Genomic DNA, 267,381 nt, shown 5'->3' on the forward strand with positions numbered 1-267,381 from the left:
TAAATCCTCATGAAATTTTTTTTTCACAACCCCTTCCTAGAAGATAGACAATTAAACAATAGGATTCTCCATTGATTCCCAGTGAAAGTCGCCAAATATCTTATACTTGACTAAAACAGATGTTGTTCCTGAAGGGAATTATTTATGAAGGGTGTTATGAGCAGTGCAAGTTTCATTTATACCACTGGCTATTCTTCATATCCAACAACCATAATTACATATTTATTTTAAAAGCTTGCTTTTAATTACAATAAACATTTGCCCCAGAGGCAATTTAGTGATTTTGTGATTATACAAAGAACATCAAAGTTTTACGTACATCAGGGGTGTACAAGGTGCAGTTTCTGCAAACTTCCCACCCAGATTCCAATACAATCTGTCAAAACAGTGCAAAAGATCTTGAATTTTTTTTTAACATAAGCAAGTTTGCACCAAAATGCTTACTTTCCTGTATCTGGGTTGAAATGATGAGATTCTGCCATTTGCACTTTTTCAATGAGCTTCTTCAAGTTTCTAGATGCACAGGTACATAATTAAAGGATTTTCATATTGAAGCTAGTTAATTAAGAAACTGACCAGCATGTGCCAATGAAACGAGGAAATGTTTTATTTTTGGTTTTTGAGTCATTTTCAATTATTTTTCACTTGGTTAGTAACAGCTGGAGAGCTGGATACCCCATTACAAAAACTGCTTATTTTCACAGATAAATCCGTTTCATTTGTATTGAACACATCAAGGTGTACCTACTAATGGAAAAAGAACAATTATGTTATATTCTGCTGCCCACTTGTTCATGGAAGTTATTTTGTGATTATGCAAATTAATATTCATGGAAACTTGAACTGTTCCATTAGCAACATAATTTTGAGCACAATTCCTCAAATGCTCCAAAACAGAAACTTTACCCCATGTGTTTTTCTTTGGATGTGCTTGGACTGTCGTGAATGTATGCACACAGTCATTCTACTATTGGTTTAAGAACAGTAGAACATAAGAACATAAGAAATAGGAGCAGGAGTAGGCCATCTAGCCCCTCGAGCCTGCCCCGCCATTCAATAAGATCATGGCTGATCTGAAGTGGATCAGTTCCACTTACCCACCTGATCCCTATAACCCCTAATTCCCTTACCGATCAGGAATCCATCTATCCGTGATTTAAGTATATTCAATGAGGTAGCCTCCACCACTTTAGTGGGCAGAGAATTCCAGAGATTCACCACCCTCTGAGAGAAGAAGTTCCTCCTCAACTCTGTCCTAAACCGACCCCCCTTTATTTTGAGGCTGTGCCCTCTAGTTCTTGTTTCCTTTCTAAGTGGAAAGAATCTTTCCATCTCTACCCTATCCAGCCCCTTCATTATCTTATAGGTCTCTATAAGATTACCCCTCAGCCTTCTAAATTCCAATGAATACAAACCCAATCTGCTCAGTCTCTCCTCATAATCAACACCCCTCATCTCTGGTATCAACCTGGTGAACCTTCTCTGCACTCCCTCCAAGGCCAATATATCCTTCCGCAAATAAGGGGTTGATAAATGTTGATAAATTCTTTCCCTGAAGATGTGCATCATTCACAAACATCAGCAATTCCATACCTTTCTTACAACAGAATAACTACTCACTTACCATGAATAATGCCATACAAGTCTGCTAGTTACTTGAAATTTTATCATTGTAGGGAGGGAATAACAAAGCTTTGCAGAACAACAGAAACAAAGAAAAGGGCAAAAGGAATTCTATTCATATATTTATACAGTTAAATTAATTTATCTCACTGTGTATTCTGTTTGTATTTTTGAGAATTAAAAAGCAGAGATATGTATGAAAATTATATTCAATAACTATATTTAGTTAAGATTCAAATTCTCAGGAAATCTTGAGCTTTGTACAGACTTTGGGATATTTTATAAGTTCAAAAAATGTTAACCAAAAATGTAGACAAAGAATAACAATCACTGAGAATTTTGAATCCAATTTCTCCTGGTTTCCAAAATAAGTGATGTAAATTGGAGAGGGGAATGGGACTACTGTCAGGCCTTATAAAGAGCAAGTACTGGCACAGAGGACCAAATGGTCGCCTGCTGTGCAGTATCATTTTTTTTATCATTCCAGGATGTGGTGTTGCTGGCAAGGCCAGCATTTTTCACCCATCCAGTGTGGTAAGCTGCCTCCTTCAACCCCTGTACTCCAGGGTGTAGATGCTTCCTTGTCGGTACTTCATCAAAAGCCTGAGTCGAAGCCGATTGCTTGACACCTGTATGTGTTCCGGCAGAACCTTGAGATGTCATGAATAGTAATCAGGGATAGGGTCCATGGCTGTATTTTCTTCATGTGGAGATGCCGGCGTTGGACTGAGGTAAACACAGTAAGAAGTCTCACAACACCAGGTTAAAGTCCAACAGGTTTATTTGGTAGCAAAAGCCACTAGCTTTCGGAGCGCTGCCCCTTCACCTGAACTCCCACTCACCTGACGAAGGGGCAGCGCTCAGAAAGCTAGTGGCTTTTGCTACCAAATAAACCTGTTGGACTTTGACCTGGTGTTGTGAGACTTCTTACTGTATTTTCTTCTCCAGGTCAGAAGTATGATCCTGAAAGTTACATTCACCCAAATGCTTATTGCTGCTATCCTATTTTATTGCCATCGGACAAATTTCTAACTTTTATGTTTCTGGTGCCCAAAGTCATCAGCTGAGAGTCCATTGTGGAAAGTTTTGTTGTCAATCAATGCATGATAAACACCATGTACAACCCATAGCAGGAGCATTGACAATGAAAATTTATCTCATTATTTCTCAAAATATGTGTATTATTCTAGTCAACTCTTCTGTTGTCTCCGAGAGCTGGCTGTGAGTCCTTCTTGGACAAGTATGAATGAGTCGTCCCTCATCCAACTGCAAAGTTTCTGGTTAAAATTAATTTCCTTAGTTTCTAATAGATGTGGGATACATCACAATACCAAACCTATGAGGGATCTGGTAAGAGCTCTTGACGTGCCCTTCTGTCATCAGATGCTGTATGTTTCTAATTCTTTGTGTTTAATGCTTAATGTGATGTTTTAATCTAATGTAAATTTGACTGATTCTCCAAGAATGATTTCTATGGAAACTTGAGATGCTTGGCTTGTGTAGCAAATTTTTTCTTTCCTTTACATTTAGTATGTTAATATACAACTTTCTAAACACAATTAACCCTTGGTTAAGAATTATTCCTTAATTTTTCATTGACATAAACAAAACTCGTCTTTGTATAAGACCATTATCAGACAAATTTTGACACAGAGTCACATTAGGAGAGATTAGGACAGGAGACACACGCCTGCTCAAAGCAGTTTCAAGCTGTTTTTTTAGAGGGGAAGAGAGAGTTATGGAGCTGGAGCGGTTTGAGGAGAGGTTTAGAGCTTAGGCAACTGAAGGCATGGTCAACAATGGGTGGTTCAAAGAATTCGGGGATGCACAAGAGGAAAGAATTGGAGGAATGTAGAGTTCTCTGGGGATTATGAGGTTGGAGGGATTTATAGAGATGGGGCTTTATGAGACAATAGATGGAGTTAAACATGACAATGAGAATTTTAAACTTGAAGTGTTGCTTGACTGAGAGCCAATGTAGATCAACAAGCACAAGGCTGATGTGTGAAAGGTACTTATATGAATTAGGACATGGGAAGCAGAGTGTTTGATGAACTAATGTCTACGTAGGGTGTGAGATAGGAGGCAAGCCAGGAGAGTGAGAGTCATGTGAAAAATGCACAATTGATATAGCAGGTACCAGCAAATTGCAAATATATGTGCAGATCGAGTAAGATATTCGACAGTCCCCCACCCCCATCCTCATGTAAAAACCTATGGATTCCCCAAAGCAGTATCTAGCTGCTTTATGAATGATTCCAGGGTATTTGCTCATAACAGGGAGATCATTCCAGGTATTGATTACTTGCTATGTGAAAAGAGTGTTATATACATAAGCCCATGCATGACTTTTATCATTTTGTACCTGTGTTCTCCTCATTCTGTCATATTCATTTAACCTGAAATGATGCTCTGGGTTAAACATTTTTACCTTGCTTAGTGTGTCCACGGAGTTTCCCCTCATTTGTTTCCATTCAAGTTTGAAGCTTCAACTTTTCCTAACCTTTCTGCATTCCATAAAGCTCTGACAGAGCTGGGTTGAACCTGTACATAAACTCTCAGAGTGGCGCTCAAGATAACTGGATGCTGGGCAAACATTGTGATCAGGGGTGAGTCTGAACTGGTTCCTGAAATTGTGGTGATAACTCAAAAGTAAAAACAAACTGGTCCCCGTGCAAATGAATCCCTTGAAAAGAGAAATCTCAAACATGTTCCCTCTAAAATGTTGTGGATGCTGGATCAATCAAAAATTTCAAGACTGCGATCAATAGATTTTAATTAGATAAGAGTATCATGGGATATGGAGCAAGGGCAGGCAGAAATGGAATCAAGGTACAGATCAGCCGTTACCTAACTGACTGGTGGAGAAGGCTCAAAGAGCTAAATGGCCTACTCCTATTCTTATATCCTCCTTTGCTGTGCGACCTTTCCCTGTGCCACTTGCAGTGTATTTCTCTATTGGATCTTGGTTATCAGAACCTCTACATGGTACATAAGGTATGCCATGACCACAACACCTCAGTGAGTTATTATATGGTCACTGTAATGCAATGAACAATGTGGTTATTGTGAAAGGAAGAGCCAGCTGGAACCTAGGTGGATTGAAACATACTTGTGCACTACAGTTGTGACTGTATTTCAAAGGTATTTCATTGGTTGTAAAGGGCAGTCTTGTGGATCAAGATGTTGCACTCCTGCCTCTGAGCTAGAAGCTCCAGATTTAGGTCCTACTCCAGGACTTGCTGGCCATGCAAGGAATGGTCATGACATGATTCAAACTGGTGAATAATTAGCCCCTTCCAACAACCCCCCTCACCCCATCCCTCTCTGCTTCACCCCCCACCCCCTCCCCAAAGAGGGAAAACATATGTGTGGAGATATGAAACAAAGAAATTAGTTGTGAAGCACTTTGGGCATTCTGATGTGAAAGATCTCATTGAAATAAAACTTCATTCTTGCTTTTACTTGGGGAGGGAGGATGGGGAATACATATAATAGGATATCAGTGAAGAGTATTTAGCTCAATTTAGATTTTAGGATCAGCCTCCTTCAAATGGGTGGGTGGTATGCTGGCACATTTGCATGATGATACTTGCATGTGTTACTATTATCAAATTTACATTTAGTTTTGGATTCAGTGTAGAAATATCTAATTAAATATCAAGCTCAATGCACAAATCACCACATTTGATTTCAAAATGTATTGCAAACTCCTATGTCAATTTGCACCTATTGCAAAATCTATTGTACAGTAAATGTGTCAATGTCTAACTGCAGAACCACTTTGACTTATAGGTAGTCCTGGCTGATGTTCTACAGTAAGAAGTCTCAAACACTAGGTTAAAGTCCAACAGGTTTATTTGGCTGCACAAGCTTTTGGAGTCTCGCTCCTTCTTCAGGTGAGTAAGGAGTTGTGTTCACAAACAGGGCATATGCAGACACAAACTCAATTTACAAGATAATGGTTGGAATGTGAGTCTTGACAGGTAAGCAAGTCTTAAAGGTACAGACAATGTGAGTGGAGAGAGGGTTAAGCACAGGTTAAAGAGATGTGTGTTGTCTCCAGCCAGGGCAGTTAGTGAGATTTTGCAAGCTCAGGTAAAATAAACCTGGTGTTGTGAGACTTCTTACTGTACTGTCTCCAGCCAGGACAGTTAGTGAGATTTTGCAAGCCCAGGCAAGTCGTGGGAGTTACAGATAGTGTGACATGAACCCAAGATCCTGGTTGAGGCCGTCCTTGTGTTTGCGGAACTTGGCTATCAGTTTCTGCTCAGCGATTCTGCGTTGTCATGTGTCATGAAGATCGCCTTGGAGAATGCTTACCCGAAGATCAGAGGCTGAATGCCCGTGACTGCTGAAGTGTTCCCCGACTGGAAGGGAACACTTCTGCCTGGTGATCGTTGAGCGGTGTTCATTCATCCGTTGTCATAGCATCTGCATGGTCTCCCCAATGTACCATGCCTCAGGACATCCTTTCCTGCAGCGTATCAGGTAGACAACGTGATGTTCTACAGCCAATTGTGAGAATAGGTCAGAAATTAGATGTGATATCGTTTGGTTTCAGCTGATAATTTTATAGTAAGATGTCTAAAGTGCCTGAATAATATTTCAGATTTGAAGTTTGCAGTCCAGGGCAGAATTTTAACTGTAGCAAGGAATTCAGGTGTAGTTTTTCATTTAAAAACTCCTCTGACAGCCTCTGAAATAGATAGGTGCCTTTCCCTGTTCTTTCACTTACATTTAAACAGAATTGAGTAAAAGATTGTCAAGATTTTATAATTTTGCTTTAGGTAGACTGTGAGAACTGCCCCAGAGAAACCACCTTTGAGATGCTGAACTTGCTTAATGAAAGGTGAAAGATCAAATGTCATTTTATTATTGAAGAATGTTTACTCCTGACAATTCAAGGTCATTTTTCCACTAAAAAGTATTAGAAATGTCCAACAATTTGGATGAAACACTGTAAATAACACAACAAAATGTGCATTTAGTTCGACAATTTTGAAAGATCAAACGATTTGAACTAGGCGATTTTCAGTTCAGAGGGCAACCTTTGTGTAACCTTTGCTGATTAACTCAGATATTGTGGGAATCAGACAAAACACATTCAAAGAACAATTTAACTGTAGAGAAGACGGGACAATATAATCGCGCTTGCTATACCATATATTGTACACACGCCGGGGTAACACACGATACAACTAATTACATTAAGTGGTGTGTTTCTCTTGTGAACTGTTTTTTTTAAACTTGGGAAACTTTCAGAGCATTGACAGACACTGGGAATGGCTGACGTCACAGCCTCTAAACCACAGTCATCCCAGTAGGAAGTGTGTGTCTGTGTGTGTTAGCGGCTGAGTTTGGAAACGCTTTTTTACATGACTCTTCCACTTTATCCAGATCGTTGCAAACTTGTTCTGAATTCCTGGAAATGGGATGATAGGGAAGAAAATCACCTTCGGTCCTAGTCTCTGGCGGAGTCAGCCAAAATAGCAGGAATAACGTCCGCCTTTTCTCTGGTAATCCCCGGGATCTTATCTGCTCGGGAACTGTCGAACCCAGCTGCTCTGGTAAGTCGTTGCAATAGAATACAACACCACAGTGATTTCAGATTGAGGCAGTTTCTTTATTTTTGCTCGATAGATTCAGTTTACACAGCCCTGGCATTGAAAAAGAGAATATGGGTGCTCTCGCCTTGACTTAAAATTGCTTTTTTTTGGCCGGATACATTTTTTTTGACAAAAGTAAATGCGAAAGAATTCAGAAACTCGAATGGTTTGAATGAGCAACAAGCTTTTTCAAAGCACAGATTAAAGCCGTTTGAAAACCAATTCCAATGTGTGCAATGCAGAGGGAGGTACACTGCACAGGTCCCACCGCTAAAGGTAACCTTTGGCAATGTTTTCACTGAAACGGTGCTATTACTCAAGTTTACAGCCTTGAGTTCTGCAGCAATGTGGATCGTCATCCCCTCGCACGAGAAGCTTTCTTGTTGGAACATTGTAAAAGAGCGCCCCCGCGTGCTGCTAGAAAAATAAGCTCCAGAACTGGGGGGCATAAAAAATCATGTTTTACAAAACAACGGAGGCAATGCCCCCCAATATCCATCCTGATCAATACTTAGTGAAGGCAAAGGGACGGCAACTTTTCCCCACATCATATTTTCACAATGCTATTGGCAAGTTTGTTTGGGAGATACACTGGGACATTGATTTTCTAAATCGAACAATTCTTTTGAAATTTTAGTGGCGAGAGGGGGGGGGGGGGGGAATCCAATAACATTTACAAGATGCAGACTTTTCACCGCAAGCCGAGTCGGCAGGGTTGGCTCAAATATGCAATAATGCTCCTTTACAATTCCACTATAAAAATTGACTAATCTGACCTTTCTTACCAGGGGAGCAGGACAGTGTGGCGATGATTAATACTTTGAATGGTGATGCCGATAATAATTTCCGAGCTGCAGGTTTTTTTTGGATGTAGTTCAGGTGAGACTGATTCAGTCGAATCTGATTTCCGCTCATAGTTTTCAGTTTTGCTGTATATTTGTTTGCATATCTTATGGTAAGTAGTTCTGATAAAGTTTTGACTGGAAGTGTGTATATGTGTGTGTGTTAGGGGAGGGGGGGGGCGTTGAAGGCATTCCAATGAGGAAAAGATTATGTTTGATTTTCAATACAATCTGATTCCAGTGACTTGTGTTCAAATAATCCTCCACGCTGTGAATGCAGGGATCCCTTTAAACCACTTCGATGCCATTCAGGGTACAATCTTCTGGGAGTTCTTAATTTCAAAGTCAGGGATTCACGATGAGATCGCTTGAAAAGGGAAAGTGGTGACAAATATGCTTCTCCTCGGGGTGTTTGCTGTCTGTAGCTACAGTAAATCAAACAGTTGTCTCTCACTCATAACATTAGGAAAAGCAAACATTCAAGAGTCGAGCTTTCCTGGGGACGCATTAATTTTAACTTTGGGGACTGGGGGGATTATTAGTAAGTATTGCTATACTATTAAAAGTGTGAATAATGTGAGTTGTTACTCCCCGCCCTGTTTGTTTGGGAAGGGGCAACGCTTTTTTAAGTTGGATGGTACTAGTTGAAATGCTTCAGAAGATCGGTGTGAGTGACTTTATTGGAATGTAGGCGGTGATAAAACAGAATATTGTTTTCCCAGAGTGGTGTTTTGCAGACTTTGGCGTTAGCGACGAGACCCCCTGAAGTCCTTTTGAAAACGGCACCGCCGGGTCACAAAGTTGGCGTGCATTTTGTGTGTTTGCATTGGGAAATAATTTAGTCGCCGTTGCCATTTCAAGTGTCTACACTGCACGGAGTTTTCCCCACACTGCAGCTGAATCCATGCTACCGCAAACTTTGCAAATGGTGGTAGTTTCACGTCTACAGTCAACAAAGCAGCCCGTACATCACATCCTCTTTCCCGATGTGATCCAGTGCAGTTTAGTTCACATCTCCTTGTTGCTTTGGAGGTTGGAATGGGGCTGTTGGCTGTTGAATGGGAGGGGGGATCTGTTGTGAGCGGTTCTATCTTTGTTCACTTGAACAACAGTTTATATTCCAGGCGAGGCGATTTGAAATAACGCTGGCGTACTTCACACAAACTTGGTTTGGTCTTGGGGGGGCGGGGAGAGAAGTGATGGTCTACAGAGGCTGAACATTGTGTGCTTCTCTTTGCATTGGCGCAGTGGTACACACAGTATTGTTAACGGGACAGGGGAAGATTTTCAGCTTCGGAGTTAAGTGGGAGAAGAACAACTGGTTTATTTTTTTGCTGGGGAGGGGGGACGTTAAAAATCTTCGCCAAAGTATACTCACAGTTGGGGGTGAAAAACTTCACCAAAGTATATCCACAGCTCAAATGTATGATTTATGCTTTCTTTATCCCTTTCCAATTAAAAGTAAAAGCAGTTTGGATCAGAAGGTTTATTAGTAAAGGTGTTGGGGTGAGTTGTGTGTGATTGCAGGGGGGGTTGGCTGGGGCAGTGCAGCAGGACGGGGCAGTCAGTGCAGTGCAGTCTCAGCCCTGTCTGGAGCCACGCTGTGCCACTTGCATGCCAGGGGAAGCTAGTGCCGGGCACGGCGCATGCTCGGGGCGGGCTGCGGACCGGCAAGGGACAATCTGGCCATGGTGTGGAGAGAGCGGCCGGGCTGGACTCGCTGTTCGCCCACTTAATGCCGCCTGAGAGCGGCCTGCCTGCCGGGCTGGCTGGGGGAAGGAAAGTGTTTGCTGTGGAAAGTTTTTTGTCTTTGTGCTGAGAAAGGAAAGGGATTTTTGTGTGTGTGTGAGGGAGAGCTCGGGGAGGCCGTTTCCAGCGACCACTGCAACTACCGTGAGTTTTGCCACTTTTCTCCCACACTCTTGTGTTCACATCCTAGGCTGGCTCTGTCTCTTTCTCCGCCTTTCTCCCCGCCGCGTGCAAAACTCCTCGGCAAGTTAGTTCGTGGCACTTTGGTGGAGAGTTTGTGTCAGGCATTTCCATTTCAACTTGTGGGACAGTGGGAGAGGGACATACTGCCTCCCTCAGATATTCACTCACTCAGACACACTCCCTCATTCACTCAGACACACATTCTCTCAGACACACTCCCTCACTCATAAACATAGTCTCTCACTCATTCACTCAGACACACACTCCCTCACTCAGACACACTCCCTCATTCACAGGGTGAGGAGGGGGAATGTGGCAGCTCCAGGAACCTGAGCGGGAATTTGCCACCCCCCCCCCCCCCACCCCCCACACACACACACACACACACATAAATAGATTGTTTCATTTGAGTAAATGCATTTTTCACTTTTTTGTTCCAAAACAGATCAGATTTTTCTCGTTCCAAATGGAGTCTGCCTAGACTGAATAGCAGTTTGGCTGGAGAACTCCATTTGCAATCGAGAGACAAAAAAAAAACTTTAGGGAAGCCTCAACAACAGGGGCAGACAGTCTCCAGAAAGAGTGCTCTTTTTTTTTCAGACTCTGACCCGATTCCTTTTCCCCTCTTTCACCGGGTTGAGGGAATTCGATACTTCAGATAAAGCGGTTTCTCTATCTCTGAGCAGCAGGCGTTTTTTTTTGTTTAATCTGAGCAGTGCACTCTGTTCCAGCTCTGGCAGTTACAGATTTTGTTATATTGGAGACAGCAACAAGGTTGAAATCAGAGATGTCCTGAGAAGCACGGCGCCTTCTGACCAGTTGGGAGTTGTATGTTTAATTTTATACATTACTACTTGGTAATCCGACTTGGCGTTTTTGCAACACTTTGGAACATATAATTCAGCCCCAATCGCTTATGAAGCGACGTTGCCTCTTATTGTGCTTACGGTGTGCAGACACGTGGTAAAATACACTCCTGCTTCCACATTGCAGCTTTTTAATTACTATTTTTCTTAACCGAAGCGTTTCTAACATAATTGTAAACATTTGTCCAGAGCCCGCTCAGGTGTTGTGTCCTCAGTTTAGTTTTAAGTGCTACCATTTAAAATGGTGCGTAGTTGATCCGGTGAGTAGCCCCAGTGAAATTTGTAATGAATGGTCGCGACCTAAGTAAGGAACTCATTCCCTACAATCGTCAGTGAATCGATCATTGATCAGGTTGAGCGAACCTTGCTTTACATTTTGTTAGCCTGTAACAGGAGCTTCGGAAATGCTAATGAATCAGGTAGTAATCTGGAGAGAGAAACAAATCTGGTGTGAGGGATGGAAAGGAGCACCTTCAGGGCAGTGAATCTTAATGTCCATTTTTTAATTTTCCGTATTCTTTTTTCAATCAAATGCTTGGTCTGTTACATTTATTGGAAATCAGCTTAGGGATAGAGATCATTGATTTGTTTTGCTAATTTATACTGAATTGACTTGAAACTTGGCAATTAAATTGTTGGAGAGAAATAACGCTTCAGTTTAAGAATTTAATTAGTTCTTCAGCCGATGCTAATTTTAATGGACTATTTTATATACCAATCACACAGTCGATAAAGATGTCATGTATCTCGGTGACCTTTTCATGGTCTGTCTGAAGTAGATTTAAATATTTGGTAGATTTATTTCAGATTTTCAGAACTTGGAGCAATGACTCTCACAGACGCAATGTAGCAAATATTTGGACAGCTTGCATTCCCGATTGAAAACTTTCCGGGTCTTTAGATTTGTTTTCCCAGCGTTGGATCTCTTTTGCAATTACCTCTCTACTGCCTGCTGCAATTTTGAAATCTCAGCAGTTAATTTTATCTGCTTGGTATGATTTACTGTTTTGTTCCTGGACATGATGCTTTATTGTCAAGGTCCTGTTTGCGAGTCAGCAGCTTTGTTAAACGGTTATTCAGGTCTGGTGGATTGACAAATGTGGGGGCTGGGGTGGGGTGATGTAATAAGCTAAACTTGCTTTGGACCAATAGGAGGGTTTAGTTTTGTCACTCACAGATAAGGCATCAGGTTTACAGCACGCCAGCAAAACCCTGGAATTGGATTACTGTATCTCAGAGATAACAGTATTGTGTTAAATCTGGTAATTGAAAAGCTTAGTTTAAATCTGTGTTAATATCTCAACTTGTTTTCTAAATCATGAACCTTTTGAGCTTGGGATCAAAGCTGTAATTAATATCACCCAGTAAAACACCTTATTAAATTTGAAAGGAGGAATGCAGTTGCTTTAAGAACCCGAAGAAGTACCGAAGAAGTTTAATGGTCATGAAGGAAAACAACATTTAGGAATATATCTGCTTCTGCATGGTAGGGCAGCATTGGTATTCTCCTGCGACAGAAGTTGAATCTTGGCAGAAACTTAACTTTGTACAAAGGAGCAGATTGTAGGACTCTGAGAAGAAAATTCCAATCCTTGCCAGTGTATCAGTGTAAACATTGAATGTGGAGAGTTGCTTTCAGAGAAAAGGATGTTGCCAATTCATAATGGTAAACTCCATAATCCCAGAGATCCCTTGGCATACTAACAAGAATTTAATTTGTTTGTCACAATTCCCTGACTGGTATTTGTCGGCTGGCAATATAATATGACCTTTTTCATTTTTTTTGGCCAGAATGCATGTGTTGGTAGTGTGTGGCAAAAAGGATTCTAAAATATAGTCGAAGTTAGGTGTGCTACATGTGAAGACTTCTGAGGCATGTTTGGACATGCCCTATCAATATTGCAGTTCCCTTCACTAACTGTGAGCATTATGAACTTTGCTGCAAACTGGTAAATTTTGTGATATGAACTTACATAAGGACCATTGCTCAAAACCAATCTGAATTAGATGTAGAGTCAGTGGGCCTAATTATTAATGATTCTCCCTATTTTCCAATGCTTACAATTGATAATCGGAAATTTGGACACATTGATTTCCATGCTTGATTCTTTGATCCATGCTCTGATTGAGAGAGATACTAAATTGGTAGTCTTGTTTCATGACATTTATTCTATATAATGCAAAAAAAAACACAGATTAAATAACAAGATAATGGAACTGTAATTACAAGCAGCTGTTTCAGGAAACGTACTCCTTTGTCAGCAAAGCAATGAAAAGTATAATGGGTGAAATAATTATTAAGACAAACAAAAGTGCTTTATGCATTAGTTCATCCTCTGACCTTTTTTCCATTAGCTCATGAGCCCCAAGACTCCCACCTCTTTCCCACTCTATTCTTTCCTTTTATTAATAACCTCTTATATCCTACCTAAAGCATGATGATTCTACTGTTCATGGTCAACTTATTTCAGGTTACCTGCCTTGCTCACATTTCTTGTGATAACAGACAGTATATTTTATCAGGATCTAGTTCATGTCCAGAAATAGAGCAATGAAATTACTGCTTGTTTCAATTTGCCAATTAACCAACTTCTTCATGTTACTAGCAGTGTTAACAGTTATCCACCATCTCGAGGCATTGGTGAGTTTGACCTAGTCCTTCCTCATCTATCATTATTGGCTTCACTGCCTTCCCAGAGATGAACTGGAACTCTTATATTGCTGTCTCCATGAAGTTCAATTTCCTTTCCCTTCCCCTCACCATAACCCTGTATTACGGACAAGGTTGTCTGCAGTGTTGGAAAGCTTTTGTAGGACCTCACTCCCACTTCTTGACAGAACTAAAGAAAAAATATTATCATCTGATGTGACTTCGCTATCTCCTATAGTCCCTGTTCTTTCTCCATTCACTTTCTTTATTCCATGAATATTTTGTGTCATTTTTATTCCAGATCTTTCTTGTTCAATATAAATTACAAGTGCATTGTTCAACACTCTTCCTCCTTCATGCATCCCAACTCAATGCGATGAGTCTTAATTCTAACAATGTACTCCATGTGACTCTTTCCTGGACACAAAAGTGAAACTTCTTGCCTTCCTTAGTTTCTTTTTCTTTTACAATTGTCAGACTTTGCCCTGCACTTTGGAACTTTGCTCTTGGATTTGGTTTCTTAAAAAGAAAAAGCTAAGCAATAACGCAGTTGTGAAAAATGTCTGCAGTGTGTTGATTGTGATACACTAAGTAGGCAGTGCTATTTTTGTAAAAGGGAAATGCTTTTTTTAGCCTCCTTCAATTAAAGAATTAAGAGTGAAGTTAATTTAAGAATGTGCTAAAATAGAAATTGATTCCATGCCTTTGTGTGTTGGAACCGCCCGCTTCTCAAATGTAGTGAAAAGTACTGCTGGAGTAAATTAACTTCTGGGCAACCAGCTAATGTGCATAAAAATAGTGTGCTTGGCCCTGCCATGCATTGGAATTTACAGTTAGTATGAGCAAAACTAGGGCTTGTAATATGTTGTGCTTTAGTGGTCACTTAATGGCTGGCTCAGAGTTACAATGCAACCAAGAGGTTTAGATGGTTCCAAAAGCTTTAAGAATGAAACTATCTTTTCAATTGAAGAGCATCTTGTTTTTATTGTTTTTGGCTACCTGGTCATTTTCTTTTACACTTTATAGATTTTTGAAAATATATATAGGATTATGACACTAGTTAGGCCTCATCTGGAGCACTGTGTCAATTCTGGCCACAATGCATGAGGAAGGATGTGAAGCCATTGGAAAGATTCACAAGAATGATGCCAGGATAAAGAACTGTAGCCATGAGGATAGATTGGAGAGATTGGGCCTGTTTTCCTTGGAGAAAAGAAGGCTGAGAGGAAACTTGATAGAGATATTCAAGATCCTGCGGTATGGACAAGGTAAATAGTAAGAAACTCGAGCAAAATAGTAACAAACTCGAGCATCAGGGACAAGAGCACACAGATTCAAAATAATTAGCAGAAGGATGGGAGGAAACCTTTTTTTCACTCAGAGGATGGTTGGAATCTGGAACAGACCTCGGAGGAGGAGGGGGGGGGCGACGACTAGGTAGAGGAAGAATGCTCTTTCAGAGAGCCAGTTCAGACTCGATGGACCAAATGGCCCCCTTATGCACTAAAAACTGTGCTTTTGTCATAGTGTGTCATGACTTCACTGGACAATAGACTGGACAAAACTAAAAAAAGTTTTATTTAATTGAGTTGTTATAAATTCTGGCTAATATTAAAACAAAGGTTCTATTAAAAGGAATATTTCTTGCATCCTTATCACATTGAAAGTTCAGTAATGAGCACAGATATCAAGCTTGACCACTTAAATGCATGAACATTTAATTAAACTTCTGTTTATCACGTGGCTGTTATGTGTTAACATGCGTTTCAATGTTCTGCATAAATTAAAATCACACCCAAAGCAAAGTACATGAGAACACTCAATCTCTGTGCAAAAACAAAACAATTTAGCATTTTTTTGTGAGAGTTCTGGAGTGAGTTCAGTTTTTAGATATTTGTAGATTTTGGAAAACTCCCACAATTAAATAGTCTGCCAGCGTTCGCCATCTTGGCTTCTATTAGAAGGATAGTGATATGGGCTGGCATGGTGGCACAGTAGTTAGCACTGCTGCCTCACAGTGCTGGGGACCTGGGTTCGATTCCCAAATTGGGTCACTGTCAGTGTGGAGTTTGCATATTCTCCCCGTGTCTGCATGGGTTTCTTCCAGGTGCTCCGGTTTCCTCTCACAGCCTGAAAGGCATGCTGGTTAGGTGCATTGGCCATGCTAAATTCTCCCTCAGTGAACCCGAACAGGTGCTGGAGTGTGGTGACTCAGGGATTTTCCCAGTAACTTCATTGCAGTGTTAATGTAAGCCTACTTGTGACACTAATAAATAAACTTTAAACAAAAACAGAAGGCTGCTACTGTCTGTCAGAAGTAGAAATGAGCAAGACCTTTTCGAAAGCTGGGGAGAAAATTGGAAGGAAATTTTTAAAAGTTCAGATAAAATTCTTACCATGTCTGGTTTGTGGAATGGACAATTAGGTGGCAGTAATGAAAATATATTTCTCCGTTCGATTGAGTTTGCTTTATATTACACCAGTGCCATCACCCTCCTCAGCATACCTGAAAGCCCGGTGCAAAACTCAAGGATTGACTAAGAACAGGTGTCCCTGGGGCCAATCTTGCCAAATCCTAGCAATTTTACAACAACAGTGACATCGTCAAGGCACTTTAAGTGTTATAAAGCAAACTTTGATGCCAAACCATATCAGAAGACATTAGGGAAGGTGGCCAAAAGCTTGGTCAAAGAGATAGGGAGTTTGAGAGGTTTATGGAGGAAATTTCAGAACTTAAGACCCTTGACCCTGCTGAAGGCATGATTGTCAACAGTTGAACAATTAAAATTGGGAATGTACAGGAGGCCTGAATTAAAAGAACCCAGATAACTTGGAATGTTGTGGCAGATCAGGAGGAATGACATCATGGGGGGATTTGAATACAAGATGAGAAATTTAAAAGTGAGGCGTTGCTTTAATTGGGAAATCGCTTAGGTCAGTGAGCTCAATGGTGATGGATGAACAGGACTTGGTGCAATTATGAACAAGGACAGCAGAGTTTTCAATGACCTCAAGTTTACGGTGGGTAGAATGTGGAGACCAGTCAGGACTGCATTGGAATAGTCAAGTCTAGAGGCAACAAAGACATGCATTAGGTTTTCACAATAGGCAAGCTGAGACAGGGGTGGAGTTGCTTATTGTTACAGATCTGCTATGATCTTATTAAATGGTGGAGTAGGGGCGAGGGGGACAATTGGCCTACTCCTCCTGTTCCTTATGTTGAAAAAGGCATCCTTAATGATAGCACAGATATGTGTTTGAAAGCTCATCTTGGGGTCAAATATGAAAACAACATAGTGGATAGTCCGGTTCAGCCTTAGGACAGTTTCCAGGGAGTTGGTGACAGGGAATAAAGTTTGGAGTGGGGACCAAAGAATATTTAATTGGAGGAGATTTCCACACATCCAGACCTGGATGATGGACAAGCAGTCTGACAATTTGGACACAGTGGAGGAGTCAAGGGAGGTGATAATGAGTTAAGACTTTGGTGTTGTCAGTGTAAATGGGGAAATTGAGGTTTTGACGGATGACATTGCCAAGGGCCAGCATATAACTGGTAAATAGATTGTCAGAGGACATCAGAGGGAACGGAGTGAGAAGAGAAACCATTACAGGTGATTCTCAGGCTGTGATTTGATAAATAAGAATGCAACCAAGGGAGTGCAAACAGATCCAGATGGATGACGGTGGGGAGGTCTTGCTGGAGGATGGTATCGTGGATGAACCATGTCAAAGCCAGCAGACAAGGGGGATGAAGAACAAATGTTTATCTCTGTCGCAGCCACATGAAAAATAATTTGTGATCTTTAAGAGTTTCTGTAGTTTTGAAGGGGCAGAAACCTGTTTGATGGTCTCTTTGACTCAGAATAATACAACAAAGAAGAAGGCCACTCAGGCTATTGAGTCTGCGCTAACTCTTTCAATGAGCAATCCAATTAGTCCCACTCCTCGGCTCTTTCCCATTTTCTTGAAAAAAAATTTTCTTTCAGTATTTATTCAGTTCTCTTTTGAAGGTTACTGTTGAATCTGTGTCCACCCTTTTGGCAATGCATTTGAGATCCTGGCCACTTGTTGCTTTCTCCATGTTGCCTCTGGTTCTTTTGTCAGTAAACTTATATCTGTGCCTTTTTGTTATTGACTCTTCAGCTATTTGAAACAGTTGCTCTTTATTTACTCTGTCAAACCCTTCATGATTTTCAATACCTGTTTAAAAAAACATTCTTCTTAGCCTTCTCTGCCTTAAGGAAAACAACTCCACCTTCTCCAGTCTATCCACATAATTTCAATCCCTCATCCCTGGAATCATTCTAATAACTCTCTTCTTATCCATATCCACTACCTTCATGTGCTTCCAAAAGCATCGTCCCCTGAATTAGGCCAGACCAGTAAACCTGATGTTGATTGTGGGGAAAATTCAAGAATCCATTATCAAAGATTTTATAGCGAAACACTTGGAAAACAGTGGCAGGATTGGACAGAGTCAGCATGGTCTTATGAAAGGGAAAGCATGCTTGAGAAATCTACTGGAATTCTTCGAGGATGTAACTAGTAGAGTTGACGAGGGGGAGCCAGTGGATGTGGTTTATTTGGACTTTCAGAAAGCTTTCAACAAAGTCCCACATAAAAGATTAGTGTGAAAAATTAAAGTGCACGGGATTGGGGGTAGAGTTGAGATGGATAGAAATTGGTTGGCAGATAGGTATAAATAGATCTTTTTCCAAATACCAGGCAGTGACTAGTGGCATACCATAGGGATCAGTGCTGGGAACCCAGCTATTCACTATATAAATGATTTAGATGAGGGAACTAAATGTAATATCTTCAAATTTGCAGATGACACAAAGTTGGGTGGGCGGATGAGCTGTGTAAAGGATGCACAGATCCCTCTGTTTGATTTGAACAAGATGAGTGAGCGGGAAAATGAATGGCAAATGCAGTATAATTTGGATAAATGTGAGGTTATCCGCTTTCGTAGGAAAAATGGGAAGGCAGATTACTGTCTGAATGGCCATAAATTAGGAGAGAGGAATGTGCAATGAGACTCTGGGTGTCCTCATACACCAGTCACTGAAGATAAGCATGCAGGTGCAGCAGGCCTTCGTAGCGAGAGAATTTGAGTACAGGAGCAGGGATGTCTTGATGCAGTTATACAGGGCCTTGATGAGGTCACAACTGGAATATTGTGTTCAGTTTTGGCCTCCTTACCTGTGGAAGGATTTTCTTACTCCAGAGAGAGTGCAGAGAAGATGGGATGACGGGACTGATATATGAGGAGGGATTGAGTTGGTTAGGATTGTATGAGTCAGTTCACATTGTCTTCGCTGGAGTTCAGAAGACTGAGGGGGGAATCTCATAGAAACCTATACAATTCTAACAGGACTAGACAGCATTGATGCAAAAAGGATGTCCCAGACCAGGGGGTCACAGTCTGATGATACAGGGTAGACGGTTTAGGACAGAGCTGAGGAGAAATTGCTTCACCCAGAGAGGGGTCAGCCTGTGGAATTCGTTACCACAATAAGTATTTGAGGGCCAAAATATTGTATGTTTCTAAGAAGCAGTTAGATATAGCACTTCGGGCGAAGGGGATCAAAGGATATGGGGGGAAGACAAGATCAGGCTATTGCGTTGGATGATCAGCCATGATTATAATGTCTGGCAGAGCAGGCCCGAAGGGCCAAATTGTCTCCTCCTGCTCCTATTTTCTATGGTCACTATACAGCAGTTTTAAACATAGAGCTCTGGGAAAGATGGGCACGGATTTGGAAGGTTCAAGGAATAAAATCAAAAAAATGTTGAAAATACTCAGTTTCAATATTCAAAGACCTTGGAGAGGAACGGGAGTCAAGGGATGGGGTGACAGTTTGCAAGGACATAGAAATCAAGTTTTTAGGGGTGAGCAGCAGATTGAAGGAGAGGGAGACAGTACCCAAAGGGAGAGAACAATTAACAGTATCGGTTAACACAGGGGCAAGGTAGGGTCGTTATTCATTTGACCCAATGAATAACGTAGTGGGTGTGTAAGGGAGGCTTAGCAACACCAGCAAGGGAATACATAAAACAATGTTTCAAGAGTAGCAGAAAAGTCAGGGTTGTGAAAAGGCATTTATAATTTGGGTGTGCACTGCCCATGATTTTCTAACCCCCTAATTTTATGAGTTGGAAATTTGCAGGTAGTGTGTGGCTAAGGGTGTCAGATGAGATTCTTTTAACTGCCTAGACATGTAAAATTGCTTCTCCAATGCAAAAGAGGAAAATAAATGGAAAGTCTTGACAGAACTTTGTATTATTTATTGTATTTCATAATTTGTAGAAATACGTTGTGCATATAAGTATTCATATTCAATGTTATGGATGGTATTCATTTTTTGTGGCACAGTGTAAGAATTTGTGCTGCTTAAAAGTATTCCAATGGAAAGATTAACATTCTACTTCTATTTTTTTCAGGTCAGCTGGTGATTACTCAAGTGTCATCATGATGAGATCTACCGCACTATTGTTCTCTCTACTACTTTTACAGCTTTTACACAATGGTGAAGGAAATAGGAAGAAAGAACCAATATCATCAATACATTTCACAGAGCATCTTTATCATGCTTATATTTATGAGAATTCTGCAGCCAAGACCTATTTGGAAAGTTATGTAAAAATGGGTATTTACATCACAAATCCATCATCGGAGTTTCGGTATAAAATTATATCTGGAGATCATGAAAACCTGTTTAAAGCTGAAGACTACATTCTTGGGGATTTCTGTTTCTTGCGTATTAGGACCAAGGGAGGGAATACTGCGGTGTTAAACCGAGAAGTGAGGGACCACTATTTGTTGAATGTTAAAGCAATTGAGAAAAAAACCAGTGCTGAAACACGGACAAAGGTTAAAGTCCACGTTTTAGATACAAATGACTTGAGGCCTTTGTTTTCACCGACCTCATACAGTGTGTCTTTGGCAGAGAACACAGCTCTGAGAACCAGTGTGGCCAGAGTCAGAGCCACAGATGCTGACATCGGCACTAATGGAGAGTTTTATTACAGTTTTAAGGATAGGACAGATATGTTTGCCATTCATCCCACCAATGGCGTGATTACCCTCACAGGAAGGTTGGACTACACCGAGACAAAACAGTATGACCTGGAAATTCTGGCAGCTGATCGAGGCAAGAAATTGTATGGCAGTAGTGGAATTAGCAGCATGGCAAAGCTTACTATTCATGTGGAACAGGGAAATGAAAATGCCCCGGTCATCACAGCTGTTGCTCGTACCCCATCGGACATGGACAAGGATCCAACGTACGCAATAGTAACCGTGGAAGATGAGGACCCAGGAGTCAATGGAGAAATAGCTTCCTTAAATATTGTGGCGGGTGATCCGCTGCATCAATTCAAAGCAGTGAGGTTAAGCCCTGGCAGCAAAGAATATCGAATTAAAGCTGTTGACCAGGTTGATTGGGAAAGCCAATCTTCTGGATATAATCTTACACTTCAAGCAAAGGACAAAGGAAGTCCTCCTCAGTTTTCTTCTGTGAAAGTTATCCATGTTATCTCCCCACAGTCAAAATCTTTGCCATGTAGATTTGAGAAAGCTGTATATGAAGCCAGACTGAATGAGTTTGCACCCCCTAATTCTCCAGTTGTAATGGTCACAGCTAGTCCCATGCATCCACAGATCAAGTTTGCTTTCAAATATCATGCTGACAAGTTTCATATTAACCCTGATTCTGGTCTCATCACTACCAATGGCTTTATAAAAGCACAGGAAGCTTCTCACTATGAACTCGAAGTTATGATTGTTGACAGACAAGTATCAACCAAGGTAATAGTTTACGTGATAGATATGAATGATAATGCTCCTGAATTCAAACAGTCATCCTATAAGGCCAGTGTCAGTGAAAATGTGCCAATTGGTACCAGTGTTCTGACTGTGAGTGCCACAGATATTGATAGTGGTGAAAATGGATACGTAACATATAGCATAGCCAACCTGAACCCACCATCTTTTGTGATAGATTATTTCAGCGGAGTCATAAGTACCTCTGAAGAACTGGATTATGAATTGATGCCAAGGATTTATAATTTGAGAGTTCGTGCGTCTGACTGGGGCTCACCGTATCGTCGTGAAGTTGAAGCACTTGTAACTATTTTCTTAAGTAATCTAAATGATAACAAGCCCCTTTTTGAGAAGGTGAACTGTATAGGTACAATACCGAGGGATCTAAATGTTGGAGAGCAGGTTGCTACCGTTTCTGCTATTGATGCAGATGAGCTACAATTAGTAAGATACCGTATATTATCAGGGAATGAATTAGATCTGTTTGACTTAAATCCCAATTCTGGTGTTCTTGTGCTGAAGCGGGCTCTGACGGATGAACCTGGTCTCCAAAGGTCTTTTTATTGTCTACAAATCACAGCTACAGATGGGGAGAACTTTGCGACTGCAATGTACATCAACATCACTGTAGCAACCAGCCGTAAACAAGTTAATCTGCTCTGTACGGAGACTGGAGTGGCTAAACACTTGGCAGAAAAGCTTCTGCAGGCAAATAAGATCCACAATCGTGGAGAGGTTGAAGATTTGTTTTCTGATAATCATTCAATTAACCGCCATGCACCACACTTTGATGGTTCTTTTCCAAGTGTAATTGAAGTTAAAGAAGACAAAGCAGTGGGAACAAATTTATTGTTTATAAATGCTACAGATCTTGACAATGGCTTTAATGGGAAATTAGTCTATGTAATTTCGGGAGGTGACCGTGACAGCAGGTTTATTGTTGATATGGAATCGGGATGGCTAAAGGTATTCACTCCACTGGACAGAGAAAAAACTGACCATTACACGCTTAACATAACAGTCTATGATCTTGGGATACCTCAGAAGTCTGTTTGGCGTCTATTAGATGTGAGCATACTGGATGCAAATGATAACAGTCCAGAATTTCTGCAGGATATATACTCAGAAGAAGTGGGTGAGAACAAAGAAGTGGGTAGTGAAATTATTCAGCTTGAAGCAACAGACAGAGATCTGGGTGCCAATGGAGAAGTCAGATACTCTATTGTGACAGACACGGACATGTTTGCGATTGATAGTGTAACTGGGATTGTGAAAGTTATAGGATTGCTGGATAGAGAAAAAATCCCTATCTATTTATTGAAAATTGAAGCCAGAGATCAAGCCAAACAGGAGCCACAGCTGTTTTCAACAGTATTGTTGAAAGTGACTTTGGAAGATATAAATGACAATCCACCTGAGTTTATTCCTCGAAACTACCATATTAAAGTTCGAGAAGACCTTCCGGTAGGAACAGTTGCAATGTGGCTGGAGGCCTATGATCCTGATGTTGGGCACAGCAGTCAGGTACGCTACAGTCTGATAGACAGTGGAGAAGGATACTTTGATGTGGACAAACTAAGTGGAGCTCTCCGTATTGTACAAAGGCTAGACTTTGAGAAGAAGCAGTTGTATAATCTGACTGCTCGAGCGAAGGATAAAGGACGGCCAATTTCTCTATCTTCAACATGTTACATTCAAGTGGAAGTAGTGGATGTAAATGAGAATTTATATCCTCCCGTCTTTCCATTCTTTGCGACTAATGGATCTGTTAGAGAAGATGTTCCTATTGGTACACCTGTGATGACTATAAAGGCTAACGACAATGATAAAGGCAGAGATGGAGAAGTTAAATATTCCATAAGAGATGGATCTGGACTTGGAATTTTCAAAATTGACGAAGATAAAGGTAGGCTATTTTGAAACTTACCTTGTCTTTCTTCTATCTCATCTTAATCCACTTCCATTTCACTACAGCATATTTGTCATAGAAACTGTCTCCGAGCTGTGACTTAAGATTCCAACTTGCAGGTAGCTGAGGTACATAAGGATTAAAGGAGTACATATAGAAAAGGCTGGTTGAAGACAAGGTCGTATGAATCAAAGTCCAGTCTCTAACAAAGATAAATTGTATTTATGGTGATTATGGATTGGTTAAGTCTTTTCATATGGTTTTATTTAAGCTTCTCTGTTGTAATCTAGATGATGTCTACTTGACTAATAAATGTGCAAACTTCAGGATTATTAAAAGTATGAACAGCCTGTTTATTCACAAAAAGGGTACTGCTGTTGCTATTTTTCTTTACCAATGTCTCTTACTCTCAGTTTGATTGTGTGCTTCTTTCTGTTGAAATTATCTTTGAATCCTGATAAGATCACTGAAATAATATTCCCTTTATATGTCTCTTGCTGTGTTATAAATAAAGCACTTTAAAATTGGAATACTAGGTTGGGATTCATAATATCTGGACCTAATTTGTGGCCCATCTGGTATGTTCCCGTCAGACTTTGTAGGCAAGTGCTCTGGAATTTTGGCCCCTCTGGAAAGATTTAGTATAGAGCTGATTCTTGCTAAATAAAACAGGACAATTAATGAAAAGACAGCTCTGCTGAGGTTTTAGTATAAAGTTTTTAAAAATAATCAAATAATAAGGCTTTTAGGTTTAAGGCAATAGTTATTACAGTGATACACTATTTGGTGTCAACAATCATTTATGTTTTGGCCTTTTTCTTGTGCGGAAACATATTGCACCACATATTGACAAATAACCTTTCAGTTACAAACATTTTAAAACCATATTTGGTAAACACTAATGGGCAGTGCATTGCCATTTTAAAAAAAAGATTGAGAAGTAATTGTTGAAAATTGAAATTAAAAATTAAGAATTGTAGGAAGTTCAGTTTCTGGATTTGACCTTTGTTGATTATTGCACAGAATTTGGACAATCAAGCTTCCACATGTTGAAGTAAACCAAAATTACAATCTGGTAACAGACCATTCAGTCCAGTGAATCCATGTTAGTCTTTATCCTCTATGTGAACAGTAGCCCGAAGCCCACGAGTCCACTCTGTTACAGTAACCCGTTGTTCCCTTTTCCTCATACAACCCAGCTAATGTTTTCTTAAAATGTTGACTTAGTCCTGCTGCAATCATTGACTTTGGTCCTGCATTCTACAGCCTCAGAACCCTTTGTGTAAATATGCTGCTATCCTGCTCTGTCATAAATCTCAAATTGCTAGTGATAAAAACAGAAGATGCTCAAAACAGACAACATTTGAAAGGATCAAGATGATTAATGCTTTGGGAAGGAACCCTTCATCAAAACAAAAAATAGGGCAGGATTTTACAGCCTCGCTCGCCCTGAAATCGTAAAATCCCACCCGAGGTCAATGGAACTTTCCATGTTCCGCCCCTCGCCCGCTCTGATTCCCGTGGCGTACGGGGCGGTAAAGTTCCGGCCATAGAGTTAGGTAGTCAAGGGTCTTGTTTTTAGTTTTAGATGCTGACCAACCTGTTGTGTATATCTAGCATTTTCTGTTTTCATATCAAACTTCCAATGTTAGTAGACCTTTCTTCCATGATTTACATGGGTTTCTGTTTTTATGGTTGGCAGATTTTTATCCCGGCAATTCTTCGGAGGTTTGGAACTTCTAAAGAACTTTTGAGATAACTGGAGTAGATGTCATTGATTTAAAAACTGAATACCATTGGCAGCAAAATTAAATCGGTGCTTTTCTGGTTGGCAGATGATGACGAGTGGCGTGCCGCAGGGATCGGTGCTGGGGCCTCAACTGTTTACTATTTACATAGATGCTCTGGAGGAGGGACTGAGTGTAGGGTAACAAAGTTTGCTGACAACACGAAGATAAGTGGGAAAGTGAATTGCGTGGAGGGAGCGGAAGGTCTGCAGAGAGATTTGAATAGGATGAGTGAGTGGGCGAGGATCTGGCAGATGGAGTATAACGTTGGCAAATGCGAGGTTATTCACTTTGGAAGAAATAATAGCAAATTGGATTATTATTTAAATGGAAAAAAAATACAACATGCTACTGTGCAAAGGGACCTGGGGGTCCTTGTGCAGGAGTCGCAAAAGCTCAGTCTGCAAGTACAACAGGTGATCAAGAAGGCAAATGGGATGTTGGCATTTATCGCGAGGGGGATAGAATATAAAAGCAGAGAAGTCTTGCTGCAACTGTACAACGCATTGGTGAGGCTGCAGCTGGAATACTGTGTGCAGTTTTGGTCCCCTTACTTGCGAAAGGATATATTGGCCTTGGAGGGAGGGCAGAGAAGGTTCACCAGGTTGATACCAGAGATGAGGTGTGTTGATTATGAGGAGAGATTGAGCAGATTAGGTTTGTACTCGTTGGAGTTTAGAAGGCTGAGGGGTGATCTTATAGAGGCATATAAGATAATGAAGGGGCTGGATAGGGTAGAAGTGGAGAGATTCTTTCCACTTAGAAAGGAAACCAGAACTAGAGGGCACAGCCTCAAAATAAAGGGGGGTCAGTTTAGGACAGCGTTGAGGAGGAACTTCTCTCAGAGGGTGGTGAATCTCTGGAATTCTGTGCCCACTGAAGTGGTGGAGGCTACCTCGTTGAATATGTTTAAATCACGGATAGATGGATTTCTGATCGCTAAGGGAATTAAGGGTTATGGGGAGCAGGCGGGTAAGTGGAACTGATTCACTTCAGATCAGCCATGAACTTATTGAGTGGCGGGGCAGGCTCGAGGGGCTTGATGGCCTACTCCTGCTCCTATTTCTTATGTTCTTAAATTGTTGATTTTTAAACTTTGGCCTTGTTTAGCACATGTTTTTTTTAGCTTCTGTCTTATGGAGCTGAATTAAACTGACATTTGGTGTAGTATTGATTATGAAAGCTTTTGGAGCATTTGCTAAATTTATGCAACTAAATTTTTTATTAATCACTGAAGTAATGTGCATTGTCATAATTAGCTTCTGTGTGAAGTGGGCTCTTTGTTACAGTTTAATGAACTGCTGCTGGGCTAATTGCATGATTCTGCTCCCAGTGGAAAGCTACATTTGCAGAAAGCATGGGTTTTGGAGATTTTGCTGCCCCCTCACTGACCTGCACATATGTGGAATGCAGCTTCTCCTCTTCTTGCTCATTTAGGGTGCGGGGTTGCAGAGTTAGCTCTACACAGTACTCTTGTTGATAAGGGAAAGCATTTGAATCCCTCTGGCTCAGTCAGTGTTCTGAAGCTGAGCCAGACACATCAAGGAAGCATCAAGTTTAATGCCCAGTCCGTATTGAATTCACGGGCGTTGGCAAAGTTTGAGTGTTGTAATTGATTTCAGTGTAACGGCACTGGAGAGACAAACAAAATCTGTTGGTGTTCCTGCTTCTGATGTGTATTCTGTAACTGTTGATGCAAAGTATGTATGTGTGGATGACAAATAATTTGCCATCTGTTTCTCTCACTCACACACACATACAAATGTGATTTTATCTTTATGTTTGCGACTACAATTCATGTAAGTTTCGGTATCTAAACTCTATCATATCTGCAGCCAAAGTATGTGGGGTCGGGGAGGTCACATCACTTTAATCATGCAGCTTTGGCATGAAACAGAGGTGGAGATTTCAAAATGCGTTAAAGGATACAATAAACTCCAATTGACAATAGGCTTAAAGAGGGAGTGGCAAATTTTAACATTTACATCAGCTTGTCCAGACTTTGTGGGAAGAAGAATATAAAAATGGAAGATTAAATCTAATTAGGCTTTGCCGATGCTTGTAAAATGAAGGAAACAGCAGCTGTGAAGCAGAGGTGGATAAGAATAAAAATGACTGAGAAACTGGACAATTTTGTGTATATGAACGCCCATTTGGTCTTGAGGGCAGGAACTCATTAAGATTTTGTTTTCTGCTCTGCTGGCCAAATAGGCAGCCTGGTTGGTGATGGGGAGGGAGCACTGGTCAGCAGCCACAACCAGAGACTTGTAGGGACAATCCCCAGAGATTGAGAGGTTGAGAGGTCTGCCATTGGGATTGAGTAGAATGGGCCGAGACACTCTCAATCTAGAGGACTGAGAGGTGATCCCATTAAAACTTATGGGATTATGAGAGGTCTTGACAGGGTAGGTACTGAGTGACCATGCTGCCACACCTTACAAACCGAAAATGCCAACTCAACTCATTAAGGATGCAATTCTGTGACATATTTCTGCTAGGCCATGCACTATGGAAATAAATCTTCTAACTTTCCATGATTTCTGAAGGGGAGGTGGTGGTGTAGTGGTATTGTCACTGGACTAGTAGTCCCCAGGGTAATGTTCTGGGGACATGGGTTCAAATCCCATTGCGGCAGATGGTGGAATTTGAGTTCAATAAAAATCTTGAATTAAAAGTTTAATGATGCCTGTGAAACTGTTGTTGATTGTTGTGAAAATCCTTCTGGTTCACTAATGTCCTTTAGGGAAGGAAATCTGTCATTCTTACCTGGTGTGGCCCACATGTGACCCCAGACCCACAGCAATGTGGTTGACTCTCAACTCCCCTGTGAAAAAGTTTAGCGTGAAATTAGGTATGAGCATCAAATGCTAGCATTGCCATCAATGCCCACATCCAACAAAATAATAAAGAAACGCACAATACAATTCCCAGGGCTTTACTCTCTTGTAGGATTGTCTGGATCCCATGTTTGACCTTTTGCGCATATCGAGTTTAAAGTTTATTTTTTATTCGTCACAAGTAAGGCTTACATTAACCCTGCAATGAAGTACTGTGAAATTTCCCTCGTCGCCACAGTCTGACGCCTGTTCGGGTCAATGCACCTAACCAGCACGTCTTTCAAACTTTGGGAGGAAACCGGAGCACCCGGAGGAAACCCACGCAGACACTGGGAGAACGTGCACACTCCACACAGACAGTGACCCAAGCCGAACCTGGGTCCCTAGTGCTGTGAGGCTGCCGTGCTAACCACTGTGCTGCCGTGCCGCCCTCATGCTTAGGCATCAGCTTTCATGAACAAATGGTCAGAAATGGGTGAACAGAGATACTGTGCTTTATATTTAGGAAGATTTTAATAGGTAGGGAGAAAGGGCGGGGTGGTTAAACACAATGTAGTTAAATCCTAGTTGTTAAAAATGTAATTTCTGTCTGGATATTTGCATCTGAAAATTGATGTCTCTAACGTACTGGTGGGCAATGGCCTGGGAGCCATCTGAGTGCGGCCCACTAGACATTTTGTTGCCCATTGCCTATGCGCAGGGTTACCCCATTCCACTGATTTCCATCAGCATAGAATTTTTCCTACCGTTATGACTCAAGTGATGTGCACGTAAAATAAGGGCAAATGAAGTGTGCTGATTGCACACAACATTAACTGTGTTCTCTCTGCTTCCAAAATGTTTCTTTCATTTTGATCATTTGAAGTTGATAGTTCTATTAATATATAAATGACTAAGCAATTTCTATAACTCGTTATGAAATATTTGGTGTGTGTTAAATGTATTCAATCTTATTCATGGGGTCATGTTTAGTGAACAAACACAATTTCAATCTTGCGGCCCATTGAGATGAAGGAAGGCCAGTCAGGTGGTCCACTCACTTGCCTAGGTTGCCCATCATTGATCTAACCCCTGTCTTTGCCATAGCCAAAATGTGCATGCGTATGGTGTGTGCACATGTTTGGTGGTCATGGGAAGCCATATGATTTTAGTCATGCATCTTGGACAAACTGTCAGAGGTGAAAAGTTGCAAAATGCATTGAGGGTTATCCAATCTCGGCAGAGTGCTGAGTCTCCTCAAATAAAGTTCACAGTTTCAATGAAATTAAAGTTGAATTTCATCCCTGTAACACATTGAAAGTACAAGTACAAAAAACAGGAAAGTGGCATTTTGAGTTTAATAAATGGGTGACTGGAGTAGAAGAAAAAGAGGTCATTTTAAATCTAGAAGGTAATGGTTAGGCCACTAGAAAACAGTTTTGAGTGTCAAGGATAGGTTCGACGGCTGCTGGAAGATTAATTAACAAGGAGGCCATGGACCACAATGCACCATTTGTCCCTCCTCCCTTGTTCAACAGTGTAAAACCCCTTACGTTTCTACCTCTCTTCAGTTTGCAAGAAGAGCCATATTGGATTTGAAACACTCACTCTGTTTCTGATTCCACAGATGCTACCAGACCTGCTCAATTTTTCCAGCACTTTCAGATCTCCATTATCTGCAGTATTTTACTTTAATTCAGGTATGCCATTATAGGAAAGGCATTATAATGTCAGAAAGCATACAGCATGGGTTCACTAAAGTGGATGGCTAGTTGAAAGAAACAACTTGAGATATTGGGTCTATTTTAAAAATTGATGCAAAGTCACTTAAAATGAGATTTAATAGAGCTTTATGAATTATGAAAGGTATGGTAGGTGATAGGCCAAAATTATTTCCTCTGGTTGGGGAATCCAAACCTCTTCCAATTTAGAATTTATCACTTTGGGATTTAGATAGGGAAATCAAGAGAAATATATTTATTTCCACAGTTGCTTGAAGAAAAAAAGGTTTTGTATCAGGAAGCTTTTGGGGTGCAAACCATTGCATTTTAAGGGGAAAGAAAATTTGAAGTGGAGCAAAATATAGGGGGAAAGAAGGACAATAGACTAGTAATTAGTTAGAAATGGGTGAATTATTCTTCGGCTATAAACTGCAGTGATTCATTTGAAGAGACATAAGTTTCATTTATGTGACAGTGATCTTCACAACAATGAGCCTTTCACCTTTTATCAAGAGTGATTTCTTCTTTTCTGACAAATATAAAGCAATACTTGTTGAAAATTAATTGATGAATGTGATTGCACTGATGGATTTCTGTTGGACATCAAAATAAGCAACTCATTCTAATTTCTGTGGCAGCATAGTTTATTTTGAAAGCCTAATAATTCTCAGCTGATAACTACGGTGAAATATGAGCTATAAATTAAGTTTAAGACATTAGAGTTAAAATATTTATCCATTTAATAGCTACTAAAGAAATAACCTTTCCTAGAAGCTGTTAATCAGAAAATTACTGTGCATCTACAGTGTGTGTGTTCATAAGTTATTTGTTGCGCAAATGATAGGAAATGCATCAATATTCAGATGAACAATCTGATTGAATGTTTTGAACAAGGAATTGTGTATAAAAGGCAAGTTTGTATTTGGAAACTGAATCAGAAAACATTTATATATGGTGAGATGGTTCATTAAAACATGGTGATAAAGAAAAGGGAAACAGTTTCTGAATATTAATGTTAGTCTTTTGCATAGATTAACTATGAGACCTCTTGGTATCAGGAATGGAATTTGTGGTACTTGATTTTGAATCTAGGCGGTACACATTATACTGGCTGGTGAACACCAGTCTAATGGATGCTGGAAAATGCTGGTGGGTGACAGTGATGAAATCTTATTGTAATAGGCTTACCATAAAAGATCTGTTTAAAATGTAGTGAACTTTGATATTTCATAGTCTCTTTACAATTCAAGGACTAGTACTTTGATGTGAACTGGCAGTTATTGGCTTCTCGGCCTTTTGGCTAAGATCAAGCATCAGATCAAGCCCAAGATGGAATGCAATGCCTTGTCTTGTCAGATTGGATCTTGTTTGTCTCTTGTGTGGACCATGAATTGGATTGAATTTGAATTTGGATTTTAGACCAAGCAAGGACAAGGATTAAGGGCTTGCCCGGTCCACTCTGTGCATTAGTTTTGTAACTTTAAGAATGGAGTAATTTTTTTAAAAATTCACAGTTATTCTATCTCCTGTCATTCCATACAAGGCACTCTCTCTTATCTATACAAGTGTACATATGCGCAGACTTTCACTTAGGACAGTGGTAAAACTTTTCAAGTCAGAAAAGTGTTAACTGTTCTGTCGGCTTTATGGTAATAGTAAATGTGTGGATGGTCCAGTTTCAAAGTCTTGATGCAGCTTTCAGGTTGATCAGGATTAGCAGGTGGAAGCTAATGGAGTAGAAGTGTGCTGAACAATTGGAGAGAACAAAATTTCTGCTGTTGAAATGGGTTGCATGCTGGGGTTAATTGAGTTCCATTAATAGAATGGAACTTTTAAATTGTTATATTTTCCACAAGGTCAGAGCCTGACTTTTGCCTTTCTCTTCAGTAAGATGTCTGACACCAAGTTTGAGGATCCAAGTTGAGGCAGAGCCCCCTGGTGGGCAGCAAGGCAAACTACAAATACACAAACTTTTTAAAAGGGAATTGCAGAGTCACCAGCTTTTATAACTGAAAACATGATAAAAGGATGAGTACTCTAAGTAGGAAAATCCTATTAGAGTGCCATCTGTAGGCATTCTAGGCAATTGCAAAATACCTTAGTTTGGGCACTATATATTATTTTTATGGAAAGTTCCATAGAAATGTAGACAGGGAAGCAGGACATCCCAATTTGAACAATGTACAGGTGCTTCATCCCACCTGCGGGTATATCAAGGCGAGTGCTAAGCCCAGTCTGTGTAAATGCTTCTCTGTGCCTATTAAAATTGATGTATGCTGAAGCTAATGACTTGAAAGTGTAGATGTTACTATAGATTCTGAAGCAGAACTTTCTGAAGATCTCCTAATTGACATAACATCGATGGAGCCCTGGAGAAATGATGTGATTGGCACTTTGGCACCAGACAGAAATGAGATGGGCACAAAGTTAAAACAGTGATGGAGAACCTATTGCTGAATCCCAGTTTACTTTCACCCATTGCTGTTTTAATTGCTTGCTTTTGGGAGGTGACTAAAGCCTGCACTCAAAAGTCATTAATTGGTTGTGAAGTGATGTGGGATGCCCTGAGCGCACAAAATTGACTAGATAAATGTAAGTTTGCTTGCACGTGTATATTTTTTTAAAAGGAATTATTGATGGGAATCCTCCTGTGATCTTGCCTGAAATGGTAGTAAGAATGAAGGAAAATTTGGTAGTGAGGTCCTATGCATGCCAATTATCAACACTTCTCAGCTGCCATGTAGAAAGTGGCTGTATGCTTTGAGAGGTAGCATTAAAGGATACAAGGTTCCCCATTGAAAAGAGAGGGCTTTGTGACAGCTGCTTCACTTTCCAAGTTGGGCTCACAATGCTGCCTCACCACCGAGATTTTTTTCGTGCTTTCCCTGATGACCCTCTGTTGTTTGGAATCCTGCATGGAATCTGCAAGCATGTGGAATGAAGACCTGTCCTCCTGGTTTAGGATTGCTGGGTCGATCAGAGGGACTGACGGTGGTTCTGCCCTACCACAACTCTCCCGAAGAGGTGATTCCCTCCTATTGTTTTCAAATGAATGTCTGCCTCGGCCAATAAATTTAAAATCTCCAAAGAATTCATTCAGTGCATTGTTAACAGCTGGACATAGGCACGCTTTGGAGCCAATCCAGGCAGCAGAAGTTGCCGCTTATTTACGATCAAAGAAACCTTAATGGTTCAGACACAGATCATAGTGATTCTAATCAGTAGTGTAAATATAAAACAAAGTTCCACTTTGTAATTAAGACATAATTATAGATAAAAATAAATGTACGCTTGAAAAGTTGCTTTCAAGGTGACATTCTGCTTTTTAATTAGGTCCTTATGGGAGGATGAGCATGTTCAGATCATCTTGCAGTCCAGGCCATCTGTTTATTTTTCACATGTCCCAATCTACTATGAATGTACCAGCTGGTTTATGAATAGAAAGTCAATTGTAGTGGCCCTTTCATTGTCAGAAATAGAATTTTGAAGGGCATATTTGAGGTACAGACAAAACACAATATTAACTCAATGTGAGGGTCCTTTATCGAAATCTTAGTAAATTGCTTTATTTGGGAATTGTGGTGGTATCTCATTTGTGTGATTATTCAAATATGGGATATATTATACTGTAGCTTACCCTCCATCGCCAGAAAACAGTTTTACATTTAGACTTTGTTTCTTATCCTCATTATTAAATATTTTCCTCCAACTGAATGGTGGAGGATTTAACATGAACTTTTTCAAGTTTTCTACTGAGCTGAGAAGTTCCTGTTAAAGCAGGGAGTGCTTTATTGTTTGCACAATGACTATTAGATGTATTAACCCCAAAACACACCTTTGCCTAGCACCCCAATTTAGATCTAGCAAAGCACATTTAACATGGACAGTAAAATATGAATTGCTGCTAACTCCTGGACTTAAATCTTCAACCTCTTTGGGGAGAGGTGCTTTATGGAAAAGTGACTCCCAGTGAATTGATTTAAGCATTGCTTGACAGACAACGTTTAAATAGTGGGAATGTTTAGGTCTTTATGTATATATCTGATGATTTAAAATTGAAAACTATGAATTGATTTTTATTCCTGAGAATATGATTGAAAGCCTGCAGTGTTCCATAGCATCTACATTAATTTTTAATTGAATCTTGATCAGTTATTGACATCAGTAAAGGATAGTAATTTATTTTTGGGTTATGTTCTGTATCAGAACCATATGAGCTGTAGGTTTTAGTGGGAGATTGGGACAATCTCAGCCAAAATTTTGGGGCCGCTCTCTTATTTCCAAATTCTTTTCTTACCAACTTTTCTCCTAAAGCTAGTTGGCATCAGGATCTAAACAATGTCTCTGCCAAGGTTTGCATATAAATTATGCTGAATGTCAGTAGACTACTTGACATAAGATGGTAGGAGGAAGTAAAACTGAGCCCAGTCTTGGGCAATGTTCATGTCTACTCCCACCTGTGAATTCTGGTTAGCAGTTAAACGCAGGCCCAGTTTCTTCTGTTTGATCCCAGACTGCAGGGTAGCAGTTGTGCTGTCCCTGCTGCTGAGGTTAGTTAATGAAGTACAGATCAGAGATTGAAACCTGGGGCACTTCTGACCTGTATGGCTCAGCTAATCACTGGTTTTAGATTCTGCTTTAGAACAATACATGAAACCATATTTAGAGGAATAACATGCTTTCTATATTGAATTTCTTTGTGGGGTTAATTTATTGTTTAATTTAACTAAAAGTAAGTGAAAAAAGTTTTGTTTTTCACAATTAAGTGGTTTTTTTTTAACCTTTGCTATTGAGATGAAATCAGTATAAACTAAATGTTTCTCTTCTGTTGTGAAAAATGTGTTTTGCCGATTTTTGTATACCTGTTAAGTCACCCAAGAGATAAGTATTGCTGTACAGGTAAACAGCTGACACTCATCTCAGATACCCACCGCCACAAACAAAATCACCTAATCTTTTCAGTGTAGAGATTGCATACTGCTCAGCTAGGTTCACGGGGTCACAGCCTGGTTTGATGACAACAGCCAAGTCACTGAAGGGGATTTGGAGGCGCTGGGTGTGAACTACCACGTGTGGTCATGAGATTGTTCCCCACTATAAACAGAAAGCCTTTGAAGAAATATAATCCCAATGAAAGGCCTATTTACTCTTGTGGAACAAGCTTTGAATCAAGGGCACTTGCTGGGCAACAGAAGTATATACAGTGCTGATAGCTAAGCACTGTGGAGGAGTCAACAGGACAGAATTCTACAGATGAGTTCCTGATCGTATTTGTTGTGATTAAAGGCCATTTAGGACATGTCTCATTACAAGTAGACTTACTTATCTATTCTGAACAGTACCACATTTGCAAGTGTTGAGATTTTAAGATTTGGATTGAATTCTTTCACTTGTGACCAGAAAAAAAATCCCACTGGTTTTGTTATCAATTGATAGGAATTGTTATTCTTTGTCCATTAGCAAAGGTGATTCTGGTAGTAATCCGTGCAATGCAGTCAGGAATAGAATATCCACATTTTGGAAGTTTGCAGTTTGTTCCAATTTCTGAAAGAAGCTGGTGGGACAGTATAATTATAAAATGGCACTGTGCTGCTCTTTTACTTCTGATTGTTTGATTTGCATTTTCAAACCTGTTAGTGATGGTTAATTAGAGACTACCCATTTTCTTTAATGTAATATTAGTTTTCTTACCGAGGTTCCAGAAACAATGGTAGCAATGGTTTGGAATTACATAGTTCTTTAAATGTGTGTTTAAAAACACCCCAGAGGTGTGAGGGAATACTGAGCCAGAAAAAGCATGATTAAGAGAGACTAAAGGTTCAGTGGGATAAACGGCAGCAATACCGTATATTTATGTAGTGCCTTTAACATAATTAAGTGTGTTAAGGCACTTCACAGGAGCATTATAAAACAGTGTATAACACTGAACCACATTAGAAGAATTAGAGCAGATGACCAAAGTTTTGGTGAAGCGGAACATATTAAAGGAGGAAAGTGAGATAGAGAGACAGGGAGATTGGGGTCTAGACAACTGATGGCATGGCTCCCAATGCTGGAGCAATTCAAATCATGGATGTATAGCAGGCCGGAATTAGAGGAACACATTTATCTTTTGAGGGTTCCGTGGTTGGAGGAGATTACATAGATGGCAAGGGACAAGGCCATGGATGGGTTTGAAAAGAAGGAAAAGGATATTAAAATTTTGTTGCTTGATGAGGAGCCAATGTAGATCAGCAAACACGAATGATAGGGTTACATGACATGTTGTGAATTATACATGGAGAGTTGAGATTTGGATAACGTTTGTAGAGAGTAGAATGTGGGAGATCATCCAGGAGTGAAGCTGCTGGAGAAGATTCTGAAGGAGAGAATCTATCTCCATTTGGAGAGGCAAGGATTGATCAGGGATAGTCAGCATGGTTTTGTCAGAGGGAGGTCATGCCTAACAAATTTGATTGAATTTTTTGAGCATGTAACCAAGTGTGTGGATGAGGGTGGTGCGGTTGATGTAGTTTACGTGGATTTCAGCAAGGCCTTTGACAAAGTGCCACATGGGAGACTTTTTGAGAAGGCTAATGCACAAGGGATACAGGATGATCTGACAAGGTGGATTCATAATTGGCTTAGTGGTAGGAGACAGAGGGTGGTGACAGACGGCTGCTTTAATGACTGGAGGCCAGTGACCTGCGGCGTACCACAGGGATCCGTGCTGGGCCGCGTATTGTTCATCATTTATATAAATGACATAGATGACAATGTGGGGGGTAGGATCAGTAAGTTTGCCGATGGCACAAAGATTGGCCGGGTGGTTAACAGTGATGTTGAGTGTCTTGAGTGTTACAGGAAGATATAGATGAAATGGTCAAATGGGTGGATAAGTGGCAGATGGAATTTAACCCTGAAAAGTGCGAGGTGATGCACTTTGGAAGGAGTAATTTGACAAGAAAGTATACTATGCAAGGTCTGACACTGGGAAGTTCCGAAGAACAAAGGGACCTTGGCATGTGTTTGCCCATAGATCTCTGAAGGTGGAAAGGTAAGGTAATAGGGTGGTGAAAAAGGCACATGGCACACTCGCCTTTATCAAATGGAATATAGATTACAAAGGCAGAGAGGTCATGATGGAGTTGTATAGAACTTTGCTGAGGTCACAGCCGGAGTACTGTGTGCAGCTGTGGTCGCCACATTATAGGAAGGATGTAAAACGCACTGGAGGGGGTGCAGAGGAGATTTACCAGGATGTTTCCTGGGATGGAACATTTAAGTCATGAAGAGAGGTTGGATAGGCTTGGATTGTTTTCTCTGGAGCAGAGAAGACTGAGGGGCGACCTGATTGAGGTGCTCAAGATTATGAGGGGCATGGACAGGGTGGATAGGGAGCAGCTGTTCCCCTTAGTTGAAGGGTCAGTTATGAGGGGACACAAGTTAAAAGTGAGGGGTGGGAGGTTTAGGGGGGATTTGAGGGAAAGCTTTTCTACCCAGGGGGTGTTGACGGTCTGGAATGCACTGCCTGGGAGGGTGGTGGAGGCGGGATGCCTCACATCCTTTAAAAAGCACCTGGATGAGTACTTGGCACACCATAACATTCAAGGCCAAGTATTGGCAAGTGGGATTAGATGGGCAGGTCAGGGCATTTCATGCATCGGTGCAAACTTGATGGGCCGAAAGGCCTCTTCTGCAATGTATATTCTGTGATTCTGTGATTGCATTGGAATAGTCAAATCTAGAGATAACAAAGACCTGAAGGAGGGTTTTGAGATGGAGTTGGGTGTTTTTATGAAGTTGGAAATAGGCAGTGTTGGAGATTATACAAATATGAGGTCAGATTCAAGTGTGGCACCAGGATTGTGAACCATCTAACTGATTCTCAGACTGTTGCTGGGAAGAGGGATGGAGCAGTTGCTGGGGAACGGAGTTTGGAATGGAGTGGACTGTAAACAACGGCTTCAGTCTTTTGAATATTTAATTGAGGAAATTTCTGCTCATCCAGTGCTGGATGTTGGATAAGCAGTCAGATCATTTAGCAACAGTTGAGGAGTCAAGGGAGGGAGAGCTGGATTTTGTCAGTGTATGTATGAAAACTAACACAGAGCCTTCGAATGATGTCGCTGAGGGGCAGCATGTAGATGATAAATAGGAGCGGGCCAAGATAGATCCTTGAGAGGCACTAGATGTAAAGTCATGGAAGCAAGAGGACAAACCAATGTTTGTGATTTCTCTGATATAATTAGATAGATAAGAATGGAACCAGTTTAGAACAGTCCCACTCAACTGGATGACAGTGAAGAGGCTTTGGAGGAAACTGATGTGGTTAATTGTTTCAAAGGCTGCAGATTGGTTGAGAAGAACAAGGAAGAGAAGTTTACCTTGGTCACAGCCTTATATGATATCATTTGTGGCTTTGAGGAGAGCTCTTTTGGTTCTGTGCCAGGTTGGCAACCTAATTGGAGTGATCCAAACATGGATTTCAGGGAAGATGGCAGCTGATTTGAGAGGAGACAGCAGATTCTTTTCAGGGGAAAGGAGGAAATGGGATGGCAGTTTACAAAGACAGAGGGGTCAATGGTTGGGGTTTTGAGGAGAGGATGATGTCACATGAGGAAGAGAGGAACAAGTCCTGAAGAGAGATTAAACAGTTTATAATACTGGGGAACTTGGGTGATCAGCAGTTTAGTAAGAATTAGGTTGAGGGTCTCATGGACAGGCTGAGCTCAGATGGCTCGAGGGAATAGGAGAGAAACTAGAGAAAGATGCAAGTTCAGGGCAAAGGGGAACATTATAGGAAATTTGGTCAGGTAAACTCATGGAAGGGAGGGACACAGCAGAGGCAGCTGATCAGATGGTCTTGAGAGAGGTATTGAAATAAAAACAAGAACAGGTTTAAGAGAAGGAATTGCAGAAAATGGGACCTAGCTGGCTGAAAGTAAGACTATAATGGTGGTGGAGAGGGGGTGAAGATGCACAAGATTCTGTAGTTAGAGGAGTGAGTAATTCAGTGGGGGTGTCGTAGAACTTTAGAAAGGGAAAGATCATGGAGATATTTAAAGGTAAAAATGAGAAATTTAAATTTGAGGCATCAGGAAACAATCACCAGAAACTGTGTAAGCCATCAAGAATGGGATAATGGGTGAGATATGAGCAGCAGGATTTAGGATGAGCTGTGTTTTACATAGGGTAGCAGATTGGAGGCTGGCTGAGATAACTTTGGGTATTTGAGGGTAACTTTCAAACTTGGCAGTAATGGATCAGCACTGCTTCTACATATCACCTGGTTTTACTTTGCATTGACTTCTTCTGTCTGTCTTGTGTCCCTGCCAAAGTTGAGAGGTAAAGCAAGGAATTTAGATTTCAGCAGACGATGGGCAAAGGCCATGGTTATGGAAGTGGAATCTTCATGATGGAGTGAGCGTTTGGTTGGAAGCTCAGTTTGAGGTTGAACTCCAGTTGTGAACATTCTGCGTGGTTGTTGTACACTTTTAAATAGAGAGTGCTATTATTAATTACAAGTAAACATTTGTGTACCTTAATGTGCCCTCAGCTCATCTGTTTTATTTACTACGCTCCTTGCATTTACATTTATATCGTTAACATATCAATTTCCTGTGTTGCACACTTTTCAACCTGTGCTGCCTCTGTCTTGCAAAGTCAGTCACTAATTCTCCATTTCCTGTTCCCTGCTCTGAATTTGCCTTCAGGTTCCCATTCCCCTGCCAGTCTAGTTTAAACACCACCCCGGCAGCACTAGCAAAACTCCCTGCGAGGATATTCGTCCCAGTTTGGGTGTAGAATGTCTGGCTTGTACAAGTCGCACCTTCCCCAGAACCGGTCCCAATGCCTCTGAAATCTGATGCCCTCCCTCTCATACTAACTTTCCAGTCACATGTTCAATCGCCCAACTATCCTGTTTTTATACTTTCTTGCGCGTGGGACTGGGAGTAATCCTGAGATTACTGCAGTAGAGGTCCTGTTTTCAATCTTCTTCCTAGTTCCCTAAAGTCTGCTTTCAGGAATTTATCCACTGCCTACCAAGGTCATTGGTAGCAGTGTGGATCATCACCTCTGGCTGATCACCCTCCCCTAGAAGAATGTCCTGCAGCTTCTCTGTGACGTCCTGGCACCAAGGAGGCAACATACCATCCTAGATCCATGTCTATGGTCACAGGAATGCCTGTCTGTTCCCCAGTTTTGTTAATGACCTTCGAGTTCTCGATCTTCTGCCAATCTACTTCAGCCAGTCCCCTCATGATTTTGAACACGTTTAACAAATCCCTAGCTTTTTCAATCTATAAACATAACTGAACTTTAAACCATTCTCATAATCTTTTCTGCACCCTTTCCTGTTGAGGCTGAGTCAGTGTTTTATAGTTTATAATGTGTTCTGTTCCCTTATTTATATAACCCAGGATTCAGTATAATTTATTAACTGCATTCTCAACCTGCCCTGTCACCTTCAATATATATATCAAGTTCCCTCCCTGCATTTCCTTTCGAATTGTACCTTATATTTTATGTTAGCTGTCCTTGTTCACCTGACCAAAGTGTATCAGCTCACATTTTCCTTCATTAAATTTCATCTGCTACCTTTCTGCCCATTCCACCAGCCTAACTATACCTTCCTGAAGGCTATTGCTACCCTGTTCACAGTTCACAATACCAGTGTTGCATCATCAAATTTTGAAATTGTGCCCTGCACATGCAGGTCTAAGTTATTGATATAAGTCAAGAAAAGCTACATATCATCTCCCAGTCAGAGGCAAGTGGTTTTCTGTGATGCCTGTTTTAAAGGCTTGAATTAAATAACTAAGCAGTTGCAAATTGAAATTCTAGTTATGCTAAAGACTAACTATTCCAAATATCATATCGATTGCAATAGAATGCTGATAAGCACTAATATTTTTCCCTCAAAAAACATAGTTTTACTGACATCCATCTGCTACATGTTTGTCCACTCTCTTAACCTATCTAAGTCTTCTTACAGACTCTTTATATCTTTCTCACAGCTTGCATGGGCGGCAAGGTAGCACAGTGGTTAGCACTGCTGCCTCGTAGTGCCAGGGACCCGGGTTCAATTCTGGCCTTGGGTCACTGCCTTGTGTGGAGTTTGCATGTTCTCCCCGTGTCTGTGTGGGTTTTCTCTGAATGTTCTGGTTTCCTCCCACAGTCCAAAGATGTACAGGTTAGGTTGATTGGCCATGATAAATTGACCCTTACTGTCAAGGGGACTAGTAGGGTAAATACGTGGGTTACAGGGATAGGGCCTGGGTGGGATTGTTGCTGGTGCAGGCTTGATGGGCCGAATGGCCTCCTTCTGTACTGTATGCATGCTTATAAGTAGTGTTAGATACATTTCATTTACAATATTTTGACTCCTAACCCCTTCTGCGTATTGGTGACAAGGCCGAATGGGAATTAAAATCCAAGCGGTAGACTTGCTACTCATTTTCTGCACCATGGCTATTTTAAAGCCTTGAGCAATGGATGTGCCTCCTGACTCGGGCACAAGTCTTATAATATACGCAAATTGGGTTCCTATCACTTAAAAACCAAACCAGTGCAATTTAACTGTGTTCTGGGTTGAGTATTCTGTTCAGTGAAATCTGGAGGGCACCCTGAAAGGTAACGGAAAAACTTAATTTTCTAGGACCCCCGAAGGAGATTTTGCTCATGACATTTTATAAATTGTCTGCAATATTCTTTATTTTGTTTGCTTATAATGGTTACCTTTTGAAGCGATGCTATCAAAGGTGCATTTTACATTTAATCTACTTGAAAATATTATAATTGATTATTGTCCCATCTTTCTGGGAGGATGGGGGAGGGGAGCGGTGTTTTTAAAGAAGTGCAATCCTCAGCCTTAACATAATTGCTAGATAACATCAGTGTTGATAATTAATGGTAGAGCAGAAACAGCATTTTCAGCTTTGTGAGATTCCATAGCACCAGTTACAATGCCGTTCCCAACATTGAGGAATTCCGTCTTGGGGCAGGACATCTTAGCTGTGGAATGAAATGAGCCCAGAATGTCATTCAAGCTGAGTAAATATTGTCCCAGGAATACTTCTGAATTAGTAGTTCCACATGGCTGAGATAAATAAATGAAACGAACAAAGAACAGTACAGCACAGGAACAGGCCCTTCAGCCCTCCAAGCCTGCGTCAATCACGTTTACCTATCTAATCCAACAGCTTATATCCCTCTATTCCCCATTTGTTCATATGCCTATCAAGATATGTCTTAAATGTGGCTAACATAACTGCTTCAACCACCTCACTTGGCAGTGCATTCCAGGCCCCCACCACCTCTGTGTAAAAAACTTCCCCCGCACATCTCCACTGAATCTTTTCCCCCTTATCTTAAACTTGTGCCCCCTTGTATTTGTCATTTCTGCCCTGGGAAAAAGCTTCCAACTGTTCACCCTATCTATACCTTTCATAAATTCATGAACTTCTATCAGATTTCCCCTCAGCCTCCGTCTTTCCAGGGAGAACAATCCCTGTTTTTTTTGGAAACCATGATTGACAATATTTGTAGTAATAACTTTTTATTATTCCAGCTCAATTAGTCTTTTTGAAATGAAAAAGGAACACATTATAGATCTGGATAATAATCACAAACTTGCATGCTTAAAGGAAAATGGCTATCATTTTTATTTTATAAACTAGAAACTTACAGTCTTAAAGTAAAGGGCGGCATGGTGGCACAGTGGTTAGCACTGCTGCCTCGCAGCACTGGGGACTCGGGTTCAATTCCTGGCTTGGGTCACTGTCTGTGTCAAGTCTGTACATTCTCTCCGTGGGTTTCCGCCAGGTACTTCAGTTTCCTCCCATAGTCCAAAGATGTGCGGGTTAGGTGGATTGGCCATGCTAAATTTTCCCTCAGTGTACCCAGAGTGTGGCGACTTGGGGATTTTCACAGTAACTTCATTGCATTGTGGGCGTAAGCCTACTTGTGACTAATAAATAAAACTTTAAACTTTATCAAAGCTGTCTAAGTTTGTGATGTATACCAGCATTTCAAAGACTTAATTGTAAAACATCTTTCCTATCAAAGTTGCAGTTTACTTAATGATTTTAACGAACTAGTTTTGCGATCACTTAAAACAGCAATTTATGGCTTATATATTAGGAATTTCTGATGCTTTTGGCTAGCCAGCTATGTGAAATGGACAGAAACACAGCTCATTGCTTTTTGGTCTATAATACAAGTTACTGAAAGGTGAAGGTTCTATTGCCCAAATTGAATTTCACACCTTCTCTGAAGCTTAGAGAGCTGATGCAAAAGTCTGACTAATTAAGTACAAGTGCTGGACACTGGTTAACTCAAGACACACAGTCTAGCAAGAGTGCACTGCAGTGAAGAATGAACCCTACCTGCTGGATTATTGGCATCAGAATTAATTAGAACAGAGTGGAAGGAATCTCAGCCGAAGTGGCATGTTTATCCCTCTAGGCCTCATTAATGAGCTAAGCTTGGCTGTTCAATCTTGAAGGGACCTATACAAATGAAAAGAATAAGCAATCAAAGATCCCTAAAAGACTGTTGCTGAATTCCAATCATCGACTGCACCCGTGGGTGCTTAGACCTCCTTCCTTCTGGTATCCAATGACCCAGTCTTTCACAATGGGTCGCCTCCTATTTAATCCATCCATCATGAGGTGTGCCATTTTGGAAATCCTGCTTATCTTCTCATGAGGATGGAGAGTTGGCATTGAAGGTGAAATTTTTTTGAGAAACATTTGACTGTGGAAGGAAGCTGAGGCTGGAAATTACTTCTTGTTTGTTCGTCTCAATATTGATATAGTACAGATTAGACATGAGGAAAGAAAATAGCTATTTGCTGGCTGGTTTTGCTTCTTAGCACTCATTTAATTCAAAATGTTAAATATTCATGCAAGAACATGAAGAGACGATATAAAATCCTTGCGAGATGCAGGAGCAGTGGGACCTGGGTGTATATGTGCATAAATCATTGAGAGTGGCAAGACAGGTAGAGAGAGCAGTTAATAAAGCATATAGTATTCTAGGCCTTATATATAGAGACATTGGGCAGGATTTTACGGCCTCGTCCCGAAACCGTAAAATCCTATCTGAGGTAAACAGACCTTCCCATTGCCTGCTCCTCACCCGCTCTGATTCCCGTGGCGGGCGGGGTGGTTAAATTCTGGCCACTGAGTACAAGAGCAAGCAGGTTATGCTGAATTTATACAAGACACTAGTTAGACCTCAGTAGAATATTGTGTACAGTCCTGGGTGCTACACTGTCGGAAGGATATGAACGCATTGGAGAGAGTGCAGAAGAGGTTTACAAGAATGGATGAGAAACTTTAATGAGAAATGGATGAGCGCTCCTCGTCACAATGGATGTCTCAGCACTCTACACCAGCATCCCCCATGACGATGGCATTGCTGCAACGGCCTCAGTGCTCAGCGCCAACAACTGCCAGTTTCCAGATGCAATTTTACATCTCATCCGCTTCATCCTGGACCACAATATCTTCACCTTCAACAACCAGTTCTTCATCCAGACACACGGAACAGCTATGGGGACCAAATTTGCACCTCAATATGCCAACATCTTCATGCACAGGTTCGAACAAGACTTCTTCACCGCACGGGACCTTCAACCGATGCTATACACTAGATACATCGATGACATTTTCTTCCTTTGGACTCATGGTGAACAATCACTGAAACAACTCTATGATGACATCAACAAGTTCCATCCCACCATCAGGCTCACCATAGACTACTCTCCAGAATCGGTTGCATTCTTGGACACGCGCATCTCCATTAAGGACGGTCACCTCAGCACCTCACTGTACCGCAAGCCCACGGATAACCTCACGATGCTCCACTTCTCCAGCTTCCACCCTAAACACGTTAAAGAAGCCATCCCCTACGGACAAGCCCTCCGTATACACAGGATCTGCTCGGATGAGGAGGATCGCAACAGACACCTCCAGACGCTGAAAGATGCCCTCATAAGAACAGGATATGGCGCTAGACTCATTGATCAACAGTTCCAACGCGCCACAGCGAAAAACCGCACCGACCTCCTCAGAAGACAAACACGGGACACAGTGGACAGAGTACCCTTCGTTGTCCAGTACTTCCCCGGAGCAGAGAAGCTACGGCATCTCCTCCGGAGCCTTCAACATGTCATTGATGAAGACGAACATCTCGCCAAGGCCATCCCCACACCCCCACTTCTTGCCTTCAAACAACCGCACAACCTCAAACAGACCATTGTCCGCAGCAAACTACCCAGCCTTCAGGAGAACAGTGACCAAGACACCACACAACCCTGCCACAGCAACCTCTGCAAGACGTGCCGGATCATCGACACAGATGCCATCATCTCACGTGAGAACACCATCCACCAGGTACACGGTACATACTCTTGCAACTCGGCCAACGTTGTCTACCTGATACGCTGCAAGAAAGGATGTCCCGAGGCATGGTACATTGGGGAAACTATGCAGACGCTGCGACAACGGATGAATGAACACCGCTCGACAATCACCAGGCAAGACTGTTCTCTTCCTGTTGGGGAGCACTTCAGCGGTCACGGGCATTCGGCCTCTGATATTCGGGTAAGCGTTCTCCAAGGCGGCCTTCGCGACACACGACAGCGCAGAGTCGCTGAGCAGAAACTGATAGCCAAGTTCCGCACACACAAGGACGGCCTCAACCGGGATATTGGGTTTATGTCACACTATTTGTAACTCCCACAGTTGCGTGGACCTGCAGAGTTTCACTGGCTGTCTTGTCTGGACACAATACACATCTTTTTAGCCTGTCTTGATGCTCTCTCCACTCCCATTGTTTTGTTTCTTAAAGACTGGATTAGTTGGAAGTATTCGCATTCCAACCATTATTCATGTAAATTGAGTCTGTGTCTTTATAAGTTCTGTTTGTGAACAGAATTCCCACTCACCTGAAGAAGGGGCTCAGAGCCTCGAAAGCTTGTGTGGCTTTTGCTACCAAATAAACCTGTTGGACTTTAACCTGGTGTTGTTAAACTTCTTACTGAGAAACTTCAGACATGAGGATGGACTGGAGAAGTTGAGACTGCTCTAGGAGAGAAGAAGGCTAAGAGGAAATTTGATAAGGATGTTCAAAATCACGAGGGGGCTGGACAGAGTAGAAAGGCAGAAACTGTTCCTGCTCAGAAAAGCATCAAGAATCAGAGAGCACAGATTTAAAATGATTTGCAAAAGAAACAAATGTGATGTGAGAAAAAGAAACTTCACACAATGAGTGGTTTGGGTGTGGAATGCACTGCCTGGAAGTGTGGTGGAGCCAGGTTCAACTGAGGCATTCAAGAGGGCATTAGATGAAAATTTGAGTGGAAATAATGTGCAGAGCCATAGGGATGAGGCAGGGAAATGGCACTGAGCCATAATGCTCGTTGGAAAGCTAGTACATCCATGATGGGCCAAATGACTGCCTTCTGCGCCTTAACAATTTTGAAATTCATTTGAATTAACTTGCATGATTACATGAGTTATGAGTTTTGAAGTCCATAAAATGTGAAAAGCCGTAATTTATTTTATTGGAATTGCAGAATGTGGATTGTAAAATCACAGCCTAGGTAAGCTGGTCAAAATGAAAAGAAAAGGCCTGTTAACAATTTTGTCTGAGGAATAGGATTCCAGACTGGAGCTGCTAAAATAACTTTGAATTGGGTGACAATAGATTCTGTCTGGCTTCATAGTAAAAGAGTTGCCGTACTGGAAGTAATTGGTGGAATGTAGTAACAGTCCCGTTGTGCATCTTTGATTGCATCATTTTTTTCTTTCATATGGGTGTTTTATTGTTCTGATGCTAAAGCCCAGCAATTGTTTTGACCTAAATACCAGACATGGGACTGCGGCTATTTACTTATTGCTGATATGAACAGCATTTGACAGACTTAAGTACCCTAACGTTCGAAATGTTTATTTGGACACTATATATATATATGATATACATATATATCTATATATATCTACATTCTTGAATTTTGATGTTTTTGTGACTTTGATATGACAAATTTACAACATACCAAAAAGCTTTGAAAGGTGTAATTTTATTTCCTGAAAATTAAACTGTGAAAGTTTGAACTATGAGGTTGAGGGGTGACCTGATAGAGGTCTACAAGATTATGAGTGGCATGGACAGAGTAGATAGATGATCTTTCCTAGAGTAGAAAGGTAAAGGACTAGGGGACATAGGTTTAAGGTGTGTGGGGAAAAGTTTAGAGGAGATATGCGAGGCAAGTTTTTATACAGAGGATGTTGAATGTCTGGAACGCGCTGCTTGGGGAGGTGATGGGAGTAAGTACGATAGCGACATTTAAGGGGCAACTAGATGAATACATGAATAGGATGGGAATAGAAGGATACGGATTCCGTAAGTGCATATGGTTTTAGTTTAGGCAGGCGTCATGATCGGCGCAGGCTTGGAGGGCTGAAGGGTCCGTTCCTGTGCTGCACTTTGTTCTTTGAAAGGACTAACCTTTAAGCCTTTTAACTTGTAGGAGTGGAAACAGGGTCAGTTCCTTCAGCTAACAGTTGATGAAACACTAATTTTCTTTCACCCACTGACATTGGCAGTTCACTCAGGAATGTTTATTTTAGTTTTAACAGTCAAGTTGAGCAGCCATGAGAATATTGCTGCTTGTTTCAAAATTGTGCTTCCTTTTAAACATCTGATGTTGTTGGGCTTGTAAAATGGCTGCCAAATGACTGCAAGTTGACTAAGCTTCTGGAAGCCCCTTAAAGTAGATTACAATTGCCACGGTCTTGTGGAATGTCATACCTACGATTGTCAAGACTCACCCCACAACAGCAAGGTTAATAAAGCCTTGGGTGTCTTGGGGCTAAAGGGATCAAGGGATATGGGTGGAAGGCAGGATCAGGATAATCAGCCATGATCAAAATGAATGGCGGAGAAGGCTCGAAGGGCTGAATGGCCTACTCTTGCTTCTAATTTCTATGTTTCTAAGTCATGCCTGCAGAACTGCTAGATAACACAGCTACTGAAACTGATTATGCACAGGGGCAGCACGGTGGCACAGTGGTTAGCATTGCTGCCTCACAGTGTCAGGGACCCAGATTCGATTCCCGGCTTGAGTCACTGCCTGTGCGGAGTTTGCACATTCTCCCCGTGTCTGCGTGGGTATCCTCCGGGTGCTCCAGTTTCGTCCCACAGTCTGAAAGATGTGCTGGTTAGGTGCATTGACAATGCTAAATTCTCCCTCAGTGTACCCGAACAGGTGCCGGAGTGTGACGACTAGGGGATTTTCACAGTAACTTCATTGCAGTGTTAATGTAAGCCTACTTGTGACTAATAAATAAATTTTAACAGTAAGTGATAAGGGCACCAATTGTATGCTGATGGTTTTGACCATGGGAGGTGGAAGCTTCTTCAAGAGTATTGATTTCTATCCATTGATGTGTATCAGTGGCCAGTCATCATATGACCAAAATCTTTTCTTTGCTTGTAAACACGGACAGCACGTAGGCAAGGACAGCAGTGCAGAAGTAACATCATTGCAAAAATCTGATGATGACATCTAGCCTTTTTTGCCAAACCACAAAGCTTAGTTTAAGGCCTCCTCGTAACTCGTTTCCAAAAGATCTTAATTTTGTCTAGCAAAGAAAATTGGTCGTCTGATTACAACCCGATCTTTCTTTTTAACAAAGTCACTAGCCTTTCACAACTTGCTGCATATCTCTTATTTGGAAGAAAACTCCACAAAGTATTTTCTTTGGGGCGGCACGGTGGCACACTGGTTAGCACTGCTGCCTCACAGCGCCAGGAACCTTGATTTGATTCCCGGCTTGGGTCACTGTCTATGCGGAGTCTATGTTCTCTGTGCGTCTGGGTGGGTTTCCTCCGGGTGCTCCGGTTTCCTGCCACAGTCCGAAAGACGTGCTGGTTAGGTGCATTTGCCACGCTAAATTCTTCCTTGGTGTACCGGAACAGGTGAGTATGGCGATTGGGGGATTTTTGCAGTAACTTCATTGTAGTGTTAATATAAGCCTACTTGTGACACTAACAAATGAACTTTAAACTCTTTCAACTACCTAGACTCACCTGGATTCTAACTCCCAAGTGAATCCTCTCACTGGATTCTGATATTCGTGTAAACTGTTTTTAAATATTTGTAGAAGTGAAATTCTTTTCCCTGTCCGTCTATGTGAATTAATACTCCTGGTTTAAAAATCCAAGTCTGCTGCTAGTGACTTTGTTTAAAAAAAAGATCGGGTTTGAGAAACTTCACTCAGCCTTATCAAAAGTGAAACCATTCTGATTATATAGATGGAAGGTTAGAAAAATTAAGGGGCACCAGTGTGTGTCTCTACCCTGTCTATAACAATAATATTTAAAAAATAAAAACTGGCATTGGTTCTGGCAGTCCTGGCTTATTTTGTTGCATTATTTGTAAGGGCTATTGTATTTATTTAGCATGTTATGAGAAACTGGAGGCTCCATCAAATTTAACATAATATCACTCATTGCCAGGAGTGGCTAGGGAATTTTCATTCTTTCTCATCTGGCTTTTCTTTAAATATCTTTTCAACACACTGAAATGAAGTCAAGAATTGTAGTAAAAATGACACTCGAATAAAATGTTATTCTTATACTATCAACCCATTGGCCAATTCTTCATGGCTAAAGAAATTGGAAGATAGTGATATAGTCATTAAAATACAAGTGTAATGTAAAATTCTGAATAAAATAAAAGCAAATTACTACATTTGCTAGAATTGGAAACAAAAACAGAAAATTCTGGAAAATTTCAGCAGGTCTGACAGCCTTTGTGGAGAGAGAACAAGAGCCAACTTTTCAAGTCTGGATGAAGAATCTTCTAGACTTGCAACGTTAGCTCTGGTTCTCTCTCCACAGATGCTGTCAGACCTGTTGAGATTTTCCAGCAATTTTCAGTTTTTGTGTATGAAATTTTGAATACTAGGCTATTAGTATTTCTTTGATATGCTTTTCTTCGACTTAATTATTTGATACCTTGATTTTATTTTCTTAATGACTCTCCTATCATTTTTCTCTATGCCGTGTTTCCTTTTCTATCCTAATGTGCAAAGCTTTTCCTTCTTGTTTGTTAACAAACCAACTTTCCATAATAAAGCTACAAACCTCAACTACTTTATAACAGTGAGATCTGTAACTGCAGTTTACACTACTGCCTGCAACCTGAGTCCTGATGCCACTAGATCGCTACAGGGACTAATTGATGCTACTGCTTTAACCTATTCATCCAATAGTAGTAGATATCCCACCAGATAGCTTGTGCCTTGATGCTGTGGTGGAGATTATTAGCAGATATAGAATTATTTAAAATATTTTGGTACACAGTATTTGAATGATTCGAGACTTGATGGAGTAAGACTGACTTGAACAGCAGAAGCCAGATTGTTTATAATAGCTGTGGTAAGTGTAAAATGCTTGTGAGCAGCAGGTAAATTTGAACCTATGGTCCACTGGCTTTTTGTGACATTTCTGGACATAGTGTAGACTAATTCATAGAGATTGATTCCATGGTTAGTCAAGAAGTCCATTATTACTGTATCTTTAGCCCAACAGGATAGTAGAATCTGAACCAGATGGATCTTGGTCTATTAATCTAGCAATTCCGATACTACACTAGTTTTACTTAATTGCCATAGAGGGAATGCATTGGATGTTTGCCAGACTAATTCCGGGGTTAGTTGGACTGTCCAATGAGGAGAGATTGAGGAGGCTGTGCCATGCTTGTATTTTCTTGAATTTAGAAGAATGAAAGGCGATCTCATTAAAACTTTGAAAATTCTTAAATGGCTAGACAGGGTAGATGTAAATAGGATGTTTCCCTTGGCTGGTGAATCCAGATCCAGGAGAGGTAGTGTGGAATTTTACCATCCCACCTGCCACAGGAATCGGACTGGGTGAGAGGTGGACTACAGAAAGGTCCGTTGACCTTGGGGGGGATTTTACAGTTTCGGGACAAGTAAGGCCGTAAAATCGTGCCCATAGTCTCAGAATAAGGGGCAAGCCTTTTGGGAATGAGCTGAGGAGGAATTTCTCCACTCAGGGGGTAGGGAGTCTTTGGAATTCACCACCCCAGAGGGTTGTGGAAGCTCAGTCATGGAGTATGATCAAGATCGAAATCGAGAGATTTTGTGATACTAAGATATAAAGGGATAAGAGGACAGTGTGAGAAAATGGTATTGAGTCAGATGATCAGACATGATCTAGTTGAACAATGGAGCAGGCTTGAGGGGCTGCGTGGCCTAGTCCTGATCTTATGTCCTTTTCTTACAAGTAGCAGTAAGATTTTATTCCTTGGAAGAAGAAATGGGACTTTTAATTTATCTGCACAGGAGGGTAAAGGTAAGCTTATGTTGACAATAGAATCAAGTTAACCATTATAAGGTTTTCAATATCAATAGAATCATGCTGCTGATAGATTATTCATCTACTAATGAGTAGTCTGATTACACTCAAATGAGACAACCTGGCTGTAGGGGTGATGGAGCCATTAAGCAAAGTGTTTGGGTGTTCAGTTCATGGAATTAATTATTTTATCTACATTGTAAAGTTGAATTTCTGAGATCCTGCTATTCACTCACTGACAGTAGCTAAATGATCATGATGACATCCAAATATTTGACTGGAACAGAGGAACTGGAGATGGCCATTCGGCCCGTCAAGCCTGCTCTGCCACGTCATAAGATGATGAATGATTTGGTTGTGGTCACAACTCCATCTCCAACTGCACCACCCCCTCCCCCATAACTCTTCGCTCTCTTGTCTATCAAAAATCTGCCAAACTCAATCTTGAATGAAGTCAATGATTTCAGCCTCTACTACTTTCTGCAGAAGAAAATGCCAAACATTAATTACCCTCAGAGAGAAAAGAATTCCCCTCTTCTGAATCTTAAAAGGGAGACCGTATAATTTTTCTATCTTTCTCTCAACTGTGCACTATATATATTAATACACACAAACCATTTTGCTTAATTGTTTGTTGAGTTATTTGAAGTCAAGATGTCTTTGAGGATTGTTAGCATTGTGGTTAGGATTGTGGTTTCCCTGTACAATTCAATTAGAAATTCAACATTAACCTAGTAGAACGATTTGTTTTCAAATAGAGCTGGCTACAGAATATGAATAATATATTTAACACTTTGATCTTTAAGACTGCACAGTTACCTGTATTTTCTATGCAATTTGGACCAGTGCGTCTCGTTTGGAAATAAAAATGTTTTTAAACCATCGCAAAAACATCCTCCCTAAACTAAAGTTATGTTGACTTTCCAAGTTGAAATTTTGATGTTGCGAACTTTCAGATCAACTGTAAGTCATTTTTATGGACCACTACTATATCTTGTAAATTGTAGAAGTCTCTTGTGTGCATTGTCTGCTGAGAATTACAGGCTTCTTTGTGTTATCACTATCTGTCAAAATCTCGCAAATACAGACACTGATGATTGTTAGTGGATAACTTGCTTCACTTTATCAAAACTTCTGCTGGCTGTGTCATGTGAAATCAGTGTTACTACAGCACAGGAGAAGGCCATTTGGTCCAATGAGTCAATGTTAGGCCTCTATAGAGGTATCCTGTTGGTCCAATTCCCCTGCTTTATCCCTGGAGCTCTGCAAGTTTATTTCCCTCAAGTACCTAATAATTTTCTTTTGAAATCATTGATCTTCTCTGCTTCCACCTTCCTCATATGCTGAGAGTTCCAGATCATTCTGCTTGCTGTGCAAAAACATTCTTGATCACAACTGCCTGTACCTTTTGCCCAAAACCTTAATTCTGTGTCCTCTAGTCCTTGTATGATCAGCTAACGGAAACAGCTTTTCATTGTCTATTTTAGTTACATCTGTAATAATTTTGTACAACTCTAAGATCTCCCCTTAATGTCCTTTACTCCAAGAGCCCCAGCTTCTCCAACTTTGTCTTGTATCTTAATGCCCTGATTCCTGGAATCATTCTGGTTAATCTCCTCTGCATCTTCTGAGCAATCCTGACACTCTTCCTAAAGTGTGGTGACCAGAACTGGGTGCAGTATTCTAGTTGTGGCCTAATAAGAGCTTTATAAAGGTTCAGCATAATTTCTCTGTATTTTAATTCAGTGGCTTTATATACGAAGTCCAAGATCCAATATGCTTTGCTTACTCTCTCAATATGTCCTACCGCCTTCAAAGATTTATGCACGTGAACCCCCAGGCACCTCTGTTCCTACACAATCTTTATAACTGTTTTATGACACACTTCTCTGCATTAAGTTACACCTAACCTTGATTGCACACTCTGCTAATCAACCTGTGTCCTGTTACAGTTGATTTGTGTCATCCTCACTTTTGCCAAACTTCCAAGTTTTGTATCATTGGCAAATTTAGAAATTTTACTCAATCTGTCTTTTGCAAATCTGTGCAAGCTCTCCTTAATTACATCAAACCTCAAAGTGCCTGTTAATTTTTTTTCCCTGAAGTTCCTAAAACCTGATTCACCATTGATATTGAATTGATTGGCCTGTCGCGCCGAGAATGACCTCACACCCTTTCTGTGGTCAAAGTGCAATAGAGAATTCTCAGGTTTCAAAAGAATAAGAAGGGTGATTTATTTTTAGCAGTACAGGGCAAGGCTAGAATACTTAATGAGTACTTTGCTTTGGTGTCTACTGCGGAAGAGAATGCAGGCAAAGTATCAGTAGAAGTAGAAATGGTAGATGTCATGGAGGCAGTGAAAATTTATAGTCTGGATGCATGAGAATAGCCGGCTATGCTTAAGAATGGATAAATAACCTGGTCCAAATGGCTTGCATCCCAAGTTTCTAAGGGACGTGGAGGTGGAGATAGCGGATGGGCTTGCCATAATCTTCACTCGGTACTGCGAATGTGCCAGAGGATTGGAGATTGGTAAATGTGACACCCTTCTTCATGAACACTTAACTCCTCGGAAAGACTTAGTTATGCATTTGCAAGCTGTACGCATGCACAAAGAAGGTGATGACATCGTCAAAATGTTGTAAAGAGTTTGAAGCTTGTTTTAACCCTGGAGCCCAACTGATTTTTCTGGTCTGCTTGTTTCCATCTTTAAAATTATATTTTACGTCCTGTTACTCACATAGATTTGAATCCCAGGTGGCAGCTGAACAATCTTGGCCCCAGAACAGAAACATTCTGCTCGATGCTAAATAGCTGGGGTAGAATCCTAGAAGCACAAATGGCGACGTACACGGATTTCCTACACAGCTCAACTAGCTTAGATGGTTAATAGTGGCACTCTTTAATCCCAGGTTTGTGGGTTCAACGCCCATTAGGTGATAGATTTTTTTTCTTAAAATTTTTTATTATACATTTTAATTTTACCAACTCATTAAAAGCTTAGTTAATTTCTTATGTTTAAATGTAATTCCATTGCACTCTTATTTTTCTTGGCAATGCCACCTTTACTTGTTTTATCTTCAAAGAATTAGGGAGCCAATTCCCTGAGCCAGCCAGGCAGGATATTGCTGACTATGATACGACTGATTGCATCTGTACATGTGCAGAAAGTGCTCCCTTTAGTATTGCAGTGTCAGTAAATGCAATCCTGAGCATGTACGTGTTTAAATAATATCATTAAATGCAGACTAATATATTGCACTAGATGAATATTTACCCAGAACACAATAGTTTGTTACAACTTACTGGATAGACACTGAAAGAAATCAACTTTTTTTCCTCTTAGTAAGATCATGCAACAGCTATCAATTAAATGTGTTATGCCCATCATAGAGAACCTTTATTCTTACTGATATAATTTAGTCTCAGGCCCTTATTAGCTATCTGTATAATCATCCAGTATCATTTATTTGTCTAGGTTAACTGTCTGCTTAACTTTCAAAGTAGAACTAAAATCTGCTTTGCATTTGTTATTCTGCTGCTTGGTCTTCCAGTTCTGGATAGTAAATGTCAGCACAATACTGAGAGCCAGAGAGAAACAATGCACTGCCATAGACTATTAGTTGTGGGACCGTGTTGACTGACGAGCAGTCTACTACATCCACACAGGGTGCCTGATGATTAGCCACAGTGAACGTGCAGGAGTAGGTGTTTTGAACTGTTTTACATGAGCAACAATTTAAATGAGGCTTGTGAATAACTGTTTCTCATCATCCTGTCTGTGTCTTCAAGTAGGCTTAACAGAATTGGCATAAATCCTTATTCATGTTCTGCTATTCTGAAGAAAAGGAACGCTTCCTGAAACGTACATTTTTAAATTGTGGTAACGTCTGGAGGTTGACAATTAGATTTTTGTTTCCCCACGCAAGTTTGAGCCTGACTGCTGTATGAGCCCAAACTGTAACCAGTTTGGTATCTCTGGTTTGTGAGTTACACACTTTGTTTTCTGTTCGACTGAACAACTGAATTTAAAAAAAAAACACATAAATAAAGCAATATAATTGTTTAGCTATGAAATTGTAATTTTGAACATGAAGGAAACAACGATTCAAAGACCTACAGCTGTAGCATTGACACTGCTTCACACTGACACTGCAGTGATAATGTGAATTAAGCATGAATCTGGGGCTTCGACCTGAGTGAACTTGAGAGGAAAAACTAACTGGAGGCAGGGATCTCGTACTTTGCTTCACTTCAGATTCAATTTGGGTTAGATTTTGACACTAAAAATGGGTGGGTTAGGGTTGTGTTTGAGGTTAAAATGCAAATAATCTGGAACAGGATCTGAGCTTGCCTAGAATGCACCCATCTTTGGTTTTAATGGATGTGGCACACAAAATGAGCGACTAACCCGAGAGAAGCAGGTTGGTCATTTTAATACTGAACCGAGGCTGAGTGCCTTCATTTTAACATTTGTTCCATTTTTAAGCACATGCAGTCAGGCTTCCTAGGCCTCAGGAAACATGTTAGAATAAAGGAGGAGAGAAGGTCTCAATTGATAAAGAGCCTTTGCAGCACTGCTTGTTAGTCAAGAGTGGAGGAGCATTCAATCCTTTGCACCCCCTGTCTGATGACTTCCACCCCGACCCACCCCCAACCAGCATCTGCAATAGGGCCCCAGCCACCCCAATGATCTCTCTCCCTTTCCCAATACCCCTACCTGATCGAACCATCAATCAGATTGATTCTGCTCAAGTACCCCACTGAAATGTGCCCTGCAGTTAAATTCTGCAGGACATTTGGGAAACCTGTTCTTCTGGGTTTCACTACAGTTGCTGACTCTATGTCATACATTTAACACTATCGCACAAGATCAGTCTATACTCCATGTAGTATAAACACATCATTTAATTGACAAAAGGGGGAAAAATCTGTTTGCATAGCTCTTCTAGACAAAAACGGTGGTGTGGGGTCCAATTTTGAGATGCGTTCACTCCGTCCTGATTTTCACACTCTTCACATTAGAGATGTGGCAGCCAGTGATTTCTGAGAGTTCAGACCTGCTGAGAACCTCTGTGCTAAATTTGGCAAAAACTGGGTAGAGCCTGTGATGTACTCATTTTGTCATATTTCCAGTGGTTTAACAAGTGGCCTTCCAAGAGCAATAACTTGTAATTACATAGCACCTTTAATGTAGCAAAACATTCAAAGATGCTTCAAATATGGATTATCAAACAAAATTTAACTCTGAGCTACATAAGGAGATATTAAAGTTTAAAGTTTTATTTATTAGTGTCACAAGTAGGCTTACATTAACGCTGCAATGAAGTTACTGTGAAAGTGTCCTAGTCGTCACACTCCGGCGCCTGTTCGGGTACACTGAGGGAGAATTTAGCATGGCCAATGCACCTATCCAGCGCGTCTTTCGGACTGTGGGAGGAAACCGGAGCATCCGGAGGAAATCCACACAGACATGGGGAGAACCGTGCAGACTCCGCACAGACAGTGAGCCAAGCTGGGAATCGAACCCGGGTCCCTGGCACTGTGAGGCAGTAGTGCTAACCACTGCGCTACCCTATTAGGACAGGTGATCAAGGTGTTCAGGGGCATCTTTACAAAAGTGGAAAGGTTTAGGGTGAAAGGTTTAGGGAGGATTTTCCAGAGTTTAGGGCCTTGAAAACCGAAGGCATGCCCACTAATGTTGGAGCAATTAGAATCGGGGCTGTGCAAGAGACCAGAATTGGCAGAGCACAGGTATCTCGAACATATGAAAGATTGGAGAAATTCTGAATAAGGACTGGTATTTGAGATCAAGGGATTGAGATCAAGGTTTTCAGGCTTTTAAAATTTTATATTGTGTAACCAGGAGTAGGAGTGCACCTCCTGTCTCCATAGCGATATAAGAGCTGCTGTTCACCTGCACTTTAACATGTATTTTCTGCCTACTTTTGTTTTGCCATTTTGCCTTCTTCTGCGGTAACCTTCTGCTGCTAATCAATTCTCTCATACATGATGGCTGTTCTCACTTTCATTTAGTGTCCCTGGTGTCTCCTAAACTCCAGTGTTTCTGTTGTCAAGGATGGAATTTCTCACTGGCAGTTATGAGCTGCCAATGGCATTGGTGTACATCTGATGTTAGTTCTGTCGGTGCCAACCATATTGAACCCATTGTTTGCTGCACTGCTTCAAATCCTGGCTGATGTTTCACTCAATTCTGTTAATGTGCTGATTAACAAAAAGCCAAGGTCATAAAATATGGCTGCAGTGAAGGGGGCTTCTGGGCTTTATTTTCATCCCAGCTGTTTACAAGTTGGGGATTTCTGTGCATGAAGGAAACTACTTATGCTGTTTAACTTAGAAATGTAGGAAAGGGCAATTAAAGAAGGCATGTGGCACCAAACATAAAATCCTGTACAATAAACATTGGAAAGCAATATTTGTGATTACCTTGGTAAGTCAACTGACATCTTTCTCTATGGACTGTAAAAGTACTTAGAGGCGTTTTTGTATAGTAAAGGTGTTGCTTTCCTTTCTATAAATTAAATTGGGTAGCAGTGCTTTTTATTATTTTTTCATGGGATGTGGGGATCACTGGCAAGGCCATAATTTGTTGCCCATTCCTAATTGCCCTTGAACTGAATGGCTTACCAGGGCACTTCGGCGGGCAGTTAAGAGTCAACCATATTGCTGTTGATCTGCAATCAGTGTATAGGCTGTAGACCAGGTGAGGATACAGATTTCCTTCCTTAAAGGACATTGGTCAGCTGGATGGGTTTTTACAACAATCGATGATAATTTCATGGTCATTATCACTGTGACTGGCTTTTAATTCCAGATTGACAGGGTGGTCAATAATGGGCAAGAAGGTCTTAGGTTGCAGGAAGATATAGATAGGTAGGTCAGATGGGCGTATCAGTGGCAGGTGGAACTTAATACTGAAAAGTGTGAGGTGATGCATTTTGGAAGGAGTAACAAGACAAGGGAATGCGCAATAAATGGCAGGACACAAGGAAGTTCAGATGAACAGAAGGATCTTTGGGATGCATGTCCACATATCTCTGAAGGGGACAGGACAGGTTAATAGGGAGTTAAGGCAGACAGAACACTGGCCTTTATCAGTCATGGCATAGATCATACGAGCAGGGAGGTTATGTTGGAGCTGTGCAAAATTTTGGTTAAGCCACAGCTGGAGTACCATGTGCAGTTTTGGTCTCCTCACTACAGCAAGGATGTGATTACACTGAAAATGATGTGGGGAAATTCACCAGGATATTGCCTGGGATGGAGTGTGTGTGTGCACGCGTGTGTGTGTGCACGCGCGTGTGTGTGCGTGTGTGTGTGTGTGTGTGTGTGTGTGTGTGTGTGTGTGCATGCCACTCGTTAAGGTGGGCTTCCACTTAAACCAGGCGGCGACTAGTGCACGGACAAATTAAATTGCTAAACTGGTCGATACAGTTCTAATCTGTTGAAGGGGGATGTGGGAGGATTCTTTGAAAGCTTTGTCCAAACTTTTATGGAGGATTCCTGAGCAGCCTGGGAATGGAGGGATACAAACGATTGGTCTAGTTGGACCAAGGAGCGGCACAGGCTTGGAGGGCCGAAGGGCCTGTTTCCTGTGCTGTACTGTTCTTTGTTCTTTATTCTTCCATGCCTTAACAATTATAACAGGCTTCCTGCCAGACTTACCATGCATTAATATTTCCTTCTGTCCCATAGAATGAGGCAGAATTTATGTTCAATCTTGCCATCCATAGAGCTGGCAACTGGGCAACCCAAGCCCATCCCTGTCTGCAAGCCACTCATGCCTGGTGTCTCACCATGCGCATATCCCACCTTTTTGCTATCCTCAAAATTATATGCTGTGTCATTATCTGGTGAGTATGAGTGTTAAATTACACGGTTATGTTTTTTTTATCAGTGTCTCCCACCACTGTCTCACCAGAGAGGGAGATATTAGATATCTGAAAGGGGAAAGACAGAAGGGTAAGATTGATGTTTATTGGAGGGAGGGAGAGGTGGGTGACGGTGGGTGGCGGGTAGTGTTGGTGGCAGTGGGATGAAGAAAGAGGTGAAGTTTACAGCTTGTAAATCAGAACAAATTCTGGAATGAGGATAAAATGGGATGTAAGGAGGAGGACACGTCATCTATCTTCTATAATTTCTGCCCACCATTGGCCACGGCCTCAGCATTGGTCACTCCTATGACAGCAAGAACCATTTACTCCATGGAGCCAAGGATATGCAGTCGCCCCTATACCTCACCAGTTAGCTCACGCTGCCTCCAGTTGTGCACTGTCTTGTTTTGCAAGAGAGAAGGAAGTGTGCCATTGAATCTTATAGAGTGAGTTCAGGTGTTGTGACTATCCTGGCTGAATAGCTGACAGAATGTGCAAGCTGTGATATATGGGTGTGAGACTTGCAAGTGGATGAAGTATGTGAGAGTAAGATATAGATATGAATGTTAGATAAGGGTATTACTGATTGATACTGTTGGTATGGGTTGCGATGCATTAAGTAGTGCCTGTGTCTAATGATGCAGTTGATGGGTTATGGCATTTGCAGATGAACTTATGAGTCATTGAACTTATGGCATTGCATCCATGTCTTTGGGATTTGACTCATGGTATTGACTGCTGTCGCCATTTGGTCCCAGTGGCTTCTGAGTATTTGCATTTCCTGGCCTCTAGTGGGCAGATACTTCCCTCTTCCTTGCCACTGCCTCGACCAATACTCTGCAGCATCTGAAACCTTTTGAGCAAGCTTGCTGTAGCTTTGTTCCAATATTCAATCTTTTGACACATCATTGACTAATTTGAGGATGTGTGCTACCTGCTCCAGCCACAATGTATCTCAACTTTAAGGGGTGCAGGTTGGTTTTAACTTGTGCTAGCTTCTCACAATTTTGGGTCCTGCTAAGATGTGCAGCCACTCAATAGTGCAGCTAGTGCTGCTGCAACCGACAATGTAGAATGAGCAGGCAGCACAAAATGGCACATTGGCTGCATTGATTTGAATGTGCACAGAGTAATCATGCATCCCGAGCCTCTCGCCTGTCTGTTTTAACCCCATCTTCCTTGAAGTACTTCAGTCATTTCTGTGCATCATATAATATAGTATACAAATTGTATTTTATGACCACACAAGTATAATATTTAAAAGTTGATCATTTAGCCATTTAAAATGGTTGTGGGAGAGAAGAGAACCTCTGGTAGTTAAAGGAACACTTAGAAAGGCATGAACGAATCAGACACAAACAGAATGGATTTGCAAAGGCTAAGTCATGCTTGACTAATTCAAGTAAATTATTAGAAGGAATTGAGTGTTTAGAGAAAGGGAAATATAGATTGAAGAAGTTTTGTCAGGGACTTGTTGAGCACTTTAATATAAATGATACCAAAAGGCTTGCAGCCAGATGGATGAAGTGATAGCTGGAGGATAGTGAAGAAAAAGTAAGCAAAAATAACATTTAGTTTGGAATAAAATGATCTGTGTCGGTGTTCCCCAGAGCTTGGTGCCTGGGACCACTTCTGCATTTACCTAAATGTTTCCAACATGCAAAGAAAAGTTAAAGCACTGAAGTGTGCAAATGATACCAAATTAATGAATGTAGAAAAATGCCACAGGTTACAGGGAGATATGGTGCATTGAGCAAAGATAGTTCAACATGAAAAAATGTGAACTTGTACATTTTGGATGAAAATATAACGAAAGGAGCTAAACGGTAGCGAGACCCTTGACATTGAGGGAAGGATAAGATCTAGGAGTAATAGTAGAGTGATAGAAAGGTAATGGCAAAGATTGAAAAGGAAGAGAGTCAAACCAGAGCTTACAGTTATGAAGGAAGGAAATTGGCCAGAAGAGAAAAGGAAGTCAAAGCAAAATACCACAGATGCTGGGAATCTGAAATAGAAACAGAAAATGCTGGGAATACGTCGCAGTTCTGGCAGCATCCTTAGAGAGAGACCAGTTTGCATTTCGGGTCGACGACCTGTCATCAGCTCTGATGAATACAAGTTTTAAAGTTGATGCGCGACAATTAAGCACGTGGAACCAAGGCTTCGATATTGAAGGCTTTTATTGTGTAACAATGGAACTACGAACACCAATACACCAGTTCAGACTGAAGGGGTCCTGCCGGAGCAGAGGGTCTTATACCTCGCCACCGGAGGCGGGGCCCCACTGGGATGTGCCATGATAACACTTATAACAGGTAAACACCCTAACCCAACAACATTGTACAACCCCCACAGTAACAACACCCTAGCCCAACAGTAACATAATAACAACCCCCAGTGGTAACCAACGATGGTTCACCACATTCACCCCTCCTTTAAAAACAAAAGGCGGCGGGGTGCAAGAAAAAAAACTGGTCATATATACAGAATTCACAAGTCCAGACGGTCTGGAGGACCGCACCGACGCTGTGATCTCCTCAACACCGGTTGCGAAACCGGAGCAGGTGCTTGCGGTGGCGTTCTCTCCAAAACAACGTCCGGCTGTCCCCTCAAGGACTCCCGGGCCGGTTGGCCCTGGTGAGGCGATGGTGCAGGGGATCCTGGAACCTTCGGTGGTGGCGCCGATCTCCGAGTCTCAGGCAAGCTGTACATGGGAGTAAAACTGTTATGCACTGGTCCCGGTGCTGACCGCGCCACGTCTGGGGAAGCAATGAGGAGTAGTGGATTCGTGACTGGGGGAATAGGAGCGACAGGAGTTGCTACGTCCCCTGCGGGCGCCAGGTCTCTAATGGAGACAGTGTCCTCTTGCCCGTCAGGATATGCCACATAGGCATACTGAGGGTTGGCGTGGAGGAGTTGGACCGGTTCGACCAAGGGGTCGGACCTGCGAGCCCTCACATGTCGCCGCAGAAGGACGGGTCCTGGGTACGTCAACCAGGCTGGCAATGAGATCCCCGAGGACGACTTCCGAGGGAATGAGAACATCCTCTCGTGGGGAGTAGCATTGGTTGCCGTACACAGGAGGGAGCGGATAGAATGGAGCGCATTTGGAAGGACCTCCTGCCAACGGGAGACTGGAAGGCCCCTGGATTTCAGTGCCAGTAGGACAGCCTTCCAGACTGTAGCATTCTCCCTTTCCACCTGTTCGTTACCCCTAGGGTTGTAGCTCGTGGTTCTACTAGAGGCAATCCCGAATGAGAGCAGGAATTGCCTCAAGTCGTTGCTCATGAACGACGAGCCCCTGTCGCTATGAATGTAGCAGGGGTACCCGAACAGGGTAAAAAGCTCACTGAATGCCTTGATGACGGTGGCAGTCGACGTGTCCGCACAGGGGACAACAAACGGGAACCGGGAATACTCGTCTATTATGTTGAGGAAATAGACGTTCCGGTCCGTTGAGGGAAGGGGGCCCTTAAAATCCACACTCAGCCTCTCAAAAGGGCGAGTGGCCTTGACCAATTGTGCCCGGTCTGGTCGATAAAAGTGTGGTTTGCATTCTGCGCAAATCCGACAGCTTCTCGTCACTGACCTGACATCCTCCACCGAGTAGGGCAGGTTGCGGGCTTTGACGAAATGGTAGAGTCTGGTGACTCCAGGATGACACAGATCATTGTGGAGGGCCTTCAAGCGGTCCTCCTGCATGATGGCGCATGTTCCGCGCGAGAGGGCATCCGAGGGCTCATTGAGCTTCCCTGGACGGTCCATAATATCGTAATTATAGGTGGAGAGCTCAATTCTCCACCGCAAGATCTTATCGTTCTTGATCTTGCCCCTCTGCGTGTTGCTGAACATAAACGCCACGGATCGTTGATCCGTGATCAGGGTGAACCGCTTCCCCGCCAGGTAATGGCGCCAGTGTCTGACTGCCTCCACAATGGCCTGAGCCTCCTTCTCCACCGCTGAGTGCCGAATTTCGGGGCCTTGAAGGGTGCGGGAAAAGAACGCGACGGGCCTGCCTGCCTGGTTTAGTGTGGCGGCTAGGGCGAAATCAGATGCATCACTCTCCACCTGGAAAGGGATGGATTCATCCACCGCGTGCATCGTGGCTTTCGAGATGTCGCTTTTCAAAGCCTTGAAGGCCAATTGGGCCTCCGGCGTAAGTGGGAAGGTCGTGGACTTGATGAGCGGACGAGCTTTGTCCGCGTAGTTGGGGACCCACTGCGCATAGTACGAAAAGAACCCGAGGCATCTCCTCAGTGCTTTCGTGCTAGCGGGCAAGGGAAGTTCAGTAAGGGGGCGCATACGGTCTGGATCAGGGCCAATGACCCCGTTTTCCACCACGTATCCGAGGATGGCTAACCTGCGCGTACGGAATACGCACTTCTCCCTGTTATAGGTCAGGTTCAGGCGAGATGCAGTACGCAGAAAGTGTTGGAGATTTTCAGAGTGGAAAGATTGCATGCGGGGCGCTTTGGGCAATTTGGAGGCTGCGGCTGATTCCCTACTGCCAGTGAAGGGAGTGGCCCACCGTACTGTAGGATCACACTCTTCATGTGGACCATAAAATTTAGTCCGAGGAGAATTGGCGCACAAAGGTGAGGTAACACAAGGAGCCTGTATTGCTCGTAAATTGTGCCCTGTACCTCAAGAGTTACCATACATCGTCCTTGGATCGGTACAGACCGGGACCGTGATGCCATGGAAATTGTCTGCTTGGCAGGGAGAACCCGGAGTCCACACCTTTTAGCAGTTTCAGGGTGTATGAAACTTTCGGTGCTCCCACTGTCAAACAGACAATTCACAGTTCGACCATTTACCTTTATATCCATCATGGAATTCTCAAGCCTGTGGTGCTTAGTCTGGTCCAGGGAGATCGACGCCACCGTTGGCCCCTGGGCGTCACTGCATGCCGCCGATGTTGATGCTGAGGACCCCTGCTGGTCGCTCCTAGTCGTCGTGGACCATGATGGCCGCCCCCATGAATCGCACGTGGGCGAGGGCGCCAAACGCAGCGACTCCTGGTGGTCTTCCTCCTCCTCCGTCAGCCACGATGGCGCCGTCCTGGGTTCGCACGTGGTCGGACCTCGTGGGTACTGCAACGCCGAAGGAGATTGTCTCCGTTCTGGAGGGTTACAAGCTGCACTGCCGTTTTTAGACTTCGACCTGCAGACTTTACCGTAGTGGCCTTTTTTACCGCACTGGCTGCAGATAGCCGTTCTTGCCGGACACTGCTGCCGTGGATGCTTGGCCCCACCACAAAAATAGCATCGCTGGCCACCTGGAGCTGCCGCCGTCGTCGGATCGATCTGGGAGCGCGGGTTAGCGGGGCGAGGAGGGAGCTGAGCTTGCTCCTGCCACGTTGACTGCACGTGGTCCTCGGGGTACAGCGCCAAGCTCTTCGACGCCGCCTCCAGCATCCCAGCCATCTCCATTGCTTGGGTCAAGTCGAGGTTCCCCTTTTCCAGCAATTTAAGCCTGATGTACGAGGACCCTACCCCTGCTACGAACGCGTCTCGGGCGAGGTCGTACATATATTGTTCGGCTGATACGTCTTTACAATCGCAACCCCTGGCAAGCTGCAGGAGCTCATTGGCGTAGTCCTCCATGGTTTCGCCCGACTGCCGACGTCGTGTAGCGAGGAGGTAACGAGCATGTATCTCGTTGGGTGGTTTCGTGTATCGTTTCTTCAGGAGCTCGACGGCCCTCGGGTAAGTGGGAGCCGCATGAATCGCGAGATAAATCGTGTCGCTTACCCTTGCGTGGAGGACTTGGAGTTTGTCACTGTCTGTAGTGATAGCTACAGAGGCTGCCAGGTAGTCCTCGAAACACTTCCACCAGTGGTCGAAGGTGTTAGCGGCACCGACCGCACGTGGGTCCAGTGCCAGACGATCTGGTTTTAAGATCTGTTCCATACTCTTTTTTTTGTACAGCTGAGAGTTTTCTGTTACACAATAAAATTGATGCGCGACAATTAAGCACGTGGAACCAAGGCTTCGATATTGAAGGCTTTTATTGTGTAACAATGGAACTACGAACACCAATACACCAGTTCAGACTGAAGGGGTCCTGCCGGAGCAGAGGGTCTTATACCTCGCCACCGGAGGCGGGGCCCCACTGGGATGTGCCATGATAACACTTATAACAGGTAAACACCCTAACCCAACAACATTGTACAACCCCCACAGTAACAACACCCTAGCCCAACAGTAACATAATAACAACCCCCAGTGGTAACCAACGATGGTTCACCACAAAAGTTTATATATTAGTGTCACAAGTAGGCTTACATTAACACCACAATGAAGTTGGCTGTGAAAATCCCGTAGTTGCTACACTCCGGCGCCTATTCGGGTACACTGAGGGAGAATTTAGCATGGCCAGCGCACCTGATCAGCACATCTTTCGGAATGTGGGAGGAAGCCAGAGCACCCGGAGGAAACCCACGCAGACTCATGGAGAACATGCAGACTCCGCATAGACAGTGACCCAAGGCTGGAATTGAACCTGGGTCCCTGGCGCTGTAAGGCAGCAGTGCTAACCACTGTGCCACAGTGCCGCCCACCAGCTCATCAAGCTGAAACACTATGCCTGTTTCTCTCCGAGGAATTAGAATGCACAGCTTGAAGATGTAGCAGCAATACAATACTGTAAATTCTGTGATTCTTGAAGAATCTGGAAAACCATAACAGTGGATTTAGGTAAAAACAGTATTTCATTAGACTTAAACCTTGTTTTAAGCACCACCTATAGATACGGCAGCACAATTTGATAGAGTGGGGAGTGGGAGGGAAGAGATCTTTACCCTTTAACTTTGTATAATTCAATAATTGTGGAAAGCACATCTGTACTGGTGAGAATTTATTTGCTTTTAAAATAACTGGAAAATGTGATTTTCCATTCATATTCTGCACTGGAAAATTCTCATGGTGTGCAGATGCCCTGGAATGTTGGCCCGCTTGTTGGTGTATGAAAAACTGATGGAAATTTTATTTATAAGTTTGTGTAAGAAAGAGTCATGTGATGGCAACAGAATGCAAAAGCTTTCAAAGTTCATTGCAGCAAAGTGAATTTTCTAATTTGTTTGCACAATAAGTAAATAGATTTGTTCTAAACGATTGCTGTTTATTTATTAATATTATTACCCAACAGAATACTTAATGTGAATAAATTGTTTAATAGCGCATTTCCAAGATTCAATTTAACATTCCAAGAGGGGCCATAGAAACCACTTATGTGCCTGTTCAAGTGTAATAACTGAAATGGTGACAAGAGCTGTGTGTTGTGATTAACAATTAGCGGCACCCAGTGATTCTGTTAAACCTCTGGCCATTTTTATTTGGCAGTTCAGTCTTTAGGAAAAAATTCTTGAGGCATCAGACCTCTTGAAGAATTTTCAAAGTTTGGGTTGTACATCAGCCTGTATATTTAAGGATGTTTGCAGTGCAGTTGAGTGTGAAAACTGGTGTGTGACATAGGAGCAATCATGTATTACTGCCGATGCCTTTTTAAATAAAAATCCTCAAATTGAGATTGATGTTTCTGGTGCAATCAGATTCAAAATGTATGCATTTTTTTGATTTGGATGGCTAGGGAAAGCAAATGAAATGTCTAAACCTGGAGGAGGAAGAACTGATGGCTCTAGAAGAGTGTGTTTGGAATAGCTAGGGAGAAGTGCATTTAACTGGAACACCTCTTGTTGGAGTGCTTCAGAGTAGCCTATCATAGGGAGATTATTATGGATTCATTTGGTGCCACTGCATACTTGGTAATAAAAAGAAATGACTCACCAGTGTCTAAACTATCTTATGTAATAAAGTAAGACGATGATATCCACTTACTTGCTAATGTAGTTTGGGCTCATTAAATGAAACTATTTGTAAATGAACAGACATTTCACTTTCTGTATTTTCATTTTGATTAATTACTTTAGAAAGGGGATCCAAAGCATCATGTTTCATATCCTCTTTGTGCTGATGTTATTCCCAGGACAGCTGAAACAAAAGTGTGTTTCCTGGCTATTGTTAAGGCAGGCTTTTGATTTCAGCAACAGAATCATATTGTTGCTGATGGTTCTGATAGGTATATAAGGAAAATCATCTCTCTGACTCCAGAGTATTATTGTATGAACAATTGTAAATTGGATGTAGATGGCATGTAAAGTGATGAGCAGACATCTTGTTGGTAGAACTGCTCTGTGGTAGAGAAAGCTGTTTTAAACCAATTCCATAACAGCCTTTTCAAAATAGGCTTTCTGCTATTCTCAAAAATGACAGGTGATGAGGAGTATATCACTGGATTTAAAACTGTGAATTGAAAACACTTTTTTGCTTTTTGCCTATTTAATTGAAGACACTGTTGATGAAAAGTAATGAAGTAATGCAAAAGTTAAAACCAATTCAAGCTGAATGAGTTGTCCTTTAGTGTTTTGTGGTTCAATGCAAGCAAGGCAGGAAGCGTAACATTCAATGAACTACATGTATATTAGCCACATGGTAAAAATCCATTTATAGCATTACTCTTTTATATAAAACTAAATGGCAGGAATTTGGCAGAAGCATGACTAGCAACTTGGAGAATCAGTTTGAAATTCCACAATGGTAAATTGTAGAATAGAATTCAATAAACCTGGCAATTGATGGCACCAGAACAAAATAACCATGACATTTGTCATAAAGCACATATTCCTTGGAGAACAGACCCACTGCCTCTAACTGATCTGGCGTCTTTCATTCCTGTTCCACACTGTGGTTGACTCAAAGGGCAACTAGGAATGGACAGTAAATACAGATGGTCAGTTTTTATCAAGTACCAAGAAAGATAGCCAAGGAGGAAGTGCTATCCGCAACAACTGACTCACTTCAAGAGTTAATCACAGTCTGCATGAGTGTACCTGTTGCCCTCTATTTGCCTCAAATACTTCATGTGTAGACAGGTGGAGGTGTTCATTAAAGCTGGATAAATAAATGCATCACCTTTATAATGCATGCTTTAGTAACCTTTAGATTTTCTGCCCTTTTTCTATTGATATTTCAAAGTGGAGGGGTCGGATAAGAGCTCAGGGTTTCCTTCCCTGGAATACTTGAGCAGCTTTGCAACCAGGCAATTTCCTTGCAGAAGTGATGGAACATGTACAATGCAGTCTGCCTTGTAATAGAATTTTCCATGATGTATCATAACAATGCGAGACATCTCTTTTTGTCCCAGTCTTGGAGAGCACAGTGGTAGGACATTTTAATTTTAGAGTCAAAAGTCAGTTGTCGGGTTAACTCACAGCAACAATTTCCTGCCCCACTCCCAACCTGAAAAACGCCTTTGTGTTGCCTTCCAAAATTACCTAAATGACCGTGAACCCAGAATATCATCTGGGACCAGTGGTGCTTGTCTTTGTAAGCACTGCTGTTTACCTCATTTAGTTCTATCATCACTCTCTATGTTGCTTTTGTGATGCCATCTCAGTAGTCACTACCTCAGATTCACGTACTCCTTTCTAATGTTGATTCTGAGTAAACACAGTAAGAAGTCTCACAACACCAGGTTAAAGTCCTACAGGTTTATTTGGAATGAAAAGCCACTAGCTTTTGGAGCGCTTGCTGAGTACTCACCTGACGAAAGGGCAGCGAGCGCTCCGAAAGCTAGTGGCTTTTGATTCCAAATAAACCTGTTGGACTTTAACCTGGTGGTGTGAGACTTCTTACTGTGTTTACCCCAGTCCAACGCCGGCATCTCCAATCATGATTCTGAGCAAGCCAGTGCACAAATAATTTCTCCATGGTAGAATGACGTTGTGGCATTCATAAAGAAGATTTGGCTCACTATATAGTGATCTGCAACAATTTAAAAAAATATTTGAGTTACGCAAGCACATTTTGTACTGTCTCCTTTTTAGACATTGTTATCAGTCCAGCACTCTTGGTACCTTAAATGCTTCATCAATTTTTCTGTTTGCTCTCTCAACAGGTATAATAAAAACGGCAGAACTTCTGGACCGTGAAACTACTCCACATTACTGGCTAACAGTCTATGCTACAGACCTAGGAGTGGTGCCTCTCTTTTCCTTCATTGAAGTGTACATCGAAATTGAGGATGTTAACGATAATGCTCCACAGACATCTGAGCCAGTTTATTATCCTGAAATCACTGAAAACACACCCAAAGATGTGTCAGTTGTGCAGATTGAAGCGTCTGACCCAGATTCTAGCTCCAGTGACAGGCTCAGCTATAAGATTACTGGTGGCAACCCACAAGGTTTCTTCTTCATAAACCAGAAGACTGGTAAGTATTAATATTAGTTCAAATTATGTCATATATGAGAATTTTTGAATTCAATGTGTGCTAATACATAAAAACATCTCAGTAACAGATGGAAAATGAAGGTGCGGTTGCAGTATTATTTTAAATTTCCAGTTCGGTTTGCATAAACACCTCAGATTTTTTGTCTCTTATGATTATGAAGTCTGCTACATCAGGAACCATTCTTTTTAAATCAACTTTCTTCTTCCTTTTGAAGTGTTTAAGCCTCCTGGTTCTTTTCTCTAATTGGTTGTTTTCGATATAGGTTATTCTGATTATTGCACAAAGCCCTCCCTCGCACTTTGTTTTCTGCTCCATCATATTGGGTAAAATTAAGCTATCCTTTCAAATTCAAGTAAATGTACAGTTGAAATGACTCACTCACTTAATCACTCATCTAAGTCATATAAAATAAATTTTTTAACTCGAAACGTAAGCAAATTACAAGTTACTCTCAATTTTTCCACTGCCCGCTACAAACCACACAACAAATTCCACCAGTCCTAGAAACATCCTCCACCATGGAGGCTCTCGCAACATCCAATATTTTACAATTTCCACCTGATTAACTGCTTCCCCATATTTGGAAGCCATCCATTCTCAAGGTCCAATTGGGACTTTGGTCTGCTGTGTGAACTTTGTCTTTTGTCACTCCTCGACTATTGTGCTCTTTCCTTTTTGTTTCTTTTCCTCCTGCTGCACCCACAAGTGGTTCATTACTAGGGTCATTGAGGGTATAAAACAGTGCATTGAGCAGAAAAGGAACTTTCTTTGTTGGAGGGGGGACATTATATAGAAAAAAATCTGTGAAAGAGGGCCACAAATGTATTATTTTGATTACTTAGCTACAATGAATAAAATCATTACTTGTAGATTCAATCAAGAAAAATGTGAACGTGTGCAATGCCACAGGGGAGTCCTCGCAATTGAAAAGTCGAATGGTTTCTTTTTGATGTTAGCAGTCTTGCTTCTTTCTTGCAAACGTGCTCTTCCCCTAGTTAGGAAGCAGAGTTTTTCAGCAATAAACTTCCTGGCACCCCATTAATGTTATTCCAAAAATAATCGTTATGTAATTTGTTTCTGTAAGGTGTGGCTGACTGTACCAGTTTTTTCTCCTCACATTTGCTGTGCCATACTTTTGTAGCCTGGCCAAACATACAGTTCTGAGGCACTTGTCTCCCTATGCTTATTTCAGCTTTGAAACACGATTACTTTTAACGGATTGGCAGAAATTTACATTTTAATTAGACTTTGCAATGGATTTGATGATCAAAACCGATTTTAATAATTGGTCTTTGTGGATAATTTGCAAGAGTTTGAAATGCAGTGCATTAATCACAATTACTGTTTTGAGATATAATACCAGTTGTAGGCTACAGAAATTGTGTAATCGACATTTTATTTTTATTAATGTTTGGTTAAGTGTAAGAAATTCTCACTAGCTAACCAAGAAATTGTTTATCTTCTTCTCTGCTTAACTACGTTTCAAATGGTTTTGCATGCCTTTCAGTAATTATCCCGGAACCATCATCCAAGTGCTTATTCAGATTTTCTCTGTTGCTTTTTTACATGTAGAAGCAGAAACCCCAAAATGGAAATAAGTGATTTTGTTTTGTTTGGATGGATTTACCTTAACTGTTAAATTGCTGACAGTCTGCCTGGGCTGATCAGTAGATTTTCAGCTCATTGACTGACTGAGGAAAAAAATCACAATAATACCTGAACTTATAGATATATCATATTCAAAGATCCAAACCTAATGTAAACTCAAGTTAACATAAAAATAAAAAAAATGCACGGTTTACCTGTACTTACCCTGTTAATCCCTGGCTTTTGCTATATTTTCTTCCCTATTCATCTTCCTTTAACTTCATAGAAACATAGAAGATAGGAGCAGGAGGAGGCCATTTGGCCCTTCGAGCCTGCTCCGCCATTCATTACGACCATGGCTGATCGTCCAACTCGATAGCCTAATCCTGCTTTCTCCCTATAACCTTTGATCCCATTCACCCCAAGTGCTATATCGCTCCATTCGCCCTATCCAGCCACATCTTGAATAAATTCAATATTTCATATTTTAATCTTTTTCTAAATGACACATATTTAAATATATTTTAACTTTTTGTAATTCTTTAATCATCTATCTCCCTGTTCTTGATATCTATTTGAGAATGGGAGCAACTTTGGGGGAAAAAATAAATTATTTGGTTGGTTAGCCAAGATAAATTGGTTAGCCAGTAGCTGAAAGATCAATTTTATATTCAATGAAATGTCAAGGACTTGGCAAAGACATTTGATTTTGTTTTTTGGAACAACCTAAAAATGAGTAAATCCTGTGACAGGTTTGAGAAGAAGAGTGCCCAAAGATGGGTGATTTTTAAAAAAATTAATGGGATGTGTGTATCCTCGACAAAGCAAGTATTTGTTGCCTGGCCCCAATTGCCCTAAGAAGGTGATGGTGAGCCACCTTCATGAAGTGCTGCTTTCCATGTGGTTTAGGTACACACACAGTGCTGTTAGGAAAGAAATTCAGTGTTTTGACCCTGTGACAGTGAAGAAATAGTGATACGGTTCCAAGTCAGGATGGTGTATGGCTTTGAGGGGAACTTGAAGGTGGTGGGGTTCCCATCTGCTGTCCTAGCCCTTCTAGGTGTTAGAGGTCACCAGTTTGAATGGTACAGTTGAAAGAGGCTTGATGAGTTGCTGCAGTACATCTCCTATATGATGCATGCTATTGCTACTGCCTGTCGGTGGTGGATGGGGTATCAACCATGTGGGCTGCTTTGTCCTGGATTGTGTCAAGCCTGAATGGTGTTGGAGTTATACTCATCCAGCCATTGGAGAATATTCCATCACACTCTTAACTTGTGCCTTGAAGATTGTGGACAAACTTTGGGGAGTTAGGAGAATTCCCCGCAGAATCCTCAACCTCTGACCTGCTCTTGTAGCCACAGTATTTATATGGCTAGTCTGGTTTAAGTTTCGGGTTAATGGTAACCTCCAGGATGGTGATGATGGGGGTTTCAGTGATAGTAATGTCATTAAACGTTAAGGTGCGATGGTTAGATTGTCTCTTGTTGAAGGTGATCATATCATAGACCAGCATTTGTTTGGCATGAATGTTCATTGCCATTTTTCAGCTAAAGTGGCCATTTATGCCTTCAGTTGATGATTTATTAGCAATAAGTAATTCAAGATTCCAGCCTGATCACTTAATGAATATATTACTCAGATAGTTTCTGTTGAACTGGTGGTGAAGACAGAGCTGAAAGAGTCTGTGAAAGAATTGGAATAAGAAGTGTTTTCAATTAATTAGGTCACAGTTAATTATACTGAAATATGAGTTTAGCTTAAGAAAAATTCTACAATCTTAAACATAAAGGATAAATGTAACTGAACCTTGAAAGTTTAATCTTAAGTTAATTGAAAAAAATTGTACCCAGCTACATTACTATCCCAAATACTTTTCAGCTGAGTGAATCACACAGGTAATGATATACTCAAAATTCGTTTTGGCACTTTCATATGTGCATACAAATGAATGGGTATGTTTTGTAATAAGCACATTTAAGATAGATAAAGGTTTGAAGTTTGTTCTCTTTACTCTTAGCAATGAACTAAACTTATTGGCATGATGATGTGACTATCAAAATTTTCTTAACAGGTGAGGTGAGCTACACCCAGAAAACTACGAAGTGATTACCAGAGTCTACCCTTTAAACAGGACACCTTTAACTTAGTAAAAATAAATATAATTAATATGTAACACATATATAATATATAGAGCATATAAGGGGGGCAATCAGCCCATTGATTCCATACTGGCTGTATGCAGAGCAATCCAGTCAGTCACATTCTGTCTGTTCTATTCAAAGACCAATAGGTTTCCTTCCCTCAACTGCCCATCCAAATTTCTTTTGAAATCATTCATCATCACTGCTACCTTCTTCTTAGTCAGTTCCTCAGAGTCGAGGATGACTTGCTTTCTCACTAAAAATGATTCCTCAGATGCCTGAGGAGTCCAACATGTGATCTACTGGCTCTGTCACAGGTGGGACACATGGTGACTGGAGGAGCGGGTGGGTGGGGTGCCCAGGTTGCCATGCATTCCTTTCGCTGTCAATGCTTGGCCTCAGCCTACTCTCGGTGTTGAAACACCAAGTGTTCAGCTACTTGCCAGGTGCTTTTTCTTCCCTTTGGACAATTTTAAAGTTTAAGTTTATTTATTAGTGTCATAAGTAGGCTTACATCGACATTGTAATTAAAGTATTGTGAAAATCCCCGATTTACCATACTCTGGCGCCTGCTCGGGTAACTGAGGGAGAATTTAGCATGGCCACTGCACCTAACCAGCACGTCTTTCAGACTGTGGGAGGAAACCAGAGCACCCAATGGAAACCCACGCAGACTCGGGGAGAATGTGCAGACTCCTGATGTAGCGCCGCCGCATGACCTGATTAGTGCCATTTGGAGTGGCGCGAATCCTCCCGCTCAATGATGGTCATCCCACTCCCTGCTGGTGATACCGGTTTTCCTTCTCGCTGTCGACCTTCCAATTTGCTGAAGCAGCTCTCCCTGTCTCTCGTCGCTCATCTCCAGAGTCCTCACTCCACAGTGAGGGTTCAGGAGAGCAAAATGGCAAGATGAGGAGGAGAGGTTTGGTGAGAGGGTGGGTCGGGGAGCAAAACTTGTGGCAATTAGGCGGTTTGGCAAGCAGGATTGACAGTGGTGGGAGGGCTGGAGAGCGTGAGAGGCAGTGAACTAAAGAATGGGTGAGCCATGGGGTCTATAAGGAGTGGAGACAGGAGGTAAATGGAAAGAGTTAACATAGTTCTTTCATATTTTTAACTTTATTTCATTTACCAGTATTGGAATTTAGCAAAGTAATGTATTTCAATTTACAGGGTATAATTATTAATGTTATTTTTGATGAGAAAAGCCCTACAGAGCCTAATTATAACTTTTCTGTAATAGGAAAATCACTTAAAGTTTCTTCACTTAGAAAGTTGCACTTTTCAAGAATGCAACCACAACTAGTGAGGAATTACTGACAGGGTTTAATTGTCTCTTGAGCAACACAAGTGGGTAAATGATAATCTATGCCAAAGGCAAATATATATATTTTAATGCTTAACATTTGAAAGCTGGCTAACATTTGTTAATGGTTAACACATCTAAGGTCTTGCCAAAGAATTACACAAAATATTTAAATATGACCAAATTATGGCACTGGTTATATTCAGTTCATGCATTTCTAACTCCAACTGTCAATTTGTACTATACATAAACACTCTTAGTTTAGAATTAAATGGGCATCCAGTCTAACATAATCAATTTTACACTATTACCAAAATTTAAAGTTTTCCCCAGCAAACTCAGAAGTAAAAACTTAATGCACGTAATTTAAAAATGATGAATAATGCAATCTGCCAAATACAACGTGCAACTTTTCCCAAACAAAAGTTGTCAGGAAACAGTGAGAAGGCTCATGTAATTGATGACAATAGATTTGTGATTTCTCTTTTTTGGCTGTAGAATCATAGAATCCTACGGTGCAGAAGGAGGCCATTCGGCCCATCGAGTCTGCACCGACCACAATCCTACCCAAGCCCTAGTCCCCCTGACGCTAAGTATGGCCAATCCACTCAACCTGTACATCTTTGGACTGTGGGAGGAAACCAGAGCACCCGGAGGAAACCCATGCAGACTTGGGGAGAATGTGCAGACTCCACGCAGACAGTGACCCAAGCCAAGAATCGAACCCAGGTCCGTGGTGCTGTGAGGCAGCAGTGCTAACCACTGTGCCACCGTGCCACCCTACTTCAGAATTATTTGTTCTTTTAACTTTTCAGAGCGGTATTCACAAGCTCTTGGCCAAATCCCCAATCTCGAGCAGCGACTTATATTGAGGGGTACTCTAGGATTCTCACCAAAGTTCATATTGGTGTGTGGTTCCCCAGTTAAATTATCTATAATAACAATTACCTCATGACTGGTGTATTTATTTAATACTCATTAGATTCCTTGAGAAATAGGCAAGGAATTCAGATGAAGGAGATTTAGAAAATATGAATCATCATCAGCATGTAACAGATTTATTATGGAAGGTTTACGTAATTTTACTCTCACGACCATCACTGTATAATAACTGAAGTATGTTTAATGTTGTGAAAATAGACCATGTGAAGTAGTTATTTATTTTGTGCGTACACATGAGCTCTGCCCAACTCTAGGTATAATAATGTTTTGAATTAATCTTCTAAAAATTCAATGAAGCATTTTAATCATTTTGCCTTTGGTATAAAATAATTGGGTTGCTGTGATTATTCTGGGAAATGCTGGTTGGCTAAAAGTGCCGTTGTCCTTGGTATTTTTCCATTCTAGTTGGGTTGTAACATAATTAAGAATCATAAAACCACATCAAGGGACTTCATGTTTATCCCTGCTTTATAGTGTCCACGTTCATCAGTCCTTTTGATACTGTAGCTTAATTTCTCAAGCATGTGGATTCCAGACAGACCTGATGATATTTGAACAAATAACATACTATTTAGAAATCTACATACAGCAAGATGTGGGTGGTCCCCACAAGCCCCCATCAGTTTTCTTTTATCAAATAAAGGAATTTCCAACTTCAGCCTGTTCGTTATGGTTTCTTTGATGCCTCTGGTGAATTTATGTGAATGTTTTTACGAGGAGCCAAGGTCATTGAAATTAGAAGAAAGTAACACCAATTGCAGCTGGGCTATTTGGAACTGCTCAAAACCAAATCAGTAAAGGAATTTAGTTTGCTTTCTTTTTTGTTTTTCTCTTGAAAATGTTCATTCTTGCTAAGATATAATTATGTAACTATTCATATGTGGCTTTAGATCCTCTCGGTTAATATGCAATTTATGGTATTTGCTACCAAATAAACCTGTTGGACTTTAACCTAGTGTTGTTAAAACTCTTACTATATGCAAGGCTGCCAGTTGTCCCCAGCATTCCCATATCTTCCACCTGGAACGATAAGACAGAACTGAGGATCAGTAACTCTGGCTAATATTTTCCCCATCCTCAGCCCAGGCATGATAGATTTTTGAACAGTAAATGAATTTAGGGTTATGGTGAACGGGTGGGTAAGTGAAGCTGAGTCCATGAAAAGATCAGCCATGATCTTATTGAATGACGGAGCAGGGTCGAGGGGGCCAAATGGCATACTCCTGCTATTAGTTTTTGTGTTCTTATGTTCACACACCATAATCATTTCCCTTGCTGTGCTTGGTTAATTGCAAATTCATTAAGAAATGAACTTGGGAACCTCTGGTCCATGTAGCCCAATATTTCACCAAGCAGTGACTTTGACCCTTAGACTATTGACAGTTGATTATCTGTTTAAACGCTCTAGACCAGTGGTTCTCGAATTCTTTGTCCAGGGATGATTTAAGCGGAACAGAAGATGCTGCAGACCATCTAAGACCATAAGACCATAAGACATAGGAGCGGAAGTAAGGCCATTCGGCCCATCGAGTCCACTCCACCATTCAATCATGGTTGATTTCAACTCCATTTACCCGCTCTCTCCCCATAGCCCTTAATTCCTCGAGAAATCAAGAATTTATCAATTTCTGTCTTGAAGACGCTCAACGTCTCGGCCTCCACAGCCTTCTGTGGCAATGAATTCCACAGACCTACCACTCTCTGGCTGAAGAAATTTCTCCTAATCTCTGTTCTAAAGTGACTCCCTTTTATTCTAAGGCTGTGCCTCCGCGTCCTAGTCTCCCCTGCTAATGGAAACAACTTCCCTACGTCCATCCTATCTAAGCCGTTCATTATCTTGTAAGTTTCTATTAGATCTCCCCTCAACCTCCTAAACTCCAATGAATATAATCCCACGATCCTCAGACGTTCATCGTATGTCAGGCCTACCATTCCTGGGATCATCCGTGTGAATCTCCGCTGGACCCGCTCCAGTGCCAGTATGTCCTTCCTGAGGTGTGGGGCCCAAAATTGCTCACAGTACTCCAAATGGGGCCTAACCAGTGCTTTATAAAGCCTCAGAAGTACATCCCTGCTTTTGTATTCCAAGCCTCTTGAGATAAATGACAACATTACATTTGCTTTCTTAATTACGGACTCAACCTGCAAGTTTACCTTTAGAGAATCCTGGACTAGGACTCCCAAGTCCCTTTGCACTTTAGCATTATGAATTTTGTCACCGTTTAGAAAATAGTCCATGCCTCTATTCTTTTTTCCAAAGTGCAAGACCTCGCACTTGCCCACGTTGAATTTCATCAGCCACTTCTTGGACCACTCTCCTAAACTGTCTAAATCTTTCTGCAGCCTCCCCACTTCCTCAATACTACCTGCCCCTCCACCTATCTTTGTATCATCGGCAAACTTGGCCAGAATGCCCCCAGTCCCGTCATCTAGATCGTTAATATATAAAGAGAACAGCTGTGGCCCCAACACTGAACCCTGCGGGACACCACTTGTCACCGGTTGCCATTCTGAGAAAGAACCTTTTATCCCAACTTTCTGCCTTCTGTCTGACAGCCAATCGTCAATCCATGTTAGTACCTTGCCTCGAATACCATGGGCCCTTATTTTACTCAGCAGTCTCCCGTGAGGCACCTTGTCAAAGGCCTTTTGGAAGTCAAGATAGATAACATCCATTGGCTCTCCTTGGTCTAACCTATTTGTTATCTCTTCAAAGAACTCTAACAGGTTTGTCAGGCACGACCTCCCCTTACTAAATCCATGCTGACTTGTCCTAATCCGACCCTGCACTTCCAAGAATTTAGAAATCTCATCCTTAACGATGGATTCTAGAATTTTGCCAACAACTGAGGTTAGGCTAATTGGCCTATAATTTTCCATCTTTTTTCTTGTTCCCTTCTTGAACAGTGGGGTTACAACAGCGATTTTCCAATCCTCTGGGACTTTCCCTGACTCCAGTGACTTTTGAAAGATCATAACTAACGCCTCCACTATTTCTTCAGCTATCTCCTTTAGAACTCTAGGATGTAGCCCATCTGGGCCCGGAGATTTATCAATTTTCAGACCTTTTAGTTTCTCTAGCACTTTCTCCTTTGTGATGGCAACCATATTCAACTCTGTCCCCTGACTTTCCTGAATTGTTGGGATATTACTCATGTCTTCTACTGTGAAGACTGACGCAAAGTACTTATTAAGTTCCTCAGCTATTTCCTTGTCTCCCATCACTAGATTACCAGCGTCATTTTGGAGCGGCCCAATGTCTACTTTTGCCTCCGTTTGTTTTTAATGTATTTAAAGAAACTTTTACTATCATTCCTAATGTTACTGGCTAGCCTACCTTCATATTTGATCCTCTCCTTCCTTATTTCTCTCTTTGTTATCCTCTGTTTGTTTTTATAGACTTCCCAATCTTCTGACTTCCCACTACTCTTTGCCACATTATAGGCTCTCTCTTTTGCCTTGATGCATTCCCTGACTTCCTTTGTCAGCCATGGCTGCCTAATCCCCCCTCTGATAACCTTTCTTTTGTTTGGGATGAACCTCTGCACTGTGTCCTCAATTACTCCCAGAAACTCCTGCCATTGCTGTTCTACTGTCTTTCCCACTAGGCTCTGCTTCCAGTCGATTTTTGTCAGGTCCTCCCTCATGCACCTGTAATTACCTTTACTTAACTGTAGAACCTTCACATCTGATTCTGCCTTCCTTCTTTCAAATTGCAGACTGAATTCTACCATATTATGATCACTGCTTCCTAAGTGTTCCCTTACTTTAAGATCTTTTATCACGTCTGGCTCATTACATAACACTAAGTCCAGAATAGCCTGTTCCCTCGTGGGCTCCATCACATCTAATGGTCCTACCCCACCCACTTTTGCCCTGTTTAAAAAAAACTAATCAGAGTTACTGCAAAATTATAGAAATCATAAATATTTAATTGTTTTTCCTCTACTGAATGTACTGAATCTATCATGCTAGAAACAAAAATAAAGGTATTTTCATATTGTATATCTTCTTCTTCTTCGACAATCATTCGCTAATGAGTATGATTGTCTACCTAAGAAACTCCGTGTCACAGGTCATGGGTTCTGTGGGTCTTTGCATGGCTGGTGAGCCTGATTTTAGGGCTGCATCTCTGACCGCAGACTTGGCAGGTGTTTCCAGGAGATAGGATTGGTCCTTGGACTCGAGATCGCTTCTCTAGCCCTTTCCCCATATGGGGTGAGAAGAGTGGTTCCTGAAAAGGTCTGTTCAGTCGTGAAGAAAGCTGCCAAAATACTGTCCTGTTCCTATTCCAAGAGCAAACTGACTGAATCAAACACCCCCACCCACATGCAGATCCGAAGCTAGAGATTTGCAGATCTCATGGTCCTGTCTCCGTCACCTCTTGCCGATCAACACAAGGTGTATTTGTGTGGGGAATGTGTTGGTTTCCTCTGGGTAGACGCTTGGCATGGGACATCTTTTAACATGGGTATGACATTGCACATGAGCAGAAACCTGGTCCTTGACAAAAGGTTGGTCCAGTTCCAGTGGCAAGGGCACCTCGATGACTGGGGATCTCTCTAATGCTGCAGACTTCATCTGATGCATGAGCATCTGCCTCTTGATCTGCCGTTGAGTTGATGTGGATTGCGGTTTGTCTGATTCCTCCCTTCCAACTTTACTGTTATGGGTGATCCTGCCAGGAGTTTGATTCCCAATGGCATCGCTCAAGCCTCTCTGCAACAACAGGGTGGCAATTCACAGAAGGGATCATTGTAAACATTAATGGCAGTCTGGTAGTACAGAACTTGGATGTTGCTGAAAAAAGACATTTTGTTGAAGCTTTTCACATTGTACTATTCAGGACAATTGCAAGAATACCAGTGTCAGGGGAAGCTACAGGAAGATACATTGCGCTTGTTTCAGCTAAACAAATCAAGTGATAGCCATTTGCTGGTTCGTTCCTCAGGGCAATACCATGACCAATCAGTCGCACTGCCTGGTTTAAATTTTCAAGCAATGCTAGGCAGTTAACTGTCAGTCACTATTAACTGGTGCATTCTCCATAGCCAGTTAGAGTCCACTTGCTAACCAATCAGCATTCTCTTCTCATACAATATAAAGTTGTTGTTTCCCCTGACATTGGTATTCTTGTGATTGTCTTGAGTGCAAGACAAAAAGTTCCAACAAGATGTCTTTTTTCAGCAATAAACATTAACACTACAGAAGAACACATTTATTTGAAGCATTCTAATATCCATTATAAATTATCACTATTTTCTGAGAAACGAATATTAATTTAGCATCAATATTAATCAAAACAATATGAATAGTAACATACATCTTGCTTATAAAACCAAGATGTTGTTGCTTGCACTTATGATGACTTGTGCTGCAGAAGCAGGAGCTGGCCTGATTGTGTGTGGTAGGGATAAAGTTTGTGGTCAGGATAAGGGTTGTGGCCTGTTCTCTGGTATGGCCACAGCTGTGGTGTTGCATGTTAGTGACTAACATTTTGTAGTAGCCCACAGACCACCTGGAGAGCCCTCCGGTCCACATTGAGTTCCACTGCTTCAGGCAGTAGGTGCGCAAATTGGGAATTGCACAATTCCAGTCCATGATATTCCATTTGTGGGTTTTATGGGCTAATAGTCATTGGCTGGGGAACAACATTTCCCAATATCTGCTGCTAGCATGCAATAGGAGCCCCAAAGTGGAAAGTTTTCCCAAATAATTCTTGATTGGTTGTATTGAGTTTTAACACTCAAGCTTAATTAAGCTTAGAATACTTCACAATTTGAACAGTAAAGAATTTTGCAACTGTAATATTTTAGAAGTCAAGTCTGGAGTGCACAGTTCTTGTTACCACACGAATTTTTAATGCATTCGTATGAAATTCCTCGATCTGCAATTTTCATATGAGGCATTAACATGAAGCAGGTTAGCACATGTAAAATAAATGATCCCAGTTATATAACGTGTTACCAATGTTTTAAACATTTGTATTTAATATTGCAAACAGTTATTTCCTAGCTTTAATGTTACAAAATTTGCATACAAGATTTCAAAGCATTAGTCATTCAGTTAACATTTCAAACATTTTTTATCACTTGGTTTCTCAGTTGGAAATGTTGAATAGCATTTTGCCTTCATCAGTGTCAAGAGGATGTCATCGTTTTTATTTTTGAATTATTCAATGTTCTCTTGTGTGTTTGGGTGGCACAGTGGTTAGCACTGCTGCCTCACAGCCTCAGGGACCCGGGTTCAATTCAGTCCCCCGGTTTCCTCCCACAGTCCGAAGATGTGCAGCTTAGGTTGATTGGCCATGCTAAAATGACCCTAATGTCAGGGGATTAGCAGGGTAACTATATGGGGTTACAGGAATGGGGCTTGGGTGGGATCATGGTCGGTGCAGACTTGATGGGCCAAATGGCCTCCTTCTGCACTGAAGGGATTCTATGATCTCATTTTATTGATGAAAAATCACCTCTTGCAGTTATTTGGTGATAGTTTACAAATAATCCGAATTTTTGATGTGTACTCAGCAATCAGGCTAAAGCGATTGATTTTAAAAAATATTCAAAGAGTAACCTTGGTGGAATACAGAGGGCATTCCCCTCCCCCCTCCCCTCCACATCTCAGTAACGGCCTTCCCTCCTGTGTTATGGGGGCTGAGCTTGGGGATGGGAAGGAAGGTGGTGGGGTTGGTACCTGCCTTTTTTTACGTGAACCCCTGCCCCAAGTGGAAAACACATCCTCCAATGACATGTAAAACTCAACCCCTTTTTGTTTAAGTAATTGCATAGCATCTGTTGTACCTTTTACCAGTCTGGGGGTATGAAAGAGCACCGTGCAGATTGTTCAAATCTTTGAGGATTGAAGTGGAACATAAACTGAAATTAAGTTGCAGCACATTTTTGTCATCTTTTGGAAATTTATATCCACTCTCAATGGAATTTCTGTAGTCTCGTTTTTAAAGGATTGAAGAGTGTGTGTGAAATTTCTGCCCTTCTCTGGCGCCAGATAATCTGAAACAGTGGTTTAGGTCAATCTTTCTGAAGCACTCATAGTGCAGTTCTTAGCTAGACATTGTACTGGGGGTGGGTTGTTGGGGGTTTGTACTTTTGCCTTTTAATGTGAAGCACTTGGAAGTCATTTATCTCTATTGTTCCATTGCCCTGTAAAAGCTGTTGGTTGATTGGGTCTTCCTTAATTCATTGCAGTCTGCATCACCACTTTATTTAGGCGACTGCTCACAGGGTTTTTTTTTCCAATCAATTGACATTTGGGTTTTTAAAAATAACATTCTGAGATTGCCCATTTTTAGATTATTGGCGAAAACTGCACTAAAGCAAGTCATTAAATTTTGGGATTCTGGATATCTGTGTTTTTAGAACAGTAGGAAGAACCATATATTCAACAAAATTAGTATGTAATTGCTGGGGAATGTAACTGATTTTTCCTATTCATCACTCTGTTTCGACATGGAGTACTCCCATGTCATGTATAGTACAGGTTAAAGACAGAATAACATTGCCCGTATCCTATTTCAACCATGTGCTTTAATTTCAATTTAAGAAGAATGTTTCCAACTATATCCATTGGAGTTTAGAACAAGAGAGACAATGTTATTGCAACATAGAAAATCTTGAGGGGAATAAATAGGGTGGATATAGGGCTCACGTTCCCTCTTGTGGGAGAAACTAGAACTTGGAGGCATATTTTAGATGTCCCGTACAAGACAGAGGTGAGTAGAAATCTTTTCCCTGGGGGTCATTAGAGTGTGGAGTCCTCTTCCCCAGAAGATAGTTGAGGCTGGGCCTTTAAATTTATTCATAATTGAGATAGACTTTTGTTAGACAAGGAGGGGTTATAGGGTGCAGACAGCAAAATGGAGCTGAGACCACAATCAGGTCTGCCATGATCTTCTTGAATGATAGAGTAGGTTTGAAGTACCAGATGGCTGTCTCCTCCTCCTGTTCCAAAGCCCAATGTTCCTATTTATCTATAACATTGTGACATCTTCCACTTCCCACGCAGGTTGTTCATGTAGAATTTTTAAGTGAGTAACAATTTGGTGTTAATTGTACAGTCTAGTTGGCGCACATTTTGTTGGCAGCCTGTGCTCACCAGGAATTGCTAGTGCCACACTCATTCTTTCTGAATCTTTCTGGGGTTAAAAGAGACGAACCTTCCTTCCTGGATTGGAGTCTAGGTTCTAAATGTACTTTTGCATAAGAAAATGACCGGGTGCCAAGGCAAAAGGAGAGATAAGGAAGTTGATCATGTATTGGTGAGTGGTTTGAGAAGGATAGCCAGAGGAGTTAAAGGAGAGATTTCCAGAGCGTGGAACCCAGGTGGATGAAGGTATAGCCACCAGTCATGAACATTGGGAAAGAGGATTAGCTCAGGAGTCCAGGTCAGACAAATGGGAAGTTTTGGGGGAGGGTTGTATTTCTAGAAAAGATTACGGAGATAGGTGATGCCATTGAGGAATTTAAATGCAAGGATGAATATTTTATATTTAAAATTTGAGGGAGGTACAACAATTGTAGATCTGTGAGACATTGGTGATGGATCAAAAAGATTGGTGTCATATAGAAATTTAGCTCGCTAATTCTGTATGAGCTGAGGCTGATGGAGCATGGAAGATGGGAGGATGTCTTAGGAGACCATTAGAATATTCATGCTAGATTTGGAAAAGGAATGTTTGAGCTTTCAATAAGTACTAGAAACAAGGATGGAGCAAGTTCATGTCCTTGTGTCAATCCTCCTTCATTCTGTCTACCATTAGTGGCAATGTCTTCAGCTAGCTGGGCTCCATGATTTGGACTCCGCCCTTAATACCCTTTGGCTCTCCAGCTCCTCCTTCTCAAAGGTGGTGGGGATGTCCGAGATAAGGGTTCAAGCGTTGATTTGACTAACTGTTGGCAGAGATGCACATAAAGACAAGCCATCTTGGGGATGCCAAAGGTACTCAGCAGGGTTCTGGACATAAGCAATTGAACAAAGTAAACCATATACCTTGGGTACAGAAAGTTCTGATGAAAGGTCATCAATCTGAAGTATTACATCTGTTTCTCTCTCCATAGATGTTGCCAGTCCTGCTGAATACTTCAATATTCTCTGTAGATAGTTGGCGGACTTAAGGGTGTTTTCATCCAGTTTTTGCCAACTGTCTCCAAGAGTGCTGTTTTGTTGAAACTCCGGTTAAAACATTTGGCATTGTTGAATATTTTTCACCTCTGCTTTTAAGTTGCAGTTCCTGTTAGCTATGATTCAAGTTTTTTCAGCACTATAAGCTTTATTTCTATTTCTCATGTAATTTTGGGACAGCTCAGATTTGATGTTCCTTTGTAGGTTTTCTATTATATGATTATTGCTGTTGTGCCTTTTAAAAAACATGTGCATGGGAAATTTTGCACTTTGCTGAAGCAGAAAATCTTTCATTTCCAATAGGAAATCTATTCTTATTTAATCCTAATGGCCGTGTATTAAGTGGTTACTAAAGCTTAGGCTACATTCTAGGCTTCACATCTATTCCTAATCATTGAGAAGGATGTATGCTTTTTATCTTGCTTCCTGTATTTTTCAAATTTCGCTTTTCTGATAATCTTCTTTCTCCCTCTTCTGATATGTTTTAATTGGTACTGATTATCCTCTGAAACCTCCCCTGTATGCTATTCTTCACGTGTAACTACAGATTGAGAGTATTAGAAGGCTGTTTGGCAAGAGGAACTCCTGTTGAGCCATATACTGCCTTCACCTAGTAGTGTGTGGCCAGTTTAAACTCAGTAGAAGCACTGTTGTGCTGTTGAATCAAGATTGTCAATTCAAGCTCCACTTCAGAAGTTATGCATGTCATCTAAGGTTAAACTGATACTTCAGTGCAGTACTGAAGGAATGCTGCATTATCAGAAGTGCCATCCTTTGAAATAGACTGTAAACTCAGGCCCTATCAACCTGTTTAGTTGGATGTAAATGACTACATGGTACAATTTGGAGAAGGTCAGGGTAATTTCCATGATATTTTGTTGAACATTTACCTCACAAACAAAGCAGATAACCTTATAATTTGTGGCATTATTGCTTCTTGCGTTTTGTTGCAAGCAAAATTAAATGCATTTTTTCCTAAGTAACAATTGGATGCGAAGCTCTTCAGGCTGTCCTGAGAATGTGAATGATACCATATATATATATACACTTGCTTTTTATCCAAGCACGTTTACTACCAGTAGGGTTTACTACATATTGAGCAAATGGGAACCCCTGCTAATTTTCCAGTCTCTGACTGTAGTGCCTTAGGGGTTGAAATCAGCTTACTTTGTACAAACCGGAGCTCAAACCTGGATTTGCTCTCCCTCACTTAACGACCTTATTGATTTAATCAAATGAGCCATCAAGAAGCTGGTTTGCAACATAAGATTAGTGGACTGGTTCCCACACTGATATCTTCAACCTTTTAGTATCTAAAGCTAATATTAGTTACGTTTGATGCAAACACATTTTCATGTCGCTAGAAAATATTAATATATCAATTTCAATCAATGTTGCTGCTACATTTTCATGTTTGCACTGCAATTTTATATGTTTAGAAAAGAACAACCTCAAACATCACAAGCCAGTTTTTACTCTGGCACGAATTTCATGATTTTTTTTTATTTTAAAAGAATGTAAGGGAGATTGCAAATTGGCATGGGATTGGTTATACCAGTTCCCAGTCTTCTGTGGGATTTTCCAGGATGACTGTTTGTGGGGGAGAATATCTTGCCACCCAGAGCAAGACCATCAATGCGTGGAAGGCTAAGGACTGTATGTCTTGTGTGTCCCTGTGTCTGACAGTCAGTGGGACCTGACATATCAAACCTCCTCTTGCAAAAGGGTTATGGGGATACTTTTCTTTCTTGGGTGTATAATGGGGCTGGTGTTGGGACTGCTTTTTTAGAGCATCCTTAGTGCTATAGGTCCTTGCATATGCAATGATAATTAAGGGAGCTCCCTCTCACATGCCCCATGAACTTTGCCAGGGTCAGTAGTAGAATTCCTGAGTGCGTACATTCAGGAATTCATGCTCAGATGTGCCCCGAATAATTTCTTGAGCATTTGGTTTATATCGATCAGATATATGGTTTTAAATCAGCAAATGAACTGCTCCTCGGTGAGCTATTTTAGAAAGATTTTAGCTGGTACACCACCTAAGCTGTAATCCCATTTTTTTGACAATAGCCCAGAAACTATAGCAATAGTACAGCTTTGGTTTTATTATTACCTTGCACTGGAAATACATGTACAGGAGAAAATTGGAGGAGTGGGGCAGGGCAGATTCAAATAAATATTGTGTGTCACTGTAACAGTGTATTTGCTTGCAGACCGGCACATGTTAAATATAGGACCATGATCAAAGAGTGTATATTGGAAACATTGGTCTGAGAAGTAGTGTGTCAGCTGTGGCTCAGTTGGGAACACCCTCCTCCTTTCGTGAGTCACAAGATTTCAGGCTCAAACCCTACACCAGGACTGGAGCATAAAAATCAAAGCTAATACTTCTGTGCCATACAGAGGAGGTAGTGCTGCACTGTCTCTTGGATTCGTTGATGTTTGCAAAGATTTTGCATCAGTCTTCTGTAGTAATCTTCAAAGAGCTACCATATTTGGACTGGCTGTGGTCAACCATATCTCAGCTTAGTTGTACAATTAGAAGTAAGTGCTAGAGAGTCAGGCCACTAATGTCCTTTCATGACATCTGTTCTCATTGGCATTCATTTTGAAAACCAGCTACAAATTCAACTTGATTGCTTGATTTAACTTGCCTTTGGAAGGTGCCCCTTACTCCAAAAATGTTGCTTTGTTATTCTTGATAGAGAGAAACATGAAGGCAGGTTTCTAGCTGCCTTGATGCCCCATATTCCTCAGGGAACGCCTGTATTTTAATGTTCCCAATATTAACACGCAAGTTCCCACCAAGCCCGTCACCATCCTGATTTGGAGCTATATCATTGTTCCTCCGTTGTCACTGGATCAGAATCCTGGAACTTCCTTTCTAATAACACTGTGGGTGTATGCCACATGGACTGCAGCAGTTCAAGAAATCACCACCAGCTTCTTGAGGGCAGCTGGGGCTGGGTAATAAGTGCCCACCTCGTGGGGAAGAATTTATTAACTGTCCTATTAGGATTTCGTACAAGGTGGACTGATTCATTCAGAGGAATGTCACATTTTGCACAATAACTTTACCCAGAGGTTTCAGATTTTTATTAGCACTGGTGGATTGATCAGACTGAACCGTTTTGTTCAAATGATGAGAGATTAAGGATTGGAAGGAGGGCTGGTGTTGTTACTCAGGTTGGCTACCTCTGTTGAGGATTGTAATGGGCGGAAAATAGTAGAAACCCTCTACTTGATGAAAGGCTGCCAGAAAGCGCAGATCCTTGACCCTTGTGTTACTCCTACATAGGATTTGAATCTAGTTCTGTATTAGCTAATGTCAGAACCTTTTGAACTTGTGGTATCCTTTGATCTTAAGTTTCTTTCACTTGGCAGTTACTTTACTAGCCCTTGTCTTGGTAAAAGGATTGATATACTGCCAGTGCTGGACCTAATTTAACTCATTTGACACATGAATAACTTGCAGTTCTCTGAAGATTATTTTATGCAGTTTGTTCTCTACTATATGAGTGCTACTTATCTCACAGGCTTCATAAATATAGGGCTTAATTTCATCAATTTAAAATGTAAATCCTGAAATGCATGCTGCAGCTTTTGAAAGAATAAATGTTGGAAAACTGATGTCAAAGGTAATTTTTAAAATCTCATATACTTCAAATTATTACATGGAATAATCTTCAAAAATATTATTTCAACTCGAGGTTGTATATCCATGCAAAAGCGACACAGTGGTTTTGTTATTACCCTGTTTTGCATCCTTCCTGCACTCCACTCTAACTCAGTGGTCCCCAACCTTTTGTACATCATGCCACACCTCTATACTACAAAATATTTTTGAGGCACACTTTCTATTTTCTTTTTCTTCATTAATTTTAACTTCTCCATCTTTTCGCCTTTAACCTCAAGGTTAAAAAACCTTGCCCTGTCTCACTTCTCCCAGGGTTTTTGTGCCCATTTTGAGTTTTGTGGAGGCACATGAGACCCTTGTCTTTAGCTCCAAGTCCCATTGCTCATGCGCATGGACCTGACAAACATTAAAAATCTAAACCATGCATGTGCGGCCCTTTCCCCGCCAGTGCATGTGTGAGAGGTCCAAGATGTGGGTCTTGGAGATGCCAACCACAGAGCTAAAGAAAAAGGTTAGTTTTAGTTTAATTGCATGAATTTTGAATCATTTTTCGTGGCACACCAGTGTGTCTTGGATCTAACTCAATACTATGTGGGAAGTTTGAGGACTCAACATGGGGAGCGTGCCCTTCGCTGCCTTGAAGGCAGCATATGTCATGGCGACTGCCCCCCACCCTCCTCCCCCAGCCACTTTTGTCCTCCCTGCACTCTTTCTGCCTCCTGTAAAGAAACCAATAAGTCCAGATCAATACTGGTTCCGCTGAATAGTGTATAGTATCCAGGAAAGAAAGACTTGCATTCATAAAAGAAGATTTATACACCTATATTAAAGAAACATTTATGAAAAAATATCCTAAGGCTTGGCACTCAGAGGGACAATTCTGTAGAGGATAGGGAATTTAAATATATTCTTTATTTTATGCTGACAGATTCTTAGTTTTGAATGTATGGCTTATGGGCTTTACAGTCAATTTGCTAACTGTACTATTGTTTGATTGATCCCTCGAGAACCATGATGGGCTGTAAAATTCACATGGCTGTAGGGTATAATGGGCAGCGAGTCAATCCATATCCTTACTTCAGTTTGCGTCTGTGGCCTTTTTGTTTACAACAATGGTTTTGAATGATCTCCAGATTGCTGGGCAAATTGCACAGGAAATATATCCAACTCCCCAACAACTTCCCTAGCTTCCTGTAGTTCTAGAAAATGCAGACAGTAAGGAAACTGAGGTTGAGACCTACATAATAGTACACAGTTGATTGGCAAGATGAAATACTGCAGTACTTTGTTTTAACATCAAAAAATACAGCTTTACAGCTGCAGAATTGCTTAGCGTATGTTGTTGCCTGAAGTCATTCTTTCTTGGTTAACCCATTCACTTCCATCTGTGAAGTTTGATGACCAGCTGCAGTTTTGGATCCTGATGGGACCCAATTGAGTATATTTCATGAAATCTTGGTATGGAACTTTGCCTATATAGGCCAATATAGGGGCGGCACGGTAGCACAGTGGTTAGCACTGCTGCTTCACAGCTCCAGGGTCGCGGGTTCGATTCCCGGCTCGGGTCACTGTCTGTGTGGAGTTTGCACATTCTCCTCGTGTCTGCGTGGGTTTCCTCCGGGTGCTCCGGTTTCCTCCCACAGTCCAAAGATGTGCGGGTTAGGTTGATTGGCCAGGTTAGAAATTGCCCCTTAGAGTCCTGGGATGTGTAGGTTAGAGGGATTAGCGGGTAAATATGTGGGGGTATGGCCTGGGTGGGATTGTGGTCGGTGCAGACTCGATGGGCCGAATGGCCTCCTTCTGGACTGTAGGGTTTCTATGATTTCTATGATTTCCTATCATGAATGTATTATCAGTACTGTCGAAACAACCAGCCCTGCAGGATTTTCTATCTCAGTAAGCAGGCCCTGCAGGCATTCCCATCCACTAAAATAAATGCATGGAAAATCCTATTAGGTCTGCTGACATCTATGCCTGAATTCCCCATAGTCACTCATGGTGGTTAAAAATCTGTGCTGGGAGTGCACAATCATATGTTATTGTAGCTGTACATTATAAATGTAGACTGCAACAGGTGATAACAAAATGCTAGTTGTCAGTGATCAAATTAATAATGCATCATTACATCATTAAATGCAAATATCTTTGTTACTTTCTCATGTTACAAAATAATTTGATATCTAGACAGGCGGTTAACTGTACAAAATTCATTCTCAAGGTTCTTGGATTAAATGTCAGCACAATGGTGACTTTGGTTGCTGACCACAGAAACAGTAAACCTCAAATTTTGTAGAAATCTACACACAACAATGGTAAAAGGTACGAGAGAGGAAATGGTCACCACATTGGTTCGATGCTTATATCCCTCTTGCACTAACACAATGCAATATGTGTATTCAAGTACACTGAATTGTGTTGTTTGGCTATGACTATGGGGATCAGTGAAGATCTGCTGGGAGCGATCAAGCTGGCCAGCAATTGGGAGGCCAGCTGACAGGGGCTGAAAGATCGGTGCATGCGCAGTGGCCTGCTCAGTGCTATACTGCCGGCCTCCCAGGTGGGAATAAGCCCCGCCCCCTGATTTCTTACACAATTTACGCTGAGGCACTCGGGAGCCACTTACCTGACGAAGGAGCAGTGCTCTGAAAGCTAGCGGCTTTTGCTACCAAATAAACCTGTTGGACTTTAACCTGGTGTTGTGAGACTTCTTACTCAGCAGTGCACAGAGTGTGGGAGATTCTTCTCTAAACTCTGACTGAAAAAGACAGTGCGAATTGCTTCAGTTTTCACGCGAATTCGACACTCAGAATTTTTTGGGGAGATTCGCCCCCTATGACTCTGTGAGCATAAAGCCTGACTGTTGTTCAGCTCTTGCTGTGTGCAGCAAGGACTGCTTCAGTATCTGAGGAATCTTGAATGGTGATTTCTGATGTTATGTTGGAGGGAAGGCCGTTGAAGCTGAAGAAGGTTGGGCCTAATACACTGCCTTGAGGAAATCCTGCAGGAATATCCTGACATGGTAATATAATGATGTGGAGATGCCGGCGTTGGACTGGGGTAAACACAGTAAGAAGTTTAACAACACCAGGTTAAAGTCCAACAGGTTTATTTGGTAGCAAAAGCCACACAAGCTTTCGGAGCTGCAAGCCCCTTCTTCAGGTGAGTGGGAATTCTGTTCACAAACAGAGCATATAAAGACACAGACCTAATTTACATGAATAATGGTTGGAATGCGAATACTTACAATTAATCAAGTCTTTAAGAAACAAAACAATGTGAGTGGAGAGAGCATCAAGACAGGCTAAAAAGATGTGTATTGTCTCCAGACAAGACAGCCAGTGAAACTCTGTGGGGGTTACAAATAGTGTGCCATGAACCCAATATCCCGGTTGAGGCCGTCCTCGTGTGTGCGGAACTTGGCTATCAGTTTCTGCTCAGCGACTCTGCGCCGTCGTGTGTCGCGAAGGCCGCCTTGGAGAACGCTTACCCGAATATCAGAGGCCGAATGCCCGTGACCGCTGAAGTGCTCCCCAACAGGAAGAGAACAGCGACAACGGATGAATGAACACCGCTCGACAATCACCAGGCAAGACTGTTCTCTTCCTGTTGGGGAGCACTTCAGCGGTCACGGGCATTCGGCCTCTGATATTCGGGTAAGCGTTCTCCAAGGCGGCCTTCGCGACACACGACGGCGCAGAGTCGCTGAGCAGAAACTGATAGCCAAGTTCCGCACACACGAGGACGGCCTCAACCGGGATATTGGGTTCATGGCACACTATTTGTAACCCCCACAGAGTTTCACTGGCTGTCTTGTCTGGAGACAATACACATCTTTTTAGCCTGTCTTGATGCTCTCTCCACTCACATTGTTTTGTTTCTTAAAGACTTGATTAGTTGTAAGTATTCGCATTCCAACCATTATTCATGTAAATTAAGTCTGTGTCTTTATATGCTCTGTTTGTGAACAGAATTCCCACTCACCTGAAGAAGGGGCTTGCAGCTCCGAAAGCTTGTGTGGCTTTTGCTACCAAATAAACCTGTTGGACTTTAACCTGGTGTTGTTAAACTTCTTACTATGGTAATATAATGGCAGTGTTACTGGACTGGTAATCCACAGATAGAGTAAGTCAAATGATTTGGAGACATGAGTTCAAATCCCATCATGGCAGCTTGTGAAATTTATCACAATTCTCTTGAAGGGTCACCAACCTGAAACATTAATAATGTTTTTCTCTCCATAGATACTGCATGGCCCACTAAGTATTTGCATCATTTTCTGTTTTTATTTTGGATTTGCAGCATCTGAAGTATTTTATCTCTATCGGTGAAATTAAATTTCTGTCTCAGTTCGTCTCAGTTGTGGTGACCTTGAGGCTACCAGAAAACCAGTCTGCTTCACTGATATCTTTTAGGGAAGCAAATATGCCAATCCCCAGCTGGCCTGTATGAGACTCCAGACTCATAGCAATGTTGTTGACTTTTAACTAAATGGCACAGCAAGCCACTAAGTTCTTGGAATCATGGTATGGTTGCAGCTCAGGAAGTCATACGGCCTTTCCAAGAACAATTCACCTAATGCCACTCCCCTGCCTTTTCCCCAAATCCCTGCCAAGTGTTTTCTCTTCAGAAGATGATCAGTTGATTCACACCACTGCAGTCAAGACAAATTGAATTGAGGTTGATACAAATCTCTTGAATTTTTATCCTGAAATGACACATACTGATTTGCTGGTTCACAATCCCTTTCCTGCTCCCAAAGTTTGCAAAGTACCTCACACAAAGAATGAATATGAAGATAACTTACATTTGCAATGTCTTTGAGAAAAGTGCCGCATGTTACTTCACAGAGGAGTAAAGAAATGGAGAATGAACATTGACTGAAGTTGAGATGAGTGACCAAAGCCTTGATCAAAGCTTAATTTAAAGAGGTTTTAAAGATGGAGAGGGAAACAGAGCGACGGAGAGGTTTAATGATAAAATTATAGATTGTACAAAGAACAACAAAGAACAAAGAACAATACAGCACAGGAACAGGCCCTTCGGCCCTCCAAGCCCGCGCCGCTCCCCGCGGGGTCCAGGATTGAATCCTGAATCCAGGATCCCCACCCAATTTTCCAGCCTATCTACATACTAATATCCTATCCACCGAGCTGTCCCTCACAGCTACGATGCTTTGTTCATCACAACCTAGATTCCTCTTTCACAGTGGCCAGCCAGTTTCAGGACGAGAAGACACATGAAGGGTTGCAAGACGTTTCAGATGTGCCTCGTTCAAAGGAAAGCACCTCTAATAATCCTAAAGAACCACACTAGACTGTCAGCCTTTATTAGGAGCTCAAGTATAAAATCACATTCATTCCTACTTTTATCTGAAATAAACTAACAGCATACACTTTGTGTACTGAGATAAAAACAGATGAAATTGGAGCTGCCTAATCTCTGCTTGCTCTTTCCATCCCCCCACCCCCAACCTTCTCCTCCAATAAAACAGCTTTAGCAGCTGAAACAAAGAGTTTGTGCTAGTCAACAGATGCCAGATGGTGACATCAGGCAAAGCTGACATAATATTTGCATTAAAATCCTTTTGCCTGTTAACTTCTGAAATGCCTAGTCCTGAACATTCAGAATTTTCCCTCGTGGTTTAATGTGACATGAAGTTTAAAGCTCGGCATATGTTGCTATAGAATCCCGACAGTGCAGAATGGGGCCATTCAGCCCATAAAGTCGACACCTTCTATCCAACCAAGCATCTTACTCAGGCCCTATCCCCGCAACTCCACATAGATACCCCACAAATCCCCCAACCTACACATCTTGAGACACTAAGGGACAATTGAGCATGGCCAATCAACCTAACCTGCACATCTTTGGACTGTGGGAGGAAACCAGAGCACCCAGAGGAAATCCACACAGACACAGGGAGAATGTGCAAACTACACACAGTGATCCAAGCCGGAAATCGAACTTGGATCCATGGCGCTGTGAGGCAACAGAGCTAACCACTGTGCCAGCGTGCCATTCATTGTGGTATTTAAGTGTTACATTAAAAGTTAAACATCAGAGCAATGCATGATTCTGTACTTAAAACAGACTCCAAATTGTTTTTGATTTATATTAGCATGCATCCACGTAAAACATAAAATGGTAGGTTAAGAAATTGGTGAGATTTGCATTTGTAGCTGTCTTTCTCTTATTGGAAATCTTGAGGTAGTTTTCTGAATGTGAAGAGTGCGACATAAATGCAGTTTTTGTTGTTGTTCATAGTGACAATTATTAGGTTGTCAGATTCACATTTGTAATTGACACTGTTTATAATTTTACAGCACTAAACAGGCAGAAGGTCAATGTGAATTCTACACAAACCTTATCCTACCTAATTCATTTCACCGTACCAACATATCCTTTTATTCCTTCATCTCTATTTTTTAGATTCCTCTGGAATGCATCAAGGTGCTGTAAAGTTCATAAGACTCTCTTAATAGAAGTACGTAATCCTCGACCAGAAAATCCTGACAGGATCTGCTTGATGTTATGAAATTTACATTTGCGTCAGTTATAATATATAACTGGAACCTCATTGGCTTGGCTCAGTAAATAGCGCACCCTATAAATCAAAAAAAACAATCTCACTTCAGGAATTAAACACTCAAATTAGATCACATTCCACATTAGCAGTAAAGAGATAGGGCAATGCCAGTGTTAAATTTCTGAATGGGGCATTACATTTTTCACTGGTTCCGACAACTGGTTGAAGATCCATTGCACTGTTTGATTAAAAAGTAGCAAGTTCCTGTGGTTTCCTGGCTAACATTCCTCATGATGTGGAGATGCTGGTGTTGGGCTGGGGTAAACACAGTAAGAAGTCTCACAACACCAGGTTAAAGTCCAACAGGTTTGTTTGGTAGCAAAAGCCACTAGCTTTCGGAGCGCTGCTCCTTCATCAGGTAAGTGCGAGTTCTGTTCGCAAACAGGGCACATAAACTCAATTTACAAAATAATGGTTGGAATGCGAGTCTTTACAGGTAATCAGGTCTTAAAGGTACAGACAAGGTGAGTGGAGAGAGGGTTAAGCACAGGCTAAAGAGATGTGTATTGTCTCCAGAAAGGACAGTTAGTGAGATTTTGCAAGCCCAGGCAAGTCGTGGGGGTTACGGATAGTGTGACATGAACCCAAGATCCCGGTTGAGGCCGTCCTCATGTGTGCGGAACTTGGCTATCAGTCTCTGCTCAGCGACTCTGCGTTGTCGTGTGTCGTGAGGGCCGCCTTGGAGAACGCTTACCCGAAGATCAGAGGCCGAATGCCCATGACCGCCGAAGTGTTCCCCAACAGGAAGAGAACACTCTTGCCTGGTGATTGTCGAGCGGTGTTCATTCATCCATTGTCGTAGCGTCTGCATGCTCTCCCCAATGTACCATGCCTCGGGATATCCTTTTCTGCAGCGTATCAGGAAGACAACATTGGCCGAGTTGCAAGTGTATGTACCGTGTACCTGGTGGATGGTGTTCTCAAGTGAGATGATGGCATCTGTATCGATGATCCGGCATGTCTTGCAGAGGTTGCTGTGTCAGGGTTGTGTGGTGTCGAGATCACTGTTCTCCTGAAGGCTGGGTAGTTTGCTGCGGACAATGGTCTGTTTGAGGTTGTGTGGCTGTTTGAAGGCAAGAAGTGGGGGTGTGGGGATGGCCTTGGTGAGATGTTCCTCTTCATCAATAACGTATTGAAGGCTCCAGAGAAGATAACGTAGCTTCGCCGCTCCGGGGAAGTACTGGACGACGAAGGGTACTTTGTCCGCCGAGTCCCGTGTTTGTCTTCTGAGGAAGTCGGTGCGGTTTTTCGCTGTGGCGTGTCAGAACTGTCAATCGATGAGTCAAGCACCATATCCCGTTCTTATGAGGGCATCTTTCAGCGTCTGGAGGTGTCTGTTGCGATCCTCCTCATCTGAGCAGATCCTGTGTATACGGAGGGTTTGTCCGTAGGTGATGGCTTCTGAACATGTTTAGGGTGGAAGCTGGAGAAATGGAGCATCGTGAGGTTATCCGTAGGCTTGCGGTACAGTGAAGTGCTGAGGTGACCGTCCTTGATAGAGATGCGTGTGTCCAAGAATGCAATCAATTCCGGAGAGTATTCCATGGTGAGTCTGATGGTGGGATGAAACTTGTTGATGTCATCATATAGTTGTTTCAGTGATTGTTCACCCTGAGTACAAAGGAAGAAAATGTCATCGATGTATCTAGTGTATAGCGTCGGTTGAAGGTCCTGTGCGGTCCTGTCCTGTGCGACTCATTGATCGACAGTTCCGATGCGCCACAGTGAAAAACCGCAGCAACCTCCTCAGAAGACAAACACGGGACACGGCGGACTGAGTACCCTTCATCGTCCAGTGCTTCCCCGGAGCAGAGAAGCTACGACATCTTCTCCGGAGCCTTCAACATGTCATTGATGAAGACGAATAGCTCGCCAAGGCCATCCCCACACTCCCACTTCTTGCCTTCAAACAACCACACAACCTCAAACAGACCATTGTCCACAGCAAACTACCCAGCCTTCAGGAGAACAGTGACCACGACACCACACAACCCTGCCACAGCAACCTCTGCAAGACGTGCCGGATCATCAACATGGATGCCACCATCTCACGTGAGAACACCATCCACCAGGTACACGGTACATACACTTGCAACTCGGCCAATGTTGTCTACCTGATACGCTGCAGGAAAGAATGTCCCGAGGCATGGTACATTGGGGAGACCATGCAGGCGCTATGACAATGGATGAATGAACACCGCTCGACAATCACCAGGCAAGAGTGTTCTCTTCCTGTTGGGGAACACTTCGGCGGTCACTGGCATTCGGCCTCTGATCTTCGGGTAAGCGTTCTCCTCTTCATCAATTACATGTTGAAGGCTCCAGAGAAGATGTCTTCACGACACTGTCTTCACGACACACGACAACACAGAGTCGCTGAGCAGAGATTGATAGCCAAGTTCCGCACACATGAGGACGGCCTCAACTGGGATCTTGGGTTCATGTCACACTATCTGTAACCCCCACGACTTGCCTGGGCTTGCAAAATCTCACTAACTGTCCTGACTGTGCTTAACCCTCTCTCCACTCACATTGTCTGTACCTTTAAGACTTGATTACCTGTAAAGACTCGCATTCCAACCATTATTTTGTAAATTGAGTTTGTGTCATTATATGCCCTGTTTGTGAACAGAACTCCCACTTACCTGATGAAGGAGCAGCGCTCCAAAAGCTAGTGGCTTTTGCTACCAAATATACCTGTTGGACTTTAACCTGGTGTTGTGAGACTTCTTACTAACATTCCTCAACCAACCTGATCACAAGCTGAACAACTTACCTGTCTACTTCTTGCTGTTCATGGGATCTTGTGGAAAATAGTTGTCGCGCTTGCCCACATAACATGAGTTGCAGTTATCCATTGTGTGTGACTCATTTAGAGGCATTTCTGAGTCAGTTCGTAATCCAGTTATTGACTGCACCTGTTAGTCTTGCTTTTACTGTTTCCATCTTTACCCATCGATTGCTGGAGTCTTAGTCCCAGTACCCTTAGCTGCACCTTAATACACCTTAGATTTGTGTTTGCAGTCTGATTCTCAATCCTCATGATCTATCATTGCTGCTTCAAGCTGCTGCCCTTGTGCAGATCCTAATCCCAGTGGGGTCCATACTTATCTTTTATAGTGTTGCAATGCTGGTGGCACTCTCCCTGTTTCAGTTAAACATTTCAGCTAAGTGAGAAAATGCCTTTGACTATGAAACTGACAAAGGAAAAATTAGAATCAAATGATTGGGGATGGAAAGAAATTCAGTTTCCTCTATATTAACTCTATTTAGGAGAGTTTTAACATAGCAAGAAAAGTACCTCTAGAGGTATTTCAAAACTTGAGACATTGAAAGCACCTACTAGATAGATAAAAAATATTCTGCATGATGGTTTTGACATATACTTGATGTCTGAATATTCCATATAAATGTGTAACCATATGTAAGGAATGTGTGCACATCTTCGTATATAGAGGCTAGCTGAAAAGCCAGAATTGATTTGGGAATCAGTGGGGGTGGAATGGAAAGCGGCAAGATCGAAAGGGGATTAATAATGATGATGATGCAGAGAAAATGCTGGAAAATCTCAGCAGGTCTGGCAGCATCTGTAAGAAGAGAAAAGAGCTGACGTTTCGAGGCCAGATGGCCTTTTGGTCATCAGCTTTTTTCTCTCCTTACAGATGCTGCCAGACCTGCTGAGATTTTCCAGCATTTTGTATTTTGATTTCAGATTCCAGCATCCACAGTAATTTGCTTTTAATAATGACGATGCTTGGGCATGGGGTGAATCATGAGCAAAATAGTAAGTGGAGGCTTGCAAAAACGATAGGCAAAGTGGTGAAAGAGCAGGTGAAGGTGGAATTGGGTCATAAGGAGAATGGGGTGGTAATTGACTGTGAAAGGATTGTGCATACAGCAAGTAGATGGGAGTAAGGTATTTGAAAGTATGGATACACTTGAGGATGGAGACCGAATGTGAGTAGCACCATTAGGAAAATGCCTAGTGCTGCCTGAGAGTGCCAGGACCCAGGTTCGATTCTAGCCTTGGGTGACTGTGTGGAGTTTGCACATTCTCCCCTTGTCTGCATGGGTTTCCTTCAGATACTCCAGTTTCCTCCCACAGTCCAAAGATGCTCAGGTTAGGTGGATTGGCCCTTAATGTCCAAAGGTGTGCAAATTAGGGGATTAACAAGGTAAATACATGGGGTTACATGGGGCTGGCCTGGGTAAGATGCTTTGTCAGTGAGTTGGTAGAGACTCAATGGGCCGAATGGCCTTCTGCACTGTGGTGATTGTTTGATTTCAGTACCTTGTAAGCATTAATATTGGTAGAGAGATGCGCAGATAGTTCTCATGTATGGATGTATGCCAAAGGAATATTCAGGTATTCTGGAGTGCAAACTGTTTTGAAACCATCATGTGCCATATTTTTATCTGTGTAAAAGGTGGTTCAGTGCCTTTAAGTTTAGGGTAACTTGCACCTATACAGACCTGTTTGTCTTGGCATGTTAAAACTCTCCTAATAAAGGGAACTGTGTGCTTTCTATCCCTGATCACCAAATACTAATTTTTCCTTATCAATTTCATTATCAATGACATTTCCTCACTTGGCTGAAATGCAGAATTAAAATGGAGGGAATGCCACCAAAACGACCATGACTAAATATTTGGAATTCCAGCAAATCATTGGATGGACATTTGTCATGGACATAAAACTATATCCATGACAAATCAAAGTTTTCTGGTACTACTTATGTTTTGGAACTGGGTTTATTTCCCAAATATTTTGTTACTTATTTAAGCATTACGTAATGGCTTCAATCCAAAGATGTACAGGTTAGATGGATTGGCCATGCTAAATTGTCCCCTCGTGTCCAAAGCTGTGAAGTTAGGTGGATTAGCCATGGTAAATGTGTGGCGTGGTGGGGGAGGTTTGGTGGTGGGGGCTGGGTACGATGCTCTTTTGAAGAGTCAGTGCAGACTTGATGGGCCAAATGGCCTCCTTCTGCACTGCAGAGATTCTATATTGATCATAATTGATCATTGATTTAAAAATTGTTGTTTCTACGGTAATGGAATATGAGCATGTCTTGATTTTTGAATTTGTAACTTTTAAATAATTAAATAAATGTAAAATAAAAAACCCATGTCTGTCATGTGTCCCTGCAACTACGCTGTTGTTGTAAAAACCCATCTTGTTCACTAAAGAAGGAAATCTGCCACCATTGCCCAGGCTGGCCAATACGTGACTCCATGCCCACAACAATGTGGTTGACTCTCAACTGTCCTCTGAAATGGCTGAGCAGGCCACCTATTTCTATTCAAGAACAGGATTCACCACCACTTCACAAGGACCGTTAGGGGTGGGCAATAAATAGCTTGCCAGGAATGCCCATATCCAATGAATGAATAAACAAAATTGCAGTATATTTCAATTATAATCACAGCATTAGTAAAGAGCTTTTTATATCCTGACTTCGGGTGCGACAAACAGAGCCTGATCCTAACACTTGTATGAATTAATTATTATTTTAAAAAAGCATATGGTCCTGATATGTTTATTATAATGTGTTTCAGGAGGCTTCATTTCTCCGACTATTTTGATGTCAGTTCCTTGTAAACTTCAGCCAAAAAAGTACTTTGACTATCATTTCTATCATCTCTTTCAAGTTGCATGAAAGAATTATTTGCCTCCTTAATCCCATAAAGTTTCGATGTTGCTGATTTCAAAAAGAGATAATCAAAACATATAGTGCTTAACTTGCTCCAAGCAGTAGTTTCATGCCTTAAAAGCCATGAAAATTGACTTTATTTGGTATGAATGTGTTTAATAGTTCAGAGGAGTCGGTGGGTAGCAAGAAAATCATCATGGCTGACTGAATTATCCAGATGAAGTGAAAGCAGAATAACAGAATTGTTCATGTTTTGAAATGTACCATCTCTGTTTGCATGTGCAGTGTGTCTGTTTGTAATAATTCACCTGTCAAGATTATCTTCGGTTAATGTTCCATGAACTCCTCATTGCTCCAAAAATGATTGAATCAAGGAAAACCTGGCAGACGAAACAAGTGGGAAAACATTAGTTATAAATTTTGTTCTCGTCTCTGCTTTTTAATCACTATTTGTGATACTTTTCATTTGAGTTCTGTATGCACCATAACTGTAACATAACCTACTAAATTTTCAAACACTGGTAATAGCTGGAGATATTGTGCCCGAGGCAAACACATGAGAAAAGCATTGTGAATTTGGCAATCCCATTGTCTGCTAGTCTGCTGTCTCTGTCAGTACTGTTGCAAATGAAATCCAGCCAAGTCCTTTATCCCATAAATGTGCTGCTTGGCAGATGTTAGTAGCAAAAAAAAAGTTTTTAATATGTATTCATGTTCCCCCTTGGAAGTCTGTTCCTAGTGGTTCTGCAAAAATTACCCCCGTATTTAGTTGCTGTGGCTACCGGCTGCACCATAATAACAGAATAGTCTTGTGGAATGCTATACTATAAAGAAACCAGACTTTGCAGATGAGTTTTTTTTGAGGTAGTTAAAATAAATTAGATTCCTTCCACAGGGCTGTGTTTTTATGATGCTGTGTTAAAATGTCAAGCTGGAAGAAGCAAAATGCTAATCCTTTCCAACAGAAAATTTCTGTTGCTCATATATTTCCTTTATGCACTAAGCATTGTGCTGAAATTGCAGAATTCATAAAAATACTTTTTTTTCATAATGACTGCCTTTCCTTTTAATTTCTTTTAAAGTAATGGTGAAAGTGTGATCTGAGCTTTTGCAGCAAAATGTACCATTGCCAAAGTCTTGGGGCAAAATTTGGGGTAAAGGCTAAGAGTGGTTGGGAAAAGGGGCATTGAAGCCATCTGCAGCAACAGCCATTTTCTCCATCATATCGTTGAGGACTTGGTCTGAAAAACATAAAGGGGCAGTTCCCATGACATTGCTGACAGGCAAGGTCCTGATTGAGCCCATCCTGCCAGCGACTTACACCCTTTAAAGGCCACCCGGCACCCAAGTACTCACCAGGAACGGCCACTCCTTCCCCACCCCTGACACTGCCTGGGCACTGTTCAAGTATAACCCTCTCCCCACTGAACGATGAACTCACCTGAGTTCCTTTGGGAGGTCTGCTCGTTAGGTGCATGCCTTGGGAGACCAGTTGGGTTTCATGCCATTCTGCCCTCAGGAAGAAATCTCACAACACCAGGTTAAAGTCCAACAGGTTTATTTGGTAGCAAATACCATAAGCTTTCAGAGCGCTGCTCCTTCGTCAGATGGAGTGTGCTCTCAAACAGTGCAGAGAGACACAACATCAAGTTACAGAATACTAATTAGAATGCGAATCCCTACAGCCAGCCAGGTCTTAAAGGTATAGACAATGTGGGTGGAAATTCCGCACACATGAGGACGGCCTAAACCGGGATGTTGGATTTATGTCACATTATCAGTAACCCCCACAGCTTGCCCCCTGGACTTGCAGAATCTCACTAGCTGTTCTGTCTGGAGACAATACACATCTCTTTAACCTGTGTTTAATGCTCCCTCCACCCACATTGCGCGGGGGAGTGATTCAAGTGTAGAGGTCTGATAATGAAATGGTAATATATTCAAATGATGTTCCTGATGTTGAATGCGTCATGGTATGTTATACACCACTGAATGGGTGGGAGGGTCGTGTCATGTGTTTACGTCAGCGTGAAATGTGTCGTGAAGATCTCAAAACATCCCGACTAAAACAGGAGTGGAATGGCCTTGGTGGACGGAATCATAAACAAGATTAGCCAACTAATTATAGATCCCTATGAAAGCAATCGGTAAAGGTGAACAAATAAGTAATTGAATGTTTGTGGTTAGGATCAGTTGTTTCTTGAATTCTTGGACATTCATGAAATTCAAAGGGGTAGGAAGCATCCTTTATTTTATGCCCGATTTTTAAAAAAGAACCTGCTTTAACTTGTGATTGATTTTCTCTGAGTCCATTTTAAAAAACTGTACGTTGTTTGACTTTTTTTTGTAAACACTTCAGTCATACTTTGCAAATTGTGTTTCAGGTAACACAGTTCTTATTTTTTTGGATTGAGGTTATACTTAAAGTGAACTGTAGATGCTTCTTCCTTTTCTTGCACCACTTCAAGTTTGATCAGGAAAAGAAGAGAAAACAGACACCTCTAAAAGTTATTATCTATTTGAGCAGCAATTAATAAAATCAAATCACGGTTAGAATTCAAAGGAATGAATTAGGCCTCCCTGAAGATTTGCTTATATGATGAATTCATTTTTATTTATTCCTTTAAGGGATGTGGGGCTGCTAGCTAGGCCAACATTTGTTTCCCGTCCCTAACTGCCATTGAGAAGATGGCACTGAGCCACTTCTAGACAACTGAGTGCCTAGGTCATTTCAGAGGACATTTAAGTGCCAACCACCATGCTGTGGGTCTGGTGTCACAGGTAGACCAGACTGGGGAACAACCCAGGTTTTGTTTTAAACCAATCCTATAGTTAGAAGGTCAATAAGCTATTTATTCCAGATTTTTTTAATCACTTGAATTTTAAACTCCCCAGCAGCCATGGTGGGATTTGAATCTCTGAATCTTAAAATTCAGACCCCTGGATTACAAATCCAGTAACATAACCACCATGCTACTGTTCCCGGTTTGCTTTTATGTGACTCTGAAAACGTGCAAATGTTAAAAGATTGCCACTTTATTGCTGGTGTAAAATGTTCATTACGGTAAGATAGAGTAATTCCAGATGGTTTATTTGTTTTTACCTTCTGTATTGCTTTGCTGATCTAACATTTTTATTCTGCATTGAGTAATTTACTAGACTTTTATACACGTTACGCAGAAGGGAAAATCGTAGTCTTACAGATGACTGTAATGGTACGCAAAATGATTTCTACTTCTGACTGATAGTATTGAAGATTTATGTAAATAAATGGTTCATTGATTAGCCACAAAGCTAATTACAGACAGATGAAGATGCAGGAGTTAGTTAGATTCAGCAACTTATATAACTGATGCTCACATACGAACACACAAAGATTTGCCATTTTTGCATAAAATAATAATTTCAGTGAGATTATTAAAGCTAGATATATTAATGACGTGGATTACATTCCCTCTATGTGCCAACTCAGCTAAAATATGATTTGTATGAATTCGGAGCAGGAATAAGCCACTCTGCCTTCATACCTGTTCTGCCATTCAGTAAGATCATGGCTTATCTCAATGTAACTTCAACCCCATATTCCTACCTACCCTGATAACCTTTCACTCCCTGTTGATCAAGAATCTGTCTAGCTCTGCCTTTAAAAAAAATTTAAAGACTCCGCTTCCACTGCCTTTTGAGGAAGAGAGCTTCAAAGACTCATGATCGTCTAGAGAAAAAAAAACCTCATCTTTGTCTTAAATGAGCAATCCCTTGTTCATCAACAGTGACCCTAGCTCTAGATTCTCCCACAAGATGAAACATCCTCTCCACATCCACCCTGTCAATACCCCTCAGGATCTCAAAGGTTTCGATCAAACTGCCACTTATTCTTTGAAACTCTACTGGATGCAAATTTAAGCTCTCCAACATTTCCTCATAAGACAGCACAGCCATTCCTGGTATTAATTTAGTCAACTTTCTCTGAACTGCTTCTAAAGCATTTGCAGTTTGCCTTAAATAAAGAGACCAATATTCCATGTTTGATCTCAACAATGCTCAGCAAAACTGAAGCAGAACCTCTCCACTCTTGTCATTAATTACCCTCACAATAAATGTCAACATTCTATTAGCTCTCTGAATTATATATACTAGCCTTTTGTGATTCATGCACCAGGACACCCAGATCCTTCTGCACCTTAGAGCTCTGCAATCTCGCACCATATAGAGTCATAGAGGTTTACAGCATGGAAACAGGCCCTTCGACCCTTTTTTTTAAAGACCCAGTCTTTAATTTTAACCAGTCCCAATTGCCTGCATTTGGCCCATATCCCTCGATAGCCATCTTACTCATGTAACTGTCTAAACACTTTTTAAAAGACAAAATTGTACCCGCCTCTACTACTACCTCTGGCAGCTTGTTCAAGACAGTCACCACTCTCTATGAAAAAATTGCCCCTCTGGACCCTTTTGTATCTCTCCCCTCTCACCTTAAACCTATGCTCTCTAGTTTTAAACTCCCCTACCTTTGGGAAAAGATATTGACTATCTAGCTGATCTTTGCCCCTCATTATTTTATAGACCTCTATAAGATCACCCTTAAGTCTCCTACGCTTCAGAGAAAAAAGTCCCAGTCTATCCAGCCTCTTCTTATAACTCAAACCATCAAGTCCTGGTAGCATCCTAGTAAATCTTTTCTGCACTCTTTCTAGTTTAATAATATCCTTACTATAATAGGGTGACCAGAACGGTACACAGTATTCCAAATATGGCCTTACCAATGTCTTGTATAACTTCAACAAGACGTCCCAATGCCTGTATTCAATGTTCTGACTAATGAAACCAAGCATGCCGAATGCCTTCTTCACCACCCTGTCCACCTGTGACTCCACTTTCAATGAGCTATGAACTTGTACTCCTAGATCTCTTTGTTCCATAATTCTCCCCTATGCCCTACCATTAACTGAGTAAGTCCTGCCCTGGTTCGATCTTCCAAAATGCATCACCTCGCATTTATCTAAATTAAACTCCATCTGCCATTCGTCAGTCCACTGGCCCAATTGATCAAGATCCCATTGCAATCTGAGGTAACCTTCTTCACTGTCCACTATGCCACCAACCTTGGTGTCATCTGCAAACTTACTAACCATGCCTCCTAAGTAATTAAAATAATAAGCCAATATTCTTCCTATCAAAATAGACAATATCACATTTTCCTACATTGTACTCCATTTTCCAGATTTTTGCCCACTTAGTTAACTCATGTCCCTTTGTAGCCTCCTTACATCCTCTTTACAATTTTACTTTCTTAACTATATTTGTGCTGTTAGTAAATTTAACAATCGTACCTTCTTAGATCTTAGAATCCCTACAGCACAGAAAGAGGCCATTCGGCCCATCGAGTCTGCACCGACCACAATCCCACCCAGGCCCTAACCCCATATATTTTACCCACTACGCATCCCAGGACACTAAGGGCAATTTTTAGCTTGGCCAATCAACCTAACCCGCACATCTTTGGACTGTGGGAGGAAACTGGAGCACCCGGAGGAAACCCACGCAGACACGAGGAGAATGTGCAAACTCCACACAGACATTGACCCAAGCCGGGAATCGAACCCAGGTCGCTGGAGCTGTGAAGCAGCAGTGCTAACCACTGTGCTACCGTGCCGCCCACTTCATCTGTCACTTCATCCAAGTCATTTATGTAAATTGTAAAACATTGAGGCCCCAACATTGATCCCTGTGGCTCATCACTTGTCATATGCTGTCAACCCAGATAAAGACCCATTCTGTTTCCTGTTTGCTAGCCAATTTTTAACCCATGCCAATATGTTACCCCTACACTGAGTTTTTATTTTCAGCAATAAGCTTATAATAACCCAATAATCTTATCAAAAATTCTTATCCTGAAAATCTTAAGTACAGTACATCCACCAATTCCCCTTTGTCCACAGCATATGTGATGCTTTCAAAAAACTTCAATAAATTGGTTAAATATAATTTCCCTTTCAAAAAAACCATATTCTCTGCCTGATTGCCGTGAATGTTTCCAAGTGCCCTGCTGTAGCATCTTTAATAATGGCTCCTGACATTTTCCCTATGACAGATGTTGGGCCTGTAGTTTCCTGCTTTCTGTCTCGTTCCCTTTATGAATAAAGGAGTTATATTTGCTATCTTCCAATCTGTTAAGACCTTCTTCAAATCTAGGGAATTTTGGAAAATTAAAACCAATGCATCAGCTATCTCCTTAAAGTTTATTTATTAGTCACAAGTAGGCTTACATTAACACTGCAATTAAGTTACTGTGAAAATCCCCCAGTCGCCACACTTTGGCTCTCTTCAGGTACGCTGAGGGAGAATTTAGCATGGCCAATGCACCTAACCAGCACGTCTTTCAAGACCTTAGGGTGAAGTCCACCTAGACCAGGGGATTTTTCAGTCCACACACCCAATTGTTTGCTTAATACTACTTCCCTGCTGATTGACATTTTCCTGAGTTCCTTCCTTCCAATTCCTGATCTACAGCTATTTCTGGGATGTTATTTGTACATGGATGTTAAATACCTGTTTAATTAATCTACCATAGTCCTGCTTTCAATTACTGATGACCAACATGCATTTTCTATACGACCAATGCTCATTTTGTTAACTCTTATTTAAATATCTATAGAAACTCTGACTGCCTGTCTTTGCATTACTGGCTACCTTTTTCTTGTACTCTAGTTTTTCCCTGTTTTTTTCCATTTTTGATGTGCTTTATATTCTTTCCAGTCTCTTGATATCCTGCAGTATTTTGGATTAAGGATTAATTGCCAATAACATCATGTGAACAATTTTTGATGTTGTAATTGTTGGTCTATTTTAACTGATGCTTTGTTCAAAGTTTTGAAAAATCTTTGATCTGTTGATGTTGAAATTTTGTAGCTCACGGTTTGGTCAAATTTAGAGATCTATTACTTGATGCCCTTTTAAGTTAGTTAAAGATCACAGTAGTTCCATTACAGTGGCATAATTCTTGCTACATTAAAACTAATTGTATTTGCTAATCAACAGCTTGTACAATAATGAATGTGACAGATTCACTATTGTGTTTGTTTGTCACATTAACCAACCCAGCTGGTGTGGAAAGAAAATAATCCTCAGAATTAGTATCATCGTGAGAGATGCGGTAAACTGCAGTCAAAAGACAAACTCACTGTACTGGTTTTGGAAATCTGCATTAAAATGCTAAAGTTGTTATGGGCTTGTGTTTAGTTTAAATATTACTGCAGGTCAAAAGTTAAAAATGTTCGCAAACCTGACCAATAATATTGATGGTCGAGTTCAGGAATATATCCGATAGATGTTTCAATTATAAGATTCATTGACATGTCTTGAGGATGAGTTTTCTGTGATGGCATAACATATTCAGTTTACTTATGAAAAAATCGCACATTTTTAAAGCTTCCTTTGATAACATGTAGCATTCACCATTTGCTCTGTTGGCAAAACCACACATATTTCATGATTTTACTGTGAATTGACTATTAGTATATGAACTTTGCATGTACCAAGATGACATCATGGACATTGCTCATATATAAAAGACTTCCAGGCTGTAGGCTTGTGAAGCTCTACCGAACAAAATAGGATCAAATGGACTATTAAATGTTGTTGCATAAAAACTAAGAAAAACAAATCAATAAATTGAAATGGTCAGATGGGGAACAAAATTCATCCACCAGCAATCCCACCTGGCCCAGCTAAAAATCCAACTCTCAAGTGTTCCCAGATATGTTTGATTTTGTTTACCTGATAGATATTCCTTTGAATAGGTAACTTATTTTTAATGTTTATTTTAAATCTTCCTTTGAACCAATACAAATTTATTCCATCTGATACCATCAACTTGACTTATCTTGAAGTGATATTCTGGATTTAGTTCATCCTGTGTCACTTATAACTCAGTGATGCTCTTTTAGAACCCACTCTCTGTGCTGTGAACTTTAATTTGGGTCTGCCCTGCATTAATTGGATGTTAGCAGCCAAAATTGGCACATGCAGGTTCTGTGGGCCCCACCATCCTCAAAAAGGCTTTCTGCTGGATGGTTAGAATGACATTTGATTTGGGCAGCGGGTGCTTTTAATGTATAAATTGGGGTTCTAAGACTTATATGGAGTTGTGATTGCAATTTTGACTAATAAATGACAAGAGTGAAGGGGGAAGGGAGAGTGGTGTGTCTGGGGGAACAATAGAAAAGGCATCAAAAAAGTAAGATTAAAATTATTTCTGTGGGGCAAGAAGTGCTTCTCTGAACCACACTAGAATGATATGAGCCACAGGCACCCCAACTCCTACTCCACCAATTAAAATGGACCAGGTATCATTCACATTTCATGCCTCCCACTTGATGGTTCAATATTGCCCCAGCTTTCTCAGTTTTCCTTGCAGCTCATCCTTAAGCCTTGACATCATTCGTATTGCTCTTCTGAACAAGTTTTTTTGAGGAATGTCTCATTTGAAGTTCAATGGCCAAAGCTGCACATAGCACTCCAAGTGTGCCCTGCCAACATCTGCGGATTTATACTTCACTGTTCTGGCCATGTACCCAACATTCTGTTTGGGTTTTCCCACATTTTCTTGACACGGCAAGCAATTAATCCACATTTCTGTCCAGATCGCTAAGTCATCCTTTTCTACTTCTGTTCTCTTTGTGTAACTAGGCTGCTTATTTTTTTATAAACCTAATATGCAGTAATTTACATTTGTCAGTATTAAATTTCATTTTGGTATTTTGCCCTCATTTCATAACTTATCTAAATCTTTGTGAAAACTATTAACCGCATCTGCTGCACCAATTCATCATTTTTTAAACTCATGTCAATACACACACAGTTTAGTGATTACCGGAATTATTAGGAATGAAACAAACCACAGATAACCAGAAATAACAATGAAGGGCTGCTATTCTGCATACTTTTTGTTCTCTTGCATTTTAGGAGTTGGAGATCTTTTCTGTAGCAGTTGAGTGTGTGTGTAAGTCTGTGTGAGTCTGTCTGTGTGTCTGCACAACTACAGCTCTCAATATATTGTCTGCTTACATTTCACTGACCTGTTTATCTAATGAAATGTTGCCTTTTGGGGAAACTTAGGTTTGAGCTATTTTCGGGGATATGTTGAAGTGAAATTTTTGTGGTCGACTTTAGTAAAAATAAATAAATGTGTGGACAGTTTTAATCTTTAAAATTGAAGTTGAATAAAGTAAGATTTTTCTGCTAGACTATCAAAAGTGCCAAAAGTGAAAATTAAAGGAGATGGGTAAAGGGTAATGTTTGTGGTGGGATGGGCAGGCGCTAGGTCTGGATACAGTGCATTTTAATTTTATTCAACAAATGCTAAACAATTGAGGAAGGATTATGCTTTTTATTTGACGCTTGATTCCACTGACATTAAATTTAAATATTTGTGATCACTACAATTTTTAGCAATCTTTGCAGCAGTCATTCCTTTTTAATAATGCTGCTAAAAGGTCCATGTTTTGTTTTTCACTTCTGCCATATGGCTGTTTTCTGCCTTTAAAGCATGGCATTTCTTCTATATACTAAACTGCATCACTGCTCTTTCCCAAAATGGGCCTCTTGCTCTCAGACTTACAAATGCCTTATTTCGATTTGCTCCGCTGGTATGTGAAGCCAAAGATTAGTGGGGTTGTTAACCAGTGCAGTGTCTCATTCATAACTATTACAATATGCATTACTTTGCAAATAATGGAACCTTACATATAGTTGAAAAGAATTTTATTTAACTTGAAATGAGTTATATTTGAAGTATCTAAGTTGATCATTGATTCGCCCTGTTTTTTAAAGATTGCATTATTCATTGAAGAGATGTCACATAGTGAAATGTGGGGTGGAATTTTCTGGGCCTTCCCGCCAGGTGGGATCTTCTGGTCCCGCTAAAGATAGCCCCACGCTGCCACTTCCCCGGTGGCAGGACGGGTGAGCCATGTAAAATGTCGTAAAACCCTATGGGTGAGAGGGGCTGGGACAAAATCCTGCCCATGGTGTTTCAATACTGAAAGACTCGTTAATTTTGTAATATTTAATCCAGTAGTAAAAAAGAGCCATTACTAAAATATAGCAAGGCACAGGAATTCTTTCTGCATTTCCTTTTACTTCCTTGTGAATTTGGATGGCTGGTTTTAGTCAGACTTGGGCTGGAATTTCACCCCCCCCCCCCCCCCCCCCCCCCAATATGCGCAGCACCGCCGGTGGGATCTTCCAGTTCTACTGAAGCCTACGGTGTTTTGCGTGACTCGCCCGTCCCACTATCAGGGAACCTTCGGCGGGACTGGAAGGGCCTGCTGGCAGGAAGGCTGAAAAATCCTGTCCTTGGTCCTGTTCATTCCGAATATGGCATTTATATACTGATCCATGTTTCTGGGGTTTCATCGCAAATTATGTCTGTACAGCTGATGAAACCAAATACTTGAAGAAGAAAATTAAATTTGGATATTCGTGCTTATAAGCACACAAAAAGCTTAGTTTTGATGCCAGTTGACTTGAGAAGATGGGCTAGTCCTGCATTTTTCCAGAACTGTTTTGAAGAGCAGCGCACAAATAAGCTCTGAAAATGAGCTCCCTTTGATGTAGCAAGATATTGGCTTTAGCTTCTTTTATTGTTTTGGGTATAGTTTATTGCTAAGATATGCTTGTCTAAACCATTAAAATGGCAACAATCTAGGAACCTTTTAGTCAAATGGTGTAAGCCTACATGTTCATAGAAACATAGAAACCCTACAGTACAGAAAGAGGCCATTCGGCCCATCGAGTCTGCACCAACCACAGTTGTTCCGTGTTATAGTTTTGAATTTAATTTTTTGTTAGTATGCGTAGAGAATGTTAATTTTAGTGTGCTGTATGGATATTTGTATAAAGTCTGTTATTTCAAAAGCACGTTTTCTATTTTTACTGAAGGAAATGCTTTGTGTGACATTGCAATTACTAGGTACTGAGTTTAACATTTGTTGGCTGTGGTGAGATGAAATCATGATAACCTTCATGAACGTGGCAGACTCCGCATGATTTCTGTGTGGAAGTATCCGAGTTTGTGGATTGCTAACATGTCTCAGTAAAAGAAAGACTTGCATTTATATAGCGCCTTTCACGACCTCCGCATGCCTCAAAGCACGATAGAGCCAGTGAAGTGTAATTGCAGTTGTAAGGGAGGAAATGCAGTAGTACATCAAAATGAGTTAATTTGAAAAGCTTTACCTGCGTACTGCTTTCCAAAATACTTTTAATACATTCTGATTAAATGCCCTCTCTTTTCAAATGATTTAACCAGGGAGGATCAAAGAAAAGGAAATTTCACCAAGAGCTGAATATTGCAGAAAACTTAGAGGGGTATGAAAAGTACAGAGGCAAAATTAAAAACCAAATTTGGAAAGCAACGAGAGGGTATGAAAAAAGATTGGCATGTAAAAACAAGAAAAACCTAAAGATATTCCATAAATATATTAAAAAGAAAAGGCTTGCAATTATATCGCACCTTTCACAAGCACCTGGCATCTCAAAGCGATTTATAGCTAATAAAGCACTGCTGATGTGCAGTCACTGTCATAATGTAGGAAACGCAACAGCCAATTTCTATGCAGCAAACTCCCACAAACAGCAACATGATAATAACCAGCTAACGTGTTCTTTGTGATTTTGATTGAGGGATAAATATTGGTCAGGACAGTGGATAGAACTCCCCAGCTCTTCTTTGGAATAAAGCTTTGAAAACCCTTATGTCTACATGAGAAGTCAGACGGGGACCTGTTTTTAAAGTCTGCAGCAGTACCTCACTACTGGACTGGAGTGTCAGCCTCAACTTTTGTGCTCAAGTGCGGCTGGAGTGGGACTTAAACCCATTCCAGCACTCATTCGATAACTATAATTTGACCTTGCTACTATTGGTCTGTGTGAAAATGATAAATGGTTTGTTTTGAGAGAAATTGAAATAGAATGATAGCCAAATGATTGCTTGTGAGTGTAAATGATATCAAATGATGACACAATAACATTTGAGAACAATTGATGTGAAATGAAGGCAAAATGATTGCAATTGAGAGCCATTGATGTCAAATGAAACCTTTGAAAACAAATGATGTCAAATTATATGAAGAACTTGGGGTAAGGGAAATTCCTTAGATTTCTGCAATTCTATGAGACAGTGATCTACTGATAAATGTTCTAATTAATGTTATAATTTTAATAGTACTGTCAGCATTGTGCTTTTGGCAGGAAGTCCCGTCGACCAGAAGACTATCAGAAACATGGATGTATACTAAATATGATTTTGCATTATTATAAACTTGGAAAATACAGGAAATGATCTATCAGATCTTGTACCAATTTAGTGTTTAAGCTGGATTGTAGTCTGAATGGGGCACATCTGGTTTAATATAAAGGATGATTGAGACATCATTGTATATATACATGAAATCAGAATTCTCAACCATTTTTCAAATACTGAAAAATTGAATGTCTGGGTTTATATCTTTTCAGTTATTCACATATCTCGCATTTAAAGCACCTTCTTACAGTATGTTTTTATTTTAGCGCAGTTAGACAATTTACCCAGAAGTGCTGCCAGTCTTGATCTCCATTTTTGAATGAACATGATTATAGCACGTGTGCCAAGAACCACATTGTAACTGTGCATGCTCAGTCTGTTTTCAGACACTTCCCACCACTTCACTTGCCACCTCTCCCAACCCCGTTGCTGCTTCACACTCCTCTCTCCCAATCCCCTCATTGCTTTCCTCTTGCAGCTTCCGTCTCCTGACTCCCTGCCCCTCTCCAACTATCCCGTGACCTCCTCACTTCATCCAGCTCACAAACCATCTTCTTTTCCAACCATCTCCCGGCCCCTTACTCCTTCCCAACCACCTCCTGATCTCTTCACTCCTTCCTGCTCACCATCCATCTCCCTGCTTCCTCGATACTTCCCTCTCACTGCTCCTTTTGCTGCTCCCTCCTCTGATCCCCTCACTGATTCCTGCTCACTGCCTCACTTGTCACTCTTCTCCCCAGCCCTCACTGTGTCTGAGGGTGGTGAGAGGGAAGCAGTGAGGGGGATTGAGTGAGGGAATAAGTCAGGAGAGGGGTGGTGAGTGGGAGTCAGCAAGCAACGAGTGGGAGGTAAGTAGAAGGAAGAATTTTAGGCCGGTTAAGTTAAATCGGTTTTTACTATAAAAATTACAGGTCAGGAATGTAACCCAGCCATATTACATACTTGCTGAAAGAAAGTGATTTTTGTTTAGCAAGGTTTCATTTAACACTCTGTTTTTAAGAACACAGGAATGCAAAATGAGGGACAGCTGTATTTTATTTTCAGTCCATATAGAAACTCTGACACAAAAACTGTCAAATTAATCTGAGATGACAATGAGTCTTTATTTAACATGCACAATAATATCTGGATGAGAGTCTTTACAGAGGTTCTGAAATGGATGTGTTTGAATTTGCAGGTTTGATTACAACAACGTCACGGAAATTAGACCGGGAGCAGCAAGCAGAGCATATCCTTGAGGTGAGCATAATTTGCTGGCTTTAAAGATTTTCTCCAAACATACATTATGGATGTTTATTATTATAGCTTTATTTAATTGCAAAGAAGAAGTAATGTTCCAGATAACTGCTCATCTTAATCTGGTGTGTTAATACAAACATGATTTTGGGATCTTTAGCTTTGGATGTCTTTATTTCCATATTTTTGGTACACCAGAACTCCCAGACATCACACGCACACCATGATATTAAGAAAGCTCTCTAGCTGCTACTTAAGTCGGAGCTACAAAAAATTGATGGCTGGACGACAATAGATTGCTGAAGGGACCATGTTCATGGGCCCCAGTGTATCACAAAGAAATCCTGGGGGCGATTCTCCCAAAAATGCTGAATTGGTGGGAAAACTGTTCTAGATCACGACTGTTTTTTCAGTGCAGCTTCACAACTCGAATCTCCCCACTCTGCAATGCAGAGATCACAGTTGTGAATAGCATTAAAAACCCTGGGGGGACGGGGCCTATTCACGCCAGAGTCTGACAATTCTGGAACTCTGCGCATGCGCAGTGGCCCCGATCTGTCAGACTCCCCGTTTGTTGGCCAGCTTGATGCTTGGTTGCTGGACAGCCCGGGACCCCCGCAATGCTGCATCTCTCCCCCCCCCCCCCCCCCACCCCCACCCCACAGTCCGATGGCGGCCCCCAAAACAATTCCCGGGCCAGCTCTGACCCCTCCCCACCCTGGAGCGCCCCGATGTCCAGCCCATCCTCCCACCTCCCTCATCCTGGCAGATGCCGCCCCACTCCCTCCCCTGTCTCTCTCCCCCCACCCTGGCAGACCACCCCCGCCTGCCCTGATCGCTGGCCTCCCTCCAGGCCAGACCGATCCCAATGCAGAGTGGCAGCGGGAACCCCCCAATCACCCCTTGGCCCCGCCCACAATAGCCCCTACCCCCTTGGCACTGCCCAATGCCAAGATGCCCCCTGGGCATGGGCACTTTGACCCTTGGGCAGTGCCAGAGGGCACAGGCTAGCACTGCCAGGCTGCCCATGTCCAGGGGGCACTGATTAGCCCCCCCCCCTTCACTCCAGCGGGGTCTCCCGCTAGTTCCCCGAATGTGGGGAGCTCCTTTAAACCAACCAGAATGAAGTACTCCTGGCAGGGTGGGAGATGGTATCGGGCCTGGCGAATTCCGTGCCGGGCCTGATAATCGCATTTAAAATCCATTAAAAAAAAATATTAAACATATTCAAATGACGTACCTCACTTCCTGCCAGACCTCTGTGTGTTCCCTGGCGCCGACATTTTCTTCCGGTTGGGAAATGCGCATAGGTTGTAAAAGCTCACGGGGAACCCTCGAAATGGCCGACACGCGCATCTTCTGACCTGCCCAGAAAAGTTGCGGGTCGCAATGGGAGAATGCTTTTCCTCAATGCAGCACATCTGTTGCATTTCAAGCTACCGAAAATGGCTACAAATACATCTTTGTTAAGGATGTTTGGAGGGAATCTTCAAAATAACTAAAATTTAAAAGTAAAAGCGTTGTCTGAGTATCTATCAATGATTAGTACATGACCAATATAAACCTTTAGTCATTCTCACCTTCCCTGTATATTGATGATTTTTTACCACCTCTACTGCCCGACTTGGTGTGATCAGCCAGTTTGACACTTGGGATTATTATGCAATGTGAATTTGATATAATGTGAACAGTTGGTTGACTGGCCTCTCTAATGTTTATAACAGTCATCAAGACATAATTGAAATTTTTATATAACCCGCATAGATAATTGTCATAAAAATGTCATCTGGAACTTACATTTTATATTCTACTCAACAAATACAGATTTTCACTCTGGACTTTAAATTTGTGAAAGTGCTCTCAGTTTTGCTTTCATAAGTTACATATCTGCTTAGTGATGATTGTAACCCTAATTATTTGGAACTATGTAAAACAAATATTCACAGCACTGTTCTGGTAACAGTATATGGTAATCTGTTGTAAAAATAAGATTTTATGTTTAAATGTAGCTCTGGTGTTGTAATCTATATATTGTCATTCCTCGAACCCGTTCAAACTTAATCTAAACCAATGTTTCTTTCCACATAATGCAACACAATGTACACCTTGCACTCGGTAACCAGCAATGCAGAATATTATGAAAATGAGAGTGAATTTGTCCTTCGTATATGCATTCTACGTTCATTCCTGCAATTGCCACGCATTTTACTGCAGTACATGTTATTTATTCTGATTGTTCTTTCTATGGAATAATCGCTGAGGCACCAATTAATATACTAAGAATTGTGAAATATTTTCTTGGTGAGAACAATTAGATAAAAACAGTTTCCCATTTTTCTGTGAAAGGAATTCATATGACAATACTAATGCTGCTATCATGTCAAGAACATTGCTTCATTTTCATTTTAAGTTATTCCATAACGGTTGTGGAGCTGGGAAAAAAAGAGTGATATTTTAAAATATTAGTGATTACAAAGGGAGTCTTCAGTTTAATGATTTCATGAAGTTGTGTTGTTGCTGATGAATTGGTGGCCTTGAAATTCAATGTTGTCTTTCAGGTGAAAGTAGCCACTTAAGCATTTGGCCGGTCATGGGAGCGTTCACTCTCTACTAAAGCATCACAGACTTTTGCTGGCTTCCTCCCAATTGCCAAGTAGGCCTGAGGTCCATTATCTGGTGTGCTTCCTGCTGTCTTGTTTCAGCTCAGAGATTATTCTCTGCACCCAGTTTGTACTGGCAGACCATGAGGAGAGATTGAAGAAACTGAGCTTATATTCTCGAGAGTTTAGAGAAATGGAGGCAATCTCATTGAAGTATCCAAAATTCACAAAGAGCTCAACAAGACTAATTTAGGAAACATGTATCTCCTGGCTGGGGTGTTTTAGAACCAGGGGACATGTCAGAATAAGGAGCATAAAAATTAGGAACGGCCCTTTGAGTCTGCTCAGGCCATTTAGGACTCGGATGAATAGGAATTTCTTCACTCAGAGGGTGATGAATCTTTGGAATTCCCTATTCCAGAGAGCTCAGGAGGCTCAGCTTTGGGCATGACTGTGCCCTGTTTCAGGTGGCACTATGGCTAATTATATTTTACCAAGGGTGAACGTAATAGAGCCAGGATCTCCAACTAAGTCAGGCACTATGTCCTTTATGCATCAGGTGATCCAGCCAAAGAGAAGCCCAAGATGTCAGTTTTAAGTTATCTTTGAATCCAGGAGCAGCAAGAGTCCACAGAACGAACTGGGCCACTCTGCAGATAGTCCACCAACCCCACCAAAATATGGATTTCTTTGGTTGTGAGTTATTTCAAGACCATTATTTTCATCCCACAATGCAATGTTGCCCATCAATATTGGGTTCTGTCCCTCAAAATGCAAGTGACCTCCCTTTGTCACTGTTGCACATTCTGGCTGGTGCACTCCTTTGAGTAGAATTTTAAAACTGCGGAACTTGGAATATACCCCTTAGGCTGGAATTTCTCCTTGGAGACAGGACACAAGAGTCAAATTTGTTTTTGTTTCAGAAACCCATCTCCAGTGGGAAACTAACTAAGTTCCCAGGGGTGAACCATTAATTATAGAGATATGGAGACTGGTTTCCTGTCCAATTAAATCGAGTTGGGGCAGAAATGGAGGGGGATTTCAGACACGCAAAGCAGCAGACACGCAAGGTGCTGTGCCTGCTGGTACCCTGAGGAAATGAGTTTGTGCCAAAGTTTGATGCCACAGAGGAAGTGGAGGTTTAGCACCCATGAGGGAGAGAAGAGAGCATGGCAGGAGGGAACCACTTTGTTGTGCAGCAATTCTCTTCAGAGCCATCTCCCACTGCTGCCAGTTCTTCCTCCCTTCACCACCTCCTCATCCCCTGATGGCTGTTTGCTTCCTGGTCCTCACTCTCCTCAAGGTCCACACATCTCAGGCAGGCCATGTTATGGAGAGCAGACAGCTACAACAGCTGAGATGCATGCATCACTTGGCCGGTCCAGGTAATGGACCTAGTGTTTCCTAAGCCCACAATGCCCCATCAGTTGTGAATCTGATGGGTCGTCCAATATCTAAAGAGGGCATCTGGCATGTGGATGATGCATCGGTATGCTATAGTAATCTGCAGGTCTTTTTGTTTCTGCGTTTGGATCCTGTGCCCAGGGTGATGTCTCCTCCTTCTTGCCTCTTGTCCTTCTCCTCTGCCCTCAGGATGTCCAGAGCTCTGCCCTTCTGTTGCAGACTGCTGTTTCTCATCTGTAGTGGTCTCAACCTCTCAAGTTGTAGCACCCATTTCCACTAGCCTTCCTAGTGGAGTCCAAGGTGCTGTGCCCACTGCTCCAATGCATTGGTGATGCTGGGAGGATGACAGTCCGGAACTGAGCTGTCAAAGTCCTTAACACTGACTGCTGCTCTGACCTGTGAAAGGCTGCGACAACTTGAACTTGAAACTTCAAAAGCATTTTTACTTACCTTTTAAACTTTTCCCTCCTCCATGACTTTACCCAGATGTGATCCTCACCTCAATGCAGCTGGTCTGACACGGAACAGCTGCTAAACCTGCTGGGAATGTTGAAAACGTTTTAAGAGATGGGCTTTTAATTGGCCCTTAATAATATTAATTGCTGTGATAGTGGGTGCGGGCTGGTTCAGAGGCCTGCACTCTCCACCCGCCTTTGGGAAGATCGTTCAACTTTTTAGAAAACTTCCCTGCCACCGTTCCAGGCTAATTGGGGCTGGGGACATCTTGCCCTGTGTGTTTGTTTATCAAGGGATACTGGGATAAGACTTTTATTCAAAGTGTATATCTGTAAGAGGCAACTACTCAACTGACATGGGGGAAGAAACTTTGATTTGTAAATGATAAATGTTTGTTATCATATCTTTTTGGCTGCGAGGGCTTTTATTTTGTTTAAAAGGGTCACTTGGTGCAACAAGTAATTCCATTGTTGTCGAATACCAGAGTGCATTACAGTAATTTGGGTTATTTTGCGATATGTTGTGATTCAGGAAGTTTGACTGCTTTGATTCTTTAGGTGAAGATTTAGGACATTGAGGGGAACCTCATGGCTTTGATCACTGTTGTATTTTTCTAATTATCCACTTGATAGCTATGGGAGTGATTCCAGGGTGCCATATGAAATGTGCATGATAAGACAGCAAATTAACTTTCCTATATAGAGCTTGTTTTCTTTGGCCCTGAATGAGCAAGCTTCCAAGTATGAGTTGTAATTGGTCATTTATTACTCCACAATAGTATAAACAATCCAGTACTGGGAGTGATAGATCAGAATATTGCTTTCAGGTCCTTTTCCTTTGGAATGTATAAGTTAGATGTGTTCAAAAATCTGTTTTTTGGTGGATGACATTTTAATAAATGCTGAGACATTTAAATGTTTTAGGGCAGACATTTTGAGATATTTTTGGACAGGAGAGCCATTGTTCTTGAAATTTTTGCTGTGTCTCAAGTTCATTAAGTTGTCATTTTAGCCTAATTTCTGATTGGTATAGTTAAGCAAGTAAGGTTTTAAGTCCTTTCTGCTAGCTGCTAATATATATGAACATCTTTTCTATTACACGATTTGTCTATAAGATTTAATTTGATTTTACTGCTTATTCATCTCCTCCTTTCTCATGGTACAGCCCAGGCTTGTGCCTTATCCATGGGAAATTTAAAAACCATATTCTGGAGTCTGGAACTCATTTCCCCAAAGGTTATGTGTGGATGCTGAGTCAACTGAAATTTTCAAGTCCGAAATTGATAGATTTTTGATGGGTAAGCGTATCAATTGATACAGGAACAAAGGTTGGTAACTGGGGTTGATACACAAGTTGGGCATTATCTAATTGAATGGCGGAATAGGCTTGAGGGGCTGAAAGGCCTGCCCCTGTTCATTTCCACCATTGCTTTGAATGGATTTCATAGGGAACTGACTAGTCTCAAATTACAATTGCTGTAAAGGCACTCATTTGTCTTTTCAGCCCATACTGACTAGTTCTTTGTCAGGTTTGTCGTCTTACCTGGCCACAGACTGTGGATAGTATTTTAATTATCAGCTACTATTCAGCATGAAGTTGAATTGCTTCTTTTGTGTTTTGTGGCTTGTTTATTCATTCCTGGACAACCTATTTGTTACTTGGGCTGTGCTTTGTTGCCTTTAGCTGTCTTTTTCATGACGCTCATTTTTACCAGAGAACATAATTTCAAGAAACAGTCTTGTGTAGAGATCCTTTTGTGTTAATGGCTAAAATATTCCTTTTTTACCTGGACAATACCTGTCTACTGGTTTAACTTTTACTTAATGAAACTCTTTTGTTGGTTATGTAATACATTGTTAACTGCTGTGCACAATGTTGTGGTTTGCAAAGTCAAATAGAACTGGATTAGTCTGAAATCTGATATTTTAAAGAATGAATCAGCTAATTTTGTACCTTCCGGGCAGCCTTTAGTTGGGTGATGGTTTAATTAGAAAGTGGGCCAAATTGTGCTCATCTATTGAGCATAATTAAATGTCCATTGACTAAATGTGGTCATATGCCTTTGTTTACTAGGTAAATGGTTATTGACCAATATAAAATGCACCATGGTGGGTGGTATATTTCCAGGCTGTGATCTCTTCATATAATGTGCTTGCCTGTCTGTTTCATCTTGTTTTCTCCTGTTCAGTAAAATACTTGGCTGATTAATAAAACAAATAGAATATGTGGGTTGTGGGGTAGACAGAAGGATTAAAGGAGATGAAAAATCAGCCTCCTTTCAGTGCAAATTAAAATCATGTCCCCTGAATGCCTTCTGTCTGGGAATGAACAAAAGAGCTCTTGGGTGCAGAACGCACAGAAGCCGTGACAAATGGATTAAATATGTACAGACTGGTCCGCAAAACTTTCAACGAACTGAAATTAGATCCAAGAAATTCTCAGTGCAAAACATAATTTAACGTTATTGCTTTCTTTTGCAATGAAAATGGGAAATACAGATCTAACAGTCCCTGAATGGAGAGGAAACATTCTGGAGACATTCAACTGCAAAGAGCCTTTGCTTAAAATGTTCACCCATCTTCATTCACAGTAAGAAGTCTCACAACACCAGGTTAAAGTCCAGCAGGTTTATTTGGTAGCACGAGCTTTCATCAGGTGTGAATTGTCTCAAGCCAGGAACGGTGTCAGTGGTAGCCATGATGTGGAGGTGCCGACGTTGGACTGGGGTCGGCACAGTAGGAAGTCTCACAACACCAGGTTAAAGTCTAACAGGTTTATTTGGTGACATGAGCAGTCAAGGGCATTCAGCCTCCGATCTTCGGGTAAGCATTCTCCAAGGCAGCCTTCAAGACGCACGACAACGCAGAATCGCCGAGCAGAAACTGATAGCCAAGTTCCGCACACAGGAGGACGGCCTCAACCGCGATCTTGGGTTCATGTCACACTATCTGTAACCCCCACGACTTGCCTGGGCTTGCAAAATCTCACTAACTGTCCTGGCTTGAGACAATTCACACCTCCATTAACCTGTGTTTAACCCTCTCTCCACTCGCATTGCCTGCACCCTTAAACACTTGATTACCTATAAAGACTCGCATTCCAACCATTATCTTGTAATTGAGTCTATGTCTATATATGCCCTGTTTGTGAACCCAACTTTGAACTCACCTGATGAAGGGGCAGTGCTCCGAAAGCTCGTGCTACCAAATAGACCTGTCGGACTTTAACCTGGTGTTGTGAGACTTCTTACTGTGCCTACCCCCAGTCCAGTGCCAGCATCTCCATATTGTCTTCATTCAGATGCTGTATGGATTTGTGTTTCAAATTTTCTTTGGGCAGTCAAACTGAAAATAATGCAAAGTTAAATAATTGAACAAAGAGTTTTGATTTTTTTTTAAATCGCTGTCATTCCTCCAGTGTCTCTTGCAGACATAACCGCTAGTGGAAGTTACAGTTCTTGTTCTAAAGCTTTTGGAATAAATTAAATTGAAACATAAAAAGATTCTAATAAAACATCATTCAATTATTCCACCTTTGTGCCACAATTAAAAGTTCAGTCATTTCAATCAACACTATGCAGAGTAAGATTTAACATGCTTGCTTTCTGGTCTGAGATTTTGGCAGACTCCCAAAGCAGCTGCCTTTTGATATGAGCAAACCAACTACATGTGGTGAAATTCCAGCCATTGCTAATTTTACTGAAGGAAAATTCATGTAAGTTTTCACTTTCTAGCCATTGCAATTTGCCAGCACAATAATGAACCCTGGAATTTTCTGCCCTTATCTGCATAAGACTATGACATAGGAGCAGAAGTAGGCCATTCGGTCCATCGAATCTGCTTCATCATTCAATGAGGTCATGGCTGACCTGACCTAATCCGCAACTCCACTTTCCCGCCTTACCATAACCCTTGATTCCCTTGCTAATTAAAAATCTGTCTGTCTCAGCCTTGAACATACTTAATGACCCAGCCTCCACAGCTTTCTGCGGTAAAGAATTCCCCATATTCACTACCCTCTTGAGAGAAGAAATTCCTCCTCATCTTTGATTTAAGTGGGCGACACCTTACTCTGAGATTATGCCCTCTGGTCCTAGACTCTCTCATAAGGGAGAAACAACCTCAGCATTTACCCTGTGAAGCCTCCTAAGAGTCCTGTTGGTCTCAATAAAGTAACCTCTGATTCTTCTAAACTCCAATGAGTACAGGCCCAACCTACTTAACCTCTCCTCATAAGAAAATCCCTCCATACCCAGGATTAACCTAGTGAACGTTCTCTGGACTACCTCCATTGCCAGTGTATCTTTCCTTAGATAAGGGGACCAAAACTGTTCACAGTATTCCAGGTGTGGTCTAATTAGTGCCTTGTATAGTTTTAGCAAGACTTCCATATTTTTATGTACCACTCCCTTTGAAATAAAGGTCAACATTCCATTTGCCTTCTCGATTACCTGTTGAACGTAGGTGCTTACGTTTTGTGAGTTATGCACGAGGGCCCTCAAATTCCTCTATGCACCAGTTATGAAGAGGCTGGGACTGTTCTTGGATAGAAGAAGGCTGGGAGGAGATTTGATAGAGATGTTCAAAATCATAAGGCTACTGGACGGAGTAGATAGGGTAAAACTGCTCCCGTTTGTAAAAGGATCAAGAATAATTGGGCACAGATTTAAAATGATTTGCAAAAGAAGCAAATGTGATGTGAGAAAAAACATTTTCACACAACGAGTGGTTTGGGTCTGGAAGTGCGTTGGTGGCAGATTCAAGAGGGCATCAGATGAGACATGATATAGCCTTACACACTGTTGAACTCTCTTTAATGTGCTCAATCATGTGTACCCATTACAACACCAGCAGGAATTTAGTTGTTCCCTACATAAACTGTCCTTGTGTATGTTTTGAGCATACTTGTCAATTAGCACTGATTAGTGAGCAGTTTTGGTCACCTTATCTAAGAAAGGATATATTTGCCACGGGGTGTGCAAGGGAGATTCACCAGACTGATTCCTAGGATGACAGGATTGTCGTATGAGGAGGGATTGTGTCACCTGGGCCTGTACTCACTGGAAGTTAGATGAGCGAGAGGGGATCTAATTGAAACTATAAATTTCTGAAAGGGCTGGACAGGCGAGATGAAGTGATGTTGTTTCCTCAGGCCGGAGGGTCTAGAACAAGGGTTCACAGCCTCAGGGTACAGCGTAGGCAATTTAGGACTGAGATGAGGAGAAACTTCTTCACTCGGAGGGTGGTGAACCTATGGAATTCTCTACCATAGAAGGCTGTGGAGACCAAATCACTGAATATAGCTTAGAAGGAAATAAGATTTCTAGACTCTAAAGGTGTCAAAGGTACAGGAAGAGCGCAGGAGTATGGCTTTGAGATAGATGATCAGCATGATCGTGTTGAATGGGGGAGCAGGTTAGAAGGGCTGAATGGTCTCCTCTTACTCCAATTACTGACTATCGATGTTTCTAATGCTGTGGATATTTGCCTGCAAGAAAGTTGACTGAAAGTGCTCAAAGATATTTCACTTTCAGCCCCAGAAAAGGTATGAACTTAATGGGTGGGATTTTACGGCCTCGTTCGAGCAAGACCAGAAATTTCTGCCCGAGGTCAATGGATATTTCCATTGTCCGTTGTAGAATTCTGGTGAATCAGTTTGCTTGGGAGCGTGCAGAGATCTTAAGGGTGAAAAGCAATTATGGAACCCAATCTCTTGACATATTTCTTAATCCCTTCAAAGAAATTTTCCATCTGCTAATTTAAATAATTTAAAGCCCATTAAAACCTGAAATCCCACATGTTTACATCTTGTGTTAAAATTTAGTGTTTGTGCTCAGACGTATCTTTCCTTTTTATCTTTATTTCCAATATAAAAATGTTGATCGCTGTTGCAAAATATTGAAATTACTGGTCTCAAATTATTTGACTTGGAGTAAAGCAAAAATAAGAAAAATGTTTTATTTGGTCTGGCAAAAAATACTACTTATTTTGAACTAATGAATTCTAGTACTGTATAAAACTGGGTGATTTAAAAAGCTCATAATGTGCTTGTTTTTCTTGCTGTTTTAACAGGTGACAATTGCTGACAATGGCAACATCCCAAAATCTACCATTGCTAGAGTTATAGTCAAGGTGTTGGATGAAAATGACAACAAACCTCAGTTCTTGCAAAAGTTCTACAAAATCAATCTCCCGGAGCGAATAAAACCAGAACGAGAGAAATCGGTTAAGCGAGAGCCCATCTTTAGAGTAATCGCTGCTGATAAAGATGAAGGTCCAAATGCAGAAATATCTTACAGCATTGAAGAAGGAGATGAACAGGGCAAGTTCTTCATTGAGCCTAAAACTGGCGTTGTCTCATCGAAGAAGCTTTCGGCAGCTGGGGAATATGATATTCTTACGGTGAGTATATATTTATGTATGTATGTTATTATGTGAGTATATATTTTGTATGTATGCCTGAACATATGTATGTGTGTATGTCTATGCATTGAGTTCATTTGCATAGACTCAGAAATTCAGGCAGTTCCATTTATGGGCAAGTGGAGGTGAAATTTTCCTTTGCTGCACCTGCAAAGTGCAGCCTGTGGCTCCCCCCAATATTGCACCAGCAGATTTATTCACCACCAGAGCTAGTGTCACAATAACTTCCAGCTAAGTGCATTGGGACTGGATCTGGCTTGGACTGGGTATCTGGATCGTGTTCTGGGCACATGGGGAACAATGGGATTGGGTTGAGGTGGGGGGGATTAGTTGCAGAGCATGGCTGTGTTGAGGGGGAGTGAGGAGGAGGGATGGTTATCAGATCCTTCAATGTGCCTTAGGGAAAAACATTTGGTCCTCATTCTGTAAGTTACGTAACTTTTTTGGGCCTTGAAGGTGATTGCTAGGCCTAATTTCCTGACCCAGAATAAGCAAATCATAGAGAAGGGCCCTCAAACAAACATATGGAAAAGGGGTATATTGCCTGTTTCAAGTGCAGATAAAAACAGATGCTTTGTCCTTACCGAATATGGAAGGCAGTTCGCTTCCAGCTGGAAATGCGTGAGTGTTGCTTAGCTACCATACGAGTGCCTTGGTGGTCCATGTGGTGGTAATTTTTCCCAAGGACAGGTCCTCTGGTCATTTCTCCAGGCTTTGCAAGTCTTCTAATTTCCTCTTCGGTTGTTTGTAATAGCCTTCCATTTTCAACTTCAGTATGACTCGGGTAAAGAATTCAAGGCATTTTCTTACTATCCTAGTACAGTCCTGAAAGGAAAAACATGTCTGCTTCCCAAAAGATTCTTCATCTGTAAATGGTTCTTTTTCCTTAAGGTTCTAGCTCTACTGTCATCACCAACGAGAATTTGCTGGTTCTGCCCTTGGCCTTGTCCTGAAACCCTGAGCGTGAGACCTATCCCGAGGATGACTTGCAAAAGGGCAGGGATAACCACCCTGAGGTCTCAAATGACCCTGCTACCATGATGCAACCCAAAACTTGGTGTCATGTAGACCAATTTCTAGATCATATTCTTTGCTTATAAAGTAGGGTACCTCAAAATAGTTCACAGAAATACCATTGCATCGAATATAATATGCCATTTTTAGTTTCCTGGAGATTAAGTAGGCCATGTAGAGTGAAGCATTCGCAAATGGTCACCCTTTTGAGACTGGTTTATAGGCCTACAGCCCAATTTTCTACTTAAGTGTGCGTGGTCAATGTTCATTTCCTAAGTGCAAAGTAAAGTGATAAATGGATGCCTGGAAACTTCAAGAAGCGTACTGTTTATTTATACACTATGAATTTACAATGATAGTATCTCCTTTAGAAATATGCATTCGGGTTTTCAGTTAAAAGATTCAAAATCTTTTCACAGATAAAAGCTGTGGATAATGGACGCCCTCAGAAATCATCTGCAACTCGGCTGCACATTGAATGGATTGTGAAACCCAAACCATCCACTGTGCCATGGAATTTTGAAGAATCTTCCTTTTCCTTTAGTGTCATGGAAAGTGATCCAGTTACTCACATGGTTGGAGTTATTGCTGTTGAACCTGCTGGCACTACCCTCTGGTTTGATATCATCGGTAAGGAAAGTGATAGCGTGCTTGCTAGTTAGGTGCAATGATTTCCAAAGCAAACATCTTACTGAATTGGCTACTTTGAAATATTCAATTGAGTTCAATTGGATACAAATTACCTTTGGTTTCTCTTGCTTTTTGTCATTTTTCTCCCATTTCCTCTTCATTTGAATATGTTGACTCCCTCTGGGTCCTCTGCAATAGGGCAAAGTTCAAAAGGGGCCATCTTGTCAATTCACCGGATAGTCAATTGTCTTCAGAAATCATGCACAATTTTGAACCTTCAGTGGATTCTGGGAAGCAAACCAATCCCCCGTGTCATGAAATTCTGTAGAATTGATGTTTTCCTTTAATACCACATATATAAGTCTTGATTCATAACATTGGCTGGCAATGTGATTATAAGAGCGCATAACTGGTTCAGTCTTATAATCACGTGGCACTTCCTACAGACTCAATGGCTGTCAATCAGGAGTAGAAACCTGACTTTTTTACTACCCTAATCTTAGAGGCACAGACGATTATTATAATTTCTGAGCAAGATCAGCCAAATCAGCCTATGATACCTTGGATTTTCCTGTCCCTTTGGTTCAATTGTAGTATTAATAAATTAATGGATCCACTGCACTGCTTTATCTTTTAAGCTTAATGTGCATCTTTTTTCACTTTTTTTCTGGAATTACTTTGATTATTAATGTATTATTTAATGCTCTAGAAATGCTTAAATAAACATATGGAAACTTATATAATGTACCGCACAAACAGTACTGCTTCCTTTGACGTGCCCACAAATCAGACCCCAAATTGGAGGTTTACAAAGTTTCATTTACAGAATGGGAATACAATTTACTGAATTTGCATATAAATTCAATCTGCTGTTTGTAGACTGACTGAGTTCATAATGATAAATCTAAACAAACTACATTCTATTTGCAACTCAGGTTCAGAATTTAATTGTGCTCTTATGATCTTTCTTGCTCTACTATGTAACAGACTTGAATGCTAGCATGGGGGTTAAAAAGATCCCAAGATGCATGGACAAAAACAGATAATTGAGAGTGCATTTTTCGAATATTTTTCAGGTTTAAATTGTCTAAATGTGTTTAAATCAAATATATCAGAACTGTTGATTATAACCAACCTAGTGTTAGAACAAAGATGTGCATGTTAATTTGTGTGAATTGCAATTTGAGTAAAACCAGGGAAATAAATGGTAACTCTGCAATCTGACACCCCTGACAGGAGCACTGCTTTCATGGAAAGTCACAGGTGCGAAGCCTGTGATTTTTCATCCATTCATCTTGATGGACAAAAATAAATCACAGGATGTACTGACTGTGAATGCAGTTTCCTATCAGGAGTACTGGATTGTGGACTCACCCTTATAATGGATTTCCATGGTCTACCCTCTATTGTGTATCTCACCTTTAACTAGATTCTCATTAACTAATCTAATTTCTTTTCTTTTCTATCCTTGCTGCCTTTTCTGTCTTCGACTGTGTTTCTGGCTCTGCAAGGTGACAAACAAGCTAGAGAAATGTTTTATATCTTTCAGATGGCTTGTGACCCGAACTGTACAGCAGAAGGTATCTGCTGCCATCTCATAATTATACTTTGGTACTACATTATGAGATCTACTAATTAAATTTAGCAATGGAAATTATATTCTTTTTGCTCTGTTCATAAACTAAGAAAAAATGTTGCCCAAATAACTTATACTCATATAGTAAGTATCATTGAATTAGCAAGTAAACATATTTTATATTGTCAGTGGGTGCATATGCTGCTGCTTTTATGTCTAATCCAGTTGTTCTCTTCTGTTAATTCTATGTATATATCTGTCTATTAATATATTAAAAATCTTACATCTATATATACTATCTGTAGCTTCCTCAATTACAATTTCAAAGTCCATTATCTATGATGGAAACTGTCTGTACAAGCTTGCTGGAATTTCTCCTTTTTCCTTAATAGTCTGCTGCAGCAACACTTCTGGCCAAAAGGCATAATTATGGTGCAAGTTTACATAGACTGTTCCTATTATACATGTGGAATTTATAATTAAAGCATAAAAACAGAGTACATAACTTTAAATTGAGGACTGAATTATATCTGCATGTCATGGTCCAGGTTGTTAGTCAAGTGCTAAACCTTTCAATGTTTCCCCGCCATCCCACAATGGGGACAAAAGTGTCTGAAAATATGAAGCAAAAAATAATAAAAATAAAACAATGTCAAAATTGGCTGAGTTGTACTTTCTCAAAAGTAATTAGTGTTTCATTCAGTTTCATAACCAGGCACTGTTTTGTGAAAATTGAAAGAATTACCTAATTATGTGGGATTGAACAACTATTTTTTGATTCTGATTGGCAGGTGATTTTTAATGAAGGAAGCAATCAAAATTTGCCTACTCTTGTGATTTTAGCCCTTAATTAGATGCTTAGATTGGCACCTCTCCATGATCTTTATACCTGAAGTTGTTGCTATATTCATACATCAAATTTATAAAGATTTACTGATTACTTCAATGCTCGTTTTTTGAGGTCCTTCATGAAGTAGCAGATCATTTTAAATTGAATCATTTCCCACTAATAAATCCACAAGAAACTAGTTGCATCTTACTTAGGAATTGCAGTAGTATATTTTAAAGTACTGCAGAGTCTATTTTACAATGTGGCTTCATCTTCCCAAATGGTCTACGTTGCACTAAGGTCAGTGTAATTCTGTATCATGCTGCTGCCTAAACGAAATCAGCCAATGATTGAAATAAGCCTGCCCTTTCTTTTTAAAACAGTAGCTGTTAGAAAATATTTCGAGTGAAAGCAAGCACTACAATAATTGTTCGATATTAGTTAGTTATGATATTGAAATTTATATCTGAGTTATCTTAGAAGGCAGCTGTTGGGGATTTTAGATTTTTTAAGTAAAACAAAACATTTATTGACTGTACTCGAGTAAATCTCACAAAATGCACAAACTCAGTTTAAAATTCAATTCCAATTGATTCAGACCTTAAGTTTAGATGGCAGAGTGGTTAGCACTGTTGCCTCACAGCGCCCGGGACCCGAGTTCAATTCCAACCTCGGCTCACTGTCTTGTGGAGTTTGCACATTCTTCCCGTGTCTGCATGGGTTTCCTCCCAGTGCTCTGGTTTCCTCTCACAGTCCAAAGATGTGCGGATTAGGTTGATTGGCCATGCTAAATTGACCCTCGTGTTAGGGGATTGCAGGTGGGGTTGCGGGAATAGGGCCTGGGTGGGATTGTGGTCAGTGCAGACTCAATGGGCTGAATGGCCTCCTCCTGCACAGAAGGGATTCTATGACAGGTTCTCAAGCTGAGGTGTTCAAATCAATAAAGGAATTCAGTAGAGTAGATATTGAAAAGCTGCTACTTTGTGGTGAAGGAATAAAGCAGAAGAATATGTAATCTTAAAGTTAAAACTAAATGATTCATTAGTCAAATCAGGAAGTACTTTTCCACAAACAGGAACTTTCTGTCCCAAAAAACTGTGGATGTTGGGTCAATTGAAATTTGAGATTGAGATAGAGGATTGGATTAACCGTGACCTGTTTGAATGGCAGAATGGGCTGAATGAAACTCGTTTGATGTTTCACATTGATTCCCTAGGAATGCTGGAATGTACTAATATGCATAACTCAGTTAAAAAGTTACTTCATCTCAAAACGAACAGGTCTTGAAATTTGTTATTCTAAAAACCTTGAGGAATTCTATTCTCATGAATTGCACCAGCGTAAAGCATTTGTTTCTCTAAAGTTTTAACAAGTCACCTGTGAGCATGAAACGGTTGAGAAGGAACATAATTATTGTATGAATATTTTCTGACTTTAGTGTTTTGTCAGTTGTGCTGAATGTTAATTGAGTGGTTGGTCAGTAAAAATCTGCAAAGAAATCTAAAGAAAATGATCAAAAATATCAATCATTTGCATTTTGGTGTTAATGGTAAAAGGAGAATGAACCTGTTTCAAGGTTCTTTCTAATCCACGTGAATGAGAAGGGAAAATTATACCTATGTGTGTTGAGAACTTTTCAGAGCGTACACTTCTTGTTCGCGAACTATAATTCGTGAGTCATGCATTTAATCTGAACATTTAACATCAAAACTACCTATGTCAATATTTATAACAGAAATCCATATTTAAACACTTATAATGTAAATGTCTGTTTTGATGTGCCAACTTCTTGTTGACACAGCTTGTTGATGAAGCAACTGAACCATGAAAAACAGATTTTTTTTGCTCAGCAATTAAAATTGTTAATATCTAAAATAAGTTGTCGACTAAATTAGAAAAATTTTAGGATAACATTCTATTTATCCATTGAATTGTTTTTTCTACCTTTTCATACCTTTGTTAAAGGTTTTATTTGAAGGTTATCATCTGTCCCAAAATCCCAGGTTTGGACTTGATGTTTTACTCAGTGCTGAATAATTTTGGGAATAAAATTGGGAAGCAATTTCAGCAGGCTGATCATGTTTACTACACAAAATTCCCTAGGGTACATCAGTAGCTTGTAAGATAGATAAATGTTTGCATGCCTCTATCTTTGTTAATAAACTCAATTTGATAAAGTTTGATTGTTTTTCAAAATTATTTGAAGAAGACCTAGAGGACAAATTTCCAAATTCAGGTAAAATGTATATGAAGCTGATTTTATTTTCTAAATGATGACATATTTTCATCTCTGTCTGAATGAACAAAAAAGCAGGATCAACTACAATGGTCCCTTTCAATTGATTATAAATTATTTGTAAGATTCAGAAAGAGCAAAGTATGTCTTTCTTCACCCTTAGGGTCTTTTTGAATCACTTGTGTTTTCTTAATCCATTAATGGGTTGTGAGTGTCAATAGCATTTATGCCCATTCATAATTACCCTTAAGAAAATATTCTGAGCTGCCTTCTTGAACTGCTGCAGTCTATGTAGTGTAGGGGGTTTTAAGGATTTGGACCTGGCAATTATGAAGGAACAATGATATAGTTCCAGGCCAGGGTGGTCTGTGACCTGGAGCAGATCTTGCAAATGGCAGTGTTCCCATATGCCAGGCTGCCCTTGTTCTGCTGGGTGGTAGAGGTCCTGGATTTTAAGGGACATAGATACGTTAAGTAAATAGGCAAGAAATTGGCAATTGGAATATAATGTGAGGATGTCCCCTTTGGCAGGAGGAGTAGAAAAGCAGAGCATTGTTTAAATGGAGAGGAACTGAAGAGTGCTGCAGTACAGAGGGACCTGGGTGTCCTTAGACATGAATCACAAAAGTTAGCATGTAGGTACAGAAAATAATTAAGAAGACAAACACAATGTTGAGATTGGGATAAAAGCAAGTAAAATGAAATATAAAAGTGGGGAAGTTTTGTACAACTGTACAGGGCACTTCTGAGGCTGCACCTAGAGTACTGTGAGCAGTTTTGGGCACCTAACTCGGGGAGGGACATACTTACATTGGAGGCAGTTTGGAGAAGATTCACTCGGCTGGTTCCTGAGATGAAGGGATCTTCTCAAGAATATTTGAGCAGGCTGGGCTGAAAGTCATAGAGTTCAGAAGAATAAGAGATGACAGGGTAGATGTTGACCGAATGTTTCCACTCGTGGGGGAATCTAGAACTAGGGAGGAGAGTTACATAATAAGGAGTCTCCCATTTAAGGTGGAGATGAGGAGGAATCTCTTCTTTAGAGGGTCATTAGTTTTCAGAATTCTCTCTCCCAGCAAGCAGTGGTGGCTGGGCCACTGAATATATTCAAGACTGAGTCAGATAGGTGTTTGATCTACAAGAAAGTCAAGTGTTATGGCGCACAGGCAGGGAAGTGGGGATAAGACCACATCAGATCTGTTATGATTTTATTGATTGGTGGGGCAAGTTTGAGGGACAGAATGGCCTACTCCAGCTCCCATTTCTTATGTTCTTATGAAAGCAAACAGAACCTTAATTACCTTCATTATTGTGATTAGTTGATAGTTGTGAAATTAAAATATTTCAATTAGTAACATGTATAAGACTGAGAGAAAGAAGAGACGTGAACAGAGAAAGACAGAGATAAATGGATATACTTCCAGGGAGCAATTGCAAAGCATCAAATTTAATGCACATCCCTCCCAAGTGCTGCCAGATCTCTTGATCTCACTCTTCACCCCCAATGCCCAGGCCTATACCTTTCCTTCCTGTCACTGCTGAAAATACTAAGTTATCAATGAGCCAAACCCCTCCACAACCCATTCCTGCTCCCGAGTCCTATGAAACTCTGTGTTCCCCTTGCATTGTGGTGCCAAGCTAAGTTATTGTATCTTTCATCATTTTGTGTTTTCTTATTAGTTGTGAAAATAAAATGTGGTTCTAGTTAAAACAAAGGCCAGCCTTCCCTCTAAAGGCCTTCATTATACAAAAAGAAGTCACATTGTGCAAGGTTCATCCCTTGTATCATTTTGCATGTTCGGTGAAGCGAGACCAATTTTTTTTCATTTGCATGCAATCTGATAGCAGAGCAGAATCTGTGTGTTTTTGTTATATCTACCTTTTCATATTCTTAAACGCAGGTGGCAACTATGACAGCCGATTTGATGTGGACAAAGGTAGTGGAACCATCATTGTTGCGAGACCACTTGATGCAGAACAGAAATCAAATTACAACTTGACAGTGGAGGCAACAGATGGAACAATGTCCATCCGCACTCAGGTAATTGAATTCCTGGTGAAGGATTTAGATTCGGGGAAAAAATTGCTTTAGTTCTTTATAGGCCATCAATGTTGCAAAACAGGAATTTCATTTTGAAGTTATTAGTTTGTAGCCCTCTAATATCTTCAATGTTGAACTGCTTTCTGGTGAAAGATTAATCTTGCACTTCTCTGTCTGTTTCAGATGTTCATTCAGAGCGTTTTTGTTTTACAAATTATCGATAGCATGTCATTTTTTATCAGTTTGTTGTAGTTTGTAGATTTGAATGTGGACGCAGCTTGATGATTCCTAACTTAGTTTCTTCAATAAGAGCTATAGAATCGTAGAAACCCTACAGTGCAGAAAGAGGCCATCTGGCCCATCGGGTCTGACCGACCACAATCCCACCCAGGCCCCAGCCCCATATCCCTACACATTTGCCCGCTAATCCCTCTAACCTACGCATCTCAGGACACTAAGGGGCAATTTTAACATGGCCAATCAACCTAACCCGCACATCTTTGGAGTTTGGAGCGATAATAAATTATTTTCTGTAGTAGAAAAGGAAATTGTACACAGATCTGGTCTTGTGTTGAATTGGGCAAGGTATTTTTGTGGGTGAGGCATGGTCTAAAAGTTACACAATGGAAATACAACATTTAAATAAAATAGATCTATGAACTTCTGAATAATTACTTGTCTGCCATATCTTAGAACTTGGAAAAATTCAAGTAGTCAGTTACAAAAGAACATAAGAATCAGGAGCAGGACTAGGCCATTTGGCCCCTCGAGTCTGCTCCGTCATTCAATAAGGTCATGGCTGATCTTTGTGTGGACTCAACTCCACTTTACCCACTCACTCACCATAACACTTAATTTCTTTACTGTTCAAAATTCTATCTATCTTTGCCTTAAAAGCATTCAATGAGGTCACCTCAACTGCTTCACTGGGCAAGGAATTCCACAGATTCACAACTTCTGGATGGAGAAGTTCCTCCTCGACTCAGTCCTAAATCTGCTCCCTCTTATTTTGAGGCTATGCCCCCTAGTTCTAGTTTCACCCCCCAGGGGAAACAACATCCCCGCTTCTATCTTATCTTTTCCCTTCATAATTTTATATGTTTCCAGAAGATCCCCTCTCATTCTTCTAAATTCCAATGAGTATAGTCGCAGTCTACTCAGTCTCTCCTCATAAGCCAATCCTCTCAACTCCGGAATCAACCTAGTGAATCTCCTCTGTACCCCCTCCAGTGCCAGTATGTCCTTTCTCAAGTAAGGAGACCAAAACTGTACACAGCATTCTAGGTGCGGCCTAACCAGCACCTTATACAGCTGCAACATAACCTCCCTGTTTTTAAACTCCATCCCTCTAGCAATGAAGGACAAAATTACATTTACCTTCTTAATTACCTGCTGCACCTGCAAACCGACAAATACTGACCTCGCCAATGATTCTCACATTCCATGAAAGAGTTTTTTTTTTAAATTACAGCCATTTTAAAATTTATGTATTGAGTTAAAAGTTTTATAGAGGTTGGTTGCCCAATATCCTGCCATAATGACAGCAGAAGATAGGGTAAAATGTCAAGATGTGACATAAATGGCTCTATGTGCCATTTTTCTAGGATTCCCTTTAACCTTTACTTGAAGCGAAGGCAGGGGATTGAGAAAGCTCTTACGTAAATTATTTTCAAGTTTATTAAAAGCTTAGTGTGCATATTATACAGGATGTCCCTTTCAAAGCTAAGATGCCCAATGACCATCCTTACCAGCACTAAAACAGACATTCTGGTGATGGACTGCAGAAGTTGCAGGTGTGCTCCTGGCCACCAACATCTTGGCTTTCTGAATATTAGCCATTGCTAAAGGGCAGCAGCCAGAAGATCGTACATCCCATAGATTGAGCTGGATTGGGTGGGGTGAATGTAGTAATCTGTTAGCGGATGCATCATTCCTGAATCCGTAATCGGCAGTGGAGCAAATAATATCCCCTTAAGGAGTGACATACTTGTTCCTTTCTGGCAGTTGCAACGAGCATCATGTCCCAGAAGCTGATGTGCATCATGATAAGATGACATGTTATAGACACTAATATAATCTGCATATTTGAGACAATTTTCTTCCCTCAACTCTATTCGATCATACCTATAAGTATGCCAGTATTGGTAGATTGTTGATGCAGACCATGCAAATTAGATGCTTGAAACTTGGAATGAAATCACATGTGTTGCATGTCATATGCCACTCACGTTTTAAGTTTCAAAGCAAACCGGGTTGGTGCTGCTGTAGATTGGTATCACTTTTAATATGCCTATTCAGCAAGAATGACTTGCCATCAATATGAAGTGTAACGGCAGCAATGGAGTGGTACAGAATTTAGAAAGCTGGAAAATGTAGAGTTATGCAAAATAAGCATTCCTTGCATATTTAATAAATGAACTAATTGGAGATAAATCGCATATGATGTCATTGTGATTTTCAATTTCAGTTCAACTTTCTGCTTGGCTAGATGAACAAGAGTTTTTTTCTGTCCAAGTAAATTGCTATAATCAGCATCACATCTGCCCTCAGCAGTAGGAGTCAATGGAATGATAGTGAAGACAGGCATGCTGTGTTATCTGACGTTCTGGAAATACTTGGGAGTTATCAGCTCAATATAAGGAGTTTCTGAGTAACAGTATTTTGGATTCTTCATGACTAAGCAAAGCTTGTTAACAGTTTGGGTACTTAAGAATGCACTAAATCTTGCTAATACCTGTACTCAGGCAAAATAGAGAAAATAAAGGAAGCGATTTTAAATAGAAATTGTAGGCTGGTAATTATGAAACATTTAGATTTTCATTTTGTGAGCTTTCATGTGCAAATATTTTGCTTTAACGCATTCACTTAAACTGATTATATAAGTATGCATTCACCTGATTAGAATGTTGAAAATAGAAGTTCTGTGTCTTGATAGTTCACTTTGTAGTGCATATAAAATTCTAACACAGTCTTTCTCCATCATAAACTTGAAGTGATTAAAACCATGTCATTGAATGATCAAGGCCTCAATTGTATTATGAGTTCCTCTTGCTGTGTTTAAAGAAACATAATGAAATCACAGTTATCAAATGTCAGATTTTACTTCATTTCAGGTATACATTAGAGTAATTGATACAAATGACCATCGACCTGAGTTTTCAAAGCCAAAGTATGAAGTAAATATCCCAGAAGATACAATTCCTGAATCAATAATTCTCCATGTTAGTGCCACTGATAAGGATGAGAAGAACAAGTTGATTTACGTCCTTCAAAGCAGCACTGATCCGAGCAGTCTGAAAAAATTTAGGCTGGATCCTGGTACTGGCGTTCTTTTTACAGCTGAAAGGCTGGACCATGAGACAAAGCATCAGCATGTGCTGACTGTAATGGTGAGTGTAATACTCATGGAGAAAGTATGTTTCTTGATGCATTTCAGCTTTTACCACAGTCGTTTCTTTTAATAATTTTACAAGTATATACTTTCCCTTACTTTTTTTCCATCCTTCACCAATTAACTTGGATTATAGACAGCAGATTGAAGGACTGGTTTGGTTTTCTTCAAGGTGAGCGATGGCAGTACAAGGACTGGAATATTTTTCCACATCTGGAACTCATTGCTTTGTTCGCATGCTCTAGATTTATGATTTTGTAATCCTTTCATCATGATCGCTTGTAATAGTTCCCCAAATGAGTTGAAACAGCCATGGCTACATCTTAAAGGTTTAGACGCCATAACAGCATACAGGATAAGAGCTCTTAACATGTATGTGACCTATCCATACAAGTAAGATTTCCATTGTAAATGCATTGGTACGCCCATTTATGCAAAGGCAAACTGCAGTGCAGGTAACAGCTAGCAACTTTTGGCAGATGGCATTGCACACCTGAGTGTTGGCTTTATCCACTCTATCCTGATTACCTTCCAAAATTATGTGCAAGAAAAATAATATTTTGTTCCATAAGGTGCTGCTCCTAACCAGTCTCCTTATTAATGCAGGCCCACTGAAGCTTCCTGGGAGCAGTCTATATGTTGGGTTCCCTCTAGTATGAACTGTGTCATCATTAATTATCAACAGTCCCTACCAAAACTCTCCGTAATACATCTGTGCTGTTCTTTGATTCCATTAGAACATAGAACATAGAACAGTACAGCACAGAACAGGCCCTTCGGCCCACGATGTTGTGCCGACCTTCATCTGAAAGCAAGATCAAGCTATCCCACTCCCTACCATCCTGGTGTGCTCCATGTGCCTATCCAATAACCGCTTAAATGTTCCTAAAGTGTCTGACTCCACTATCACTGCAGGCAGTCCATTCCACACCCCAACCACTCTCTGCGTGAAGAACCTACCTCTGATATCCTTCCTATATCTCCCACCATGAACCCTATAGTTATGCCCCCTCGTAATAGCTCCATCCACCCGAGGAAATAGTCTTTGAACGTTCACTCGATCTATCCCCTTCATCATTTTATAAACCTCTATTAAGTCTCCCCTCAATCTCCTCCGCTCCAGAGAGAACAGCCCCAGCTCCCTCAACCTTTCCTCATAAGACCGACACTCCAAACCAGGCAGCATCCTGGTAAATCTCCTCTGCACTCTTTCCAGCGCTTCCACATCCTTCTTATAGTGAGGTGACCAGAACTGCACGCAATATTCCAAATGCGGTCTCACCAAGGTCCTGTACAGTTGCAGCATAACCCCACGGCTCTTAAACTCCAACCCCCTGTTAATAAAAGCTAACACACTATATGCCTTCTTCACAGCTCTATCCACTTGAGTGGCAACCTTTAGAGATCTGTGGATATGGACCCCAAGATCTCTCTGTTCCTCCACAGTCTTCAGAACCCTACCTTTGACCCTGTAATCCACATTTAAATTAGTCCTACCAAAATGAATCACCTCACATTTATCAGGGTTAAACTCCATTTGCCATTTTTCAGCCCAGCTTTGCATCCTATCTATGTCTCTTTGCAGCCTACAACACCCCTCCACCTCATCCACTACTCCACCAATCTTGGTGTCATCAGCAAATTTACTGATCCACCCTTCAGCCCCCTCCTCTAAGTCATTAATAAAAATCACAAAGAGCAGAGGACCAAGCACCGATCCCTGCGGCACTCCGCTAGCAACCTGCCTCCAGTCCGAAAATTTTCCATCCACCACCACCCTCTGTCTTCGATCAGACAGCCAGTTACCTATCCAATCGGCCAACTTTCCCTCTATCCCACACCTCCTTACTTTCATCATAAGCCGACCATGGGGGACCTTATCAAACGCCTTACTAAAATCCATGTATATGACATCAACCGCCCTACCTTCATCAACACACCTAGTTACCTCCTCAAAAAATTCTATCAAATTTGTGAGGCACGATTTGCCCTTCACAAATCCGTGCTGACTATCCCGGATTAATCCGCATCTTTCTAAATGGTCGTAAATCCCATCCCTAAGGACCTTTTCCATCAATTTACCAACCACCGAAGTCAGACTAACCGGTCTATAATTACCAGGGTCATTTCTATTCCCTTTCTTAAACAGAGGAACAACATTTGCCACTCTCCAGTCCTCTGGCACCATCCCCGTGGACAGCGAGGACCCAAAGATCAAAGCCAAAGGCTCTGCAATCTCATCCCTCGCCTCCCAAAGAATCCTAGGATACATTTCATCAGGCCCAGGGGACTTATCGACCTTCAGTTTATTCAAAACTGCCAATACATCCTCCCTCCGAACATCTATTTCCTCCAGCCTATTAGCCTGTAACACCTTCTCTTCCTGAAAAACATGGCCCCTCTCCTTGGTGAACACTGAAGAAAAGTATTCATTCATCACCTCGCCTATCTCTACTGATTCCATACACAAGTTCCCACCACTGTCCTTGACCGGCCCTAACCTCACCCTGGTCATTCTTTTATTCCTCACATAAGAGTAAAAAGCCTTGGGGTTTTCCTTGATCCGACCCGCCAAGGACTTCTCATGTCCCCTCCTAGCTCTCCTCAGCCCCTTTTTCAGCTCGTTCCTTGCTAACTTGTAACCCTCAGTCGAGCCATCTGAACCTTGTTTCCTCATCCCTACATAAGCTTCCCTCTTCCTTTTCACAAGACATTCCACCTCTTTTGTGAACCACGGTTCCCTCACTCGGCCATTTCCTCCCTGCCTGACAGGGACATACCTATCAAGGACACCCAGTATTTGTTCCTTGAAAAAGTTCCACTTTTCATCAGTGCCTTTCCCTGACAGTTTCTGTTCCCATCTTATGCCCCCTAATTCTTGCCTAATCGCATCATAATTACCTCTCCCCCAATTGTAAGCCTTGCCCTGCCGTCCGGCCCTATCCCTCTCCATTGCAATAACAAAAGACACCGAATTGTGGTCACTATCTCCAAAGTTCTCTCCCACAACCAAATCTAACACTTGGCCCGGTTCATTTCCCAGTACCAAATCCAATGTGGCCTCACCCCTTGTCGGCCTATCCACATATTGTGTCAGGAAACCCTCCTGCACACACTGCACAAAAAGTGCCCCATCCAAACTATTTGACCTACAAAGGTTCCAATCAATATTTGGAAAGTTAAAGTCCCCCATGACAACTACCCTGTGATATTTAAGTTTGTGGTGCTCTATGGGTGACTCACTGGGATCTCCTTTTTGTGGGAGAGAACAGATGGTGGTACATCATGATTACAGATGCATAATCCATTTGGTTATTGTATTGTCAGTAAATATATTGTCTGCTTATGCCAAATCAGTAAAAGTAGCCAGACAGTTGTAAAGTATTATAAAAGCCTTTCAGTATTTGGTTTTATGCATCTAACTAGTCTTATCTTTTGTTGTCATCTCCATAGCGGCAGTAGCTTCTCAATTTTTCTCTCCGTTCCAAACATGTCTGGAGCTTCACTATCTGTTGCAAATTGCACTTGTCTATTACATGCCTTTCAATTCTTTCCCATCACGACAAACCTCATAATTTACATAACCTCTTTATTTTTACTTCAAGAACCTTAGTACATCTTTGCAAACTTTTTTTTTTAACATAGATATTTAGATACCATTACTTCAGGATCATGAATATTCACCTGTTCCAAGTCATTATTTATGCTTTACTTTTATGTTCTTTAAATGAGGACCTGCCACCCGACTTCTTATCAGGTTCTCTAGGTGGTAGGGATGGTACTGACTTCGTGTCACACATTCCCACTTATTTGTATAATTGTCTTTTTGATTGAAAATTTCTGTCCATGGTTCCATCACTTCAGGGACTGCAGCGGTTCAAGAAGGCAGCTCATCACTTTCCCATGGACAATTAGGGATGGGCAGTGAATGCTGGCCTACCCAGCGATGCCCACACCCTGTAACTGAATTTTAAAAATCGTAGAGTCTTACTGCTGCTGTAGTTCAGACAACGGAGATGAAATTGGCAAAAATGCAAAATAATGGTGAAAAGGCAGCACATTTCAGACCCCATCTGATTTCCTTTACCATTAATGTGAAAGTCAGGATGGGATATTAAACCAATTGCCCATTTGCTATCACCAGTTTTTGCCTCCATTATAATTTTGAAAATGAAGCAAAGGAGGACAGCTATTAAGAGATTGTCAGCTGATTATTTTTGTCATGATAAACTCCATTATTAATTTCTTCCAAAGGTTCGAGATCAAGATGTTCCTGTCAAACGCAATTATGTGAGAGTCATTATTCATGTTGAAGATACCAATGACCATGCACCATGGTTTACTAGTTCTTCTTACATTGGTCGTGTGTATGAATCTGCTGCAGTTGATTCAGCAGTGTTACAGGTTACTGCACTGGATAAAGACAAGGGCCGAAATGCAGAAATTACTTACGCTATTGAATCAGGTAAATATTCACATCACCTCTTTCTTGGCTTCAGACTTAAGTTACTGAACATTGAATATAAACAGGAAAAGCTGGAAACTACCCAATAGCACAGTCAGTATTTGTAAAGAGAAAAGACAGCATGATGTTTCAGGTGCATATCCTTCATCAGAGCTCTCAATCAAAAGATAATAAATAAGCATTTTAGCGTTTGATTAAGAAAATAGCAAAAAGGATAGGGAAAACAACAATACACTAATCACATTGAAATAGTTTTGTAGGCTGAATAATCTGTAAACTATTTGTCAGAAGGCAGGTTCACACAAACAAAAAGGTGAGAAAATGAAGAAATTTAAAAATAAAAGAAAATTATGTGAAAGTGATTGAAATTGAAAGACAAAATACTGGTTGAATGCAAATGGGAGAGATTTTCAAATTGGGTGGAAAATAGACTGAGTATCGGCTATGTAACCATCACCACATCGACACCCCCCCAACCTTTGAAGCAGTCAGAGTCAGGAAGCTCAAACTATTTCCAGATTCAGGTCACATTTAAACTTTACTGCTGAGGTGTGGCTCTAATTGGTAACAATTTCCAGTTTTGTAGGGTGAACTCAGACACTTAACAATTATGAAGGGAAAATTGTGGAGAGCTTTCACATCCAAATTGCGGGTCTGCAGCCCAGGAATGCAAGGTTTCATGTCAGCAGTGCAAATTTGTTAAATTATGTCTCAAATGTACTGATTTTTATATTTCAGTCAGTATAAATAATTGGATTGTGTTGTGATGAATCTAATTGGCACATTGTTAACCTATGGGGACATTTTTTTCCATTTTCCCAGCATTGTATTTTATACAAGAAACAATGATATTGGGGGTGGAAAATATGGTGAATGTTGGATTAAACATATTGCAAGCACATTCCTCAGATGTCTGGAATGGCTCAGGCATTATTTATGAGACAGTTTGGATTTGTGTGGAAGGCAAAAAAATCTGAAAATCAAAAACTACTAAGCAGTGTGAAGTATTAAGTGGTTCTTTTTTGTTAAATTCAGTTGTTAAGTTCAGTATTTTTCATTTTAAGTGACTGAGTAATTTGACTAAATTCTTGTTACTTTAATGTCTGGAAGATGGAAAGAGTTTTGGTTTATTATGCATAGCACAAGATAACAGTCCACATAGATAGTCATCAATAGTTGTGAGCTGTAAACTCCATTATATATTTTAAATAAAGGGCTGGATTTTTGTCTTCCAGGAAGCAATCGGGAGTCAGCAACTGTGCGAATGCTAAGGGCATGCAAGTTAGAAAGTCTGTCTCTATCTGCTGGGACATTGGCTCAGTTCTGTTCACAGTTGTGGGGTCCCATAGTCCTCACTCCACCACCCACACCCTGTGTCCCTTTCACCACCCCCTCCCCACCTCCCATGCAACTTCCATAACCATTCTTCCACTAAATACAGAACCAATGAGCCCTTCAGTAATACTGCCCATGGAACTGTCAACATAAACACTCGAAACCCGCTTGAAAACAATGCCCCTCTTACAAGCTCATAAAACACCAATAAAACAGCTAATCATATTTCCATGTAATAAAGCTTTAGTCCATGTATAACCTCTTATTCTTTTCCAAATAAACGAACAGGCATTGAAAAGCAATTTCAAAGAAAGATAATGTTATTAAAAATTCATATTACTATCAATTAAACAAAAAAGTCCCATTCATAGCTTTCCAAATGATATTATAGATGAATCAGTTTGGTTTGGAGCTCAGCCAAGCCTTCATAATTTGATTCTGTTGGACAACCGTTGTTAGCAAATTCTCTAACATTGAATAAATTGAAACCTTTCAAGTAGGCTGAACAGATGGCAGACCTGTCAATCAGAATTAAACATCTTGTGAGCTGGATCGCCATCTTGTAAGAAAGAAATTTCTTTCAAAGGATCTTGTGTACCTGCTTGCTTATTTGGGCAGTTTTGTGAACATTTCAAAGACTTACCAGTGTTATTATAGAGTTCAGTGGTTCTGTATCTATTCGACACAAAGAGTGCTTCAAAGACTCAGCAGATGTCATGACATAAAATCAATATGAAATTCAAACAACAGGGTCCTCTCTATATAGGATGTAGACAGCTACTTTATCTACTGGAACATTTCCACAATGCTGGTCCATTTAGTTGTCACTTATTTTAAGAACAAATCCCTATCATCAATGACTAAAAGATGCTTAAATTCATCATACCCCATCTAAATACGACATGTACGGTTGACAACACTTTTTAAACTTACCTGTCAAAGGTTCCAACTCTAAATTAGGCATCCCCATGGTTCACCCATCTTTTGAGGAGCAATGAACCATGTCTCCTGCAAAAGCCTGCCCGACTCCATAAAAATTGCAGACTCTGAAATATCCACCCTTGCAATGAAGTAGGCAAGGGTGGGATTGCTCTTTATCTGCATCCTTATCATGAGACCATAAACATTGAACTAGTAATCCAGGAATCAGATTATGCCCGCCATTTTTAAATATTCTCTGTCTCTGTTCCAAAACAGATGGAGGCATGAAAAGCCAGAGCAAAGTGTTTGACATGTGTGCAACTGATTCCATTTGATAGCATTGAAACAACGGTGTTAAGTTCTAGATAACGTCTTTTAATTTTAATTGTTATCAATATGAGGATGATCATACATTATGTGGTTACTTTAGGCTATCATTGGACAAAGCGAGGTTTGGGAAATTATATAATGCTACATTTATTTTAAAAGTATAAAATGGGTGCCTAACAGTCCAATGCAGTAATTGCTCTGTGCTCACTTCATGATGTCATGAAATATCATCATGATACTTCGCCATGATGGTTGGGGCGCCTTTGTAGACATTTTCACAGGTGCTCTTGGTGGAGTACATAGTCCTGCAGAGTTGACCATTTGTGCTCCCATTCTCCATCCAGTATCCAACACCATGATGACAAATTACTATCTGACTGTATTAATATTATATGTTACCAATATATGTCTCATCTATCAGTGTATATTCTAATTTGTTGTTACAATATATGTACATTTTTCTTTGCAGGGAATACTGGCAACAGTTTTGCCATCAATCCAGTTTTGGGTACTGTTATCATTGCAAAAGGTCTGGATCGTAGTACACGACGGCAGTATGAACTTGTTGTCAAAGCAACTGATGGAGGAAACCCTCCAATGAGTGCAATTACTACTGTTCGTATCTTCGTGACCATTTCGGACAATGCAGCACCGAAGTTTGCAATAAAAGAGTACTATGCAGAGATAAGTGAAGGAGCCAGCATTGGCAGTTTTGTCGTCCTGGCAACTGCATCCAGCCAATCGTCAATTGTGTATGAAATAAAAGATGGAAATATTGATGGTGCATTTAACATCAACCCTAACTCTGGCGTCATAATCACTCAAAAGGCACTTGACAATGAAGGATTGGCTTCGTACCAGCTTATAGTTCAAGCTACAAATATGGCTGGTTTATCTACCAATATCACTGTTTTGATCCAGCTGCAAGATGAAAATGACAACATGCCAGTTTTCACTCAGTCAGAATATATAGGAATCATTAGCGAATCTGCCCCTGTCAACAGCGTTGTTCTGAATGACAAAAACACTCCACTGGTAATTCAAGCCACAGATGCTGATGAAGGATCCAATGCTCTTCTGGTGTATCAGCTTGCTGACCCATCTGCCCAAAAATATTTTGCCATTGATTCCAGCACAGGTGCCATTCGTGCAGTGTTGAAACTAGACTATGAGCAAACCAATATTTTTCATTTTACTGTGCAAGTGCGTGACAGTGGAAACCCACAGTTATTTGCAGAACATGCAGCAAATGTTACCATTCACTTGATTGATGTAAATGATTGCCCTCCAGTATTTGTTCAGGATATGTATGAGGTGTCTCTTCTTGTGCCAACATATAGAGGAGTGAGAGTGACTGTTGTAAATGCCACAGATGCAGACTCTGGTTCAAATGCAGATCTAATTTATTCCATAATTGATGGTAACATAGGTGAGAAGTTCTCCATTGATCCGAAGACAGCACTTATTTCAGTGCGAAACACGACCCACTTGAGGAGCAGATATGAGCTTACAGTTCGCGCTAGTGATGGCAGGTTTGCAAGCACAACGTCAGTGCACATAAATATAAAAGAAAGCAAAGAAAGCCCCTTGAAATTCACTCAAAGCTCATATTCTGCTGTTGTAAAGGAAAACTCCACAGAAGTTAAAACAATCGCCATTATCACCACAATGGGCAATGAAATGAATGAACCATTATTTTACCATATCCTTAACCCTGATAGAAAGTTTAAAATCAGTCACACTTCAGGTGTTCTTGCAACTACGGGAATTCCATTTGATCGGGAATTACAGGAAGTGTACGATGTGGTGGTTGAAATTAGTGAAGAAAAGAAATCATCAAGAGTTGCTCATGTTGTTGTGAAGGTTATTGTTGAAGACATTAATGACAATGCTCCAATTTTTGTCAACATGCCTTATTATGCTGTAGTCCAGGTTGATGCTGAAGTTGGCCACGTTATTCGCCAAGTCTCAGCTATCGACAAGGATGTTGGTAAAAATGGAGAAGTTTACTATTACCTCAAAGAACATCATGAACATTTTCAGGTAGGACCATCGGGGGAAATATCCCTAAAGAAGATCTTTGAACCAAACCTATCAAATGCAGAGTTCATTATTACTGTTGTCGCGAAAGATGGAGGAGAGGTGTCACTTTCAGCAGAAGTTGAAGTGCCTATCACTGTTATAAACAAAGCTATGCCTGTATTTGAAAAGCCATTCTACAGTATTGAGATACCTGAAGATATTCAACTGCATACTCCCGTCGTGTATGTACAGGCTAACAGTCCAGAAGGTCCTCGTGTCATTTACAGTATCACAGATGGAGATCCTTTCAGTCAGTTTACAATCAACTTCAACACAGGAGTTGTAAGTGTAATTAGCTCACTTGACTTTGAGATGCATCCAGCTTATAAGTTAACTGTAAGAGCAACAGACTCACTGACTGGATCTCATGCCGAGGTATTTGTTGATATTGTGGTAGAAGATGTGAATGATAATCCTCCAGTATTTACAGAGAGGAAATACACTGCGACTCTATCTGAGGCCTCTGTGGTAGGTACATCAGTAGTTCAGGTCATTGCTACAGACTCGGATTCCGGAATGAATAAAGTTCTTTATTACCAATTGGTAGAAGATGAGACCAAAAGCTCAGAATATTTTCACATTGACAGCAGCAGTGGCCTCATTTTGACAGCGCGGATGCTTGATTATGAACAGAATCAGCAGTTTAATCTTCTTGTTAGAGCCTTGGACAGTGGAAAGCCTCAACTTACTAGTGACATTATTCTAACTGTCCACCTCACTGATTTGAATGACAACCCACCACTGTTCAATGAACTGCTATACCAGGCCTCTGTAAGTGAACCTGTAACACGTGGGCATTTTGTAACGCATGTGCAGGCCTCTGATGCAGACACCTCTGATGTGGAGAAACTTCGATATTCAATTGTATCTGGCAATGAACATATGAATTTTGCAATTGATAGTAAGTCAGGCATTATTACAGTTGCAAACTTGCACAAGCAGAATCTGGAGGACGTTTACAATCTTAGTGTCTCTGTATCAGATGGTGTTTTTAGAAGTTCAGCAAAAGTTCGGGTAAGCATTATTACTGCTAATTTCCATAATCCTGTTTTTGATCAAACTAACTACGAAGTGGAATTGGCTGAAAATTCTGATGTTGGTACCCTGGTGATTGAAGTAAAGGCAACCGATGAAGATTCTGGTACATATGGACACATAAGTTATTTCATTGTTAATGACTTTGCAAGAGATAGATTTTCTGTTGAACAGAAAGGAAAAATTTTCACATTAGAGAAATTAGATCGTGAGAACCCAGTAGAGAAGGTGGTCGTTATCAGTATTATGGCAAAAGATGGTGGTGGTAAAGTGGCTTTTTGCAATATTAATGTAATACTCACTGATGAAAATGATAATGTGCCTCAGTTCCGAGCTACTGAGTACATGGTAAACATTGGGTCTTATGCACCAAAGGGATCCTCAGTCATTAAGATTATAGCATCAGATGCTGATGAAGGGAGTAATGCGGATATTGTCTACAGCATTGAGGCAGGTTCTGACAATGTTGAAGAAAACCTTCAAATTGATTCATTTTCTGGGCTCATCAGCACCAAGGAAAGTCTGATTGGACTAGAAAACAACTTTTATACTTTCTTTGTAAGGGCTAAAGATGGTGGAGTGCCACGGCAGGAATCTGTTGTCCCTGTCTATGTTCGAATACTCCCGCCCGACGTTCCACTTCCAGTCTTTCCTGAACCCTTCTACACATTTACAATCTCTGAAGATATCAGTATTGGAACTGAGATTGATTTAATTAAAGCAGAAAATGATCAACCACTGGCCTACAACCTTGTGAAGGGAAATACCCAGGAAAGCAATATGGATCAAATATTTGCCATTGAGCGGAACACTGGAAGATTAAAAACTGAAAAGAAACTTGATCATGAAACAACAAAATGGTACCAGATTACAGTCATGGCACAATATCATCATGAGGAGTACGAAGTAGTTTCTTCTGTGGATGTACGTATTCAAGTGAAAGATGAAAATGACAACCCTCCCATTTTTGATTCTAACCCATATGAAGCCTTTGTTGTGGAAAATCTACCTGAAGGTACCACAGTAATTCAAGTAAAGGCGACTGACTTAGATTCTGGAGTCAATGGTCAGGTGACTTACAGCTTAGCTCAATCTCAGGAGTTTGATCAAATATTGGAGCTCTTTACCATTAACAGTGAAACAGGTTGGATAACTACTCTAAAAGAGTTAGACCATGAGCAACAGAAAAAGTACAGCATCATGGTGATAGCATCGGATCACGGAGAAAAGGTACAATTGTCCACTTCTACAGTGGTGGATGTCACTGTTAGTGATGTGAATGACAATCCTCCACGCTTTACTGCTGAAGTCTACAAAGGGACAGTGAGTGAAGATGACCCACCCGGTGGAGTGATAGCCATCTTGAGTACCACAGATGCTGACACTGAAGAAGTCAATAGACAAGTTACCTGCTACATTACAGGTAAGGACTTGGTCAAAGTACAGGTGCTTTGTGCACATATTGAGGACTGAACATATTTATGTTAACATTTTACTCATGTAAAAGCTGAACGTAGTTTTTTAGGTTAATGGAGTTGATAACTAAGAAATCTGAAGTATCTGTTTTCCATTCCTTGCTGTTAGATTTAAATCATAGCATTTTGTACATCTGTAGCACTGTGCAGTAACTTAAATCTGTTCAATTTTTGCCAAGCCCAAAACACACTACTGTTAGTCCCGGAGTTTCTAATCTGATTAGAAATTCAATCATTTTGCACCTGTTTCATGTTCATAAAATGGTTGCAGAGAACCAATTTTGGAGACCGAACATTCTACGCACAAAGAATGCCTGACAAACATCTGATATCGTGAGGCAAGCAACCTAACATTAAACATCTAAGTGGGTGCTCTGCCCATGACATTTTGCCCAAGTAGTATTAATAGGACCCAATTTCCAGCTACCTTCGGGCCTTCTAGTTGGGGCACATATTTTGTGCTTGACACCCATTTTACCGCTGTAAATGAGCCAAAAGGAATTTCTGTTTCCCTGTGTAACATGAACTGTTACTAATTTGCTGTGCGTCTCCGCAACAGTTTTATTTATTATTTTATGGAGTGCGGGTGTCATTGGCTAGGCCAGCATTTATTGAACTGCTACAGTCTATGTGGTGTAGGTACACTCAAATGCTTTTAGGAAGGGAGTTCCAGGATTTTGAGCCAAGCAACAGTGAAGGAACAATATCCGTTCCAAGTCTGGAACTTGGAGGGGAACTTGCAGGTGGGGCAGTGTACCATGCGACTGCTGCCTTTTTGTTCCAGATGGAGAGATTGCAGGTTTGTAAAGTGCTTCCGAAGAAGCCTTGGTGTGTGTTCATGTGGGTGGTACAGTGGTTAGCACTAGCACCTCACAGCTCCAGGAGCCCAGGTTCAGTTCCGGCTTTGGGTGACTGTGTGGAGTTTGCGCGTTCTCCCCGTGTTGTGTGGGTTCCCTCCGGGTGCTCCGGTTTCCTCCCACACAGGATGTGCAGGTTAGGTGCATTGGTGAAATTGCCCCTTAGTGTCAGGGGGACTAGCATGGTAAATACATGGGTTTACAGGATAGGGCCTAGGTGCGATTGTTGTCAGTGCAAGCTTGATGGGCTGAATGGGCTCCTTCTGCACTGTAGGATGAAGTAGAATATCTGGATGTTAGGCCTGGGTCCTGATTGTTAGAAATTACTGATGGGTAAATAATATAAATGTACATTGAGAGCATGTGAGATTGGTAGTGCGGTGGGTGGGGGTGTGTTTGCTGACTTTGATAGTCATTGAACTTTGCAGCACTGCTATTTCTTCCTCAGAGCCAGAATCTGTGGGCATTGACCTTCCTGGCCATCTGCTGTCATTTCCTATGAGGAACCCCTGCTCTCCTGCACAATAATCTCTATCCTCTGCTGCCCTCCACCATTAAAGCCTCCACCAGAGTGTTTCTGAACCTAGGTGCTCTTTCTCTCTTTTATGGCACTCCATTTGTGCAACTTCCTCGAGCAGTCTGTATCAGTACAGGCAATCAGCAGCAGTTCCTTCCAAACCTTGCTTTTAAGAGTGGCTGACTGTTTTTAAGAGAAGCACATGACTTGTGTGCACACTGTTTGGTCCACTGTGGAATACTCGGGCAGCCAGCAGCATAGGCCCCACTTAGACCAATACTACCATCAAGTAAATGAGCAGCAAGCTAGTGGGTTACTTGCTTAATGGGAACAAACCGTGAAGCGTGACCCTGTGCCCAAAAACAAGCCGTAATCAATTTTAACCCCATTCGTTCCATTGTTTGATAAAGGAACGCTAGGAGTTTCACTTTATCTTTATCTTTTATGGTTAGAAGGACAGGACTGGCAGCTGAATATTCCGGGGTATAAGTATTTTAGGCGAGACAGAGGAGGGGCTAAAAAAGGTGGGGGAGTAGCGATATTAGTTAGGGAGCATATTACAGCGTGCAGAGGGTGGACAATTTAGAGGGGTCATGTAATGAGTCACTGTGGGTGGAGCTCAGAAACAGGAAAGGTGCAATCACTATGCTGGGGGTGTACTACAGGCCACCCAACAGCCCACGGGAAGTGGAGGAACGGATATGTCAGGAAATTCTGGATATGTGCAGAAAAAATAGGGTTGTTGTAGTGGGAGACTTCAATTTCCCTGGTATAGACTGGAAAGTGCTTAGGGCTGGGGGTCTGGACAGGGAGGAATTTGTAAAATGTGTACTGGAAGGTTCTTTGGAACAGTATGTAGATAGCCCAACTAGAGAGGGGGCTATACTGGATCTAGTTCTGGGAAATGAGCCCGGTCAGGTCGTCAAAGTTTCGGTAGGGGAACATGTGGCAAATAGTGACCACAACTCTGTTAACTTTAGGATAGTAATGGACAAGGACAAGTGTTGTCCTAAGGGTCGGGTGCTAAATTGGGGGAAGGCTAACTATAGCCGGATTAGGCAGGAATTGGTGGCTGTTGATTGGGAGAGGCTGTTCGGGGGTAAGTCCATGTCTGGCATGTGGGAGTCTTTTAAGGAACAGTTGATAAGGCTGCAGGACAGGCATGTGCCTGTAAAAAGGAAGGATAGGAAAGGTAGGATTCGAGAGCCGTGGATAACCAGGGAAATTGAGGATCTGATCAAAAAGAAAAGAGAGGCGTACGTTAGGTCCAGGCAACTGAAAACAGATGCAGCTCTGGAGGAATACAGAGAGAGTAGGAAAGAACTCAAACGGGGAGTTAGAAGGGCAAAAAGAGGTCACGAAATGTTCTTGGCAGACAGGATTAAGGAGAATCCTAAGGAATTTATTCATATGTTAGGAACAAAAGAGTTGTCAGGGAAAAAGTTGGACCTCTCAGGGACAAAGGAGGGGAATTATGCCTAGAACCCAAGGGAATAGGGGAAATCCTAAATGAATACTTTGCATCAGTATTCACAAAGGAGAGGGACTTGTTGACTGGGAGTGTCTCAGAGGGAGAGTATCTCCATTACAAGGGAGGAAGTGTTAGGTTTTTTAGGTAACATTAAAACTGACAAATCCGCAGGGCCTGATGGCATCTATCCTAGACTGCTCAGGGAGACAAGAGATGTAATTGCTGGGCCTCTGATGGAAACCTTTGTCTCTTCATTGGACACAGGTGAGGTCCCTGAGGATTGGAGGATAGCGAATGTGGTACCGTTATTTAAGAAAGGTAGCAGGATAACCCGGGTAATTATAGGCCGGTGAGCTTGACGTCCGTGGTAGGGAAGTTGTTGGAGAGGATTCTTAGAGACAGGATGTATGCGCATTTAGAACAGAACAATCTCATTAGTGACAGACAGCATGGTTTTGTAAGAGGGAGGTCGTGTCTTACAACTTTGGTGGAGTTTTTTGAGGAAGTGACAAAAACGGTTGACGAAGGAAGCGCCGTGGATGTCGTCTATATGGATTTCAATAAGGCATTTGACAAAGTCCCTCATGGTAGGTTGGTTAAGAAGGTTAAGGCTCATGGGATACAAGGAGAGGTGGCTAGATGGGTAGAAAACTGGCTTGGCCACAGGAGACAGAGGGTAGCAGTCGAAGGGTCTTTTTCCAGCTGGAGGTCTGTGACCAGTGGTGTTCCGCAGGGCTCTGTACTGGGACCTCTGCTATTTGTGATATATATAAATGATTTGGAAGAAGGTGTAACTGGTGTTATCAGCAAGTTTGCGGATGACACGAAGATGGCTGGACTTGCGGATAGCGATGAACATTGTCGGACAATAGAGCAGGATATAGATAGGCTGGAAAATTGGGCGGAGAAATGGCAGATGGAATTTAATCCGGATAAATGCGAAGTGATGCATTTTGGAAGAACTAATGTAGGGGTGAGTTATACAATAAATGGCAGAGCCATCAAGAGTATAGAAACACAGAGGGACCTAGGTGTGCAAGTCCACAAATTCATGAAGGTGGCAACACAGGTGGAGAAGGTGGTGAAGAAGGCATATGGTATGCTTGCCTTTATAGGACGGGGTATAGAGTATAAAAGCTGGAGTCTGATGTTGCAGCTGTATAGAACGCTGGTTAGGCCACATTTGGAGTACTGCGTCCAATTCTGGTCACCGCACTACCAGAAGGACGTGGAGGCTTTAGAGAGAGTGCAGAGAAGGTTTACCAGGATGTTGCCTGGTATGGAGGGTCTTAGCTATGAGGAGAGATTGGGTAAACTGGGGTTGTTCTCCCTGGAAAGACGGAGAATGAGGGGAGACCTAATAGAGGTGTACAGAATTATGAAGGGTATAGATAGGGTGAACAGTGGGAAGCTTTTTCCCAGGTCGGAGGTGACGATCACGAGGGGTCACGGGCTCAAGCTGAGAGGGGCGAGGTATAACTCAGATATCAGAGGGACGTTTTTTACACAGAGAGTGGTGGGGGCCTGGAATGCGCTGCCAAGTAGGGTGGTGGAGGCAGACACGCTGGCATCGTTTAAGACTTACCTGGATAGTCACATGAGCAGTCTGGGAATGGAGGGATACAAACGAATGGTCTAGTTGGACCAATGAGCGGCACAGGCTTGGAGGGCCGAAGGGCCTGTTTCCTGTGCTGTACTGTTCTTTGTTTGTTTGACAGGTATCTAAAACATTATGTAGTTGAAAATGAATTAGAAATTTGGCAGAATTCCATCTGTTACAGGATTTTAGTGTATCTGCAGTTTTATCGTTTAAACTATTCCTTCCGAACACCAACACCCATTTCTCCACTGACTATTTTTGTGATTGTTGGTTAAATTGCATATCAGTGAACTTTCTCTCAGATGGAATTATGGATTTCTTCATCAGCTGATATAAATTGCTGCCAAAATGATGAAATGGCAGATGGTCACAGAAGTGCTTAATATTGGGTCCATTAACCTCATCACTTGTTTGGAAATGATTGTTACTTACATTTCTACAGAATCTGTTTTGAAAAATGCAAAGTAACTCTTGTTCCACTGACGTCCCCCCCAATATAATGATATTCCGTGTTTATATTGTGCAGAGGTATTTTTATATTTCACTGGTGATGTTAAGCTAAATTGGATTGATGTTGTAAAGGTTAGCCTGTTAGCCTTTTCTGATTACTTATTGAGTTTTGCTTATTGGCGTGCTCCCAGTTGAAAGTACATTATTGAGACAGAGATAGATTGTAGGGAGAGTTACTGATGAATTGTAATTGATTTGCACAGAGAGCTTTGGTGGGAAGCAAAGTTCACTTGCATGAGTACTAATATGTCAGTGATTAAACCACGTAGGAAGAGCTGTGTCTTTTACTAAGAATTTGACCAGATCAAATGATTTAACTTTGCATCCCCTTTCATGGTGTGTTCCCTAGGTTGAAATAATTATTTTATTGTTACCAGCCTCAGCCCACAGTCACAGGTTGGCAAGACGAGTTTGTTTTGTTTTTAGTCTCTACAGGGACTGTGGTCAGAATATAAAATTGGGAAACTACTTACTACCAGCCAATTGTAAATACTGTTTTATATTTGAGAGAAATGGAATGTGAAAATTGCTGAGAATTTATTGATTTAATGTTACCATTAGCACACCAAAGCACATTTTAGACAATGGAAATGAATCCCTTTACTAATGACCTCATTTATCGAAATTTGTTTACTAGACCTTTTCCAATGGCAAGTAGGTAAAGGTGCCACTGAATGCAGCATTTGGCTCTGAACACCAGGTGCTCATGCTTGATTCCCAAACTATGTGACAGCTGATCATGGGCAGGGTAACAAGCGACATACTGGGCAGGATTTTACAGCCTCACTTGTCCCAAAACTGTAAAATCCCACCCGAGATCAATGGACGTTTCCATGGTCCGCCCCTCGCCCACTCCGATTCCCGTGGCGAGTGGGGTGGTAAAATTCCGGCTACTGTGTTTCTGACGTAGTAATTAGTACAAGGGTCTAACTCCTGATCACAAGGGGCAACAAGGGTTGGGTGTAAGCCGAACGAAAACTGGCAGAGCAAGAAAAGGGAACATGTCCTCTCTCTGTCCAACCCCAAAATCCTGATCACTATTTTGTGTCTCGCCTCCCCTCACATCCTGATTAGAAGGTTCATGTGTTTACATGTTTGGTGACACATTGGACTTGACTATGAGTCTCTTCATGGTTGATAGCCTGCTGAAATTCAATATCTGGGCTCAGATGCCAAGAGTTGCTAAATGACCAAATGCCAGAAGCACTATCAATACAAAATATAGGTTTTAGGAGGCTCAGTTGCTGGAACAACCTTTTTTGAAAGTCCAATGCTATCCAACCAGATTGACTGCTGACAGATTTAAGCAGCGGCTTTGAGTCATAGTCATAGAGTTGTAAAGGCCCTATACTACCCATCAATTCTGCACTGACAATAACTACCACAAGTTGTGTTAATCTGATTTTCCAGCAGTTGTCCCATTTCCTTGAATGTTATATTTCAAGTGCTCATCCAAATACTTTTTAGAGGTTGTAAGGTTCCCGGCCCCCATTACCTTCCCAGGCAATGCAATCCAGATTCTCTTTTCTCAAATCCCCTCTGAATCTTCTGCCCCTCACCTTAAAACTATGCTTCCTCGTGACTGACCCCTCAACCAAGGGGAACAGCTGCTTCCTATTCACCCTATCCATACCATTCAATCTTATACACCTCAATCGTGTCCCTACTCAGCCTCCTCTGCTCTCAAGAAAACAATTCAATTCAAGCCTATCCAGTCTCTCCTTATAGTTCAAATGCCCCATCCTGCACAACATCCTCGTGAATCGCTTCTGTACCCCTTCTAGTGCAATCACATCCTTCCTACAGTGAGGTGGCCAGAACTGCACACAGTACTCCAGCTGTGGCCTAACCAACGTTTTGTACAGCTCCAACATAACCTCCTTCCTCTTATATTTTATGCCACGACTGATATAAGATGCTACACAAATGTTTTCAATGTGTTTCAAAATCTTTCTTTTGATTTTTATCAAGTACTAATGTGAATGATGAAGCATTAGTTATTGCTGTTTTCTCCTTTGTTTGTAAATACAGTAGTATGTTGTTTAATGTCAATTTTATTAATTTTCAGGAGGAGATCCTCTGGGGCAATATGCAATTGAGCACATTCAGAATGAATGGAAGGTTTATGTCAGAAAACCTTTGGATAGAGAGAAGAAAGATCATTATCTTTTAAACATTACAGCTACTGATGGGACTTTAGTGGCCAAAGCAGTAGTAGAAGTTAAAGTCCTTGATGCAAATGATAACAACCCTATTTGTGAAAAGGTAAGTATCAGACATGTAGGAATTACTGTATACTGTTCATGCACAAATACATCAGATTGTTTCCTCTGCCCTTTTGATAAAGGGTCAGCCTTTACTTAAAACGATGAGATGGAATTTGATGCCAACATATTAAGCAATTGCACAGTACAATTATCAAAAATACGAAATTAAGGAGCATTGCCAAGTTGCAAAGTATTTACAGGATAGAAGCAGGCCATTCAGCCCAGTAGGCCCAAGCTGATGTTAATAGTCTGCATAAGCCTCCTCCCACCCGTCTTCATTAACTCCATCAGTGTATCCTTCTATCCTTCCCTCTCTCATATATTTATATAGCTTCACCTTGAATTCAACTAAACTATTCATCCCACAATAAAGACATTTCTCCTGAATTTACAGAGTTTGCAGTATGAGATGATTTCATTTTTAAAAATCTATTCACTGAATTCTTACAGCTTTTTATAAGGTTCGGCTTTGTTATTTTGCGGATCATTGACTTTTCAGGAAAATTAATGATGGAAACTAGATAAACTAAATTCAGCCTTTAAAAGGTTGCAGGAGGATATCAAATCTGGCTCAGTGACAGAACTCATGCATATCTAGCAGATGGTGTTGCTCAGTTGTGCATATTTCTGCAAACAAGACCCTGGTAGGATTCATGGAAAGCTGACACGTGACAAAAATAACCAAAAAAACCTTCTTGCGCATTTGCTGTCCACATACATTAAGATAGATGCATTACCAGTGGCATAACCTGCAGAGAGCACGTCCACAAAAGCTTTAGTTCCTTGTAGCATATTGACAACTACATGATCCTTCACACCTTTTTTAGTGCTGTGCAGATTGAGTCACAGCTCCAACTAATGGTCATGTATTTTCCCTATAAATAGCTCAAATATCACTGTTCTCTCAGTAGAAAAATTCTTGATTCCTGTCTTGTTGAAATACTAGTCAATTCTATTCATAGCCATAACTATTGTAATTTCAATCAATGTTATAAGTTTGAGTTAGCCAAGAAAAGAATGATCAGTATAATTATCCAGAGATTCTGCAATATTTATTTTGATAGATTTATTTTGGTCAAATCAGTGCTTGCTATTAATCTATTTCTGTACCAAGAGAAGAAATTGAATCTTGACAACTTGTTCCTCGCGTGTTAAAAATCTGAGTTGGCTCCAAAATCTGTATTGTTGTTTGCTGCGTCTGTACTGAACAGAAAGTGTATTGGGCACCAAACTGGCTCAGGTGATTGTTAATTATCCAGGGCCTTATGCCAGTTGAATCCTTAAAGGGACTGCCATAAGATTCATAACCCCTCTTTCCATTTAACCACTATTGTGGCCATTTAAACTCTGTTTGGCATTTCTCTATGCCGAGCAATGCCAGATATTTGTTATTTAAAATTTTTGTCATGTTCACCATTACTGAGGCAAAAACAGTGGGAAGCACAAAGTACAATTTTACACCAAGACTATTGCCATACTTAAGTCCACTTTACACTGCCAAGCCATAGAGAAGGTCAGAGAAATGTTCTATTATTGCTCATTGTTTCTGATCAGATCAATCTCATGCTTCAAGGGCATGGACACTTATACCTCTGAAATATTTGTAAAAGCAAGGTGCAAGTAAAAGGTCTTTCGGCCCTTTACATCCATTCCTTCCTTTGTTTATGCTGTATCATGAACTTACTTGGTATTTCTACAGCTCTACTTTTAAGTGTTAATTACCTAAATACTAAATCTCTTTCGCATGCCTTTTTCCATATCGATGAAGGAAAATTCTCACTATTTGTAGTTTCACATAAGGCTACTTAATTTATTCCTGTGTGCAAAAATACACAATAGCATTTTCTCGCAGGTTACTTTCTTCTGCATTATCTGCAGTTCGCAGCAATCTTCTTCACTGGAAATAAGTTCAACCCTTATAATTGACGTGCTAAGTTTAATAATGATGCTCAAGATTCCTCTTTAATCCCGTTCTAATCCATCAGTTCCTTTAGAAGGTAGATGCCCAAATTGTACACCCTATTCCAAAGGCAACATATACAAGGTTCAAATTGCCTTGCTTTACTTTCAGATCAAACATTTTTGAGCTCCTGTGTAATATCTGCTTAGCTTTGTTGAAATCAGCCACACATTTCAGCAAAAGGTTAATGAGCAGCATAAATCCACACTTGTTTGTAATTTCCTTTACCAGGTGGATAACTTTATATTGATCGGTGTTAAAAAATTTGTCTGCTCTTTTCCAGCATTTACAATTAAAGCACATGAACAGAATTTTATGTAAGTTGGTGTGGCAGGGGGGCACAGTGGTTAACACTGCTGCCTCTCAGCGCCAGGGACCTGGGTTTGATTCCCGGCTTGGGTGACTGTCTGTGCGGAGTTTGCATGTTCTCCCCATGCCTGTGTGGGTTTCCTCCGGGTGCTTCAGTTTCCTCCCACAGTCCAAAAGAAGTGCTGGTTAAGTACATTGACTATGCTAAGTTCTCCCTCAGTGTACCCGAACAGGCGCCAGAGTGTGACGACTAGGGGATTTTCACAGTAACTTCATTGCAGTGTTAATTTAAGCCTACTTGTGACATTAAGAAATAAACTTAAATTTAAGAAAGTAACTGTGGCAATGGATTTTGCAATTAAGAGATTATGTAATTTGATATAATAGATAATATAAATTGTATCTTCTGCCTGTGCCCACTTGCTGCCAATTTTCTCCAATTTCAATTCCTGTACCCACATTTAAACTAGAAACTACCAGTGCAAATTTATGCTCCAGTAGTTATAGTCTTCCTCTTGTCAATGACATTTCTTCCAAGGGGGTCTAACTGCAATGGGTAGTATTTATTTAAGAGACTTCCATTATATGATTCATAATAGAAGGATGAAAATCGAGGCAGAATGTATATAACTTTAAAATAAGAACTGAATTACATCTTAGTCTAATTATCCCTCACTCTTCAACGTCACTTGACCTGAAACTTGCACTTAATTTCAGCTGTCCATGTGTAATGTCTAATCTAATGGTATTAGATCTAATAGTATTAAAAATTGCTGTTACGTTACAATAAGATCTTCAGTACCACTGCAGCAAGGACAGTAGCCATCAAGTGGTGGCATGTTAGGTGGCAAGAGTTGAAAAAGATTGACAGTACAGTAGCAATAAATAAAAAGTGATGAGGTTTAGTTGATTTAGTGCAATGGTTAAGGATTTTCACTGTTAACAACGGATCTTTAAAAATCATTAAAAAACTTCAGCAGTATTTTTCTTCCTCGTCTCCATCATCTGCCATTTATTTCATGGTTTTTGGAGGGTGGGAAAAGTGGAATGAAAACATCTAAAAGAAAAATATTGCACATGGTTTTTCTTTTCAGACACTATACACTGAGACTGTCGCAGAGGATGTTTCTTCTGGCAAACTAATCCTTGTGGTGTTGGCTGAGGATGCAGATATCCGTTCAAATGCTGAAATCACTTACACTCTCCATGGAACTGGTGCAGAGAAATTCAGACTAGATCCAGACACTGGTGAGAAAATTCAAACTGTACTACTGTAGCAAGATATGATGCTTCTGTTTATTTAGCACTGCTAATGTGATTAATGGAGTGCATCCAAACTTTGCAAGGATTCACTATAAAGTGTCTTATTTGCACAATTGAATTGATTTATGTTATTCTTGAAAGTGAATTACAATTATATATTGAATGAAAGTATGTGACAACATCTGTGCCAAAATCATATGGGCTGTAAGGTGTACATTACAAATTTGTTAAATGTTATTGCTTTATCTGATAATGAGAGAGTAGAAAGCTCTCTTGAAAGCACATGAATATCAATTATTAGTATCCAGAAAATGTAAGATGTGTCATGTGATAAACATTACAGTAAAAAATTCTATTTTTTTTAAATAATTAGGTGAATTGAAAACTTTAGCTCCACTTGATCGTGAACAGCAAGCAGTTTATAACCTATTGATGAAAGCCACTGATGGAGGAGGTCGTTTCTGCCAGGCTGATGTCGCTATAACACTGGAGGATGTGAATGATAACGCACCAGTGTTTTCATCTGATCCGTATACAGTATCTGTCTTTGAAAACACAGCTAATAAAACACTGCTAATGAGAGTTCAAGCCACCGATCCAGATACAGGTAAGATGGAGTCCAATGGCACGAATTTAACCCTGAAAAGTGTGAGGTGATACACTTTGGTAGGAGCTATTTGACAAGGAAGTATTCAATAAATGGCATGACACTAGGAAGTTCTGCAGAATAAGGAACCTTGGCGTGTTTGTCCATAGATCTCTGAAGACAGAAGGCATGTTAGTAGGGTGGTGAGAAAGGCAGATGGGACAGTTGCCTTTATCAATCGATGCATTGATTACAAAAACAGGGAAGTCATGTTGGAGTTGTACAGAACTTTGGTGAGGCCACAACGAGAGTACTGTGTGCAGTTCTGGTAGCCACATTATAGGAAGGATGTGATTGCACCGTGGGTGGGGCCCATAGGAGATTCACCAAGATGCTGCCTGGGATGGAACACTTAAGTTACGAAGAGAGGTTGGATAGGCTGGAGATTTTTCCATTGGAGGGGTAACCAAGAAGGTAGATGAGGGCAGTGCAGTCAATGTTATCTACATGGACTTTAGAAAGGTCTTTGACAAGGTACCGCATGGTAGGTTGTTGCATAAGGTTAAATGTCATGGGATCCAGGATGAGGAAGCCAATTGGATACAAAATTGGCCTGACAACAGAAATCAGAGGGTGGTTGTAGAGGGTTGTTTTTCAAACTGGAGGCCTGTGATCAATGATGTGCCTCAGGGATCGGTGTGGGGTCTACTGTTATCTGTTATTTATATTAGTGATTTGGAAGAGAATTTATGGGGCACGTTTAGTAAGTTTGCAGATGACACTAAGATTGGTGGCATAGTGGACAGTGAAGAAGGTTAGCTAGTGTTGCAACGGGATCTTGATCAATTGGCCCAGTGGGTCGATGAATGGCAGATGGAGTTTAATTTAGATAAATGTGAGGTGATGCATTTTGGTAGATCAGACCTACTCAGTTAATGATAGGGTATTGAGGAGAGTTAGAGAACAAAGAGATATCAGAGTACAGGTTCATTGCTCCTTGAAAGTGGAGTCACAGGTGGACAGAGTGGTGAAGAAGGCAATCGGCATGCTTGGTTTCATTGACCAGAACATTGAATACAGGAGTTTGGACATCTTGTTGAAGTTGTACAAGATATTAATAAGGCCACACTTGGAATACTGTGTAAAGTTCTGGTCACCCTATTATAGAAAGGATACTATTCAACTAGAAAGAGTGCAGAAAAGATTTACTAGGATGCTACCGGGACTTGATGCTTTGAGCTATAAGGAGAGGCTGAATAGACTGGTACTTTTTTCTCTGGAGCGTAGGAGGCTTAGGGGTGATCTTATAAAGGTTTATAAAGTAATGAGGGGCATAGATCAGCGAGGTAGTCAACATCTTTTCCCAAAGGTGGAGGAGTCTAAAACTAGAGGGCATAGGTTTAAGGTGTGTGGGGAGAGATACAAAAGGGTCCAGAGGGGCAATTTTTTCACACAGAGGGTAGTGAGTGTCTGGAACGAGCTGCCAGAGGTAGTAGTAGAGGTGGGTACAATTTGGTCTTTTAAAAAGCGTTTAGACAGTCACATGGCTAAAGAGGGATATTGGCCAAATGCGAGCAATTGGGACTAGTTTAGAGGTAAAAACTGGGCAGCATGGACAAGTTGTTTCAATGCTGTAAACCTCTATTCACTCTATGAGTGAAGGGAGAACCGATCGAGGTATCCAAGATTAAGGGGCATCAACAGAGTAAATAACGAGCAGCTGTTCCCCTTATCTTAGAAAGAAATCTTAGAAACCCTACAGCACAGAAAGAGGCCATTCGGCCCATCGAGTCTGCACCGACCACAATCCCACCCAGGCCCTATCCCCATATCCCTACATATTTACCCACTGATCCCTCTAACCTACGCATCCCAGGACACTAAGGGCAATTTTAGCATGGCCAATCAACCTAACCCGCACATCTTTGGACTGTGGGAGGAAACCGGAGCACCTGGAGGAAACCCACGCAGACACGGGGAGAATATGCAAACTCCACACAGACAGTGACCCAAGCCGGGAAACGAACCCAGGCCCCTGGAGCTGTGAAGGGTAGAGCTGTGAAGACCCTTAGTTGAAGGGTCAGTCACAAGGGACATAAGTTCAAGGTGAGGGGCAGGAGGTTTAGGGGGGAATGAGAGGAGAAACATTTTTACCCAGAGGGTGGTGGCAGTCTGGAACGCACTGCCTGGGGGTGGTAGATGCGAGTTGCCTCACGTACTTTTAACTTATACCTGGATGTGCACTTGGCATGCCATACCATTCAAGGCTATGGGCCAAGTGCTGATAAATGGGATTAGGTGGGAGATCAGATGTTTCACACGTTTTGGTGCAGACACGATGGCCTGTAGAGCCTCTTCTGCACTGTATGATTCTATAAATAAGAACTGCTGTTTACAACACGATCCTTAGAAATTAAGCAAATGTGTAAATTGTTACCAGATGTACTTTTCAATGAATATCTCATTTGGAAATCAAGAAAATGTAACTTCCCCGTGTTGCGAATGCGGTCACTGGAAGTCCTGACTTGTAAATGCAGTAAAGAAAATTAAGTAAGCTTCAAAAAAAGAGACTAAATGATTTGTTAAACAAATTATATACTTTTAAATAGTGCTTTAATTCAGGAGTATTTCATGTAAGTGGAGCATTTTATTTTGCGACGTGGCGAGAGTGCATTCCACGTCACACCAGTTTGAGTTGCTTCCACGGCGAAGGCTTGTGTTCTCTCAGGCACCAAACAGGCCAATATTGGACTTTCCATGCAATCGAATACCAAATAGGGTGGAAATCCAGTCTCTAAAAGTTGCCAGACTGTCAGAAGTTGGTAGCTTTCCAGTACCAGCAGAACCACTGGGAGTGGTGGCTGCAGTCTGTAATGTTCCAAAGCACAGCCCAGGAATCTTCACTGGATCCGTGAACCTATGTGGATGGTGGCTGCTGGATAGAAGGTGCAGGAGGATCAGAGGCGAGGTCAGGAGGGGTGGCCCTTCCCTATGCCGGGTTTCTTGATCAGACACTGAATGTCTGACAGCAAGGGACACACCCCTACAAGGTCACATGCAAATCAGACAGGATTGCTGGGCGATCTTCAGGAGGCACAGGAGAGCTGTGCAAATCCAATTGAATCCCTGAGCCACCATTAAATTCTTGCGTGCTCAGCAATAATTGCTTTCAAGTGGCTCATGAATGAGCCTAATTGACATCCCATTGTTGGCAGGTGGGATTCCTGCATCAAGACCTTCCTAACTGAATAGAAGACAGTTTTCCTGATACCAGGAATCTGATGCAAGTACTCTCACCCGAATCTCCTTGTTCACCCAGCTATTTGCCTGCTTCAGCGAGCTCCATTAATTTTTGCCTATAGTTACCCTGAAAATGTAGTTGTGGATCTTCTCCTTAAACTGCGGCAGCCCATGTGATGATAACACTCCTTCATTAGATAGGGAATTGAGATATGGCTACAGCTTATGAATGCTTTTCCCCTTAATCCCTCACTTTCCCCAGTTTCTATGGGGCTCCTTGGAAGTGTATCCTGTTAGCTGCTGCCTTGACTTGAGATGAGAACAGTTATGTTTGCCTCTCATCTGGCATTCAGTCTTGTGTCTCTGTCTTAGTCATTGTTTTGGGAGGATCTTGGAACTATGTGGCTCTGACAGGATACAAATTGAGTGCAGATCATTTGTAACTAATTGTTGCTTAATGGCATTATTGGTGATTCCTGGCAAGATGAATTGGAGGATGGCTATAGGACAGTAACGGGCTAAATTGGATTAATCTTGTTTATCTTTGCGGATAGGGCATCAAGACATAATCTTTCACATTGGAGGAGTGTTTCTCCTACACCAAGGAGGTTATTACATCAAAGTTTACAGCTGACAATAATAGGGAGGCACAGTAAACTGTGAATGAGAGGAGGAAGTAATTAATAGGCATAGACAGATTAAGTAGGCAGATTGCATTCAACGTGAGTAAATGTGAGGTAACTTTGGACCCAATAAAGATTGTTTTCTTAATGGCAAGGAACTGTGACAGAGCAAGGGGGTTTGTGCGTCCAAGAACACAAATCACAGAAGGTTAATGCACAGGTACCAAAAGGAATTTTAAAAGGTTGAAGTAAAGTTTAGCCTTCTGCTGAATGACTTGGAATACAAAGGGAGGAAATAATGCTTCAGTTGTACAGAGCCAGGCAAGTATTGTGGATACAAGAGCAGGTCAGATGCTGCACTTACTGGGATAAGTGCAGCTCCTGTCATTCTGTGAACACTCAAAGCTTGACAACTGCTAAGAGAAAACAACCCCCAATTTATATACAGCCTATCCACTACCTTAAACATTCATTCCCTCCACTGCAGCTAATTGCTCCTTTGCTAACCTTCTCACTCCTGACCTCTACCACCTAGAAGGAAATGTGCATCAGATACACAGCAACATCATCACCTGCAAGTTACCCTTGATGTCATGCACCATCCTGACTTGGAAATATATCGCTGTTCTTCAGTGCCACTGAGGCAAATTCTTTGAACTGTCTCCCTGACAGCACTGTGGGTGTACCTACATCTCATGTACAGTGGTGGTCAAGAAGGTAGTCCACCTCCATTTTAAGGGGATCAGATTCCCAAAGCCTAAAGATGTGCAAGTTAGGTTGATTGGCCATGGTAAATTGCCCCTTAGTGTCAGGGGGACTAGCAGGGTAAATACGTGGGGCTACAGGGAAAGGGAGCTGGGTGGGATTGTGGTCAGTGCAAACTTGATGGGTCGAATGGCCCTCTTCCGCACTGTAGGGATTCTGTGAGGAATGGGCAATAAATGCTGGCCTAGGTAGCAATGTCCACAACCCAGGAAAAAATAAATCGAATGCCTTGGTTGGATCCCATCTGGAGTAGTGCATTCAGTTTTAGGTGCCACATCAAAAAATATGGCCTTGGAGGGGGTCCTGTGCAAATTCACCAGAATGATGCCGCGTACCATGCCCATTAAATACATGTCATCTCGATAACTTAAAATACAAGCTTTATTCAATGTGGAATCTTTATCCATTTAAAATAAAGTCAGTGTTGAGCTCTGACAGATAGCTGCCAGAGGTCAGATAACCTGGCCTGTGCATTCAAGGGACTAGCACAGGGACTGAGTTACTGTTTGACTCTGTCCTAAAGTCAAATAAGCATGCATTCCACTTAAATGTCTTAATTATTTGTCTCCTGAAAGTCATCAAACAGTTGATGAAGCAGTGGCAATTCTATTGTCTACCAATAACCTAATTGATAACTTAATCATGGCAACATCAGTAGAATGTGGGTTTTGCACTTCGAGAAACCATTTTTGATTATAAAGAAAGAGAGCTGCACTGTCTGTGATAGCAGCCACCTTCCAGAAGCAACTTTGCCTTTGAGGCAAAATGGACTGGCAGTAGCGTTTGTGCCAGAGGAAGGTGACTGGAACATCATAAGATCTTCAAGCCTGTGCTATCTGGGACCCACAAAAACAGCTAATCGGCCTAATGAAGCCACAGGAAACTGTGATCCACAGAAAGTCCATCACTTTGAGAAAATCCTGCCAAAAGCTTCTGAGTGACTTCGGTTGTTGTGCTCACCAGAACTGAACTTCAGGTGTGAAGAAGATCTTCCACCAGACCTGCAATTTACCTCTTCCAAAACAAGACAACATGTGAATTATGAATTGTTCCTTTCTTTAATAACTTGTAGAAGTGCACTATTTTCTGTAACTATACTTCCTCGAGTCTGCTTGTGTCTGTGTGAATGTACAAGTGGATGCCATAGCATTCGATTTCGGGGTGAGTGCTTAAGTAAATAATAATCATCTTTGTTTAAACCCACAAAAAACCTGCTGCTTATTCAAATCGCCACTCTCTTGGGTTAACATCTTCCTCTCAAAATCTCCCTGATTAAAGACAGTTGAGAAGGGGACAAGAATTTCAACAATTCTCTCATTCTGTTGATACACCAAGACTTAATGGTTTAAATTAAGAGGACAGGTTGCATAAACTTATTTTCATTTCACTCGAAGGATGGACAATTTTTAAAACTAGAACTAGTCCATTCAAGAGTGAAATCGGGAAGCACTTCCTTGTTACAATGAGTAGTATAAATGAGGAATTCTGGCACAAAAAGACTGTGTACACTGAATTAAGTGACATTCTCAAGGTTGAGATCAACAAGTTTTCATTAGTTATAGTATCAAGGGATATAGATCAAAGGTGATTAAATGCAGCTGCAATATAGATCAGCCATGATTTAATTGAATGGCAGAACAGGCCTGAGGAGCTTAATTGCTTATATTTTCTAATAGTTATTCTTAGGTGACTGGTAGATGGTCACACATAAATACTTAATCAGTTGTTCCACTCCATACATAAACAGGATATTATCACGGTACTTTGGGGAAAATCATTTGAAGCTATGTCCATTAAAGTGAGTGGAACTCCAGGCAAACACACAAAGCTTGAAAATCCTTGGCCCCTCCTCTGGGCTTGAACTGTAACCCTAAAACCCTAACGGGTGTAAGTAGAAGGACTAAAATTAAGCTTGATTGCAGATACATGTAATATTGGAATTCGTAAGCGTTTCATGGTGGGGGGGTGGGGTTGGTGGGGAAGTGCGAGGAGTTTAGCAACCAATGAGAAATGATATAAAACGTTCTGAAAGCCAGGACGTTCCATTTTAGTGATTGTAACAGTTAATATTGCTACTTACAACTGAGTTTTATTATTTTATGAATCATTCATTTAAAGCAGAGCTTTTTAAAATGACAATTAACAAAAGAGCCTCTAGCATAACTAAACAATAATTAACCAGCAATTTTACATTTCCTTACCAAGAGTGTTTATTTTTAACTCACATAAAGCTCATATTCTGATGTGTGACTGATAATTTAAGTGAAAACGTAGAGAGAGAATCAGTCGTGTCAATGCAATTAACCAAAACGTTCATCATGATAATGTTCTGTGCATAAATCAGACTGGATGCTAAGAGATTAGTGAAGCCCGCTAGCAGTTACATAAATGCAATATAAATTGTTAATCATGTGTTTTCCACCGTGATGAATTCAGTAATGATGTTGGGCACATTTTATTTCTTCAGCATAGTTCAAATTATTTCAGTAGTAGTTACTCTAACATGCTTTATTTGAACATTTGTAAATGGATTTTAAGATATTAGATTTGCCCAGATCTTCCAAGTAGTAGCAATGATGAATGGATTGTCGCTGTGCTCAGAAGTTTCCCCCATGGTGGCACGGTGGCATAGTGGTTAGCACTGCTGCCTCACAGCGCCAGGGTCCTGGGTTCGATTCCTGACCTGGGTCACTGCCTGTGCCCTGTCCTCCGTGTCTGCGTGGGTTTCCTCCAGGTGCTCCGGTTTCCTCCCACAGTCTGTAAGACATGCTGGTTAGGTACATTGGCTATGTTAAATTCTCCCTCAGTGTACCCGAACATGCGCCGGAGTGTGGCGACTAGGGGATTTTCACAGTAATTTCATTGCAATGTTAATGTAAACCGACTTGTGACTAATAAGTAAACTTTGCAACTCTGCTGTCGTTTCTTCTGGAGTCTTCCAATCCCGGCTTTCATGCGGAGGGGTAGTTGGGGTGGGGTTGTGTGAATAGTCAGGTGAGGGTGACCAGGAGGCTGACTAAGAGTGGCAGAGTGTGTGAGTTGTGGAGATACCCAGGTGTTAGACTAAGGGCAGAATTTTCACAGTGCAGACTGAGGCAAGAAAATTGGCATGCAGCTCTCAGGCTGCACAACTGGTTATTCTCTCCAGATAATCCAGCACTGTGCGCAGAAAAAATCTGAAGGCATGGTCCACGCCGTCATGCTGGAAAAAACCGACAGACATAACGGGAAACCCCCCCCCCGCCCCCTCAACACAGACACGGGAAACCCACACACACAGAGGGAAACCCCACCTCAACTGATAAGTGGAACCCACCCCCAATGGAGCTGTCCAGGAGGAAGTGCCAGGCTACTGCCCAGGCTTGTCCCTCTCCTTCCAGGGGCTACATTTAACTGTGCACCCCCGGTAGATCCCCTTTGCCCGGTTCATGTTTTTAAAAGCCTATTGTAAACATAATTGTTGATTTTTTGCATTTGCAGGTTATTAATAATATAGTTTATAGCTTGATAATGAAACCTGTGCTGCTAAAGGATTTTTTTTCAACTGAACTATCATCATTTTATTCCAATAGTTTAGAAGAATAATGATCCTGTAACTTGGGAAGCAAGATATACCTCACTATCTGTCTCTCTGCCATTTAGCTCGCAATTTATAATTCTGTCTTGTTCACCAGGACTTAATGTTCTGTAGATCAAAGCAGTATTGTCACTTTTAGCTCATAGGTCCAGAAATCTAAGGAGGTTGAAGTTTGGATTCTAGCCAACAACATTTTACAAGTTAAGATTTTGTTACAAAATGTTATAGACTTTGCACTTTTTAAAAACAAAACATTTTGTCTGAAACTTCCGAGTACATTCAGCACCACTGATATTGATGTTATTGCATGGACTTGCTGGGTGCAGATTCAGTCTGAGTCTCTTGTAATACGTTATTCCAGCAGTGCAGTTGGCACTGTTAGCATCTATCAATTTGTGTACAGAACCTGCCAAATTGTGTGATTCAGCTTCAAATTTCTGTCTTGTATTGAGCCTGGTGTTGGAACTTGGGAGGAGGGTGGGATGCCAGGTGAAGGAAGCTTCTCCTTGGAGAGTTTGATGGGTCAAGGGAGAAGAATGAGCCATTCAAAAGTATGTAGCGCATGTGGGGATAAAATGATGGTAACTTTTACAAAAATGATAGAACACTAACAGCCCATGCAGAACCAGTTGTGTTTGAACTATTTGAGCTTTGTGACTCTAAGCAAATAATATAGATAATTACTACAGGAGGCGAGATATTCTCAAATATGTTTCTGTATTTCTTTCCTGAGTAAAAAGTGAATTGTATTTCTCATAATTTGTTAATACTGCATAGCAATTATTTTTGTTTACTCCAATCAGTAGTGGATAATTTAAAAATCTGTATTGCTAGCACCTTTCACCTGAGATATGTGTGGATAGATACCATATATCACAACATAAAACAATAGTACAATTATGAATTTACTATATTAAGGACCAAGCATTTTAAACTAGCACAAGATGGCCATTTCCTTTTGCTAAATTTATGAAGTTAATTTTGCTACTTCAGCAAAGGTAATGTACTGGAAACATGCTGCATTGTTTGTGTTGTTTAAATCAAAGTTCATGAAGTGAAGACATTGATTGAACTGCTTTCTTTCTTCAATTTTAAAACATAGGGTTGAATCGTCAGATACTTTATTCACTTGTGGATTCTGCAGACGAGCACTTCTCCATTGATGAGTTATCTGGAATCATCAGTCTGGAGAAAACTTTAGATCGAGAACTCCAAGCTTCCTACAACCTAGTTGTGAAAGCCACTGATCAAGGCGCACTCAAAAAACTATCCTCTGTCTCTACGGTGTTGGTTTCTGTACTCGATATCAATGACAACCCGCCTGTGTTTGAGCACAGAGAGTACCTCGCCACACTTTCTGAGGATACTTCTTTAGGAACTGAGGTTCTTCAGGTATTTGCAGCCAGCAGGGACATTGAAGCCAATGCAGAGATTACATATTCCATCATCAGTGGCAATGAACATGGGAAGTTCAGTATTGATGCAAATACAGGTATTTTCTTGCATTATAATAATTGTAGTTAAATTTGAAAATAATCAGTGATAATACATTGATTATTTTAAGAGGTTCAGAGATCAGACAAATTTCAAATAAGGAGGCACTTAATGCAGCATTGACAGGATAATTTAAGCAACAAAATTATAGTTAACAAATGAAGGCAGTGGATATCCAAGTTTAAATTGTTCATGCTTCCCACTGGCTTGTGGTGGCGCAAATGGTTTATGATTCCTGTTCTTTCTTACCTCATTGTGTCCTCTTGAAGTCTCTGCAACAAACTTTTCAGTGTCCTTTCCTTTTATTCCCTGTAACTATGGCTCTTGCTTTCTCCTAATATTGGTGTAGTTTGATCTTGGTATTTCATTTGTACCATGCTCATAACCTGAACCGGATATCCTCAACACCTTAACAGCCCATCATTAACTTTTTTCCTATATACGTATTTGCCAGACTTAATAAGCTTAAACTCTTTTGGTTATAGCTCTAAAGTCCATTGATCTGTACATTTCAAAGCAAATCATTTGATAACAACTGATAACACACCCTATTTCCCTTTTCCCATCAGTTCACCCCTTCAATCCCATTATAGTGTGATTGTTTTAATTGAAATCACCCAGGCCATATATCCTCAGTTGAAAATACATTTGGAATTAACCCTTAGCAGGAGCCTATACAAGATACAAATTACACATAAAAAAATGTCATGGTGCATGCAATACAAAAATGTTGAACAAGATATAAAAATGCAATGAGTATAAAAAGATCCACATTTCCTACATTATTTTGTGCATTCAATCTGTTAAGATTTAAAGGAACCTTTACATAATTCCTGTATCAATGTGTTTTTTTTTTATTATCGTTTCTATTAACTTGCCATTTTATTTTTATCAGGTGCCATTTTTGTGCTTAAAAACCTGGACTTTGAGACATCTCATGAATATTATTTGACAGTTGAAGTCACGGATGGTGGAACACCTTCACTTAATGATGTAGCAACAGTGAATATCAATGTGACAGACATCAATGACAACACTCCTAAATTTAGCCACAATGTATACATGGCAGTGATCAGTGAAGATGCTCCTTTGGGACAGCTGGTTGTTACAGTATGTTCAACACTTTACATGGTTTTTGTCCTCGTTTAAGAGTCAAGAATAATAGCATAATGGGAGAAGAAGGAATTAACAAAACAAAACTTAAAAGTCAGGGTGATATGGCACATATAAACTCAACCCACCATTACTCTAATTCAATCTGTTGTGTTTTAAATGGCTCCAATTTTTTTACCTCTATTTCAATTCTCGACAGCTCTGATCAACAACATTTTCTTGATCTGTATTGAATTTAGTTTTCACTGTTCTCATCTGAGCCTACTGTTTAACATGCCTAAAAGTAATAATGTTATATGAAGGATAAAAAAAATGCTATAGATGTATTAGAAAGAATGCAGAGAAGAATGGAATAGATGATCCCACTCACTAGGGCACTTAAGTTATGAATACATTTATTTTGGTGGGAAAAGAGTGAGATTAGACTTGATGCTGGAAGAGTATAAGTCTCATAACACCAGGTTAAAGTCCAACAGGTTTATTTGGTGGCATGAGCTTTCGGAGCACTGCTCCTTCATCAGATGAGTGGAGAGTTGGGTTCACAAGCAGGGCATATATAGACACAGACTCAATTGCAAGATAATGGTTGGAATGCGAGTCTTAACAGGTGATCAAGCCTTTACAAGTACAGACAATACGAGTGGAGAGAGGGTTAAGCACAGGTTAAAGAGGTGTAAATTGTCTCAAGCCAGGACAGTTAGTAAGATTTTACAAGCCCAGGCAAATTGAGGGTTACAGGTAGTGTGACATGAACCCAAGATCCCGGTTGAGGCTGCCCTCATGTGTGCGAAACTTGGCTATCAGTTTCTGCTCGGCGATTCTTCGTTGTCCTGTGTCTTGAAGGCTGCCTTGGAGAATGCTTATCCGAAGATCGGAGGCTGAATGCCCTTGACTGCTGAAGTGTTCCCAAGCAGGAAGGGAACACTCCTACCTGGTGATTGTCGAGCGCTGTCCATTCATCCGTTGCCGTAGCATCTGCATGGTCTCGCTGATGTACCATAGCTTGGGACATCCTTTCCTGCAGCGTATCAGTAGACAACATTGGCCGAGTCGCACGAGTAACTCATAAGACTCAGCCAACGTTGTTTACCTGATACGCTGCAGGAAAGGATGTCCCGAGGTGTGGTACATCAGCGAGACCATGCAGACGCTATGACAACGGATGAATGGACGCCACTCGACAATCACCAGGCAGGAGTGTTCCCTTCCTGTCGGGGAACACTTCAGCAGTCACGGATATTCAGCCCCCGATCTTCGGGTAAGCGTTCTCCAAGGCGGCCTTCAAGACACACGGCAACGCAGAATTGCCAAGCAGAAACTGATAGCCAAATTCCGCACACATGAGGACAGCCTCAACCGGGATCTTGGGTTCATGTCACACTCCCCTCACGATTTGCCTGGGCTTGTAAAATCTTACTAACTGTCCTGGCTTGAGACAATTTACACCTCTTTAACCTGTGCTTAACCCTCTCTCCACTCGTATTGTCTGTACTTGTAAAGGCTTGATTACCTGTTAAGACTCACATTCCAACCATTATCTTGCAATTGAGTCTGTGTCTATATATGCCCTGTTTGTGAACCCAGCTATCCACTCATCTGATGAAAGAGCAGCGCTCCAAAAGCTCGTGCTACCAAATAAACCTGTTGGACTTTAACCTGGTGTTGAGAGACTTCTTACTGTGCCCACCCTAGTCCAATGTCAACATCTCCACATCATGGAGTTGAAATGGAATTAACAAACTCTTGGATGATGATGGGCAATGTAAAATAATGCACAAGTATCGAGCTAGATTAGACAGGAAAAATAAACTTCCGTGCTGCTCCATAATGGTGGATATGTGGACAAACTTGTAATAAAAGTAAGCAAAATACTGCAGATGCTGCAATCTGAAACAAGAACAGAGGACACTGGAAAAACTCAGCAGATCTGTCAGCATCAATCGGGACAAACAGAGTTAACATCTCAAGTCCATAGACTCTTCACCAATTGGACTCTAAACGTTAACTCTGTCGCTCTCTTGGCACATGCTGGCATACCTACTGAGTTTTTCCAGCACCCTCTGATCTTGTTTCTGATAATGACAGTTATTTTGGAAGCACTTGACGACTGGAGGAATAATCTTGTGTTTTGTGGTACTATTGATCGAGTAATTTGATCTATTGGGAGATCAGCTACATAATACGTATATATTTAACAAATTCACATTTCCTACATTCCTGTCCTGTTCCACACACCAGTGTCTCAGGAAACCTGATATGTGAATTAATAATTTTTCAAAAATCTAGTGGATGTTTATTGCACTCCTTCTAAGGCCATATTTGCAGAAAGAATTCCACACTGTTTTTATTGCAACTACTTCACAATCAAGGCGAATGTACTACTTGTGTTCTTAATTACTGACTGTGTCTCCATGTTAACTTTCTATAATTCGCGTTCAAGTCTCTCACCTTTTATCACTCATGCAAGATAACAAGAGTAGGTCTTCTGCTTATGTCTGTGGGGTAGACCATGGTTTCTGACACAGTGCAACATTTCTGCAGCACTCCTATTGTTGGCCTCCACACTTCCACAAACTACAACTTTTCCAGAACGTCATTTGCACTAAAATCCAAAGACCCGTTGTTCAAGTCTAAAAACAAAAGCATTTCTATAATCCTTACAATGTGAGTTTTAGTGTAGTTTTTATTTGAACCAAAGTGTAAATTAATTTTCTGATTTATCTGATGAATGGTTGTCAAAAATTGGATAAAATATAACGAATATATTGTTTCCATATAAAATGCCCTGCAAACAGAAACTTGAAGCTTGAATTCTTAATGAAACATTGTAATTATGTTTGCTTATGTAATATGCGTCTGGAACAGAACTTCCATTAGCACATGTGAACACTGATCATGTTTGTAACAAAAGTTATTTCCCAAGGGAAAATATATTGGTACTGGGTCTCAGTGCACTGCCACATGTTAAGGGTATGTTGAAATACAAAATAATGTTGCCCTAATGGTCTTACCATTTTCTATAGGTGGTGGCTGATGATTCAGATGGTCCAGCAAACAACCAGATTCATTACTCTATTATTAATGGCAATCAGGGAAACCCATTTACTATTGACTTTACCACCGGGGAAATAAAAGTGGCGCAACATTTGGATCGAGAAAAGGTAAGTAGATTAGAAGTAAACCTGTTACTTAAATAAATCTTCCATTTATTAATATTATTTCTTTGCATAATGAGTTGCTGATCCATTGTTAAATAACCCAAAACTGAGAACGTGTCACAAGTCATTAAGTTGTAAACCGTGTTTAGCTTTTCTTTAAAGGTATTACATAATCGGGCTCTATTAGATGCAAAGGCACCTGCTGCATTTTGAATGTGACTATAATTTAACTTTTTAATATGAAATTTGTAAATGGAAAAAACATCAATATCCTTGCTTTATGAAAATGTATCCATTATGCATAGACATATCTTGTTGATCATTTTGCTCTTCTGTAGATATCTGGCTACACCCTGACAGTGCAAGCCTCAGACAATGGTTTTCCATCTCGGTTCAATACCACAACAGTCAATATTGATGTGGCTGATGTCAATGATAATCCTCCCATGTTCTCACAGGCAAACTACAGTGTTATCATCCAGGTAAGCATTATCAAAAATTCCAGTAAGACTCAGTAACATCTGTGATTTTTTTTAAAGAAGTACATTTACTAAGGAGGAGCAATAATTGCTAAGTCTTAAACAAAGCATTTTTTTGAATTGGTGAATTTTGGAACTCTCACTTTTGTGCTCACCACATTAAGTTGTTGCGTTTTTACACACTCTTTTCATGTAGAAACAGCAAGAGAACAACACAAGATCAGGAAGTTGCACATTGAATCATGCCGCCAGCTAATTAATTGGGACCCCATACAACAAGTTAGAAAAAAAATCATCAGTTCAGCTTAAAACTTCTAGAATATGTCACCACCTTTTTTATTTCTGAAGATTTTTTCCTTCCATGCTGCGAATACTACATGTTTATCTCCTAGTCAGGAGGGAGGGATTGTTGCAGAAATTTTCATTGATACAAATCAAAACTTGCAATCTATTTGCGACTGGATACTGCAAAGTCTATGGGCCTGACAGTATTCCAGCTATAGTATTAAAGATATGTGCTCCAAAACTTGCCACGCCCCCGAGCCAAGCTGTTCCAGTACAGCCACATGACTGGCATCTGTCTAGCAATGTGGAAAAGTGCCAGTTAAGTCCTATATGCAAAAAGTAGAATAAATCCAAACTGGCCAATTCAAGCCTCATCAGTTTACTCTCGATCATCAGTAATGTGATGGAAAGGATCATCAACAGTGGTATCAAGTTGCATTTGCTTAACAATAATCTGCTCACTGATGCTCAGTTTGGGTTCCGCCAGGGTCACTCAGCTCCTGACCTCATTACAGTCTTGGGTCAAGCGTGGACAAAAGAGCTGAACTCCAGAAGTGAGGTGAGAGTGACAGCCCTTGACATCAAGGCAGCATTTGACCAAGTGTGGCATCAAGGAGCCCAAGCAAAACTAGAGTCAAAGGAAATCTGGGAAAAACTCTCCACTGGTTGAAGTCATAGTTAGCACAAAGGAAGATGTTTGTTGTTGTTAAAAGTCAAACATCTCAGTTCCAGGACATTACTGCAGGATTTCCACAGGGTAATGTCCTAGGCCCAACCATCTTTAGCTGCTTGATCAATGACTTTCCTTCCATCATAAGGTCAGAATGTGCAATCATCAACAAACAATGTTCAGTATCATTGTCCATTTCCAAACGTAGCAACACCTGGACAATATCCAGGCTTGGGCTGATGAGTGGCAAGTAATATTCATGCCACACAAGTGCCTGGAAAAGACCTTCTCTAGTAAGAGAAAATCTAAACAACCCTTGACGTTCAAAAGCATTATCATAACTGTATCTTCCAATATCAACATTTTGTGGGTTAAAATTGACCAGAAACTGAACTGGACTAACTATGTAAATAATGTGGCTACAGAGATTAGGAACCCTGCAGCAAGTAACTTACCTCCTAACTCTCCAAAGCATGTCCACCATCAACAAGGCACAGGTCAAGAGTGTGATGGAATATTCTTCACTTGCCTGAATGAGTGCAGCTCCAAAGAAGTTTGCCACTATCCAGGACAAAGCAGCCTGCTTGGTGGGTTCCCATCCAGAAACATTCATTCCCTTCACTAATGATGCACAATGGCAGCTACCTATCTACAAGAAACTCACCAAGGCTCCTTCGGCAGCACCTTCCAATCCCATGACCTCTACCATTCTAAAGGACAAGGGCAGCAGGCACATGGAAATACCACCACATGGAGGTTCCCCTCCAAAACACTCACTATCCTGATTCAGAAACATATTGCTGTTCCTTCACTGTCACTCAGTCAAAATCCTGGAATTCCGTCCCTAAAAGCACTGTGTGCCTACAGCACCTGGACTGCAGCATTGCAAGAAGGCAGCTCGCCACTGCCTTCTCAAGAGCAATTAGGAATGGGCAATAAATGCTGGGCTAGCCACCGACACCCACATCCCATGAATGAATTGCTTCTGATAGAGAATTGTAATATGATTGCTGCTTTGTAAAAAGCTTAGTCTTGGCATGTTTTATGTCAGTGAATAAGTCCTGTTGTCCACTGTAGGGCTCTACCAGAGCAGTGTTCCACAATCTCTAAAAAAAATCATTCTTTAATCAACTGGGGAGCAGCTCAGTTTAAAGGAATTGATACGGATTATGTCAAACCTTTCTTCCTCGGAGATGCAGTGAATGTATAGTACTCTGTCTAATAGACTCATTCATCCAGAACTGATAGCATCCAGAAGGAAACAATGTAGCAATCAGTTTGTCAATTCATAGTTATAACCTGCTACCTGGAGACAGAATGCTCAACTAAATGAGCTTTAGTCTGTGTACTTGTATTTTTGAATACAATTTGAATTCTGGTTTGAGTACAGAAATAGAAAGAAACTCCATTCTGGTAGCACAGTGGTTAGCACTGCTGCTTCACAGCTCCAGGGTCCCGGGTTCGATTCCTGGCTCGGGTCACTGTCTGTGTGGAGTTTGCACATTCTCCTCGTGTCTGCGTGGGTTTCCTCCGGGTGCTCCGGTTTCCTCCCACAGTCCAAAGATGTGCAGGTTAGGTTGATTGGCCAGGTTAAAAATTGTCCCTTAGAGTCCTGAGATGCGTAGGTTAGAGGGATTAGTGGGTAAAATATGTGGGGGTAGGGCCTGGGTAGGATTGTGGTCGGTGCAGACTCGATGGGCCGAATGGCCTCCTTCTGCACTGTAGGGTTTCTATGTTTCTATGTTTCCTTTAACTTCATCCTCTCCCCAGTCTCTCTCTCAGGCTGAACCAGCAACTGCAACAACAATATCGCGTCTTGTAATGTAATGAAACAAATCAACACACTTTCCAGGAACATTATAAATTGGGGAGGCAATGGCCTAGTGGAATTGTCAGTAGATTATTAATTCAGAAACTCAGCTAATGCTCTGGCGACCCTGGTTCGAATCCCACTACAGCTGATGGAATTTGAATTCATCTGGAATTAAGAATCTACTGATGACCATGAAACCATTGTCGATTGTCAGAAAAACCCATCTGGTTCACCAATGTCCTTTAGGGAAGGAAATCTCCTGTCCTTATCTGGCCTGGCCTACATGCAACTCCAGAGCCACAGCATGTGGTTGACTCTCAACTGCCCTCAGGCAACTAGGGATGGGCAATAAATGCTGGCAATATCCCGCGAATGAATTTAAAAAATCATAGTATGAAATCAAGCCAGATCGCCATTTGGTATCATAGAATCCTACAGTGCAGAAAGAGGCCATTCGGCCCATCGAGTCTGCACCAACCACAATCCCACCCAGGCCCTATCCGCATATCCCTACATATTTTACCCACTAACCCCTCTATCTATGCATCCCGGGACACTAAGGGGCAATTTAGAATGGCCAATCAACCTAGCCCGCACATCTTTGGACTGTGGGAGGAAACCGGAGCACCCGGAGGAAACCCACGCAGACACAGGGAGAATGTGCAAACTCCACACAGACAGCAACCCTAGCCGGGATTCGAACCCAGGTCCCTGGAGCTGTGAAGCAGCAGTGCTAACCACTGTGCTACCGTGCCGCCCTTAATACTCAATACTTGAGTATTGCTGAAAAAAAATACTTTTTTGCCATTGTTTTTATATTGTACACGTCAGGACAATTCATGAGAATACCAAGTGTAAAGGGAACAACAATTTATACTATATAAGAGAGTGCAAGTTGGTTGGCAAGTGGACTCTGATTGGTCGAGGTGTCGCTATGGAGAATGCTCCAGTTGATGATGCTTGGCAGTTAACTGTCAGTTACGGTTAACTCAGCAGCTTAACTCTGGTAAAGGCATTGCCCTGAGGAATGAAACAATGAGTGGCTGTCACTTACTTTGATTAGCTGCAACAGGCGCAATGTGTGCACATGTTTTTTCTGCCTGGCATTCTTGTCTTGATGAGCGCAAGATGAAAAGCTTTGACAAAAAATGCCTCCCTTATTTCAGCAATACTCAAGGCGATAAGAGGTCAGATTACCAAAAGTTTGATCAAAGCGGTAAGTTTAAGAGAGAAAATAGGATACTGAGGCAGAGAGATCTAGAGAGGGAATTCCAGAACTTGGGGCCTAGACAATTGAAGGCACAGCCTTCAATGGGGTAGCAATTATATTATGTGATTTAGAGGAAACACAACCTTATTGAGCATTAACTGTATCCATTTTGTAGGAAAACAAGCCTGTTGGTGCTAGTGTGCTACAGCTCCAAGTGATAGACAGAGATTCTTCACACAATGGCCCTCCATTCACTTTTACAATCATTAGTGGAAATGAAGAGAACGAATTTCAGATAAATCCAAATGGCCTACTCATATCATCGTCTCATCTCAACCACAAGATCAAAGATATGTATCTGCTGCAAGTACAGGTAAAAGCAGAATCTAATCTTGTGCTTTATTATGGGCACTAAGTGTTCAGTAGTCTGACTGTGTCTCCATGATACGTTGTGCATTGTCTAAGTGTTTTTCTTGTTGTGCATGAAACACAATGAATTTGATGTGATTGTAAGGGTAAATTTTGCAAGTGCCTGTTCCCACTGCAAAAGTTCACGAGGGATTACACATCATGGATTTGGGATCTTTGATCAGTGATATGCTGTTCAATTTTCCTTCTATTAATTTTAATGTACAGTAAATATGCAACTTGAGTACCTGGGTTCACTGACTTCTGTCCTGAATTCCTAATGTTCATTCGTGTCACTAAAATCTCTATGCCAAGAATGCTAGTGATTAAAAGATTTATCCTACAATGACAAATTAAGCATGTTATTGCTTGTTGTACTGCTGTACAACGAAACCGCATAGATCTGGGCCGCGATTCTCCCTGCTGCGCTAATTTTTTAGCACAGCGGGTCAGGAGATTCTTGCGTCAGCCGTTTGCAGGAGCGTTCGCGCCCCGCTTGCATTTCCCAGCACCGGATTTCTGGCAACGTCTGCTCAGTGCCAGAAATCAGCAGGGAGGTGCAAAGACCATTTACATGATCGTTGTAATATAGTTCAAATATGATTACCTCCCCACTAACGGGCAGCTAGTGGTCCGGCCTCACTGGAGTGAAGGGGGGACAATCGGGCCCCCCAGAGGGGTGGGGCTGCCCCCTGGGCATCGGCACCCTCGCAGTGCCAGCCTGGGCACTGCCCATGGGGCAATGCCATGGGGAAAAGGCATAAGGGGCAGGGCCTATTTGGGGCGGAGCCTAGGGGGCATTTGTTGGGGGGGTTGGCGCTGCCATTCTGCATAGGGATCGTTGGGGGGGGGGGGGAGAGACCAGCGATTGGGGCGGGCTGGTGGGGGACAGGGTGGTCAACCTGCTGGGTGGGCGGGTGGGGGGGGTGGTTGGGAGCTCAGGACTGCGTGGGCGGGATAATTGGTGAGGGGGCGTGCAGATGGAGGCAGGGCAGGAAGTTGGGGGGGGGGGGGGGAGTCAGGACTGGGCCCGGGAATGTATGGGGGGGCCAGCGATTGGGCCATGGTGGGGGGCGGAGAACCGCAGTTGCGGGGGTCGCGGGGCTGGTTAGTGATGACCTGGCCAGTAATCGGGAGGCCATCAGTCGGGGGGCCACTCTGCATGCACCGATCTCGGCATTGACAGATCGCCGCATGTGCAGTGGCCTGCTCAATGCTATGTTGCCAACCTCTTCCGCGGGATAGGCGCCACCCACTGAAATTTAATGACATTCACGCTGGTGGCCTCTGCAGTGGGAGTTCTTCTCTGAACTCCCACTGAAAAAACAGCATGAATTACTCCAATCTTCACGCAAATTCGTCACTTAGAATTTTTTGGGGAGAATTCCGCCCCTGGTTCCTAGTCCACGGTTTGTTCGTTAATTTCAGCCTGTACAGTCAACTGTACCAATCTCCACCATCCAATGAAATCATAGAAACCCTACAGTACAGAAAGAGGCCATTCGGCCCATCGAGTCTGCACCGACCACAATCCCACCCAGACCCTACTCCCATATCCCTACATATTTTACCCACTAATTCCTCTAACCTACTCATCCCAGGACACTAAGGGGCAATTTTTAACATGGCCAATCAACCTAACCCGCACATCTTTGGACTGTGGGAGGAAACCGGAGCACCCGGAGGAAACCCACGCAGACACGAGGAGAATGTGCAAACTCCACACAGACAGTGCAATGATTGCTGACCAGTGAATCTAAGGCCAAAGTGCAGGAATATTGGGCTACTCCTATATATCTTAAATCCCCAATAATAAATTAAGCCTGCCAGCACTGACTGACTGAGTGTGGGCTCGCATAGGAAGAAGTGCCATTTTAAGCATGGTATTTGAGAGTGCCCACCACACATACATGGAAGTGTACTACAACATAAGTTTCTACTATCAGAAGAAGAGAAAAGACATTGTCAAAATAAAAAGGATTGTACATGTTATGACGAGGTTTGAGGAAAACTTCAGAAGACAAAAAACACTATCGACCTGTTCTTACCAGAAGCAGGAAAAATTAAAATGAACATTGTTTGAATTTTTGTCTTTGAGCAACCATAGGACATTGTAGATAGTTGGTAGTAGTGCATGGTGCTGCATAATGGAACGGTTCAAACTGCTTTAAATGTCACAATTTACCCACAGTGCACAATATTTATTACTTTGAAATAACTTTATAAACAGAATTTTTTTAATTCAATCCCAATAATTCAATAAACATACTGAAATTATTGATATAGATGTTTAATTTAAAAAAGCTTACAAGGGAGACTTTTTTTTAACAAGGGCAAATAAAAATGATGCCCATGACTTTCAACTGCTGGTCACCCCGTTAATGATGATGTGTGAAACCGTCAGGAAAGTAGTGACTGCTCCTTAGTTGCCCAGGGCTAAGCTGATAGATTTTCCAGGGAAGCCTATAAATGGGTGCCCCCAGAAATTTCACCTGACATTGGTGATTGCATGTGCAATTCAAGGTCCTCTGCCAGTTGTAGGAGCCATTTTACAATTGCAAAAACAGATGAATGGAGTTCTGCACATTTGTGCCAGGCAGAAGTGGCCTGGCCAGTGGTCTTTAAAGGGACTTTGGAAGTTGGTTTATAAATGGCCTTGAAATTGGGCCCATGCTCCTCTTTGGACCAGACAAATACCTGCGGCCCACTGTCAATGTTTGGATAGGGAACTCCTTCCCACAGAGCACTGCTTCCATTCCCTTGACCCTTCTTTACTGCCAACTTCTGGTTGACTTGCGCATGGAACTGCTGCTTTTTCTTGTCCCAGTGGGTTTGCAAGAGCCCTACATGTTAACATTGAGTGCTAGGCAGTGCTTCTAGCTAAACCCGATCCCTAAAATGTTTTAGGTTTTTACCACCAAATTTTACATCTGTTTTAGGTGAGAGTTGAAAAATGTACAAAATCCAATGTAAATCCTGGCTAGAACTTGTGTTTTACTTTAGCTTTCTTAATAATTTTGCCTTCTGACATTTCTATGAAAACCTTGTGTTCTGCCCGTTGTAAGGAAGCTGACACGAAGGAATGATGTGTTGCTGCCTGCCCTTCTGCATTAGTAGCAATGGGGTTGATACATCCTTGATCCGTTTATGGCGCATTTTGAAACTAAAACAGAAAATATTTTATGAACATGTTGTAAACAAGCTGTGACTGTACCTATTCTATTGCTATCAATAATTTGAACCAGCTGGGGCTCATGAGGAATACTTTTTGTGTTGTCACTGAAGCAGGTCTGCTTCTCTGAAATCAATAAATGCAGGGATTTCAGAGTCTGTAGCTATGTCCATTGAGGGAAAATAGAAGAAATACTCTTAACACCCAAGATTTATACAGACTTGAGTATATATCATTCTTGTATCCCCCCTTGTGTCTTGAGGAAAAAGGTTAGTCAGTGTGAAACTTAACAACAGTTGGTACCTATTTGGACTGCAGTGTTTCTAAAAGAAATTTGCAAATGGATACTGAAATGCTGCACTACAAGAAAGTCATTTTGTAAACGCATTTTGCATTCTCTGAGATGTAGTTACGTGAAGTACATCATGAATATGAATTGCAAATAAATGCAATTTTTTAAAAAAACTGTGGAATATTCTAATGCCAATTTAATTTCTTTTTATTTAGGTAACTGATAGTGGGCGACCTCCATTAACCTCATCAACATTCATAAAGCTTAAAATTATTGAAGAAAGTATTTATCCTCCAGCTATTCTTCCCCTGGAAATTTACATAACTACTGTCGGAGAAGAGTATGCAGGCGGTGTTATCGGAAAGATTCATGCAACAGACCAGGATGTTTATGATACTCTCACATACAGTCTTGCGTCAAACACTGGAAACTCATTTGCAGTTTCCAGCACTGATGGCAAAATGATCGCACATAAGCTTTTGGATGTTGGACAATATGTTCTGAACGTCACTGTAACTGATGGTCGATTCACAACAGCCGCTGATGTTTATGTGCATGTTAAACAAGTAACTGAAAATCAGGTCAACCACTCTATTGCCATTCAGTTTGCAAATATTACACCCGAGGAGTTTATAGGAGATTATTGGCGGAACTTCCACAGAGCATTACGAAATATTCTTGGCGTCAGAAGGCATGATCTTCATGTTATTAGTCTGCAGCCTTCTGAGCCACCTTCAAATTTGGATGTTCTCCTTACAGTCAATAAAGCAAGCAATTCTTTCCATCTGCCTGAAGTGCTTTTCCATAAGCTGAATACCTCAGTGTTAGGCATTGAAGAAATGATGGGTGTCCGAATACTGAAAGTCATTCATAAACTTTGTGCTGGCCTAGACTGTCCTATGAAGTATTGTGAAGAGAAGATTGCTATAGACACAAATGCCATGTCGACGCACAGCACTGCTAGGTTAAGCTTTGTAACCCCACGGCACCACAGAACATCCGCCTGTCTTTGCAAAGGTAAGGTGCATATTATAAAATCAGTCAGCTCTATATAACTATGTATAAAAAAGTGTGTGAAGGGGCCAATTGTGAAATACAGAAATACTTGCCTGCTTGAGTTTGACAGAAATCTTAAACATGTTAAATGTATGACTTTCCTGTAATATAGTACAGTGCTTTTCATAAAGCAATCACTTAAAACTACTCTCAAAAGTTGATCAGCAAGACAAGTGTTTGTATATCTCATGTTATGGTATACCTGATGCAGTTTTTTAACAAGGCTTTGTCATGTTACCCAAATAATTTACAAACTAACACAACAAATGTATGCAAAGGGACAAATATTTTTTTTTACATTAATATGTGTTTGCACAATTTGTCATTGTTGAACCGTCTAATTGTTTTGATGCATAAACTAAATTTAAGTTATTGTACATTGTGTTTTGTATTGAATAATTTGTGTTTATTTTTACTAGGCAGCAAATGCCATATGGTACATAAACTCTGTGAAAATAATCTTTGCACTCCTGATACTGAATGTGTACCTGATGCAAAGGAAGAGAGCTATAATTGTTTATGCAAAAATCCCAAACTCAGTCAATGCTCTGGTAAGGATTTTTCAAATAACACACTTTAAAATTTAATGCAAAGATTTATTCATCATAACGCAAACATAGTTTTCACTCTGTCATATTTATTTGATTTTTTTAAAAAAGTGAGTGGACCTGTGTTAATTGCCTTGCATTTTCAGGTGGCGCTTCTCTGTCGTTCAGTGGTAATAGTTATGTGAAGTATCGCCTCATGGAGAATGAAAACAAAGAAGAGATGAAACTCTCCTTGCGCTTACGGACTTATTATCCACATGCAGTTGTTATGTATGCTAGAGGAACAGACTACAGCATTCTAGAGGTACATGCTTCTCAAAAAATCCAGAGCAGAAATTACAGAGGACTGTTCTTAGGATTAAATTAATTCACTTGTACAATTCTAACTTGTGCAATTTTAACCAGCTTACTTAAAATAAATTCACCATTTTGCTAAATGATGAGAATTTTACATGACCATCTTAACTAAAATGAATTAAAATAGAGCTAAGTCATATATTATTTTTCCCCATGAGAGAAACTTGTGCAGCTCATGTTCATAAAGTGAAACTTTAAAATGTACTAATAGAACTCGCAGGCATCTGTTAATATTCTTTGTGTATTTGTTTGTTGTATCAAATTTTCTAAACTACTCGAATGTGATCATACTTTTGCACAATTAGGTTAATGGAATAGTGTGTAAATTACTTTGGGTCAATAGGATCCAATTTACCTTCATATTTATGATAGTTGGTTGGGGTTAGGAGATTTAAATTCATTTTAATTTTTAAAGGATTATTGCCGCACAGTAGGTTATGATCTTGAACTGAAGAATGATTTGGATTTGTGGCAACTTGACCACAAAACCCTATAGTCTGTTTTCATGATCTAAATCCATCAGATTTTAAATTTTATGAAACAAGTAATAAAATATTCAATTTAATATTCCCACTGCCATTTTGCAGATTAACAATGGAAGGCTGCAGTACAAATTTGACTGTGGCAGTGGTCCAGGGACTGTTTCTGTACAAAGCATTCAAGTCAATGATGGCGAATGGCATTCTGTTTCACTGGTGGTTAATGGCAATTATGCAAACCTGGTTCTGGACAAGGTCCACACAGCAGCTGGCACGGCTCCAGGCACCCTGAGGACACTAAATTTGGACAATTTCTTGTACTTCGGTGGCCATATTCGACAGCCACACACAAAGCATGGCCGAAGCCCACAGCTCAGTAATGGTTTTAGAGGGTGTCTGGAATCCATTATGCTAAATGGGCAAGAGTTACCTTTGAACAGCAAGCCAAGGGTCTACGCAGTCATGGAGGAATCGGTTGAAATGTCTCCTGGATGTTCTCTGGTGCCTGCAGAAGGATGTTTGAGCAGTCCATGCCAGAACAGCGGCACATGCTCTTCACTACCTAATGGAGGTGAGTTGATCACTTACAAGTATGAAAATACTTGTGTTGAGAAGTGAGATGGTGATGTTTTAACTATGATATTTATCAACTCAGTCAAAGAATCATTATAGCTTGGAAGGGGGTCATTGGCCAGTTAGGTCCATGCTGGTTTCACGTAAAGCAAATCCAGTCAGTCTCATTCTCCTGGTCTATCCTCTTGGCCTGCAAGTCCATTTCATTCAAGTGGCCATCCAATTTCCTTTTGACGCCATTGGACATCTCCACTTTCATTATTTTCCTAAGCAGAGAGTTTTGATCCATTACCACTTGCTGCATAAAAAGAAGTTCTTCCTAGCATTCCCCCTGCATTTCTTACCCCAAACCTTAAATCTGTATCTCCTCATGCTTATACCAGTAATTAATGGGAACAACTTTCCTTTGTGTACTTCATAAAACTGTCATATGTACACCTTCACCAAATCTTCCCTCAAACTCCTTTGCTTCAAGAAGAACAACCCCAATCTAACCCTATAGCTGAAATCCCTTACCCTTGGAACCATTCTGTTTAACCTTTATAATAGCAAAGTATATGGCAATGACCAGGTTTCAGTTCATGGTTTGCTGTAGTTACTGATGATTACTTGTGTAATAATAAATCATGCAGAAACCAGTGTGAATAGCAGCTGTATTGTTGATCCAGATCCGTAACAAAGTGTTCAGTAATTTAAAGGCATTAGGAAGCTTGGAATAAGAAATAACTATTTGGCCCATCTTTTCTGCTTTCATAGCAAACCTCCTCCAGTCTTTTATGAATTCTGCTCTGAACATTTTAATGGCTTGAGACAAAGCTCTACGCAAAATAAATTTATTGATCCCAAGCAAAACTCTTCCATATTCCTGTTTTCAATCCTAACCTATTGCTCTGGTGGGGGGGAGAATCGATCGATCGGGGGTAGGGTGGGTGCATCTGGCTACCCACTCATGCCCAGCTGCCCATGCCAGAAGTCTTACAGCTCAGACAGTGAATTATGAGAGTCAATTAGGCCTGAAACAAGTGAAATTAGCCCTTGATTCCTTATTTGAATATGGTGCGCAGGCTGACGATTTTAGCACCTGCCCACTCCTCATAATATGGCAGTGCATTCGGGGATGGAGGGGAAGGTGGCGGGTTGGATGCCCACCTTATTTTTACATGCCCCCTCCCCCCTGTCCAAAACACACCAGACAGGGGCATGTGAAACACAATCCCATATCTGCTCCTTATATTCTGTGGGATATTTTGCCATATCCATTTATGCTAGTCTATAAAACTATGAAATCTTAATTTTAACCCAGAGTGTATCCTGTTCCTTTTTGAAGGAGTTTATAATCAAATCTTTGACGAATTTTGCTGTGAGTCTGTTTCATCGAATTTCTACTTTTTCAGAAGGGAAATATTCCACCTGTCATGCACAAAGTTTATTAGTTTTATAACTTGCTTCTTCCAATCCAAATCAAGTGGATCTATTTACATTATCTATGCCTCTCGATACCTTTTAAAGACCTGGTTCCTGGTTTTATGTTCTACTTCGGTGTTTGGGCAATGGGGACTCATAAATGTTGCAATTGGCTGTCATTTATTTTTCAACCTTAAAAGTATTGACGTCTTACAGACTGAAGTAACCGTGGCACTCTGTGAAGCTGTTTCCCACTAATATTATTAACTGGTAATACTTCTTTCAGGAGTGCCTGATTATTCCAGTTACAACCACCTTCGACAATTTGAATGCATAAAAAAGGTCAGCTGGTACACTTACGATCACTCGTATGTGACAGTGGTTTTAGATTTGATTTTAAATGGCTGTTTTTATGACATTTGAATTAAGTAGCCACAGACCAGAAAATCAATTTAACCACAACTAAACCAGTTATACATTTGCACACTAAATAAAATATGCCATTCTATTCAGAACATCATTCGGAATACTATTACCATGATGTGCCCCTGTGATTTTTGTTCCAAGGTATTACATTTTAAACGACCCCCAAGAACATTTTAGCATTGTTAAAGTTAATGTTCTCAACCACACCATGTCACAACAAGAAAATAAAGAACTTTAACTAGTCTCTATGAAAGTATTAAATATAGTAATACTCTAGAATTCTGGATGTTATTCTAATAAAATGGTCTGCGAACAAATAAGGAGTTTGACCCATGATCTCTTTATTTAGAGCACAACATCCAGACCTTTAAGGTATATTTCTTCATTGATAACAGATGCATAAGACATCAGAACTCTCCATTCATTTGATTTAAGTTGAGCAAAGGATTGACAGACTTAATTTTATCTAAGGTGACAAATTACTTAAGATTCACATGGGTCATTGATTTCCTGGCTAGATTTTAAGGTGGTCGGGCTATTGGCAACTGTCTCAATAGGATTGTTGATTTTTAAAATGATACTGATAGTGTGCTGTCAAAATTATACATTATGTTCTGATTACTGTACTTATTACAGTTTTAATATTTGTAGTTTTATTAATTATCTTTAGTCACCACATTTTACACGAACTTCTATTTTCACAGGTTACTTCTGTAAATGTACTTCTCTGTTCATGGGTATTCATTGTGAGGTTGCAGTTAACCCTTGTGCCTCTAACCCATGTCTATATGGTGGAACTTGCATTCCAGTGAATGATGATTATATCTGCCAATGTAGAGGACAGTACACAGGACAAAGGTTAGTATTTCTGTCGCATGCCAGACAGAATTTTAATTGAAATCATAAATTGGACAAGGTATCTTATTAAACTGTATAAACTGCGGATTACTGCGGATGCTGGAATCTGAAACAAAAACAGAAAATGCTGGAAAATCTCAGCAGGTCTGACAGCACCTGTGGAGAGAGAATAGAGCCAACCTTTCAAGTCCAGATGACCCTTTGTCAGAGCTTTTCCCTGATGTTTACTTAAGTACGTTATTTGAACTTTGTTACTGAGATTCTCCCAAAACATTCTAAGTGCTGAATTCACGTCAAAACTGGAGTAACTCCCGCTGGTTTTTTAAGCAGGATTTTCAGAATGCATCTCCCACATCTGTGCACAGCAAAGTGCCTCAGGGAGCTGCACGCTGAAAATCTGTGACCCACCCAAGTGGCCGGCAGCATTGCACTGAGCGGGTCACTGCGCATGTGCCAATCTGTCATAGCGGAGATCGGCGCAGTAACCCTGCACTGCTGGTCAGCGCCACCACCCTGGAACGCTATCCCTCCAACCCCCTCCAGCACTTCAATCACTGGCCTCCCGGATGTCTCCTGGCCAGCTCAGACCCCTCCCCCTCCCGTGCTACCCCGGCAAGCCGACCCCCCCCCCCCCCCCCCCCCCCCCCCCCGCCACGATGGCTGTCCTCCCTCCCTTTGCCACTGATTCCAAGTGCAGAGTGGCACCGGCACCCCACACCCCCACCCATTTCTCCCTCAAAGGTCCTGATGCCAAGGTGCCCCTTGGGCAGTGCCAGGGGGCCAGGCTGACAATGTCAAGGGGGCACACCCCCTCCTCCCCCCTTATCCCCAACCTCCCGGGGGGCCTCCATGGTCTCCTTTCACTCCAGCAGGGTCAGGCTGCCAGCTCCCCATTAGTGGGGAGCTATTGTAAACCCAGCTGGAGTAAAACGCTCCTGGTGGGGGCGGGGGGAGAGGCTAGTGGGCCTGGAGACTTCAGTCCCAAGCCCGCTAATAAGATTAAAAACCTGATTTCCAGCAGGGGGCCGTGGCGCCCAGCAGGAAGCCCGATAAATGACCTCCACTTATGTCTCCTGGCCTGCTGGGAGAATAGCCCCCCCAAATGTTTTTTACCTCTTTGGAGGTTGTCATCTGAATTTTAAACTGTTGTGATTATACTTCTTTGAAGATCGTACAATGGTCATCTAATTTTAGGGATTGTTCTGGCCAAAGTATTCACATATTTCTGATCTTTAGAACCGTAGTTAGCCTAATCGTCCCTTGAAAACAGTTCATTTTTACACACTTTCAAATCCAGATTACGTTGTGGAATTTTTTTATGTTTTATTTTTTGCACTTTGACTCTTTTCAACATTCTAGTGGTAAACCCCTGGCCACATTTAACAGTGCTGAGCTAAACTTGAACCTTTATCTATTAGTGTAAGCAATCTCCTTCAGTCAGTGAGGGAGAAATGTGTGACCATTGCTGGTAAAGGGAATTACTTAACTGTAATGATTAATAAATTTGAATAAAAGGCAGTAAAATGGAAGGCGGTTGGTGAGCAGTCCCTGACTGAGTTTTCCCATATGTTCTGTCCATTTGAAATGTCAATTTTTCTAAACATAGTTTTTCACACCAAGAATTGTTTTATTTCTGAATGGTATTCTCATCATATGCTTTCAAATAAGGTACATTGCAATTTCACATTGCCCTCCTGTCTTTGAATGATGTGGTATGAATGTACGCATCTCATATTTTAGCAATGTGCTCAGAATTTCGAGGATGAAAATGTTTTTGGTGTATTATCTTCAGGAAAATCATGAATGCATCCTTTATAAATAGTGTTACATTGCAGTGTATCACAAGTAGTGTACAAACAACACATTTTTCATTTCTGATTGAACAATGACTTCCTGATGGGCAATAAAGTTCAACTTTGGAGGCAGAATCTTCAATGAAAAGGAAGATCAGGCTGGGTGGGTAATAGGCAGTTGATGCACCACCAGACATTTTGAGCCTCTGCCAAAGTTGAATTTTGCTTGTTCGTCACATTGGTTTCGACCTGTGCACAAAAACTAAAAATTAATCTTTTGCTGCATGCTTCTTAAGAACTACAGCAACTTTGTAACTTATTCTGTATCAATTTCAGGTGTCAATTGGGTCCATACTGCAAAGATAATCCTTGTAAAAATAACGGCAGATGTATTGATAGCCTTGATGGTCCTGTCTGTGAGTGTGAACAAGGTTATCGTGGAGAAAGGTTTGTATTTTCCATACCTACATCTTCTGATGAACATTATTTTCAGTATTTTTCTTCCAATGAATTCAACGTTTCCTTTTATTTTAATTATTATGCTAGATGCTTGGCTGATATTGATGAATGTCACGAAAGTCCATGTCTCAATCAAGGCAGGTGTGAAAACACATATGGATCCTTCGCTTGCAACTGTACCCATGGCTTTATTGGAAAGTTTTGTACCGATGCTGTTGTTAACCAGTATGTATCTACGCCCTGGAACATTGGCCTCGAAGAAGTTATTGGAATCATAGTCTTTGTAGCATCCATATTCATCCTTGTTTTAGTCTTCGTTGTCTTCCGCAAGAAGATTTGTAAAAAGAAGCATCGTACTGATACTGGCGAAAAACGTATAGGAACTTCAACGTCTTTCTTGCAAAAGAACTACTTTGATTCTAAAATTAGTAAAACCATCTATTCAGATATTCCACCACAGGTGCCTGTTCGTCCAATCTCTTACACTCCCAGTATACCAAGTGACTCTAGAAACAACCTTGACCGAAATTCTTTTGAAGGATCTGCTATACCAGAACATCCAGAGTTCAGCACCTTCAACCCAGACTCTATGCATGGCCATCGAAAAACTGTGGCTGTATGTAGCGTTGCTCCAAACCTACCTCCTCCGCCTCCATCCAACTCTCCTTCAGACTGTGATTCCATACAAAAACCTAGTTGGGACTATGACTATGATGGTAAGTATTTTTAATATAGTCATAATGATTCACACTATGTAAATCAGCCATTCCACCCCCTCCCAACCTATTTACCACTCCCGCTTTTTAACCAAGACTAGCGGGTGATCTGCTACCATGTCTTTCCGTTCACACCATTACAATATTGCATTTATGTTGCTGGTCTGCTGCTATGGCCGCAAACCAGGAATATAAGTGGAGTGGCACTATCAATACTTGAGATTGTGACCACAAATGAGATTGTTTCAATGGGCAGCATAACAACATAAAATGAACTTGGCATCTCATTGATCGAGGCAACTGTATTGGTTCTGGCAGAACCCACCCATGCCTATCAGAGAAGTGATTTCTTGGTAGGGGTAGGGTGGCGGAAGGGGTGGGGGTGACGGGCAACCATTAAAGAAAGCCACTATCTGTGTGGCCAGTGTGGCTTTCTTCAATGGTATCAGTGAGAAGAACGCACAGGTTGCAGTCCCGTGGTGCTATCTAGCCACAGGGAATTAACACAAGTACAAATAAATTTCTGCCCAATGTCTTCATTGCACAATTCATTGACTGCTGAAGAAAGCACTCAACAATATAAATGAACAAATTTCTGCTCAAGGCCAGGAATTGGTATTAGACAGAACTACTTCCTGAAACTGTTCTAAAGTAGTAACATAAATGCCCTTAACTGATTACTGCTCTGACTTATTTGCCTATTTTGTTTACCACTTGTCTCTTTTCTCTTTCCCCTGCATTGTGAACATCTATTTCATGATATTGGATACAAATGATCTGGGGAAATTCTAATGTTAATCATACCGAAGTGTTCTATTGGTACACAAACTAGTGCCAGCACCCAACTAAAGCCAGTTATTTTAGATGGAGCTTTATGACTGCATTTCCAATCAGATGCTGTTTTTGCTAATCAAGCAGCCAGTGGGTTAGAAAACATTAAGTAGCCATTAGCAGCTTAAAACTGATGAGGGTTTTCTACCTTTTGTGTGGTAGCAGTTGCATGCAAAGTATTTACTGGTCTAAAGTACCATTTGATAGACAAAGAGACATGTTTGACTTTTTTAACCCTCCCCCTTGAAAGTATACACTTTAAATCCACTCATACAAGCTTTCTACTTTGTTAGTTGCTGAAAGCACAAATGCTTTTTCTGATTTTCAGGTTTTAAAAATAACTCATCAATTTTGTTCACTGAATAGCTAAAGTGGTGGATCTCGATCCCTGTCTATCAAAGAAACCTCTTGAGGATAGTGCTTGTCATCCTTTTAACACCCGTGGAAGCATCTCAGAAGTGCAGTCCCTTAGCTCTTTCCAGTCTGAATCATGTGATGACAATGGTAAGAATTTCAATCATCGAGATCTATATTGTCATGTACCGTTATCAGTTCGTCTCTTCTAGCGGACACTAAATTCTTACTGGAATTCAAAGCATATGTTTTTTGTCAGCTCTGCAAAACAGTCATCTGAAGACAGAGTTCTACAATTCCCTGCAATTGATAGCCAAGGTGTCACATTGGCTGTTCTGTTATTACTAATATTAAGTCTGGTAAAAATCCGAGCATTGCATACTGAAAATACATGATACGAAATCAGTGACTTTTAACTCCCAATTTAATCTTGGAATGTGACTGTATTCCTGCAAAACAAAATGTTTTAGGGGCTGTTGTTGAATTTCGCTCTGCGGAGATTTTAGTTTCCATCTGGGTAAGGCCTCAGTGGGAACAGGATTTAACGAGTATTCAGTTGCAAGTTCGATTACATCAGTAATGGAGGAAGTTTGTGAGAGAAATGGGATTCTCTGATATTGATTGACAGTTTCACAGTTGGTTATTGATTTCCAATGAAAGCAGGAGTGTTTTTAAAAAAAAATCCTTGTGGAATTACCTGATTTAATATTAGTTGATTTTTAGGAATCGATAATTCTTGACTGCTAATTTTAGCAAAAAGGTTGTCAGAGATAAAATGTGATGTAATGTCGCCATGATGCATTTAACACTGCTCTGTGAATTCTTACTCCTTTCACACTCAAACAAATGATAATGAATATTGACAAAAGTGCTGAGGTTGGTGATTAACTTGTTTAGCATTTTACCCTATGTCAAGTTCCTGAAATTACTGTACTTGATTGAAATAAAAGCTGTAACTATGACAGCAGTTAATAATACAAAGAAGCATATGGATGAGAGAATGTAAAACTCCCTAAATTATCTCAAAAATCCAGCTCTATTAATTATATCTGAGCTAAGTTACAATATCTTACTGTGATATGTTTACGTATTGTACAATTAGTTATGTTATTGCTAAATTTACACCAGAAACCAGTGTATAATTTTGGAAACCATGTTGTGAACACTGAAGTGAATGTACGTTAAGACTGAATGCCAGTCTTGGAATATCAAAATTGTAACTCCATAAAGCCTGTGTATAAAATTCTGATTCCAAGAATGAAACAAGCAAAGAAGGGTGCCATTGTGCCCATCATGCTGTGCCAGAATACATTAACTGATAACTTGCAGGTTCACTTCAAGAACATAGGCTCCGGCCATTCATGTCCACCCCCACCGCTACCAGCAAGAACGGGACCAGAGAATCCCAGTTGTGGGCGAGGTCAGAGAATCTGGCCCATAATCCGATGATGCGCATGTCACTGAACAATTTTGAATCCCCTCTGCGTTTCCTGAGGTCCATTGTGGGGAAATTGGCTTTTGCAATAGTGAATTGCCACTCCTTTTTACACCCCGCCCAATTTTCTATTATATTACCTGTAATATCATGTCCTTTTATTGTTTATTTCTTAGTGTCACAAGTACGCTTCCATTAACACTGCAATGAAGATACTGTGAAAATCCCCTAGTCGCCACATTCTGGTGCCTGTTCGGGTACACTGAGGGAGAATTTAGCATGGCCAATGCACCTAACCAGCACATCTTTCAGACTGTGGGAGGAAAACAGAGCGCCCAGAGGAAACCCACGCAGAGAAAGTGCAAACTCCATACAGTCACCCGAGACGGGAATTGAACCCGGATCCCTGGTGCTGTGAGGCAGCAGCGCTAACCACTGTGCCACCCCGCAGTGTTGGTAGTTCTAAGTGGCTTTATATCACATGAACAAAGATGGTCTGAATTTCTGCCTGGTTCTCCTGATCTACTGCCATAATTTTGCTATTTCTTCAAAGGCCCCAACATAGACTTTCCGAGTAGATATCTTTATCAACATGTTCAGTTTGACTCTGATTTTAAAGGCTCAGAAACAAAATTGAAGACATTTGTCATATGACAGATTCAAGACTGGTTCAAAATTAAGCCTGGGGCCACACTGACATTCAATGCAACCTTTGTGGTGTTGGTTACATTTCCACGGGGAGCTTGCAATTGCAAATGCTGAACATCGGGCTGCTTACCTTGTCAGCAGCCAGCCAAAGATAAGTTCCTAGTGTGGGATCGGAAGAAGCATTGGGAAAGGGTGGGGCGAGCACAGCTGAGCACAATAACGAGTTGTTGGAGAACTTCTCCTTCTCCTCCTCATTCCACAGCAAGGTTTCTTTAAAAAAACCTTACAATTTGTTAACAACCACAGGGAGCTCTGAAAGATTTTAAGCTGGACAGTCCCAGCTGCTGCTTCATTCATTGTAAACTAGTTTCACAGAGAAGTCTTTCAGACATCAAGAATCATAGAATCCCGACAGTGCAGGAGGAAGCCATCCAGTCCATCGAGCCTGCACCGACAACAATCCCACCAGGCCCTTTCCCTGTAACCCTATGCATTTACCCTAGTTAGTCCCCTTGACACGAAGGGACAATTGAGTATGACCAGTCCACCTAACTCACACATTTTTGGACTATGGGAGGAAACCGGAGCACCCGTAGGAAACCCACGCAGATCTTTCCACAAAAAAAGAAAATAAATGATGGCACGCATCTGAAAAAGGGATTAGCAAGATGGATCAAAAGCTGGCCAAGGAGGATATTGTGGGAGGAGAGAGAGGTGGAGAGACTGATGGGGTAAAAGGGGGGGAATTCCAGAGTATGGAGCTTAGACAGCTTAAGACATGAGTGCCAGTAGTGGGATCCATGAAGGGCAGGATGATGAAGAACAAGAGAGTTTGAAACTTCTTAGAAGGTACAGTGGAATGAGGCCACGCCACAATCTATACACAAAGATGGGAATTTCAAATTTGAGGCTTTGGAGGATTGTGAGGCAGTGTAGATCAGTCAGGACAAGGTTGATGGATGAATTAAGTGTGGCAACAGACTTTTTGACCAGCTTCGTGATCAGCTTCTTGTCCTTCCCCATTTGCAAAGAATTAGTGTAATTGGAATATTTGGGAATTCTGGAAGATTGCAAACAATGTGCTCACTATCCACTATCTTCAATTCTTTTAAAATTCTAGGATTTAGGTCATCAGGTCCAGGGGACTTTTCGGTCTTTGGTTCCATTAGTTTTCCTAGTACTTGTTCTCAAGTTCCCCCTTCCCCCACCTTCTTTCCTTTGATTTCTGCTATCCTTGTGCTATTCTGCTATTTTTTGTGCCTTCTACTGTGAAGGCAAATACAAAATTCTTGTTCAAAGGCTCTGCCATTAATAGGAACCAGGAGGTGGAATTTTCCCAAAAAATGGCAAAGTGCCAGGGTCTGAAACCCGCTGTATTTATCTCCAGCTGCGCAGCCAAGTTTTCAGACCAGATCTTTTGGCACTTGGTGCACAGAAAATCTGGGGGCATGGTTTCCGCCGTCATTCTGGCGGGACAGGGCCTGAAAGAGCCGGTAAGGCTGGCTCCACAGAGATCGGGGTGCCATCTTTAAAGGGCGCTTGATCGACGTTTAAAGTAAGCTTCTCCCAACCCTCCCACGGACACAGAGGACCACCCTCACAGGCATTGGGCGTGAACCTGATTATGTCAATGGCGGGGTGTGGAAAAGACCTCAAACCAAGATCTCCCTGGCACAAATCCCATTTTGGCCCCCTCGCAAGATTTAGCAGCCATAACAGGATTTGCATCCACAGCAAATGGGGCCACTAGATCTCGTCCAAGGATTTTATTTCCTATTATTAATTCCCCAGTCTCATCCTTCAAGAGATCTATGTTTACTTACCCTTTTCCTTTTACTTGTAGAAGTTCTTACTGTTTGTTTTTATATTTCTTACCGGTTTACTCTCATTCTAATTTCTTCCCCTTTTTTTAGTCATCCTTTGTTGGTTTCTAAAATTTTCCTGATCTTCAGGCTTACTCCTAATCTTACAGTACAGTATGCCTTTTCTTTTAATTTGAGACCATCTTTAACTTCCTTAGTTAGCTATGGATGATGCATCCTCCTTGTAGGATCTTTCTTTTTCACTGGCAATATCTTAATCGATATCTCCTTGTATGCCGGCCACTGCTTCCCTACTGTCTTACCTTTTAAGCTATTTTTCCAGTCCACTGTAGCCAATTCTATCTTCATACCCTTCCCTATTTGGTACTATAACGTACTGCTCTAAGAAAATATCCCAAAAACACTCCATGAATCTATCCTCTCAAAGCTACCTTACCTTTGATTTACCCAATCTATATGAAAATTAAAATCACCCCCGATTATTGTAGTGCCTTTCTTACAAGCCCCCCTAATTTCTTAATTTATACTCTCCGACAGTGTAGCTACTGTTGGGGCTTACAAACTATTACCACTGGGGACTTATTTCCCTAGTTATTTCTTATCTCTGCTCAAACTGATTCTACAACTTGATCTTCCAGCTAGGATCATTTTTCACTACTGTACCGATCTCATCCTTTGTTAACAGACCTACCCCATCTCCTTTTCCCTTTCTCCTTTTCATTCTGAAATGTCAAATGTCCTTGACTATTCAGTGCCCAGTCTTAGTCACTTTGCAGCCATCTCATCACGCCAATTTTTTTCTATTTATCCGATCCATCTCGTGAAGAATCTATCCACTTCAACTGTTTTTACTATTTTTTTTCAACCATTTATTCCTACTCTGGCCTTATGGGGTCTCTTGTTTGTATGCTCTGTTCCATTCTGTTACCTATCTCACTACCCTGTAGTATTGTGTTGTTCATTCTCTGGATGCTCAGCTCATCAATCCTGAGCTGAAGTTCCTTGAGTTGCAACCCATTACTACAGATTGGTATAGAGGATGCCACTGGTGCCCACTACTCCCCACCTGCTACAGTTGCAACACATCACTTACCTTGTCATTTCTATTGTATTTTGCTTAATTAAGGTTTCAAGTTTGGAAATATAGCTTCAAGATTATTTGTAGATACATTACCTAGTTTAATGAGATAAGTTAGAAATTTAATACATAAATGTCCCCGTTACTAATTTAAACTACTGTCCAGCTTAGAGAAAATAAACCCTTAAAACTCACAAGTACTCTGTTCTTGTTCCTTCATCGAGCTGGCTTTCATGCGACTTACTTCATGTGCCAGCAAAAAGAACTTGCATATTTATACGAGCTAGGGTTCCAAATTCTGACTCAAGTTCTGCTGACTAGGGAACCATTTCTAACTGGCTACCTAATTAACTAAGTGCGCTCACTGCCACTTGCTGAAATTAAAACTGAAATAAGCTACAAGTTTCAGTTAAATGATTATGTAATTCTTGACTAGATTTTACAGCGGAAAAGAGAGATCAACTCTTAAATTTGAAACCTTGGTGAGTGAGAGAACTCTTGAGTTCACTACTCTGTTGAAGCCGTAATGGCCTCATTGCTACTTACCCCTTGGATATAAATTAACCATTAATGGAATATCTGAGCATTGCATGGTGAGGTGTGGCATAATAAACTTCTGAACTCTTTTCACAGTTCTAATTAAGTCTTAAATGGCACAGGCAAGGAAGGATTTTTTTTCCCCTTCTCACTCCTGAAATATATTTGTTTGTGGAAACTTAATAGTTGTGAGTGCTTCCAGGTATAAATAATAAAAATTCATTCAGGTTCATATGGTGATCTCGGGAGTTTTCTGACACAAGTGTCTCAAAATAGGAAACGTACAGATATATTTTTAATCAGTAGTAAAGAATTTTCATAAATGCTCTTGCATTATTTTCCAGTAACTCTGGTATCTTTATTGAGGATTCCATTACATAGCTTCTTGCTTTGCTGTGTAATATTGCTAACAAATGAATTAATCTACAGTCTTTCAACAGGAAACTGGAAGTGCATTCCAAAGTAGATGGATAGTAAATGTTGTAGTTTAATTATTGAGCTTGAATCCAGTGGCACATTATGATTAATGCAGTATATCAGACTTAAGAAACAAAAATGTTTGTAAAGGAAAGATCACCAAGAAAGTTTGTTTCCAGTTATGTTTCTGAAAATGTCAACATGGAGCTTTGTGGGTGAACTGCACAGCAATCTGTGGCTCTAATTCATCATGACTGGAGTGTCTCGTAATTAAATTCCCCATTGTAGAAAAGCTGAGACACTTACCTTTTTTAAAAAAAGTAAAAAAATGAACCTCCATTGGCGTTAGTTTTGAAAGTAACTTTTTACAGCATCCGTGCTGAAGTTTTCTAACCTCTAATTCTTGCTCTTGGATTCCTGAAACTAAAAGAGCCGTCACACAATGTTTGAGCCGTCACACAATTGCAAAAACCATAGAATGCAAATAAATATGCCTTAATTTTTTTTTTCAGATTAGATTTCTTTTAACTTAAACATCTTTGACTCCCAACTAAATAGGCACTGTAGTTTACTTAAATTAGTCAATACCCTAATTGAGCCAATGGAGACGGTACTTTTTGTGCCATTTCCATTTCCTGTGAATTTTCTGAGAAGATCACAGGGATAAAGATGAAGGCAATATCCCCAGTATGTTTTCGGGTAACAAAATTGTAACCAACGACTATTCAGATACCCAATGGTGACAGCAACTGATTATCAAATGCACATAACCTGAAATAGACCCATCAGGTATTTGACATTGATGAGAACATAACAAAACAATTAGCATATGAAGTGTTCTTGTTACTGGAAACATGCTTCTGGCTGTACTTTTTAAATTTGCATTTTGAATAACAGCCAAGCTAGGATAAAGATGATATCAATGTCTTGAAAGTTTTTGTACTAATTGTAAATTTATTTCAATCTACTCCTTCCCAATCCTCCTACAAGCTTCCATAGTGACTGTAATACACCTTGTCAATGCAGTTGTTGACTCGGTAGAAAAAGAAGGTATATTTTTTTTTACAAAGCTCAGTTATAAGTGTATTGTGGTTAATTGAACTTTGTTGTATGTTGTAAGTCTATAACACTGTTAATGTGAATGCAGTGAGAGTGCTGTTTATCCATATAGCAGTGGTTTGATCATCATTAATTTTGAAACCGTGTAGAATTTTTATTTCCAAAACATATCCTGAGCATTGATACAAAAATGAAATTTTTCTAAGCCCTGCTTCAAACAGTAATGATCCCAGATTATGATCAGCTTGTTCCTCCTCTTCCTTTGTGCAGAAATGTAAACAGGATGAGAAATTATGTGGGAATAATGAAACTACTTCCATACTTTCTTGGTTTTCCAACAATGCTTGTTCAGAAGCTTGTGGAGCAGTTGTGTATTCACTCTTGCGTATTTGACATTTTTCTTTGCTTTCCTCCTGATTGTTACAGTATTTTTCTCTAATTTGTGTACCACACTAGTAACATAGACTGCAGATATTCAGAAAAAATATAAAATCTATTTGCTTAGCAATGGTTTAAGACATCAGGTGCATTTTTGAACAGTGGCTTGGAGCAACACTAACAGCAGCATAAAATGTTATTAAAATATCCAAATTGAGATTCTAGCTAAGCATATGAACACAATAGATCTGGAGCATTGAAAATATCAATCAATCCAGTATTTTCTTCCATTACTTGCGCAACCTTGTCTTCAGATGGACTAAAGAACTCCTCTTATGATAAAGCTCTGCTATTGCTTTGTGAATTATTGGTTCACAAAAAATTGTTCATGTTTCACTTTTTCTGTGAAATAATCAAAAGGATTTTTGTATAAATGTTACCGAGAAAGGAGTAAAATTTTCCTTCTCTGAAAAATAATTAAGTGTGAGGGGAGTTACAATCAAAGTGGCACACAAGCTATCCTTTGGAGAGGGTTCCAGTTCTACTGAGCCTCTGTCTTTTTTTTTTAAGTGCGTCTCCAAAATCCACCAGAAACCAGGAAACGCACTTCTCACGTTTGCCTCTTCTTCACATTATCCATACTGGCTACATGATGTAATCCACTGGGACACCTGTCAATTTTGCTTCTGTCACCCCGACAGTAAATGGGCATTTTGCAGGCACACAGTGGAGCATGATTGAACATTGGCACCTTTGAACATTCACACCTTTGGGGCCCGCAAAGGTGTGAAATGACGATTATCAAGAGGAATTTTTAGCCTCTTTGGTTTAGCAGTGTATGTCCACCATTATTAGTTCCAGGAGTGTCCTGCCTTGGCAATGGAGTAGAAAGAGTACTGGAAACATTTTGATTCCGTGCCCAACCTCAAATACTAGCTCAAGTTACTATTTCAAGATAAAATAATTGAGTAATAAACCAAGGGCCGTATTCTTGAATCAATATTTAACGATTCAGTCTCGAGTATTTCTGGAAAAAGAGACATGTCAAAGCTTTTCGTCTTGAACTCATCAAGCCAATTTGCAAGAATACCAGTATAAGGGGAAAACAACAATATATACTGTACGAGAAGAGAAGGCTGAGTGGTTGGCGATTGGACAACAAATGCTAAATGATCATCAGTATGCTAAGAACTACGCTGACAACAAATTTCAGATTATCAGTCGGGCTCGCAGTGTAGTGCGTTTGTGTGTACTGGAAGTTATATTAATACGTAAGGTCCTGTTCTTTGCAAACAGAAAAAACATGTCGTGCCTGTTTCAGCTAAACAAAATAATTGGCAGCCATTCGCTGATTCATTCCCCAGGGCAATGCCTTGACCAATCAATTGTAAACTTTGCTTGGCAGTTATCTGTCAATCACCTTCAACTGGTGAATTCTCCATGGCAATGCCTGTACCAATCAAATTCCACCTGCCAAACAATCAGCACTCTCTCATACAACATAAATTGTCATTCTTTCCCTTATTCTGGTAATCTTGCTGATGAGTCCCAAGACAAAAAACTTGGATATATCTTCCTTTTTTCAGCAATACTCAAGTTCTGGACTACTAAACAATTAGGTAATCATGTGGAATTTTCCTGGAGTAGGCTAGTTTTGTCTGTTAAGTTCATTGGTCTTTTCAGCTAGATTTTTAATGTATCTTCTTACTGTAGTTACACTGAAGATGTTACAGTTCTGGAATACTTCAAACTTCTTTATCTTTCACTAAAGTCGTATGTTTCATTAGTAGAATGCTGAAGCGAGAAAAAGTCATAAATTTATTTTGTCTTTGTGCACTACGAAATTTTCACAGCTATTTCTTAGCAAAAGGGTTTTAAAATATCACTTATTCTGGTAAACAGCACTTAACTGCTCTTTTAAAGTGTACGTATGTAGCAAATGAGCATTTAAATTGTTTGTTGCAAGCAAGCACATGGAATGCTAGTCTAGCTATTTCTTTCGTACTCTGATGCTTTAATATTTCATGTTTTCTTCCTCCCTTTCCTGCTCTTTGCCATGTAAAGAAACTTTTGCGGGTCATGACCTCAAGAACCCAAGAGGTGACTTTTGTCTGCATGTCTTTATTCTCTCATACTCAAAGCTGCACCTCTTTGACTTTAACATTCACTGCACGTTAATCTGCATAGCTGCAAGAGAGTGAACTGTTAATCCGTTTTTCACATGTTCAGTATCAGTCATTAATGTGTGTGATAGAAACTTTACCTTTTTAAAGCCCCGACTCCAGAAGTTTCTGTTTAAGCACAGCAGCCACTGCATTTGTAATATAACCAGAATAACATTACCTGATAAATTTAAATCCATGTACATTTGGTATGGTTGTGTGCTGGCTGCAATTGTCATTTTATAATGTCCAGGTATAAATGTTTGTGTCTCTGTTATTTGTATTGGGGAAAATATTGCCCTATCTCAGCTGTGTCCTGTTACATTCTGGAGACGTCAATCAGCACTAACATTATTTACTACCACTGTGTAAATTACTTTTTTGTTGTTTTCTTGTATTTGATCAACACTGAAGGCCTACTTCAAAGTTCTAATTTTTCTCCCTTTCTTTTCTCTGGCAAAAGCTTATCACTGGGACACATCTGATTGGATGCCAAATGTTCAACTACCTGGTATCCAGGAGTACCCACAGTACGAGGTAGTGGAACATCCAGCCCCTCTTTATTCTGATCCTAATGCCATTGACACGGACTACTATCCTGGCGGGTATGACATTGAAAGTGATTTCCCCCCGCCTCCTGATGATTTTCCCATTCACGAGGAGCTACCACCACTGCCCCCGGAGTACAATGAGTTTGATTCCATACAGCCGCCACGGGACATGCCCACGGCTGGAAGTCTGAATTCAGCATCGCAAAGTAGACAGCATTTTAACATGAATCAGTATCTACCCCATCACCACTATTCAGCAGACCTCTCAGAACCTCAGAATGCAGTCCCTGCTGGAAGCAGCTACAGAGGGGCCTACCCACCCTACTCTTTAACATATAATGATGACTTTGAACCACCAAGCATGGACAACATGTCTATGTCAGTATACACATCCACTACCGCCTCTTGCTCTGATGTTTCAGCGTGCTGTGAGATGGAAGAATCTGAAGTCATGATGAGTGACTATGAAAGTGGGGATGAAGGCCACTTTGATGATGTGACTATTCCACCACTGGATTCTCACCAACACACAGAAGTCTGATGATTAACAAAATTTAAAGTGCCTGGGCTTTAACTGAAATCATGCTACAGCTTCGATATTTGACAAGTACTCAATGTTTTTACATATTGATTTGCAAGCATTGTTGATGAGCTAATTCCAGCATGGCTGCACTGGATCATGCAGCATGTTTCTACCCATCAGCAGTTTCTTTTTCCCTGAGTTACCAGAACTGGACTTAACAATTTTCATTTACATTGGCTGTGCCATTTCAGAATGTGGTTTTGTATCAGTATCAACATACAAAGTATTGAAGGATTTTGATATCTGGCATTATAGTAACAAAACACCTTATCATTGTGGTATTCTTGGTCTGTATTTATGTAGTCCTCCTATTAATACAGAGATTAATTTTTTAAAAGATTTTTTTTCCTGTCCTGCGATTTCTTTTGTAAATTTAATGTACAGTTCTGATTTAAATAGTTTAAACTAGATTTTGTAGATATTATGTGGATTTGTTTCCAGAATTTTAGTGCTGTTCTAAAATATGTTAATCACTTGCATTGACATACCCTGACAGTTATGTGCAAACCAGTGATTGGGGTTTTACTCTTAAGTTTATTATTTCCAGTGAATTTAAATATTTCACCATGAACATTTTACCAAATGTACCAAAATGCCAAGCTGGTATGATTGAGTAGGTTTGTTTTGCTATGTTGTTTGAGTCTGATACATAAAAAAAAAAATGTCTTAACAGTGAGTGATTGCATTTCTAATTGTAAATCGTGTGGATTTATTTTTCAGTAAAAGGGGACCTACTGAATTTTTAGAACCAAACTTTGCATAACCTGACAATGACTTTCTAAAGTTCTCTTTATGTGGTGCAATGGTCCTGAGGTTTTTTTTAAAAAATGAAACTCCATTAGCATACACTTACTTACTTTGCATTGGTAATAAATTGTGGAAAATTAATTGCCTTTTACTGTGTCTTTTGTGAATTCAAATAGAGTTGAACTTTGCTGGAAACTAATTCGCAAATACATTAACAAAATAATTATGCTCAGTTACTTTGTAGATACTGTATCCTTGAATTTCCATTAGAGTTTTCTCCAGTCATTTGCTGTCGCTTTGTCAGGAGATCAGGGCAAACTATATGGAAATTCATGACCTTCATATATATGTGTGTGTATATCTATCTTGTATCTCAATCAGGTGTACATCTCCTGTCTACAAATTATTTTCTGTAACACATTTTATGCCAGCATTTATTCTGGGAAAATCGTATTGATATATTTATAATGGAAAAACCTTATGTCAATTTTACAATGGGAAAACCTTATTTTATTGTCACTATTTGCAAGGGGCAAGGTTTAAAGGAGATGTATGGGGATGCACGGGGCAAGTTTTTTTACACAGATGGTGTGGGCGCCTGGAACTCGCTGCCAGGGGAGATAGTGGAAGCAGATACGATAGTGACTTTTAAGGGGCGTCTGGACAAATACATGAATAGGATGGGAACAGAGGGATATGGTCCCCGGAAGGATTTTAGTTCAGTCGGGCAGTATGGTCGGTGCAGGCTTGGAGGGCCGAAGGGCCTGTTCCTGTGCTGTAATTTTCTTTGTTCTCTTTATTCTTTATTTCTTCAGGAACCTTTATAATTACTCAAACACTTTTGGAAAAATAATGGGTGGAATTCTTCCATTTTTAGACTAAGTGTGATGGCGGATAGCTCATGTGGTGCCTGTCTCCCTGGACAGAAAGGTGGCATCCAGCATCAGATTCAGCGGTTGGAACCTGATTAATTAGGCACAGTTCCCTTCCGACTTGTCCGGCAGGACGGCACTGATTTATCTGCCCGCCCTCAGCTGACAGGTTCAAAGATTCTGGAGCCTTATTTAAGAAAGCCGTCCATAATCACTCTCTCCAGCCTATCTGCCTTCACCAGTCCATGCAGGATGTCAGCAACCCAGAAAGAAAAGGCTAACAGCCCCAAAAAGTAGTGTGTTCCTTGATTCAGCCACTGCCAACACCTCCCCTCCCCCCCCACCAAGCCCATCGCCTGTGAGATGCAAACGCCCCACCGAATCTGAAGCCTTCTTCCATCCCCTTTCAGTAAATGATCTGGCGTCCCTTTGACCATCTTGTTTGTGAGCCTTTGATGCTTGTTGGGGTTCAACATCCCCTCCATCTTCCCCTCTACCTTTCATTGTTCTTCTTCTTCTTCATCCACTTCCTTGCCCCTCTGCCTAATATTATGAGCCCTCGCACTTCTCACACCTCCCTCCTTGCACACCCCTCCTTCTTCATTGCCTCCCTTGTCTTCATCAAGCCACCTGGTAGCTGTATGAGTCCCTCAACACTCTGCTCCCAGATAGAGACTGCTTTGTGGCACCAGTGGGGGAAGGAGTCCCCTGTTCTCCCCAATCCCAGGCGCAGTACCAATCCAAGACAATGACACAGGAGGGTCCATGGGTCCAGCAGCTGTCCATGAAGACTAGCTTGGCATGGAGATGGAGGGCAGGGACCGGTCTGCCCCTGCAGAGTAGTGAACAGTACAGCACTATGACAGTGTTACACTCACCTCACAGTCTCTTGCCAGCTAAGGGGCCATCGTGTGCTCATCACTCTTTAGCAATCGGGTTTCATGCTAACGCGATTTCCCGTTGTCATGACGATAGATTGAAAGGCCCATCAGGACATCAGCGGGCAGCTGTTTTAATTAGCGTTACTGAAATGCAAATGGTGTTCCCGCCACCAGCCGGTGGGAAGACCAACCCACCATTAACCTGCTACTGGGAGAATTACAATGTAATGTTACGCCAGTGGGTTTCTGACTTTGGCTGCAGCTAGATTCTCTTCTGCCCAATAGGGCGGAATGGGAGAATTCCACCTAATGTCTAGAAATTTGAATCAGAGAAAAAATGTAACCATATCCAAAGCAAATGAAAAAAGAAGTCAAATTACATATACATCCATTCATTTTTCTTTAACTTCAAGGCTTCGGCTTGTCTCAAAAACTTCAACTGGATATTTATACCTCAGAATAGTTAGTGTTTGACCACATCTGTACATTTGAGCAAATGCACTGTGCAGGAGTTTCCAGTGTGTAATCTATAGATTGATGGGTGTGTCCCTCATTTTCTGCACATTTGGCACTTTTCTTTCAGTTTATCTCAAATCCTTTTGGGAAGAGAAAGTCGAGTTCTCAAAGTTTTTGTTTTAGGCAAGTGTTATTTATTAACAAATGCTGTTTTGTGTTACGAATTACTCACCATCTATGATTGGAGTTTATTTTTAATAGAAGAAAAATGGAGTTTACTATCATTTTTTTTAAGTCACTTGCCTCTTACGGTTGTGTTATTTAATTCAAAAATCTCATGGTCGTTTTTGAGACTGAGGGTTTTTTTAACATAATTTAACTTTTTAGTCTTTTGTTAAGTGATTTCCATTTTTAATGGATTTTTGTTTAAGGACTATATGTGAACAAACTCAGTAAATCATATTTTTTTACATTTGTGTGCTGTTGATGCATGCTAGTAGCACAAGTAACAAAATTACACAACAGCAAACCAATGTGTCTCCATCCATTAATTTTACAATGTAGAAACTGACTCTTAATGCTAGAAGCAGGATTCTAAAAACAAGGCAAGCGGGCCAGACCTGGAGTAGTTCATTGTGCAAAATGTACCGTGCATTAGTTGCATAAAGAGACTGGTGAGTGGGGCTGCTATGGGAGGGTGGACCAAATAGCCAGTTCTGCCAATGCCAATTTTGGGATTTTCACCCAACAATAATATGGAGGCCATTTTGTAGGCCCAAAGATTGATGTTTTCTCTGATTTGTCAGGTATTTAAAGTATAATCTTTGTTTGTTTCATTTGATTAGAGCAATATCTTTTTCTATCACCAGCCACTTGATGCAACCTTTTCCTTTGTTTCCCACATGAATGTATAGAGTGTGTAATTGCAAGAATTGGCTTAATATTTCTGGCCACTATGTTTTGAGATGAAACCAATTTGAATCCTCTGGTGGCCTCTCAATTTTGGGTCAGTAGAGTTGAGAGATATGTTTTTCCTGTTGGCAATGTGACTAGCCTCAAGCCAGAGTTTTATACCCACCCACATCTCAACTCATGAGCTCTGTCTGTAGTTCTCGACCAGACTGATGCTATGGCTGCATTCTGAACCTACCAGATCCTTGTGCCCAAAGCCCATAGAACTTTACAGGATGGATATGTGGCCCATTCTACCTGTGCTGACTGTTTAGGACCAATCCAAAACTAATTCCATCATCTCGTTCTATCCATAATCTTGTATCTTCAATAATATGCAAATTTTAATCCAGTTTTCCCTCAGAAGCAACACTAACCTGTGGGTCAACAATGCCATGTGGCAAAAATACTGTTTCTTCGAAAGAGAAGATGGGGAGATGTGGTTGTGCATGGTACATGGAGGAACAACATTTATTGTCTGGGAACCTAACCTGCTGTTACTAACATTCAACACAGAGAGAGATATGTTGTTACAATTATACAAGAAAGTGAGCTATGTGATTTTCTTTTAAACTTGGGGGCAGATTTAAACTGCAGTCTCATTTGTCCAGGATTTAAAAGTCATGAAATCATTTTATTGTAAATATGCAATGGCCTATTTCCTGCTGTATCTCCTGCAAAATTTGAACACAATTCCCACAAATTAAACTTATTCTTAAAACTAGGCAGTGAGATCAGCTTAAAATATACTCAGGATTCTGATGGTTTTCATAATTTACTTTTATAGCTTGGGAGCTGTCCCTGAACCTCGCGGTGTAACTTATTTTCTATTTGCTTTCCACTTAATCTTCCGTCAATTAAAAGGACAACAAAACAGGTTTTTTTTAAAAGGTCAATCATTCACCATGAAAGTTGATGCATAAATAGTTCTGCCAACATTTCCCTGATTTCCTGTGCTCTGAGCTGATTTTTATCCTTCTTCATAATACAGTTCGATTGTGATAACGTGATTGATTTGACCAGCAGACCGAAATGTCAATGTAACCTACTGATCAGAATATGAGGAGTTAGCAATCCCTACATGTTGTGCTGATCCTATAATCCTACAATCTGTGCTGCAATGCTGAGCAGTTCTGTTCAACACTTCACTGGCACTATAAACAAATGATAAGATGGTTTGCTCATGCAGCCTCCCCTGTTAATAGACTGTTCAGAATATTACTGCAGTTAAAATGTTCATTTTTTAATTTTGTTCCATTCTTTGCTTTCAACCCAAAAACAGCATCCTAAAGGAATTGCTGCTTAACCTGCTTACAACAACCTGAAAAATATACAGCACCTTTTTAACGTAGCTAAACATCCTGAATGCTTACACAGGAGAATAATCAGACAAAAATTGACACCAAAGCAAAGAAGCGGAGACATTAATACAGGTAACCAAAACGCTGGGTCAAAGAGGTGGGTTTTACAGTCATCTTAAAGCAGGGGGGGAGACATTTAGCGAGGGAATTGCAGAGCTTAGGGTCAAACAGCTGAAGGCATGGCTGCCAGTAATAAACAAACAACACGCATGATGTACAGAGCTGCAGGAACACCAAGTTCTCAGAGGGAATTGGAGTTAATGAAGTTTAGAGATGTGAAGATGCGAGTCCATTCAAACTGGAGAACGAACATTTGAAATGTGTATTTGTGGACCAGGAGACAATGGAAGACCGTGATTACAGGAGTGACGATTGAACAGAACTTGGCTTTGAATAGGACACGGACTGCAGTGTTTTAAATTAGAATTCACCCTTCAGTTTGTAGAGAGGGAAAGGTGAGATGCTGGCCAAGCAAGCAATGCAAAATGCAAGCAAATGCTGAGCATTCTTGACATAAGACAATAAAACGTAGGAACAGTAATAGAACATTCAGCCCATTGAGTCTACTCTGCCATTCAGTAAGATCATGACTGATCTGATATAATAATCGTCAACTCACTTTCCTGCATTATCCCCATAACCATTGATTCTCTTATTGATTAAAACATCCTACATAGCAAAGGCTAACCCAAGCATTCTTTTAGTAATTATCTGTTCATGTGTTAAGATTGTAGAAACTAGCAAATGCCACAGCTGAATTGTCTTTCAACATTGCGATCACTGCAGTTGATAGCCACGAGTCATCTCAAATTATCACAATAGCAAAGTATTACACAAGCTGATGTTGTGGAGAGTAGATTGTGATTGAAGTAACTGATAACCAGCATAACAGGGTTCAACAGCAGAATTGTGGTAAACATTTCCAAGGATAAGATCATTGTACAACTGAACTATATAAACCAGGAAGGTTCACAGAGTTCTTTCCCTGATCTGTGCCATGTTAGCTAATTTCAGGTGATGTGGCACTTGGAGATACTGCAGCTGGCATTTACATAAATATTTTAAAATTCATTTTATGTGATGTGGGGGACGTTGGCAAGACCAGCATTTATTGCCCATCCCTAGTTGCCCTTCAGAAGGTGGTGGTGAGCTGCCTTCTTGAACCACTGCAGCCCTGAGGTGTGGGTGCACCCACAGTTAGGGAATTCCAGGATTTTGACCCAGTGAAAGTGAAGGAATAGCGATATATTTCCAAGACAAGATGGTGAGTGACGTGGAGGGGAACCTGCAGGTGGTGGTATCTGCTGATCTTGTCATTCTAGATGGTAGTGTTGGTGGATTTGGAAGGTGCCTAAGGAACCTTGGTGGGTTCCTGTGGTGTATCTTGTAGGTAGTAAAGACAGCTGCCACTATTCATTGGTGGTGGAGGGATTGAAAGTTCATGGAAGGGATAGCAATCAAGCAGGCTGCTTTATCCTGAATGGTATCAATCTTCTTGAATGTTGTTGGAGCTGCACCCAAGTGGAGAGTATTCCATCATAGAGTCATAGAGGTTTACAGCATGGAAACAGGCACTTCGGACCAACTTGTCCATGCCGCCCAGTTTTTACCACTAAGCTATTCCCAATTGCCCGCGTTTGACCCATATCCCTCCATACCCATCTTACTCATGTAACTGTCTAAATGCTTTTTAAAAGACATCACACTCCTGACTTGTGTATTGTAGATGGTGGATAGGTTTTGGAGATGTCAGGAGGTGAGTTACCGCAGGATTCCCAGCCTTTGTTCTGCTCTGGCAGCCACAGTATTTGTTTGGCTAGTCCCGTTCAGTTTCTAGCACCCAGGATTTAAGCAATGGGATGAGCCCAAAAATTGAGTGAACACTTTCCTTGCAAATTTTAGATGATTCCAGTAAAGGGGGGTGGTGGGTGTGGGGGGTGGTGGGTGAGGGGTGGTTAAATTACACGGGTAAGATGCAAAACACCCAGAATTCAAAACTGCTCATGATGTTAGAATATGGCTGTCTTATTTTCTATTGGCTCCTTCCGACAATGGTTTGCTTTCAAAAGTGTAAAAAATGTGAACATTAAAATTAAACATAACTTGAGCATTCAACTTCACCAGTAACACTATCACATCAATAATCTTGTCCATTTTTTAAGGCAGACACTCACTATTACATATGCAACAAACCTTTGAAATAATTTAACAATGATAATCAGCCACGTACAATGAGATAAAAGATTTGTTCACCAACTGAAAATAATTTATTTTGTAATATAACTGCTTAAGTATAGTGGACGTTTTCTCTCATGATCAAGTGTTGTCTCATTTAACTCGTTCCTCATCGGAGGTGTTGATATCCTAAACTGATTCAATGTTTGTGAACAATGTTTTCAGTACTCTGAGAAAGAACGCATTTCCTGCGATAATTTGCAAATCACACTTCGAAGTGAACATTGATCCTTTTGTATTGGGCACAGCAAATAGCTGGATGTCATAGGTTATTTTCCAGCTTGATCCTCACATTGCCTGGTTTTAATGGTGTAACTCTAAGTTTCATGTTTCACTCTGCTTTGTCTTCAATTTGGTATCTTCTCTTCTCGATCGTTTTCATGCAAGTATTGATCGTTAGCTTCACAAAGTAGATCAGGAAGACATAGAATGTGCAACAATGAGTGTAACTATAGAACGTGGAAAGTTGAGTAGCTGAAGGCTTTCCGGTAATCGAGCGAGGAGTCACTCTGTAATTGCAAAGAAAGCAATACAACTCCTTCCGTGATTTGCTTTCAGCCGTAGCTGTACGGATCACTTACTCCAAGGTATGCATAAATCTTTCAACTTCTCCATTAGCTCATGGCCAATGGGGTGTGATTTCTTTGATGAGTGAAGCCCAGGTAGTTTGCGAACTTACTGAACTTATTGCTGTTAGATGGGGATTCAGCATTACTGTTCACCATTTCAGGGACTCCAAACAAGGCAAGATTCTGGTTGTGATTTGGGATGACTGCTTTTGTTGGGGTTGATCTAACTATTCCTGCTGTAGTCGTTAGTGATGGCAAGCAGGTGTTTGTTAGTGCGCAAGTCTGCAAAATCAATGCCAACAATCCATGGGCCTGCAGATAGCTCTGAAATCTTGAACAGTTCATAAAGAGTTGACATTGTGGTTACTTGACATGGCAAATACTGACTGATTTTCCGCTCCACCATGCGGTCAATTACTGGGTACCATACTTTTACCAAAGGAATCGTTTCATTTTGACAATTCTCTGGCGACCTTATTTATATCTCTGTCCATATAAGGATCCCATACACAACTTGCATACACCAGGATTGGATGCGCAAATGTTTGGTAAGCTACAACTCTGGACTTTTTGTTGAAAGACCAAAGATTCCTCCTCAGAAATCCAATAACCCTGTTTTCCTTGGACGTTACCTGCTGAATGTGGAATCTCCATTGAAGAGTCTTAACCCTCCTCTCCCTCAGGTATGTTGACTAATTGGATTACAGAACTTAAAGCTATCTGGTAGTGGACTTTTTTTTATCGGTAACACATTTGATGTAGCGTTTTTTGGCATTGAAAGCCATCACCCATTGATCCTGCCAGTTTGCCAATTCTAGAAAAGCAACTTGTAATGAATTGACATGATCTTGAGTTTTCCTGATGTGTAAACCGCACAGTCATCTGCAAATACTCACACCCTATTGTTTTTTTAGTTAACTGGTTGGGAAGGTCATTTACCTAATGTCAAGAGGAATGAAGGTCTCAATAAAGTTCTCTGGAGCACTCCAGGAAGGACCACAAAGGAGAGCTGATTCCCCATCACACACCACTCTTCTATCTTCTGTTAATAAAAAAGTGCTGGATCCAATTCAAGACTAATATTACTCATGTGATTCAGAGTGCTTCTCTCTCTCTTTGCAAAAAGCATTGCTCCACAGGCATTAATGATCCATCTTACCATCACAACAACTGATAAGTTACCTAATAGGTCTTACTGCACAAGAACTACAACTTAATTAACTGGGCTTGCATGTACGACAAAATGGGCGGTTTACTTGGGGTCAAATTAAACATTTGCGCAACTTGCTGATCATTTTTTAGTCCAGTTTACAGCCTGTGTGCATTAGCTCACTTCCACTTGGTCTCTTCATCAGACTGGGGAGAGGGAAGATAACGTGGTGAGTTCAGGAATGACCTGTCGACAGTATGTGATGAGTTCTAACAGCCTCTGGATTTCCAGCACATTTGTAAGATCCACAGCGCTTGCGATGGCTTTGACTGTCCATGGATCAGGTGATGACCTTCTCCACGAACACATGACAGAAGAATTCAATCTGCTTTGATTAAACAGTCATTTGTCTTTGTTCGAAGTGAGGTTACATTCTCTAAGATGTTGTAGTCATGCAGGTAGGCCTATCTTAAGTTCACTTTCAGTGCAACCATGGATGAGGATGTCATCACTGTCCAAGTACAAACTGAATCATATGTTGAAATACTTTAGTTGCTGAGATTACTCTTGTATCAAAACAGTTTTGTGTTAATGGCGAACACCGTTAAGATACCTCTGCAAGCGTGGTTTGATGGTAACTTGCAATGAAGTCAAGTTTAGCAAAGCGTTTAGCACCATTCACTTTCTCTATGGTGTGGATAATTATTAATGTCAAGTGTGTTTATCAGTGTTGATTGGTTTTAGTGGCTGCATAAGAATGCAAATTTTAATCTTGTTCTCGATCTTGGGTTTATTGACAACGTTTATGGGTGAAACCCAAGGGGTTGGCTCATCCCAACGTTTTCAGTGATGTCAAGGTGAAGTAAATGCTGAAGCCCTTTCTCTGCTTTCTGATATGAAACGCACTTGTCCACATTGATGCATGACTGGAGACACATTGGCGTCTACACGCAGCTTGATAGCAGTGAAGCAGTCACCATACATTGCAGGAATATTGTCAGTACATGTTGGAACTGCATATGTAGCTGCAATCATGTGTAGATATTTTGCTGTGTGGAAATAGATAAGCGTGTCACATTCTCCAGATATGACATAGGATACAGCATTTGTTCTGGTGTCTTTGAATGAGGCTGGTGTTTCAAATGTCCCAAGAACTTTCAGTGGTTTGTCACTGTTGCAATGGAAATTTTTTATATTCTCTAGGTTACAGAGAATGGGGCAGCCCTGAAGTTTATTGAACATTTTGCCTCCCACGACATTGCCAGATGATGGTGTATCACTTCCAAGCAGCCAATAGTCACTGTCACATGTGACTGGTAGCTGTGTCCAAAGGAAAGCACAGAAGTATATTCAGGGGCTATCTGCCTCTACATAAGCTACATTCTCTTGTTATGGTATGTGTAGGCAGCACTTTTCTGGTTGTGTTGGTCTTAGCCATTGAATTTGATGATTAACGACAAATGTGAGCAAGTGGTTAGGTTTTCCACTGACTTCATGCTGTTTTCTAGCAGCAGGACACTATCCGGTACGGGTAAGCAGCACCACAGTGTAAACATTGTTTGAACAAGTTACAACAATGTTTGTGAGACTTGTTGCTTTACAGGTGATTTCTTGGCACATGAGTGATGAACAGTGTTTACAGGAGTTGAACTTGGGAGTGTGTTAGTTACTATTGGCAGCCTCAACTTCAGTAGCTCTGAAAGCAATGGTGATCTTGCTAACTCAAACAACTCTGACAACTTTCTACCTTTCGCAAGTGATTTTCAGCATTGTTGACTAGGGAGACAACCTTTCATAGAATCCTTACAGTGCAGAAGGAGGCCATTTGGCCCATCGAGTCTGCACCAACCAAAATCCCACCCAGGCACTATCCCCATAATCCCATGCATTTACCCGAGCAATTTAGCATAGCCAATCAACCTAAGCCCCATACATCTTTGGAGAGTGGGAGGAAACCAGAGCACCCGAAGGAAATCCACGCAGACGTGAGGAGAACATGCAGACGCCGCACAGACATAGTTGTGTTTTTATGCCATGTGCTCGTTACAGATTCTGTGGTCGTAGGTGTTTCCTCTGACAGAACCGATTGGTATCGAGTTCTTTGTTTAATCTGCACCTCCACTGGTTGGTGGGGGCTCCACAATGGAAAAAAAAACTCTTCTGCAAGGTGCTATTGTGTGCTTGTAAATGGCAACTGACCTGCTAATGAGGCAAGGTACTTAGCTCGCCAAATTAATATCAATCAGGCCTGATCACAGAAATAATTCCTTCAGACCCTGAGCATCACTTCACATGAAAATTGCCCCAAGAAGCCTTTTGTCCAGATCACTCAAGTATTTAACTTGCAAAAAAGTGCTGATGGCTGAAGTTTTTCCGCAAAACTGTCTGGACACATCCTCATTAAATTCCTAATTGGAAACACTCCGAATTCAGAACTACCCATGCTGTTAGGACATTGCTGTTTTATTTTCTGACTCCCTCTATTGGCAAGTATGTAGGCCACAAAATACACTGCAAGGGTGTGTGTTGGGTAGAGGCTCAGTTTTATGGGTTTCTGACCATGTACATCATGCTCTGGTAGTGGACTGATTTCTGTCTTCCCCCTTCAATTATAAGAGGATTTCAGGGATATGCCTGATAGGACAAGTAGAGCCTGTCTCGAAACTGAGAACAGGCACTGGACTTCATCTGGGCCGAGTGATAATCTGCTGTTAACTCATCATCTATCCCAAAAGAATTGGTTACTGTCCTGAAGTGAACAAACCATCCCAATGAAATTTCCTTTGTTTTTAGGTTTGATGCTAGGATCACACTGCTTTTGAAACATTTTTTACTCCATTCTGAAAGTTACAAAGCCAATGCGTGGAGTGGACCAGGCAAGCCCTTAATCCATCTCCTTGCTTGCTCCACAAACCAATTCAAATTCAAATTGAATCCAATTCCCTACGAGACAAACCAGATGCAAACTGACAAGGAAAGGCATTGCACTGGACCTTGGGCTTGATCTGACACTTTACCTCAGCCGAAAGGGTGAGGGCACCTCCCGTTATCAAATAGTAAAACAAGGTAAACATTTTGTTTGCCTGTTGCAAAGTAACCTCTCTTTTTTCAGGCTGTACCCAAACCCTTGGGGCGTCATGGTGGCACAGTGGTTAGCACTGCTGCCTCACAATGCCAGGGACTTGGGTTTGATTTCTGGCTTGGGTCACTGTCTGTGCAGAGTCTGCATGTTCTCCCCGTGTCTGCGTGGGTTTCCTTCGGGTGCTCCGGTTTCCCCCCACAGTCTGAAAGATGTGCTGGTTGGGTGCATTGGCCATGCTAAATTCTCCCTCAGTGTCCCCGAACAGGCGCTAGTGTGTGGCAACTAGGGGATTTCACAGTAACCTCACTGCAGTGTTAATGTGAGCCTATTTGTGACACTAATAAATAAACTTCTAAACTTTAAAACTTTTCCTTGAGGCCTGCTACATTGGTTCTGAACTTCTGGAAAGAGATAATCAACTAATTTTAATCTGGGCTTCTCAGTGAGTAGCACCACAGTACGTGTATGGATTAGAGTCCTCTCCAGCCCGGGATTTTGATCCAAAGGCATCAGCAATTTACAAATCCAATGCTGGTTGAGAGGTGGAGCGTGCTGAGCAGCACTGAACTTTTAAATTGCAGGCACCTGGGGAGTAGCGATTTTTCTGGCTTTCAGATCCAGTGCAAGACAGCGAAGCTGGTTGAGAATAATAACTAAGATTTTTTTCCATTCAGAAGGAGAATGTAACAAGATAGAGAGAGGGTTTGTATTGTGTGTGGTGGGGGGCGAGGGGGTGGGGGGGGTACCTTTACATTGGAGCTACTTCCCACTGCATTTATAGTCACTATCGATGCAAGATTACTTGCAAAGATATTTTCTAACCTATTGATTACAGCTGTTCACATGACTGTATCCCAGATTGATTTCAATCCGTGCTGAGCAAGCTGATCTGGGAAAGCAATATAGCTGCTACAATCATCCTCGGAGGCCCCGAGCTGCAGAAAGAAACAGCCGTTCAGATTCCTGCACCTTTCTGTGACAATGTGACCCTGCTGGAGAGCAACGATGTGGATGGCAGAGACTATGATCATCTCAAATGAAGAATGGGTGCTAAGATGGGGTAATGGAGAGTTGCCCGGTCCAATGCGATGGTACCGCAGGATGATGCGGCATCTTCAGGCCAGCGGAGAGAAGAATGGAAAAGGAAAGCAATGACTCTCCTCAACCTCTCTCTGGAATGTAAGGTGAAATTCCATCATGGGTGGCAGCACAAATCAGGTGATGTAATCTCCCCCGCTTTACACTGGGTCCAATTCTCTTTCCCATTGAAGTCAATACTAAAGTGAATCAGGGCATGTGTACAATGTGTGGCTGATTTATCTTCAGCCATTTTGTTCTACCCTTTCTGATATTTGAACCCCACTCCCCCCTTCCTCTGCAACCTATGTTGTTCCCCGATCTTGAGTGCATCTGTTCCAATCTGTTTTCCAGACTTATGTGTGTTTAAGAAATAGATTTTGAGACACTAAAGGCACCAAGGGGTATGGGAAGAGCACGGGAGTATGGCATTGAGATAGAGAATCAGCCATGAATGGCTAAACAGGCTGAATGGGCCGAATGTCCTACTTTTTGTTTTGTTTCTATGTCTTTCTATATTTCTAATAACTGCTATTCGGCACTGTCCAACACATAAGCATCTATCTAATGTCTATTAGCTACTGATTGAATGGCATGATTAAATCAGCTTTGTCTACACCGAGTTATCAGAAATTAATGATCAATGATTATAATCGCTTACAGTACGTATAGGACAGCACGGTGGCACAGTGGTTAGCACTGCTGCCTCACAATGCCAGGGACTCCGGTTCAATTCCTGCTTTGGGTAACTATCTGTGTGGGGTTTGCACATTCTCCCTGTGTCTGTGTGGGTTTCCTCCGGCTGTTCTGGTTTCCTCCCACAGTCCAAAGATGTGCGGGTTAGGTGGATTGGTCATCTTAAATTGCCCCTTAGTGTCAGGGGGATTAGCAGAGTAAATACATGGAGTTACGGGCATAGGGCCTGGGTGGGATTGTGGTCGGCACAGATTCGATGGGCCAAATGGCCTCCTCCTGCACTGTAAAAATTCTATGATTCTATTTCTCATCAACTCAAAGCCATGAATTACTGAAATCTACTAACTTCTTGAAGTTTTTGCAATTTAACTAATTACTATAAGTAGGATCAGTAGGAGACGATGAACATTTTTGTAAACTACACAGAAGTGGGAGGAATATTAAAACTTGTGGAACAGTGAAGGAAATGAGGGCATGAAATATTTGACGTTCTTTACGAGAGAAAGTGTATCCTCTATGCAAGTGCTCCCTCTAGTGTTTGCAGTGATAGTGACAGTATTGCTGTTTTTAAAGGGTAATAGAATTGGAATTCATAAAATAATTATGGATGAAGAAGATTGGTTCAGGATCCCTCCAGAATGGATGAAGTGAAGCTTCTTCCATCTCATTGAAGCATCTAATTGTTTCTTGAATGATTTTCAGGTTTTGCTTCCGCTATTCTATCTGAATGTTTATTCCACACATTGATCTTTTCGGTGCAGACTCGATGGGCTGAATGGCCTCTTTCTGCACTGTAGGATTTCTTTCTATGATTCTTTTCATGTGAGATTGAATTTCCTAATATTCCCAAAATTAGCTTAATAGTTTGAAACTGTTTTTCCAGCTTGGATACTGACAGCTGTTCACTGTTGCACAGATGATCCTCACATGTATTCCTGATAATAGGTTCTGTTATCTAACATGGATTCTAATTAACTCACAGTTACCTGTGTCTGTTTTATAACCTTTTCGAAATGTGAATACCAGATGATTATTTTTCCAACCCACCGGAACCTTCCAAGCCCATTAACTCTCTCATAATGAGAGTTAATGAGAAGTTGGTTAGCTCAGCTAGTTGGTTAGCTCAGTTAGTTGGTTAGCTCAGTTAGTTGGTTAGCTCAGTTAGTTGGTTAGCTCAGTTGGCTGGATGGCTGGTTCTTGATGCAGAGTGCCCACAGTGCGGGTGCAATTCCTGTGCTGCTGAGATTATTTTTTGGTCCAGGTGAGGGCAGCAGAGCGGCGAAGGTGATTGGCAGTTGCAGGTCACATTTGCATAGGTGCAGTCACTGCGACCAGAAGGTGGGTTTCCAGGAGACACCTTCCTACTTTGAGTCAAGTAAGTGTCCAGGTGAGGGCAGCAGAGTGGCAAAGGTAATTGGCGGTTGCAGGTCACATTTGCATAGGCAGTTACTGCAACCAGAATTTGGTTTGTAGGGGAGCTGCTGTGAAGGGACAGTTAAACTCCAAACACTACTTTAGTGTTTCCCTCCCTACTTCCTCCTCTAACCAAAATAAAAGTCAGCAGGAGGACCACAAGCAAGGGAAAGGTAAGTTAAGATTCTTTTATCCTTTTACCTGTATAAGGGCAATATGGCAGCTAGGGCAGTGGCATGCTCCTCCTGCCAGATGTGGGCAATTAGGGAGCAATCTCGTCTCCCTGACAACTTTGTCTGCAGGAAGAGTGTCCAGTTGCAGCTCCTCACAGACCGCATTGTTCAGTTGGAGCAGCAGGTGGATGCACTGCGGAGCATACAGGAGGCAGAGAGTGTGATAGACACTAGTTACAGGGAGGTTGTCACACCACAGGTTCAGAGAGGTAGATGGGTGACCGCCAGGAGAGGCTGGCAGGTAGTTCAAGAGGGATGGGTTACATATGAACTGGAGGGGGACTAACATCCTGGCGGGGAGATTTGTTAGAGCCACTCGGGAGGGTTTAAACTAGTTTGGCAGGGGGGTGGGATCCAAAGCAGTAGGGAGACAGAAGAGAAGTTTGAAGACAGCACAGAAGTTAAAGAGAGCACATTAAGTAGTAAAGGCAGTGTCAGTAATCCTAGTACCAGACAGATCAGGCAAAAGCAAGACAGAGAGCAAGGGAAGTCCAGATTAAACTGCATTTATTTCAATGCAAGAGGCCTGACTGGCAAGGCAGATGAACTCGGGATATGGATGGGTATGTGGGACTGGGATATTATAGCAATTACTGAAACATGGCTAAGGGAGGGACAGGACTGGCAGCTCAATGTTCCAGGGTACAGATGCTATAGGAAAGATAGAACAGGAGGTAAGAGAGGAGGGGGAGTTGCACTTTTGATTAGGGAAAGCATCATGGCTGTACTAAGAGGGGATATATCCGAGGGTTCAGCCACAGAGTCTATATGGGTACAACTGAGAAATAAGAAGGGGGAAATCACTTTGATAGGGTTGTACTATAGGCCCCCAAATAGTCGGCGGGAAATTGAGGAGCAAATATGTAAGGAGATTACAGATAGCTCCAAGAAAAATAGGGTGGTAATAGTCAGAGATTTTAACTTTCCCAACATTGACTCGGACAACCATAGTATTAGAGGGTTGGATGGAGAGAAATTTGTTGAGTGTATTCAGGAGGAATTTCTCATTCAGTATGTGGATGGCCCGACTACAGAGGGGGCAAAACTTGACCTCCTCTTGGGAAATAAGCAAGTGCAGGTGACAGAAGTGTTAGAGAGGGATCACTTTGGGACCAGTGACCATAATTCTATTAGTTTTAAGATAGCTATGGAGCATGATAGGTCGGGCCCAAAAGTTAAAATTCTAAATTGGGGCAAGGCCAATTTTGATGGTATCAGGCAGGAACTTTCAAAAGTTAATTGGGAGAGTCTGTGGGAAGGCAAAGGGATGCTTTCAGAAGTATGTTAACCAGGGTTCAGGGTAAACACATTCCTCTTGGAGTGAAGGGCAAGGCTGGCAGAAGTCGGGAACCCTGGATGACTCGGGATATTGAGACCCTGGTCAAGAAGAAGAAAGAGGCACATGACATGCATAAGCAGCTGGGATCAAGTGAGTCCCTTGAAGATTATAGGGGTGTAAGAGTAGAGTTGAGAGAGAAATCAGGAGGGCAAAAAAGGGACACAAAATTGTTTTGGCAGATAAGGCAAAGGAGAATCAAAAGAGCTTCTACAAATACATAAAGGGCAAAAGAGTAACAAGGGAGAGAGTAGGGCCTCTTAAGGATCAACAAGGTAATCTATGTGCGGATCCACAAGAGATGGGTGAGATCCTAAATGAATATTTCTCATCAGTATTTACTGTTGAGAAAAGCATGGATGTTAGGGAACTTGGGGAACTAAATAGTGATGTCTTGAGGAGTGTACATATTACATAGAAGGAGGTGCTGGAAGCCTCAAAGCGCATCAAGGTAAATAAATCCCTGGGACCTGATGAAGTGTATCCAAGGACATTGTGAGAGGCTAGGGAGGAAATTACGGGTCCCCTAGCCGAGATATTTGAATCATCGATAGTCATGGGTGAGGTGCCTGAAGATTGGAGAGTGGCAAATGTTGTGCCTTTGTTTAAAAAAGGCTGCAGGGAAAAGCCTGGGAACTACAGTCCAGTGAGCCTCACATCTGTGGTGGGTAAATTGTTGGAAGGTATTTTGAGAGACAGGATCTACAGGCATTTAGAGAGGCAAGGACTGATTAGGGACAGTCAGCATAGCTTTGTGAGTGGAAAATCATGTCTCACAAATTTGATTGCGTTTTTCGAAGAAGGTAGATGAGGGCAGTGCAGTTGATGTTGTTTACATGGACTTTAGCAAGGACTTTGACAAGGTACTGCATGGTAAGTTATTGCATAAGGTTAAATCTCACGGGATCCAGGGTGAGGTATCTAAATGGATACAAAATTGGCTTCTTGACAGAAGCTAGAGGGGGTTGGAGAGAGTTGTTTTTCAAACTGGAGGCTTGTGACCAGCGGTGTGCCCCGGTGCTGGGCCCACTGTTATTTGTCATTTATATTAATGATTTGGATGAGAATATAGGAGGCATGGTTAGTAAGTTTGCAGATGACACCAAGGTTGGTGGCATAATGGACAGAGAAGAAAGTTATCTCCAATTGCAACGCCAGTGGGCTGACGAATGGCAGATGGAGTTTAGAACATAGAACATTACAGCGCAGTACAGGCCTTTTGGCCCTCGATGTTGCGCCGACCAGTGAAACCAATCTAAAGTCCATATTCCAATATCATCCATATGTTTATCCAATGACCATTTAAATGCCCTTAATGTTGGCGAGTCCACTACTGCTGCAGGCAGGGCATTCCAAGCCCTTACTACTCTCTGAGTAAAGAACCTACCTCTGACATCTGTCCTATATCTATCACCCCTCAATTTAAAGCTATGTCCCCTCGTGCTGGCTATCACCATCCGAGGAAAAAGGCTCTCACTATCCACCCTACCTAATCCTCTGATCATCTTGTATACCTCTATTAAGTCACCTCTTAACCTTCTGCTCTCTAACGAAAACAACCTCAAGTCCCTCAGCCTTTCCTCATAAGACCTTCCCACCATACCAGGCAACATCCTGGTAAATCTCCTCTGCACCCTTTCCAATGCTTTCACATTCCTTCCTATAATGCGGCAACCAGAACTGTATGCAATACTCCAAGTGCAGCCGCACCAGAGTTTTGTACAGCTGCAACATCTCCTCCTGGCTCCGAAACTCAATCCCTCTACCAATAAAAGTTAACACACCGTACGCCTTCTTAACAACCCTATCAACCTGGGTGCCAACTTTCAGGGATCTATGCACATGGACACCCAGATCCCTCTGTTCATCCACACTACCAAGTATCTTACCATTAGCCCAGTACTCTGTATTCCTGTTACTCCTTCCAAAGTGAATCACCTCACACTTTTCTGCATTAAACTCCATTTGCCACCTCTCAGCCCAGCTCTGCAGCTTATCTATGTCCCTCTGTAACCTGCAACAACCTTCCGCACTGTCCACAACTCCACCAACTTTAGTATCATCCGCAAATTTACTAACCCATCCTTCTACGCCCTCATGCAGGTCATTTATAAAAATGACAAACAGCAGTGCCCCAAAACAGATCTTTGCGGTACACCACTAGTAACTGAACTCCATGATGAACATTTCCCATCAACCACCACCCTCTGTCTTCTTACAGCTAGCCAATTCCCGATGGAAACCGCTAAATCACCCTCAATCCCGTGCGTCTGTATTTTCTGCAATAGCTTACCGTGGGGAACGTTATCAAACGCTTTACTGAAATCCATATACACCACATCAACTGCTTTACCCTCATCCACTTCTTTGGTCACCTTCTCAAAGAACTCAATAAGGTTTGTGAGGCATGACCTACCCTTCACAAAACCGTGTTGACTATCCCTAATCAAATTATTCCTCTCTCGATGATTATAAATCCTATCTCTTATCATCCTTTCCAAAACTTTGCCCACAACAGAAGTAAGGCTCACTGGTCTATAATTATCAGGGTTGTCTCTACTCCCCTTCTTGAACAAGGGGACAACATTTGCTATCCTCCAGTCTTCTGGCACTATTCCTGTAGACAATGACGACATAAAGATCAAAGCCAAATCTCCTCCCTAGCCTCCCAGAGAATCCTAGGATAAATCCCATCCGGCCCAGGGGACATATCTATTTTCACATTTTCCAGAATTGCTAACACCTCCTCCTTATTAACCTCAATCCCGTATAGTCCAATAGCCTGTATCTCAGTATTCTCCTCGACAACATTGTCTTTTTCCTGCGTGAATACTGACGAAAAATATTCATTTAGTGCCTCTCCTATCTCTTCAGACTCCACGCACAACTTCCCACTACTGTCCTTGACTGAGCCTAATCTTACGCTAGTCATTCTTTTATTCCTGACATACCTATAGAAAGCTTTAGGGTTTTCCTTGATCCTACTTGCCAAAGACTTCTCATGTCCCCTCCTGGCTCTTCTTAACTCTCTCTTTAGGTCCTTCCTGGCTAATTTGTAACACTCAAGCGCCCTAACTGAGCCTTCACGTCTCATCTTTACATAAGTCTCCTTCTTCCTCTTCACAAGAGATTCAACTTCTTTAGTAAACCACGGTTCCCTCGCTCGGCCACTTCCTCCCTGCCTGACAGGTACATACTTATCAAGGACATGCAGTAGCTGTTCCTGGAACAAGCTCCACATTTCAATTGTGCCCATTCCCTGCAGTTTCCTTCCCCAACCTATGTATCCTAAATCTTGCCTAATCGCATCATAATTTCCTTTCCCCCAGCTATAACACTTATCCTTTGGTATATACCTATCCCTTTCCATCGCTAAAGTTTAATTTAGACAAATGCGAGGTGATGCATTTTGGTAGATTGAATCAGGGCAGGACTTACTCAGTTAATGGTTGGGCATTGGGGAGAGTTACAGAACAAAGAAATCGAGGGGTACATGTTCATAGCTCCTTGAAAGTGGAGTCACAGGTGGACAGAGTGGTGAAGAAGGCATTCAGCATGCTTGGTTTCATTGGTCAGAACATTGAATACAAGAGTTGGGACATCTTGTTGAAGTTGTACAAGACATTGGTAAGGCCACATTTGGAATACTGTGTACCGTTCTGGTCACTCTATTATAGAAAGGATATTATTAAATGAGAAAACGTGCAGAAAAGGTTTACTCGGATGCTACCAGGACTTGATGGATTGAGTTATAAGGAGAGGCTGGATAGACTGGGACGTTTTTCTCTGGAGCATAGGAGGCTGAGGGGTGATCTTATAGAGGTCTATAAAATAATGAGGGGCACAGATCAGCTAGATAGTCAATATCTTTTCCCAAAGGTAGGGGAGTCAAAAACTAGAGGGCATAGGTTTAAGGTGAGAGGGAGAGATACAAAAGTGTCCAGGGGGGCAATTTTTTCACACAGAGGGTGGTGAGTGTCTGGAACAAGCTGCCAGAGGTAGTAGTAGAGGCGGGCACAATTTTGTCTTTTAAAAAGCATTTAGATAGTTACATGGGTACAATGGGTATAGAGGGATATGGGCCAAATGCGGGCAATTGGGATTAGCTTAGGGGTTTAACAAAAAAAGGGCGGCATGGACAAGTTGGGCCGAAGGGCCTGTTTCCATGCTGTAAACCTCTATGACTCTATAATGACTGTCATTGCCTCACGGATCTTTCTCCTCCTTTTGGATTCTGGATTCAGGATTTTTAAAACTTCAATCAAAGTTTTTTTAAAGTTTATTTATTAGTCATAAGTCGGCTTACATTAACACTGCAATGAAGTTACTGTGAAAATCCCCTAATCGCCACACTCTGGCGCCTGTTCGGGTACACTGAGGGAGAATTTAGCATGGCCAAGGCACCTAACCAGCACATATTTTGGACTGCAGGAGGAAACCGGAGCACCCAGAGGAAATCCACACAGACACGGGGAGAACGTGCAGAGTCCGCACAGCCAGTGACCCAAGCCAGGAATTGAACCCAGGTCCTTAGCACTGAGACAGCGGTGCTAACCACTGTGCCACCATCACCCTCACTCTTCAAAACTCCAATGGAAACAAGTCCAGCCTATCTAACCTCTCCTCATAAGGCAATGTTGATTCCAGGTGTAAATCTAGTAAATGTCCTCAGAGCTGCCTCCAACGCATTTACATCTTTCCTTAAATAAGGAGACCAAAAGTGTGCACACTACTCAAGATGTGGACTCACCGATGGCCTTTATCAAAGGATAGCATTCCATTAACCTTGATTACAGGTTGTACTGCATATTAGCCTTTTGTGACTCATGAACAGAATATCTGGATCCCTCTGCACCTGTGTGCAGCTGTTCTCTGTTTAAGTAATACTCTGCATTTTCATTCTTCCTGGCAAAATGAACAGCTTCACATTTTCCCACATTGTACTCCATCTGCCAGATATTTGCCTACTCACTCAACCTATCTATATCCATCTGCCTTCTGTCTTCTTTACAACATATTTTCCTACTTATCTTTATGTCATGTCTACATTTAGCCACCATGCCTGTGCTCTCCTCATTTAAGTCATTGATATAAATTGCAAAATTTGAAGTCTCAACACTTGACCCCTGGGGGATTCCACTTGTCACATCCTGTCAATCTGACAAAGTAAGAAGTCTCACAACACCAGGTTAAAGTCCAACAGATTTATTTGGTAGCAAATACCATAAGCTTTTGGAGCACTGCTCCTTCGTCAGATGGAGTGGAAATGTGCTCTCAAACAGTGCACAGACACAGAAATCAAGTTACAGAATACTAATTAGAATGCAAATCTCTACAGCCAGCCAGGTCTTAAAGGTACAGACAATGTGGGTGGAGGGAGCATTCAACACAGGTTAAAGAGATGTGTATTGTCTCCAGACAGAACAGCAAGTGAGATTCTGCAAGTCCAGGGGCAAGCTGTGGGGGTTACTGATAATGTGACATAAATCCAACATCCCGGTTTAGGCCGTCCTCGTGTGCGGAACTTGGCTATCAGTCTCTGCTCAGCGACTCTGTGCTGTCGTGTGTCGTGAAGGCCGCCTTGGAGAAAGCTTACCTGAAGATCCAAGGCTGAATGCCCGTGACTGCTGAAGTGCTCCCCCACAGGAAGAGAACAGTCTTGCCTGGTGATTGTCGAGCGGTGTTCATTCATCCGTTGTCGTAGTGTCTGCATGGTTTCCCCAATGTACCATGCCTCGGGACATCCTTTCCTGCAGCGTATCAGGTAGACAACGTTGGCCGAGTTGCAAGAGTAGGTACCGTGTACCTGGTTGATGGTGTTCTCACGTGAGATGATGGCATCCGTGTCGATGATCCGGCACGTCTTGCAGAGGTTGCTGTGGCAGGGTTGTGTGGTGTCGTGGTCACTGTTCTCCTGAAGGCTGGGTAGTTTGCTGCGGACAATGGTCTGTTTGAGGTTGCGTGGTTGTTTGAAGGCAAGAAGTGGGGGTGTGGGGATGGCCTTGGCGAGATGTTCGTCTTCATCAATGACATGTTGAAGGCTCTGGAGGAGATGCCGTAGCTTCTCCGCTCCGGGGAAGTACTGGACGACGAAGGGTACTCTGTCCACCGTGTCCCGTGTTTGTCTTCTGCGGAGGTCGGTGCGGTTTTTCGCTGTGGCGCGTCTGACAAAGACCATTTATGCATACTCCCTGTCTTATGCAAACCAATCGTCTCTCCAGGCTAATACATTACCCCTTACACCATGTTTTAGTTTCTGCAGTAACCTTTGATGCGGCACCTTATCAAATACTTTCTGGAAATCCAAGTATAGTACGTCTACAGATTCCCCTTTACCCCTTCAACGAACCTAATAAATTGGTTAGACATGATTTCCCTTTCATAAAACCATGCTGACTCTTCCCAATTACCCTGAGCTTGTCTAAGTGCCAGTTATAACCTCTTTAATGATCAATTCTGACACCTTCCCCATGATAGATGTCAAGCCAACTGGCTTATAATTTCTTGATTTCTGCCTCCCTCCCTTCTTGAATAGAGAGGTTATATTTCCCACTTTCCAGTCTGATGGAACCTTTCCTGAGTCCAGGGAATCTTAGAAAATTAATGGCAACACATCTATTGCCTCATTAACCACATCAGGACCCAAAGTCTAGTCAGCCCGTAGCTCCATAAGTTTAGTCAGTACCACTTCTTTAGTGATTGTGATTTCACCAAGTTCTCTCCCCTCTACCTCCCCATTTACAGCTATGACTGGAATAATTTTAGTATCCTCTGTAGCAGGGGGTCTCCAAACTTTTCAGTACCAGGGCCACATCGTATATTTTACACATTTTCGTGGGCCAAAGAAAAAAAATTAGTTTTATAAATGAATGAATAAAATTTAAATGAATGAATAAGTTTTATTTGGATCGTCTTTGTAATCAGCATATGATTCAGAACAAAAGAAAAATGTGACAATTACAAAGAAACAATGCCGTGCTTACACTGAGAAATGATATATAATGAGTAAAAATGTCAAACATCAGCAAATGCTCTGACAAAATAATCATTACTTAACTGCAGATGAGAAAAGCAGGCTATTCATTTATTAATTAATTTTATTTACTGAAATTTTACAAATGTTTATTTGAAATGAGTATTTGCCCAATTTTGTGGCACACAATAAGAAAAATAAACACGCCCCAAGAAAGAACTTCAGTAAAACAAAGCAAAGAAATTCAAAATAAACTTGAACTATTAATAAAGGTCGAACAAAAATAAATTCAGCCTGCACCTTTCTACACAATTCTGGCAATTGGAGTTTTCAATCGTAACCAACAAATCATGAAGTTTTGCACAAGATTAATGGGAATGATGGAACTGCTTTTTTAATTTCAAAATATTGCTGAACTGAGGTTTCAAGCTTGAGGAGCCAATTATTAGAATGGACTTCAAATGCTCATCAGATAAATTTGCTCGATATTTGGACTTGACATACTACATTTTTGAAAATGTTTGTTCACACAGGTACGTTGTACCAAAAACTGATACAAATCCACAAGCAAATCGCTTCAAATTTGGAAACTGCTCAGGCTGCAAAGATTTATAAAATTGGATCAGATTTCCATCTTTATACTTGTCTTTCAGCGTGTCATCTGATTGGAAGTCAAAAATTTCCATTTGAAACTGACTTGGGAGTATTTCAACATTGTAGCCAAATGGATTTTGAAACAGCTTTATTTCATCTGTGTTTCCATCAAGATCAGAAAATCGTTCCTGAAATTGTTTTTGCAAGTCCTTAATGATTTCTGTTGCAAATGAAGAAGGAAATTCTGCTTAACTTTCTTCATGAAATTTTTCACAACATGGCAAATGAACCCAGTTATGAACTTTCAGCTGTCCTTGGAATAGCATCAGTTTTGCCCTGAATGCCTTGACATGCGCAAATAGATCACAAATCAAATTTGTTTCACCTTGCAACTTCAGATTCAATTGATTCATATGGCCTGTCACGTCTGCAAAAAGTGCCAATGTCCAAAGCCAGTCAGTGTTTGATAAAAATGGTTCAGGTCAACTCTTCTCTGTGAGAAAGGAATCAATTTCCTCTCTGAGCTGAAAGAACCGTGATTGAACCTTTCCACAACTAAGCCATCGAACTGCTGTATAATAAGGCAAGTCACCGAACTCAGAATCAGTTTCTTTCAGAAAATCATGAAACTGGCGATGATTAAGCCCGTGAGATCGAATGAAATTCACTGTTGAAACAACAGGTTTCAGAACGCAAGACATATCCACATATTTTCCACACAATGCTTGTTGATGGATAATGCAATGCAGAAACGTGGGCTTTGAGAATCCACCAACCTCACAAGCTTTTGTGATTTGTCCAACCAAACCTTTCTTCACCCCAGACATGTTCTTTCCTCCATCAATTGTCACGCATTGCAGTTTATTCCACTCCAGCTTGTATTCTAACACAGTTTTTTGCAATTCTTTGAAGATGTCTTCTCCAGTTACTGTGCTGTGCATGCTATGCACTAATGCTAATTCTTGTGTCACATTAAATTCACTGTCGACGCCGCGGATGAATACTAGGAGTTGTGATGCGTCACAAACATCAGTCGATTCATCAAGTGCGAGAGAATACAACTGAAAATTTCTTGCTTTGTCTGCAATTTGATGAAATATATTGCTTCCTATATCCTCAATTCTACGAGCAACAGTATTTGGCGCAAGACTGATGATTTTGAACAGATTTGCTTTCTCTGGGCATAATTCTTCCACTGCTTCCATTATACACTCTTTGATGAGATCTCCATCGGTGAATGGCTTTCCTCTTTTAGCCAACACATAAGCTAGTTTGTAACTGGCCCTGGTTAAAGCTTCATTTTCAGTTCTCTTCTGCATAAAAAAAGCTTGTTGGGAAAGCAACCTGCGTTGCATTGATTCAAATTTTTCCGAACGCTGTGTTCCTGTGAATTGGGAATAACTTGGTTTATGTTTGGTCTCATAGTGCCGACGTACATTGTAATCCTTCAAATCTGCAACAGTTTTGTTGCATATGACACACAAGGCTTTATCACCTGCTTGTACAAAGAAGTATTTTACACCCCATTCTTCATTAAACAGGCGGCACTCACTGTCCACTTTTCTTTTCTTTTTTCCTTCCACAACTGAATTGGTCTGAATTGCCGCCATCATTGTCATTGTTCTCGCTCATTTCAGATGGAGCTTACGGATTGGATAAAGCAGCTGTCACTCAGTCAATGCAGAGCGGCAATTGGATAACAGATGTCTCAATTGCTGATTCATTTAATGAACCGTCAGTCACAGGACGGCAGCTCTGATTGGACAATAGGCCGGTAAAGAGGGCGGAGATTCCCGTGGGTCCATCAGACACCGCGCGGAGCGGCAGCAAATGTCCGGCCTGTGGCTTCCGTCCCCGTGTCCGGATCCTGAGTCAGTGGCGGGGTTCTAGACACGGGAGTGTTTTCAGCAGCGGGAATCCCATCCCCGCCCCACTGGCTGCGAGCCAGATGCAGCCCGCTGCGGGCCGGATGTGGCTCGCGGGCCATAGTTTGGAGACCCCTGCTCTATAGTGAAGACAGGAGCAAAATATCTGTTCTTTTCCTTATTAACTACAATTAACTTCATATTCTCACTCTCTAGAGGACCAATACTCACTTTACTTACTCCTTAACTTTTAAATACCTGTATAAACTCTTGCTATCCATTTTTATATTTCTAGCTAGTTTCCTGTCAGACTCTAATTTATTTCTCATGATTAATCTTTTAGTCATTTTCTGCCATTCTTTATACTTTGTCCAATCATCTGACCTGCCACTCATCTTTATGCAGTTATATGCTTTTTCCTTAAGTTTGATGCTTTCCTTAACTTCCTTGGCTGACCATGGATGGTGGGTCTTCAACTTGGAATTTTTCTGTGTAGAAGGAATATATTTATTCTGAGTATTTATGAAATATCCCATTAAATTATGATCTTTCTCTACACTCTAAGCATGACTATAACACTACATTCTGCAATCTCTCCTTTCCTTCTCTATGAATGGTATGCTTTGGCTGTACAGTGCGCAAGAAACAATACTTTTCATTGTATACTAATACATTTGAAAATAATAAATCAAATCAAATAAATGTCTGCTTCTTTATTGATCTATCCCATAGCCTAATATCTCAGTTCACTTCAGCTAGCTCCCCTTTCCTGCCCACATGTTTGCCGTTATTTAAGTTCAAAATTCTTGTCTTAGACTCACTTTTCTTCCTTTCAAACTGGATGTAAAACTCAATCATATTGTGTTTGCTGCTACCGAGGGGTGCCTTTGCTCTGAGCTCATTAATTCTGTCACATTACACAATACCAAGTTCAATATAGCCTGCTCCGTGGCTGGTTCCAGAATGTGCTGTTCTAAGAAATTATCTCAAAAGTATCCAGGCTACTACTGCCAATTTGATTTTACCAATTTATATGTAGAATAAAGTCACAAGCAACTGATATTTCTTATTGTATACTTTGTCTTTCATTGTAGTTATTGTAAGCGGCCTGTAGACCACCCCACTAGTTATACCTTTCCCCTACCATTCCTCATCTCCACCCAAAGCAATTCTACATCCTGATTTTTTTCTTTATTCATTCATGGGACCTGGGTGTTGCTGGCTGGCCAGTATTTATTACCAATCCCTATTACCTCTGGAGGACAGTTGAGAGCCAACAACATTGCTGTGGCACTGGAGTCACACGCAGACCAGACCAGGTAAAAACAGCAGATTTCCTTCCCTAACGGACATTAGTGAACCAGATGTGTTTTTCCAACAATCAACAATGGTTTCATGGTCATCAGTATATTCTTAATTCCAGATTTTTAAATTTAATTCAAATTCCACCATCTATTGTAGCAGAATTTGAACCTGGGTCCCCAGAACATTAGCTGAGATCTTCTGAACCAAGGTCATCGCTAACTATTGCACCAATGTCCTCTTTGATTAATAGTGCTACACTTCCACCAACTATATAATGATACAAAGGCACCAATCACTCGTAAGGGATTGTGCAAACATGTTGTGGGTTCATTTATTGAAAATAGGTACATAAAAACATTTATACAAAGGCATGAAGCTTGAAGACATCAGAGCCGCAGAGCTATGTGTGCTTTGTTGAAAAAAAAAGTGAAACTAAATCTGGATTGCACACATCCTTCTTAGTGATGTCAAGCTACAATCCCTTAAAGGCATATTACAACGGTCAGAGGCTGAAAATCTGTGGCAAGTAACTCACCTCCTTATTCTGCATGTCTTTCCACCATCTACAAGGCTTAAGTCAGGAGCGTGATTGAATATTCTTCAGTTGCCTGGATGAGTGCAGCTCCAACAACATTCAAGAAATTTGACACCATCTGGGACAAAACAATCCCCTTGATTGGCACCCCATGCACCATTTTAAACATTCACTCCCTCCACCACCAATGCAGAGCAATAGCAGTGTGCACCAGATATATGATGCATTGCAACAACTCATCTAGGCTCCTTCGAAAGCATCTTCCAAATCCTCAACCTCTACCACCTAGAAGGGCGAGGGTAGCAAATCATAGAAACCCTAAAATGCAGAAGGAGGCCATTCGGCCCATCGAGTCTGCACCGACCACAATCCCACCCCCACATATTTTACCCACTAATCCCTCTAACCTACGCATCCCAGGACTCTAAGGGGCAATTTTTTTAACCTGGCCAATTAACCTAACCCACACATCTTTGGACTGTGGGAGGAAACCGGAGCACCCGGAGGAAACCCACGCAGGAATCGAACCCAGAACCCTGGAACTGTGAAGCAGCAGTGCTAACCACTGTGCTACCGTGCCGCCCATATATGGGAACACCACCACCTGCAAGTTCCCCTCCATGTCTCACCATCCTGACTTGGAAATAAATCGCCGTTCCTTCACTGTCACTGGATCAAAATCCTGAAACTCCCTCCCTAACAGCACTGTCGATGTATTTACAACACATGGACTACAGCAGTTCAAGTAAGCAACTCACCACCACCACCTCCAGGGCAACTAGGGATGGACAATAAGTGCTGACCCAACCAGTGACACCCACATCCTTGGAAACAAATTGAAAACATAAAAGAAGCTGCATATTGATTGTTTCTTGAAGCCACTCCATGTCTTTCTCTTGTAACTTTTCACATGGTAAAATATAATTTTGTTTCTTCATAATTGAAAAGAACCAGGCACTCTTGTAGTGATTTCCAAAACAGAAACACAGTTTGAGTTTGAAAGCTATTAATAAACTACTTGGGTTTCAGTCCAACTGAGTAAAATTCTGAAGTACTTATGTCCTGGAATGAATCATAGAATCCTACAGTGCAGAAGGAGGCCATTCGGCCCATTGAATCTGCACCAACCACAATCCCACCCAGGCCGACCCCCATAACCCCACGTATTTATCTTAGCTAGTCCCCCTGACACTAAAGGGCAATTTAGAATGGCCCACCCACCTAACCTGCCCATCTTTGGGCTATGGGAGGAAACCGGAGCACCCGAAGGAAACCCACGCAGACACGGGGAGAATGTGCAAACTCCACACAGTCACCTGAGGCCGTAATTGAACCCTGGCGCTGTGAGGCAGTAGTGTAAACCACCGTGCCGCACTTGTGCCACCATGCCACATGGTTGTTTATAATTTTGCTTGTTGAAAATTAATGATTAATTAAGCAATATACTTGTAAGTATACCGGTTTAACGTGTGGAGTGTTGCATTGCTGAGAGAAAACAGCTGGCTGCATGTACCACAAGGTGTCACCATTGCTTTACCAACAAAATAACACACCCTGGAGTAAAATTTGACTCCTCCTCTGCTATCATTTCTGAAGATTTTTTCTTTATTCTTCTATATCTTCCTCATATCGTTCATTATTCTGAGCCCAAAGGCAGTAAAGGACATTGATTCCTATCTTGCTATTACACTTGAGCTGGGGATTAGGACAAGAGTTACAAGCTGACTTCCAACCCAATTGTCTCTCGCTCATTCTCCTCCCCATTCCCCCCACAATGATACTTCAACCCACACTCTACCACACGTGCATTAAAGTGCAATATTAAAGAATGCACTAACTGGGTCACCTCGAAGTTACAAAATACTGAGGTCGAGTTTGCGGATTTGATTGCAATCAGGAAATACACCCAAATTGTGCTGAATATGTTGTATTTCATAATCACAAATGTAAAATCTAATATGAACTAGTGCAGTTGAACACAATTTCTTTGTTTCCTTCACTGAAATGCATTCCTTGATATATTTTAGAGCTGTAATCCCGTGAGGTGTTATTAACGCAGCTGAAAATGGATTTATCATCAAAAATGAGTATTAATATTGAGGTTGTCCAATTCTCCACCTGCGAGTAACCTGTATTAAAAGTAATTTTAAAATGCTCGACTGGACTGTTTAAAAGTTTAATTAGCGTATAATAGTCAGCTTCTTCATAATTAAATATGTTTGATTAAAAAAAACACTTCCAGCATTCTTACTAGTGGTTGGATACCATAAAATAAGAAGCACAATTTGAAAATTCCTCTCAAATCCACGGAATTGTGATATTGCGAGCTGAGGGAATGGTTAGGTTGTGGGTTAAATTGGATTAAATTTTGAACCAACAGAATAGAAAACAGAAAAGATACGCATATAAGTGTTTTGAGCACAGGGATACCGACTATCCCGTATTTTAAGGGATTGTCCCTCATTTTCATTGTTTGTCCCCTGACCCTCAAGCCTTTTGACCTGTATTTCTAGGAAGGCCAGTGGGAGACTCGGTTGTGAGGTTTGAGTGGAACTACAAATCTGAGAAACTGCCCTCAAAGACTCCATAAAATAAGTTGTACGTTTGGTTGCTTTCAATCACTCTTTCCTCCTGTTCTCATGGTCACCAGCACCCAACCCCGACCTGAACCCACGGTCCAAGTGTGAACTCTCTGCTCCATCTTCACCCAATTTCCATTTATTTTATTTCATTTTGTTTCTTCTTTTCATCTTATTCATCCGTTTTATCATCCTTCTTTCTCAGCTCTATTTTCCCACTTCTCCATTCCAGCTCTCTGTCCTCCACCCCTGTTCCCCCCCCTCCACTTTTCCAGGGCAACTGCCATAATCCCCAGGCAGTCCCATAACCATCTGTACCTCTGTTCTGCCATTCACACATTCTGATCACTTAATGGATACTTTTAACACCTTTCTCAGTCTTCATCAACCTCATTTACATTTCCTTTGTCCAATGTCCAGGGGGACTAGCAGGGTAAATATATGGGGTTATGGGGATAGGGCCTGGGTGGGATTGTGGTCGGTGCAGACTCGATGGGCCAAATGGCCTCCTTCTGCACTGTAGGGATTCTATGAATTCCAGCTCCCACCCACCCCTCTCCTCCCCACACCCTTGTAGTATAAATCTCTGCTGATTCTCTTTCCTCATAGCTCTGACGAAGGGTCGTCCTGACTCGAAACGTTGCCTCTATTCTTTCCCCACAGATGCTGTCAGACCTGTTGAGATTTTCCAGCATTTTCTGTCTTTGTGTCAAAGTGTCCCTTCTTTATTTCCACAAAGGTTGGCCACACTGTTGGGCATGTTGTAGGGTATCTAAAGACACTCAGCACAGAGCCAGCTGTAGGCGAATCAAGCCACAGTTTATTCAATTCAAGTTTGCACACTGAGTATGGAACCCATTCAGATTGCTCTCAGAGGCTTCCACATATTTATGCCATCCTCACGATACTTCATCATTAATCACATAGTTCTTACTCACACGTACTCACACATCTAGTTCTGTATATTTGCAAATACAGATAAAGTCACAAAGGGCGGCACGGTGGCACAATGGTTAGCACTGCTGCCTCACAGCGCCAGGGAACTGGCTCTGATTCCCAGCTTGGGTCACTGTCTGTGTGGAGATGCATGTTCTCCCCATGTCTGTGTGGGTTTCCTCCAGGTGCTCCGGTTTCCTCCCACAGTCCAGAAGATGTGCTGGTTAGGTGGATTGGCCATGCTAAATTCTCCCTCAGTGTACACAAACATGCGCCAGAGTATGGCGACTCGGGGATTTTCACAGTAACTTCATTGCAGTGTTAATGTAAGCCTACTTGTGACATTGATAAATAAAAGTCAGTGAATGACCTGACCTTTAACAGAAATGACAACGACAATTTATTCAAAAACATGACCTTACCTCATCTAGCCTGATGATTTACTATGTTGTCCAGTCCATTTATTTTAGCCTGTCCAAAAGGTCACATTCCTTACTAAATCTACTCGAGTGATCCCTTTTACTGCAAACACCAGCAACTTGGTCAAGCTCAAGTATCCTATTGTGCACCACTTCAGTTCCCCCTTTTAGCCCTTGACTACTAACCCCCAGGAGGGCAAGCTAAGCTCTTCCTTACTCCATCAGTATTTGCCAGGCAAGTGGTTAGAGTTGCATGGTTACATGTTCTAAATTATATCTAACATAGAATCATAGCATAATTACAGTGCAGAAGGAGGCCATTTGGCCCATCAAGTCTGCACCAACTTTTACCCAGGCTTATCCCATAACCCCACGTATTTACCCTGCTAACCTATATATCTTGGGACACTAAGGGGCAATTTAGCATGGCCAATTCACCTAACCTGCACATCTTTGGACTGTGTGGGGAAACTGCAGCATCCAGAGGAAACCCATGCAGACACTGGGAAAACATGCAAACTTCACGCAGTCACCCAAGGCCGGAATTGAATCCAGGTCCCTGGCGCTGTGAGGCAGCAGTGCTAACCACTGAGCCACCATGCCACCAAATACCATGCTCCTTCTCAGGATTGCTCGATGCTTTGGTTTGGGTCCAACATTGCCCACAGCAGGTACAATATTCAGTCACAAGCTAGTAGCAACTAGCAGTTGCACCAGCACCAGTACATGGGAAGCAATTCTGATCCAGGGGTGAATGTCCACCATCACAATGCATCCTCCGGTTTGGTATTCACATCAGTTCCCCATTGCTTGACTTCCTGTTGGGTTCAGTGACATTGCTTCATTGCTGCCCTGACCTTTTTCCTCAACGTCAGTCAATATTCTGGCAGTGTCAGGATGCACTTCCCCTCGGAAATCAGGCATCTCAGTAATTCCTCCATCATAGCATCGGTTATGTTCATCCATTCTCTACGAGGAGACTTGATGTGGATTATTGCTGCCTGTCCGATTGCCATTGGGGCCTAGGGGAGAAAGCAGAAACATGTGTTGATCAGTGGACACTGTATGTTACTGTACTGGTACTGAGGCTTGCTGGTGTATTTTCCTTCACGGTATGCCACATGTATTGGTTCATGGCGGGCACTGAGAATTTCAAGGGTACCATTTAGGGGTACAATTTACTGAAACTATACAAGGCTCTTGTCCACTGACATAGATGTCGGAATTCTACTGCCCCGCCCACCATGGGAATCAGAGTGAGTCATTAATCCGTCCACCAAGGGGAAAAGGGACAAGTGTGCGTGTGAGAGAGGGGCAAGTTTACGTGTGAGAGAGAGGGGTGAGTGTGCATGTGAGAGAGAGGGGTGAGTGTGCATGTGAGATAGAGGGGCGAGTGTGCGTGTGAGAGAGAGAGGCGAGTGTGCGTGTGATAGGGGCATATGTGCGTGTGAGAGAGAGAGGCGAGTGTGCGTGTGATAGGGGCGTATGTGCGTGTGAGAGAGAGAGGCGAGTGTGCGTGTGAGAGAGAGAGGCGAGTGTGCGTGTGAGAGAAAGAGGCGAGTGTGCGTGTGATAGGGGCGTATGTGTGTGTGAGAGAGAGAGGCGAGTGTGTGTGTGATAGGGGCGTATGTGCGTGTGAGAGAGAGAGGCGAGTGTGTGTGTGATAGGGGCGTATGTGTGTGTGAGAGAGAGAGGCGAGTGTGCGTGTGATAGGGGCGTATGTGCGTGTGAGAGAGAGAGGCGTGTGTGCGTGTGAGAGAGAGGGGCGTTTGTGTGTGTGAGGGAGAGGGTCGTATGTGCATGTGAGAGAGAGGGGTGAGTGTGTGTGTGATAGGGGCGTATGTGCTTGTGAGAGAGAGGGGCGTATATGCGTGTGAGAGAGAGAGGCGTATATGCGTGTGAGAGAGGGATGAGTGTGCATGTGAGGGAGGGGTGAGTGTGTGTGTGTGAGAGAGAGGGGCGAGTGTGTGTGTGAGAGAGAGGGGCGAGTGTGTATGTGAGAGAGAGGGGCGTATATGCGTGTGAGAGAGGGATGAGTGTGCATGTGAGGGAGGGGTGAGTGTGCGTGTGAGAGAGGGGCGAGTGTGCATGTGAGGGAGGGGTGAGTGTGCGTGTGAGAGAGGGGCGAGTGTGCATGTGAGAGAGGGGTGTGTGTGTGTGTGTGAGAGAGAGGGACGAGTGTGCATGTGAGGGAGGGGTCAGTGTGCGTGTCAGAAAGGGACGTATGTGCATGTGAAAGAGGGGTGTGTGCATGTGAGAGAGGGGGGAGTGTGCGTGTGAGAGAGGGCGAGTGTGCATGTGAGAGAGGGTGAGTGTGCGTGTGAGAGAGGGGTGAGTGTGCGTGTGAGAGAGGGCGAGTGTGCATGTGAGAGAGGGTGAGTGTGCGTGTGAAAGAGGGCGAGTGTGCGTGTGAAAGAGGGCGAGTGTGCGTGTGAGAGAGGGCGAGTGTGCGTGTGAGAGAGGGCGAGTGTGCGTGTGAAAGAGGGCGAGTGTGCGTGTGAAAGAGGGCGAGTGTGCGTGTGAGAGAGGGCGAGTGTGCGTGTGAAAGAGGGCGAGTGTGCGTGTGAGAGAGGGCGAGTGTGCGTGTGGGAGAGGGCGAGTGTGAGAGAGGAGGTGTATATGTGTCCAATATGAGAATCACATTTCCAGATCACTCCTCCCATTAAAAATGATAAAAGGCAAGAATTAAGTAGTTTTTTAACACCAGATCTTTTTAATTATTATGAGCTAAGCCATTCCTAAAGTGGGTACTACTTCCAGGGGTTAATGTGAGGGGACTATGTAACTGGTGAATGTATTTGTGACTGTGTGTCTCTTCCTAATTCCTAATATATGTATAGATATAACTAGAAAAGATTTGTTTATATTTGATTTCTGTGTTCGTACCTATTTCGCTGCAAATAAATGGCACTGTTCTTATGACACTATCAACATCCTGAGGTCACTATTGACCAGAAATTGAGCTGAGGTGCCCAAAAAAATACTGTGGCTACTAGAGCAGGTCAAACGCTAGGAATCCTGCAACAAGTAACTCAACTCCTGACTCCCGAAATTCTGTCCACAAGGCACAAGTTAGGAGTGTGATGGAATACTCTCCACTTTCCCAGATGAATGCAGCTCCAACAACATTCAAGAAGCTTCACACCATCCAGGACAAAGCAGCCCGCTTGATTGCTATCACTTCCACAGACGTTCAATCCCTCCACCACCGACAAACAGTGGCAACAGTGTGTACCAATTGTAAGATACACTGTAGGAACTCACCAAGGCTCCTTAGACAGCATCTTCCAAACTCACGACTGCTCCCATCTTGAGGAGTAGCATATACCTGGGAATGCCACCACCTGGAGGTTCCCCTCTACGTCACTCAGCATCGTGGCTTGGAAATATATTACCATTCATTCACTGTCGCTGGGTCAAAATCCTGGAACTTCTCCCTAACAGCAATGTGGGTGTACCTACACCTCAGGGACTGCAGTGGTTTAAGAACGCAGCTCACCACCATCTTCTGAAGGGATGGGCAATAAATGCTGGTCTAGCCAGTGATGCCCACATCCTATAAATGAATTTAAAAGAAAGAATGTTTGGGGTTCCTGGTCACAGGTTAATGTAAGTTATTTAGATGGCAGTGTACTAACAGGCTTAAGGAATGCTGCAATTGTTTTATTCTGTTGAAAGCTTCCTCCTGGAGAACCTTCCAAGACCAATGATGGTGTTTCTTTCCCAGAATATTCAAGGGGGCCAATACCATTGATAAGTTTGATAAAGGATGTCCATCGTAGTTTACCATCACCAAAAAGGATTTGAATTCAGTTGTGTTTGTGGGGGCAGACTCCTCCTTTATCACTTTGACCTTGTCTTCTACAGGATGTAATCCTTATACATCTACACGGTGCCCCAGGTGGGTTACCTCATTGGCTTGTAAGGTGTACTTCTCAAGGAGTCTCTACTGAGTTTACAGGAAAACTCAAGATTTTGCAAAGTAAAGGAAAACCTGTTGAAAGACGTTCACCTGCGACAAAATTCCCTCCCATCAAAGTTCATTCAAATTACGGAGAAAAACAAAATCAGTTTGACATCACTCTGAAGAAGAGTTAGCAGAAGAGACTCAGCCAAATTCAAAATTCCAGGTGGAAGCCAAAAGCTACAAGAAAGAGATGGAAGAGCTTAAGAAGAAACTGAATGGAAAAGAGAAGGCATTGAAAGGAAAAGCCGCTGAACTTCGATGGGCGGGGCAAGCTGGTAAAATCCTGGCCATAGAGTACAACTACAATCCCTCCAAACGAGACTGACAGAGATGTGAAAGAACTGTCAAACCTCCAGACCAAATGCATTTATAAAGTCAGAGAGTTGAGGTGAGGGAGAAGGGATAGCAAGTAAAGGTTGTATTTCAAATAGTTGCACTCCACTGGAGGGAATAAGTTTTCTTTCAACAAGAAAGGGAAAAGTTGTGATATTGTGCCTGTATGTCATTGTAATGCAAAGGTTCTCAGCAGAGCAAGGATTAATGTGAGACTGGAGAATGACATCTCCAACTGTATGATGTATGGAGTCACATGGCTATAGACTCAGAGGGAACACTCTGGAAGCCACCAGCCAGCATGTGCGAAACAGCACCATGCATGACAATATCCAGGATCTGTAAGTAGTTAAAGACTAACAATAAATGGTTCATGTTTAATTATACAAGTCTCAAGATTTCATCATATAGACATCTAAAGAACTCATATTACAACTGTGGTTCCCACTCATTCTCATCTCGATATGGTCGATGGTATCTCACCTCTGGTTTGGACTGTGATGGTTCTGACCTGCCTGTCTTCTCGCCTTTACCTGGCTCATCGCCTAGGGACGGTTCAGAACTGTCAGTCTGCTGGCGTGGCTCTACCTGGCCTGTTGCTTAGGGACAATTCAGACCTGCCTGTCTGCTGGTGTGGCTCTACCTGCCCTGTTGCTTAGGGACAGTTCTACCTATCTACTGGCGGCGTGCATCGACCTGTGCAGCTCGTGCTTCCTTACCTTTCAGCTGACTCTCATATTTGGATTCCGATGAACTGTGCCACAAAGTCACTGGACTTAAACCCTAACTACGCACAGTGGCACAGTGGTCAGCATTGTTGCCTCACAGCAGCAGGAACCTAGGTTTGATTCCCAGCTTGGGCCACTGTCTGTGCAGAGTCTGCACATTCTCCCCATGGGTTTCCTCCGGGTGCTCTGGTTTCCTCTCACGGTCCGAAAGACGTGCTGGTTAGGTACATTGACCATGCTAAATTCTCCCTCAATGTACCCGAACAGGCATCTGAGTGTGACAACTAGGTGATTTTTCACAGTAACTTCACTGCAGTGTTAATGTAAGCGTACTTATAACACAAATAAATAAACTTTTAAAAACTAAAAGACGCTCCAGAACTTGGTGCTTCCAACCGACCCATTTGGTAGATTGAACCAGGGCAAGACTTACTCAGTTAACGGTCGGGCGTTGGGGAGAGTTACAGAACAAAGAGATCTAGGTTACAGGTTCATAGCTCTTTGAAAGTGGAGTCACAGATGGACAGAGTGGTGAAGAAAGCATTCAGCATGCTTGGTTTCATTGGTCAGAACATTGAATACAGGAGTTGGGACGTCTTGTTGAAGTTGTACAAGACATTGGTAAGGCCGCACTCGGAATACTGTGTACAGTTCTGGTCACTCTATTATAGAAAGGATATTATTCATCTAGAAAGAGTGCAGAAAAGACTTACTAGGATGCTACCGGGACTTGTTGGTTTGAGTTATAAGGAGAGCCTAGATAGACTGGGACTTTTTTCTCTGGAGCATAGGAGGCTGAGGGGCGATCTTATAGAGGTCCATAAAACAATGAGGGGCATAGATCAGCTAGATAGTCAATATCTTTTCCCAAAGGTAGGGAAGTCTAAAACTAGAGGGCATAGGTTTAAGGTGAGAGGGGAAAGATACAAAAGGGTCCAGAGGGGCAATGTTTTCACACAGAGGGTGGTGAGTGTCCGGAACGAGCTGCCAGAGGTAGTAGTAGAGGCGGGTACAATTTCTTTTAAAAAGCGTTTAGACAGTTACATGCGTAAGGTGGATATAGAGGGATATGGGCCAAACACGGGCAATTGGGACTAACTTAGGGGTTTAAAAAAAAAGAGCGACATGGACAAGCTGGGCCAAAGGGCCTATTTCCATGCTGTAAACCTCTACGACTCTATGACTTTATGACCCATTCCTCAGACACTGATAGAACACTTGCTCAGTTCAGTTTCAAATTCCTTGATCTTTTTCTCAGATTTAGCTGATAGTCATGGGATTGTGCTGTTATAATTGATGGAAACTCTGCATTCAGTACAATACATGGTTATGTTCCAGCATATGAGGGGTTTCCACCGCACTTGAGGCAAAGAAAAGACGGAAAGGCAGGAAGAGTTCTGAGGAAATTCCCAGAAACTGAACTTTGACTGTCTATTTGACAAAAGAAGGCATCACAACCAAGTCAGATCCTGTTTTCATCTGGTCTTCACACATATTCCATCGAACCATAGAATCATAGAATCCCTACAATACAAAAGGAGGCCATTCAGCCCATCGAATCTGTACCGACCACACCCCACCCAGGCCCTATCCCCGTAACCTCACGCATTTACCTTGCTAATCCTCCTGACACCCGAGTCAATTTATCATGGTCAATCAGCTTTGGATTGGATTGTGGGAAGAATCTTAGTTAGGCTGCACTTGGAATATAGTTATCAATTCTGGTTGCCACACTATCAGAAGGATGTGGAGGCTTTGGAGAGGGTACAGAAAAGATTTACCAGGATGTTGCCTGGTATGGAGGGCATTAGCTATGAGGAGAGGTTGGAGAAACTTGGTTTGTTCCCACTGGAACGACAGAGGTTGAGGGGCGACCTGATAGAAGTCTACAAGATTATGAGGGGCATGGACAGAGTGGATAGTCAGAAGCTTTTTCCCCAGGGTGGAAGAGTCAATTATTAGGGGGCATTGGTTTAAGGTGCGAGGGGCAATGTTTAAAGGAGATATACGAGGCAAATCTTTTACACAGAGGATGGTGGGTGTCTGGAACTTGCTGCCAGGGGAGGTCGTGGAAGCAGATATGACAGTGACTTTTAAGGGGCGTCTGGAAAAATACATGAATAGAGTAGAAATGGAGGGATATGGTCCTCAGAATGGGGTTTTAGTTCAGTCGGGCGGCATGGACGGTGAAGGCTTGGAGGACCGAAGAGCCTGTTCCTGTGCTGTAATTTTCTTTGTTCTTTGTTACCAGAGCACCCGGAGGAAACCCACACAGACACGGGGAGAAAGTGCAAACTCCACACAGACAGTGACCAAGGCCGGAATTGAACCTGGGTCCTTGGTCTTGTGAGGCAGCAGTGCTGACCTCTGTGCCACCATGCTGCCCATCTTATGTCATTGGCCAACAATTAGGAGTTGAATCTCTGTTGAATTTTGCATCAGCCTTTGCTGTGATCAGTAAACTTCGCACAGTTTGTTGACTGCCTGCATCATTAGCCCATTTTATGGTGGATTTACGCAATGAGCAATCTGAGTCACAGTTTTGTGTGTTTTGCCAAAGCCATTATTTTACTTGACAATTTAGTTTTGCTGCAATATATATAAATGAAAGATGTTATGGATGGACAGAAAACATTGTAAATAATGCATATTTCCTGTACTACACAGAGATGACTCATTCCCCTCCCCCAAGGCTGTTTAGGGATTGAGAACAGTTCCATTTTCAGGGTCTGGAATTCTGTTTTAAGAAGAGTTGTCTTGCTGGAAGGCTGTAACAAGATAGTATGTTATGTCTGCCCCATTTAGTGACCCAGCCACCTTAATATAGTGGGAAGTTAAATTATTCCTATGTTTTGTTGTGATTCTGCAGTTTCCAGGAGCAACCTTTTCACATTTCTCAATCACTCCACAACTTTTTAGTTTCTGAGAAACGACTGTGTCTACGATTTGTTTTTTTCAAAATGACAATGGTCAAAAACCTTGGTCATCGCAAAGTATAGTATAGGACAGTCCCATGGTACAGGTCTGTCTCTATATAAACTGTTTCAAAAATTGAACATTCAGATACCTTATTATTTTTGGATATGCTGCAAGGATTACTTCAGAAGCCTTTCCTTATATGTGTGTGGTCCTCTATCTATAGCGCATTCCTCAGTAATCCCCCTGTACACATAACAAGTAACCAAAACTGCCTGTAGCTCAAAATCAAGTCATTTCATTGACAGAACAGGAAGTTCCTGGGTGGCCAAACCCATTTTCCAAGACAGCAGCTATTTCCTGCAGCGTGTTATGAGGTGTGGTGATTAACATCATCATGGCCTCATGTTGTTGTGGACAGCCAAGAAGCTAACTAAAAGCAACAATTCCTGCCTGACCCCAAAGTCAGTTAAAATCCCTCCTTCACTGCAACCTCTCAACGCCAGTGGTTAAGAAGCATAAACATTGCGGGCTGTTTTCACCTTTACTGCTTGTGTGGTAATATGCTGGAGCAAATCAACTGATGTTTATTAATAATCCAAATTTCTCCTGGGCTTATAACAATTCAGTGATCTTTTAAAGTTTATTTATTAGTCACAAGTAGGCTTACATTAACACTGCGATGAAGTTACTGTGAAAATCCCCTAGTCGCCATAGTCCGGCGCCTATTTGGGTACATTGAGGGAGAATTTAGCGTGGCCAAGCCACCTAACCCGCACATTTTTGAACTGTGGGAGGAAACCGGAGCACCCGGAGGAAACCACACAGATGCGGGGAGAACGTGCAAACTCCACACAGACGGTCACCCAAAACTGGAATCAAATCCAAGTCCCTGACATTGTGAGGCAGCAGTGCTAACCACTGTGCCACCATGCCACTTTATTGGGCAGAGCCATTTTAAGCAAGAATGTTAATAGATAGGTTACTAATAGCACGCAACTTGATTTCATGGGCTATTTAATTTAGTTGCACAATCTCTAAGTGTGTAGCTATCCTCTGAACTTTTTATTTGGTTGGACCTGATTTTCCACAGGAGATGATCTGCTCTCTCATCATAACTTCAGCAGAACCCACAGAGAGGAGTCTACAGTGAAAACATCTCCCCTGAAGAACCTGATTACCACTAAATTGTCATCGGATGAAAACAGAGTGACTCAGGGTGCCAGCAAATATGTCACATCCAGTTATGAATGGTGGTGGACAATTAAGCAACTCACTGGAGGAGGAGACTCCACAAATTTCCTCATCCTCAATGATGGAGGAGCCCAGCACATCGGTGCAAAAGACAAGACTGAAGAATTTGCAAATATTGTCAGCCAGAAATACTGAGTGGATGATCCAATTCCCCCCCGTCTGGAGGTCCCCAGCATCACAGATTCACTCCATGTGATATCAAAAAATGGCTAAAGGCACTGGATACAGCAAAGGCTATGGGCCCTGACAATATTCCAGCAGTAGTACTACCGGCTTGTGCTCCAGAACTTGCAGCGCCCCTAACCAAGCTATTCCAGTACAGCTACAACACTGGCTCCTGGAAAATTGCCCAGGTATATTCTGCACTCAAAAGCAGGACAAATCCTACCTGGCCAATTTCTGCCCCATCAGTCTCCTCTTGGTCATCAGTAAAGTGATGGAAGGGGTCATCAACAGTGCTATCAAGTGGCACTTACTTAGCAATAACCTTCTCACTGATGCTCAGTCTGGGTTCTGCCAGTCCCTGACTTCACTGCAGACTTGAATCAAACCTGGAAAAAGAGTTAAACTCCAGAGGTGAGGTAAGAGTGACTGGCCTTGGTATTAAGGCAGCCTTTGACCAAGTGCAGCATCAAGAAACCCGAGTAAAACTGGAGTCAATGGGATTCGGGGAAATCTTTCTGCTGGTTGGAGTCAAACCTGGCACAAAGGAAGATGGTTGTGATGGTTAGAGGTCAATCATCTCAGCTCCAGGACATCACAGCAGGAGTTCCTCAGGATAGTGTCCTAGGATCAACCATCTACATAAAACCATAGAATCCCTACTGTGCAGAAGGAGGCCATTCGACCTATCATAGAGTTCATAGAACTGGGCGGCACGGTAGCACAGTGGTTAGCACTGCTGCTTCACAGCTCCAGGCACCTGGGTTCGATTCCCGGCTCGGGTCACTGTCTGTGTGGAGTTTGCACATTCTCCTCGTGTCTGCGGGGGTTTCCTCTGGGTGCTCCGGTTTCCTCCCACAGTCCAAGGATGTGCGGGTTAGGTTGATTGGCCAACCGTGCCAACTTCAGCTGTTTCATCAATGACCTTCCTTCCATCATCAGGTAAAAAAATGGCAATGTTCATTGATGATTGCACAATGTTCAGCAAAATTCATGACTCCTCAGATACTGAAGCAGTCCATGTCCAAATGCAGGAAGACCTGGCTAGGCTTGGGTTGGCAAGTGGCAAGTAATATTCATGTCACTCAAATGTCAGGCAATGATCATCTCCAACAAGAGCAAATCTAACCATCGCCCGTTTACATTCAATGACATTACCATCACTGAATCCCCGCTATCAACATCCTGAGGATTACCATTGACCAGAAGTTGAACTGGACTAGCCATATAAATACTGTGGCTACAAGAGCAGGTCAGAGCTGGAAGTCCTGCAGTGAATAACTCACCTCCTCAAAGTCTGCCCATCATCTACAAGGCACAAGTCAGGAGTGTGATGGGAAACTTTCCACTTTCCTGGAATGGCAGCTCCAATAACACTCAAGAAGCTTGACACCATCCAGGACAAAGCAACCCACTTGATTAACACACCATCGACAAGTATTTGCTCCCTCCATCACTGATGCACTGAAGGAACTCACCAAGGCTCCTTAGGCAGCACTTTCCAAATCCTCACCTATTGTCATCTAGACGGACAAGAGCAGCAGAGACATGGGAACAGCACCATTCTGTCTTGGAAATATAGTGCTGTCCCTTCACTGCCGCTGGGTCAAAATCCTTGGTGACGAGTGCGAGAGGGAAGAAGAATGGGCTTTGCCTGGGAGAGGCAGTGAATGGAAGGTGCTGAAGGCGCCGCCGCTGCAAATGGCTTCAGGTGATCTGCTCGAAGGCCGCTCCCGAGGCAGGAAGGCGATGAGACGGAGAGCCCACCACTGTCCAAGATGCGGCAGGCAGTAGGAGTGCCCACTGTGTCAGGACATCTCGTGGTGGCAGTGGCCTCTTCCCAGGAGCACCACAGCCTCGCGCTGACTGGCCCCAAGAAGGCACTGTCGGCCGCTGGCTTGGACATGCCATGGATCAACTCGCAGGTGAACCAGAGGATGTGGAGCCTGGTCAGCGGCAGTTTGTTGCTGCAGATAGCGGGCAGCAAGGCCTTGGGCTCCATCAGAATCAACCGGCAGCATTCAAGACAGAATGGTGCTGTTCCCATGTCTCTGCTGCTCTTGTCTGTCCAGATGACAACAGGTGAGGATTTGGAAGGTGCTGCCGAAGGAGCCTTGCTGCCCCGACCCCCAACTCCAAAGCCAGGGGGGGTGGCCGTCAGTGGTGGAGAGCAACTACCAAGCCCAGAGCCAAGATGAAGAGAAGCCCGGCCCATGTGCAGAAGAAGAAACCGGGAGGAGGAGGAGGCCAGAGGAAGGGAGCCAGCAGTGGGCAGCGGAAAAGCATTGGAAAGTGGGCAAGTTGCTGGTGCCAGGAGATAATCCAGCTGCCGGGCAGAAGGTGAAGAAGAGGTGGCAGGAACTGAGAGAAAATAACAGTACTGATGTTCCTACACTAGATGGACTGCAGTGGTTCAAGAAGGCAGCTCAGCACCATCTTAAGGGCAAATAGGGATTGACAATAAATGCTGGTGTAATTAGCGAAACCCACATTTCCATGAATAAATAAAATTAAAAATCTAATTTCATATGTAATATAAATTCCTGCAAGAATTGGCATTTTCTGACCTAAAATTTTACCTTTAGCTCTGATGAAATGGTTTAATATTTGAAAAAGTAAGCCTTACCATGAACAACAGGATCACTTGTACAATGAGTGAAAAACTGGATTAAATGCATTGAGAGATCATCAGAGGTTTCTGAAGAATCCCACATATTTTCCACGCAGCGGTTAGTAAGGGAATTACAGCTGGATTTCCAGAATAAACACTGCTCTCTTTGAAAATGCTTACTATCAATGTCTCCAGGCAAAAGATAAGCTTGGTAGTACAATTGACCTGACATTCTGTTAACTGCCCTGTATTCTTTCTTACATCCCAGTACAATTAAAAGTAAGGCTCAAAGATGAATCAAAATCCTGCAGACAGGTATTTGTATAGATACTGTTCAGTGAAAGGAAATACTGTCAGCTGTAGCATTATAAATGCAGGAATCATCAAAATCTTGATATTTTTCAATATTTTTGGTATATTTTCCTTTTGAAATCATTCATCATCTCTGCTTCCACGACCCTCGTGGACAGAGAATTCCAGGTCATCACCACACGCTGCATAAAAACATTTCTTCCTCACATTTTCTCTATATCTCTTGCCCCAAACCTTAAATCTGTCTCTTCTAATCTTTGCACCGTTGGCTAATTTAAAAAAATTTTCTGCATGGATGTGGGCATCGCTAGCTGGCCAGCATTCATTGCCCATCCCTGATTACCCTTGAGAAGGTGGTGGTGAGCTGCCTTCTTGGACCGCTGCAGTCTATATAGTGTGGGTGCACCCACACTATAGTGCTGTTTGGGAGAGAGTTGGCCCAGCAACAGTGAAGGAACAGCAATATATTTCCAAATAATGAAGGTGAGTGGCTTGCAGGGGAACCTTCAGTGAACAACTTTTCTTTGACCACATTATATAAACCTGTCATAATCTTGTACATCTCTATCAAATCTCCCTTCAATCTCCTTTGCCCCAAGGAGAACAACCCCAGCTTCACCATCCTAACCTTGCAGCTAAATTTCCTGATCCTTGGAATAATTCTGATACTCTTCTCATCTGCATCCTCAAGGACCCTCACATCCTTCCTAAAGTGAGGTGACTAGAACTGGGTGCAATAGTCTAATTGTGGCCTAACCAGAGCTTTATAAAGCTTCAGCATAACTTGCTTGGGTGGCACGGTAGCACAGTGGTTAGCACTGCTGCCTCACAGTGTCAGGGACCCAGGTTCGAGTCCCGGTTTGGGTCACTGTCTGTGTAAAGTTTGCACGTTCTCCCCGTGTCTGCGTGGGTTTCCTCCGGGTGTTCCGGTTTCCTCCCACATTCTGAAAGACATGCTGGTTAGATGCATTGACCCAAACAGGTGCCGGAGTGTGGCAACTAGGGGAATTTCACAGTAACTTCATTGCAGTTTTAATGTAAGCCTCACTTGTGACTAATAAATAAACTTCTTAAAAAACTTTGGTTTTGTATTAGCCACCGTTTTCCATAAGAAAATAAGGATCCCTGTGCAACAGCTACCAAAGACACCTGTTGCTCTGATATTCCATCAACAGGAAGTGTTCCTGATCCTTTCCGATAAATGAACTGAAGGTCCACGGTTGGATGAGCCATCTTCCAGTGCAGGGAGAGAGTATAAAGTCATGTACCACAAGCACAGATTTACAAGGTGAGGAATGCAGTGTGTGCCTGGCTGAGGGTCATAGAATAGACAAATTCCACCCATCAAAAATTCCTGACAAATTTGTTTCTACATTTGATTACATGTGTTCCTTATTACACAGGGAAACAGTAGCTTATGTAAAGGTCAGACAGGGCTAGCGGTGTCTGATAATTTATAGTAACTTGCGATTGCAACATACAACCATTTTGATGAGTGAGTATGTGTGACCAGCTGTCAACTAGAGCAGTGCGTGACATTGTTTACCTCGACATGCAAGATTCACTTCACTTGACATCTTTGTAATCGGAATTTTTCTGAAATTGCAGTTTATACTGTTCTACCTCTACAAGGGCAATGGTGGCTTCCAAAGGACAAAAGCTGCTGTGCCATTTCTGGGACTGGCAAAGACTTCTGGTTCTCAGCATCAGTCAGGGGAACGAGTTAGCATCCCTTTAGTTTACAAAAGCTGGAATTATATCAGCAATGTCAACTAATTACCAAAATTAGGGATTATTTAAAACTTCTAGCAATCCACTTCTGATAATATAGTCATTGAAAACTTGCAGCCTCCAGTTGATGGTGATGTTCAAGAAGCAATCTTCTTTCAGAAGCAGATCATGAGCGGGGCGAGGCCTGGCTAGCCTTTTGAGCTTCTGCTCTTTCTCTACCACCTTGATCTTCCTCACACGTGCACTGCAATTCACCCCACACTAACTCCACAAGTATGCTACCTAATTCCGTCAGTTGGAATCCTGGCCAAAGTTTTCTATTGCTCCATCGGAATGTAAGGATCTCTGTGAAATGTCTATCAAAGGCATTTCTATCAGCTGGATGTTTCAGTTACTGCTGTGTACTGGTGTGAGCATCAGTGCCATGTACTGGTGTGAGTGTCGCTCATACCAGTACATAGCAGCGACACTCACACCAGTACATGGCACTGATGCTCACACCGGTACACAGCAGCGACACTCACACCGGTACACAGCAGCAACACTGCTGTACAGTGCTATGGTGTGAGTGTCATTGATATGTACAGGTGTGAGTGTCGCTGCTATGTACAGGTGTGAGTGTCGCTGCTATGTACAGGTGTGAGTGTCGCTGCTATGTACAGGTGTGAGTGTCGCTGCTATGTACAGGTGTGAGTGTGGCTGCTATGTACAGGTGTGAGTGTCGCTGCTATGTACAGGTGTGAGTGTCGCTGCTATGTACTGGTGTGAGTGTCGCTGCTATGTACAGGTGTGAGTGTCGCTGCTATGTACTGGTGTGAGTGTCGCTGCTATGTACTGGTGTGAGTGTCGCTGCTATGTTCTGGTGTGAGTGTCACTGCTATGTACAGGTGTGAGTGTCGCTGCTATGTTCTGGTGTGAGTGTCACTGCTATGTACAGGTGTGAGTGTCGCTGCTATGTACGTGTGTGTGTCGCTGCTATGTACTGGTGTGTGTGTCGGTGCTATGTACTGGTGTGAGTGTCGCTGCTATGTACAGGTGTGAGCGACACTGTTATCTACGGGTGTGAGTGTCGCTGCTATGTACTGGTGTGAGCGACACAGCTACGCACTGGTGTGAGTGTCGCTGCTATGTTCTGGTGTGAGTGTTGCTGCTATGTACTGGTGTGAGTGTCGCTGCTATGTACTGGTGTGAGCGACACTGTTATCTATGGGTGTGAGTGTCACTGCTATGTACTGGTGTGAGCGACACAGCTACGTACTGGTGTGAGTGTCGCTGCTATGTACTGATGTGAGTGTCGCTGCTATGTACAGGAGGTGTGAGTGTCACTGCTATGTACGGGTGTGAGTGTCGCTGCTATGTACAGGAGGTGTGAGTGTCACTGCTATGTACGGGTGTGAGTGTCGCTGCTATATACAGGTGTGAATGTCGCTGCTATGTACGGGTGTGAGTGTCGCTGCTATGTACTGGTGTGACTGTCGCTGCTATGTACTGGTGTGAGTGTCGCTGCTATGTACTGGTGTGAGTGTCACTGCTATGTACTGGTGTGACTGTCGCAGATATGTACTGGTGTGACTGTCGCTGATATGTACTGGTGTGAGGGTCGCTGCTATGTACAGGTGTGAGTGATGTGGAGTGCCTTGAGATGCTTCTTCATTTGGAAGTACTGGGGCTGCTGAAAAACACCTGGGGTACTACAAAGAAAAAGAACAAGTGTTGCCAAGAACAGAGGGGTCAAAGTGGGAGTAAGTTGGAGAATTTAAATGACTCACTTGCAGACTTTATTCCACAAAGTGGTCATCAAATCTACATTTGTTCTTCCAAATGTACAGCAGACTTCATTGTGAACAATGAAAACAGTATACTGAATTGAAAGAAGTATTCTAGCCTAATTATCTGCCCCCAAAAATGCAAGCAATTGCAAGCTCTCCACTGTATCTTTCTTGGGGATTTATTCACTGATATTGAATGCAAATAAATATTCAAAGAAATGATGAGCCAGGTGTCCAGTAATAACATTAGTTGCTTAGCAGCCGTCCATTCAATCTTCCTGGTGCTTGAAATGTAATGCAGTCATCAAGTGTCATATCATAAAGGAACTATGACAACTACCTGGGTAATGAGCATTAACTTTCAAGATTTTGTCCCTGCAATGACAGGCCAGCTGTACATTCAAGAAACAGAACTTCTAAACGTTCATGAAGGAAATGGCAGTGAGGGCAGAGTTCAATGAAGAGTGCAGGAATGCACGCCAGGAGCAGCACCAGACATATCTAAACATGAAGCGTCAACCTGGTGAAGCTACAACACAGGACTACGTGCACGCCAAACAGCATAAACAGCAAATAATGGACTGAGCTAAGCAATCCTACAACCAGTGGATCAGATCTAAAATCAGCAGTCCTTCCACAACCAGTCGTGAATGGTGGTGAACAAATAACTAACTGGAGGAAGAGGCTCCACAAATATCCCCATCCTCAATGATGAGCCCAGCACATCAGTGCAAAAAATAATTTTAAGAGAAGTGTGTTATGTGATCCCAGTCTGCTAGCCCTTAAAAGCACAATACAAATCCCCTTTTTTTCCTTAAAGATAATTTCCCCCTTCCAACAAAGTGTAACTATTTACAATGCATGATTAAGTGATGGGCCGCATGTTTATTTTTAGCTACCATTAGTAAAGTGTATTGGACTGGTGAATCTATGAGTCTCGAAAGCATAGAGATAATCTGTTGATATTTCCAGACCTTGTCATGATAACCTTGTCTAGAGATGCGAGGTTTGGGTGTTCATGAATGCATCAATAATTGAGGCTATACTTAGGACCTCTAAGTTTTGTTAACCTCAGGATCACTTCGTACTTATGTCCATCTTTGAGTAGCTCTTCAATGCTTTACAAGGCAGCATTTGACCAAGTGTGGCATCTAGGAGCCCTAGTTTTACATCTTGGGCTTGTCTAACAGACCTTTTGAGAATTCTTCCATAGGAGTGAACGCGATCACCAACTCAACAATTCTGTCTGCTAGCTCTGCGCTAGAAAAATCACAGTACCTACCCGCTATCCTTTAAAGGAATATTACAACACCTAACATCACAGATGCCAGTATTCAGGAAAGAACAGAGTCAATGTTTCAAGTCTGGTTAACTCTTCATCAGAGCTGAAGTCAACTGGAAAGAGGATGCGATTCAGTCCATGTGATATCAAGACATGGGTGAAGGCACTGGGGACTGCAAAGGCTGTGTACCCTGACAATCTTCTGACAATAGTACTTAAGAGTTGTGCTCCAGAACTAGTAGTGCCCTAGCTAAGCTGTTCCAGTACAGATACAACACTGGCATCTAACCAGCAATATACACAATTGTCCAGGTATGTCCTGTACACAAAGGGCAGGACAAATCCAACCCATCAATTACCCTATCAGTTTACTCCTGATCATTAGCAAAGTATCAGAGGGTATCGTTAACAGTGCTATTAAGCGGCACTTACTCAGCAATAACCTGCTCACCGATGCTCGGTTTGAGTTCTGCCAAGGCCACTCAGCTCCTGACCTCAATGCAGTCTTGTTTCAAACATGGACAAAAGAGCTGAATGCCAGAGGTGGGGTGAGAGTGACAGCCCTTGACATCAAGGCAGCATTTGACCAAGTATGGCATTAAGGAGCCCTAGCAAAACTGGAGTCAATGGAAATCAGGGGGAAAACTCTTCTCTGGTTGGAGTCATACCTAGCACAAAGGAAGATGGTTGTGGTTCAAATACAGAAAATGCTGGAAAATCTCAACAGCTCTGACACCATCTGCAGTGAGAAAAGAGCTGCTGACAACTGGAAAGAGGATGAGATATTGTTGTTGAGGGGGAGGGTTGAGTGGAACTATGGGGGCTGGATAGGGGGCCAGCAATAGGTGGAGGCAAGGGAGGGATTGTCAAAAATGTCATGGATCAAGGGAATGTAAATGACAATGATCATGACTAAGAAGGGTGGATAGCGGCCATTAAGAGATCAGAATGTGTATATGGCAGAACAAATGTAAACAGAGTGCCAAAGGACAACTTGGGACAGATGTCCCTAGTGGGATGGGTTGGGGAGGGAAGACAGTGGTAAGGAAAATAGATGGAAAGTGGGATAAAAAATATGTTGGGAATGAAAAAATGAATCAATGGAAGAAATGAAAAAAATGATGGGACTGGGGTGAAGATGGAGGAGAAAGTTTACAGTATGAAGTTGTTGAACTCAATGTTCAGTCTGGAAGACTGTAAAATGCCTAATCAGAAGTTGAGCTACTGCTCCTCCAGTTTGCGTTGGGCTTCACTGGAACACTACAGCAGGCCAAGGATGAACATGTGGATATGAGAGCAAGGATGGTCCAAATAAAAGGTGTGGCTGTGGGTACCCATATGAGTCCCAGTTATGCCTATCTCTTTATGGGGTATATGGAGAGTCAGTGCAGACTTGATGAGCCGATTGCCCTCCTTCTGCACTGTAGGGATTCTATGGAATCTATGGTGCTTTGGATTACCATCTCAACTGAAAGAGAGAATCTTTGAGAGTGTCAGCCTAGATTATGTGTTCAAGCCTCTCAAGTAGGAATTGAACCTACCAACCTTCTGACTCAGAGGAAAGAGTGAAACATGGCTGACACTATAGCACAATTCTCTCTTCATTTCCTTGGGGAAATATGTTCTCTCCATGCAAAGTGTCCTTGGACATATATAGGCTCAATTTCCTTGGGCGTATAAGCACAGGGAATGGTTTAAGACTGATTTCTTCTTGAATGCTTATTTGCACAATTCCTAGGATTCTTTTCTTAGTTCTTTGACCAAGCTTTTAATCACCACTCATCATCTCTTATTCATCAGTTTGGGGTCAATTGTCATCTTATTCTGTTTCCTATGTTTCCTATGCTAAAGACACTTTTAGAAATGCAAGGTATTATTGCTGGGATTTTTTAGCATGGGACAGCACAGAATGGGTGAACAGGCATGATTATTTGACCTGACGCTTGCAGCCACAACTCGGACACTGTAGAGTGGAGAACAGCATTTGGCCAGTGACTCTGTATGAGTGGGTTGAAACTAGATTGAGGATGAGAAGATGGTTCATTTGCCAGCTTAACAGAGGCAGGGAAGCAGTCAAGTACAGGTGTAGAGGTCTCAGAGGAGAGCTCAGTGAAGCGGTATATAGGAGAGCGCTGATGGACATGCACACCAAGACGCTGGGTGCAATATCTGACCTGCCCACTGCTTCCTGCCACTGTCAAGGAGCATGGAGGAGTCTGGATCCAACCTGGCTGAGGGCATGACAATGAGAGCCTGTGTTCTCTGCATCTCTGCTCCCTCTCCCTGTCAAGCTGCAGACCCAGAGCCTTTGGCACTGTTGACACCATACCTGTTGCAGTCTTTGTGTGGACAACTCTTCTGCCATCCCTGTGAGGGTGAACCAACACCCTCAGGCAATTGCCTGTCCATGCCAATCACGATAGCATACTTCTAGATATTTTCAAGAGGAGAACAAAATCCAAAAATGTAACCTACCTGCATTCAGTGAGCCTGACTCTATATAATATGACTGCAGGGTCCATCATGCTGCTCCCTGCTTCCTTTATCAAGAGTGAACAAGGCAGACATTGTCAGGACAATATTGTCCAAATCTGGAATCCTGGTGTCACATTAGGGGGTTGGGCTGTGAGTTATCAGGATGACAGCAATGTAATATGTCTGGATGTAAAATAGGGGTGCAGCTGCCTGTGTCCATATCAATGGAGAATGCTGCACAGTGTTACAAAATGACAGGTTGCTCTTAAAATGAATATATTTTTTGAACAAGTAAAATCAAACTGCCATGTATTTTGTAAACCATATCTGGGCAGCAACTAAGAAAAAGGAAAGAATAAGAAACAGAGTGTTCTTTGCAATTGGTATGATTAATAGTCAGAGTGCTCTGAGCCAGGAAGCATTTTTAGACACAGATGAGATGTTCAAGAAGCAGCAGCAAGAGAGAGAGAGAGAGAGAGATGGGGGGGCGGGAGTGAGGAGGAGGGGGGGGGGGGGGGGGGAGAAGGGGTGTGGGAGTGGGGGGAGCACGATGTGGCAGTCATCCCCAGGAAACAGTTCAATCAGAGATTAGGGGCTGAAGGCAGCAGAAGAGCAGGGGAGAGAAACAACCATCTTCAGGAAACAGCGTGGCTAGAGATGAAATGCTAAAGGCAAGCCAGTTTGTGAAAAAGAACCTTATTCTTCACTAAACAAAGAACATTCCCAAGTCCTAGTCACTTATGCTGTATGGTGGCTAGATTTAACCAGTAGGTTTATGGATGTTGTTTGGGAAACAGGAGTTTCAGCAGAGTTTAGGATTACGGGGGAAACAGATACTTTTGCATTTTCAATCATTGAGGGACTAAGTGCTTACTGTTAATTTGCCGAAGTATAAACTTGCTCTTTGCAGTGTTTTATTATCTTTCTTCCACTTTAATAAACATTTTTTATTTGTTTGTTTATCCAAAGAGAGGTCGGAGTTCTCACTATTTCTGAAAACGTTTCTCGCTAATATCCAAAAAGAAATGCATCATATGAAACCAGTGTTTCGGGATGGAACATTCTCAGGTTGGAACACATAACATCAGTAGGGTTTGCTAAGAATAGGTAGCAGCCAGCAGTGCAGCCTGTCCCCGAGCAAGCTCGCTAGGCCTTTGTAGCACCACTAGAAGCAGTGCTACATCATTTGATTTTCACACTCCTAATCTTTATATTTGGTCAATTGCTTTTCACTCTTTCTGTTATCCTTATTCAATGATAAACTGTTGTATTGCACAGGCTTCACACAATGCGACCCTGAAAACATCTTCAAACTCCTGAGGTCAATGATCCCTTTTAAAATACATATGTGATGTGCATGATTGCACTTCACAATCTGAGAGCTTGCTGCAGAGTGTGGGACCTGCCAGCTTTTTAACAACAGTATCTCATTTTTCACAAGCTTAATTAACTTGTTCTGCAGTCTCGTTATTTCATGAGCATCCAAGACCTGTTGATCTAAAAGCAACAAAGAGAAGTTTAATTACACATCACTGTCAATGAGGTTGGGGCTGATCAATATGGTGGGGAAATGATCCCAATTTAATTCTGTAATGGCTGCTGATGGCGTTTACCCTGAGAAAATGCAGGTGATGGGTCTGTGATGGTACAAAATCATCCTGTTTAATGGGATGTGCTATTTGATATCCATACCTGTGACAGTCAGGTAGATTACACTGACCAGTATCAGCTTTTGTGCTTTTGTTACATAATCAAAATGGAATGAATGATTGAGGAGGTTGAACTAGCATGTATGATGATTGACTGAAATGTAGGGGGGGGGGGGGGGGTTAATTCTCTGTGTATTTGCACCAGATACATAGAACCTGTGTAAAGGATGGAGGAAACCCAAATGCAAGCATGTTCAGGACATAATTACACTATGCCCAAACATCCTCTTCCTCGTATGCCCATCTGCACTTGGATGCATCTCATAGCCAGAGTCATAGAGTTATACAGTGCAGAAAAGGCTCTTCGGCCCATCGAGCCTGCACTGGCAATAACTACCACTAAAGTCGCACTAATCCCATTTTCCAGCACTTGTCCCATATTTCTGAATGTTATGTTGTTTCAAGTGCTCACCCAAATATTTTTTAAAGGTTTCTGGCCTCCACTACCTTCCCAGTCAGTGCATCCCAGATTTCCACCACCCTCTGAGTGAAAAAATGTTTTCTCAAATCCCCTCTGAATCTCCTGCCCTTTACACTAGAACTACCCCTCCTCATTATTGATCCCGCAACCAAGGGGAACAGCTGCTTCCTATTCACCCGGTCCATACCCCTCATAATCTTTTATACCTCAACCTTCGCTGCACTAGTGAAAACAATCCAAGCCTATCCAGTCTCTCTCTTTATAGCTCGAATGCTCCATCCCAGGCAACATTCTGGTGAATCTCCTTTGTATCCTCTCTAGTCCAATCACATCCTTCCTATAGTGAGGTGACCAGAACTGCACACGGTACTCCAGTTGTGGTCTAACTATCACCCCTCTGTACAATGCCAACATTATGTCTTTGCTCTTATACTCGACACCATGACTGATAGAAGCAACGGTCCCATGTGCTTCCTTAACTATCCTATTCATGTGCTCTGTTTCACTTCATTATAACACCTGGAAAATACATATGATTTTTCTGTAATTACACAGGTTTAAAACCCAGGATTATTAGGGCAGGCATTGTGATCTTTTTTGACTGATGTTCTTTTTTCTTGTCTTCTGATACTTTCAATGCTCGCTTATATCATCAGTGCAAGTGGCATTAAAAATTGAAAAACTTTCACTAATGCATGTTCTTCAACATGCTGGCCTGGAAATATCCCTAAAAGCACAACTGGGAAATTGGACTTGAATCGAAGCCTTTTGGGATGAGGTGGAATTGGGTCAAAGTCTCCATGAAGACAATTATCGATGATAAAGTAAAATCACCTGTGAATCAGCACAATCTACCAGCCTAATAGAGTTCACCTAACTTTTAGCACCAACTGACCCATGTTCAACTGCTGTTTACATGGAATCCTATGTACCTGGATCACATGCAGAGTCATCTTTGTCAGAGTATTTCTTCTAATTAGTAAACAGGTCTTGTTTTAAATTAATCAACTTGATTATTTATAGATATTGGTTAATCTTTAAAAATTGAGTCATTTTTGAAAATTGCAACAAAGGTTTAAAATTTGTATATAAATATTCTATTTCTCATTGACAGTTGGAACTTAATTATTTTTATAATGAATTCTGTTCAGATTTGAACACATCAGGGCCTGAATCTTTGATGTGAAGGGGAACTTGCAAGTGCAGGTGTTCCAATGAATCTTTTGCCCTTATGATGGTAGAGGTCACGGGTTTGGAAGATGCTTTCAATGGAGCCTTGGTGAGTTGCTGCAGTGCATCCTGTAGATGGTACACACTGCTGCCACCATGCGTCGACGGTGGAGACTGCTTTGCCCTGGATGGTATATTCTCTCGCACTCCTCTTTGAACCAGGGTTTATTCCCTGGCTTGTTGGTAATGGCAGAGTTAGGGATATGCCGGGCAATGATGACTTTAGTTTAATTTATTTATTAGTGTCATAAGTAGGCTTATGTTATGAAGTTACTGTGAAAAATCCCTAGTCGCCACACACTCCGGGGCCTGTTTGGGTACACTGAAGGAGGATTTAGCATGGCCAGTGAACCTAACCAGCACATCTTTCAGACTGTGGGAGGAAACCCTGTGCAGACATGGGGAGAACGTGCAGACTCCGCACAGACAGTCAGCCAAGCTGGGAATCAAATCCGGGTCCCTGGCGCTGTGAGGCAGCAATGCTAACCACTGTGCCACCGTGATGCCCCGAGGTTAATGATTGTGGTTGTGTGGTCAATCTTATCAATGCAGTCATGGACAGATGCATCTATGAAGGTAGATAGGTAGATTGGTGACGGTGAGGTCAAGTAGGTTTTTCCATTTTGTTAGTTTCCTCTTCACCTGCTGCAGATTCAGTCTAACGGCCCTGTCCTTCAAGACTTGGCCAGCTCAGTCAGTGGTGGTAACATTGAGTCACTCTTGATGGTGAAAACTGAAGTCTCCCACCCAGCATACATTCTGTGCTAATGGCACCCTCAGTGCTTCTTCCAGGTAGTTTTCAACATGGAGGAGTACTGAGTCATCAGCTGGTTTGGCGGGGTGGGGGGGGGGGGGGGGCGGAGGGGGAGGGGGGATTAGGGGGGGTTGGGGGGTTGGGGGGGCTGGAAGATGGTAATCAGCAGGTTTCCTTGCTAATATGTGATCTGATGTCATGAGATTCCATGGGTTCTGAAACCAATGTTGAGGACTCCCAGGGCAACTCCCTCAACTCCCTTCCAACTATAGAAAACTGTGCCACCACTGGTGGGTCTGAACTGCCTGTGGGACAGAACGTACCCAGAGATAGTGATGGTGGTGTCTGGGACATTTTCTGTAAGGTATGATTTCATGAGTATAACTATGTCAGGCTGAATCTTGACCGATCTGTAGGACAACTCTATTAATTTTGGCATAAGTCCTCAGATGTTGATAATTAAGATATTGCAGATTCAACATTTCAAACAGTATTTACTGTTGAGAAAAGCATGGATGTTAGGGAACTTGGGGAAATAAATAGTGATGTCTTGAGGAGAGTACATATTACAGAGAAGGAGGTGCTGGAAGCCTTAAAGCGCATCAAGGTAGATAAATCCCCGGGACCTGATGAAGTGTATCCTAGGACATTGTGGGAGGCTAGGGTGGAAATTGTGGGTCCCCTTGCCGAGATATTTGAATCATCGATTGTCACGGGTGAGGTGCCTGAAGATTGGAGAGGGGCAAATGTTGTGCCTTTGTTTAAAAAGGGCTGCAGGGAAAAGCCTGGGAACTACAGGCCAGTGAGCCTCACATCTGTGGTGGATAAATTGTTGGAAGGTATTTTGAGAGACAGGATCTACAGGCATTTAGAAACGCAAGGACTGATTAGGGACAGTCAGCATGGCTTTGTGAGTGGAAAATCATGTCTCACAAATTTGATTGAGTTTTTTGAAGAGGTAACCAAGAAGGTAGATGAGGGCAGTGCAGTTGATGTAATCTAAATGGACTTTAGCAAGACCTTTGACAAAGTACCGCATGGTAGGTTGTTGCATAAGGTTAAATCTCACGGGATCCAGGGTGAGGCATCTAAATGGATACAAAATTGGCTTCTTGACAGAAGCCAGAGGGTGGTTGTTGAGAGTTTTTCAAACTGGAGGCCTGTGACCAGCGGTGTGCCTCAGAGATCAGTGCTGGGTCCACTGTTATTTGTCATTTATATTAATGATTTGGATGAGAAAATAGGAGGCATCGTTAGTAAGTTTGCAGATGACACTAAGATTGGTGGCATAGTGGACAGTGAAGAAAATTATCTCCAATTGCAACGGGATCTTGATTAATTGGCCCAGTGGGCTGACGAATGGCAGATGGAGTTTAATTTAGACAAATGCGAGGTGATGCATTTTGGTAGATTGAACCAGGGCAGGATTTATTCAGTTAATGGTAAGGTGGTGGGGAGAGTTACAGAACAAAGAGATCCGGGGGTACATGTTCATAGCTCCTTGAAAGTGGAGTGACAGATGGACAGAGTGGTGAAGAAGGCATTCGGCATGCTTGGTTTCATCGGTCAGAACATTGAATACAGGAGTTGGGACGTCTTGTTGAATTTGTATAAGACATTGGTAAAGCCACAATTGGAATATTGTGTGCAATTCTGGTCACCCTATTATAGAAAGGATATTATTAAACTAGAAAGAGTGCAGAAAAGATTTACTAGGAAGCTACCGGGACTTGATGGATTGAGTTATAAGGAGAGGCTGGATAGATTGGGACTTTTTTCTCTGGAGCGTACGAAGTTTAGGGATGATCTTCTCAAGGTCTATAAAATAATGAGGGGCATAAATAAGGTAGATAGTCAACATCTTTTCCCAAAGGTAGGGGAGTCTAAAACTAGAGGGCATAGGTTTCAGGTGAGAGATACAAAAGTGTCCAGAGGGGCAATTTTTTCATACAGAGGGTGGTGAGTGTCTGGAACAAGCTGCCAGAGGTAGTCGTAGCGGCGGGTACAATTTTGTCTTTTAAAAAGCATTTAGATAGTTTCATGGGTAAGATGGGTATAGAGGGATATGGGCCAAATGCAGGCAATTGGGATTAGTTTAGGGGTTTAAAAAAAAAGGGGCGGCATGGACAAGTTGGGCTGAAGGGCCTGTTTCTATGCTTGTAAACCTCTATGACTCTAACAGGGTAGGGTGTGCTGCTGTTGTTTGTGGTACCCTGGTCAACGGTGGTTGGTCTGCTTGGTTATATTCCAGTTGCCAGGTTGATGGATGGAGTTGTTGGTTTAAGTATAGAGTTTGTGGTGGGGACCAAAGATAACAAGCGCAGTCTTGTGAGTGTAGTACCTACTGGAATAGTTGGATCATTTCCAGGAGGAGGACTCAACTCCCTGATTTATATAAAAGAAAAATATGGCAGATGCTGGAAATCTGAAATAAAAACAGGAAGTGGTGGATAAGCTCAGCAGGTCGGGCAGCAGCTGTGGAGAGAGAAACAGAGTTAACATTTCGAGTCCGTATCACTCTTCTTCAGAGCTAGTTTGTGAAAGGGAACTCAAACCTGTTAGAGTTTTTGGAGGATGTTACGAGTAGCATAAATAAGGCAGAACCATTATATGTGATGTACTTGGATTTTAAGAAGGCTTTTGAGAGGGTCTCTCATAAGAGGTTAGTAAGCAAAATTAGAGCAAATGGAATGGATTGAGGATCAGTTAACAAACAGAAAGCAGAGAGTAGGGATAAATGGATCATTCTCCCTGCTGGTAGGCTATGACTAGTGGAGTACTGCAAAGATCAATGTTTGGCCCTCGCTACTCACAATCTATGTCAATGATTCGGATGTGGGGACCAAATATAATATTTCCAAGTCTGCTGATTACACAAGGTTTGGTGGGAATGTGAGGAGAATGTACAGAGACTTCAAGTGGATTTAGACAGAGTAAGTGATTGGGCAAGAACATGGCAGGTGGAATATAATTTGGAAAAATGTCAAGTTATCTACTTTGGTAGGAAAAGTATAAATGCAGAATATTTCTTAAATAGGGAGAGATTGATGTCCAAAAGAACCTGTGTGTTCTTGTTCATAAGTCACTGAAAACTAACACACATGTGCAGCAAGCAATTAGGAAAGCAAATAGTATTTTAGCCTTTATCGCAAAGCGATTTGAATATAGAAGTAAGGAAGTCTTGCTGCAATTGTACAGAATGTTGATGAGACCACATCTGGAGTATTGCATGTAGTTTTGATATCCTTATTGAAGGAAGGATATACTAGCCACAGAGAGAGTGCAACAAATGTTTACCAGACTAATCCCTGGAAAGGTGAGATTGTCCTATGAGGAAAGAATGAGGAGACTGTATTCTCTAGAATTTAGAAGAATGACCTCATTGAAGTGTAAAAAATTCTTTAAAAGGCTCGACAGGATAGATGCAGGAAGGATGTTGGGGGAGAATTCTAGAACCAGGAGACAGTCTCAGATTAAAGGGCAGGCCATTTAGAACGAAAATGAGGAGGAAGTTCTTTAGTCAAGGGGCGGTGAAATCTTGGAATTCTCTACCCCAGAGTGCTGTCAAGGCTCAGTCAGTGAGTATGTTCGAAGCAGAAGTCAATAGATTTCCAAATAACAACGACATCAAGGGATATGGGGATAGTGCAGGAAGATGGCATTGAGATAGAAAATCAGCCGTGATCTAGTTAAGTGGTGAAGCAGGCTTAAGGGGCCGAATATCCTACACCTGTTTCTATATTCCTTTGTTCCTATCCAGAAGATACTAATAACATTGGCTGCCTTCCTGCTTTTGGGAAGAATAGCTCAGTCCTTCAGACCCATATAAGCATCTTTGGGATTTTTTTTCTCAAACTGAAGTTCAGAAGAATAATCTAAGAGGGTATCCTGATTTGTGTTTGTCCCAAATAGGGACTCAGTTTATAATACAGCACAGGTGAGATACTTGTAACTCTCAGCTAACTCCCATCACCTTCCCATTCCCTAAAAGTCTCCTGCACAGCAATCCTGTCACACATATTCCTTTCTTTCCGCCCCCCTCAAATCTTCAACTCACACTCATCCTACTACCCTCTCAGCCTTTCTCTCAAAGTTACTCCTGATATTCACTCTCCATCCTCGGGAATTAGTTCATTCCTCACGCTGCCAACTCTTTCCCTCTTCTCATTTCTGGAGAGGAGAGCCCATGGCTCCAGGAACATTGGAGAAACCAGGATTCAGCTGCAGCGATGGCCACTCTATCCCTTTAGGGGAGAAAGTACTTGAGATCGGCAGGGTAGAACTGGCACAGGCTATTGGGGGCAGAGAGATGAGAGTAGCCCAGTGACCTGCTTTCAGGGCTAGATATCACACAGCCAATGGCACTATTTATTTCATTATTTATTTAGTGTGTGTGTAATCACAGAGCCAATCAATAGCCTTGTCAGTGGCTAGATGGAATTCTCTAAGCCTGTCTTCAAGTATAGCGGACCCTCCTCGGCAATGTGAGCCATTGTTTGGACTGCACCACAGTTGCAGCCTGGATGGTCTTGATGATCCGACTGATGTTGTGTGGCTGCACAGAGGCCTTGGCCAGTCCAGAAACAGTTTAAAATGGTCCACTGCTACTCAAAGCCGGGTGGACGAGCAATGGGGTCTATAATGAGAGAATGGTTTCTCGTGGATGTTTCCTCCTGCCATATGTTCTCAGCTGTTACTCTTTGGCATGGTGGGTTTAATCATATGGGGTGGGGTGGAGGAAATGCGTTTTGCCAGTGGGTGAGAAGGTCCTTGAATAAGAACAGACTCATGTTGGTGTAGACCTTCTCCAGTATCTTGCCTGTTGAAATTACTGTCCTGTTGCTCAGGATGGGGAACCAAGGGAGGTGAGTTTCTTGAAGAGTATCTGTGCTGAATCCTGAGTTGCACATTGGTAAGTCATAGCCATAGAGTCATACAGTGCAGAAAGAGGCCCTTCTTATCAGCCCATCTTATCTGTGCTAGCCATCAAGCAAATGGGATCTTTTCTAATCCCATTTTCCAGCAGTTGATCCGTAGCCTTGTATGATGTGGCATTTCAAATGCTCATCTAAATGCTTCTTAAATGTCAGACTCCTATTCATAGACTACAGCTCAGCCTTCAACACCATTATTCCGACAAAACTCATCTCTAAACTCCATGGCCTGGGGCTTGGCTCCTCCCTCTGCGACTGGATCCTAGACTTCCTAACCCACAGACCGCAATCAGTAAGGATAGGCAACAACACCTCCTCCATGATCATCCTCAACACAGTGCCCCGCAAGGTAGCATCCTCAGCCCCTCTTATGTATTCCTTATACACCTATGACTGTGTGGCCAAATTCCCCTCCAACTCAATTTTCAAGTTTGCTGATGACACCACCGTAGCGGGTCAGATCTCAAACTATGATGAGATGGAGTTCAGGAAAGAGATAGAGAATCTGGTGAACTGGTGTGACGACAATAATCACTGCCTCGATGTCAACAAAACAAAGGAGATAGTCATCAACTTCAGGAAGCGTAGTGGACAACATGCCCTTGTCTACGTCAACGGGGATAAAATGGAAATAGTTGACAACTTCAAGTTTCTAGGTGATCAGATTACCAAAAACGTATCCTGGTCTCTCCATGCCGACGCTATAGTTAAGAAAGTCCACCATCACCTCTATTTTCTCAGGAGGCCAAGAAAATTTGGCATGCCCACTACAACTTTCACAAACTTTTACAGATGCACTATAGAAAGCATTCCTTCTGGTTGTACGGCTCCTGCTCTGTCCAAGACCACAAGAAACTACAAAGGGTTGTGAACGAAGCCCAGTTCATCACTCAAACCAGCCTCCCAGCCATTGACTCTGTCTACACTTCCCGCTGCCTCAGAAAATCAGCCAGCATAATCAGAGACCCCACTCACCCCTGATATACTCTTTTCCACCTTCTTCTGTCTGGAAAAAGATGCAAAGGTCTGAGGTCACATACCAACTGACTCAATAATAGTTTCTTCCTTGCTGCCATTGAGTCATCGAGGTTTACAGCATGGGAACAGGACCTTCAACCCAACTTGTCCATGCTGTCCCCTTTTTTTTAACTGCTAAGCTAGTCCCAGTTGACCGCGTTTGTCCCATATCCCTCTATAGCCATCTTACCCATGTCTAAATGCTTTTTAAAAGACAAAATTGTACCCACCTCTACTACTATCTTTGGCAGCTTGTTCCAGATATTCAACACCCTTCGTGTGAAAAAATTGCCCCTCTGGACCCTTTTGTATCTCTCCCCTCTCACCTTAAACCTATACCCTCTAGTTTGAGACTCCCCTATCTTTGGGAAAAGATATTGACTATCTAGCTGATCTATGCCCCTCATTATTTTATAAACCTCTATAAGATCACCCCTAAGCCTCCTATGCTCCAGAGAAAAAGGTCCCAGACTATCCAGCCTCTCCTTATAACTCAAACCATCAAGTCCTGGTGGCATCCTAGTAAATCCTTTCTGCACTCTTTCTAGTTTAATAATATCCTTTCTATCGTAGCTTCTTCCCTGCTGCCATCAGACTTTTGAATGGGCCTACCTCGTATTAAGTTGATCTTTCTCAATGCACTAGCTATGACTGTAACACTACCCTCTGCGTCCTCTCCTTTCCTTCTCTATGAACGGTATGCTTTGTCTGTATAGTGTGAGAAACAATACTTTTCCCCGTATACTAATATATGTGACAATAATAAATCAAATCAAATCAAATCAAAATGTTGTGAGGGTTCTTGCTTCTACCACCCTTTCAGGCAGTTTGTTCCAGATTCCCACTCTCCTCAGCGTTATCCCGACTGGAAACGTTGGCTCTATTCTCTCTCCACAGGTGCTGTTGAATCTGCTGAGATTTTCAAATATTTTCTGTTTTTGTTTCAGATTCCAGCATCCACACTATTTTGCTGTTTTCTTATATGAGAAAATAATAGAGTTCAGTTTTGCCTCCTTCCCCTGTCCATAACACATAGAAACGATGCTGTGTTTTAATAAGAACAGTGTATATTGAGTCATACACTCTGTGGTACGATTAACAGAGTTAATGATTCAGTTCGATGACCTTTCATTGGAACTAGAAAAGGTTGGACATGTAAAAAGTTTTAAGCAGGTCCAGAGGCAGGATAAGGTTGGGGGAGGAGTTGGGGGAAGGAAAGAACACAAGGGAAGCTCTGTGATAGGGTGGAAGGCAGAAGAGATTAAATAACAAAAGTGATGATTGTATAAAGGCAAAGGGGATGGAGAGAAGACAAAAGAAACAAAATATGTTACTTACTGAGAGTGTAAATGGCATTGGAGACTCATTATCAGTAGCTGCTGTCTGAAACAAGAGATTATGGGCTGAAATTGTTGAACTCGATGCTGAACCTGGAAAGTTGTAAATGCCTATTTGAAAGATGAAGTGCTGTTCCTCGAACTTCTGATCAAATTTATTGGAACTGTGTAGGATGCCAAGGGCAGAGAGATCACAGTGATAGTGCAGAGGAGAATTAAAGTGACAGGAAACACAGGGTCACACTTATAGACTGAACGGAGGTGTTCCACAAAGTGACCACCCAGTCTGTATTTAACCTCTCCAATGTAGAGCAAACTGCATTGTGAGTAGCAAGTACAATACAATAGAAGCAAGAGCATATCATGGTTGAAGTTGAAAGGACTTTCCAGGTCCTCAGAAGGTGGGAAGAGAGTACGTTTTTAAAAAAGCAGATGTTACATTTCTTGTGCTTGCAGGGAAGGTGGTGTGGGGAAGGAAGGGTGTATTGGGGCTGATTGAGGAATGGACCCAGAGGGAACGGTCCCTTTGGAATGCTAACAGAGGAGTGGAAGATGCGCTCCAAGATGGTGGCCTTGTGCCGGGTGATGAAAATGGTGGAGAATGATTGGTTGAATGCCAAGGCAAGTGGGTGGAAGATGAGGACAAGGGGAACTCTATCTGGATTTTAGAAGTGAGAAAAAGGTGTGAGAAAAGAAGTGTGTGAAAGTGAATTGACATATTTGAAGGCCCTATCAACCACAGTAGAGAGGAGTCCTTCGTTGGGAAAAAAGGTAGCAGGTCAAAAGCCCGATATTGTCAGAACAAATGCAAGGAGGCCAGAGAAATTTGGAGACCGGAATAGAGTCTTCACAAGAAGCGGGGTGGGTGAGTGTAATCCAGAGAACTGAAAGAGTCAGTGGACTTAGTGTGGATGTTTGCCAACAGCCTATTCCTAGGAACAGAGACGGAGAAGTCAAGGTGGAGAAGTTTCAGAGACGGATCATGTGTAGGTGAGAGAAGGTGGGAACTGGAAGCAGAGTTGATGAAATTTTCCAGTTTATGGCGAGAATGGGAAATGGCACCCCTACAGTCATCAACCTACTGGGAAGAGAGGTGAGGGAGGGCATCTGAGTAGGACTCAGGACAAAGGACGTTCCACATATCCCAAGACAGGCATAACTCGGACCCATTTGGAGTGGCACAATATCTTTTAGCTGGAAGAACTTGTTCAATGTAAGAACAAGAACAGCCAGGCAGAGGAGAGTGGCAGGGAATGGGAATTGGTTAGGCCTCTGAACAAGGAAAAAGCAGAGAGCCCTCAAGTGACTGTGGCGGGGGATGGAGGTGTTGAGAGCTTGGGTATAACTGTGTTCTGTTTTGTTACCACCCATGGCACGGTAGCACAGTGGTTAGCACTGCTGCTTCACAGCTCCAGGGACCTGGGTTCGATTCCCGGCTTGGGTCACTGTCTGTGTGGAGTTTGCACATTCTCCTCGTGTCTGCGTGGGTTTCCTCCGGGTGCTCCGGTTTCCTCCCACAGTCCAAAGATGTGCGGGTTAAGTTGATTGGCCATGCTAAAGTTGCCCCTTAGTGTCCTGAGATGCATGGATTAGTGGGTAAATATGTAGGGATATGGGGGTAGGGCCTGGGTGGGATTGTGGTCGGTGCAGACTCGATGGGCCCAATGGCCTCTTTCTGCACTGTAGGGTTTCTATGATTCCCAAAATTTTATTTTACATTTATTGTGGGCAGCACGACGGCACAGTAGTTAGCACTGCTGCCTCACAGCACCAGGATTCAATTCTGGCCTTGGTTGACTGTGGAATTTGCATGTTCTCCCCATGTCTGCATGGGTTTCCTCCGGGTGCCCCAGTTTCCTCCCGCAGTCCAATGATGTGCAGGTTGGGTGGATTGGCCATGCTAAATTGCCCCTTAGTGTTTTAAGGATACGCCCTGGGTAACATGCTCTGTCAGTGAATCCGGTACAGACTCGATGGGCCGAATGGCCTCCTGTACTTTAGTGATTCTTTAGGCGAGGCGGAATTTTACCGGCACGTCAACCCGAGGTTCCCAAGGGAGAATGCTGTTCTCCGAACCTCGCTCACCCC

At 41.7% G+C, this 267,381-nt stretch overlaps 1 protein-coding gene across 7 annotated transcripts; it reads left to right on the top strand.

The window, feature by feature from the left end:
* The first annotated feature begins 6,977 nt into the window (after positions 1-6,977).
* On the top strand, positions 6,978-202,980 carry fat1a (FAT atypical cadherin 1a). Of its 7 annotated transcripts, none has more exons than XM_078217930.1 (29): positions 6,978-7,193; positions 19,970-23,256; positions 68,814-69,128; positions 113,622-113,683; positions 124,212-124,541; positions 125,996-126,206; positions 132,749-132,888; positions 136,002-136,277; positions 140,534-140,744; positions 143,800-147,870; positions 154,946-155,142; positions 158,508-158,661; positions 159,050-159,283; positions 168,570-168,959; positions 169,857-170,071; positions 173,098-173,235; positions 173,571-173,714; positions 177,865-178,062; positions 181,777-182,578; positions 183,037-183,168; positions 183,312-183,469; positions 184,110-184,572; positions 187,109-187,262; positions 189,392-189,502; positions 189,602-190,230; positions 191,428-191,565; positions 198,344-198,403; positions 200,855-200,890; positions 201,416-202,980. In XM_078217930.1, the coding sequence occupies exons 2-29, from the start codon at positions 19,998-20,000 to the stop codon at positions 202,042-202,044; spliced, it is 13,857 nt and encodes a 4,618-aa protein (XP_078074056.1). In that variant the 5' UTR covers positions 6,978-7,193; positions 19,970-19,997; the 3' UTR covers positions 202,045-202,980. The 7 variants fall into 7 exon arrangements, with proteins under 7 accessions (XP_078074056.1, XP_078074072.1, XP_078074073.1 ...); XM_078217941.1 differs by lacking the exon at positions 6,978-7,193 and adding an exon at positions 9,745-9,967; XM_078217946.1 differs by lacking the exon at positions 200,855-200,890 and having other exon boundaries at positions 201,416-202,979.
* The last annotated feature ends 64,401 nt before the right edge of the window (positions 202,981-267,381 follow it).

The sequence above is a fragment of the Mustelus asterias genome, chromosome 1 (genome assembly GCF_964213995.1).
Source record: "Mustelus asterias chromosome 1, sMusAst1.hap1.1, whole genome shotgun sequence".
Classification (NCBI taxonomy): domain Eukaryota; kingdom Metazoa; phylum Chordata; class Chondrichthyes; order Carcharhiniformes; family Triakidae; genus Mustelus; species Mustelus asterias.

Bases quoted from the DNA above. Each gene is read 5' to 3' on its own strand.
- fat1a (XM_078217930.1), top strand. From the start codon at position 19,998: ATGATGAGATCTACCGCACTATTGTTCTCTCTACTACTTTTACAGCTT. The intron at 159,284-168,569 runs GTAAGATGGAGT...TTTAAAACATAG, and splicing joins AGCCACCGATCCAGATACAG to GGTTGAATCGTCAGATACTT. The intron at 173,715-177,864 runs GTAAGCATTATC...TCCATTTTGTAG, and splicing joins ACTACAGTGTTATCATCCAG to GAAAACAAGCCTGTTGGTGC.